Source organism: Lemur catta, chromosome 1, assembly GCF_020740605.2.
Source record: "Lemur catta isolate mLemCat1 chromosome 1, mLemCat1.pri, whole genome shotgun sequence".
NCBI classification, from domain to species: Eukaryota; Metazoa; Chordata; class Mammalia; order Primates; family Lemuridae; genus Lemur; species Lemur catta.
In genome coordinates, this window is record NC_059128.1 from 170,917,383 (window position 1) to 171,205,740 (window position 288,358).

The 288,358-nt window shown below is 38.3% G+C and overlaps 3 protein-coding genes, 1 long non-coding RNA gene, 3 other non-coding genes and 1 pseudogene across 15 annotated transcripts; 3 read left to right on the forward strand and 5 right to left on the reverse strand.

The window, feature by feature from the left end:
• Positions 1 to 5,874: 5,874 nt before the first annotated feature.
• On the reverse strand, positions 5,875 to 66,274 carry CEP70 (centrosomal protein 70). Of its 4 annotated transcripts, none has more exons than XM_045539211.1 (18): positions 66,260 to 66,274; positions 64,839 to 64,941; positions 53,678 to 53,805; positions 51,588 to 51,678; positions 51,339 to 51,462; positions 50,604 to 50,784; positions 41,347 to 41,516; positions 36,839 to 36,895; positions 33,613 to 33,700; positions 33,433 to 33,521; positions 32,064 to 32,138; positions 21,287 to 21,392; positions 15,310 to 15,480; positions 11,235 to 11,381; positions 10,824 to 10,992; positions 10,523 to 10,637; positions 9,261 to 9,340; positions 5,875 to 6,598 (listed from the first exon to the last, which is right to left on the reverse strand). In XM_045539211.1, exons 3-18 carry the CDS (start codon positions 53,744 to 53,746, stop codon positions 6,537 to 6,539), a joined length of 1,794 nt encoding a protein of 597 aa, XP_045395167.1. In that variant the 5' UTR covers positions 53,747 to 53,805; positions 64,839 to 64,941; positions 66,260 to 66,274; the 3' UTR covers positions 5,875 to 6,536. The 4 variants fall into 4 exon arrangements, with proteins under 4 accessions (XP_045395167.1, XP_045395165.1, XP_045395168.1 ...); XM_045539209.1 differs by lacking the exon at positions 66,260 to 66,274 and adding an exon at positions 66,121 to 66,250; XM_045539212.1 differs by lacking the exons at positions 32,064 to 32,138; positions 66,260 to 66,274 and adding an exon at positions 66,121 to 66,250.
• LOC123631021 lies at positions 19,433 to 19,645 on the reverse strand. Its single transcript, XR_006732913.1, has one exon. It is a non-coding gene; the product is annotated as a small nucleolar RNA U3 (small nucleolar RNA).
• Positions 66,275 to 75,325: 9,051 nt separating the features above from the next.
• Positions 75,326 to 93,611, forward strand: FAIM (Fas apoptotic inhibitory molecule). Of its 5 annotated transcripts, none has more exons than XM_045539222.1 (5): positions 75,326 to 75,462; positions 84,528 to 84,660; positions 85,012 to 85,240; positions 90,812 to 90,861; positions 93,170 to 93,611. In XM_045539222.1, exons 2-5 carry the CDS (start codon positions 84,550 to 84,552, stop codon positions 93,317 to 93,319), a joined length of 540 nt encoding a protein of 179 aa, XP_045395178.1. In that variant the 5' UTR covers positions 75,326 to 75,462; positions 84,528 to 84,549; the 3' UTR covers positions 93,320 to 93,611. The 5 variants fall into 5 exon arrangements, with proteins under 5 accessions (XP_045395178.1, XP_045395173.1, XP_045395179.1 ...); XM_045539217.1 differs by lacking the exon at positions 75,326 to 75,462 and adding an exon at positions 75,577 to 75,666; XM_045539223.1 differs by lacking the exon at positions 75,326 to 75,462 and adding an exon at positions 75,577 to 75,666 and having other exon boundaries at positions 85,012 to 85,216.
• Positions 93,612 to 102,508: 8,897 nt separating this feature from the next.
• PIK3CB (phosphatidylinositol-4,5-bisphosphate 3-kinase catalytic subunit beta) lies at positions 102,509 to 240,648 on the reverse strand. 2 transcript variants are annotated; one of them, XM_045539229.1, is made up of 24 exons: positions 240,608 to 240,648; positions 236,995 to 237,099; positions 205,581 to 205,767; positions 198,802 to 199,027; positions 190,891 to 191,114; positions 186,225 to 186,404; positions 183,184 to 183,354; positions 181,871 to 181,948; positions 168,582 to 168,830; positions 167,063 to 167,159; positions 163,538 to 163,668; positions 160,540 to 160,590; positions 148,311 to 148,499; positions 142,681 to 142,802; positions 139,909 to 140,052; positions 138,827 to 138,926; positions 125,715 to 125,893; positions 124,775 to 124,884; positions 123,561 to 123,639; positions 111,421 to 111,588; positions 110,252 to 110,375; positions 106,131 to 106,276; positions 104,962 to 105,094; positions 102,509 to 104,008 (listed from the first exon to the last, which is right to left on the reverse strand). In XM_045539229.1, the coding sequence occupies exons 3-24, from the start codon at positions 205,749 to 205,751 to the stop codon at positions 103,871 to 103,873; spliced, it is 3,210 nt and encodes a 1,069-aa protein (XP_045395185.1). In that variant the 5' UTR covers positions 205,752 to 205,767; positions 236,995 to 237,099; positions 240,608 to 240,648; the 3' UTR covers positions 102,509 to 103,870. The 2 variants fall into 2 exon arrangements, with proteins under 2 accessions (XP_045395185.1, XP_045395184.1); XM_045539228.1 differs by having other exon boundaries at positions 168,579 to 168,830.
• Positions 199,061 to 200,904, forward strand: LOC123643202 (annotated as a pseudogene).
• Positions 229,591 to 229,693, forward strand: LOC123631214. Its single transcript, XR_006733074.1, has one exon. It is a non-coding gene; the product is annotated as a U6 spliceosomal RNA (small nuclear RNA).
• Positions 240,649 to 271,793: 31,145 nt separating the features above from the next.
• On the reverse strand, positions 271,794 to 271,900 carry LOC123631085. Its single transcript, XR_006732961.1, has one exon. It is a non-coding gene; the product is annotated as a U6 spliceosomal RNA (small nuclear RNA).
• A 1,867-nt stretch (positions 271,901 to 273,767) lies between these two features.
• Positions 273,768 to 277,831, reverse strand: LOC123629870. Its single transcript, XR_006732347.1, has 3 exons — positions 277,749 to 277,831; positions 276,898 to 277,068; positions 273,768 to 273,820 (listed from the first exon to the last, which is right to left on the reverse strand). It is a non-coding gene; the product is annotated as an uncharacterized LOC123629870 (long non-coding RNA).
• Between the last annotated feature and the right edge of the window lie 10,527 nt (positions 277,832 to 288,358).

The following is a 288,358-nucleotide window of genomic DNA, read 5'->3' on the forward strand; positions in this document are numbered from 1 at the left end:
TGTAAGGCGAAAGAAACAGGTAACTTACAAAGGAAAACCCATCAGACTAACTGCAGACTTCTCCACTGAGACCTTACAAGCCAGAAGAGACTGGGGCCCCATTCTCACTCTTCTCAAACAGAATAATGCCCAGCCTAGAATCTTGTACCCTGCAAAACTAAATCTGATGACTATGTGTCGTGGCATCTTCCTATTTGCAATGCAGGAGTCCTTTAAGCTTCTTGTACCTGGATATCTAGATTTTTAACAAGACCATCTAATCTTTGACAAAGCAGACAAACATGCACTGGGGAAAAGAATCCTTAATAAATGGTGCTGGGAAAACTGGGTAGCCGCACGTAGAAGACTGAAACAGGATCCGCACCTTTTACCTCTCACAAAAATCAACTCACAGTGGATAACAGACTTAAACCTAAGGCATGAAACTATAAGAATTCTAGAAGAAAATGTTGGAAAAACTCTTACAGACATTGGTCTAGGCAAAGAATTTATGAAGAAGACTCCAAAGGCAATCACAGCAACAACAAAAGTAAATGGGACCTGATCAAATTAAAAAGCTTCTGTACAGCCAAGGAAACTGTCCTGAGAGCAAACAGACAACCTACAGAATGGGAGAAAATATTTGCATGCTACACATCTGATAAAGGGCTGATAACTAGAATCTATATAGATCTCAGGAAATCATCAAGAAACAATCAACTCTATCAAAAAGTGGGCAAAGGACATGAACAGAAACTTTTCAACAGAAGATAGACTAATGGCCAACAAACTGAAAAAATGCTCAGCATCTCTAATCATCAGGGAAATGCAAATCAAAACCACAATTAAATATCACTTAACTCCAGTGAGAATGGCCTTTATCAAAAAGTCCCAAAACAATAAATGTTGGCATGGATGCAGAGAGATCGGAACACTCATACAGTGCTGGGGGGACTGCAAACTAGTACAACCTCTGTGGAAAGTAATATGGAGATACCTCAAAGAGATATAAGTAGAACTACCATTTGATCCAGCAAACCCATTACTGGGCATCTACCCAAAAAAACAAAAGACATTCTATAATAAAGACATCTGCACTAGAATGTTTATGGCAGCACAATTCACAATTGCAAAGATGTGGAAACAATCAAAGTGCCCATCAGTACATGAGTGGATTAATAAAATGTGGTATATGTATACCATGGAGTTCTACTCAGCCACAAGAAACAATGGTGATCTAGCATCTCTTGTATTATCATGGATGGAGCTAGAGCCCATTCTACTAAGTGAAGTATCACAGGAATGGAAAAACAAGCACCACATGTACTCGCCATCAAATTGGTATTAACTGATCAACATTTATGTGCACATACAGTAGTAACATTCATCAGGTGTTAGGCAGGGGGAAATAGGGGATGGGTATATTCACACCTAATGGGTGTGGTGTGCACTGTCTGGGGGATGGACATGCTTGAAGCTCTGACTCGGGTGGGGCAAAGGCAATATATGTAACCTAAATATTTGTACCCCTGTAATATGCTGAAATAAAAAAGAAAAATCAACACCCGCCCCAAATAGGGGGGAAAAGCATAGAATAACACAATAAATAGAAAATACAAAAGAGGATGGTTAAAAGACCTCTAAATATATTTGTAATCACAATAAACTACTAAAATCTAGAATGTCAAGTCACAAAAATAAAAAGCACAGCTACATGTGCTGTTTACACGAGGTTCACTTCAACATAGAAATACTGAAAACAAAAAGATGAAAAAGATACACCCAAGAATACTTTACATTTCTGTTTATATTAATGATACCAGACATATTAAGAGAAGGCTGCTTCCTATCGCCATTTCTACTCAACATTGAATTGTGGCCCAGGTAGTAAAGCAAAGAACAGGTAGGTATATCTAACCAAAACCATCATTATGTGCAAATGATATCATAAGTACAAAATTCAAAATAATCTAAAGACAAATTGCTAGAATTAACCAGAAAGTTTTTAGCTGGATAAAAAATAAATGTAAAAAAAATCCAATTGTAGTTCTGTTCCTTCAACAGTTAGAAAATGAAATTTGAAAAAGTTGTTATACATGCATGAAATATCAAATACTATCAACCCATTCAACAATCCCTACACGAAAATTATAAAACTTTTAAAATAAAGGTTAAAATAAATATAAAACAAATGGAAAGCTATGCCATGTTCAAGATTGGAAGACCCAACAAATGCCAATTCTCCCCAAATTTATCTATATGTTTAATGAAAGCCAACAAAAATCTTCACAGTTTATGTGAATAACTTGATAAGCAGATTCAATGTACATGGAAATACAAAGAGTGAGAAGCCTTCAACTGGATACCAAGGTTTATTTTAAAGCTGTAACAACAACTAAGGCAAGGTGGTACTAGTGCAGGGAGAGAGACAACTCAGCCAAAAGAACAGAAAAGAGCCTATTAACAGATCCATTCCCCTATATTAAATAGAATATTCAATTTATTAATAGCACTATGAGTGAAGGGAAGGGACAGATTTTCAATAAATGGTGCTGGGACAATTGGATATCCATGTGGGAAACTATGAAATGGTCCTTTACTCATCCCACATTCAAAAATAATCCACTCCAGGTGTATAAGACTAAACGTGAAAGACAAAACTATACAGCTTTAAGATAATATAGAGAATAACTTTACAACTTGTCACTAAGGCAAGATTTCACAAAGCACACTAACTATAAAGGAAAAGACCATACATCTCTACATGAAAATTAGGTTCTTCTGTTGAAAAAAATAAACTCTAGCCAGAGGCAGTAGTGTGTACTTGCAATCCCAGCTACTTGAGAGGCTAAGGTGGGAGGTTCACTTCAACCCAGGAGTTTGAGGCCAAACTGGGCAATATAGCGAGACCTCATCTCATACAAACTATAGGAAAATGCCTTCCACAGAATGGAAGAAGACATTGGAAACACATATAACTGTCAAATGACTCATGTCTAGAACATATGAGTAACTTTTACAAATCACTAAGAAAAAGACAATTCAATAGAAAAATGGACAAAAAACACATAACCACTTCAAAAAGGAAAAACAAATGTCCAATAAAGGAAAAGATGCTTCATTAGTAATCAGGGAAATAAATATTAAAACCAAAGTAATAGCTCTGTACACTGCATTGGCAAAAAGGATGTGGAAAAGTGGGAACTTTCATATATTGCTGTGGGAGTAAATTGGTAAAACCACTTTGGAAAATAGTTTGGCATTTTATTCCTAAAGTTGGAGATACACGTTGCCTATCAAAGTCACCACACTGTACAACTCCAGAGGCTCCACTCACGTCGTTATCTACAGAAATGTTTATTGCCTCGAGTTGTACAGTACACAGCCTATGTGGCTATACACAAAGAAGTATTTCCCCTATGAATCGACAATTGTAGTTCTGGATATATACTCAAGAAAACTTGCACACAAGTGTATGAGGATGCATGTTCATAGCAGTGCAGTTCACAATAAAACTGAAAACAACCCAAATATCAACCCCTAGTAGAACAAATGAATTATGAAATATTCATAGATGGAATACTATTAATATATAGCAATGAAAACAAATGACCTGGACCTAATAACACACAACATGGATGTATAGTACAAACATAATATTGAACAAAACAAAAAATATTGTAAAACATATATACAGTATGATTTCATTTTTATAAAAACAGCCAAAACTAGGCCAGGCACAGTGGCTCACACCTGTAATCCCAGTACTTTGGGAGGCCAAGGTGGGAACATGGCTTGAGGCCAGGAGTTTGAGACCAGTCTGGGCAACATAGTGAGACCCCTTCTCTAAAAAAAATAAAATAAAACTAAACAGGTGTGGTGGTGCGTGCCTGTAGTATCAGCTACTCGGGAGGCTGAGGCAGGAGGATCATTTGAAGCACAGGAGTTCAAGGCCGCAATGAGCTACGTATGATCACACCACTGCACTCCAGCCTGAGCGACAGAGTGAGACCATGTCTCTAAAAAAAAGAAAAAAGATTTAAACAACACAATAGCACAATGTATTTATAATAGAAATTAGACTTTTTAAAGAGCATAGATGGAAAATGTATAAAAATTCATTACATCTAAAGTTAAAGAAAGTCTCAATAAATTTCATAGACTCAATACCAAAAAGACCAGGTTCAGGCCAGGCACGGTGGCTCACGCCTGTAATCCTACCACTCTGGGAGGCCGAGGCGGGTGGATCGCTCAAGGTCAGGAGTTCAAGACCAGCCTGAGCAAGAGCGAGACCCCATCTCTACTAAAACATAGAAAGAAATTATCTGGACAACTAAAAATATATAGAAAAAATTAGCCGGGCATGGTGGCACATGCCTGTAGTCCCAGCTACTCGGGAGGCTGAGGCAGAAGGATCGCTTAAGCCCAGGAGTTTGAGGTTGCTGTGAGCTAGGCTGACGCCACGGCACCGTAGCCAGGGCAAAAGAGCGAGACTCTGTCTCCAAAAATTAAAAATAAAAACATAAAAAAAACAACAACACAAAAAGACCAGGTTCTCTGACTACAATGCAATAAAATTAGGGGAAAAAAAATAATATTAACAAAAGTACAATCCAAGAAACCCTAAATATTTTCAGACTTAAAAATCATACTTCTAAAATTCCACTTTTAGCCAGGATGGAGTAACAGAAACCAAACTTACCCTTCTGCTGATACCAGCCAAAGCCAAAATCAAAACAAAAAACAGAATACATGAAACAAGAAGTTTCAAGACACTGGATATCAAGTACGAAGACCTGAACATGAATGTTCATAAGTTTTATTTGTAGTAGTCAAAAATTGGAAATAACCCAAATTTCTATTAACAGGTGAATGGATGAATTGGGGATACATACATAAAATAGAATACTGCACAGTAATAAAAAGGAATGAACTCTTAATACATGCAACATGCAAAAATCTCAAAATAATTATGCTGAAAGATGCCAAAGAAGAGAATGTATTACATGATTCCATTTATATAAAATTCTATAAAATGCAAACTAATCTATAATGATAGAAAGCAGGTCAACTGTTGCCTAGGGATGGGAGAAGGTGGGGAAGGATTACCAGAAGCCAAGAGAAAACTTTTGGAGTGATGGGTGTATACATCTATTACTTAGATTGTGGTGGTGGTTTTATAGATGTTTATGTACATCAGAACTTACCAAATTGTATACCATAAATATATACAGTTTATATGTCAAGAATACGTTAATAAAATTGTTTTTAAAATCAACATTCTAGTATTTTAAATATTGCTAAATAATAATTGTAGTACTTTTCTTATATCTTAAATAATTAAAATTGGATAAGGTAGTCTTGGAATAATTTAATCAATTCAGAGTATTTACATTATTGAATATCCAAATGCTTTCTCTACCCAACCCTGTAGTCACAGGTTCTTCCACAAATTATAGGATAGTGTTTAGAAAGGTAATCACATGTTGACAAAACAAAGAATTTTAAGTCTAGAAGGAACCTATTATCTTATGTCTGATCCCTAAACCTAAGGTCACGACATCAAGGATGATGTGGATGCTTGTCTACTGTCATTTACTCTAGTCCACCAAGCTGATCCTGGAAATGCTTTACAATATTCTATATGCCAACCAATAAGAATGACTAAGAAGTCTTCAAAGTAGCTTTTACTCATGGATATGAGGAAGAACACCGGTTCCTTAAGAAAATCTGATTGAATATTGAGAATAGAGAACAAATAGAAGGCAGCAAGTAACGTACTCTTATGTAAAATGCAACAAGGATGAACCCATTGCCCAAGGAAGGTTCATCCTAGGAAGAAAATATGACTCATTATTTTTAAGTAGTACAAATAAGTCACTGAGGACACTTAAGTTTGGAAATTCTTTACAAAATTTTATTTAAGATCTCATGTCCTTATAAAAAATGCATTACATCAAGATTGCAAAAAAGACACTTTTTTTATGAGGGACTACTCATCTACTCATCTGTTTTTCCCCATGATTCATTTCCTACCCTAACATAAATGATAAAACACTTTTTATTTCTTCCTTTTCTTCCTCCTGCTTTGAAAGGGCAATTGCCATGAGGGATATCTAAATAGAATGTGCCAATTAATCCTTGCTAGGAGAGCAGTAGCTTCCTAGTGCCTGGACTTAGCCATCGGCATGCCTTTTACCCTGACCCAAAGGTCACTAAACCCTGAACTTACTTGCAATCTCTCTCCCTGGGTTCCTCTTTTACTCACAAATTTTACTTTAAAACAACCTCAAATTTTAAGCACTCAAGAATTGCTTAAGAAATTATTAAGGGACCTAAAATTAATTTACTACTTTAACTTAGCAACTATTTTCTGTATAAGAATCTTAAAAGTTAATAAAAATTATATAGATGGAGAATGACCCAATACTAATAAGAAGGGGATGAATTCTGAGAGCAAATACATTTTATAGGCCTTGTCTCAAAATAAGATTAATCCTACAAAATACAAAATGTTAAGAATGCAATTTACACAGTAAAAATGATTTGGTATGTTTTCAGTATGAAAGTACTTTTAATTTCTTTACTGCAGGTACAATGGCATCCAAGTCATCAATTTCTGTAATAGAAAAACAAGAATAAAAAAAGAGTAACTTTTTCTAGTGATAAGCTCAGCTGAAATGAGAACCTCAATGCAAAGGCAAACCTCAAACATAAAGGCAACAATACTGGTGCTCTTATGCACATAATTTTTCTCCAATAGTGGTGATAGATTATAGTTGATTCAGATACAGATGATTCACAGGGCATCTCTTTATAAAAGCTACACATGCCTACAAGTACCCCCTGACTCTGGTATTACCTCATTAGCAGTGTACTCTTATTAACAGCTCTAACTGGCTACATTTATGATATGTTAGTGCTCTTTACATCTGTACAACTACACGAGTGTGCCTACATGGTGAAATTCCAGGTAGACATGTCTCTTCTCTGAGTCTCCATGTGAGGACTTAGTAATTACTTCTTTTAGAACACAGTCTTGTCTCTTGGGAAGATTTCCCATTAGTGGGATCACTCTTAGGTCTACCTTTTAGGATGAGAAGTATCTGCCTAACAAAACGTGAGAGGTTCCTCCGCGTACAAACATTAAGTGCAATGTAGCATAGAGCTTAGCCTGGTCCAGCTTACCAGATAAACCAGGTAAAGTTCTCTGACAGGCTCTTTCTGAATTTAATTTTACTTCCTAAGACTATCTTATTCCAACTAGCCTCAGTTAGAATTCACTTTCTGAAACTCTTGGCCACTGACGAAGCAAACTCCTTTCTCTCATTATCCAGACCCCAGCCCTACTTAAGTTGAGCCCTAATAGCAGGTGTTCTAGATGCCCACTACCATTTTCTAGATTATTCTGCCAGGGCATTATTCATAAACTCATTTCCTTTACATAAAACATGCTTCCTTGGATTCTAACTCTCTCCATTCTTTATCTGGATTTTGTCTGCTCTCTCTCCCTTTTAGCCTAAACACATGACCCATGCTGTCCTCCTACTCATTTAGTTCTTTAAGCTCCTGACTTCAGTCAGAATACTTGTCTGGACCACTTACAAAGCATCAAGACATAGGAAAGGCAATGATATAAGCAAACCTACAATGGAGAATTTGGTTCATCCCTTACACTGTGGTAAGGTACAAAATCAAGTTATTCCCTGACCCTCCCATTCTGAAATCCTACCTATTTTCTCACTAAATGAGGAACCTACCTTATTAACGAACCTCACAAAGAAGGACCTTGGCTGATATAGGAATTTTCTCAGCCAATCACACCACTTATATGAGGAAAAGAAAGGAATTTTTTTTTTAAATCACAATTATCACTGAAGGCTGTCTACACATCTGGTATTCAGTATACCACTCTGTGTCTAGATGCTTAATGACATCTAGTAATAAAAAAAAGTCATGTTTGTCAAACATTTAACTTTCCTAATGTTAAATAGAATATTTAACCTTAGAATTTCAACTTTGACCAAAATACAGAATTCATCTGCAGGGAAATGGCTTTCTAAAGCAAATTATCTTACATCAACCATGCTGAGTATCCTAGTATCTGAGAAGTTTCTATAGAAGCATTCTGAAATAAGTTTTACCAGCACACATATGAAGATGTTTATTAATGTACCAAATATTTATTAATGACAAGAACGTCACTGTTTAATAGCCAGCCCAAAGCAAGTAGAATCATATTATTCTATAAAACCAGGCTCTTCAGGACACCAGGCAACATACTTATACAATTTCATGCCTCATCTCAAGTTTAACTACCAAATTATATCTTCACTTGGCTATGATCTTTTCAAAGATACAAGCATGCCTAAAGCACGCTCACTCACTGTCTCCCTTGCCTCTTTAGTCCACATAAAACTAGCCACAAAACTTCCTTTATGTTCACTACACTTTATTTTCTCATCAGATATTTCTTTCATTTATTCATCCTCTTACCAAGTTTTAATTTACTCATTCCCTTATCTTCCTACCAAGCCTCATCTCCTCTTCTAAATCAAGGAGTCATTCTTTTTATAAAAAAATTTTTCAAAGGAGCTATACAGAAAAAAAGAATTCATTACTGAATGAATCACTTTAAACTTCAAAAATTGTTCTTAATAGTACAGTAAATTAATTTTATAGCCATATATAATTACATTTAAAATAGACAGGGTCTCTATTTTGCCTATGATTTCTAAGCAAATTACATTTTTTAATTTTTTCCTTTTAGGAGATACTGCTGGTAATGAGGCCCTCAGTATGACCAACAGTATAAGTGTAATACTTCATTTCTTCCTTTCTATAGATACTTACTACTTTATATGACTTCATATCACCTGAGAAGAAATTTTATTTCTATATTTAAAAAACATGGTAGGTAGGTGATAGCTTACAAAAACAGGGGGGAAAAAAAGGAATGAAGGAAGGAAGAACCTTCTAAGATCATAAATTCTACCAAGATTTCTCATTAGGGAATGACAGAGCCAGGGTCAAACTGGGTATGGCCAGAGTAACACCATTTCTCATGGTAAGATCCTCAGAGTCCCTATCTTCTTTAAGGGTCTGTGCTTCTCTTTTCTGTGGACTAATCCCAACAAACTTCCAGAACTGTTAGTGGTTTCCAGAGTGTCTATCAAACACTCTAGGTAAAAATACTAATCCAGTGAATAAGGAACACCCTTCTTTTAAACCCACTGACATTTTAAAACTCAAAATTTAACGACCACCAACAGAGATCTTACCTAAGATTTCAAGTAGATCATAAGTAAATGCCTGAAATGCTGGGAAAAATTCCTCATGTTCTTCCAATTTGTTGATAATGCTGTTTAAAAAATACACAGTTTACACCTAATTTCCAATTTAGGTTTCTTGCATCTTACTGCAAACAGGTGGTTATGAATATAACATTTTTAAAATTAAAAGAAAACTATCTTGCTAATTTAAATATAAACTCAATGATCATTTACTTCAGTCCTTCCTTTTTTGAGCTCTTTCTTCAATATTGCTCTTCTAAAAAAGGCATCTCATAAATTATTAGTGTAAAATTTGTTAAACTTATGTAACATTCCTAACATGGCAAACTTCTTATTTAGCTGAAGGCTTCTTAGAGACACCATGTTTTTATAGCATTCTAAAAATAATTGGCTTTTATACCCAATATCCTATTAAACAGTAAGAAAAAGTATCAGTAGTCAGTAAAACCGTGGGAAGGGGAAAATAGAGCAATAGTGAGATATATGTGCCTTTTAAAAGCATCAAATATCAGAAGACTCAAGTGTCAAGATTATGAAAGGGTTCTTTCTGGAAAACTTGCAGAACATATGGAATACATGGGTTTATATATGTGTTTCCTTTCCTGTACATTGTAGCATAAAATTGGGGGACAAGGTGGAGAAAGTTGCTTTAGGTATAGCTACAATATCTCAATATTTATTAAAAACCTCAGGTTTTATGTTAGAGATGCCTAGTCTTTTTAAAAATACTTAACATTTATATCCTAATCAAATAATTAATAAATATACTATTAGTGATTATTCAGTGATCCATGGTAGTATCCTAAAAATAGGACTTCTTGATACAATTTGAACTCCCAGGAAATTGCTAACAAGGTTTGAATTTCTCCATATATAATTTTCCCTGAGAAGAAGCTTATGCTGAAGCGTTTGTGACCCTCTCTATTTATCTGGAAAATACTCAGCATTTTTCCATCCCTAAGGGTGTGAGATTTTAGGTTATCAAGTTATTTAAAAGGTGCTAATCGAAATAGGAAAGGTAAATAATTTATGAAGTTTTGAAAGTCTTTAATTTCACTCCTCCAAGTATTCTGGATGATACTTTTTTTTTTTTAAAGACAGGGTCTCACTATGTTGCCCAGACTGGACTTGAACTCCTGGGGCACAAGTGATCCTCCTGCCTCAGCCTCCCAAGTAGCTGGGATCATAGGCACGCACCACTGCACCCAGCAGTTTCTGGATGATATTTTGTAAACTGTCCAAACAAATACCTTTGGAGGTCTTCAGGTCCTAATACCTGTTTAACCTGCTCATTCACATCCTCATTAATCAGCCTACACAATTTTCCAACTGTGCTTACCAGCACACACAATGAGGATGAACTATCTGCAAAAGAGAAATAAAAGGAAAGGATATTTTAACAGAGAATTTCCAGAATCATTATATCCATCAAACATTTTATGCTTCAGTTATCCTCACTTGTTTTTACTTTAAAATTTTTTTTACCTACTTTTTGTTAATTTATTAGGAATAATTCTTAAATGGAGGCCAAAAATGACAAAGGGTCATCACCTAATTCTAAGAGTTCTTGGAGGTTTCTCACAGCATTGTTCATTTCTCCAAGCCTGGTATAAACTTCATTCATTCGGGGATAGATTCCATTTAAAGAAGGCACATCAAATAATTTCTGGAAGTGAGAGACAATAGCTTGCAATGTTTTAAAATTTGGCATATTGCTGTCCTGTTCAAAAGAGAAGGTAAAAAAGAAAGATAGTTCACATCTTAAAATAATCCCAAATCTTTAGTAAAAAAAAAAAAAAAATTCAAAAAAAGAAATAGAACTCTAATAGAACAAATATTAATGTCTATTTCAAATTATCAATTTTTTGCTGCAAAGATTCCAAAGGGGAAAAAAATCATCAATATTTAAGATAAGAATACATTAAAATAGAAACATTTATATAAGTACTAAATATTTATTACCTTTTCCTTATTTTCAACTTCTTCCAACATGGTATCTACCATAAACAACAAATCTTCAACTTTGATACCTTCATTTTCATCTTGCTTCTTTAAATTTTGCCAAGGTACCAGTTCTGCAGATAGTATTTTCAAGGACTTATACAAATCCTTTATAACAAAAGGTATTATTGATTAAATAAACAGTTTCTACAGTAACAGTAAATAAAACATAATTATCCAGGTAGGTTAAAAAAAATATATATATATATGTAACTATCATCAGTATTTAAAAACAAGACATCACTAATTTAGAACAAGCCTGTTAAAATTAGTTTCTCCAGATAAATGTAGGCCCTACAAAAAATTATATATTGATTATTCTGAATATTTGCTAAGTAATTTTATTATTTTTATATATTATTTAAGTACTTTGAATCATTGATATATAAAGTTTGTCCATATCTATATATATATATATATATATATTTTTTTTTTTTTTTTGAGACAGCGTCTCACTCTGTTGCCCAGGCTAGAGTGCCGTGGCGTCAGCCTAGCTCACAGCAATCTCAAACTCTTGGGCTCAAGTAATCCTGCTGTCTCAGCTTCCCGAGTAGCTGGGACTACAGGCATGCGCCACCATGCCCGGCTAATTTTTTCTATATATTTTTAGTTGTCCAGCTAATTTCTTTCTAATTTTTTAGTAGAGAAGGGGTCTTGCTCTTGCTCAGGCTGGTTTTGAACTCCTGAGCTCAAACGATCCGCCCACCTAGGCCTCCCAGAGGGCTAGGATTATAGGCGTGAGCCATCACGTCCAGCCTGTCCTTATATTTTGGTTTTGAATTTTTTATAACAGCTTTATTGAGATGTAATTCATATGCCATAAAATTTACCCTCATTAAATATACAATTCGGTAGTTTTAATATTTTCACAGAGATGTGCAAACATCACCACTATCTAATTTCAGAATATATTCATGACCCCAAAAAGAAATGCACTCACAGTCCTTCCCCCTTCTCGCCTCCTTACAGCTCCTGGGGTAATTACTAGTCTACTTTCTGTTTCCATAAATTTGCCTATTGTGGACATTTCACATAAATACAATTATATAATAACTGGCTTTTTTTACTTAGCATAATGTTTGAGATTCATCTATGTTGTAACATGTATCTCCAGGCAGGTAGGTTTGTTTGTTTGTGTTTTAAAGAGACCATGTCTGATATGTTGCCCAGGCTAGACTTGAACTCCTGGGCTCAAGTGATCCTCCTGCCTCAGCCTCCAGAGTAGCTGGAACTATAGGTGCCTGCCATTTTTGATTTGAAAGGATCCCTAAATTAATTCTACTTTATCTTCATAATACCCTACTTAGTTTTCTTGGCCTAGACATGTTGCTCTATTTTAAGCTGTACATGAGGGGCAAGGCTACTAAAAATTTAGAGCTCTAAGACTGATCAATCAACAAATATTTACTAAGCATCTACTACAGGTTGAGCATCTCTAATCTGAAAATCTGAAATGCTCCAAAATCTGAAACTCTGAATACTGATATGACACTCAAAAGAAATGCTCATTGGAGCATTTTGGATTTTCAAATTAGGGATGCTTAACCAGTATATATTCTGCAAATATCCCAAAATCCGAAAGAATCCAAAATTGAAACACTTCTGGTCCCAATCATTTTGGGTGAGAGATATTCAACCTGTATGTGCATGGCACAGTGCTTTGCCCTTTAGAATAATACCATCCAAAAGAAATGTAGGCCGGATTAACCATTTTTCAGTGTAAATTCAATGCTATTAAATATGTTCAAAATTTGCAACTATTACCACCATCCATATCTCCATAACTCTTTCTATCTTATAAAACTGAAGCTCTATACCCATTAAACAATAACTCCCCATTCCCTCCCCCCACCAGCAACCACCATAATACTTTGCCTCTATGATTTAGACTATTCTAAGTAACTCATATAAGTGGAATCATATGGTATTTGCCTTTTTGTGACTGACTTATTTTACTTAGCATAATGTCTTCATAATGTTCACCCATGCTGTATGGGTCAGAATTTCCTCCTTTTCATGGCTGAATAGTATTCCATTATGTGTTTATACCACATTTTGCTTATCCATTCATCCCTGAAACCTATCCTTTTAAGCCAATCTAACCTGAGGGAAAAAAATGATCTGGGAAGATGGTTGTCTCAAACTTAGAGGCTGCTACCTTCTAAAGAACCTTTGATATGAGGCCTCAAAGAATCTCATGTAGTTTCTCAATTTGGACCCTGAAACTATAGTATAAATATCTGAAGCACTGCCCCAAATCCACGAGTTACTTCAATGGCAGAAGTAACTAATTTGAAATAATTTCTTCTTGGGTGTCCTCAGAATATTCTAATTATTATGTAAAGCTAATTCCTTGTCTTCTTCTACTTGGAAAACTAAATACAGCAGCAAGAACTCAGTACCACTGCAAAGCCCTTCTTGGAGGCTATAATCAGAGTGATCTTTTCCTCCTTCAGACACTAGAGCACAAGTTATCTGCATCATTCTCTTGGAACTCATCATGGATGATCTATTTTTATGGCATTCAATTCTTCTGATGATATCATGAATGATCCTTTAAATTTTATTTCATATTTTTTAGTATATTTTGTCTCTCCAATTAGTCTGAATCCTGTATTTACCTTTTCTGATGCCTCATAATACTTTGAACATAGTAAACAATTAATAACTATCCATTAATATGATTCTTCCCTTTGCCTTCCTCCTCTTCTAGTCTTTTCTCTTCTGTTGGGAAAGCTAGAGCTTTTTCTAGTCCATCTCTTCTGAGAAGGAGGAAAGTGGAATTAGCACTGTTCCCTCCCACTGGGAGAACCCCCTGACAAGAAATGACTGTGATTTATACAATTAATCACTGATTATTTCACCCTTTTCTGAGATATAGACTGGAGGAACTCAGGCCTATAAAGTTAATCCAGCACTGTCAGTCAAAATGTTTATGTATTATATAGCTCTATATATGCAAATCTGTATATAGATTTGCTATCTGAGCCCTATATAAAAAAGGAAGTAGAAATTAAGCTGAATACAAAAATTTTTTATCAGTTACAGGTATGTTTTCATTAAAAGTTTTAAAAAATTTAACATTATCCCCCCCCCATTTTGTCTTGGAATATATTATCCTGCTTCATTCTTTTTAACAAATATTAATTGAGCATTCATTATATATCAAGAGGATCCTTAGGACATATCAGAGAAAAATAAGACAAAACTCTGTCCTCATGGAGCTTACATATTTTTAACAAATATCTTCTGCATCATTTCTATTTCATATAATAAGGCTTCTGTTGACAAATACTATTATTGAATCACATCTTCATTAACACAAGTAGTGCTATGTATGACATCAGTCACTGGAAAATCTAAAGTTTAAAGGGCACAGAAATTACTACTGTCTTTAGCAATTTACCTTTCAGTAAACTAGTAAAAAAAAAAAAAAACCCTGAAAAAACCTTAAACTATGCAATAAGGAATACACAGTAACTTGATAGAGGGAACAAATTTTACTCTTCCATGAATAGACAGGATAGGTAAGAGTAGGTATGGCTGCTACCTGACTATTTACCTGCTCTAGAGAATAGACAGACATGGAGATAAGCTCAGTTCCAAGTGAAGGAAAATGATTTAAAATATGAAGAGATAGAAAAAAACGTAATTATAATGAAATGAAGGGTGAGACATTATGTGAAGAGGAATAAGGGCCAGGAAAAGCTGTCGGATGGAAATACCAACAGGAGGGAGATGAAGATAGAACAGGGAAGGGCCTAGATGTACAAAGTGCATCCACTGTAGATTTTCAATGAAGGAATGGGCCTAAAAAAATTTCTTGTTTGGTAGAACTTTAGAGGAGATAAAGTTTACAGTAATGACAACATCAAATAATACTTAGATAAGTGGGAAGATTCTAGTTTTAGATAAGCTACTAAGCTTTTTCAGCTTTACAGTTAACAAAAACAAAAAAATTAAGCCAAATCCTATTAATAAAGCCAATAGAGTCTAATAGATGTTCAAAGCATATAAATAACAGTCAACCCCTTACCTTTAGGGATATCAGTTGATCTGCCCACATTTCTATTATAGGAACAAGATGCTCAAATCCACAATCTTGAATAAGATCTTTATTAAAATTTTGGGCTCCTCCTTTGCTCTGTTTATAAATTATTACTGGAGCTCTTGGATTGTGAATAATTGAATTAATGCTACACAGCACCTTTAAAAAAAAGACACGTATTTAGTCAAAATGTTTATCGTACTCCTACAAAGTGATATATGTTAAAGGAATGCTTTAACAGTGTAACATCATTTCAGAGTTAATGATTTTAGGTATTAAGAAGATCTTAATACCTAAAATTGACACTTGTAATTTTTTGGTAATAAGCTCAGTTCTGAGAGTAGGATTTAAAATACGAAGAGATAGAAAATATACCCATTTCATTAACATAGTTAAACATGTAAGTTCTACTAAAAACTTTTGCAGAAAAACTAAAATGAATTAGACTTGAAAATAGTTATGAATGACCTATTATAATCCACATAGAGAATAATAATCACCTAGACAGCCTTAGTTACAGTCTCCACATTTCCCTGTTTCTACCTCCTCATATTTAAGCTAAATAGGATGTTAAAAGAGGATTTTCCTGCTGTTCATAGCTTTAGTTGAAGTTCAAAGTGAGGACAATGAATAATAAAGTCCCACACATTTTAAAGAGAAGTCCTGGACACATCATGCAGGTCTCAGTAAGAGATGATTTTAGATAGTAACAGCCTGGAAAGTGTTAGAGATTCATGAGATAGGACTCATCAGGAAGAGTGTCATTTAAAGCAATTATAGAACTAGTGAGTAGAAAATGCTCTGTTGTTTTTTTCTTTTCTCCCCATAGAAAGCTACAACGAACAGGTCTGAGAATTTGACTTCCAACGTTTTTTGTTGGAAGTTTTTTGTTGTTGTTTTAGTTTAGGAGAGTGTATTTCAATATTTCACCTCTATTATATTTAAACTCATCTATGAATACCATTCTAATGGAAAAAATAATTCTCCTCCACTAAATTATTAATGAGATCCTCCTTTTCTCCCTGCCTCACACCAAAGGTAAAGAAGGTGGCAGGGAAACTCCTGAAAGAGATCAGTGAGCTAATACTACCTGAGCTTCAGAAGATCACAGGCCAGTCTCTGAGAGTAGTGAATCAAGTGGGATTACATGTACATCTAGCAGTTTGTATCCATACTTTGTAGCACATTATTTGCAAAAATGGTCATAATTATTTCTCTTCCTTATATATTCATGCCTTTGTGGTACTGACACTGAGGTTCTCCCATCAAGAAGTTCAGTCTGTTTTCAAACCCTTGAATCTGAGCTGGTCTTGGGCCTTGCTTTGGCACACAGAATGCTCTGGAAGGAACGTCATGCCAGTTCACAGCCCAGGTCTCAAGAGGCCTTGATCATGTTTGCACAGTTTGCACTCTGCTGCTACCACATGGCCAAGTCCAGGCAGGACTGGTAGATTATGATAGACACATGGCCAGTCATCCCTGTCACCGTGAAGCAATATCCACAGATAACAGAAGCAATGCCACTTAACTGATTTGTATCTCATAGCTGATACATGTGGGAGCCCAGCCAATATCAACAGAACTGCCCAGTTGTCCAAGCACAATATTAAAGGGTTATTATTTTAAGTCACTAAGTTTTATGATGGGTTTGTTACACAGCAAAAATGAACTGATATTTATAAGCATAAAGATGGAATAGAGCAATGAGAGGGGGCACGAACAAGAGAAGCCCGCCTTTTTACCTTGTAGTAGGGTAAAAATATACCCTGTGGCCAAGTGGAGACTTTGGAAGAGAGTCAAACTTTGCTCTCATGAAAAACAACTGCCTACGGCTGGAGGACACCTCAGGGGAATATCACTTTAGGACAGAAGGAGGGGAGGGATTCATAAAAGGTCAGCTGGAAAATACACTACCCACAAAATGAATGGTACACTGCCAAAGTCCCTAGCTGGTGCGAAAGGAATAACTAAACACACTTATACAAGTATGCCATGAAAGAGAAACAGAGGCAGTATTTAGTTATCAGCTACACAAACGGCACCAGTGCTAAAATATACCAGCACCAGTCAAGAAAGATTCTACCCTCTCTATATCCTCACCATCTACCTGTCACTGCCAATCCTGGAGAAGCCAAATTCGGCAGAGGACTATGAGAGAAGGTTGAGCAAAGAGAATAAACAGATCATACCCCTTTGCCACACTGCTTGTCTGTAGAAGTACAGGTCAGACATGAGATGGTGTAGACATAAGGTAGAAGCTTTGAACTGAATGAGGGACTGACATTTTGATTGAGATTTGAAAGGACTTTTCTTCTTCCAATTTTCATTATGAAAATTTTCAAACACACACAAAAGTTAAAAGTGTGTGCGTGTGTGTGTATCTATATCTATCTATCTATATTATTATATTGTACATAAGGAGATTTATTGTAAGGAATTGACTCATGCAATTATGGAGGCTGACAAGTCCAAGATCTGTCATCAGCAATGGAAGACCCAGGAAAGCTGATGTGTAGTTACAATCTGAATGTGGGCAGGCCAAGACCCTAGAAATGCTAATGTTTCAGTTTGAGTCTGAAGGCAGGAAAAAACTGATGTCCTAGCTGGAAGGCAGACAGGCAGGAGGAGTTCCCTCTTACTTTGTTCTATTCAAGCCTTCATCTGATTTAGATGAGGCAGCCTACTCAAATTAGGGAGAACAATCTGCTTTACTCAGGCTACCAATTCCAATGTTAATCTCATCCAGAAATACCCTCCCAGACACACCCAGAATAATGTTTAACCAAATATCTGGGCACCCCGTGGCCCACTCAAGTTGACACAAAATTAACCATCACAAACACCATATAATCAAAATGACTACATAGATTCAACAATTGTTAACATTTTGCCATATTTGTTCACTGTATCTATATTTTTATCTGAACTATCTGAAGAAAATGCAGACATCATAACTCTTCAACTTCAAATAATGAGGTATGCATCTCTTAAAAGTAGACATATTCTATAAAATCATAACACCATGATCATATCTAAGAAAATTAATAATCCCTTAATATCATTGACACCTGGACTGAATTTTTAAATATCTTAATATGTATACTATTTGACTATAACCCTCTCCCCAGAAGTGAAGAGTTCTTTTATATCATCCAAAGAGAGGAAAGGGAGGCCCCAAACAGCATGTTTAAAAAGTGAAGAACAGGCCAGGCGCGGTGGCTCACACCTGTAATCCTAGCACTCTGGGAGGCCGAGGCGGGTTGATCGCTCAAGGTCAGGAGTTCGAGACCAGTCTGAGCAAGAGCGAGACCCTGTCTCTACTAAAAATAGAAAGAAGTTATCTGGCCAACTAAAAATATATATAGAAAAAATTAGCTGGGCATGGTGGCGCATGCCTACCCCGTCTCTACTAAAAATAGAAAGAAATTATCTGGCCAACTAAAAATATATATAGAAAAAATTAGCCGGGCATGGTGGCGCATGCCTGTAGTCCCAGCTACTCGGGAGGCTGAGGCAGTAGGATGGCTTAAGCCCAGGAGTTTGAGATTGCTGTGAGCTAGGCTGACGCCACGGCACTCACTCTAGCCAGGGCAACAGAGCGAGACTCTGTCTCAAAAAAAAAAAAGTGAAGAATAAAATAGTTTCCTATTTACCACCATCAAGTCCAGCCTATTTAATAAATAGTAATACAAGTATAAAGATAAGATAGCATTTTCATCTTAAATCTTTGTCCCTGGTCCTACTTCAAGTTACAATAAACAGGTCTCCTGATAATGACTTCAGGTGTTTATTTAGAAGCTTTTTTGTTTAGTTCAAGATAGTGCATTTCATTATTTCACTTCTATTATATTTAAACGCATCATTTTAATGGTAAAATTAATTCCCTTCCACTGAATTATTACTAATAGCAGAGCGTATTCTTCTTATAACTTAACTACTGACAATTGGCAGCATAAGATATATTAACAATGAGGAAACCATAAAATGACTTAAACAATTCCCAGAGAGATGAGAATTGAAAAAAGTAATATATGTCTTACGTTATTCAGAGAGTTTACAGATACTAATAAACTTCTTATATTAGGATTTTTTTGTTGTTTGTTTGGTTTTTAACACTCGCTGCATCTTCTCCCTCTTACTCCCCCCAAAAGAGAGAGAACGATCATCAATGGCAAATGGCATTTGCAGGGAAGCAAAACCAAAAGCTGGCTTCACGCTCAGCAGAGAATGCTGCACCTCCTCCTCATGATTTCCAGTGCTCTACACATTCAGAGAAACTTCTCTAGTAACAAATTATAGAAATGATCCCTGAAAGTGTAGTCTTTCTTGATATTAATTTAAAAAAAAACATTTTTAAGGGTCATCATTAGAACAGAAAGAATTAAGATGAACTTCCTAACCACCTGAGGATAAAAAAAAGGACAAAGAATCTTTGACCAACCTAGCAAATGTCAGGAGAAGTAAATACAACCAAAGGAAAAAGAACAAGAAACTATGGAAATGGAAAGCAGAAAGATGTCAGGTATAAAAGCAGAAATATGAGTTTGTCTCAATGTCCATGAATGATTTAATTCCCCTTTTAGAAGACAAAGCCTCTCAAATTGAGTCTAAGAAATAAAATGAAGTGAAAGAAATCCAGCTATATGCTGGAATAAGAGAGATCTAAAACAAAACAGTTTTCAGAAAGGTACCTGGATCCCATTCACATAGCAATAAAAGTTATAAAACACCTAGGAAATAATTCTAACAAGAAATATGCAAGAGCTAAGTTTAAAAATATGGAAACTTTATTGAAGGCTATAAAATAAGACCCAAATAAAATTAGAAACACATTTCTGAATGGGATGATTCAAAACTGTAAAGGTGTCATTCTCCAAATATTAATCCATAAAGCCAATCCAATTTCAGTTCATCTCAATAGGATATATTTTTTAATTTGAAAAACTTTTCATCCAAAAGAATAAATGTGCTAAAAATATAGCCAAGAAAATTTTAGAAAGAACAATGACAAGAGAGTTGCCCCAAAAGGTGTCAAAACCTACTATAAAACCACAGAAATTAAAATGGAAATAGAGAAATGGAAAGAGTGAATCTACAAACAAATCTATGCATATAAAGGAATATGATCTATGATAAGTGTCATTTCAGTAAAGTAGAGAAAAAAGTGTTCTATTAGAGACTGAAAACCCAAATGAAAATCCACATACAAGCATAAATAAATGAAGCAAAGATGGAGGGGGATTGTGATTAAATGAAGAGCATATACCCATATCTGACAGGAGAAAGGCATAATTCTGCTCTGATAATGACCATGTATGAATTTATTGCCAGAACTTCTGGCTTTTTAAGAGAGGCTAGAAATGAGGACTTAAAATAAAATTCCCTTAATTTTAAGAATAATTAATAATTTAAAATTTAAAAATCCCATGTGGGCCCAATAAAACATGAGTGAAAACCCGGTTTCATCGCTAAATCACCAGGCTTAATTGCTCATCTATGTAATAAACGGTCTATAAAACCGGTAAGGTTAATTCCCTATATCATACCACACAGAAAATTAAATTTCCAATGAACTAAATATCTGAATAAAAGCAAAACCCTATAAGGGCCCTAAGAAAACAGATTTACTTATATAATAATAATAATGGCAACAACAAAAACAATAAAAAGGGAAATGGCTTAAAGGGAGAGAGTAGGGAAAAGGATTATAAAATATTTTAAAAATCATAGCAGCTTTTTACTATCCTGCTTTTGAACTAGGCCAGAATCTCGTTTAAAAGGTAAGACAAATTCTAAGTTGAGCTACCTATAATGTTTTTAGTCAAACAGATATGTCATGGCAAAACAAGACAAAGTAAGTATACACAAATACAGGATACAAGTATTCCTTACCAAGTGATAATTTATTATACAGCAACTGAAACCAAGATTCATTGTAAACACCAATGTTTTCAAGATTCAATACCTGAAAGTATCTCTGGTCAATTAGGGCCTGTTGCTGGTTATATTTGCTGGGCTCATCTCTTTTCTCTGTATCCTCAGCCTTTTTATCATTAATAAGGTCCTGTAATCTAAAGGGGGGGAAAAATCAAGATAATACAAAATGCCTTGCTAGACACTGGATTAAGATAACAAACTAAGCCAATGATCCAGCTACCCTCCCGACAGCCTTACGTCATTTTACTTATATATGTGTGTGTACACATATGTGTATATATACACATACACACATGCATATATAAAGTTAAAAAAATTTTAAGGTATATTGTCACTGGAAAACAAGAAGGTCCTCTCAATAGACTACATATTAGAAAGAATCCCCAAAAGCAGAAGGCATCAGACTGAAGAAGAAAAGTTCTAAACATCCCCAACACCCACAAAAGACAACATAGGAAAGAACTACAGCAAAGGATGGAAGCAACTTCCATTCGAAGGTTCTACAAGCTTAGAGGCTATATAAGGGAACAAGAAGCATGGGCAGGCAGTTGGTTTGGGTACTGTAGCTATACAGTTTGGTCCATCTCTTCGTACCTCCACTTGTGCCGAAAAATAGGCAACAGTGATGCCTGGGCTAGTCAAAAGGGCATGGAGATCCCAGATACCACTGTCCCACGCAGCTGCCATAACTCTGGGGAAAAGAGAATTTCTGCCCAGAAACCTATGTGTTTATCAACACAGCAGCAAACCCTTCCCACTCTCCAGATATCTACAAAGACAGGCTGTAGTAGACATTCCTTCTCCTACCTCGCCATGAGGAAGATACTATTTGAAAATAGTATCATAGTCGCCACTTATCTGTGATTTCGTTTTTTGTGGCTTTAGCTACCTTAGGTCAACCATGGTCCAAGAATATTAAATGGAAAACTCCAGAAATAAGCAATTCATAAGTTTTAAACTGCATGCTGTTCTGAGGAATGTGATGAAATCTCACACTGTCCCACTCCATCTCACCCAGGACAGGATTCATTTCTTTGTATTCATGCTGTATACATTATCGGCCTCTCAGTCACTTAGTAGCAATCTCAGTCATTAGATTGACTGTTGGGGTATGGCAATGCTTGTATTCAAGTGACCCTTATTTTACTTAATAATGGCCCTAAATCACAAGAGTAGTGATGCTGGCAATTCAGACATGCCAAACAGAAGCCACAAAGTGCTTCCTTTAAGTGAAAAGGTAAAAGTTCTTGACTTAAGAAAAAAAATTGTATGTTGAGGTTGCTAAGGTATACAGCAAGAATGAATCTTTTATTTATGAAACTGTGAAGAAGGAAAAAGAAATTCATGTTAGTTTTGCTGTCATATCTCAAACTGCAAAAGTTACAGCCACACTGTGTGATGCATGCTTAGAAGGAAAAGGCATTAAATTCGTGGGTGGAAGACACGAACAGAAACATGTTTCGATTGATGGCATCTGGGTTCCGCACTACCCAAGGTTTCAGGCATCCACTAGGGGTCTTGGAACATATCCCCCATGGATAAGAGGAGATTACTATAGTCTCTTATTAAACCCATTTCAAATTAGCCCTCTTCAATTTGAGTATGCCACCATTTTCCTGCAAGGATTTCAATCCATTAAACTGACTCTACAACTCATTAATGATGAGCTCTGACCTGCTATTTGTAAAATAAAATAGTAAAATTCTATCATGGCATTTGCCTGCTGGAAAACAATCAATGATTTCCCACTGCTTTGTAAACTAAATCTAATCTCCCTGGGCTAGCATTTAAAACTCTTCATGCTGGCCCAATACTCTTCCTGACCTCCCTTCTTATGTGATCTTACTACTCCCCTAAAATTACCTCTTCCAGTCACATGTATTGCCCTTGATCACCACTCAATTGCTATTCTCTGCTCTATGGTAGGTATTAATATATGTCCAAGCCAAATTAAAAAACGGAATTAGCTGTAGGTAAGTAGTCAATCTCCTTCTTCTAATAGATACAAAGACCTTACAATTCACTTTCCATTTGACTTTCCACCTACTTACCACAGTCACATACTTCATAGTTGTACATAAAGGCAGTACCATGAGCATATTATTAATATCTAGAACACAAAAGGACATACAGAAGCTAATGTGACCTCTAGAGGGAATAGAAGTAAACTGATATATCTGAATATGTTAGTTAACCTTTCACTCAGGTGAAAATATTCAACTTATCAATGAATTGTTTGTAGATCTGATTAATAAATATTACACTATGGATCTACAACATTTTAGCTGTTAAATATATAATTGCATGTACTAATTACAGGCACTCTGGGAAAAAATGTGATTCTATTAACCAGATGAATTAAGACATTACCCTGATTTAATGATAACAATAACTAAAACTTATTGGGAACCTGATAATAACTAATATTTACTGAGAGCCTTCTCTATGCAGGAATTCTTCTAAGTACTTTACATGTATTAACTCATTTAATCCCACTGTTTTTCTAGGTTTATAGAGGATTAGTAAAAGGTGAGGACTCATGGGAAATTGACCGTTAGTTCACTTAGTCTCACAATAAATATCTGCCAGAACATAATACTACTGAATAACTTCACATTCTGCAAAATCACACAAGTAATAACAATAGGATTCAAGAGAAAAGTAGTATTAGAAACCAGACTACTTACAACTGATGTAGTTTTGGAATTGAAGACCTAAGAAAAACAATAATTGGTACCTCGGGAGTTAAGTTAGACAGCCCAAGCATGTCTGAAGGTGGCTTCAGGGGATATTAAAAATGCATAGACAACATCTACAAAATATTGGCTTGAGGACGCCAAGACAATAAAGACTGAATGGAGCCCTGAGCCAAAGAAGCTGAAGTTATAATGGGGAAGGGAAGAACTGCAATTTGCCTCCAGTCTATAGTCTGTCTAATGCTGGAGTCTGGGGAGAAGCCCAGGGTACAGTTGCTCATTTTAAATTTTCTTAATATAGAGGTGAAAGGGCACTTACTTGCCTATATACTAGTAAAACTTTTCCCCTTCCTGAAGTCTCTAATACTACTACTGTTATTCTAGTGCCTTCAGTCTAGGAAAAACCACATGCGAACAATGCAACTTTCATGTAGTATTGCTACTACTGCTCATTTTCTATTTGCACGTCTTAACTGGTGTTTTAGAAACCTGTGTTGCAGCAGATTAGGCTGTATTAGAAATGTGCTAGAGTTGTTCTGTAGTCTCCAGAGCAGTCAGGCAGGGCCTGGAGGATATAAAAATCCCCTAAGAGTTGCTAAGGGTACTTTACATGCTTAGCAGACATTCAGGACATGTAGCTGGCAGCAGCAGCTGTGTATATTTGTGGACTTAGAGGAACCAGAAAACTGTACCTCCAACTTAACATATGCTGTGTTATCTCCTGTTTTGTATAGCCATTTTCATAAAATAAGTTTATATATGCAGAAACTTCATAGCTTTTAACTGTGTTCTGTTGGACCCTTTCCATGATCTTATAGTAAAGAAAGATCCATACTGAAGATGAGGAATAAGTTAAAAAGTGGACTGGTGATTTTGTTTTGAAAAATAACACTAATTTTGTGTAAAAGAAAATAAAAATCTCAGGAACCCACCCCCGCAACTCCTTATGCAAAAGAGAAGGAAAAGCCCTCAGGCATTTGTGAAGGACTGGCCCCACAGATTATTCATTAAGGAAATTCTTGCTGGCCTCCCATAAGCAAGGACATGCAAATTGTAACTTTAGATCTGCAGACTGAGTCTAGGTCCTAAAACTAGTGTCTGTTCAATTCCACACTAATATTGAATTACAAGTTTATCTTCCCAAAACAGAGCAAAACAGAGACAAAATAGGATCAAACATTTTTCCACCTGCCGAGGGACATCTACATAACTGATGCTTCCTTCACTCCCTTTTCTCCTTTAACATTTGCCTTATCTTACCTAAAATGTAGATTTTCCTGGGTCTCACAAGAATGTAACCATTTTGTCTCATTACCCACCACCCCCCTCACTTTTTTTTCCTTTCTGTATGCCTTATTCCCCTTAATACATTAACTGCTGTGAGAGTTGTATTTAACTCACTCTAGTTTTAACCCCAGGGTCGCATGAAGCAGATATAAAATCTTACTTGTTGATGTTCTTATTGTTACAATTAATATTGACAATTTAATTCTAAAAATGTGGATTAAATGAAGAGTTAATAATTTTTTTTTCTATTTGTTTACCTTTAAATTACACTCGACATTTTTATTCTATTTTCAGAATAAAACACTGGCTCCAAGGAAAAGTTTCTGATTTTTGGGGGGGGGGGGGCAGTCAATGTGTTAAATACTGAAACTTGCAAATTCCCCTTCAGAGAAACAGCCACAGATTTGTTTGTAGTTTGTGTTTTTCCCGGGTGTGTCCTCAATTTTGGCTTAATAATCCTCCATTGATTGAGATCTTTTTCAGTCACTTATTTTGGGTTGTCATTAGCCAAACTGATGCAAAACACACAAGTGCATCAATGTGAGACTCTCAAAGTTGTAACATTACTTGAATCCTTTTCTCTACATTCCTAGGATTTTTAAGATGGTCAGTGATGAAAAGAAGGGTTCACTTCAACCTAGCACCAATGCCAAACTGTGAAGGCAACTGTTTCTTTAGGTAAACCCAGCTCCTCAACAAAATCTTATGTGCTATCTTTCAGGCCCAGCCACAGGTAGTTAAAAAGGCGTTGCCTGGCAGGCCTGGGGCAGTGGAGGGAGCTGCCCTCCTCACACCAGACTCACTCCCCTCCCTCCCAGGCCAGCCATGAGCATTTCTGCATTCCTAGCCCAGGCACCTCCACTGGGGCCTCTTTACTGTGCAGCCTTGACTGAGGCATTTGTCAGGTGCCTTTGCCATGATCTCCTTATTGGTGGAGGGGCCTTAACTACAATACTTTTCTCCACTCTGACTGAATACTTTTATAGTCCTAGCCTTTCCTCCCCACCATAAAACAGCAGGAGTCGTTTGTGCAGGGCTCCTAGGCAGTGAGATGGTTCCCCTTATCTGGATGCATGTCAGACAGTTCCTCACCTGGAGCCATTCCATAGGGAAACATGGAACATTGAGGAGTCAGCCCTTTTATTTTTGGCCTCTTTTTTATACTATCACAGTAAGTGAAGAACAGCTTGATTGTTAATTTCAATTTGGCTCATTGGCCTAACTGACCACTTCCACATCTGTCAGCTCAACACAGAGTAGCTATATTCTGAATTTGTTTTCCCCCACAAAAAGATAAAGACTATTGAAAATTTAAATGAAATTAGAATAGTACCTTTGGTTATCTTATACTGGCAGAACAATTTGATCGCTTCTTAACAATGTAATTTTATAATAAACCTGTCTGTGATATTACCTCAAGAAGAGTACATGTTCTCCCATGTTAAATTGTTAATAGCCCCATTTGATATTGAAGGGTTTGTTGGTCTAAGAGTAACTACAAATCTTTAAAAACAAAAAACAAAACTTATTTTCTTTGGTTCTAAGAGGAAAAGAGGCTTCTCTCCTCTTACTTTTTCTTACAGCACTTCCTCTGCAAAACTTGAAACTATAAATCCTTTATTCTGTCTTTTTAAGAGCTAAATAAGCCTCGTGCAAGTATTGCCTCCCAGCAATGTCTTTTTGGGGGGCCTTGGAACTGTTACCCAAAGCTGAGCACTTGCCCTCATGGCCACATCAGAAGAATGAGAACAAGCGGTTTGAGGAGAAGGAAAGAGAAGTTTATTACTTCGCCAGCAAAGGAGGACAATCAATGGAGACTCCTGTCTGAAATACCATCGTCCTCATAATAAGCAGAAATACAGAGCTGTTAAAGGATAGGTTCTCAGCTTCAGGCAATTACTGTTCAAATACAGTTGATGATTCTGATTGTCCCATCTCTGCTGAAGACAATCTCATGACCTCCACCCAGGACCTCCCTTTACCAGGTCGGGGCTGGGTCCTCTCCAGTTGCACAAATAACAAAAGACTTACTCTGCCCCTCCCAATCACTGGCCTGAGGCAGGAATGCAATTTTTAGTTCTCCAAAAGGAGTGGGGGGCTCGGTGGCTCACGCTTGTAATCCTAGCACTCTGGGAGGCTGAGGTGGGAGGATTGCTTGAGGTCAGCCTGAGTAAGAGGCGAGACCCCCGTGTCTATTAAAAATAGAAAAAAAATTAGCCAGGCAACTAAAATTAGAAACAAAAAATTAGCCGGGTATGGTAGTACATGCCCGTAGTCCCAGCTACTCAGGAGGCTGAGGCAGGAGGATCGCTTGGGCCCAGGAGTTTGAGATTGCTGTGAGCTAGGCTGATGCCACAAGCACTCTAGCCCGGGCAACAGAGTGAGAATGTCTCAAAAAAAAAAGGAGTGGAGGATGTTTTAAAGAGACAAAATATTTTTGCCATTTTTTTTTTTAGGCCATTCCCTCTGTTACATATTCCCTACTCTCAATATTTCCCTTCCATATCTATGGGAAGAGGGGTAACTACTCTGTTACAAAACTGTTACCAAAAGCTTGGCACTTGTTCTGGAGGCAGTATTAGAAAAATGAGAACAAGACGTTGAAGAGAAGGAAAGAGAACTTTCTAACTTTTTTGGCAAAGGAGGAAAATGGTAGACTCTCCTCTCAAAAAAATTTTCCAAATTTCCCAAACATAAGCAGAAATACACAGAGCTTTTACAGGGAGGGCCCTCAGTTCTAGGCTACTGTGTTAATGATTCTAATGGTCCCATCTCTGCTGAAGAAAAAGCCTGTGACCTCTGCCCACCTGGGAGGCTGGCACTGGTCTGAAGCAAGGATGCAGGTCAGAGCACATTTCCCAAAAAGAGTGTGGGAAGTTTTAAAGGACAGAAAATATTTTTGCCATTCTCTGTTACAGAACAATCTCTCTGAAACGTGAACATCAAGGAAGATAGTTCCCGGTCTCCCTGTCTCTATTGAAATTTTGTCTTGGCTCCTGGCCCCAAGTTGTAACCTCTAGCTTGTCAAAAAGACATTAGAAGTTTTATTTTTCCTTTGGATGAAGACAATTAACATGTATGTAATAGACTGTATCTGCCTGGCTATATAAATGGGTGGGATTTCTTTTTGTCTTTGTAATCTCTAACAGATTGCCTTAATGCACATCACAGTCTGGTTGAATACCTATTCAGTCACAAAACTGATTTTTTTTTTCCTACGTTTGTAGAGAGGATTCACTGGATTGACAGGAGATTTTATTTTTAATTACTTCCCAACATCAATAGTACTTCGAAAAAATATTCTACCTCTGACACTACAGAAAATAAAAACTTTAAAAGTTTTATCTTGAGGCTGGGTGCAGTGGCTCATGCCTATAATCCTAGCACCCTAGGAGGCCAAGGCAGGAGGATCACTTGAGCTCAGGAGTTCAAGACTAGCCTGAGCAACAGCAAGACCCTGTCTCTACTAAAAATAGAAAGCTTAGTGAGGGTGGTGGCACAAGCCTGTAGTCCCAGCTATCTGGGAGACTGAGAGGCAGGAGGATCACTTAAACCCAGGAGTTTCAGGTTGCAGCGAGCTATGACGATGCCACTGCACTCTAGCCAGGGCAACAGAGTAAGACTCTGTCTCAAAAGAAAAGAAAAAGTTTTATCTTGAAAAAAAATTTTAATGGGTGTTTTTTTGGGGTTCTAATTATTAGTGTGTGGTTAAAAATGAGCTTTGGAGTCAAAATAATGTAGGGATAAGGCAGAAGAGGAAGGTTGAGAGAACCTGAGTGCAGCTATTTTGGCTGATACCAGACCCTGACCACCCTGAACAGGGACGTCAAGAAGTTGCTGGCCCGGGACCACTCCAGGATGGATGAATTGCTAAGCTGGATGCCTTACAAACTGTTTGCGCTTACTCTATTGTGACAGCAGTTTACATGTAACCTTTATGGCCTAACCTCAAGACAATGCTGGTTACCTATGGCTGTTTCCCAACAGGGTTTCTGAACATTTAAAAACATTACCATTGCCCCATAAGGGCTCCCTCTCCTGCTCAGGAGAGGACCCTTACTCAGTCTACCGAGTAGGATCCGCTGTCTGTCTCTCTCTCAATAAACTTTCTGTCACGAGTTGCCTTGTTCTAGTATTCTTCCCAGCACAAAACCAAGAACCCACTTGGCAAGTTCAGGGGGATTTCCTCCTTTCATTGGGGCACCCCCTGCATCAAGAATGATTGGGTAAGGATCTGATTTCTATTCAAGTTCTTCCACATACCACCTGTGTGACATGAGCAAGCTTTCTAACATTCCCAAATCTGTTTCCACATCTACATACTGTAAAAGTTCTAAACTAAACTTAAAGAAAAAGAGAGAGAGAAAAAGAAAAGAAAAATTATTTTTAACACTTTGACTGCCCTACTAGAAAAACAATTTTTTTTCCTTGGGGCTATGGTGTTTTGTTATGAAAACAGAATAAAAACTTTGAAAACGATCTTTTCTAATTTAATGAAAAATTTGTTATTTTTTATTATTTTCTGTGTGTGAGTTATATGCAACTTGAAAAATAGTTCTCGCAGCTCCCAAGGTGAAGAGACATGTGATTTACATACGATTCACGAGGCCCTGGGCTCAAAACTAGCGTGACTTAAATACAATTCACATGGCAGTTAATGTGTTAAAATTACAAAAACACAAATCATTTCTTCAAAATTTAGCAGAAAAACATAGCAGGAATTGGCTCCAAATCACAATTTTAAAAGACAATAATAAGTCACTCTAAAGACCAGAGCTCAAATGAACAAAATACAAATATACACACAGTCAACTCTTATTATTTGTGATAGCTATGTTAAAGTCATCATGAATACTGAATTAGCAAATACTAAACCACTGGTCCTAGGGGAAATACAGGGTCAGGTTCCTGCAGCCTCTGGTCACATTTTCCTTAACTGATGAATATATATCTTTGTTTTATGTGTGTTTCTATTTAAAGACATCCTATTTAAAATATATTGTTGATTCATTAACATTGAACCCATGACCAACAGCACTTTATAACTCATGCCTGAATGAAGTTTATCCAACATGTGTATTTTTTCCATAAGGCACATTATAGCTTTCTCGTGTGTAGGAACACTAGACAGCACCTTAGCACTACGCTCGGGAGATGATCTTAAAGAAATTACCAAAAAAAAGCAAAAAAGGCAAATAAAAGTGGCACCAAATAGATGGCCAAAGATCATTTGTTTACAGTATGAAAGCTGAAACAAGAGTGCAGAGCATCATCTTGTTTGACAGCTAAGAATGCGTGTGTTGCATGACTCAAATTTTTTGCCACTTTTCACATGTCTATAAATGACTGAAAGTGCTGTATTAATTTTGGGATTATAAATAAATTTTAGTAGGTAAGCAATTCATAAATATGGAATCTGCAAATAATGAGGGTTGTGTATCTCTACATGTGTATAAGTGCATACATGTATGTGTGTATCTTCACTTATACACTTGGAGTCTATAGATTTCCTTCTCTTCTTTTTACCTCCCCACATCCTCCTTTTCCCAGTTGCTACTCTCTCAATTTCCCATCTCATTACTGGCAACAACAACTACCTAGTTATTCAAGCCTAAAACTTAGTAGACTTTTGATTCTTCTTTTTTGTCCCCTTAACTCTACATATTCAATCCATCATGAAATTCTATTAGTTCTACTTAAAATATTCTCCAATTCCAAACATTTCTCACCACCTCCACTACTGCCACCTTTGACTATGTTACTACCACCTCCTGTCCAAACTCATACAACAGCTACTCTCCCACTACTTTACATTTAGTACTTTTGTTATATTGAAATTGTCTTATTTATTTTTTTCATTAGCCTTTGTGTAATCTCTGTGAAGGCAGGGACCTTTTCCATTTGGTTTACCACTATAACTCCAGTGCCTAGAATGCCAAGTAGATAGTAGGAAATACTACAGGTACCCAAAATATCAAGCAATAGTAGGAAGGGAATAATTATTCATTGAATGATGAATCCATCTTTTCCAAGCCTTTTGCTTCTCTTTTCTTCATTAGTTTTCCTTCCCTATTATCTTAACTCAATATGTAATTCCTGGATGCCCATACTTGCCTTTCACTATGAAATGTGTTGGTATAGGAAGGAGAAAACACAGCTGTCACTGAAAATTGAATCAGATAGGCTAATACAACTGTCAATACATTGAATGCAATATATTAATGTATGGGTTTCAAAATATTTCATCCCAATACTCCCCAAACTACTTTCTCAAATCCCATTTCCTTGAATCAAAGAGTATACAAGATAATCTTCAGAAAATACCATCTCTATTTAAGATCAACTTTTTGAAATGCCTCTGAGTACTTGCTTTTCAAAGCCAGGAAGGGTACAAGTGGTGGATATGAACAGCTCACTGCATTCCTTCTGGTACTTTTAAAGTGTGATGAGGCTCACTTTAAAATTTTCAGATCAAGACTACCAAAATTTGAGGGTTTGACACCTCTAATTTCATTGATTCTCTTGCAATTCCTCTATTATTTCCAAAGATAATTTTTCTATTTAAAATCTTTGTCCTTTATTATATCAGGTAAATACTTTTTTCTCACTTAAGATGAATATACAGCAAAATCCAACATAGTGGACATTGATTTTAAACTGGGGAACCAGAAATACCCCTTTTCAATGTCATTTCCCCCATCAGCCTGGTAATTCCAAGCCGAGGTCACTATGAGGTAGCATGGGATAAGCTGGGAGGTAATAAAAATAAATAATAAAATACAAAACCCAATAAAAGCAGTAACTTTGGTAAAGTATAGTTACTTGATGTTTTTCTTAAGGGCCTTTTCCAGTTTCTTCACCTGTTGTTTATAAAGTCTTAATTCATGTTGTGTGGGCCTGCAGAAAATAAATCATGTTGAATGCATTCAATTTATTCAATAAAACTATAAAAGTACTTAGTAATAAACAAAAGAGTACCTGTTACTTGTCGCAAATATCCTTATTAAAATTCTTAAAATATTTCATGACTGCTAATGAGGTGTTTAGCCATTTAAATTTCTTCTACTGTGTAGTTCCTTATTCAAAACCTTTTACTTACTTTTTGTTGTTGTTAGTCTATTACTTATTTTTATACTGAAATATTTCAAATATACAAACTAAAATAGAGAACAACAAATCCTGGTGTATCCACCACCCAGCTTTATTAAAGTTGAATATTAACAGATTTGTTTCAAGTCTTTTTTAACTAAAACATTCTATTAATACACATACTGAAAAAACTCTGTGTCCCTCGTTAATGTCATTCCTATCTGTTCTACACCTGAATTCATTATCCTGAATTCACTGTTCATTATTCCCACGTATGTTTTAAAATTTTTACTACATATTTATATAACCATAAATTTACATATGTATTGTACATTTCAAAATCACCAAGAGTAAATTTCAAATGTCTTCACCACAGAAAATAAGTATTTGAGGTGATGGATATGTTAATTAGCCTGATTTAATTATCCCCATATTATATTCATGAATCATAACTGTGCCCTATAAATATTTGTAACTATTATGTGTCAATTTGCAATTAAGAATTTAAAATTAAAAAAATAATTATGCTGGGTGAAAGAAGTCAAAAAAAGAGTAAATATTGTACAGCTCCATTTACATAAAGTGTAGAAAACACAAACTAACATATAATGACAGGAAGCAGATCAGTGGTTGCTGGAAGCAAAGGCAAAAGGGACAGGACAGGAGAAGAGATTACAAATGGGGTAAGAGAAACCTTTCAGGGTCATTATCTTGACCGTGATTGTTAGGGTGGTTTTCTCCATTGTAATTATTTCACAGGTATATACATATATCAAAACATCAAATTGTGCACTTTAAATATGTACAGTGCATTGTACAATTATAGTTCAATAAAGCTATTTTTTAAAACAACTGAATCTACTCAAAGTTCTTACCCAGTTTTATCTTCTTCAACGCGGACTCCTATTTTCTCATTTCCCTTGCCTACTCATGTGCTCCTGTTCTTTCCATCACTTCTCATGAGAGACAACTAACATGAGTGTAAGAGTATGAGGTATCCAAGATTAGTTTTAAAGGGGCTAGAATGGTTCATTTAATATTCTAAATTCCAGTATGTTTTCCTTTTTAAAGAATAAAGCAAAATTACATAAATTTCTCTCACCTGGTTTCCAAATCTTTTTGGAGGTTCAGTTTTTCACTTAAAAGTGCATCGATCTTAGAATTTGATTCCTTCAGTTGATTCTGTAATGACTGTAACACATTTCACAGAAAAATAATTAACTTTCCTGGGAGATGATTTTACTTCATTAAAAAGCATTTATTGGTGATGCAGCCCCCATACCATTAGAAGGCCTTTATAAGTTGGTGAGGCATCCAGATTTCTGTAGTCTTTTTCTTCTTCTGACTGACTGTCATCTTCTTTATATTGCCTATGAACATATACATGCAGTATATGTCTTATGAAAAAGCTATCTTCAAAGAAAAAAATCTAACAAAAATTAACCAATCTAATGAGGGTTTAATAACCTAAACACGAATTAAAATTAATCCAAATTTCCTACTTGTTCTCATAGAGAATGGTATTAGAACACTACTACCTAATATTATTAGTACATATAGTATCTAAAGACAGACCAAAAGTTACAACTCATATTCAGTTTGGATCATGTAAGATTTTTTTTTAAAACACTGAATTAATTGTGAACATTAAAAACCTGATTTCATTTATAAATCCAACCTTTTGACTTCTCTTGAAGTCAGCTGATCTAGACACACCGGGCTCACATTCCTGCATGGCATCAACTGGCTAGAGCTCTGTAGTAACTGCCCTCTTTAAGACAGATGGGGCACAACTCTCAAATTTCCTGTAGTCCCCCACTAACCTGCTTCATCATTTCCACTGTTTTCCTCACTCTGAAAGAGTAAGAGTTTACAACCTGTCAAGCCATGAAATTTTTCATTTTCCTTCTCTTTACTCTTACATACTGTCATGGTTAATTTTACGTGTCAAATTGGCTAGGATACAGTATCCAGCTGTTTGATCAGACACCCTGTCTAGATGTTGCTATAAAGTATTTTTAAGTATGATTAACATTTAAATCAGTAGACTTTGAGTAAAGCAGATTACCTGTCATAATGTGGGTGGGCCTTATCCAATCAGCTGAAGGCCTCAATAGCAAACACTAAGATTCCCTGAGGAATTCTGCCTCTAGACTGCCTTCAGCTTTAAGACTGAAAACATCAACTCTTCCTTGGGTCTCCATACTGCCAGCCTGCCCCTCAAATTTTGAATTTTCCAGCCCCATAATTGTGAGTCAATTCCTTAAATCTCTCTCTATAAACATACATGTCCTTTTGGTTTTGTTTCTCTTGAGAAAGCTTATTATTAACAATACAGGTAACTATAACCCCACCAACCTGTTTTTCTGTATTTAAGGAAGCAGTGCTTTACTTCTTTTGGAGGCAACTGATGTCTCCTTGTTAATTTACAGCCTACTCTTGCCAGGCACTTTAAATGACTGCTTTCCATAGGTTACCCACCCTACTGATGAACACACCAACAAATCCCTTGAACTCCAGGCAGATTGGCTTAACTAATTACTGTCATAAAAAAATGTCTTACCCATTTTTTTTTTTTTTTAAGAGACAGTGTCTTGCTATGTTGCCCAAGCTGGCCTTGAACTCCTGGGCTCAAGAGATCCTCCCACCACAACCTCCCAAGTGGCTGGGATTATAGGCATGTGCCACTGCACCTAGCAAGTCTCATACTTTTATATCTATATACATTTTGCACATAGCATCCAAGCAGTCTAAGATGGCTTTATTTTTCTTTCTTTGTGCTTTTCCAAATTTTACCTTTCCTTTAAGCTCGAGCACAATCTACATCTGCTTTATAAAGACTTCCCTGGTCACTCCATCCAAAACTGACTTGGCTCCTGCTAAATTCCTATAGTACTTACTGTCTGTACAATTTTTAGTAATTACTCAATTATAACACGGTTTTTTCCTTTTAAAACATTTTATTTTTATTGACACTGGGTTTTAGTGTTTAAGTCTCATATTATTTTTCCTAATTATTGTGTTTACATTTTATCACCCTTATTAGACTGTAACTCCTGGAAGGTTAAGGACCATGTCCAAAATGTCCTGTCTCTATAGAACCTATCTAGCTCCATGTCTACCATCTAAAACAGTTTCATTTGGAAGTCAGAAGGTCCCTGAAGTTACTTGATATAATGCTGCTATATGAATAGAATGACGTAAGGAGTTGCTTTTATCATTAAAAAGCATTTTCTTTTCTTCCCTTCCTTCCTCCTTCCCTTTCTTCTCCTTTCCACCCTCCACTTTTTTTTTTTTTTTTGAGATGGGGTCTCGCTCTTGCTTAGGCTGATCTCGAACTCTTGACCTCAAGCAATCCTCCCATCTCCGCCTCCCAGAGTGCTAGGATTACAGGTGTGAGCCAGCGGTGCCCAGCCTTTTTTTTTTTTTTTGAGTCCCCAAAGTACTAGAAGGAATCCGCAACCAGCACAGCTCTGCCACTAGTCATTATCCTTAGGCAAGAATACGAGCACACATGCTTCATGAAAGCGGGGAATTTATCTGCTTTGTTTATTACAGAATCCTAACTACCTGAAACAGAACATGGCACAGAATAGGGGCTCACATAAATATTTATTGAAAGAACTGTTCCATCTACAACTAATAAGACAGATTAGCTATGTTTTAGTGACCTCATATTAAAGCATTTTAGATTATATGTGCTTCATATATTAATCAACATAAAAATTATCAATGAGATTATAATATTTTTAATACTCTATCCTTATATCTTTATTCAGAGGTGAGAAGTGTTTTAACACATATGCTTGATTTTTCACTGACCTTTTATCTTCATCTCATAAATCTGCGTGCTAATTTGGGTGTACTTTGGTAGGCAACAGATCTAATTCTATGCACTTTGTGGATATATTAACTATCAATATGCAGTGGGTAGATGACGTCAGTAGAACAAATTATAATACTTCTACAAAATAAAAGGAAATACCCTTTCTGCTGTGACCAATACTTTGGCGATTATTAAATATACATATTTAATATAAAAAGACATTTTAATGTAAGTACTAAAATATAGTCTTCAAGATCTTTATAAAAAAGACCTTCCTGGTAAAATATTAGGTAGATTTCCAAAACATACTTAGTTTCAAAAGGCTATAAAAACTTCTAATATAATTATTAAATAATAACTTTTTTTTTTTTTCAGACAGAGTCTTGTTCTGTTGCCTGGGCTAGAGTGCCATGGCGTCAGCCTGGCTCACAACAACTTCAAACTCCTGGGCTTAGGCGATCCTCCTGCCTCAGCCTCTTGAGTAGCTGGGACTACAGGTATGTGCCACCACGCCCAGATAATTTTTTTCTATTTCTAGTAGAAACAGGGTCTCGTTCTTGCTTAGGGCTCAGACTGGTCTTGAACTTCTGAACTCAAGAGATCCTCCTGCCTCAGCCTCCTAGAGAGCTAGGATTACAGGTGGATAATAACTTTAAAAATTGTAATATAGGATTATTTATACCTTTGTTTATGGATTTTTCTAATTTTAGATTCATAGTAATCAATCAAGCAAAGCAACCTAGAAAACAGAATATATTGAATTATTTTCAAAATGAAGTATTAGAGCATCTATTAGTGTCTCTACATAATTTCAAATTACAGTGATAAAAGTAAGTACAGATTATCTGGCAGGCTTAAAAAAATTTAAGTGATTACCAGAAGCAAATATTATACACTAAGTCATATATTTTATATATTAATTTCAAAGTATAGATTTTTAACTAACCACAAACATTGTATCTCAACATACTAAATATATATTCTCCTAACAGCTCTACCTCTAGCAACATCTCCCACAGAAATATTTGCCAAAGGATGCAACTCAACATGATGAACAAAGTTGTTCACCACACCATTATTTATAAGAGTGAAAAACCAGAAACAATTTAACTGTCCTTAAACAGGGGAAAAGTTAAATAAATAATGGCACATCCATACTATGGAAAAAGCTACATCCTCAGTCTTGCAAACACGCGTTTTGGCTTGTGATTATCTTTCCAAAATTTTTTAGAGCAAATTTTGCGAAACCATGGATAAGTCAAACATTTGTGTTATTTTCAAATATGAGTTCAATCACGGAACCAATGCATGGCAGATAGCTTGAAATGTCAGCCAAGTGTTTGGGAAGGATGTGGCTGATGAATGCATGGTACATCGATGGTTTGAGAAGTTCCTTCTGGTGATTTTAATCTTGAAAATAAACCACATGGGCAACCTGAGTGAATCCATCTCAACCTACACATGAATTAGCAGCAAAGTTTGACATTACTATTCCAACAATATTGGACCATTTGAAATAAATTGGCAAGGTCAAGAAGCTGGATAGATGGGTTCCCATGAATTAAACGAGCATAAGAGAAATCACCTCGAAGTTTGCCTGTTTTTGCTGTTAGGAGATAAAGGCAAGCCATTTCTACATTGAATTGTTATGTGTGATGAAAAATGGATTCTTTTTGACAATCACAGGCGTTCAGCACAATGGTTGGATAAAGATGAAGGGCCGAAACATAGTCCAAAACCGAATATTCCTCAAAAAAACTAATGTTGTCTGTTTGGTGGTCCAGTGCTAGTATTATCCACTACAGCTTCATGAACCCTGGTCAATCAATTACAGCAGATGTCTACTGCAAGCAGTTGGATGAAATGATGAGGATGCTTGCAATTAAGCAGCCAAGATTGGTCAATAGACACAGTCAATCCTCTTGTAAGACAATGCTTGACCACATGTTGCACAAACGCCACTTAAACTACAAAGCTGGCCTTGGAAACTCTCTGTCATCTACCATATTCACCAGACCTTGCACCAAATGACTACCACTTCTTCCAGGGTTTGGACCACTTCTTGCAAGGAAAAATATTCAATTCGCAACAAGGTGTGGAAAACGCCTTTTGCGATTTCATTGCCACTTGTTTTCCAGGCTTCTTTGCTGCTGGCATAAACAAGCTACCATTAAGATGGCAAAACTGTGTCGATAGGATAGTTTAGGTGCATACTTTGATTGATTCTACTGCTTCTTGTTTGAGATATAATAACCTACACTTTTGATTTGAAATCAGATATTTCCTATTTAATGACCTAATATTACCAACCCATCCCCTTTCTCAGACCTAATTCAGCCAATTGTGCTTTTATAATAACATCATAACTTTCTGGATTACTCTTTCCTTCTCTTCAACCTTTCCCCATCTCAACATACACTGACTTTCACATTATCCTGCAAATATGGTTTAATTTTCTTTGTATCCTACACAAACCCTCTCACCACCTACTTCTGCTACCATTTTATGTCTAATCTTTTCCTTCATAGCAAACTTCATTCATTCTGAGTGATTGTTACCAACTACCTTCAATAAACTTTTAGGGAGGACTTACTCTGTGTCAAGTACTGGGGATTCTGGCCAAATAAGATAGCAGGAAGGTAAGCAAGTAAAACAATAAGGAAGCACATAAGACTTCCAACCACCCTCTTCTTGAAACACTTGTTCCTTGATTATCACAATACCCAAACACAACACTTGCCTATTCTTTCTCTATATGAAATTTGGAAGTTCTGTGGAGTTTGGTCCTTCTAACAACAGGCCTGATATCTCTACACAGGTCACCAAAGGTACCTAAGCATATGTGTAAAAATGAATTCATCATCTTCCTTCCCCATTCCTTCAAACTGAGCCTAAAAATTAGCTATCTTTGACTCCTCCTCTCCTTTCAACATCTACAGCCACCAATCAGTCTGGACAATCCCTATCCATCTCTACAGTATCTCTCCCTTTCTTTTGGTACTAGCTCAGGACTTCATTAGTCCTTACCTAGACTATTGCAACCAATTACTAACTTGTCTTTCTGTCTCTGGGTTTAATTTCCTTGCTCAGAAATCCTAGGGGTATTTTTCCTGCTACATGGAAAGTAGAACCCAAACTCTTCAGCCAGAAATTTAAGTCCCTCAAAGTTCCAGCACATCTTCCACATTGTCTCCTAAGACTCTTCTCATCATCTCACATGTACTTTATTATGTTCCCAGACCTTTCAGACTACTTGCCATTCCCAAACACATTCACTTTTCCTGATACCATATTTGAGACATCCTTTCTCTTTACCTCTGCCTATTAAAATTCTATAGTTCCTAACAGTCTAGCTGAAAAGTTACCTCCTTCATTAAGACGCCCACCTTTCACTTATTTCTCCTTATGTAACACCAAGTATCCTATCTGCTCCACCATTAGAGTACATACCACTATCTGCCTTATACTTTATCTACCTGAGTATGTGTCTATCTACCTGACTAGACTACTACTACTATTCAGGTTACTAAATGCAGGATCATGGCTTTACTCATGTGTGTGTATGCCCTGTATTACTTAGCCCAGCACCTGTGTAACTTTTGACAAGTTGTAGTAGCTATAACTCATGTATTTCTAATAGGGTTAATTCACAATTTTTATTTCAGTATCTCAAACTGAAATTCTGCATTATTAAAAATCAAATAGAATGGATAGACTCTGGCCCATTGGAAAAATTCATACCTGAATTACCTTGACTTCATCTGAAACATAGCAAGTTCTCTTAATATTTCTCTTACCCTCTCCCTCACTTACACTGGCTGTTTTTTGTTTTCTTCATTTACCTCCGTTTCTCTCACTACACTCTTCTTCCCATTGTAACTGTCTTTCTCTCACTGCTTCTCTCCTTCTTTGTTCTTCCTTGCCTCTATTTTTCTTTCCTATTTATTCACACCTATCTCTACATTTTTTATGTTATTATGAATTAATGTATTTGTCCTCACTTTTCCCTCAAAAGGATTAAAATCATATATATGTCCATGTGTATTATATGTATGTTATCTCTTAAATATCAAAACAATTTATAGTTTTAACTTGTTTTTACTTCATATCTTACCTCATTTATTTTTATAGTAAAATAGAAATAGCAAAGATTCCCAATCCTACTACAGTAAACACATAAAACTTTAAAATGCAATCAGTTTATACTGCTAAGTGAACAAAACAAGGTGTGACCTTTTATACATGAAGGGGGAATATGAAGATAATATCCATACCGTTTGTATTGCTAAACGTAACATTAAACATTTAAAATCAGTTACTTATGGGGAGGTAAACACAACTTCTCTGAATATAAATAATTATAGCTTTGACTTTGAAATTATGTAATTATGAATATGAATTCCATACTAAAAAATAAATTTAAAAAAGCAACCCCTAAAAATTGAAAAGAAATCGAAACAAATCTAACTGCTTCTTAATTTGGTGACATAAACATACAGAGAAAATAAGTTTTTCAAGGTATTTTAGAAAAACCACATTTTGACTGCAACCATACTGGAGTATATGAACATCAAAGAGAATTGCAAAGAAATTTAAATTTCATTCAGTACACTTATTGTTAGAAATTCTGGTATTATTCTTTTGAAACTATTTTTATGTATTATAGGATAAAGCAAATAAGTAAATGATATTTTTCTTAGGAATAATAATTTTTTAGTGTTACATTTGAAAGAGTTACAAAACTAATATCAAAGAGCTTAATAAAAATACTATGTTAACTTAAGCTAGAAAAAAAATCAATAATTTGTTTTTCCCCAGAAATATATAGTTCCTACTTCTTTCCACTGAAAGTCCTAAAAATCAATAACAACAAAATGAAAAAAAGCAACTTCAACACTCATACAGTGGTATCTAAATACCATTCTTCACTAACAGGAATCAGAGTTCTTTTGAGAAATGTTGTAATTAATTTTGAATTTGAGTTAATTTTAAATGTTTAGTGTTATTTTTAGCAAATGTCTGATTCTATTCTTCAAAAGAGCTCTAAGGCAAAAAAAACATACAGGATGAGCAGGGGAAGAAAAGCAGAAGAGAGAGAGTTTATAAGAGGTATAACCACCCCAAGATAAAATAAGTTAAAAAAAAAAAAGATGACTCTAACTATATATCAATTTATGTAGTAAATATTACTGTCTATCCAAGACGGTATGAGGAACTCTTTTGCAGAGATAGGCAAACACTCTGTTTTGAGTGACAATGCGCTCTTCTTCCTCCTTTTTTAATCTATAGACATGCTCTTGCAAAGAAGCAATATTTTCTTGTTGCTCCATTCGTTTTTTCTTGTAATGCTGGCATTTTGCCTGTAATAAATTTTTTAAAACATAATTATGATATGTACATCTAGGACATGCTGTCCTAATGATACTATACATAAAGGCATTTTTATAGTTTCTACTGAGCTGTTTCATTCAAGAATTTCGGTATTGTGGTTGTTTTTAAATGGGTGTAAGCTCTAAGAACTTTAATATGTCACAAACCTAAAAATATAACAAGTAAAATAGCTGTAAAATGGGGAAACTATAGCTTATAATTGTATGTATTCAAAATTTCTTAATAAGAAACTCAAGAATATTCATAATATTGGTTATGTTTAGGTTTAGATGAAAATAATAATCAAGAAGGAACCAATATTAAGAACGTTAAAATGAACTAGGAATTAAAATTAAGGTTCTTAAGTGATCAATGATAATTCAGGATCACAAATGGTATAGTCAGTTTAGGCATTCATGCAACGAGGAAGACTCAGAGTAAGTCCATAACCCAGAAGTTATCATAAAGAAAAAATCAGGAAGCAAGGGGGGGAGGGGAAGTGGGGATGGGCAAAAGCCTACCTAATAGGTACAATGGACACTATTTGGGTGATGGGCACACTTATAGCTGCAACTCAAGCATTATAAAAGCAATCCATGTAACCAAAAACATTTGTATCCCCTTAATATTTTGAAATAAAAAAAGAAAAGTATATAGTCATATTCATCCTACCCAATTTAAATACATTCCAAAATGAATTTTGTTTTCTTAAAAAAAGGAAAAAGAAATAATCAGGGAGAGTGATGTCACCAAAATGACAGAGTAGAAATAATCTAGCTTCACTTCCTTCCATAGAAAACTAAAAACAAACATCCAGTGCCAAAATTATTGCCAACAATATCCCAGAGCACAAATCTGAGGATGAGACAATCCCTGGGGCCACAGAAAAGTGAAAAAACTCTGAGCAGAGTTTTTTAAGAAAATCAAACTTCTATATCTGCAACACCCTCCCCTAATCAGCAAGGCACTGCATAGTGAGAATTTTCCCTGGACTCACGGTTTCTACATTGGAAAAAGTGAGATCAAGATGGATAGCCAGCTACCCAACCATTTTGGGTTCCCTTGCAGGAAAACTGTTCCTGCCTCAACACACAGACAGTAACGCAAGTGCCTGTAAGGAGAAAAACCCCTGAGGGCAGCCAGAGACAAAGGGTAGAAGTGGGAATAGCAACCCCAGCCTGCAAAACTCTGCTCTTTATCTCAGCCAAAGATGCTAAATCACAGTGACTGTTCAACAGCACCACACTGAAGAAAGCATGCTCTGTGGGCCCCCTGGGCAAGAACCCCTAGCCAGCCTTTTCCCACAGTCAGGGTATCTATCTCTTTTGGGACCTCCCCCTTATGGGACAGGCAGCACTCTGAACATTTGTGAGAGCTGAGGCAAACCGAGGCTTAAGCTGCCACCTAGTGTAAAAAAGGAGGCAGTGACCTAGCATAAAGGAAATTCAACAGGTAAATTGCAAAAGAACCTCTTAACAAACATATCCAAGAAAAAACAAAACAAGCCAGACAGTGAAGATGGAAATAAATAACAAACCCTTCAATACAAAAACATAGGCGCACAAGAAACAATAGCAACCAGGGAACCATGATCTTCCCTACAAAGGAGCCAGTGACTGACCCTAACAGAATGGTGACAAGTGGGTGCTCAGATCAAGAATTCAAAATAGCAGGATCATAAAAAATTTTGTTAATTTATTTGTTTGTAGAGACAGAATCTTGCCATGTTGTCCAGACTGGTCTTGAACTCCTGGACTCAAGTGATCTTCCCATCTTGGCCTCCCAAAGTGCTGGAATTATAGGTGTGAGCCACTGTGCACTACCCAAATTAGCAGATTTAAGGAAACTCAGTGAAACCCAAGATAACACAGAAAATAAATTTGGAAATTTATCAGAGAAACTTAACAAAGAGTTTGCAATGCTAAAAAAAAAAATTAAAAATCCTGAACCAAGATAGATAGTTTCTGAACTGAAAAATGTATTAGAGGCTCTTAACAGTGGAATGGATCAAGCAGAGGAAAAAAATCAGTGAGTACTAAGATAGGCTATTTGTAAATACACATAGTCAAAAGAGAAAAAGAAAAAAGAATGAAAAGGAACAAAGAACACCTAACAAGATATTGAAATTTCCTCAAAAGAACAAATCTAAGAACCATTGGCCTTCAACGGGGAGTTGAGAAAGAGCAAGGGGTAGAAAGATTATTCAAAGAAATAGTAATGGAAAATTATCCAAACCTAGAGAAAGACTATGAATATCCAGATACAGGAGGGTCAGGGAACACCAAACAGATTCAACCAAAATGAGACCACCCCGAGGCATATAATAACCAAACTCTGAAAGGTGAAAGATAAAGAGAGGATCCTAAAAGCAGAAAAAGAAAAGAAACAAACAACCTATACAGAAGTTCTAATTCTTCTGGCAACAGACTTCTCAGCAAAAACCATACAGGCCAGGATAGAGTATGACAACACATGCAAAGTGTTGAAAGAAAAAAACCACCTAAACCTGCCAATCAAGAATATTGTACCCAGCAAAGCTATCCTTCAAACACGAAGGGCAGATAAAGTCTTTCAGACAAACAAAAGCTAAAGGAATTTATCACCACTAGACCTGTCTTACAATAAATGCTACAGGGAGTCCTTCAATCTGAAATAAAGGACACTACATGCAAAACAAAACAAAAAAAACCACAATGCATTTGAAGGTATAAACCACAGTGCTAAAATTAAGTGCACAGACAAACCTAGCATACTTGAATACTGTAACTGCAGTGTGAAATCCACTCATAACTCTAGTATAAAGCCCAAGAGACAAATCTATCAAAAATTATAATAGCTAGAACAATCTGCTAAGAGACAGGCAATATAAAAAGATGTAAGTTGAGATGAGTTAAAATGTGTGTGTGTGGGTGGAGTTAAAGTATAGCATTTTTTTAGTTCTTCTGTTCTTTATTTCTATGCTTTTCTTTGTGATCAAAAATAAGCTTTTATTTGTTTAAAATAACTTGTTATATCTACAAGATGTTTTTTGTAAGCTTCATGGTAACCACAAAGCAAAAACTTATCATAGATACAGTAAAAAACAATAAGCAATGAATTAAAACACTTAACCAAACAGGAAGAAAATCACTTAACCACAAAGGAAAACAGTGAGAAAGGAAGAAAGGAAGAGAGGAGTTACAAATCAACCAAAAACAAGTATCAAAATGGCAGAAGTAAGTCCTTACCTAACAATACTAACATTAAGTAATACTTACATATAAGTAAATGGACTAAATTCTCCACTTAAAAGACATAGAGTGGAATATACATAACCTAAACTTTGTACCCCCACAATATGCTGAAATAAAAAAAAAAAAGACATAGAGTGGCTGAATGGAAAAAGAAAAAAATAAACAAGATCCAACTATACACTGTTTATAAGAAACTTAATTCACCTATAAAGACACATACAGACTGAAAAATAAAGGAGTAGAGAAAGATATTCCATGGAAATGGAAACCAAAAAAGAGCAGGAGTAGCTATAATATATCAGATAAAAATAGACTACAAGTCAAAGACTATAAAAAGAGACAAAGTCACTATATAATGATGAAGGGGTCAATTTTTCCAGATGATATAATAATTATAAATATATATGCACTCAACACTGAAACATTTATAAACATATCAAACATTAATAGATATAAAGGGAGACATAGACTGCAATACATTAATAGCAGTGGACTTCAAAATTCTACTCTCAGCAATGAACAGATCATCCCAAAAGAAAATCAACAAAGAAACATCAAACTACACACTTGACCTAATGGACATAACATTTATAGAACATTTCACCCAACTGCTGCAGAATACACATTTTTCTCATCAGCACATGAAACATTCTCCAGCATAGAACATATCTTAGCCACAAAACAAGTCTCAACAAATTCAAAAGAGTCAAAATCATATCAAGTATCTTTTCTGACCACAATGGAATAAAACTAGAAATCAGTAACATGAAAAACCTTGGAAACTACACAAACACATGGAAATTAGACATGCTCCTAAATGATCAATGGGTCAATAAAGAAGCTAAGAAAGAAATTTAAAAATTTCTTTAAACAAATGAAAATGGAAACGCAACATAGCAAAATCTATGGGATACAGAAAAGGCATACTAATGGAGAATACTAAGGGAGAATTTATACTAAGCAAAAAACACCTACATCAAAAAAGTAGTACCAACATTTCAAATAAATGACTGACCTCAAAGAATTAGAAAAGAACAAATCAAACCCAAAATTAGTGGAAGGAAACAAACTAAAAAGATCAGAGCAAAACAAAATTGAGACAAAAAATGTTAAAAAAATTAACAAATAAAAAGTTGGTTTTTTTAAAAGATAAAAAAATTGACAGCCCTTTAGCTAGACTAACTAAAAATAGAGAGAGAAGGCCCAAATAAAATAAATCAGAAATGAAAGAGGAAACAACTGATACTACAAAAATACAATGAACCAATAGAGACTATTACAAACTATACACAAATAAGTTGGAAAAATCTAGAAGAAATGGATGAATTCCTGCATAAATACAAGTACCAAGACAGAGACACGAAGAAACAGAAAATCTGAACAGACCAATGAGAAATGAGACTGCAGCAGTAATGAAGTCTCCCATCAGAGAAAAAACCAGGACCTGATGGGTTCATTGCTGAATTCTACCAAACATTTAAAGAAGAACTAATACCAATTCTACTCAAACTATTCCAAAAAATTGAAGGCGAGAGAATATTTCCTGGATATAAACCAACTCTCTGTGGGACGTCATATAACGTCAAATCATCAGAATCTCTTAAATTGGATTAAGATGATCCCAGCGTACTAGTGCACCTAAATGTCTACCAAAAGCAACATAATTATCTCTAGGGTAAAGTAACATCACCGTAGGCCTCAATTTATTCTACAATGGTTTCTACACAAAGCTGAGACCACAATAAAAAATAACCAGGCACACTAATAGTCAAGACAATATGAATGGAAACCTTGAGAAACAAGAGAATCAGATACAGATATTTTTTTGGTTGGGGTGAAATTCACATGACATAAAATTAACCAATTTAAAGTGAACAATTCAGTGGCATTTAGGACATTCAGAATGTTGCGCAACCACCATCTCCTTGTTCCAAACCAGAGATTTTAAAATAAATAAACAGGGCCCAGTGCGGTGGCTCACTCCTGTAATCCTAGCACTCTGGGAGGCCGAGGTGGGTGGATTGCTTGAGGTCAGGAGTTCAAGACCAGCCTGAGCAACAGTGAGACCCCGTCTCTACTAAAATGGAAAGAAATTATATGGACAACTAAAAATATATATAGAAAAACTTAGCCGGGCATGGTGGCACATGCCTGTAGTCCCAGCTACTTGGGAGGCTGAGGCAGGAGGATTGCTTGAGCCCAGGAGTTTGAGGTTGCTGTGAGCTAGGCTGACACCATGGCACTCTAGCCTGGGCAAAAGAGTGAGACTGTCTTAAAAAAAAAAAAAAAAGTAAAATAAATAAACGTAATATGTTCAAAGAGATAAAAAACAGAATTCCAGGAGAAAACTGGAAACCAAAGCAAGAGTAAAACAGAAATTCTAAAACTGGCTGGGTGTGGTGGCTCATGCCTATAATCCTAACACTCTGGGAGGCCAAGGCAGGAGGATCACTTGTGGTCACGAGTTCTAGACCAGCCTGTGCAAGAGCGAGACCCCGTCTCTACAAAAAATAGAAAAAATTTGCCTGGTGTGGTGGTGTGCACCTGTAATCCCAGCTACACAGGAGGCTGAGGCAGGAGGATTGCTTGAGCCCAGGATTTCGAGGTTGCAGTGAGCTATGTCACTGGCATTGCACTCTAGCCAGCATTGACAGTGTGAGACTCTGTCTCAAAAAAAAAAAAAAAGAAAAGAAAAAAAAGAAATTCTCAAACTAAAATACAATAACTGAAAGAAATTATCCAGAATAAAGTGACAAAGACAAAAGGATGAAAATAAACAAAGAAAAAACATAAAAGACATAAGGGATTCAATGATAAATACTAACAGAATTGGAGTCCTGGAAAAACTGAAAAGAAAAAAATGGGACAGAAGCAATATTTGAAGACATAATGGCTAAGAATTTGCCAAAGCTGATGCTAGACATGAGGCCACAGATTGAAGAAATGCTACAAAATCCAAGAAGATAAATCAAAAGAAAACTTGCCTAGGCACAAAGTAAAATGGTTTTAAAACAAAAGCAAGGAGAAAAATATTAAGGCAGCCAAAGAAAAAGATTGCCTTCAAAGGAGGCACAAATAGAATGACAACTGAATTCTCAGCAGAAACAATGGAATCCAAGAGACAAGGGAATTATATTTTCAAATGCTGAAAGAAAATAACTACCAACTTATAATTCTATATCCAGTGAAAATATTCATCAAAATGAAGGTGACCAATACCAAGTGTTGATGAGGATATGAAGAAACTAGAACTCTCATACTCTCCTGGGAATGTGAAAGGATACAGTCACTTTGAAAAACTTTGGTAGTTTCTCAAAAAGTTAAATGTATACTTATCATGACTTAGCAATTTCAATTCTAGGTATCTAACCACGAGAACTGAAAGCGTATGTTCACACAAATATTTGAACATAAATGTTTACATGAGCCTTCTTTGTAACAGCCAGAAACTGGAAACAAATATCTATCAACAAGTGAATGAACAAACTGTAGTATATCCACACAATGGACTATTTATCAGCAATAAAAAGGAATAAACTATTGATACATACAGCCACATGGATGAATCTTGAAATAATTATGCTGAGTGAAAAGACAGGATATTAATGATATTAATAGCCCATACCACATGAACTGTCTTTTCCCCAACATTCAATATAGCTCAAACATTTGCTGATTTCCCTTTTTGCCACATATATGCAAAACCAGCATTTCCTTTTTCCCAACTGCAAAATATGCAGCACTAAACCACTCTAAAATTGGATATAATTGTACAATAAAAATAAAGAATGTGTCTTAAACTATGAAATAATTATACTCCGGGGGTACTTTCATCTTCCCTAAGAAAGCAAAGACTGATTGGTATAGTGAAGGATTAGAAGAATTCACCACCCCAAAATATGCCACTTTGGCATAAGGATTATTTTGTACTAAAGGCAATTGAGAAGCAGACACAAGAAAAGCCCTCTGCCCTCCCTTTATCAGCCTAAAAGGAGGATATAAATCTGTAAAGAAGTTAATTGGTGACAACCTTAGAGCCTTATCAGCCCACAGATGGCACCAGAGGACTCTACATAACTAACTTCAGTAACTAGCCCTTATCTTCCACTATATTTACCTTCCCACAATTTGCTGCCCTAGAAACTCAAAGTCCATTTCCTTTGTCTTGCCACTTCTCTGAAAATTTATTGGTTTTTGTTGTTGTTAAGATGCTATACAAGCCCAAGTTCTAGCCATCTCTTTGAGCTCCACATTCCTGAGCTTCTCCCATATGTATATATGAAATAAACATGTTAATAAACTTGTTTGTTTTTCTCTTATTAATCTGTTTCTTGTTACAGAGCCCCAGCTGAGAATCTAAAAGAGTAGAAATAAGAAGATTTTTTTCCTTCCCTATAATGGAATGGAAAGCATGATTACTATGCAAAGGAATGGAGCAAACTAGCAACACTGAGGGGCAGCAATTCCTTGGCTATGCCCATTTCTGTTGACATTCTATAAAGTACTCTTTAGGGACTTAAGAAAAACGACAAATTTCAGCTGATCAAATTAGCATAGATAGCCTTCCCCAACACCAGGTATCTACACCTCAATTCCACTTCTGTCTTTCCCCTTCTATGGCTGATTGGAGCATGAAAGCTCCTCTGTATCAATATATAAGGTACATAACAAATCTCTGGGACCTGGAACAAAGAACTAATAGCACCATAAATCATTTCTGACAGAGGAACCTATTTGATAGAAAATACACAGCACTCCATTCAAATCAACCTTATCAATGAACCCTCAAGCATCTGTTCTTTGAAGTGCCTAAAACAGTGGTAAATTTGTAAGTTTCTAATAATTTTGTTATTACATACCAACCTCTCTGAAAAGAAAAATTGATATCTTCCCCTGAAAAAGAACACTGGTCTACCCTGCTCTTAACACCCTCTCTCAGAGCCAAAAACCCCACTACAACACCTTTACAGCTCCTGATGGCTGCTTTCTCACATCAATAAGTCAATGAGTTGAAGGGCTTCAGATTTCCACACACCCTGTATCTAAGAGCAAGGTCAAACCACTGCATTTAGAAACATTTTAGAAATTCCCTTCCTTTAGATAGGTTTTATAAATATACTATTGATGAGGAAAGCAACCTAACAAAGCCAAGCTAAAATTACAGCATTCTAATCACAGAGGATTTTGTTGACTGATGAGTAATACAAACAGATTTGCCCATCAAATAATGATAGTGTCTTCTCTGAAGCTATGATCAATAGCAGCAGCTCCAACTGTGCCTGCAAGTTGGCAGCATAAATGAGGGCAGAGTACCAACTGCAACTGCCCCTGTCCTCATACGAGAGCTCTGTAGTATCTCTGGTTGATCCTCTCTGACCCCATGGAATTTGTACTAACCGATCTAATCCTTCCAACACTGCCAGCATATACCGAAGGGACTTCCAGATCCTACCTAATGAATACTGGTCTTTTTTAGGCAGCCTGAACTCATATGTGCAATAAGTACATATAGTGTTATGTCACCAAAACCCACTAAAATAAGGACTTAATATTTACAATAAAATGTAAGTATCAGAAATATCTCATACCACTAAACACTGGTTATCAGCACAAAAGATTTCCTTTAGTCACAATAAACACCTAAGTTTTAATACAAGGGTTTTTGCAATGAGGTAAGAAGGAGATAGAATATTCTGGAAACCAAGTGAAGAAAGTTTCAAGAAGTCAGTAGCAATAGGTCAAGTAAGGTAAGAACTACTAAATTAAGCAACATGGAAGTCACCTGGGACTACAATGAGCTATTTTAGTACTAACCATCATCTAAGAAAATACATAACTCAGTACCTGTAAAGCTTTCTGCTCCTTTTGAAGATCCTTTATTCTATTCTGTTGTTGGCAAACCCTATTTAGGGATTCATCCTCCAATTCACCAATTTTGGATTTCACACTCTCCATGATTTGTTCCAAGTCATTAGCTCGTTGTTCCTGATCTGCTGCTCGACTTTGTTCTAGCTGAAGTTCATTTCTAATTTAATGGACACACAATTCCTTCTCTTAGTATCAAAAATAAATCAAATGGCCAAACATACCCATCTAACAACACACTTTCCAAAATTTCTTTGCATTCTTAAATTTAGAGGCTGAGTAACCATTATCTGAAATACTTGAGACCAGAAAGAAGTGCTTCGGATTTCAAATTTTGGAATACTTGCAACATGCTTACCAGTTAAGCATTCCAAATCTGAAAATTGAAAATGTGAAACACCCTAGTGATTATTTCCTTTGAGCATGATGTTGGAGCTCAAAAAATCTGAATTTTGGAACATTTTGGATTTTCAGATTTGGGATGCTCAACCTGTAATAAAAACTAATAGAATAAATATAGGGTACCATTAAACACCTAGACTACACTATTACCAAAAGATTTACCTATTAAAATTTTACCTATTTACCTATGAAAATAGTTTTAAACTTTAATATTTAATCAAAATAGAAAATTAAATTTTGAGATTCTTTTCAAGGCAGTTATTTTTAGAATGCATACAAACAATTCAAAAGAGACTTTGCCCATTTTCTTACTTAAGCTGCTGATTATTTTCTATGAGCTCCTGTATCATCATCTGTTGACGTGATGTTTCTTCCACCAACATTTTCAAGTTCTGTCTCATCGTCTGTGATGACTGTTTGTCAAAAATGATTAGATCTATAGTTTTAAAAAATTTAATACAGATAGTAAAAATAAAGGTAAGGTAAAATAATTTGAAGATAAAAAATTTGGAAGGAAAAAGAAGCTTTTTACCTTAAGGAGCAAGAATAGGATCTAATTACCTTTAAGATCTGTTCTTTTGACTAGGGACAAAGGTTTTAAGCCATGCATCATCAACAGCCCATTTATGCTTTCCCATTCTGCTTCTTCTTGCTACAATTACAAGGAATGAAAAAAAGATCAACTTTAAGAAATAAAGTGAAGAAATACCATCTTATATATCATTTCTTGTGTTTTCAGAATAGAACCTGTTCTCCAAAAGGTTTTTAAAATATAAATTTTTATACATATGTAATTAAAATTAAAACAAATTTAATTTTTCTAGAAAAATGAGTAATAGACCAGAAGTATGCAAATAAACATATATTGCATTATATAGAGTACTTATGTGGGCCTTAATGGACAAATTAAAACAAAAAGCACCACCACCACCTTGTAATTTCAGTGAACCAAACAGATCAAAGGTTTTAGATCTAATTAAACTAGACCAGACCCTGCCAAGAAAAAACAGCTGCAAACTAAGTTATATTAATCAAACAGTAAAGAAAAAGTGAGCCACTCAGAAACAAATGTCACTTTCATAATCACTAGAGTAACAAAAAAATCAAAACATACCTAACTAGTTGGAGCCAATTTTTTAGATAATTCTTTGTATAATGGACAAAGTCTAACTATAAAAAGGAGCCTGTCCATTTGGATAACTCACTCTAGTAGAATCACCCTGAAGGACACTCTCAAGTCTTATATCCGTAATTCTAAATATGTATTTACATCCTAAACCTGAAAAGAGAACCCTAACTCTCTAGATTAAGTGAATAAAAATATAATGGGAAGCAATAAGAAACAGGAAAAAAGAACATAAAATAAAGATTAGAATAGAGATTATTTTTAAAATAACATTTAAATCCATGACATTAACAGTTTTAAATCCATTTTTAATGTAAGTACAATGATCAATTTTAAAATCACTGTGTGAAGTGCTTTGGATATTTTTTAAGTGTTTAAAGCATGTTTGTGAAAAGGTTGAGTGAATTTTCAATGTTTAAATGCTTAAAAATATAATTTGTATAATAAGTTTATTAGTAGTATAGTATATAATAGTTTAAAGATTAATAATTTAGACAAAGTACAAATAAAAGTATTATTCTTCATGTCCAAATGTCCCTCAGACATTAAAGAATTTATCAACATAAAAAAACAAATAACCTTGATGATTCTTTTCTTTTTTTGGAGACAGAGTCTTGCTCTGTTGCCTGGGCTAGAGTGCAGTGGCATCATCATAGCTCACAGCAACCTCAAACCTGGGCTCAAGCGATCCTCCTGCCTCAGCTTCCCAAGAAGCTGGGACCACAGGTGTGCGCCATCACACCCAGCTAATTTTTCTATTTTTGGTAGAGATGGGGTCTCACTCTTGCTCACCTGATGATTCTTTGATCGCACAATCACTCACGGCCAAATAAATCTTTCTTTTTGACTGCTGACTTTTTCCTCCTTTCATTTTTTTCTATACTTCTCCTCTCTCTCATAACTTTCCCCTCATTTACCTTGGGGGTGGGGGGACCTGTGGCCTCGAGGCCACATGTGGCCCTCCAGATCCTGAATTGTGGCCCCTTGACTGAATCCAAACTTCACAGAACAAATCCCTTTATTAAAAGGATTTGCTCTGTAAAATTTGGATTCAGTCAAAAGTACATAAAAGAATTCAAGAAAGTGGATACCTGCTGCAATTCATAAAAAATAAAATGTTCCGTATATAATAGGGTCACATATTCTGAATGATCAAATTATATATATTATTCCCTGATACCTGTTATATTTTAAGAGAAAGAATAAAGTAACTATTTACAGATTCTGAAAACAGTTGGGAAGGGCATTTTCCAAAGTATGTACTGCAGAACACTAGTCTAATGAAATGTTCATCAATCTAGTTTGCTAAATAAGCAGGAAATGTTGTATACTAAATTATCCTTTTGGAGACTGATAACATTGTGAAGTCTCAGAGTGATGAAACCATTTAATAGTCTTTAACCCAGCCATTGCCCAAAATTATCTGACCAAAGAATCCTTCCAAAATTAGATTTTCCCATTTGTAGATGTAGCATTCTTTGGCACATATTTTGAGAAACATCAGCTTAAAACATTTCAAGTTTACCTGTTTTTCAGTCATGAGTCTGTTTGATGATTGATTGGACTTCTGGGCTTTAGGGGCTGCCGGAAACATAGTTTCTTTTGTAGAATCAAAAGTAGTAGAGATTGGCAATAAAAAAAAATTTGAGTCACCTAAATGAAAAAAGAAAAAAGTACAATAGGAGTTAAAGGAAATTATATTTAAAAGAACCCACTACTCTTGCAGGGCAATTTAGGCCATTCCTGTGTCACAACTTCATGACATACTAGATAGCTGATTGTAAGAATCATTTGAATAAACCCTATAATGTTCTCCTCTGAAAATAAAACATTCTGGGGTTTTATACACATACACACACACACACACACACACACACACACACACACACACACACAAACATGGTGAAAGAGAGAAAGAACTATTTGTTTTGGCCGGGCGCAGTGGCTCACACCTATAATCCTAGCACTCTGGGAGGCTGAGGCAGGAGGATCGTTTGAGCTCAGGAGTTTGAGACCAGCCTAAGCAAGAGCGAGACCCCATCTCTACTAAGAAAATAGGAAGAAATTAGCTGGACAACTAAAAATATATATATAGAAAAATTAGCCGGGCATGGTGGCGTATGCCTGTAGTCCCAGCTACTTGGGAGGCTGAGGCAGGAGGATCGCTTGAACTCAGGAGTTTGAGGTTGCTGTGAGCTAGCCTGACGCCACTCTAGCTCAAGCTCTGTCTCAAAAAAAAAAAAAAAAAATGGCCGGGCGCAGTGGCTCACGCCTGTAATCCTAGCACTCTGGGAGGCCGAGGCAGGTGGATCGCTCGAGGTCAGGAGTTCAAGACCAGCCTGAGCAAGAGCGAGACCCCATCTCTACTAAAAATAGAAAGAAATGATCTGGACAACTAAAAATATATATATAGAAAAAATTAGCCGGGCATGGTGGCACATGCCTGTAGTCCCAGCTACTCGGGAGGCTGAGGCAGTAGGATCGTTTAAGCCCAGGAGTTTGAGGTTGCTGTGAGCTAGGCTGATGCCATGGCACTCACTCTAGCCCGGGCAACAAAGCGAGACTTTGTCTCAAAAAAAAAAAAAAAAAAAAAAAAAAAAAAAAAAAATATATATATATATATATATATATATATATATATATATTAGCTGGGAGTAGGGTAAATGGTGTAATAATGTTTTAAGTGTGTCTACAACCCAGGAGGAGGGTGGTAGAGGTACCTGTTAACATTAGGCTTTTGTATTAATAAGTTAGGGGTGCTTGAGAATTTCTAGAATAACCACTAAAAAATATTAATAGAACGAGGTATGTAATGTTCTAACTAGTAAAAGAGAAAAACAAACCATAATGATGAATAAAAATGAACACAAAAGGAGAGCAAAATAAAAGAGTTGAAACAAAGAGAAAGCACATAGTACTTGGTAATATGGTAGATTTAAATCTGTATCACTAATTATATTCAATGTAATGGCTCCAGTTAAAAGAAAAAGATTGAAAGATTGTCAAGCTGGATTTTTTTTTAACCAAGCTATATGCTGTTGAAAAAAGACATCTAAATTATTAAAAAGCCATATAAAATATAAACATATAAAACAGTTAAAAGTAAAAGAATAAAGAAAGGATTTATTTAAAGGACCCTGGGAAGATGACATGGTCACAGCACAGTTTTTTAATCTCTGAATCTCACATAAATACAGAACTAACTAGATAACAAACCCCAAACACAAAAACAATACAGCTGGCCCTCCATATCCACAGGGGATTGGTTTCAGGATTCCTGCAGATACCAAAATCTGCGGATGCTCAAGTCCCTTATATAAAATGGTGTAGTACAGTCAGCCCTCCTTATCTGTGGGTTTCAATTTGCAGTTGGTTGAATTTGTGGGTGTGAAACTGGCAGAAACAAGGACTGACTATACTTACATCAAAAGTTGGTGACTAGTTCTACCCACCAACACTAAAAAATGTAAACGGGTGAGGATAAACCACTAACAGCCACAAGAACTGCATACCAGCATCTGTGTAGGAAGAAAAAAAAATGCTGCATATATCTCGCAGTTCTGAGGATAAGAGAACTCCCAAGTGCATCGGTATTCACTAATATTCATTACTGCACTAATATGAAACAGCAGGTGAAACTGGAAGGGGTTTTGCCCTCTCCTGCTACAAAAATGACTGAGGATGCTGGAACTCTGTGAACACTCAAAAGTGACATACAGTTCCATGACAGGGCCAGTGATGAGAAGAAACTTCTGGGAATGGAATCAAAATTGAGCAAGATAGGGACAAGAGAGAAGGGAGGACCGAAGCAGGAAAGATAATAGAACCAAGAACTCTCAGAAAACAAACTGCCATATTTTCAAACACTACAAAAAATAACAGAAGAGGGAAGTCTGAGAAGTTAGAAAAGCTCTTGACCTTTAAACCATTATAAAACTTAAGAAAAAAACTAATTTCACATAAAAATGAGCAAAGAAAAGCACTGAGATCTAATCCCATCAAAAGTTAATATTAAAAAAAAGAGAATAATATCCCTACAGACAACAAAAACATACCAGAAAGATATACCCACAAAACAGATCAAAACTATAAACCACTATTTTATTTTATTTTTTTAAAGAAGGAGGGAAGGAAGAAGGACGGAAAGGTAATTGTTTTTTTTTTTTTTTTTTTTTTTTTGAGACAACATCCCACTCTGTTGCCCGGGCTAGAGTGCCGTGGCGTCATCCTACCTCACAACAACCTCAAACTCCTGGACTCAAGCGATCCTCCTGCCTCAGCCTCCTGAGTAGCTGGGACTACAGGCGCTTGCCACCACACCCAGCTAATTTTTTGTTTCTGTTTTTAGTTGCCCAGCTAATTTTTTCTATTTTTAGTAGAGATAGGGTCTCACTCTTGCTCAGGCTAGTCTCGAATTCCTGGTCTCAAGTAATTCTCCTGCCTCCGCCTCCCAGAGTGCTAGGATTGCAGGTGAGAGCCACTCCTCCGCCCAGCCTAAACCACTATTTTAAAATAAGCTAAAATACAGAGAAAAGTCTGTAAGATATGTAAGAACATAAGTAGTAACAAGAAAAACTTGGAAATGAGCTGATACAACCCAGAAATTAGTAATTTTTAAAAAATAATTATTTTAGAAATGAAGGTTAAAGAAGGAAAATGAGTAAATAAATACAGATAATCCTTAAGAGAAAGAGGTTAAAAGGAAAATAACCTTAAAAATTAAAAAGAAATGAAGAAAGGGCAAGAAAGAAAATGACAAATATCAAAGATAGGCAAAGAAGCTCAAATATACAGATAATAGTAGTAACTGAAAAAGAAAAGTAAAGCAATAGAACCAATAATAAAACTGTAATTCAAGAAAACTCTCCTGATTTTAAAACTCATATCGCACTGCAAAGAACTTAGAATACCCAAAACAACTTTGAAAAAGAACAACAAATTTAGAGAACTAACGCTATATGATTTCAAGACTTACAAAGCTACGGTAATCAAGACAATATGGCTTGATGTTGAGATAGACCAATCGATCAATGCAACAGAATGGAATCCAGAAACAGACCCATATTTATATGGACAAATGATTTTCACCTTCCTAAGAAATTTCACAAATAATTAGCTTCAGGTAACCAAAATATCTAGAGGGACCTCAATTGCCTTCAAAGGTGTGAAGGCAATTCAGTAGCAAATAGATACTCTTTGCAATAAATGATGCTAGAACAACTGGATATCAACATGCCAACAAAAAAAGACTTTCAGCCATACCTCACACCATATACAAAAAAAGACTAACTCAAAATGAACAATATACATAAATCTAAAACCTAAAACCTAAAATGTCTAGGAAAACATAGGATAAAACTTTTACGGTCTTGAGTTAGGCAAAGATCTCTTAGATATGACACCAAAAGTATGATCCATAGAAGAATAAATTGGGCTTCATAAAAATAAGAACTTCTGATTTTTGAAAAATACTGTTAAGAAAACGAAAAAAACCATAGCTAGGAGAAAATTATTGGAGATCATGAAGGACTCATATTCAGAATATATAAAGAACTCGCAAAACACAGTAAGAAAGCAAACAGGGCCGGGCGCAGTGGCTCACGCCTGTAATCCTAGCACTCTGTGAAGCCGAGGCAGGTGGATCGCTCAAGGTCAGGAGTTCAAGACCAGCCTGAGCAAGAGCGAGACCCCCGTCTCTACTAAAAATAGAAAGAAATTATCTGGACAACTAAAAATATATATAGAAAAAATTAGCCAGGCATGGTGGCACATGCCTATAATCCCAGGTACTCGGGAGGCTGAGGCAGTAGGATTGCTTGAGCCCATGAGTTTGAGGTTGCTGTGAGCTAGGCTGATGCCACGGCACTCTAGCCTGGGCAACAGAGTGAGACTCTGTCTCCAGAAAAAAAAAAAAAAAAAGAAACCAAACAACACAACTTAAAATGGGCAAAAAAATTGAATAGACATTTCACCAAAGAAGACATACAGATAGCAAATAAGCACATAAAAGGATGCTAAATATCATTAGTCAGGAGAGAAATGCAAATTAAAATCTATAATGTAACACCACTATATACCTATTTGAATGACCAAGACTGGCTATACCAGGTGTTTTCAAGGATGTGAATGAACTGGAACTCTCATACACTACTAATGGAAATTTAAAATAGTATAATCACTTTACAAAACTGGCTGTATCTTAAAGGTTAAACAAACACCTACATAAGACCCAGTCATTCCACTCTTAGGAATTTACCCAAGAAATAAAAACATTATGTCCACACAAAGACTTGTACACAAATATTCAAAGCTTTATTTATAATAGCCAGAAACTGGAAAAAATGCAAATGTCTGTCAGTAGGTGAAGGAATACACAAACTGTGGTATACCCATAGAATGTAAATACCTCTCAGCAATAAAAAGGAATAAACTATTGATACATCCAACATGGATGAACCTCAAAATAATTATTTTGTCTGGTTGAAAGAAGCCAGACCAAAAAAGAAAGTACATACGGTATCATTCTATTTATACAAAACAAAAACTAACCTATGGTGATAGAAAGCAGATCAGTGGTTGTTGGGGGAATGGGAAGCTGGAGAGGGATCCCCAAGGGGAACACGGACATTTTGAGGGATGTTGGATATATTGACAATCTTGTGGTGATGGTTTCACAGATGTATATGTCAAAACTTATCAAATTTTACACTTTACGTATATGCAACTTATTATATATCAAATATTAGGTTATTAAGTATGGAACATCCAATTTTCTTAAGTATTGACAGTTGATATCCAACATTTCACTTTGACACTTTTTTTTTTTTTTTTTTTTTTATTGTGAAGGTACATTCTCACTCTTTCACACACACATTTTGGCTTGTGATTATCTTTTAGTTTTTTTTAGAGCAATTTTTGTGAAAACATGGATAAGTCAAAAATTCATTTTCTTTTTGAATATGAGTTCTGTTGTGGAACCAATGTAGCACAGACAGTTCGAAATACCAACGAAGTGTTTGGGAAGGATGTGGCTAATGAACACACGCTACATAGATGGTTTGAGAAGTTCGTTCTGGTGATTTCAATCTTGAAAATGAGCCATGTGGGTGACCTGAGACCAAGGTGGATAATGATGAGCTGAAAGCTATAGTGGAAGTGAATCCATCTCAACCTACACGTGAATTAGCTGCACGGTTTGACGTTACTATTCCAACAATATTAGACCATTTGAAACAAATGGGCGCGGTAAAGCAGCTGGATAGATGGGTACTGCATGAATTAACTGAGCATAAGAAGAGAAGTCGTCTCAAAACTTGCCTTTCTTTGCTGTCATGACATAAAGATGAACCATTACTACACTGAATCGTTACATGGTGATGCTTTTTGACAACTACAAGCATTTGTCATGATGGTTGGATAAAGATGAAGTGCTGAAACACAGTCTAAAACCAAATATTCATCAAAAAAAGCTAATGCTATTTGGTGATCTAGTGCTGGTATTATCCACTACAGTTTTATGAACCCTGGTCAATTGATGACAGATGTCTACTGCAACCAGTTGGATGAAATGATGAGGATACTAGCGATAAAGCAGCCAAGATTGGTCAACAGAGACAGGCCAATCCTCTTTCAAGACCACATGTCACAAAAAACAATGCCGCCCAAACTACAGAAGCTGGACTTGGAAACTCTCTGTCATCTACTGTATTCACCAGACCTTGCACCAAATGACTACCACTTCTTCCAGGCTTTGGATCACTTCTTGCAAGGAAAAATATTCGATTTTTAACAAGGTATGGAAAAATGCCTTTCATGATTTCCTTGCCACTGGCTCTCCAGGCTTCTTTGCTGCTGGCATAAGCGAGCTAACATTAGGAAGGCAAAACTGTGTCGGACAGTTTAGGCACATACTTTCATTAATTGTACTGCTTCTTGTTTGAGATATAATAAACTAAACTTTTAATTCGAAATCGAACATTTCATATTTACTGACCTAATATATCTCAATAACTCTGTTTTAAAAATAAAATTTTCCTGAAATTAAAAAAAAAGACATGAAATTACATATGGCAAGAACATATCAAGTGCCTGAGAATACTGGCCCAGAACAACGAACATCAAGACACATTCTAATAAAATCATTGGACTTTAATGAAAAAGAAAAAATTCTTTGGTCATCCAGAAAAAAAACCCCGCCTAATTTATAAGTAGAAGAAGAATTAGATTATCATCTGACTTTGATACCAATGCTTTATGCCAGAAGAAAAAGGAGTAATGTATTAATATTTAAGAAACTCAAGGAGAAGAAGTGTGAGTCAAAGAGTTTCTATCAGCAAAACTGTCTTTCAAGAATAAAAAGCACAGACTTTTATCAACATGCAAGAACTCAGAGAATATTCCTTCCTTAGGAATCTCACAAAGAATTAGCTTCAGGTAACCAAAATGGCTAGAGGGATCCTCAACAAAAACACTGCTGGTAAAAATTAAATATACCTGTAGAACTAAGAGTAAATGAAAGCTATGAGGGAAAAAGAAGAACATGAAATGGCTACATGTTCTGACAATGTAGGTAGCATACAACCATTTAAAAAGGTCAGCAGACCGGACTCGGTGGCTCACGCCTACAATCCCAACACTTTGGGAGGCTGAGGAGGGAAGATGGCTTGAGGCCAGGAGTTTGAGACTAGCCTGGACAACATAGCAAGACTCTGTCTACACAAAATAAATAAATAATTAAATTAGCCAGACATGGTGGTGCACACCTGTAGTCCCAGCTGCTCAGGAGGCTGAGGCAGGAAGATTGCTTGAGCCCAGGAGTTGGAGGTTGCAGTGAGCTATGAATGTACCACTGTATTCTAGCATGGGCAGCAAAACCATGTCTCTAAAAAAAAAAAAAAAAATGGTCAGGGAGAAGAGGGACAAATGGGAAGAAAACAAGCAAAAATCTTTTTAATATTTTCAGTAATCATATTGGTGGTGATATCAGAAACATAGTTCTGAAACTGCTGTATGTGTAATATGGAATAAAACAAATGAATAATATGGCATATTCTGTTATTTCCTATATTCTTGAGAACCAGGATTCTCAGTATGTAAAAAAGGAGTTACAGGTATGACAGAGAACTTGTTTAAGTAAAAGCTTTGTAGTCTCGATCTGAACTGGAAGTAGAACACATCAGGTATCTTTAAACATATGTGCCTGTAGATAGATACAGGTATCCTAGCTGTCTACTGAAAAGCCTAAATCAGTGACTGACTCAGGACCCTTAGTATACAGCTTGTGATCTTGAAATATTATTTCTCACTAAAAGAAACCAGGGCAGAGGCCGGGCGCGGTGGCTCACGCCTGTAATCCTAGCTCTGGGAGGCCAAGGCGGGTGGATCGCTCAAGGTCAGGAGTTCGAGACCAGCCTGAGCAAGAGTGAGACCCCGTCTCTACTAAAAATAGAAAGAAATTATCTGGCCAACTAAAAATATATATACAAAAAAAAAAATTAGCCGGGCATGGTGGCTCATGCCTGTAGTCCCAGCTACTCGGGAGGCTGAGGCAGTAGGATCGCTTAAGCCCAGGAGTCTGAGGTTGCTGTGAGCTAGGCTGATGCCACGGCACTCACTCTAGGCCCGGGCAACAAAGTGAGACTCTGTCTCAAAAAAAAAAAAAAAAAGAAAGAAACCAGGGCATATTAAAGAAATGACTGATTTCAGATCTGGGACAGAATTGTTCAAGACACCGGATAACAAGGAAGCTACCAAAAACTACTAAGGTCCTATTAAAAATGATAGATTTGAATAAGCTCCCACTAGCCAAGAATGACACAATGAGCTTCAATAATGGAAATAATTGCAATGAACTGAAACCTATCAAATATGTTCATGAGTTTATAGTAATACTAGATTTTTTCAAAAAGAGAACTGCCATCAGAAGACAAGGAACCAGTTCATTTCTTGAAAATTAGTAAGTAAAAGGAAAGAATCAAGCATTTATCCTCACTTTCCTATGTGAATCATATTGCTGGGTATCCAAATGATGGATGAAAGGATTAGTGTTCCAAGTAATAAATGAAAAAAAATGACAGAATATTCTACAACTCTCAGTGAATGAATTTAGTTATCAAGTATCAATAGTTGCTGAGATCACAAAGAGACACACAATGAGACATCATGCTAAACATCTCTCAAAGTACTGTCAAAGGGATTAAATCTGAGTCTGATCCAGACTTGGATCCAGCTAACAATGTACAGGAATTACCCAAGGCCAGGGGTGGGGAACCTGCAAACTTAAGGCCACATGTGGCCTTCTAAGTCCTTAAGTGCAACCTTTTGACTGAATCCAAATTTTATGGAACAAATCTTTTTAATAATACATTTTTGTTTGTCTATTTTTATTTTTAAAATGAATGTATTTAAAATACCAAATAAGTTTCAATGAAATAATCCTCCCAGATTGGCACAATTAGAACATTATTAGCCATAAGGGCTAAATTGATAGCTGCTGTGCTCTTGATTTAGTTCTAGTTTCCCCTGCCTGACTGGCACCACTACCACACGAGGCTGGTCGGCAAGAGTTTGGGGGTGGGGGGGTGGAATACACCAGTCTATTATCAGCTTTTGGACAACAGTACACTGTGTTTCTGTTTGAAGAGGAATTTGTGAATAGTTTCACAGCTAGACAGTATTTTTTAATTCTTTCTGCTTAATAGCCCATCGTGTCAAAGGGACCAAGGGAACACTGGTCTTCACTGAAGAAAGAAAACAGATTTTTTAATGAGGATTGGGAATTGCAATATTATCTTGTTTCTGCTAAAGATAAGATGATTTGCTTGCTTTGTGATACTGCAATATCAACATTAAGGAAATTCAGTGCTCATGACCATTATAACACTCATAAGGATCACAAATATTTTAAATTAGAGGGAGAGGCAGGAAAGGTTGTATTGCAGAAATTAAAAGATGAAAAGCAAAAGCAAAGACAATTCTTTCAAGCAGCAAGAAGACCTGAAAATAATGCTACTGAAGCAACTTATAAAGTTGCTTATATGCTCAGGAAAAAAGGGAAGCCATTTAGTGATATAGAAATCGTGAGAGAATGCATTATTGAAGTTGTAGAATGCTTAGAGTCCAATAAGGTTTCAAAGTACAAACAACTGCCTCTTTCAAAGAGAACAATAACTGATCGGCAGCATGAATTAGCCTTCGGCTTAACACAACTTCATGCAATACTTCAAAAGGAAAATATATATTACTCAACCACTTTGGATGAATCAACTGACACTACTGACTCGGTGCAGGTTTTATACTTCATTGGGTCATAACAGAAGATTTTCTTTCCTACGAAGAGTTACTCGCTCTGGGCACTCTTGTGAACAGAACACGGGGAATAGATATCTTCAACAACTTTCAAGATAAATGTCATGAAGTTGGACTGAATTTGGTAAATTTAGTGAGCGTTATGTACAGAAGGTGCATCTTTCATGACAGGAAAACATGTAGGGTTTATTCCACAGATAAAAAAAAGTATTAATGGACCCAGATACTCTCATTTCTCTTTTCATCGTATCTTGCATCAGCAAAATCTCTGTGCTACAGCTACTATTTTAAGTGACACTTTGCAACAAGTTTTAAGTATTGTTAACTATATTCCTGCAAATGTAACATGGAGGCTCAGGCAGGAGGATCGCTTGAGACCAAGAATTTGAGGTTGCAGTGAGCTATGATGACATCACTGCATTCTAGACCAAGCAACAAAAGGAGACACTGCCTTAAAAAAACCTCACAATGCTCCAAATACGAAATTTTTTGAGCATTCCCCACCCCTGCCACAAGTATAAAATCAGTTTTGTAACATGCTAAAGCTGAATGATGAGGTATTCAGTGTGGATTTGCCACATCATTCTAAAGTGTGTTGGTTATCGCAGGGACAGGTATTAGCCAAAAATTTATCTCTGAGAGAACAGATAAATTTTATGAAGAACAGATGTGAATTATTTAAAGAAGATTTCTATAGGAATGCAGCATTTCTGTGTGATATGTCAAATCAAAATGACCCGAATATTTCCTTGCAAGGTAAAACTAATGCTATATATGATATGTGGCAAAAAAATCCAAGCATTTCAAAAAAAAGCTATCTTTTTTCAAAACACTTCTTCAAAAGGAAATTTCAGATGAATATTTCCCCAAGATAACTATTATAATTAGGTATATGCGTATATTCCAAAATCAAAAAAATCCAAAATCTGAAACACTCTGGTTCCAAGCATTTTGGATAAGGGATACCCAACCTGTATAGCTCTGCATTTAGACTGCCTGGGTTTGAATCATGGATTCTGTCACATGGCCAGGATGGTACTAAGCTCTCTGTGCTTCAATTTCCTCATCACAAAATGAGGATAATAAAAGTACTTAGCTCACAGGGTTACGGTGACGATTAGGAGAATTAATATAGAAAGAATGTACAGCAGTGCCTGGCACACAGCAGGACAGAAGTGGTGATTAAAGCTATCTGTGTTATTTTAAGTAGTTACTTAACCTCTCTGAGCTTTAGTTTCCTTACTGAGTTTAAAATACCTATAGGATTATCAGGAGGTCAAAAGGGAATATATATAATGCAGCCAGTATAGTATTCAATAAATATTAGAGCCTTTCCATGGCCTCTCAACATCTAGAGTCATCTGTCGCATTAGACATACCTCAGTCATAGCATATTACTCTTGCACTTTACATCTGGTCATTCAAGTTGATCTCAATGAAATGATCACTCAGTGAGTCTCCTGTCCCACACTGGATCTTCATCTAGGTTTCAAAAAGATAAACAGACTAAAATCTTGAAATGTTCGACCTCTGAGTAAGAATGGTCTTGTGTAAATCCCTGAGCAGGCACCTGTGGTACTGGTTATCACTGACAGAAAGCAGGAGCAACTGAAGTAACTGCTAATGGCCTCCATGGCTCACCATCAAATACCTCCTCCCTTCTCTTCTTTCCTCTTATCTTTCCTCTCCCCGGGTTTTGTTGAAATGTTTAGCTGGGTATCCAAATCTAACAACATCTCTCATGAATTCTGGCTTCAAAGATGGGATATTCTCATTTGCTAGGGTATTAAAATGAAGCAGTCTCAAACTACCACTGAACACAAAAGCAAAAGCAGGAAAAAAACTACTACTCATTTGCACCTGTGATCAAGCCCTCCTTTTCAGAGGTCCTTTCTGTGAAATGTGCCAACAGTTTACAGCAGCATTTTCCCGACTACAGGCTGTGACAGGACACAGGAACTCCGAAAATCTCAGGAAAGACCAGATGCTTCCTAGGGCTAATGCAGAAGCTATATAGCTTTAATTAGTGTCACAACCCACGCACCTAAAAGTAAGACTGTGGGAGTAGGGGTTGGTGGGTAGGAGTTGGTTTGTACATGGTGTAGAAAGCCAAGCAGAGAAAAGCAAAACCACAATTATATCTTCTGGCACTTTCCAGATGTCCCAAGAGTCTTTTAATCAAATTGCCCTTTATAGGTCTGAAGCCCCCATAATATGCACCATACATTAAAATTCAATTATTTTTAACTACTACTGGGGGGCAAGCTGGAAATAAACTATGGCCAATAACTGTTCTTTCTCAAGTGAGTCACAACAAAAACTAAGCTTTCTCCAAAAGTATATATTTCAAATTACCGTAATAAATGAACATGTAATGCTTTCCAAGTCTCTATTCTTTATTAAAGCAAAGTTCTATTCTAAAAATATGCCAACTTGTTATTTAATGTTCCTAAGAAAAAACTGAATCTACCACAAATAAGAAAAGCTTTAGACTTACTGCCTCATTTAGGCCTCACAAGAACTACCAGCTTTATTAAACACACAAACGAAGTGAGGCCCTGAGCCGTTAAGCGAGCAGCCAAAGAGCACAAAGGCTGGGGAGCCGAGCCAGGTCTGTCCGCCCCCCAAACCCTAACGCAGGGGTTTTTAATTAGCGCGAACCTGTCCTAGGCGGCTGCTCCTGCGGACCCTGACAGAAATCAGTCCGACCCTTGCCAGGGCCCAGGCGAGGCCAAGTCCAGGAGGTGCTCCAGGAAGCGGCTCTAAGCCAACGACCCTGTGAGCCCGGAGCGCCACTCACCTTCCGCAGACGACGCCTCCCACCAGCAGCCCGCCCATCCCGGCCCGGCTCAGCTCGGGCCCCGCCTCCGCGACCGTTACGGCAGCTGAGGGAGGTTGGCCAATCGAGCCCGAGCGCGTCGAGGACCGGCCCCTGCTCTGCCTCTGAACGTCCCGAGCGATTCTCTCCGGCTGCACTGGGAGGCTGGAAGGGCCCCGCGCCCTCTGGTTGGCTCCGCTTCTGGGGGCGGGGCTTAGCACTAACGCAGGCGTGAGCGCCCTTGCGGGTCCTAGGCGTGCTCTGTCCCTGTAGGTGCTCTGTCGCTTACAGGGAGTCTCATTTACCTGCAAAACATCAGAAATACGTATTTGTGGCCGTACGTGAAAGTGACCATCGACTGCCCTCTCTACAGCCCCCTCCTCCACCATGACTGGGGGACCAGTCAGCATGTTCTGGATGTTCCAGACCTGGCTGAGCGCTACAGCGGCTGGCATTTAGAAGACCCTCCAAAGTGTGCGTTGATGACATTTCACACTCCCATTCAGCATTTTCCACATCTACAAAGTGTCAGGCCCTACATCGGGCTCCAGAAATGCAAAGATGGCTGAAGATGCTCAAAGTCTAGTTAGGGAGATAGGTATCCCCTCTGAACTTGATTCAGTGTGAAAGGTGTGATCAGAGGAGGATTACCTCAGGCTGTCATTTAAGTCTTCTAGGCCTGTGGGGCGCAACCCTGCACATTGGAGTCACCTGGGGAGTTCTGAAAGCTCTTGATGGGTACAAGTTTGTAAAGCTCCCCAGGTGATTCTAATGTGCAGCCAAGATGGAAAGCCGCAAACCTCGAAAGATAACCTAAGAATGATTCTTTCTTTCTTTTTTTTTTTTTTTTTTTTGAGACAGTCTCGCTCTGTTGCCCGGGCTAGAGTGCCGTGGTGTCAGCCTAGCTCACGGCAACCTCAAACTCCTGGACTTAAGCGATCCTACTGCCTCAGCCTCTCGAGTAACTGGGACTACAGGCATGCACCACCATGCCCAGCTAATTTTTTCTATGTACATTTTTAGTTGGCCAGATAATTTCTTTCTATTTTTAGTAGAGACGTGTGTGTGTGTGTGTGTGTGTGTGTGTGTGTGTGTGTGTGTGTCTCACTCTTGCTCAGGCTGGTCTCGAACTCCTGACCTCGAGCGAGCCACCTGCCTCGGCCTTCCAGAGTGCTAGGATTACAGGCGTGAGCCACTGTGCCCGGCCGTAAGAATGATTCTGAACTGTATATAAGTTCAGCAATACAGGGAGGAAAGGTATTTAGAGAATATTCCTTGTGCAAATTAAATAAGATAACAACTCCAAAGCACTTTAGTATAATGCCTAGTTAAAAAATGCTCAGTAAACCTTCTATTTTAAAAATTATTTTTGTTGTAATTAAACCTGTGCCCCTTGGGTAGAGCTCATATCTGCCCCTCCCCTAATACCACAGGCCTAATACCCAAAGCATTAACGAATATAATGAAACTTACCAAAGGTTTCCTGAGGAATCTGAGGAGCGTGTGGCATCATCAGAGAGGCAGAGAGAGAAAGCTTTAGGAGATGTGCTAAGGTGCTGGGACTTTAACTAGGAGGGGATGGGAAACCATTAGCAGATTTTCAAAAGGAGTATAAAATGTAAATATTTTTGCTCTGGCATCTTCAAGCTTAATTTTCTTGCACCCTGATACACAGTTTTAAAAAAAATGGTTCCACAGTTTACAAATATGATCATTGCTCTTTTTTTCTACAAAAGGAAATCAGCTAAGTCTTCTATTTCTCAGCTTAATACATTTGAAATCTAAAACTAGAATACCTTCCCACCATTTTCAAAAAACTTACAGGGGGTTAAGCGATCCAAAAATTCCTAAAGGAAAATCCACCTTCCACACATCTGACAGGAAGGCCTGGAGTCTGAGCTGTCTACTATCCCCATTGCATCTCACAGCCACATGATGTCGCTGTTGACAACCTACCTGTCTTTGCCAATTGGTCAAATGATGCAGGTCTGTGGTGGAAGCAGGTCTGGGGTGGAAGCAAGTCCCACAGTGGCCAACAGAGATCTCCCAAGGAGGGCATGAGCCAAGGTGTCTTTCAGAAAAAGATCCAATGGCATAGCTCTTGGCCCTCAATATATTCAGACCCATACTCAGCCAGCTGGGGCGACTGTGAGTTTCCTCTCTGTGTCTGCCCCATGCGAACATGTCCCCACTCCACCCCCATCCTCTTCCCTTCCCATACCTAGGTATTCACACTAACAATGGTTGGCAAATTTTCATTTTCAACTCTCAAAACACAAACAGTCTCAGTGCTTGCCATTTTCTGGACAATAGGGTGACTTTCCCACTCTTCTGAGTGTGGCTGGAGGCCAAGTATCTTTAGGTCAATTAGGATTATTTTGGATGCAAATAATATAAAACCTGAGTCAAACTGTCTTCTTAAACAATAACGAAGTTGATTATCTTACATAACAGAAAGCCCATAGGCAGGATAAACTTTGAGATTGGGTAATTCGGTGGTTCAACAAGTTACCAAGAACCTGGTTGCTATTACTCTCTGCTCTGCTGTAAACACAGTAGACTTCCAATTCATACTAAAGTGATTTTCCAGTTGCCTACCAGGAGAAGAAGGGACGACATACTTTCTTTTCCACCTAAAACCTTCTGGGTTTTTTGTTTGTTTGTTTGTTTGTTTGTTTTTGTTTTGTTTTTGTAGAGACAGAGTCTCCCTATGTTGCCCAGGCTGGTCTTGAACCCTGGCCTCAAGCAATCCTCCTGCCTCTACCTCCCAAAGTCCTGGGATTATAGGCATGAGCCACTGTGCCTGGCCCCTTCTGGTTTTTTGAGCCAATTAGGTCACACAGGCACACACTCTGCCTCCAGATCAGTAACTGCCTGGGAAAGGTGCAGACAACTTAAGCCTGGGTTCCAGAAGGGAAAAGGAGTTACCATGATTGGAACTGGCAGTGAGGTCTGTGCTCCTTGAGTCACATGAGTTGCAAGGTGGAGGCATGGCTACTTGAATAAAACTGGAGTCCTTTAAGAGGGAAGAGGAAAAATGGATGCTAGATGGATGATCACCAGTACCCTTCACAAACTTCAAAGTACAAGAAGGCTGATTATTTTCTACGTCTTAATAATAAAGTCTCCCACCCATCAGCTCCTGGATTTTCTGTGTGATGAGTAGAGAGGAGGAGGCTCTATAATACCGCCCTCCAAAGGAATTCCCTGCTTATGGACCACCAAAGCCTTTCCAGCACCTCTTTGCTAGAGAAGGAAAAGACCCTGCATACAAATTTAGTTTTTAGCTCAGAATCCTGCTACATTAGTCTCAAGAGTTTTCTATGGGCTTCATCTATCACCAGAATTCTAATAGTTCTAAACATTCTTTTATTCATTCATTTATAAAAATGTATTATGCACTTGTTATATTCCAGGGATTGAACTAGATGCTGAGTTTACCGTGATGAATAAACCAGACATAGTTCCTGCCCTTGTGGAGCTTAAGGTCTAGTCAGGAAAATAATATGAAACAAACACAAATAAGTATATAATTATGCTAAGTGCTATGAAAGAAGAGAAGGGGGAGGGAAGAAGCCTCTTTGAGGAAGTGACATTTAAGCTGAGAACCAAAGCATGTCTTCATTTCAGCTTTCTGCTTTCCTCTGTGCTTTGACCTTCCACTATAAATTACAGCCTTCATTAGCAGTTAAAACTGATCTTTTAATTTCTCAACTTCTAAACTGACTCTCAAATTTTCTCCTTGGTATCAGATTTCTCCATAAATCAAAGAGTATACCAAACATAAATGGTATTTCATGATGAATTCTTGAGGATTCTTCAACACACAAGTCTTTTGGATTTAGAATCCTTTATTACACTAACACATTTTTTTTTGCCTCCTCCACAAGAATTTGAACTCCTGGGGGCATGAACCACATCTTAATAAACTTTATCTAGCACCTAGCATAGTCCCCTAGCAAACAGTAGGTGCTCAATGCAGTGTTGAATTGTATTGTTAAATATGAGTCAGATTTATACAGGGAGCATTCACCTTCAGTAGCCATTTTCTAATGTAATGGACAATACACAAACAGCTCAGGCAAATATATTGAGGACAAATGCTCAAGAATCTATACAGAATAACAATAATTACATTAATTGAGCACTTAAAATGTGTCAGGCTCTGTGCTAAGCACTTTCATTTTCTAACTTGTTGAATTCTCACAACAACCTTAATGTAAGTACTATTATCTCTATTTTACAAACAAGCAAATTAGAAAATAGAAGCCTGCCCAAAAAAACAATTGAAAAATGATTTTCCAAGGTCACATACTAGTATGTGGCAGACCCAGGATCTGAACCCAGGCATTCAGGCTGCACTTGACAATGCCACTTCTTGTGATGGGCATCTGCTCTACCATCATATTGTTGCATGAATTTATTACAATTTGCAATTATTTCATCCATCTATTAGTTATCTATTGATGTATAACAAATTATCCCAAAACATAATAGCTTAAAATAAGTATTTGTTATCTCAAAATTTCTGTGGGTCAGGAATACAGAGGGGATTAGCAGGATGTCTAGACAAGATCTTTCACAGGATTGCAGTCAACCTGTTGGCCCAGGCTATGGTCATTTCAAGGTTCAACTGGGGCTAAAGGATTCACATCCAAACTCACTCCAGCCTCAATTCATTCCTCCTCAAGTGGGCCTCTCCTTATAACATGGCAGCTTCCCACAGAGTGCACAGCCCAAGAGAGTATGCAAACACCTGAGAAAGAAACTGCAGTCTTTTTCATAACCTAATCTCAGAATTTATATATCATTATTTCTGTTGTATGCTATTGGTCACACAAACCAACCCTGGTAAAATGTGGGAGAGGACTATACAAGGATGTGAATACCAGGAAATGGGGGTCATTGGGCCTATTTTGGAGAATGGCTATCACAGTCTGCTCGTTTTTTGTGACTGCCTCCTCCACTAGAATGTAAACTTCATGAGTGGGGAGAAATGATCAGTGCTGTTCACTGTTGTTATTTCCTGCCATAGCACCTGCCATATAATAGATGGTCAATAAATATTGAGTAAATATTAATATAATGATGAAAATGATATGAATTCCAAAGGATGAGCTCCCTATAATCCTCTCTTACTTTCAGACAAATTCCCAGTTGCCATTCATGGTACCATTTAAATAATTTTTTTTCAGAGATAGGGTCTTGCCATGTTGCCCAGGTGGGACTCAACTGATCCTCTGGCCTCAGCCTCCTGAGTAGCTTGAGTAGCTGAGACTACAGCTGCAGACCACGCCTGGCCATTTAATTAATTTTTAAAAACAAGAACATTTACTCTTGTGTATAAAGTTATAGAATGTGGACTTCATACACACACCAAACTCATGGGAATGCTGACCTTTAGGGAAGAGAAGAGAGTAATAGTATTGAGGTTTTTTTCTAGAGACAGGGTCTGACTATGTCACCCAGGCTGCAGTGTAGTGGCTCCATCATAGCTCACTGCAGCCTTGAACTCCTGGGCTCAAGCAGTCCTCCTGCCTCAGCCTCCCGAATGGTAGGACTACAGGCACGTGCCACCACATCCAGCTAGTTTTTTAATTTTTTGTAGAGACAATGTCTCGCTATGTTTCCCAGGCTGGTCCTGAACTCCTGGCCTCAAGCAGTCCTCCCACCACGGCCTCCCAAAGTGCTGGGATTAGAGGCATGAGCTACCATGCCAGACATTCTATGAAAATTTTTTACTGAACCAATATTTAATAATAGTCAATTCTGGGAGGCAGGAATATGTGTATCACTCTCTTTATTTTTCTATGGTTTTAAAATTTCTCAAAATAAACAAGACAAAAAAAATTTTAAGTTTGACCAATTGTGACATGTGCCTGTACTGCCTTTCTTTGTCTCTTTGCTCTAATTAGGGCTGTGGCTATAAATCCCACTTCCCAGATAATTCAGACCAAAACCTATTTTCTCCTGGAATTGTCCAAGCTTTTCTGGTGTGCAGTTGTATATAATCTCCTCAGATTGCTGCTTCTTCATTTTCTGTGTTTGTGTAGCTAGAGCCACAGCCTCTTTGTATTGAGGAAGAGGCCTAAGCAGCAGCAGCCTGGCCAACAGCAGGAGACTGTGGTCACTGGCACTGGTTCTGACACACAGCCATCTGAGGTTAGCCCAGCAGCCAGAATCCTGGCCCTGGGCTTGTTTCTAAAGTTTTATTACTATTTGCTCTATAACTAGTAGTCCACCCTGGTCTGTTTCTAAAGTATTGATGTCTCTTCCTTGAACACATAACCAGTGGTCATCCTGGACCAACACTGGAAAGGGACATGGAAAATTTTAAATCTGTATGTATCAAATGTATGTAAGTTTTTCCTTTTATTTTGGTTTCCATTCATGCTGTTTAAAAAGTGAGTTCAGAAAATCAGTCAATCAATTAACAATTCCCTTTGCAAAAGGAGACCCACCGAAAACATGGACTATTGTGAATGAAAGGGTTTTTAGCTGCTTTCTTAATCATTAGTGCCCATGGGCGAGTTGGTGAGAGGCAATTTATGAGGTTAGAACAGCATCTAGGTACTTTCTGGGAAACAAGGAAACAACCTGAGAGTAAGAACAAAGTCAAAAGCAGGATCAGTCTGAGTAAGTACATTTTATACCCAAGTTCCATATCTTTACAGTATTTTGTTCAGACTTTATTTCTTTCCATAATGGTCCTGTCAGGTCACAAGTAACTACTCCTATCTCAGGTGTCCTGGGCCTGTGGAATGGGTAGGTGTAAAAAGCAGCCCAAACTGGTATTGTTCCTCAATTCCATATATCCCAGAAACTATACCCAGAGAGGAAATAGTGGCACAGAACAAGCCAGCTGAGGAATCATGGACTGCCTTGCCTATTCAGGATGCAGACTTAGGTGTGCCTCATGGACAGGCCAAACCCCACTGTAATCTGGGACTTCTGAGCAGAGGGGTTCTCTAGGCCTCTAAGAGTAGGACCAGATTCTTCTTCAAGCACAATTAATATTTTTCCAATAACAGGCGCTGTTAATGAACTTTTCAAATCCCACAGGCCAGGCTCCACATCTTAGCCCTACAACTTCTGAAGGGCTTTGGGTCTCTTTATAAAATGGAGTAAATATAACTGGGTGGTTGTGAGAACTAGTGGAAATGGCATATAAGACACACAGCAAACACTCAGTAAATCATACCTTATTGGTCTTGTAAAAGACGTCAAGTTTTATAAGAAAATATGATCCTTCTTTAAACAATATCTTGAGCTGGTCCCCAGATTTCCTGGTCCTAGCCCAACAACTGAGGACTGTTTCTCAGAAAAACTAAGGACTAGGAAAAAGCAATCAGCTAGCCTTGTCCCTTTTCTTGGAATTTCCACTCTGGGGCCTTTTATCTGTCCCCCATGATTCATTCTTTCAACAGTCATTTATTGCAAACTCTCTGTTCAAGACACTGCTGCAAAACAAAATACAGAGATGGAAGTCTTTGTTTTCAGGGAGTTTTCAATACAGGGCAGCAAACAAGAAGTCAGCGCTTACTAAATAGAATCCCCGCAACATAATTTGCTTAAGAAATTGGTCTTTATTACTTTGCAGACTAGTTAACCTAATGAATAGGTTGTTCCCTATTGTCTCTTAACTCCACCTTTTCCCACATACTTGCGAGAGCACCTAGAAACCTCACCTACTCTACCAACCACAAAGGTTAAACAATCCTTATATTAACACTAAGCTGCAGGAAGAAATTACACAATGGGCCTCAGATGTCCGTGCATCCCAGTCTGAGTCTGTGTAGGCTGCAATAACAAAATACCTTAGACTGGGTAATTTATAAACAACAGAAATGTCTTGCTCCCAGTTTTGGAGGCTGGGAAGTCCAAGATCAAGGAGCCAGCAGATTCAGAGTCTGGTGAGAGCTTATTTTCTGCTTCAGAGATGGTGCCTTCTCGGTGTATCCTCACATGGCAGAAGCGTCAAACATGGCAAGCCTGTTTTATAAGGGCACTAATCCCATTCACAAGGCCAGAGCCCTCATGACCTAATCACCCCCTAAAGCCCCACCCCTTAATACTGTTGCATTGGGGGTTAGGTTTCAACATATGAATTTGGGGGCACACCAGGACTCAAACCATAGCAGCCCCCAAATCTGCCGGCCTTCAGAAGCCCTTCAACATCCCTTTACAGGTGTCTATTCTGTTGCTGGGCCTACGCTCCACAGGGACCACGAACTGTTCTCAGATGGCCCGCTCAACAACCTTTCTCACTCTCTGCCGGTGAAAATCAAGGCCACCCAAAACACTACCCAGGCCTGCTCTGCATTCACTCATTCAACAAATTATTTTATCAGAGCTACTGTGGGTCTGCACTGTGCAGATGTGGAAAATAGAAGATTCAGAGCCAAGGCCCCTGCATTGGTAGATCTCAGTCTATAATTGCTACATATTAAGCAAAAATCACAGAAATAATCGCAGGCCCAGAAAAATTCCAGGTGCTGCAAGTCTTAACACCTAGGATAGTTTTCCTTAAAAAATTATATTTGAAGAACAATCACAACAATAAAATAGAAGTTAACTAAGGGAAGATGTGAGGAGGAGTGTCTAGGCAGAAGGAAGAGCATTTGCAGAGGCCCTGGGTGAGAAGCTTGCAGCTTTTAAGGATCTAAATGAATCAAGCAGGCAGGGACTGCCAGATCATACATGAGGCTTCATGACCACCTAAAGGAGCTGGGGTCTTTAAAGGAGTAAGGAGACTCCAAAAAAGATTTTAAGGAGCGAATGCCAGGTTCAGGTTTACCTTCCCCACGGTTTCAGAGAGGGTACAGGGGCTGTTTTTGCCCACTAGGTTATTCCCAGCGTCCAGCCCGGCACGCGGCTGGCTCTTGCCAACATGTGTCGGCGCGATGACTGGATGCATTGCGGGGCTCGGAGAGGGTCTGGGTGGGGAATGAGGAGGGCCCGAGCGGAGACCGCGACGCCGTCGGCCGAGGCAGCGGGCGGGGTCGGGTCTGCGGTGCGGAGGGCGGGTGGCCCGAAGCGCGGGAAGCGGTCGGCGCGTTTGGTGTTCGCGCCTGCAGAGCTTTCGGCTTCCGCACCGCTGGCGCCCGTTTCTTGGGGAAGGGAGCAAGGCCACGCGGTCTACGAAGCCGAGTCGGAACCAGCCGGTTGCTTGGTGCGGCACCCAGGTGAGACAGCAGCGCAGGTGGGGTCGGGTCGGGCTGGCGCCCTCTCAGCGCCGGACCGCGGCCCCCAGCTCGGCCCCCGGAAGCCCCTGCGCACAGCCCCCGGCGGCCCCGCAGCGGCTCGGCGGCGGCCATCTCCCAGCGGCGGCGGGCAGCGTCTACGCAGGCGGTGGGATCCCGCGGGGCGAGGCGCGGGGCCTTGGCGGGGTGAGTTCCGGACAGTCCCCGTCGGCCCGCCTGTTACCCGAGGCCTGGGGGCGGCATTCCGCTCCCGCCAACTGCGGGCGGAGGCGGAGGGGCCGCGAGGCGGGGGCCAGGGCGTCCCTGCCCGGCCAGGCCCTGCGACTGGCCGCACCGGCTCTAGTCCGTTCACAAACCGTAATCTCTGTCGAAAACTTGGAACAGAAAGGCGGCACCAGGGAGGAAGCAAATCAGCCGTACCCCTGCTCCCCAAGACGAGCCGGGTTAACATTAAGATGTTTCCTTCCAGTCCGTTTTTCCCTGTAAGCGTGAGCAGAATTTATTTTTGCAGAACCTGGATCATGAAGTGCTGTAATTTGGCCTCTTTCTCTTAATAATACATCATGTGCATTTTATCCGTGGCTTTAAATGTTTTTCTACGTCCTTTTTATTGGCTGCACTAGACTATGCATTCCTGGGTGCCAGGCTGACTACCGCATCCATCCCCAGCACCTGGCTTGGGCTTTGACTGGACTGTGATTTACTTAATGGAGTCGCTCCCTGATGGCGAGCATACAGGTGGTTTGCAGTTTTTAATTATTAAAAAGGCAATTAGTTGAGCACAGTTCCATCTGGTTTTTTGAGTATGATTATTTGTTTAGAATGAATCTTTCATAAGGCTTATGGTATAGATTGTGAAATGGACCTCTGAAAAGTTATTTTTGTCCCTCCTGTAAGTAGCATTTAGGAATACCTGGCTGAAAAGGCTTCCGACTGACTCTGTTGGAGGTACCCGTGTTTCACAAGAGGTCTGGCATACCGTGCCTATACCTGCTGAACAAGTGACCTGCTTTATTGGCTGGCCTTACCTGGAGCTTTTGCTGAAAAGGGAACTTTGAGTGTCTTAGTTATTACTATTACCTTAGTAATTTTTCAGCTGACTTAGGTTGGACAAATCACTGCAGTCCCCATGGTGCAGGGTTGTTAGGGAAGGGATTTTAAAAGATTGTGCTGACAGATAAGTCATGAGATACTCAAAAAGCCTTCTTTGCAGACATGTAAGTTTCAGTGCTTGACATCATCTCCATCGGTGAAAATAAATGGAATTTGTTTTTCATTTACACTTAAAAATCTCTGTGCAAAAATCGGGGGAAATTTTTTTGTGTGTGTATTTACCATTTTCCAGTTTGGTCACATAATCTTGAAAATTAAATGTATGCATCAGTTTAAAAACAACTAAGGATTAATTCCTTTCTCCCAAGTTTTAAACTAAAGCCTTCCTTCCTGCCCATTTGGTGGGGCTAAGACCTTACCTGTGTGGGTCCATTCTGCCCTGTCCTGCTTCCCATTACAAGGACACTCCTCCCATTGTTGTGTTATAATCATCTTTTGGTCTCTCCAGACTCCCCTACTCTGGGCTTAGTGTCCAGCTTAATGCCTGGCACCAATAACTATTGGTGTACTAGATGAACTTAGAAAATGACATGTGTTTATTAAATTGAATACATAGAGATCTATGTGACAGATACTTCTCATTCAAATGAGTCAAGTAGAAGTTGGAGGCAGGGACATTTGTGATCATCTCTTGTTACAGATCTAACTGAATTCCAAGAAACCCTGTAGGCAGAGCACCCAGTTTTTTGTTTTTAAACAACTTTATTGAGATATAACTCACCATATTGTTCATGCATTTACAGTGTACAATTCATTTTTTATATACTACCTTATTTTTTAAGTTGTAAAATATATACAACATAAATTTGCCATTTTAACCATTTTAAGTGTACAGTTTAGTGGCATTAAGTAATTCACAGTGTTGTGCAACCATCATCACTATTGATTTACAAAATTTTTTCAACACCTTAAACCAGAAATTCTATAACCATTAAGCAGTAACTCTGCTAAGGTTTGGATACTTGTCCCCACCAAATCTCATGTTGAAATTTGATTCCCAGTGTGGCAGTGTGGGAGGTGGGTCCTAACGGGAGGTGTTTGGTTCATGGGAGTGGATCCCTCATGAATACCTTAATGCCCTCCCTTGGAGGTGAGTGGTGAGTGGGTTCTCACTCTTTTAGTTCCCAGGACAGCTGGTTGCTGAAAAGTCTGGTATCTCCCCCTTCTCTCACCATGTGATCTGTACATCACATATACAGCTGGCTTTCCTTCACCTTCTGCCATGAGTGGAAGAAGCCCGAGGCCCTCAACAGATGCAGATGCCCAATCTTGAACTTTTCTACTTATCAGATAGTGAGCCAATGAAGCTTTTTTCTTTATAAATTACCCAGCTTCAGATATTCCTTTATAGCAAGACAAAATATTCCTCTTGTCCCCTTGCCCCTGTCTTTGGTAACCTCTAATCTACTTTCGGTCTCTATGAATTTGCCTATTCTAGATTTTATAGAAATGGAATCATATGATATCTGTTCTTTTTTGTCTGGCTTATTGTACTTAGCATAATGTTTTCAGAGTTTATCCATGTTATAGCATATATCAGAATCTCATTCCTCTTTTTGGCTGAATAATATTCCACATTTTATTTATCCATTCTTATGTTGATGGACACTTGGGTTGTTTTCCCCTTTGGGCTATTGGAATAATGCTACAGTAAACTCTGGCCTACAAGTCTCTGCTTAAGTCCCTGCTTTCAATACTTTTGAGTGTAATATATATCCAGGAGTGGAATTGCCAGGTCATATGGTAATTCTGTGTTTAGGCTTTTGAGGAGCTGCCATTTTTTCCATGGCAGCTATACCATTTTACATTCCCACAAGCAATGTGTAAGGGTTCCAGTTTTTCCACATCCTTGCCAACACTCATTATTTTCCATTTTTTTGAGTATAGCCATCCAAGTAAGTAGGTGTGAAGTTATATCTCGTGGTTTTGATTTGTGTTTTTCTCATGATTAATGGTGTTTAGCATCTTTTCATGTGCTTATTGACCATTTGTGGACCATTTGTTTTTGGAGCAATGTCTATTCAAGTTTTTTGACCATTTTTTAATTAGGTGGTTTGTTCATGTTGTTGAGTTATAGGAGTTCTTTATATATGCTGGATATGAAACCTTTATCATGTATATGATTTACAAATATTTTCTCATTCTGGTAGTTGTCTTTTCACTTTCTTGATAATGTCCTTTGATGTACAAAAGGTTTAAATTTTCATAAAATCCAAACTTCATAAAGTTCTTTTGTTGCTCTTCTTTTGGTGTCACCTTTAAGAATCCATTGCCGAATCCAAGGTCATCAAGATTTACTCCTATATTTTCTTCAAAGAGTTTTGTGGTTTTAGCTCTTATATTTAGATCATTGTTCCATATTGAGATAACTTTTGTGTTAATATGTGGTGTGCGATAGGGGTCCAACTTCATTCTCTTGCATATGGAAATCCAGTTTTCCCCATACTATCTGTTGAAGAGATTATTCTTTCCCCACTGAATAGAGTTGGTACCCTTGTCATAGATGTATGGGTTTATTCCTGAACTCTTAGTTCTATCCCATTGGTCTATTTCTATCCTTATACCAGTACCACACTGTTTTGATTACTGTAGCTTTATGGTAGGTTTTGAAATTAGGAACCACACCTAGTTCTTATGTTGACTGAGCACTAATTGAAATGAATAAATTCTTTAAGGACAGAGGCATATTCTTTAAATTGTTGACAGCCCATAGAATAGTGTCTCTTGATAGTGGGCTCAAATAAATGCTTGTTGAATGGAAAATCTGAAGGCTGGACATTTATCATAAGAAAACTTTTGTTGTGAAGGTACATTTTCCCTTGAGAAAATAAATAGAGCATAACTGCTGCAAATCATACAAAACCACAGAGAATTTTGAAAACACGTACAGATACTCCTCGACTTATGATGAGGTTTTGTCCCAATAAACCTATCACAAGTTGAAAATAATGTAATCCAAAAATGTATTTAATACACATAACCTACTAAAACATCATAGTTTAGCTTCACCTACCTTAAACATGCTCAGAACACTTACATTGTCCTACAGTTGGGATAAATCATCTAACACAAAGCCTGTATTATAATAAAGTGTTTAATATCTCATGTAATTTATTGAAGTACTGAAAGTGAAAAACAATGGTTGTGTGGGTACTTGAAGTATGGTTTCTACTACACATGCATCTCTTTTGCAGCACCTAAAGTTGGAAAATTGTAAGTTGAACCATTGTAAGTCAAACCACTGTAAGTTGGGGACCATTTGTATTTGACTTTCAAGTGCTTTCAGGACACTTAGTGGACATTTAACTGTTTGGTGGATGAGTAGATGATGTTTGCTCAGGGTGCTATGACTTTATATAGACCATTCAGAGAAGTCACCAGTTATGGAGGAAGTAAGTTGGCTTTTTTGTGAGGATATTCTTAAAATGAAAAATCAGTAAATGGCCCAAAGTATTGTAAAGTCTGTTTAAATAAATATTGATTTCTGTGCTTTAGTGTCTGTTTAGGTTGTAGAATGAGTATTCTTATTCATACTCACTTTGTTTCTAACCTCCAGCCTAAATCTCAGTTTTGTTTTGTTTCCCTCAAAAACTCACCAGTGGGTATATTTTTATGTGCATTAGGTGAATTAACTACTGATTTTTAATTTTTTTGCTTGATATGAATAGCCAAAAATAACAGATGCCAGTCTGTTAATCAGTTGCATTTATGGCTATTAAGAGTGTTTTTTTCTGCATGTGCTCCCCTAATTCTGAGACAGGAGAGCAATTTCAGTTAAATGTTTTTCTTTTTTTTCTTTTTTTTTTTTTTTTTTTTGAGACAGAGTCTCACTTTGTTGCCCGGGCTAGAGTGAGTGCTAGAGTGAGTGCCGTGGCGTCAGCCTAGCTCACAAGCAACCTCAAACTCCTGGGCTTAAAACCATCCTACTGCCTCAGCCTCCTGGTGTTTTTCATTTTAATGAGATGGAGTTTCTGCTACGTTGCCCAGACTGGTCTTGGACGCCAGGGCTCAAGTGATCCTCCTTCCTCAGTAGCTGGGCCTGCAGACATGTGCCCCTGCACATGGCTTCAATTCCAATTAAATTTTAAGGTGCTGAGACTGGAATGGGATATGTAAAGTGGCAGAGGTCACAAGACTAGTGAAACCTCTAGGATAAGGGAGTAGCACAAAAACAGGAGGCTGAGTTATTTTAGACAAAATCTTAAATATTAGATGGGATTTGTTGATGGAGATCTTTGTGGTGGTATCATGTGGAAATTTTTCCTTACTCCGTGTCACTACTGGGGGCTTCCACAGCCTTGTTAGAAAGTTGGACAGATAGTAAGAACCCAGGAGTGGCAGTGGGGATGGCATTTGGAAGGGTGTCTTGCACCTTGATTTCTCCACGATGAGGAACAGAGGCTAGATAGACTAGGTGATCTGATTGTTTTGGATTTTTTATCAGTGCTGAAAATTGTATGATTTTCTCATATTTTAGTTATGGCTATTATAAGATAGTGCTCACTTTAATCCTTGCAAAGAAAACACCTTTTCTAGTTAATCCCTGCCTTTGAAAATGACACAAAATTCGAAGCATTGCAGCCTTTTATAAGCTAAATATACTATTAATGTTTCCAGGAATAATTATGAAAAGATTTTACAATTATTATTATATAAAATTTTTTGTCTTTTGCTTAAAAATAACAGCATGGACAATAAAAATTGAAATACTAATTCTGTATTAATAATTTTGTATTATTTAATCAGGTCTATAGAAAAACAAGCAAAGAGATTAACAATTTTGATTTTTGAATTTCTGTTTTAAGAAGCAGCATCAATTTTGATATATACAGTTTTACAAGTAGAATTGGATTGCTTCAAATTTGCGAGATCATTGCTTCAGTACTTAGTCTTGCCATTGTTTGTAATTCTCCTCTAAATATTGTGTATACTATCAATTATTAGAGATTGAAAAATTGCTATTTTTAGGTAGTCTGTAAATGATTGTTGAATGTATGAATGATTGCTGATCGTTTAGAGAAAAAAATTTCTTAAGGTAGTCTTGATTTCTAACCTCCCTTCCAATTTGTTGTGTTGCCTTTTATACTTTTATATGAAAAAGTATTATAATTAAGGCAAAACCATGCCATAATTTAGTATGATTTAGTAATATTTGAAGTTCATTATAATAGAAAACAGGGCAATTCTTTCAGGTTTGAATGCTGCATTACTGAACTTTCTGGAGTCTCTAAAAGTTGCAGAGCAAAATTTGAATGATATCCCTAAATCCACTCTAACTTAGAAAGGATGCCTTATCAAAGTTTATATTATGCTGTTTGGCTTATTATGTTACTATGTCTTCTTTTTGTTTTTATAGTTGCAAGGTACCCCACAGTTTTGTAGGAGATTTTTAAGATTAGAAAAATTTACAAATTTGTAGAGTGCTAATAAAAAAAGGATTTATTTTAGGTACAAACCTTTACCTAGTTTTCATTCTAGAATTCTTAGCTTTTCTTGCCCATTGGATTGCTCTTATGGGTGCAGATCTCTTCTTTAACATATTTTTAACAATTTGTGGCTTCTGGCTGTTGCCAGCAAGAGAGGGTTGGCAGTCTCCGATTTTTAACAAGGAGAGAGCACCCTTGAGCATCTATAGCAATAAGGTACTTTATTAAGGAGAGGGTCAACCTGGGGTAGATCTTGGGACCAAAAAATAGTTGAATTTATGATAGTTTGGCAGGGGTTCAGCTGTTAATCTGCAATTGTCAAATGTGGAGGATTTCCTCTACATTTGAGTATGTGTGTGCTTCTTATTTTAGTAAAACTTAATTAGCACTACAGCCCAGTTACTGTTTAGTTCATTGCGGAGTACCAGGCTCTGATTCTGGCTTGGGCCCTGCTTATGACTGGAACAAACCAACATATCCTTGGCTGCTTTCTGCAAACTTGCCAGTTCTTTGAAGTTATCTAAAACAAACAAACAAACAAAAGATTTAAAAATTATATTCCACCCTAATGTAGCCTTATAAATTTAATACAAAGATTGCAGTTCAAATTAGTTACCACCATGTAACATTGATGTTCCCAGAAGATGCCATGATGTTTATCTTGGAGTTTTATGTATTCCCTGACCCACTGCCTCATACCCTTGGGGCTGCTTCTGCTTCCATTTGAGAAGCACGGGACCCAGAGGATCCCTTCGGTTTCTTGCAGCTCTCATATGCTATAATCCTTGAAATAAACTAGAGTTTATTCTCTAGTTTTAAGAAATTATATTTTTAAGAAATTTTAAATCCATGACAGGAAAAAATGTGATTGCCTGATTTGCATGATTTAACCTCTTTCTCTGAAAATTAAAGATTGCAATTCTATTGTATGTAAAAGCTGTTTCATCAGAAACTGCATGCAATTTAAGAAATCCATTGCAAAGTTAGAAAAATCCCTTGTAGATGTCATCTTTGTTGCTTTCGATCTTTCTTTGCTGCAATTCTGCTTTTTTCTTTCCTGGCTGCTAATTGGATTAAAGACTGTTTTGCCAGCCATGGCATCTGGAGATGACAGTCCTATCTTTGAAGATGATGAAAGGTAAATATCTTACATTGCAATAATACTAGCCTTTGAAATATTCAAGATTGTTGTGATTATTTAGAAGAATTATTTATCCAAGCTACTGTGTTAAGGACACATTTTGTAAAATTGCAGAATGCATGGTTCTACTTTTTGATGATTTAAAGTATAGTAAATACCTGGCATGGAATGGAAGTGGCCACCAGTAACATGGCATTCTTTTCTGTAGAACTTTGATGTGAAGTCTTCCTGATTCCTCTCAGCACAGAGGTCTTGGCAACCACTTCAAAATAATATAAAATCCGTTTACCATCTCTGGTTTACAGCATACAAAGGCAATAAGAGTGAACAAAGAGGAAGATATAGTTAAGAGAACAGGCTTTGGAGCTCTGTCCTAGGTTTAAATCCTATCTCTGCCACTTAATGTCATCGTCACCTTAGGCAAACCCTTAGCCTCTCTGAGCCTCATCTGTAAAATAAGGATACTAATAGTACTCATCTCATGGTGATTCTGAGTTAATATATTTAAAGCTCTTATAACAGTGACTGGCACGCAGTAAGCACTTAATAGCTATTAGTTATAATCATTATTACTGTAATAAATGTTTCTTCTCTCAAAGCTAAAAAGATAAATCAATATCAAAATATTATATATGTATTATATACAGTATATGTCTTTCACATAGGATATATACTTTATAAAAATATTAAATCAAAAATATGTTTAAATCATGCCAGAGATTTTTGACAAACCAGAATCATTTATTTTTTTAATAAGATTTCCTGTAGTAATGCCAAGAATTACTATTTTTCATAATATTTTAAAATTATTTTCCTCTCTGTTATAGGACATTTCTTCCATGACTGCTTTTTTTCTCAGTCTTAATATGATAAATTAGAACCCATTTTTAATACAACAAATGCCTAGTCATTAGTTTAAGTTTGGAAGATCTGAAGAGTTCTTATTTTGGAGTGATTGGATCTGAAAAAGAAAAAATTAAATCCTTCACTTTTTAAATACTGTGCTTTTAAATACTGTGGGAGAAGAGTAGAGACTTCTTACTGACCTTTCCGTGTACTGTACTGTAGCCTGGCCGAGAATACTATCCAGGACAAACTAAAGGATTCTTAATCCTATTAATATTAAGGTGACTTTTTTTAGAATTAATCGGACTATATACCCATATATAGTAGTTGTATCTTAAAAGAAGAGTGAATAAGAGGGAGAAAATAGTTACATGTACTGTGAGTAGGATTTCTCAGGTAATATCACTGTACTATTTTGAAATTTTAGAAGTTTCAATCTGATATTTTCATCCTGGAAGGATTAATTGGTTATTTTATTACTACTTTTTCCCCATTATAATTGCTTTATGTTATTCCTTTAGCCCTCCTTACAGCCTGGAAAAAATGACAGATCTTGTAGCCGTTTGGGAGGTTGCTTTAAGTGACGGTGTCCACAAGATTGAATTTGAACATGGAACCACATCAGGCAAACGAGTAGTGTATGTAGATGGGAAGGTAGGAAAAAAAATGTTACTTGTAAAATATGGTATACAGAGAAACTTGATTTTATTAATGTAGCTTCTTCATAATGTAAATTCAGAGGTTTTTTCTTATAGTGGTTATCTTTATGTTTTTGGCTTATCATTTTGTTGTACAAAGCAAACTGATAATAGTTATAAAATTCATAGACTAGAACATCTGTTTAAACTTAAAATGCCTTTATTTTCTAAAACCTTGGCATCATGAACTAATAAAATTACATCTAAATAGCATTGCCTTTGTTCACTTTAATTACATTATTTCTAAAATTAAATATTAATTTTCTTCCATTTGTGTGTTTTTAAACTATTATATTTTGTTACTTAGGAAGAGATAAGAAAAGATTGGATGTTCAAATTAGTGGGCAAAGAAACCTTCTGTGTTGGAGCTGCAAAGACAAAAGCAACCATAAATATAGATGCTGTCAGTGGTTTTGCTTATGAATATACTCTGGAAATTAATGGGAAAAGTCTCAAGAAGTATATGGAGAACAGATCAAAAACCACCAATACTTGGGTATTACACTTGAATGGTGAGGACTTTAGAGTTGTTTTGGGTAAGTTAGTGCTGTTTCTGCAGAATTTATGGGTTTTTTTATGATGGCTGTTTACTTAGCTCGTCTAACTATCCAGACCTTTTATGGAGCTTTGAATAGGAGAAGGAGTGTAAGTGTAGGTGTATTTCTAATGTGCTCTGTGTGAATGAAGTATTCATTTAACCCACCATTTTATAGTTGATATCTTAGAACAGGTTTTATAGTAATCTATTTGAGGATTATAAACTTAGGTTAAAAAAAAGTAACATTAGGCTGGGCGCGGTGGCTCACGCTTGTAATCCTAGCACTCTAGGAGGCCGAGGCGGGTGGATCGCTTGAGCTCAGGAGTTCGAGACCAGCCTGAGCAAGAGTGAGACCCCCGTCTCTACTGAAAATAGAAAGAAATTAGCTGGACAACTAAAAATATATAGAAAAAATTAGCCAGGCATGGTGACGCATGCCTGTAGTCCCAGCTACTCGGGAGGCTGAGGCAGGAGGATCGCTTAAGCCCAGGAGTTTGAGGTTGCTGTGAGCTAGGCTGACGCCACGCCACTCTACCCGGGCAACAAAGTGAGACTCCGTCTCAAAAAAAAAAAAAAAAGTAACATTAATATAAATATTTGTTATTATTTGGTATTTCATTTTATAAGTATATCTTAAAGACAGGTGGAAATTTAAGATTCGTCAGTAAGAGAGGACTTTTTCTCTAGGTAGTAATAGGTTTAGGACTGCATCAGATCAACATGGTCAAAGTCCAGATAAAATAGATTTTTCAAAAAGTAACTTTTTCTCTCTTCTGCTTACTTCTAGTATTTCCTGCTTCTCATATAACTAAGCTAAGACTGTTTAGATCATCTCATTAATTAGTTGATTCCTTTATTTAGATAATATTTACAGGATAAATATTACATAATATTTAATGTTTAATAAATAGTGATTTTAGTATTTAATATTAAATTGTTATAATGTAATAGAAAACAATAATAAAATATAATATAACATTAAAACATTCTATTAATATTAATTTTAAATATTAATATTTAATGTTATGTAATATTAAATGAACAAAATGTTGGTTAGCATACCAGGCATTAAGCATTCATAGATGAAGAGACCGTGTCCGTGCCTTTAAAGAGTCCACAGTCTAGTTGGTTGCTAGCAAATACCTTTTTTTTTAGAATGAAAAATGTTTACCAAGTAATAAATGCACATAGGTTAAAAAAAAAAAAAAAAAAGAAACCAAAAACTCCTGAGTAGCTTATTTATTGAAGGAACTGAATTGATTTGTCTTGAAGAGTTTCCTATGGTCTGGATTTTGCCGATTGCATGCCTGTGATGTTCCTCTGTCTTCTATATTTCCTATAAATTGGTAGTTGCATCTGAAGAATTAGTCAAATTTAGATTTAATTTTTTTTTTTTTGGCAAGACCACCTTATAGTTTACTGTATCAGGAAGCACATGGTGCCTATTTGTTACACTTTTTTTGATGTTGGCAACCATTTATCCTTAGTGCCTAGATCTATTAATACATTAGTGGTTGACCAATAGTGATATTCTGATTCTATCATTCCTTGTTTATTAGCTAGAATACTTCTATAAATAGAAACTACTGTTGTCAGGCTACAGTTGCAAAAAAAAAAAGAAAAGAAACTTCTGCCCGGACACAATGGCTCACGTCTGTAATCCTAGCACTCTGGGAGGCTGAGGTGGGAGAATCGCTTCAGGTCAGGAGTTGGACACCAGCTTGAGCAAGGGCAAGACCCCATCTCTTCAAAAATATATTAATAGAAAAATTAGCTTGGCATGGTAGTGTGTGCCTGAAGTCCCAACTCCTGGAAAGGCTGAGACAGGAGGATCACTGGAGCCCAGGAATTTGAGGTTGCAGTGAGCTCTGATGACACAGCTGCATTCTAGCCAGGGTGACAGGGCAAGACTTTGTCTCAGAAAAAAAAAGAAAAAAAGAAAGAAACTTCCTGTCATCTATTATTTGGTTACACAGTAGTATATTTTGTATAGGAAATGCAGAATAACTGCTAATTTCTCCCTTTATTCACCAACTTTCAAAATATTGAATTGGTTTCCTTTTCTTCCTCTAAAGGTCATCATTTAGTATTTTTTAAAATTATTAATGCATGGATTTAAACATTTCTTATTGGTGCTCAAATTGTCTCATTTTACTGATAATTGTAATTCAGGTTGAGGAATACAAGGTTTTTACTTAACCTTATCTGACAGCCATATCTTTCATATCTTTTATTATGTTCTTTCATATCTTTTATGATTTTCTTAATTTTTTAATTTTTGTTGTTGTTTGTCTTAGACAACAAATTTAATTTTCTTACAATTCTGGAGGCTAGAAGTCTGAGACAAGGTGTTGCTTTCTCACCACCCAAAAACTATGAGGCATCTGAGGGGACTGAAGCTAGAGCTGATTAACATTCTTAGGTATGATAGTCACCACACCACTGAACCGCGTGGGAGGAAAATAAAGTCAGCAGTAGGAAAGATAATATGATGAACTTCATGTTGGGAAGAAGTTCTCTTTCTGTTCTGAAAGCTTCCACTTCTATGAAAGCATGTATGGAACATACCTGCTCGGAACTCACCTGTGGAGTTCCCAGCTCCGGGTCACGTGGGCTGAGGGGATCTGCAGGCAGGGAGAGGAGACGCGCCTGGATGAACATGCTGCAGTACCTCCCGTGAGTCATTGAATCCACTTCTGAGTCGCAATAGATTTAACATTTTATCAGATAGATATGTTCTTTTATTAACATATCTTTTTCTGAATAGGTGATATATGATTCAGAAATCAAAATGGCATAAAAAGATACATTGAAAAGTCTTGTTTCCACCCCTGTTCCCAACCACCTTGTTTCCCCCCAGGGAAACCATTTTTAATAAAAGATAACCATTTTTAATAGTGTGTCCTAGTCTTTTTAAATTCAGATTCAAGCAAATACAAATATTACCTACTTATTATGTAAAAGCATCTTGCTTTATTCACTTAGGATATTCTGAAGATCCTTTTATATCAGTACTTTTAGGCCAGGCGTGGTGACTCATGCCTGTAATACTAGCACTCTGGGAGGCCAGAATGGGAGGATCACTTGAGCTCAGGAGTTTGAGACCAGCCTGAGCAGGAGTGAGACCCAATCTCTATTAAAAGTAGAAAAAATTAGCTGGGTGTGGTGGCAAGCACCTGTAGTTCCAGCTGTTTGGGAGGCTGAGGCAGGAGGATCACTTGAGCCCAGGAATTTGAGGTTGCTGTGAGCTAGGCTGACTCCATGTCACTCTAGCCTGGGCAACAGAGCAAGACCTTGTCTCAAAAAAATAAATAAATAATCAGTACTTTTTAATACTTTTTGTAATGGCAGAGTAAATTTCAGTAGTAGTTTATTTAACTCATCCCCAACAGATGGGCACTTGAGCTGTTTCTAATCTATTGCTGTTAGAAGCAATGCTGAATGACTAGTTTCATTCACATGCCTCTTGGAATACAGTGCACATATTGTTTTAGTGCAAATTCCTAGAAGTGGGAGAGTAGGATTTCTGAGTCAAAGAATAATTGCATTTATCATTGTAATAGATTTCTGCCCGGTTTGTCTCCATGGTACTTTTACCATTTTGTATTCCCACATTTCGCCTCAAGTTCACCAGCAAAGCATATTGCCAAACTTTTGGATTTTTTGACATTCTGCTAGGCGAAAATGGTATTTCAGGGTTGTTTTTATTTGCCTTTTTCAAAATTGAGTGAGATTGAGCATCTCATGTTTGAGGTCCTTTGGTATTTCTTTTCTGATGATGCCTGTTCATGTCCTTTACCCCCTATTTTCTTTTGGGTTTTTGGTCTTTTTCTCTTTGATTTCTAGGAGTCTTTTTATTAGTAGGATTAGTGCTATGGATTTATTAGTAGGATTTTGTGCTATGAGTTTCAAATATTTGTTTCCCAGTTTGTCACTTATTGTATGACTTTGCCTGTGTGTGTGCATGGTATTTTTCAATCATGCAGAAAGTTTTTTTTTTACTATTATGTAGTCAGATTTAATCCATTTTTCTTTTATGGCTTCTGGATTATCAGTGTTCTTCAGAGGTGTGCCAATAAGCTATTATAGAATATGCACATGTGCAGTAAGCATACCAAATAAAATGCCCATTTTCACCACCATCGTGGTTTATCTTAGCACTGTGTGCTCTGTTCATGTGTTGGGACAAGCTGGGATTCCCTGCAGCTGAGACTGCAGAGGCTTCCCACTCAGGCTGCCACTGGGTGACCAACCCCCACCCATATGTCCTGGGCCTCTCTGTCTTTCTGTTTTTTCCTTCTAGCTCATCTAAACTCTTCTCTCCACTGTCTAAGTAAGGCTCCCATCTCAAAGTATAGGGAGAAATGAATCCACTTTAGACCCATGCTTCTGGAGCACCTCACACTTGACCCCTGGACTTGTTGTGCACATACAGGTCATATTTCTTTCTCTTCTTTACAATACCCAAAGCTCGTCTTCTGGCTTCTCGATGAGTGCAGCCTTCTCTCCTGCTATTCCCCAGGACACTAACATTCACAAGGGGCTCTGGGGACTCGCCCACCCTGAGGTGAGCTATGGCAAGTAAACTGATGCATAAATGTGTTGTGGCAGCACTTTGTAGTGTAGTGTTCAATATTGTTCAGTCAACCAGTTCTAGTTATTTTTTTCCATATGATCGAATAATTTTTCTCAAAAGTGAAACCATGGTAAAAAGGAATAGATGTTATTATGCTACCCACTAAAAAACCGAAGGCTAAATTCCTAAACCTGACATACTATATAGCCTATATAAACCCTATGGCAGCTTTCTTTGGTGGTCTGTTTGTGCCATCCAGTTGGATCAGTGTGCGAGGCAGAGAGAATCATCTGGTCACTGATATTAAAGGACCTATGGTCTGGATTTTGCTGATTGCATGCCTGTGATGTTCCTCTGTCTTCTATATTTTCTATAAATTGGTAGTTGGATCTGAAGAATTAGTCAAATTTAGGTTTGTTTTTTTTTTTTTGGCAAGACCACTTTATAGTTTACTGTATCAGGAAGCACATGGTGCCTATTTGTTACACTTTTTTTGATGTTGGCAACCATTTATCCTTAGTGCCTAGATCTATTAATACATTAGTGGTTGACCAATAGTGATATTCTGATTCTATCATTCCTTGTTTATTAGCTAGAATACTTCTATAAATAGAAACTTCTGTTGTCAGGCTACAGTTGCAAAAAAAAAAAGGAAAGAAACTTTGTGTGGGAAGGTCCCTCCTCACATTCATTTATATGCATCCTACTTTAAAGATTGTCCTTCAGTATTTATTTTGTTTAACAGGACTTCATCAATTTGTATTGGGACCATAAAACATCTTATAAGATCGTTTTGTTTCATTTTGGTTTGTGAACAAGAATAAATACAGTTGCATTAAATTTTAGGAGAGTTTCAAAGCCAAGAAAAAGTATTGAGTTTTGGAATATTAATGGACTTTCAGAAACCCAGAAACTTTTCTTAAAATAATAAACATGTAAAGTTTACTTTTAAATCATAGATTTATAACTTTTAAAATTTTGTTACTTTTACAGAAAAAGACACTATGGATGTATGGTGCAATGGTAAAAAAATGGAGACAGCAGTAAGTTGACCTTTTGATTACTCTCAGTGCCATGTGTATAAGTTACCATTGAAGTGCTGCATTTCCTAATTAAAGAGATTTGATAATTAACCAAGGTCTGCTTCATAAAAACAAAAATCGATTAAGTACTCCTGACTCCAAACTCCGAAAACCTTTCCCAGACAGTGTGTAGAGCGGTGAGAGTTTGGAGACAGCATATGTTCTGAGCTGGCACCAACTTCACACTCTACCTTTCCTCTCCTGGACCAGTCTCTATCCTAGAAAGAGTCCCCACATTAAAAAATTCTTCCCCCAGCTGGGCGCCTGTAGTCCTGGATGCTCAGGCTACTAAGGACAGAGGATTGCTTGAGCTTAGGAGTTCAAGACTAGCCTGGGCAACATAGCAAGATCCCTTCTCTTGAGGAAAGGAAAAAATTCTTCCCCCAAAGGATGTCATTCTCATGTGTTTATCCATGTTAAGTGGTGCTTTATATATCACTGCTTCTCAAAGTTGCATGCATAGAAATCACCTTGGGTATTGTTAAAATGCAAATTCTAACATTTCCTTAGTGCTGCCAATACTGCTGGTCCACAGATCACACTTTGAGTAGGAATGCTTTATTCCATACACCCAAAGCAGACAACACTTTCTTTTTTTTTTTTTTTTGAGACAGAGTCTTGCTCTGTCACCCCAGGTAGAGTGCAGTGGTGTTACCATAGCTCATTGCAACCTCCAACTCCTGTGCTTAAGTGATCTTCCTGCCTCAGCCTTCCAAGTAGCTGCAACTACAGGCACGTGCCACCAAGCCCGGCTAATTTTTTCTATTTTTAGTACAGACAGGGTCTTGCCCTTGCTCAGGCTGGTCTTGAACTCCTGAGCTCAAGTGATCCTCCCACCTCAGCCTCCCAAAGTGCTAGGATTACAGGCATGAGCCACTGGGCTCGGCCCTAGACAACACTTTTCTAAAAGCAAGGTTTTTTTTAAAAAGTAGTACATGGCCAGGTACAGTGGCTCATGCCTGTAATCCTAGCACTATGGGAGGCCGAGGCAGGAAGTTCCAGACCAGCCTAAGTAAGAGCAAGACCCTTTCTCTACTAAAAATAGAAAAAATTAGCCGGGCTTGGTGGCACACGCCTGTAGTCGCAGCTACTTGGGTGCTGAGGCAGTCTAGACCAGCAGTGCCAAGGCAGGAAGGAAGAGGCTACCGACTCACGGTGGCCAGGCACACAGAAATCCCCACCTAGACTCCAGTATGTTCGGCTTGTTATCAGGTCCTTCCATTGCTAAGGCTGTGGATGGGATGAGTGTAGGAGTGAATTTCAGGCAGGAATTCAATAGTGGTGAGCACAGGGGAGAGTGGAAAGCAGGAAGTGTGGGACTAGGAGCTGAAATCACTAGGTGCACATTCTCATGTGTCTTGGGACCTGCTGGCCAAACAGGAAGTACTCACCCTGGTATCCATCTTTCATGCTGGCTCGGATGTGATCACCAGGGCTAGAGATAATGAGAAGCTGTCTTTTTTCATCACATTTGAGCTTGGTGCATGTTGTAGTTGCTGCCATTACATCATTTATTTATTATAGGTGTAGAACAATAAGGAGAGTTACTTGGAGAAAAGGTCTGGAATGAATTTATTCACAGACCATGATACAGTCTTCCAAATCCAGTATGTATTTTACACTTACACAGCCTATGTCATTTCAGATGAGTTACATTTCAGGCACTCAATAGCCACATGTGGCCAGTGGCTACCATATTGGATAGAGCAGGTCTAGATTTAATGGTGTTCAGTTTTAGGATATCTGTGTATTTTATTGTAAACCACCTTATATCCTGAGGAATCATATTTTCAGAGTGGTTAAGAACACTCTATTCCTTACCGAATAGGGCCTTCTGCAAATTCCCTGTTCCTCAATTTCCTCATCTATAAAATGGGGATAATAATAGTACTTCTATTAGGGTTACTGTGTGAGGATGCAATTAAATAATGCATATAAACTGTTCTTGGTATATTATAAATAACTAATACAGGTTTATCATGTTTATTTTTGAAAACATAGTATATGTTATAGATACACAGCCATGAGGTATATGTTTTTTCCTCCTGAAACTTAAGATTCTTAAGGATTGTAGGGGTTATAAAAAAGAAACTTTCAATTCATAACAGAGATGTAAAAACATCAAAAAACAAGGCTTAGAGTTTTTTGCAAAGCTTAACATTTAACTAATATGTTATTTCATTATACCTCCAGTACTTGTAGATGGTTTTAATGCTATAGACAAAGAGAAATGTTTCTGGAACACTAATTTCTTCTTTTGTTGGTCCAGGGTGAGTTTGTAGATGACGGGACTGAAACTCACTTCAGTATCGGGAACCATGAGTGTTATATAAAGGCCGTCAGTAGTGGGAAGCGGAAAGAAGGGATTATTCACACTCTGATTGTGGATGACAGAGAAATCCCAGAGAGTCTTCAGTGACTTCATGTTAATGAATTCTAATCTTGGGAAGTAAAGATCATGACTTTTTAATTACTGCGGTAATTAAATGTGTTCGGTATGTACTTATCAGTACATTTAGTCTGCAATGTTTTTATTTTTTAGTTACTTAAAACTGTAACATTCCAAGGGTCAGGAAAAAAATTATGTACAACCATAAAAATTACAATTTATTTTGTAAATAATGTAAAATGTTTTAAAACCAAATGGAAAGTGAGATATGGACCAAAATCACTAATGTTTTCCAACAGTAAATTTTACTATAATAAACACTGTAAAATGAAATTGGTGCTTCTTGATTTGTGTTTCTAAAAATGAATAAGTCTTTATATATTTTTAACCTATGCAGATATGTTGTCTCTCTGTTTAGTTTAAAGCAGTTGGCACATAATGATATAATTAGTTTAACTGAAGAAAAATAGAAACACTTTCTATTTGAAAACATATTAAGGAAATGTCAAATAGTGTCACAAGAATTTTACTTAAAATGTGTTTCTGAAAATGTAGTTCTTTTGTTTAATTAACATGGTAAGGATAAAAAACAAGAGGAAAAGAAGCAAACTTATTTACACCAGACTATAATAGGCGCATCCTTAGTGCTTAAAAAGTCGGAGTTGCATACCTATGTCTGAAAGTAGCGCCAGCATCAGTGCGTTTGTGATGGAATCAGGCCCATCCAGACATACTCACAAAGACCAGCCAAGTCAGTACAGTAAGTACTTGAGTATTGTTTGTTTCAATACTCTTCTTTGAAAGTCTTTTAAGGTAGGATATAGTTTAATAGTATAGCCTTGAATATGGGCTGTTTACATTCATTATCACATGCTGATCCTGTGTGTGAGGAGGAATTCTCCATTTTCTAGACTTGCTCTGTGCAATATGGTCACCATTAGTCACATGGCTGTTTAATTAAAACTAAATACAATTAAAAATTCTGTTCCTCAATCCACACGAGCCACATTTCAAGGGCTCATCAGTCACAAGTGGCTAGTGGCCACCATATTGGACAGTGCAGATCTAGAACATTACTGTCAGTGCAGCCCTGGTCTAGACAGATTGACTCAGTCAGGTTTAGTGAGTTGCTCAGTAGTGGCATAGGCAGGATTTAAATCCAGGTTTTCCTGAAACTAAGACCCATGCCCTTTACTACTATCTCCCTGCCGTTAAACATATTTCCAAGAGATTTGGGGCATGGGCAGAACCAGGTTCTAACACCAGGAAAGAGAAACTAAGAAGCAGGGGATCAGTGAGGGAAGGTGGCTTGGACAGGCCTGGGTCAGGCAGACAACATGCTTGGTGGCAGAGTGAGCATAATAAAAAGCCTTTGACTACTTGCTTCCTTTAACATCTTTTTATTTTGAAGTCTTCACAACTGGCAGCTTAGCATACTACCTTTACAAAAACATTTACAAAAAATTTTTTACCAAAACCACCCCCTTGCCCTTCCCACTCCACCCCCCCAGTTTTGTTTCACTGCCACTGGAAGCCCAGGAAATGAACTAAGAGCTTCGCTTCCTGTTTCTGGATATCTATACTTCTCACAAGTTGGGAGTTTTCGGTTATTATTTCATTAAATAGCTTTTCTATGCCTTTGCCCAATTCTTCTCCTACTGAAACTCCCAAAATTTGAATATCTGTTTGCCTTATGGTGTCCCATTTGTCTCACAGGCTTTCTCCATTTATCTTTCTAATATCTGACTGGGGTGATTCAAACACTTGTCTTCTAGTTCAGAAATTATTTCTTATGCTTGATCTAGCCTTACTGCTGAAGCTCTTGATTGCATTTTTTATTTCCTTCACTTAATTCTTCAGTTCCAGGATTTCTCCTTGGTTCCTTTTTTATGATGTCTATTGTGTTGTTGAATTTGTAATTCAGATCATGAATTGTATTACTGATTTCTTTGTATTGTTTATCTGTGTTCTCTTGTATCTCACTGAGTTTCCTTAAGATCATTATTTTGAATTCCTTCTCAGGCATTGCATAATTTCCTTTCTGGGTATCTGTTATAAGACAATTATTATGTTTCTTTTGAACTATCATGTTTTCTTGCCTTATGTTTCTTGTGTCCTTGATACATACACATCTGGTGAAACAGTCACTTCCTCCAATTTTATGGATTGGCTTTCATAGGGAAAGACATTTTCCCTGGTGGTGAGTCTACAGTGTTGACTGGGTAGGGTACTGTGGCTTTGATTCTGGGTAGGCACAGACGGATAGTCTCCATATGATTTCTTCAGCTGTTATTAACATCAGGAGTCCGTGAGTTCCTCAGCAGCCTAGGCTGCAGTTGTTAGTGGAGGTTGTGCTGGGGTTTTGCTGGTGACAGTGTCACCAGGTGAACCAGTTCTTGGGCACCAGTAGTGGCAGTGGTGAGCTGGGCAGGCCAGTACTTGGGCCCCTGGGTGGCATAAGTGGGTGCTGGTGGTGGTGGGCCCAGGAACATTGGTCCGTGGGCCTCTAGGCAGCATGCTCAGGCACCAGCAGTGGCAGTGCTGGGTGGGCTCTGGGACTCCTGGGCAGCACACACAGCGCTAGTGGTGGAAGTAGTGGCAGCAGGTGAACAGTTGAGCCCCTGGGCAGTGCACATAGGCACGAGCAGTGGTGCCAACAAGCTGGGTGGGTCAGTCCACAGGCTTCTGGTTAGCATGTGTAGGTGCTGCGGATGGCAGATGCAAGTGGGATGGGCCTGTCTTCAGGCCACAGATGGTGCATATCGGCCCTGGTGGCAGCAGTGGACCTCAGGCACCCAGATGGAATGTGTAAGAGAAACAGTCCTCAAGCCTCTTCCAGACATGTTCAGGTATGTGGCAGCCTGATACTGGAGGGGGCAGGGTTGCTGTCAGTGGCGGTGGTACCAGGCAGTTGACTCCAGAGTGCATGATCCAACTCCCTTTGTGCTGGGCCCAGCCTCTCTGGTGTGCTGCACCACCTCTCCTCCAGGGTGTACAACACTTCATAGGCTAGAGGGCTGAGGAACTGGCTGCCTCACTGGGTCCAGCTGGCACTGCAATGCTGTAGCCCTGTGGGTGGATGTGAGAGCATGTTACTGGAGCTTTAGGAATGTGGAGATGCAGGAGCTTTTGGGCTACAAGGCAGGATGTAGTCTGGTAGGGGGAGCTGGGCTCTCAAAACGATGCTATGGCTGCAGCTGCAAGGGTCTTGTGGGGTGAGATCCACTATGAACTCCCTCGCTGGAACAATGCAGTCATGTGAGTTCCAGGCAGTTCTTTATACTAGGCTCAGGGCCTGTTACAGCTGAAGAGCTCTCCTATGGCCAGGCATCTGTAGTGGGAATGTGGACCACTGGGGATTTCTTTCTTACCTTTTCCCAGCAATAGGGAGTTCCTATTGGCTCTGAGCCAATCCCAGCTGGGTTGGCTGCTGCTTTGCTTTATTCTCCTTTTATGCCTCAGAAGTTCCCTGTCACTTCCATGTTGAATTCTAGTGTTTTCTCCTAAGATGCTCTATTTGATGTATGGTAACAAACTCACTCTTTTGGTCCTTCTTTGTGGAAGAGGTGAGTGCCAGGTGCCTCTGGTCACCATCTTGATGACATCTTCTCTTAAACAACCTAATAGAGATCTTAAAAGAAACTTATGGGCCAATCCTTGTGATTAAAAAAAAAGATGCAAAAATCCCAAATAAAATATTGGCAAATCAAATCCAGCAATATATTTGAAAAAATACATCACAATCAATTTGGGGTCATTCCAAGAATGCAAATTTGGTTAATATTTGAACATCAATATAACTCATCAAATGAGAAAAACCTTAAGATTATCTCAGTAAAATGCAGAAAAACCATGACAAATTTCAGCATCCATTATTTCTTAAAAATTCCCTTAGCAAATTGGAAATCTAAGTGAGCTACCTTAATCTAATAAAAGATAAATACAAATAAATGTATGGCAAGAACCATACTTAATATTGAAAACTTTCCCTCTGAAATCAGCAAAAGGCTGAATTCAAACTTTTATTCAACCCTTTACTAGAATTTGTAACTACTGAAAAAGGGCAAGAGGAAAAAATAAAATGTGGAAAACAATAAAAGAAATAAAGCTATAGTTATTTGTAGATGACATATGCAAAATCAAAATAATTTATATAAATTGTTATGATTAATATTAAAAGTTTAGTAAATCTGCAAAATATACACACCAAATGTATTTTTATGGACCTTTGTTCTAGAAGGTTATTAAAACACAAGTTGTTGGCCAGGCATAGTGGCCCATGCCTGTAATCCTAGCACTTTGGGAGGCTGAGGCAGGAGGATCGCATGAGCCTAAAAGTTTGAGGTTGCAGTGAGCTATGATGATGTGACTGCATTCTAGCCCAGGAGACAAAGCAAGACTGTCTCAAAAAAAAAAAAAAAAAAAAAAAATTGTTGGGCTATACCCAGTTTCTGATTCAGTAGGGTCTGGGGTGGGGCTCAAGAATTTGCATTTCTAATCAGCTCCCAGGTGATGCTAATGCTCTTCCTTCAGGGGACTGTACTTTAAGAACTACTACTATAGATTAAGAACAATGAAATTTACAATAAAATCACTTACCCAGGAATCTAACAAAACAAGTATAAGATGTAAATAGAGACAATTATAAATCATTGTGGATATGATTTAAAGAGAATCTAAATAAATGCATACTCCATTTTCATCGATTGGAAGAGTCAATATTCTTAAGATGTCAATTTGCCTCAACCTAATCTACAACTTAATGCAACCCATTCAAAATTTCCATAGGCTTCTGTTAGGGTGGGGACTCATTAAGAGCTGACAGTGTGGGTTGAGAAAGATTTCTCACACAAAGATTAGGATATAAAGAAGTAAAAAGTTTATTTACTTTCCTGATAAAGAGGGAAGGAAGGAAAGAAGGGAGGAAGGGAAGGAGAAATAAAGAGAGAGTGGTCATAGCAAACAGAAGAAGGAAAGAAGGGCCAGGTAGTGAAGCAAAGTGGCTTGTTGCTTTTAAAGGGTAAAAATAGTTTTGGGGTTTTTTTTTTTTTTTCCTTGTTGCAGACTGATAACAGAAGCGGCTGTGGAGCTGCTATGTTTGCTTTTTTTCCATTTTTTTCTTCTCTGTGCAGGTGACTTTATCAGAGTCCTTGGAATCTGTTTCTGGCAGGAACTGGGGCAGAGAGCTGGAGCAGGAAGCTTGTACTCCTGTTGTCTGCTTAGGGCTCTTCAAGGCTATGAAACAAACTCCTAGAGATAATGAGTTAGGCCACAGGTGTTTAGTCAAACAAAACAAAGGGGGCAGTTGTGCTGTGAGTTTTTCTCTTCAAAGGGACAATTATGTGCTGAGAGTTTATTTCTCTTACTTTCTGTTTAACAGTTTATTTTCCTCTGTTAGATAGGCTATTAGTAAGGCCACCTTTCAGATTCTATGTGTGGAACTTAAGCAGATTCTGAAATGTATATTGTGCCACTGATGTGAGTGAAGAGCACAGATACTTAAGACAGAATCCCTGGGTTTGAATACTGGCTCCATCACCTACTTTGTGACTGTGGACTTAACCCTTTTGTGCTTCCATTTTCTCATCTCTATCACAGAAGACTTACAAGGATTAAATATATATCTATATATTTAACACTTAAATATGCAGTTTAGATGAGTGCCTAGCACACAATAAATGCTATATATGAGTCTGATAAATAAATAAAATAAAAATAGAGGAAATCTACTAGACACGCAGAAGCAGACCCATGCATATATGGATACTTAGTTTATGACAAAGGTGGGTCTGTAGATTATCTTTCCAATAAAAGATATTGGGACAAGGGTAGGAGAGAAGAAAAGAAAGAAAAGAAAAGAAGAGAAAAAAGAAGAGAAAAGAAGAAGGGAAAGGAAGGGAAGGGAAGGGAGAAGGGAAGGGGGAAGGGAAGGGAAAAGAGAGAAAAGAAAAGAAACAAAAAAGATATTGGGACATTTTGGTGTCCATATGGAACAAAAACCAAATTTGACTCCAACTTTCCACTATATATAAAAAGCAATTCTAAGTATAGATCTAAATGGTATAGGCCAGACAATAAAGTGCTTAGAGGATAATCCAAGAGACTTTCTTCCAAACTTTAGGGTAGGAAAAAGATCTTTTTTCTTTTCTTTCTTTCTTTTTTTTTCCCTAAAAAGATCTCTTAAACACTTGCACAAAGGGTATTAACCATAAAGGAAAAGAATGATAAATTTTGACATTAAAATTAAGATCTTATGTTATTAGAAGAAACCACTGAGAGAAGAAAGAAAGTCACAGAGTCGGAAAAGATTTTTCAATACATATGATAAGCAGAAGGTTGTATCCAAAATGTATATAATTTCACAAAACAAAAAGCAAAATAGAAAAACAACCAAAAAGCCCCTAAAAGCCAAAATGACAGGTAACCCAATAAAGAAATGGACAAAGGATTAAAACAGGCATTGCAAAGGAGAAAATCCAAATAGCCAATAATAAATAGAAAAAAGCACCTTAATCTTATTACTAATCAGGGAAATGCAAATGAATTCACTCTATACATCAGAATGGCTAAAATTTTTTAAATCTTGGTCAATTGGGTATTGGTGAGAATGTGTAGCAACATGAATTCTGATATATTGCTGGAGGAGGAATAAATTGGTACAACCACTTACTTTAGCATTACCTAGTCAAGATAAAGATATGCATAATCCTATAACCTATCAATTTTAAGTATATACATCCAAAGAAATATGTACATAAGTGAACCAGAGATAAATTATAATTACCATAGCATCATTATTTGTAACAGCTTCAAACTAGAAACAATCTGTATGCACCCTAACAGTAGAAAAGATAAATTATGGTATATGCATAAAACAGAATAATTCTACACAATAATAACAAATGAACTACAACTACCTGAAACTACATGGTTGAATGTATTAATAGAAAACATAATGTTGAGTGAAAGAAGCCTGACCTAAAATGAAGGCAGTATAACTCAGAAAGAAAGAAATGATAGCTGTAAAAGAAGGGATAGTGATTACCTTGGCAGAGAGGGAGGGAATCCTAACTAGAAGGGAACTTATAGGGCAACTGATTTGCTGGCAATGTTCTTTCTTGACCTTTGTGGTGGTTACACTGGACGTTTGCTTTATAACATGTTGATGTTACTTATGTATTATTAGTGATTTATTCACTTTTCTCTATGTACTATTTCACACAATAAAAAAAGTAGAAGATATACTCCATAAATATATGTAACTATTATGTACCCATAATTAAAAAATTTTTTAAAAATGTTAAAAGGTAGGAGAGAGGAAGATAGGAAGGGTCTCAAAGGCTAACAGCTAAAATTTCTGAGTTGCTGAACCTGGAGGAAGGGGCAGGCAGGTGGAAAGAAACAATTGTCGAGCCTATTAAGGCCCATGAATCCTGCTTATTCTCACCTCCAGGCTTTATATTATATATGCTGTACTTTTCTGCCTAGTCAGCTCTTCCCATCACACTGCCCCTAGCTATCTGTCCTTGAAGACTCCACTCAAAAACCTTCCTCTCCAAGAAACCCAGTCCTGCTCACTCTAAGAGCTGTCCACCCCAATAATTAGGGTCACACAGCATGGCACCACTCTGCTCTCTACCTGATGGACCAATCTTTCACCTTCTGTAGACAAGTGCCCCCTACATTACAGACTGCCTACCTGGCTGGGGTCTGGTGCTGAGAGCTGTAGGATGGACAAGGCAGAACTGAGAATGCACTGGAGTGATCTCTCCAGAGAAAAGACAAGGACTGAGCTCTGGATGGGGCTTTCCGTCTCCGAGTTCCTCCCCTCAGTGGCCTTGGAGATAGGTAAACAGAAAAGCAAGTGAGTTTGTCTGAATTGGGACTCAGCACATGTTCCTCTCCCTAGTTTTAACCCAGCCTCTCTCCACCCCAAAAAAGTGAGGCAGGTAGTATTCATCCCATTTTATAAACTAGGAAGCTCAGACCCTAAGAAATAAGTATTAATAACTCACATAAGGGTCACAAAGGCAGAGTTGGATTGCAAATATTGGTCTCTATAGTCCAGGGTCTGCCTATAGACAGGAGGTGAGCACTCAAGAATTACTTCTTCAAAAAAGTCATTCTCTGTCTCCCCATACCCAGGTAGACACAGATGCTATCCTCAAATATGGAAATTTACAGTTTCCAAAACCTTGTTTTGGGGGAATGTGGGAGAGGACCAAAAGACAGAAAGCAAAGTGTTTGGGGGTAAGATCCCTTGTTGGGCAGAGCACTCAAGAGTCAAGGCATGGGTAATCAGTCCTTATGCAAACAGCTGTTTCTGCAGCACAAAGTCCAAACTCAACATGGAGGGTGGCTATCCTGCCTTCTACCTCCTCCTCCCTAGCTCAGCCAGATGTATGGTGTACCTGCTAGGAATGCTCAGCAGCTACTGAACCACACTGTCCTGGCTATCTTGGGGTGGAGGTAGGGACCCATAGCAGGAGTAGGGGAGAAGGGGTCAAGAACCATCCTAGGTTCAGGCCCAGCACTGTCTGGGGACACACATGGAGGTTCACTTCCCTTTCTTGGTCTTGAAGACATCCACATTCACTGATTTGGCATATATTTATCAAGGTCCTCCTTTGGGCTGAAGAGACCCCTTTGCAAAGAGTGGTACCCACTTCTTCCTGGCTATGTTCACCATTCTCCAAATCAATGGTCTGCAGCCTGCTTTATGTAATGGTGTACTGCTACTAGACAAACATCCCCGAAAAAACATGTCCTTCCACAGTTCTCTTCCTGTAATTCTCACTGAGTTTAAACCAATCCTGGGAATGGGGAGTTCAGAGGTCAACCCTTATCCTCAGTTGTTATTTCCAAGAAACTGGACTGCTCTGAGCATCTGCCCCATGGAAGAGAGCTTCAAAGTGGCTGCTGTCTGTCCTTGGCTTGGGTGCCAAGTAACTAACCAGGCATTCTCCCACACTTCAGGGTACTCCCAAAGGCATAGAAAACCTGATGAGAGACCCCCACACTTCAGGATCTCATCTAAGCCCAAGAGGCCCCCCACACTGTGCACGATGGGGCTGGGAAGCAAGGAGAGAAGTCAGGAAAGAAGTTATAAGTCTCAGACTACTCCTGCAGTTAGTTGGTCTGTCTACTGACTTGGCCATTTCTTAAAGTCCCAATGCCAAGTTCCAAAGGCCTGTGCTACCCATGAAGACGAGGCCCACGCATTCTAAGAACAGCCGAAACCAGCTCACCCATTTATTTGACTGAGAACATTTTAAGAAGGACAACAGAATTAAACAATCTTTAATAAAATTCCTATAGAAAGCCCAGTCACAGGGCAAATACACAGTTCTCTTTCCCATATCATCAAGGATTGAGAGCTCCCAAAATTCTTTGGAGATTAAGCAGTAGTTTTGCTGGATGTTGCCAGTACTCAGAAAGAGTATCATTTACACATTCAAACCAGTAGTTCCTATTGCACATATTAACATTATTTGCCACCTAGCACCCTAAATATATGGTACCTCAACAAATAAATTAAAGATTTCCATGTGGCATGAAATCATTTCAATTTGAACTAATAGCCTTGAGAAATCACATTTACAAGTTTTAATAAATACAGTAAGGACAGCTGGCATTTTATTAAAATACTGAATTTTAGGTCTGGAGTTTATTCCATAAATAGATTCCTTTTCATTTGCTTGCTTTCTTGGATACATCTGCTCAAGTATTATTCTCTATGAAGTGAATTCTTTCATAGATACCATATAAAAACTGCATTAATATGTGCCTCATTATAGAAGCAGCTGGAAGAACTGGATCACACAGTTAACTAACTGAAAAGTAACTCAAGAAAAAGCTCTGCTTTTTGTAAAACTTTAAAACACAGGCTGAACAATACCAAAGAAATATCTTTTATATAGAACTCCCACTAGAAATTTTATAATATATATGCAGCATATTTATATATATTATATTTGCCTCACAAGATTTTCAGCAAGTGTGGTTGGAATGATGCTATCATGGAGATAAATATTAACAAAAGAATTAATGAGTTTCTGCAGGTTTATAAGATTTCTTTTGAAAAATAATCATAAGTTCAAATTATATTATAATTTCTAGTTTACACAATTTAAAAGGGAAGAAAGACACCTTTTTTTAGGTCTCATTTGGAAAGAAAGAACAGCCCCCAGCCCCCAGGTATGGATAAGTTATTGGCTGAGTGATAACACTTGGTCACAATACTGAAAAGAAGTATTTACACCTTTCTGGAAAGTACCAAACACTAAAAAACAAACAAACCAAAAAACAATCCCTAGTAGCATTCCATGGCGTGCAAAGTCAGCAGGAAATGATTATCCATAATGTTGACAGTTTTCGTGATCAGTCTTGGAAGCATTCAAAAAGCAGAGGGTAGTCATCAGGGATTTTTCAGATTAGATTCTGTGGGATGCCTTGTTCTTAATTTAACTCTGAGTTCCAGGATTTCATTCCCTTTATAACATCTCTGGCAGGGTCATGTTCAATTTAGTGCAAGTATAAAATGAAAATGAAATGAAACCAACAAACACATTAGGAGCAAAGTTAAGATCTGTAGTCTTTCCGAACTGTGTGGGCCATCCAGTTCACTTTAGTAGTCCAGCTTTCCCTGAGAGCCTCATCAAATTTTTGCTTAAATTGTTTGAGTGCTTCTTCTTCACTCTTCCCTAAGGCAAGAGAGTCCTAAAACGGAAGAGGAAAAATGTGATTTTATATATCTTCAGAAGAGATGTGTAAACATCAAAGTCTGCAGCAGGCTGGCCTGGCCATGCCTCCCAAGCTACCATCAGGCAGTATGCTCATGTTCTTATTTAAATATCATTTATAGGCCAGGCACAATGGCTCACGCCTGTAATCCTAGCACTCTGGGAGGCCGAGAAGGGCAGATTGTTTGAGCTCAGGAGTTCGAGACCAGCCTGAGCAACAGCGAGACCCCGTCTCTACTAAAAATAGAAAGAAATTATATGGACAGCTAAAAATATATATAGAAAAATTCGCCATGCATGGTGGCGCATGCCTGTAGTCCCAGCTACTCGGGAGGCTGAGGCAGCTGGATTGCTTGAGCCCAGGAGTTTGAGGTTGCTGTGAGCTAGGCTGATGCCATGGCATTCTAGCCAAGGCAACAGAGTGAGACTCTGTCTCAAAAAAAAAAAAAAAAAAAATCATTTGCAGCAGGGAGAAGAACATCAAGGTAGTATGACCTTTGCCAAAGGGTTTTTGAAGATGAAAAGAATTTATAATTACTGCAAGACCCTCACAAAACTGCTTGCAACCACCACCCAAATCCAGTAGGATGACTCAGTCCCGCTAACACCCTGGCAAATAAAAGGCAGGTTGCTGAAAATCAAGGTGCCAAAGAGCTGCTAATCCATGGTCTTCCAGTGTGTCGGTAAGAAGTCCACTGCCCCATACCAGTCTTCTTTATGCCCCTTCTACTGATGAGAAAATCATCTGAGTTACAAGCTCCTCTTTCAAAATTGCTCCTTCACATGAACTTTCCAGATTCTTTTCCTTCTGGCTAAGAACCATCTCAGAGGAAACGATTTTGTTCCACTCCCTGCAGACATTTGAATGAAATATGCAGCTATAACTGAGCTCCATGTCCACAAAGTCCAATAAGGAAAAGGGGTTTGTACCTTAAGATACTGTATATCTTTGACTGATGTGAGCTCAGGAAGCCCTGCAGTCAACATCAGTGCAAAGAGAGTGATGAAGAGATTCCCGTGCCGTCGTAAAATCAGATATGCATCCTCACAACACTGGCGGAACCTTTGGAAGCAAACCACATGAGCACAGTGTTAGAGAGGAGAGAGCACATTTCATAAAGGAAAATAAGAAGACGTACCTAGACTTTCTAACAGCACCACAAAATTTCTACCAAACTAAAGGTTCATTTCTGATTTTTACTTTTGGGAAAATTGTCCCAGGACTAAATAATCAGGCTCTCTAAAATGACATACATCTTTTTCAAAAACAAAACTAAATACAAATTCTATGACAAAATGTATACTTAATCTGGGCTTTTAAATTGAATGAGACATAAGAACTGATTATTAAACCAGTGATAATTACAATCCATGAGGATTTCTGAATGTACTTCTAGGTTCTGTATTTGTGGGTCTGACTCCAGAGACTAATTAATATCCCCCCAAATCAGAGTCAATGTGTTTGCATTGCTCCTCCTGGTTATCTTGGCTTCTCTTTCTCTCCTCTCCCAGAGGACCATCCAATCTTACCACCCTTATTTTGCCAAAGAGAAAACTGAACCCAGGGCAGTATATTCTGCAGGAACCCGGGCAGAACTAGAAAGGATAATAGCAATTATCTGTTAAGCATATATTAATAGTATGTGTTGGTTACATTTTTTGTCTCCATTTTAAGATGAAACAAAGGCAAGAAGACAAATAATGTGCTTGGGAACATGTAAGTAGTGAGTAATAGTCTGCCCTGACCCCCAGCTCCCTCACTGTACTTCATACAGAATGACAGCAAAATGCCTGTGTTCTCAGCACATTACTATCAAAAGTCTGAATATTTTCCAGAATTTTCTGAAACAGGTAAAAGGTAGTATATTATTGGAATAAAACACTGTAACATTTCAAATTTCTAGCATTCTCTGTTTATCCTTCCTGAGCATTTCTGAACGAGCACAAGGATCTGACAGCCAAATTCCCCCCAAAAGTTTCCTGCTATCAGACTGAGTATCTCCCAGATCCAAATACACCTCAGCTAGGAAATGCTGGTCAAGCTGGTACGATGAGAAAGTGTCAGACATATTTAGCCTTGACATGAGGGCAATACTTACCGGCCAAACTTTTCTGTGTTTCCTGTTTTTCCTTGCTGAATGACATGAATGAAATCATAAGTAAGAATAAAAGGCACTCGCTCCCTTTTAATGCCAAATTTAGATTTGAAATTTCCAAGAATATGTCCAAAGTCAATGTGGAAGAGCTGGAAAACAAATGGGATTTAATTTTCCTCGTGTTTCTCGTGGGGTCCAAATCAAAGATCTCCACAGTCCTAGATCCTCATGCACTACCACTCACCCTCTTCTGAGCCATTTTCCTGTTTGGAGCCTACTGAGCCACTTGGGAAAAGAGTATTTCTAACATTCTTAGGTTTTTTATACTCAATAATAACCCTGATATTAAACTGCATATACCCAGTGGGAAAGGAGAATCTTCAAAAAGAAAGATACATCCAAATAATAAACATGTCTGATTTTTAAAAAGTCAAATAGTTTTATAAAACTTAACCAAAAAGAGTACATCCTTGCCCTACTAGCTCCCTTACCTTCAGTGCTACTGCTTAAAGGTAACTTCTCCTTACTCTTTAATGTGTTTTTCCTGGTATCTGCTTCCATTTTTCTAAATATGTTTATACTTCATTTTACTTCCTAATTTTAGATTACTATTCATATTGTAGAAGGTTAAAGATTTAGTACTCTTGTGTTAAAATAATGCTATCTAATGTGGCACATTAAATTTCTAGGTCAATCAAAATTCAGTGTTTATACTGTTCAGATTATGTAAATACATTTCAAAGCTAAGCAATGTGTTAGTGCTATGTTGTAACTACATTTCCTTTTTTATTCATCTTTTTTTCCTTGAGAAAACTGCTTTTACTTATTTATTTATTTGGCTTGGCATTCTATCATTAATTCTTCCTTAAAAATCTACAAATCATTTTCAAAACTGTTTTCCAGACAGTCAGATTATCTATTCGTTTCTGTCTTGGCTGGTTGTTCTCTAGTCTTGCCACAGAACCATCATGCTGGGCTTTCCAATACTCCTCTTCCATATGCAGCCCCTGTGTCCTGAGTCCCACATCACATTCTCTTGGGTCGAGACCAGGGTTCTCATCACTGGCACCACTGACATTTTAGGCTATAAAATTTTTTATTATGAAGTTCTGTCCCATATATTGTAGGGTGTTTAGCAGCATCCTGGCCTCTACCCACTAGATAACCCCACCCCCCAGTTATGACAACTAAAAATGTCCTTACACATTGACAAATAGGACCTTAGGGGGGGGAAAAAATCACCCCAGTTGAGAACTACTAGTTTACTCTTGTTCTGGTAGATACCCTTATTCTGCAGCCTTCTGAGAAAAGATGAAGAGGAGGTACAGCTTTTGAGACCTAGTACATTTGACGTCTTTATTCTACCCTTCATACTTGATTGATAGTTAGGTTATAGAATTCTAGGTTAGAAGTCATTTTCCCTCAAAACTATGAAGACTAACTTTCGCTGTGTCTCATGGTTTCCAATGTAGCTATTAAGAAGCCAAGTCATTCAGATTCCTAAACACTGGCATGGGGCCTGCTGTGTCTCTGGGAAGGCTTTAAGACCTTCTCTTAATGCCTGATGCACTGAAATTTCATGGTGAAGAACCTTAGTACAGGTGTTCTTCATCCATTATAAGGGAACTTTTGTGCACTCTGATTGGATATTCATGAACACTGGCTCTGGGAAATGTTTTTATATTATTTGCTTAGTAAGTTCCCTGTCTTCCTCTTCTACTTCTTTCTGAAATTCCTATTAGGTTGATGGCATAGTTCCCTGGGATGAGTCTCTATCATTTCTGGATTTTTTTCTATTTAACATATTTTTTTTGAGATATTAAGGCATGGTGGTTTTTAAAGAAAGAATATGAGCCAAATTGCCAGAGTTTCAGCTATAAGAAATAACGATGATACGACATCTCTTTGGTTCTCCTGGAGAGAGCTGGAACCCATTATACTAAGTGAAGTATCCAAAGAATGGAAAAACAAGCATCACATGTACTCACCAGAAAACTGGTTTCCCTGATCATCACCTAAATGTACATCGGGGAAGGATACCAATTGGATATCAGACTGGGATGGGGGGTGGGGGGAGGGGATGGGTGTATGCCTACATGACGAGTGCGTTGCACACCCTCTGGGGAATGATCATGCTTGAAGGTGCAGACCCGGGGAGGTGGGGGGGGGGAGGGGATCGAGGTATGACTACATGATGAGTGCCAGGCGCACTGTCTGGAGAATGAGAACGGACGCGCTTGGGACTCTGACTCGGGGGGATGGGCGGGACATGGACAATGTATATGACCTAAATTTATGTACCCCCATGATGAGCTGAAATAAAAAAAAAAAAAACAAAACAAAACAAATTGCCAGAGTTTAAATTCTGGTATGTTCATTCTTTGTTGCCTGAATTTCCTCATCCATAAAATGGGGATAATACTACCACTACTCTGTAAAGTTGTCATAAGGATCAAGGACATTAATGTATATAAAGCACTTACAACTCTGGCTGCCACAAGATGTTTTACACTATTTCTATTTTAACTTTTTGTTTCTTCCTAATTTCTAAGACCTTTTTCTATTTTCTGGTTTAAAAAAATGGAATCTTATTATTGCTTTATAGAAATTAATACAATGCCTTTTTTTTTTTAATTTTTAAAAACATCCACTGTTTACTGCAGTCACTCTGTCACCACCCCATTTTGCTTGTTTGGGCTCTCTCTGTCTTTCATGGTAGAGGCTTCCCTCAAATGTCTGCTAATCCAGTAGAGAGTAGAATGGTTGTTACCAAAGTCCCACCTAGAGCCGAGTTCAGACAGTAGCCAAAGATTTTCATTCTGGTATGCTTCTAGTGGCAGGGAATTCCTAGGGTGGCTAAACTGAAAAATTATACAAGATATCTCATCTGTCTTTGCTTAACATAAAAAAATTTACAAATAACCTAAGTTATGAAAAATTTTCACCTGAAAACTAAATACTTCTTCATAAACTGGCCTAACTTCCCTAGCTACCCCCAAATGCTATTAGTAACACTGCTTTTCTCCCTACTCCCAAATATGATTGGGTTTGATGGTCAAAAAGGGAAAATGGTTTAAGTGGAGTTCACCTTAACATTTTCTTAGCATTGGTTATTAATACATCCTGCACATCATCTGCTCCTTTTGTTAGGTACACATGTATCTGAAATACAATTTCTTTATTTTATTATTATTTTTTGGGACAGGGTCTCATGCTGTCATTCAGGCTAGAGGGCAGTGACACCATCATAGCTCACTGCAACCTCAAACTCCTGGGCTCAAGCAATCCTCCTGTCTCAACCTCCTAAGCAGCTGGGACTACAGGTGTGCGCCACCAACCATCCCTGGCTAATTTTTCCATTTTTAGTAGAGACAGGGTCTTTTTGGTTTTTCCTTTTTTTTTTTTTTTTTGTTGAGACAGAGTCTCACTCAATTGCCCTGGGTAGAGTGCAGGGATGTCACTGTAGCTCACTGCAAGTTCCAACTCCTGGGCTGTAAGCGATCTTTCTGCCTTAGCCTCCCGGGTAGCTGGGACTATAGGTGCGCGCCACAGTGGCCAGCTGGGTTTTGTTGTTTTATGTATTTTTTTTTTCCTTTTTAGTAAAGACAGGGTCTCACTCTTGATCAGGCTGGCACTGAACTCCTGAGCTTAAGCTATCCTCCCACTTCAGCCTCCCAGAGTGCTAGGATTACAGGCACAAGCCACTGTGCCTGGCCAGAGACAGGGTCTTGCTCTTGCACAGGCTGGTCTTGAACTTCTAACCTGAAGCAATCCTCCCGCCTCAGCCTCCCAAAGTGCTAGGATTATAGGCATGCGCCACCATGCCCAGCCCCAAATACAATTTCTTATATTGAAAGAATAGGCCACTTCTAAATAACTACAATAATTTTTTTCAATAATTTTTTAAACATTTAAATGAATGCTTACCATGTAATTTTAAGCAAATAAACAAATAAATACATGTAGCAGATGGTGTATGAAATAAAGGTTGGTGGGAAATTGAAGGAAAGACAAAGACATGACTGAGAACCACTGAAGAATCTGCCCAAGTTTCACAGGAGATTATGCTGTACCTAGGCAATAGCATCATTGAGGCCCTTGGCAGACCCTGTGTAGCAGCTCACCTGGCCGGTTTTTTTGACCATGATGTTATCACTATGTCTGTCACCAATTCCAAGGACATAAGAAGCTACACAGTAGCCAGCACAGGACAGGGTAAACTCTTCAATGGCTCGGTCCAGGTCATCCCTGAAAAAGAGAAAAAAATAGAAGCAACAAAGGTTTTCAGCCTCCAAATGTGTGGGGTAAAACCCAAATCACAACTCTGTTTCCTTTTTAATTATGAGGAGAACTGCAACACAGAGCTGCGAAAACTATATGAGAGAACATGCTAGATCAGCCAAGGGGAGTGAGGGTGGTCATCGCAGGAGCAGGTCAGAGAAGAAATCAGGCTGGCTTCAAAGACATTAGACAATTGGGCCTCAGCCATTAAAATTCCTGTGTCCTGGGAGTGAGGTTTCAATGGGGATAGGAATCAGCTCATGTGCATAGTGGCAGAAGAGACCATGGCTTTACTAGATCATTCTGGGAACATTTTTGTTAGTTTTGACCTAGAACTAGAATTCCATGTTTAAGCATTAAGCATTCAAGTTCCAACCATTTAAGTCACTGACTTCAATTAGAAGTGAGTAATACAGACCCATTGGAGACAAGGCCTTAAGAAAAACTTTGGAAACTGACTCTCACATAGAAATCCTTGGATCTTACCAGTGATAAAATCTGAGTCTGACTTCGAAGTCTTTAGCCAAAAATACTTGCAGAGCATTTCCCTCTCACTGTGAAATTCTATTATTTCCTATATATTAGTGCTTTTCCAACTCCATAGCCCTAAATAACACAATTCCAAGTATTATTTTTTTTAGTTTGGAGAAATCACAATCTATAAACTCATTTACTTCTATCATAAAATTACTCTATGCTTAAGTCTATAATGCACATAATTACAGATGTTGATGCACTTCAAAACAACAATATGTTACCTTTAAAATACCTAAATTCTTAGATTGCAATTTTACTATATGGGGCTCTAAAATTTGATTCAGGTAAATTAGAATTCAATGCTAACCATCTGTAAAGAGGGCCTACGTATCATGTTGTTATAACCTGAAATGAAGCAATAACAAACAACATTAGTATTTCCTCTAAGACACTGATGATTTCTATTGGGACAATGGTTATAATATTTGTTTGGCTTTTTGTACAGAAAAATGATAATTAAAAAAAATAAACTAACCCAGAATTGTATTCTTTAAGCCAGTTCAGAAGAGCGTCTTTATTGAAGGCTGCTGCAGCAGCCACATTGCTACTGTTCAGCTGAATGTCAGCAATTGTTTCAGAGGTGCTCACAACTTCAATGAGGCCAGAGCGATCTCCTGTTGCTAAACAACCATAAGGCAGCATCCTGAAAGGAAAAAATGGGCATCAAAAGTCATATTTTTACAATGTCCAAGGGCAGAAGATTAAAAAAGAAGTCTTGTTTTCCTTAAAATGAAACATTCATCTGGTAAGATTTCGCCTTTGATTTTTAAAAAAAGTTTTATTATTGATACACTTGCCATTCCTGTATTATTGTCATATAGAAAAATACAAGTTCTACCTTCTGTTAGGGAGTAAATCTCTTGGCCAACAGATGGAGTAATTTACCAGAATTCCAATGTGCCTGCTAAATATACAATTTGTTATCTATTAATAGTTATTCTTGTAAAAAACTCTATTTGCTTGTGTAGGCAGACAGAAGCTCATCACATAAAAGTCCTTCATTTATACTCTAAATTTGGGGGAAGGAAACCTCCCTTTATGGAATACCTAATAAGTGCCATGTGCCAAGCTAAACAATTTACATATTGTCTTGATTAGGGGCAACTCTGTCCTTCCAGTTGTTCAAGCCCACAACCTTCTGTTTATCTTTGGCTCTTTTCTTTCTCTTATGCTCAATAGTGAATTTATCTACCTTGAAAATGTTTCCAGAGTCTAAGTACTTTTCCACCCCATGATTCCTCTGCTAACACCCTAGTCTAGGTCACCATCAACCTTTACCTCAGTTATTCAACAGTTTCCTAACTGATCATCCTGCTTCCGTATCATAGTCTGTTCTAAATACAACAGCAACATGACCCATTTAAAATGTACTTATATTACTTCCCTGATCAAAATTTCTGCAATTGCTTCCCGCTTTAGACTAAAAGACGATATGCTTGCCATGGCTTACAAGGCCTTCTTCAATCTGGTCCCCCTTCGTCTCTCCTACTACCATTGCCCACTTTGTTCCTACTACACTGGCCTCCTTGCTGTTCCTCAAATGTATCAGGCATATATTCTCTCACTCCTTTACATGTGTTGTTTTCTCTGCCTAGAACATTCTTCCCCAAGACATCTACATGGCTTATCTGTCACTTCTTTGAAGTCTTTGCTGAAATATCACCATCTCAGTGAGAACTTCTGGATGATCCCATTTATAGATGCAACACTATCCCTGACACAGTACTCACTATCCCTTCCCTGCTCTATTTTCCTGTATAGACCTCAACACCATCCCATGTCCTGTACATGTGATTTGTCTGTCTCTACCATTAGGATGTATGTTCCATCAGGCAGTGATATTTTGTTCACTGCTATATTCCCAGTGCCTGAGAACGTACCTTGCACAAAGTAGGAGCTCAATAAATATTTTTGAATCAATAAACAAATTGAATAACAAAATCTCTATAAGGGGCTGGGCGTGGTGGCTCATGCCTGTAATCCTAGCACTCTGGGAGACCAAGGTGGGGGGTCAGGAGTTCGAGACCAGCGTGAGCAAGAGTAAGACCCCCGTCTCTACTAAAAGTAGAAAACATTAGCCAGGCATGGTGGCGCATGCCTGTAATCCCAGCTACTTGGGAAGCTGAGGCAGGAGTATTGCTTGAGCCCAGGACTTTCAGGTTGCTGTGAGCTAGACTGATGCCATGGCACTCTAGCCCAGGTGATAGAGCAAGACTTCATCTCAAAAAAAAAAAAAAAAATCATCTCTATAAGGTAAGTTCCCAATTTTATAAATAAGCAATATAAGTAACTTGCCAAAAGTCACACAGTTAACTAAACAAAATATCCAAAACTTAAAACTGGATCTGTGTGGCTCTAAATTTATCTTTTTAACCTAACATAGTCTCTAGCTTATGCTGCTTCTTGTATAAGTGAAAACAGATAGGGAGGCTGATGTGGATAAAGAACTGCTGCATGTTTTACAGTTCACAGTGATTTGAGTAAAATATTAAACCAGAGCACCAACGTGACGTCAACAGTTCTACACACTGACTTCTCATTTCCTGAGTTGAAATCTTACCTCCCCAGTTGGATTATAAACTCCTTGGAGATACCAACTTTCATTGAAAAGAGGTGACTGAACATGTAGAAAAGGCTAGTAGTCAGAAAAAGAGGAGAATTTATATTCTTACTAGCTAGACATAAAAGTGGCTAATAATACAGTCTTGAAAATAGATTATCAATTAAAATAATTTTTGCTAAATTTATAGGTGATATTTTGCTTTGATTTGTACTTATTTGATCCCTAGTGAAGTAAAAATTTTCTCAGATCTCTTGTGGCCATTTTACAAAGAATTTCTTTTGTCACTTAGCTATTCACATCCTTTGCCTATTCATTAGGGTTTTAAACATTTACCTTAGTGATTTCTGTAAGCTCTTTATATATTATCTTTTTCTTGTTTTGGTTGTGAATATTTTCTCTAACTTTCTAAAAATTATAAGAACAACTCCAAAATGAAATAAGATGCCTTGGAAGCTTCAAATATAGGTCAGATAACTATAGAAAATGTAATGGATGGAATTCACAGGTTCAATAAATATTTGAGTATAGCTAAACATTGTGTTAGATGCTGGTGATTCAGAAATAAGGGGGTGAAAAAGCAGTCCCTGCTCTAACTGAGCTTACAAAGCACAAATGCACAATGTGCACATGTTCTCTGTATAAGGGAGAAGTGCCAGGAGAACATGGCAGGAATCAAGAAGAACCTCTGTGAGGAGGAAGGACAGCAGGACTTGAAGAGAATGCGAAGCAAGAACAAGGTGAAGAGAAGATACAGTAAGTGTTGGAAAGGCCATGCAGGTCCCTGTAGGCCATATAAGGACGCTATCATCCTCCTAAAAGAGCTGAGAAAGCCTCCGGAGGACTTTATGAAAGACAAAGAGAGAGAGAGAGAATATGTATGTGTCTGTGAGTGTGTGTTGCAGGAAAGAGGGAGAATATGAGTGTGTTAGTGTGTGTAACAATCAGATAAAGAAGAGAGTTCTAGTAAATAGTTTCTAAAATTCCTTCCAAAGAAAAATTCAATTATTTTATGCCTCCTTAAGCACTTTTCCCGTTCTAGCAAAATAAGGTTGGGAGCAGAATTGTCCAACTACATTCTGGCAGAGTGATATACCAATAGATTGCTTACCACCTGCATTATTTATTTTTCCTTTTAAAAATTTACCTCTCAATAAGACAGATACAGAGCATTAATGTTTTTACCAAGACCCCTTATTCTTATCATGACACAACACATGTAAAGCAAACACTGCCAGGTTAAAGTGCATTTTCTCACTTTCCTGCATCTCCTCCCACCCCACTTGCAGCCAAACTGGGCACAGGTCCAACAATTTCCTCTTCAAAAGCAGGCAATGATGAAAGCATTCAGTGCCTTGAGGATGGAACGTTCACAATGGGAAGGAAAAAACATCCTTGTCAGAGAGACAGTTTGACAGAAGTCAAGCTGGGGACAAATTCTTGGAACCCTGATCATCTTATCTAGGCCCCCTTTGCACTCAACCTCTGTGCTTCTTATAAAGGCCAAGATGACAATTTCAGAATGTTTACCTTCCTTTCTCAAACCCAAGTAGCAACTTGTACCTTTTTTATTAAAGCCAAGAATTAGAAAATGAAATAAATTCTACAGCGGTGGTAATGTTAGCCCCATATTCTTACTCTAAAGTATGTAGCAAGTTATCTCTGGCTTTCACGCTGACACACTGACCCAAGTCTGAGTAGTGTCTTAACCCACTGCTTCCAAAGAAGAAAAGTGTAAATCCTTTGCCTAATGCTTATATTACTTCCAAATCCTTCCTTCACTCCTCCAAGACTGTTGATACCAATATCATTAAATAACTTTTACATAGGTATCTTAAAAGGGAAGTAAACTCCATTAGTGCAACTCAGATGTGAAGTCTTAATGAAGACAACTGTCAAAAAACTATTTCATGTGTCTTCGTAGGGGGCTAAGGGGAAGAAAAGTAGAGGATTGGCCAATTTACCAAGGGCCAGGCAGATTTATATGTAGACAACCTACCAGACATGCCTACTAGTTGTTGACCAAAGGTCAGGGTGTCCTAACATACTGATGGCCTACAAATGAGCTAATTTGACCTGAAAGATATAAATGAGTATTCTGAAACATCAGAGAAAAAAAAGAAAATGAGCAAAATGCATTATCTTTCATCCAAACATGGATGGCACTGTTAAAAGTATTAAAACAGTAATGTACAGAAGGTACCTGAAGATTTGGGATTGATCTTAAAAGAGTGTGAGCCACATGACCCACTTTAACCTAAACAGCTGGCCATAAGAAAAACAAACAGAATAGGAACATTGCAGGACATGTATTTATAGAAACAGTAAAAAAGTTTTGGTGAGAAAAAGGTATTAGTTTGAAAATGAACTCAAAAAGAATCAAAGTCCTGCATTTTTTAAAAAACATGAGGTCAGAGTACAAAAAGTCAGCAAGATCCCACTGGATAGACAAGTTCCCTTTTCTTGTCAGATACACAATGTTTCCCATCAGACAGCTATCATGTTTATTTCTAGCACTCCCACATGTGGCTGCCTCCCATTGTCTGAGGTCACAATGAACTTCATTTGATGCTAAATATGCTTTACATTTAGATAGAATAAATAAAATGAGGACTAAGAGAACAGGCTTGGATGGGGTTTTCAATTAGGCTGATGGAACTAAGAAAGCTAGGACAAAGTCTTTAGCTTAGCCTTTCATAACTAAACAAGGCTCATCATATGGCCTTGAATCTGCTATTAGCAAAGGAGGCCACTGTGTAGCTCATGTGCCAACTTTGGAAAGAATAAATGAGTTATTAAGCGTAAGCTTGAAGTTTCCCTCCTTTTGTGCGGAATCAATCAAGTAAAAACATTCTCTTTGGGGTTTACTTTATATAGGAGTCAGTAAACTTTTGCTGGAATGGGCCAGATAGTAAACATTTTAGGAACTGCAGACTAAGGTCACTATTCAACACTGTAATTGCAGCACAAATGCAGCCACAGACAATATGTAAACAAATGGCCGTGTGCCAATAAAGTTTTATTTATAAAAACAGGTGGCCTACAGCCAACTGGGTTTATGGTCCTTATGCGGAGGGTTTCTTACAAGGACCCATTCCTCTTATCTATTGAGTATTCCTTATGCACGGTTAAACAAAACACTTGCTGCCTATTCAAAGCTATTTTTACACAGCTCTATTAGAAATTCCTCCTAATTTAAAGAAAAGAAAATCTGTCACTTATGGTAGCTACAATGTCCTTTCTAGATGAATTATGATCTCTTTCCCTTATTCCACTTCTATCTACAGTCCCATTAAAGAAAAAACACACACAGCAAATTGCTCTTTCTACCTTTACAGCACTGGAAAAGTACAGGATCTAAACACAGATAACTTTTCTTTTTTTAAAAATGAAAAATTATGTATTTTGGGTACCATTATACTGTGATAGGCAACGGGTTACTAGACATGTGTTACCACAATTTTTTTTTCTCACTTAGAGTGGTAAATAATATAAAGACATTAACTTCAGAGTCTGACAGTCTTGGATTTGTAGCTATTATACCTCTGCCATTTAATATTTTTGTAATCTTTGTTTAAAATCTCTAGCGCTTTAATTTTCTCATGTGTTACAAAGGAATACTATAACCTCATAGAGCTGTAAAGCTTGCGTGACATTACATATGTGAAAAACCTAAGACAATTAATGCCTGGTTCAATCAATAAATAGCAACTATTTCAAGTTTCTTTGAAAACAAAATATATTTAATAATGAACAATCATAATTAAAACTTGAACAATTTGTCAGAAAATGCTTATAATCTTGCAGGAATAAAGTCAATCACAATTATAACTGTTTCCACCAACCTTATAGACTAAGTAGCTGTAGATAACAAATCACAAAAAATGAGAAAGTCAAAAGGTTTTATAATTATAGTTAAAAAAGAAAGAAAAGGAGACCTGTGGGTTACAGAAATATAGGCATTACTCATTGTAGTGGTTCAGGAAATTACTGACTTGGCTAACATTTTAATGCCCACCAAAAAAAGAGGTCTTGGGTTCATGAGGCAGGCAGGCTCTGGCTGAGATCCTACACAAAGGTAAGACTCCAGGACGCCTGGAACTTGAAAATATCTGCTCACCAGTCAGATAATGTGGCATAAAAGTTTCCCATCCACCCTGGGAACTGGGTAGGTGAGGAAAAAAAGATTTCATGTCAGTGCAAAAATTCAAGCCTTCCCACTGTCTCTTGTGAGATCCATATATAAACTATCTATTAGGTGTGAGGGCCTAAAGGCAAGAGGTTAACATAAAAACAGGTTGATTGTGTGCACAGACCTTTGGCAAAGGAACAAATAAAATGCAAACTCATTTTTTAGAGATATTTTCACAATCTAGGGAGCAAAGCCCTTCACAGGAAACCCAACATCCATTAATAATCAATTCAAAACCAAATATTATTAACTACATACGGAAATGAATGAGACTAAGTAGATAAGTACAAAAGTGACATCCCACGAACTAAAACAGAACAAAATAAAAGAGACTTTAAAATGATGAAAGAGATGAAAAGGAATAGAAAGTGTAAGAGGAAAAAAGGTATGACACACTGAATATATAGGAGATTAGACACTGCTGAAGAGATAATTAGTAAACTGGAAAACAGAATAAGAAACTACTCAGAATATCACATAAAGATATAAAAAGGTAGGAAATATGAAAGATAGGTTAAGAAATACATAGGCAAGAATGGTAAAGTCTAACATACATACACTGGAGTAGCAGAAAAAGATAGTGAGAGTGAGAGAACTGCAATATTGAAGACAATGTTCAAATTCTGTAGAAACTAAAAGAAGTGACTTCTTTGATTGAAAAGGCACAATGAGACTGGTGAAGGAAAAAAATAAATAACAAGAAACCCATTCACAGATTGTAGTAAAACTGTAGACACCAAAGGCAAAGAGAAAAGTTTTGATGCAATAAGATGGAAAAAAGACAGATTACTCACAAAGAACCAATAATTAGATTAACAGTAGACTTAAAAAGAAGGCCAGAAGACAATGGAATAATATCTTCAAGGTTTCTGAGGAAAGCAGTCAATTTACATTTTAAAATTCTATAACCATGTCATATTAGCAAAAATGGGGGATAAGGTCCTCTGAATATCTACTCTTCCATAAAAGCAACAAGAACACTGGCAAAAATTGTCAGAATTAACTACTTTAGAACTCTGTAAATACAACAAAGCCTTGTAGCAATCCAGGAAGTGTTTACTAAAAAAAGCTGAATATGTTGTATTTTACTATGGCCTCGTCCAAGCCCCACTTCCCAGTTATGTGGCAGCCTTGACAACCAACAGCCCACAATCATGGTGAACAAAAGCAGTTTGACGGCCACTAGAGGAAAAAAAATGGGGTTGGAGCTCCTCCAAAACCCTATTCCCACAGAATTATCATTCTTTGACCTCTCTGGTGGTTCCCAGGAAGATCTCACTCACAATAGTGTGTTTATTTGACCTGACTCAAGACCTCACCTAATGTGAACTACCTTTTTCATGGGGGTATTTCTCAAAAATAATAGGAGGCATTTGTTTAACATTGCAGGTATCTTAGGGGGAAAATAACAGTTGGGGCAAACGATAAGCTAACTGAAAAGTTCAAAAAGAAAAGAAGGGGAATTGAGATGCCCATACAGAGCATTGAAAAGCTCTAAAATATTGGTAGGAATCTAGAAGGCTGTATGTGACGATGCTACTGGGTAGATCCCCACGTCTGTGCACATGCACAGGAAAGAATGTAGAAGGCCCTAGCTCTCAATGCTGAATAACTGTGAGGCTTTATGCAAGCAGGAAGTTAGGACTAAGGCATAGTTCTAAATGACCTGGCTGAACATTGAAGGTGTGACCCAACAAGTACACAGAGTCCCTCAGCAAAGACATGAAAATTATGGACTCCAAGCATTTAAGAAAATCTCTGTTCAATCATTAGCTGACCAACAAACTAACCAAGTAGAGACATCAAGAACCACATAGGACAAAGAATACAAATTTTACATAATTAGTTCAGAAAAGTCACTAAAATAAACAGCAACAATAACAAATTCTGAAGGGCTCAGAGATCTGATTTTCAGAGTTGCCAGCCAAATTACTTAAAGTGAACAGTTTTTGACAAAAAAAGCATGAGGCATACAAAGAAACAAGAAAGTATCGCCCATACACAGGAAAAATGAACTCAATAGAAACTGTCCTTGAGGAAACTCGAATTTTGAACTTATCAAAGATTTTAAATAATTTTCAATAACTGAAATAAAAAATTCACTAGAGAGGCACAACAGCAGATTTGAGCAGCCATAAGAAAGAATTGGCAAGCATGAAGATAGGTTAATTATCCAGTTATAAAAACAAAAGAAAGAATAATGAAAAACATGAACAGAGCCTCAGGGACCTATAGAATACGGCCAAGCTTACCAAAAAATGCATAATGGCAGTCAGAGAAGGAGACGAGAGAAAGAGGCAGAAAAAAATATGAAAAAGTGATGGCTAAAAACTTTGCAAATGTGATGAAAAGCAAGTTACATATTCGGGAAGTTCAATGAATTCAAAGTAGTATAAACTTCAACAGAAGTAGACATATTATAATCAAACTGTCAAGAGCCAAAAATAAATAGACTCTTGAAAGGAACAAGAGAGATATGACTCATCACTTATAAGAATCCTAAATAAGATTAACAGCTGATTTCTCATCAGAAGCCGTAGAGGCCATAGGGCAGTGGGATGACACATTGGAAATGCTGAATGAAAAATTACTGTCAACGAAGAATTCAATATCCAGCAAAACTCTTATTGAAAAACAAAGGAGAAATTAAGACATTTCCAGATAAACTAAAACAGAGAAAGAACAAAAGTTGGAGGACTCTTCCTGATTACAAAGTCAAATGGAACTATATAGTATATAAAGATTCTATACAAAGGGAAAAGGAATTTTTAAAACCACTAGCAATTGAACAGAAGGAAATAAATAAGAAAAAGAAATATAAGAACAAGGATGTAGACCTGGCAAGGTGGCTCATGCTCGTAATCACAGTACTTTCGGAGGCTGAGGTGGGAAGACTGCTTGAGTCCAGGAGTTCAAGACCAGCCTGAGCAAAAGCAAGACCCTATCTCTACAAAAAAAAAAAAAAAAAGAAAGAAAAAGAAAGAAAAAGAAAAAAAAGAAAAATTAGCCAGGTGTGGTGGTCCCAGCTACTCAGGAGGCTTAGGTAGGAGGATTGCTTGAGCCCAGGAATTTGAGGTTACAGTGAGCTAAGATGACACCATTGTACCCTAGCCCAGGCAGCAGAGGGAGAACCTGTCTCAAAAAAAAAAGGAAAGAAAGAAAAGAAAGAAAAGAAAGAAAAGAAAGAAAGAAAGAAAGAAAGAAAGAAAGAAAGAAAGAAAGAAAGAAAGAAAGAAAGAAAGAAAGAAAGAAAAAGAATAAGCTTGTAAATACAAATTAGAAAATTAGGTAGTAGAAATAAGTCCTAATATACAGCAATCACAATAAATAAAATTAATTAAATTTACTAATACTTGCAGACTAAATTCATCCTCACCAAAAAAAACCCAACTATATGCTGTTTACAGCAGACACACATAATGTAAAATGAAATGAAATAGTTGAAAATAAAAGATACAAAAGCAAATATTAACCAAAAGAAAGCTGGTATACCAATGTAAATTTCAGACAAAACAGGCTCTAAAAGAAAATCTGCTAGGAATTAAGAAGGCTGTTTCTTAATGATAAAGGAGGGAATAGAAGCTAAAAGAAACTGAAATTTGTATGCGTTTATACATAGAAGATCAAAATAAACAAAAATTGAGAAAATAGCAAGCAGACATTGACAAATGTCAATTATAATGGGAGATTAAAACATAGCTCTGAAGTTACAAATCAAATAGGTAAAAATTTAATAAGAATATAGATTTGAACATAATTAACAGAATCTTACAGACAATAGTTATAGCACCTAGAACTTTTTCTTTTTCTTTCTTTCTTTTCTTTTTTTTTATCTTTAAGACAGAGTCTCACTCTGTCACCCTGGCTAGAGTGTAGTAGCATCACGACAGCTCACTGCAACCTTGAACTCCTAGGCTCAAATGATCCTCCTACCTCAGCCTCCCAAGGAGCTGGGACTACAGGTGCATGCCACCATGCCAAGCTAATTTTTCTATTTTTTGTAGAGATGGGATCTCACTCTTGGTCAGGCTGGTATCAAACTTCTGAGCTCAAGCCATCCTCCTGCCTCGGCTTCTATGAGTGTTGGGATTATAGGTGTGAGCTACTGCACCCAGCCTAGAACTTTTTCAAATATATACGTGATATTTAGAAAATTGGATATATATTTTTAAGTCATAAATAAATTCTTAAGAAATGTAAGATTTTGATGTTATACAGAACACACAACCTGATAATAACACAGTAAAATTAGAAATCATAGACAGCAAAAAAAAAAAAGTATGCATTTGGAAGTTAAAGTAATTTTAAATAGTTAAGGAGTCAATGAAATAAAAGTGGAAGCCATGAAATATTTGGATTTGAACTATATATAGTTTGATATATTATGAAAGTACATAAGTATATTCATTTTGAAATTTAAAGAGTTCATCCAAAAATGAGAACAAAACACAAAAGGGAAGAAAACCATAAAGAAATAATAATTGATAAAATAGAAAAAAGAATCAACAAAATTAGAACCCATTCCTTTAAAATATTAATAATGAAGCAAAGCTCTAATAATCTAGGACAAAAAAAGTGCACATAAAACAATTTTACACACGAAAAAGGAGAAAATTAGATATAGCACAGATTTTAAAATTACAAGATGATGTTATAAAAATGTATGGTAATACATTTGAAAACACTGATGAAGTGCATTATTTTTGGCTTCAAAAGTGATTCAAGAGAGGAAAAAAATCTGAAGAGGATTAGTATATAGCAGTGAAAACAATAAATTAGAAATTCACATATTAATCTTGGTAAATCTCAGAAAAATGTTGAGAGAAAAAATTAACTACAAAAAGTTATATGTGGTATGATAGCATTTAAAGTTCAAAATGTACAATGGATATATAATATGTGGTTAAAGTACAAAATAAATATACTTCAGCTTTAGTATAGTAGTTACTTCTAAGATGTGAGGAAGAAGAATGGGATAAGAATTCACTAACTGTACCTGCATGTTTAATGCCTTTTTACAAAAGTAAATAAATAACAGATGTTAACATGTTTCCTTAATTGTTCAATAGATATTTATGGGGCCGGGTGCGGTGGCTCACGCCTGTAATCCTAGCACTCTGGGGGGCCAAGGTGGGTGGATCGCTCGAGGTCAGGAGTTCAAGACCAGCAAGAGCGAGACCCCGTCTCTACTAAAAATAGAAAGAAATTATCTGGCCAACTAAAATATATATATAAAAAAAAAATTAGCTGGGCATGGTGGCGCATGCCTGTAGTCCCAGCTACTCAGGAGGCTGAGGCAGTCAGATCACTTAAGCCCAGGAGTTTGAGGTTGCTGTGAGCTAGGCTGACGCCACAGCACTCACTCTAGCCCGGGCAACAAAGTGAGACTCTGTCTCAAAAAAAAAAAAAAAAAAAAAAATTATTAAAAACCTGAGAGCCCACCTAAATAAACACTTTCCTGTCTTTTCCCTTTGTGAGTAGAGGAATGAATGTTCCTAGGCCAAATATAAAAAGCCACAGGGCTTTCTCTGGCCTTGTCAATGCCATGAGCATCCTCCTCTAAGGGCACCTTCTAAACCACAGGATGGAATGTGATTCATGCTGTCTGTCCAGGCCTTATGAAAATTCAAACCTATTTCTTCTTTTTAAAATTTCAGTCACATGTATAGTTTTAAACCTAATGACGTTTCAATAAGATAAAATATTTGAAAGTACATCTAAAGTGCTATATAAATGTCATTATGAAGAATTAATAATAGCAGGAGGGAAGGAATCAAAAAATTCTAGAAATTTTGCTGTGGAAGGAATACAACCCAAGACAAAAAATAAATAACTAAATAAATAAATTCACTAGAAATCTCACCGAAGATCCAGACCAGCTTCTTTCCATAGTAAATCCATCAAGCGCAACATTTGGAGTGTCAACATATCCTGTCGTAAATCTAAAGGAAAAGAAATTACTTCATTTTAAGTGCTTTCCATTTTATTATGCCTAGTAATTCATTAACTCAAGGTTAACTAATTCAGCCAGAATTAACTAAAACCATTAACAAATACTGTGCTACCTCTTTTCCAAAATGTTAATGTTACCATATTCGTTACATCAAATATTAGGCTCACTGGTTAGCATGTCCCTAGAACATTATTTCAGAAATTAAATTAAAAAAATGTTTAAAATTGTTTAGCAGGTATAAGCTACTGTGTTAATTGTATGGATGCTATAATACTGTTTGTATTACATTGCATGTGTACTACATCACACTGTTAATTTTTCCTGCTTATTTTCTTTTTAGGGCTATAGAGGAAGTTCTTAAGAATCACATAAGTAACTGCATCCTGGGTCCATAAAACTGTAATGGTTAAATTTATTTATTATCATGCCCAAGGGTATTTTCAGGGAACACAGTATGTGAAAGTAGTGACATCTACCTCATAACGAGACTTCTATGATAAAGTGGGGTTAAATGTCTAGCAAAACACTATGAGTTCTTTATAAAGAAGATGTAAGTACATAATATGTTAAGTATATTTACTTAAGTGATCTCACTTGATTCCTTTTATTAATAATAATCCTGATAAACAGATGCTATAATACTCATGGGTATGAAAAACCTGAAGCTCATTATTTTCTGTGCCTTGCTTATAGTCATACAACTAACAAGTCATGACTTTTGGTTGGTGTGATTACTTCAGAGGCACTTCCTTTATAAAATTTGGGTCAGTCATATATTTTCATTAAAATGTAAAACTGTGGCATCAAAATCAATATTGCTATCACTGAAACAGGATGTATGAATACATTATTTAAAATATTCTCTTGTATTTCACAAGGTTTTTTATCAAAGGAGCAGACTGATGTATTTTGTAGGGGTAAAAAAGGAAGGTTTATTAAAACAGTGTATATAAATTAACTGTAAATGTCACTTTCTAAGAGGGAAAAAGGGGGATTTAGGACTTGTTGAATTTGATCTTAGGACCACTGACAGCTGTTACACATTTACACATCACCTTTTAGATAAAGCAAAACAAATGAAAATTTTTAAGGAATCTGGTGCTATTAAAAAACTCAGTACTTACCATCACCATTTTTAAAAATCACTCCAACTGAATCCTCACCAAATACCTTGTTGTTGTATACCAGCCACAAAGGCTTCATTTTGGAATCCATGTATTTGCACTTTTCAACACTGAAATCAAACAAGGGGAAAATTAGCCCACTTCAATGTAACAATATACAAAACTATAATTTTACCCTGATATATTAGGCTTGGAAAAACCCCTCAGCTATTCCTTTCAGGTCTGCAGAAGTCAGAGCTAGAAAATTTCCTCTTGGTAGAAATGCAAAAATGAGGACAGCCTTGGTTGGCATGTACTAAGGCCAAATGGGCTGGAGTCAAATCCAAGATCTGCCCTTTTCACACCTCCAACTTAAAATTCCTCTTCTCATTTCCTTCACTTTATTTTATGACACTAAGTGAGTAAAAAATTGGAACATATCATTGGATTAAAATTACGAATATTATGAGATCATTCTTGATTTCTTAAAGAGGAGTCAATTTTGAATACTGATGCTATACTGAATATACATTTTATTTTTCCATTATTACTTCTGTAAGAAATAAGAAAGTAAGAATTATATCTCCAAATTCTGTCAAGATCTCATTTGAAAGAGGAAAGTCAATTAGTAAATACTTTATTATGGTTTCTAACATTTTGCTTATATAGGATTTTCAACTCTTAGAAACCAGTAATATAGAAAATAAATTTAATTGCATATAATTGAAAGGAAATTAACATGCAATGACTTTCACTAACCCCACAAGTAAATTTAGCTCATAGGTTATATTAATATAAGCATAGCCTCTGGGGGCTTTTAAGATTTTCCTTCCTTACTATATTCCACATCCTGGGGTTGAGAGCTGGCCCTACTGCTCCTCCAAGGTAGTGACTCAGAAATCCTTTCTGCATTGCTATTTTCACAGGAGACTCACTGAGCAAAGCACAGACGGTCACTTACTAGAGTTCTGAGAGGATGACACATGGGTTCAGAGGTGACTGTAGGTCAGAAAGGGCTTCCCGGTAAGCACTCTGTTTTAAACAGGTATGCATGGCCTCCTTCCCTTTGGCTCTGTTTAGCTTCATTGCATTCAGTTTGATTAAACTATTTAAAGTTTTTAACTTATTGAGTGCTTCAACCTGAAAAATAAGTTTCCCCACCCCCAAAATTCATTTATGATTAAAAATAACATAATGTAATATCATGTGATCATATTAATCAATAACAACTGCCATAACACACACATATTAAACACACACATAACAACCAGCTGTTTGGCTTATGATAAGCACTTTACCTACAACAGAATAAATATCTTATTTTTAACTTTTGTTACTTAAGGCACTGTTTTCAAACTTTCTTTAAACCTTTCCTTAAATAAAATCGTGTTTAAGTTTGAGAAAAGTAAAGAGACATAGATTATAGGTATTTAAGAAGATAAGCATAAAACTTAAACTACTCACAGTTCTGTAGTTCACTGAGTAATATAATTTGAAACACCACTAATCTGAACCACTTCACCTGCCCTACTTCACAGTATAAGAAGAAAATCTATGTAGAAGTAACCCTGAGGTTCCTGATATTCAACCTTAGTATCTACTTGTCATCATTCTTATAAGACGTATCAGTATGTTCTCTTTCCATTAATAGGATAGCTACAATGGATTACTGTGTAACAAAGTGTGAATACAGACACAGTATTTGTAGTCCAAATCTAAATTCTCAGCTTTGTAATGAGGTAACTGGCTATCAAAACGTATGCAAATAAAAAATACAGAAGTATTAATATTACAAGGTAGATTAGCAATGGCCAGTTAAATCAAATCCATTATGTTGAAAATTTCAACTTTATTGTTTAATAACTGAGTCTTTTAATGTCATACTATGTAAAATTCATAAGAAACAGCGTCAGCCAACCATAAATCAAAAAGAGCATTTTATTTAATGAATATTTCATTAAAACTGGAAACAAATGTTAAAAAGAGAATTAAATACACATACTGTATGTAAGAAACATAATGCATACTATGGCTTGAAATTCCACGACAGGAGATTTATTTTAAATCATGTTTTCACTTTTGAACGCTGCTCCTATGCAAGGAAACCACTAAGACTGTGTAGGGAGGTGAATTCAAGCATGCAGTTTTTACAGATAGGCTGAGACCTTATTCATAGGAAATTAGGAAGGTTCTATGCGGTTTGGTGATAAAATCGAGATGGGTAAAACTTGCCAAGTGAGCCATCTGTCAAAACCACAGACACTCCACTGCTCAGCAATTTCAGGAGCTGCACAAACACCGGTGACAAGGGAAACATGAAAACTGGGCTATGCAAATAGGAACTTTTTGGAAGTACTACAAATCTGAATTGCTTCCACGTCTGTACAGTTGGAAATTTTCATGTTCTATCTCTAATAGTATTGATATCCATTTCCTGGGAAAGCGTCCCGAATACCCCATGGCCATAAGTAAAATACTTTATTCAACACCTTGTCAAAAAAAAAAAAAAAAGAATAATTTGTTCACATTTTGTACATCCTTTTGTTGTTATAAAAGTCAAGTTGAGCCTCCAAGAAAATATGCAGTGTGGTTTAATCATTAGTGAGGGATAATACAGAGGTCATATGATGGGTCAAATAAGTAGGGACCCAAGTAAGGTCTTATAGGCTTTGGTAGAAAATTTGGATTTTATTCTCAGTGCAGTGAAAAATTATTCTAGGGATTTTAGAAAGAAAATGACATAATACAGTGTATATTTTTTAAAGGTCACTTTATCTGCTGTGTAGAGAATATGGAGGGAGATGCAAGAATGGAAACCACGGGCACAATTTAAGAGGTTAATGACAAAGTACAGGTGAGAGACAATAATGGCTTGTACTAAAACGGTAGCCAGGAACACAAGTGATAGGGGCAGATGTGAGATATAAAGAGATTGATCCCAAGTTGTTGTGAAGAATAAATGGCTCATAATAAGTGATGAATAAATGTTAGCTATTACTACCATCATTAATGTGCTTTCCAAAAGGAAAGGATCAGAGATAGTTGTTTTAACATCATGAAAAATCCTAAATATCAAAAACATTTGGCTGGGTGCGGTGGCTCACACCTGCAATCCTAGCACTCTGGGAGGCCGATATGGGAGGATCACTTGAGCTCAGGAGACCCAGTCTCTACTAAAAATAGAAAAAATTAGCCAAGTGTGGTGGCACACACCTATAGTCCCAGCTATTTGGGAGGCTGAGGCAGGAGGATCACTTGAGCACAGGAGTTTGAGGTTGTTGTGAGCTAGGCTGATGCTACAACAGCACTCTAGCCTGGGTGACAGAGTGAGATTCTGTCTCAAAAAAAAAACAAAAACAAAAACAAAAAACATCTAATGGATGCCTATGAAAGTTCTTCTGGCAATGCAAATGAGTTAGAAAAGAGTAGTATACCTGGGAACTACTCCAGGGATCTGATATAAAAGTAGGGTGGGATATCAGAGGGGTATAGGAGTGAATGGAAAATTAAGGGTGTGGAAACAAAAGGCCTTCAAATTGAGATAAACAGGTTAGAAGAGCTAGCAAAGTAGGGGAGACTTTGCCAGAAGGCAAAAATAATATACCAGAAAGCAAAGACTGAGTGAGACTTTTTAACACTTTGGAAATACTTTAATACTTTTTAAAATATTTTTTAATACTATGGAAAATTTGAGCTAAGTGGACTGAAATACTGGTTTCAGGTTATATCAGCAAGGTGACACCACTACAATACTATTTACTACTCATATATAGCTTGTGCTCTGACATTTATCCCATCACAATAATAAGTATCTGGGCAGTATACCTTCAGAATTCATCTCTAACATGCAACCATAAACCTGGCCACACTGAAGTTGGTAATTCCTCCAACATTTTTATCAGTGTTGATGACTACTGTGGATTCTCCTATATAAGTACTATAACCTCCTTCTCCCAGCCTTCCCCAAAGAAACCTACGGCCTTTTACCAAAGGTCTGCATTAAAGAAAAGGAAATAAACCTTTAGGGACTACTAGACACAGGCTGTAAACTAACAGTAATTCCAGAAGATCCAAAATGTCTCTGTGGTCCACCGGTCAGAGCAGGGGCTTACAGAGGTCAGGTATCAGTGGAGTTTTAGCTCAGGTCTATCTCATCATAGTAGGTTGCCAAACCAATCCTGTTGTTATTATATTTCCCCAGTTTCTGAATGCACAATTGGAATAGACATACTCAGCAGGTGGCAGAATCCCCACATTAGTTTGCTGACCTGTGCAATGAGGGATATTATGGTAGGAAAGGCCAAGTGGAAGCCTTTAGAACTGCCTCTACCTAGAAAAATAGTAAGTCAAAAATAATACCACATTCCAGGAAGGAGGAAATGAAGAGATTAATGACATTATCAAGGACTAGAAAGATGCAGGGGTGATGAATCGCATTCATAACCCCATTCAACTTATAATTACTTAACTATATAAAAATCAGGATTATCTCCAAAACAAAATACAGAAATAAATTGGATATTGAGACTGCAACTATCAGCAATAACCCCCAATTCTGAAACGCTTTGTTTAATAAGACAGATTCATAGGACTCAAATGATTTACATTTTATTTTAGCTTTAGAACTACATTTATACTGATAAAATGACACTGTTACCTGTTTTACAAATTGGAGCTCTGTGCAAGTTTTGATAACAAAGAGAGAGAGAGAGAGAAAGAGAGAAAGAGAGAATAAGAGAGATATATGCTGCTAAAAAGGTTTGAAAACTCTCAGCATAATACAAAGAACTTTAGCTTTATAGGTAGAAAGACTCAGGTTTGAAACTTAATCCTGTCACTTAACAGGTATGTCTTCAAGCAAGTTACTTAATCTCCTGGATCCTCAGTTTCTTCTGTCAAATGCAGACAGTAATGGTAACTGCTTCGGCAATTAGACGAGTAAAATAAGATACCATACTTAAAACACTCAATATGGTTCCTGACATATGGTCAACACTTAATAACTTACCTATATTATTAGTAATATCTCAGGACTGCAGGGGAATATCAAAATTTCAGGCATGCATATATATTATACCATGAACCCAGTTTGTGAGTTCTGAATTCTAGAAACTATAACACCTATAAACTTAGGTTTCAAATATGTCAAAATAACATTTATGATTCATATATGTGGCAGAGTATAAAAATCATAAATATTATACTAACTGTAAAGAGAAATTCAGGAATATGAAAAAACTGGGCCTAAAAATTTCACCACCCTTTCCAAGGATGCTGCCCCAGGAGCGGGAGTTGTCCTATCCCTTCCTCTTACACTTCACATTGCAACCAATAAAGGCCATTTCTACCATAATAAAAAAAATTTTTTTTTTCATGACCACATCATACTCATCATCAAACGTGTCTAAACAGGATATTCTTTCTTTTGAGACAAAGTCTCCCTCTGCTGCCAGGCTAGAATGCAGTGGCCTCATCATTGCTCATTGCAACCTCAAACTCCTGGGCCCAAGCGATCCTCTTGCCTCAGCCTCCCACGTAACTGAGAATACAGGCTCGTGCCACCACACCCAGATATGACTAATTATTTTTCAGGTATTCAATTAATTTTAATTTTTTCCTGTTAAGTTTTTGAAACTTCATTTGTTTTAAAAATTTTTATTGTTTTACTTCAGAGTATTATGGGGGTACAAATGCCTTGGTCACATATATTCCCTTTGCACCACCCAAGTCAGAGTTACAAGCATGCCCATCCCCCAGATAGTATGCACTGCACCTGTTAGGTATGACTTTACTTATCCCCTCCTCCCTCTCCCACCTGCCCATTCCCGATGAATGTTCCTTCCATATGTGTGCAAAAGTTTTGATTGATTAGTACCAATTTAACGGTGAGTACATAAGGTGTTTGTTTTTCCATTCTTGTGATACTTCACTTAAAAGAATGAGCTCTAGCTCCATCCAGCATAATACAAGAGGTATTAGTTCACCATTGTGTTTTATGGCTGAGTAGAACTCCATGGTATACATATACCACATTTTATTAATCCACTCATGGATTGTTAGGCACTTGGGTTGTTTCCGTATCTTTGCAATTGTGAATTGTGCTGCTATAAACATTCAAGTGCACATGTCTTTTTTATACAATGTCTTTCTTTTCCTTGGGTAGACAGCCAGTAGTGGGATTGCTGGATCTAATGGTAAATCTACTTGTACCTCTTTAAGGTATCTTCATATTGCCTTTCACAGAGGTTGCACTAGTTTGCAGTCCCACCAGCAGTGTATGAGTGTTCCTGTCTCTCCACATCCATGCCAACATTTATTGTTTTAGGACTTTTTGATAAAGGCCATTCTCACTGGAGATAAATGATATCTCACTGTGGTTTTGATTTGCATTTCCCTGATGATTAGAGATGTTGAGCATTTTTTCATGTTTGTTGGCCATTAGTCTATCTTCTTTTGAAAAGTTTCTTTTCATGTCCCTTGCCTACTTTTTAATGGGGTTGTTTGATTTTTTCCTTGCTGATTTTCCTGAGTTCTATATAGATTCTAGTCATCAGCCTTTATTGGATGTATTGTTGGGAGCGGTCTCTGATTACGGGTGAGCACATAGCCAATAGAATCATTGCTGGGAGCCTTGTCAGGGCCCTCTACCAATCACTTCCCGCCACGACTACCTGCAATGGTATATAAGCCCACGGTCCTTCCTGTTCGGGGTCTCTCGCCATGTAACTAGACTAGATGCCTCATTAAACTGCTGTTGGAAGAACTCCAGTTTGTTGCGTCGTCCTTGCAGGCGAGTGCGGCGCGACAAGTGGTGCCGAAACCCGGGAACTTCTCGCACCGGCGGAGACGACCTCTTTGGAGGTGAGTTCAGAACCACAGCAGCTGGGGCGGCTTTATTTTGGACCCCTGCCCTCTTCTGACGCCGGCACCGGGTGCTTGTGACCTACCCCATGGGGAACTCTCCTAGTTGTCACCTGTTGCGGGCCCTGCGGGGTCTTCTGGCCGCCCGGGAGCTTCGTATCCCTGACCGTGTCCTGCGCCATTTTGTGCAGGACGTGGACCGGGTGGCCCCATGGTTTCTCCACTCGGGGTCTTTAACGATTCCGAGTTGGGATAAGCTAGAGCAGGACCTTCGCCGTGCCCGAGAGTCTGGTCCCCTTTGGGAGTGTGTTCTCCCTGTGTGGGCACTGGTGCGCTCCTGTTTAGAGGACGACCGTTGCAGCGGTCCGGTCTGGGAAGGTCAGCAAGTACTCAGTGATTATCAAGATAGTATGTCTGAGAGAGGCAAAGTGGGTCCGGCTCGGCCGGGGCGGCCGAGGAAAAGGCCGGAAAGGAAACGTAAGTCCACGGGTAAACAGGAACGGCGGGGACGCCCGCCGCCTGAAAGGGACATGGAGGAGGTGGCTCTCAAAATGGCCTCCCTCCACATGTCGGCTTCCTCTTCCTCCTCTTCTTCCTCTTGTCCTTCTTCTTCCTGTTCTTCTTCATCGTCTCGCTCTTCTTCCCGTTCGCGTTCTCGCGAGGCGGAGGAGGGGCTGTCTCCGCAGGAGAAGGCGGAGCTGGAGGAGGCGGCGGCTAGATATGAGGCGGAGCGTAATCGCCCGCCCCCGTACGCTACTGTCCCTCCTTTTCCCGTTGTGGGATCCGCCCCTCTAAATATGGAGGGTGGAACCTCGTTTGTGCCTCCCCGAGCTAGAAAGAAGATACAGAGGGAGTTTGCTTTCCCCGTCTTTGAGGACGCTAATCAACATCGCTTTCACGAACACCTAGATTACAAGCAACTAAAAGCTTTGGCTGAAGCTGTCAAGGCTTATGGGTGCAATGCCGCTTACACCCGTGGCCTACTGGAACGGCTAAGTGCGCATGCCATGACCCCCAGTGATTGGGCTGGTACCGCGCGGGCCTGTCTATCCATGGGGCAATATTTAGATTGGAAATCCATATATCAAGAAGCCTGTATTAATCAAGCTCAGCAGAACACGCAGCAGGGCCAGCCTGCCTGGGATGCCGATATGCTTTTAGGACAGGGTCGTTGGCAGAATAATCAGCTTAATTTTCCCATTCAGGTCTATGGCCAGATTAATCAATTGGCTATAAGAGCCTGGCAACAACTGCCTAATCGCGGGGAAGTTGCAGGTAATTTAACCAAGGTCATCCAAGGCCCTGCAGAACCGTTTTCTGACTTTGTGGCTCGGATGGTGGAATGCGCTGCAAGGATTTTCGGCGATGCCGACTCAGCTATGCCATTAGTGGAACAGTTGGTTTTCGAGCAGTGCACGAGAGAGTGTCGTCATGCTATTGCCCCTTGGAAGGGAAAGGGCCTCAGTGCATGGTTAAAAGCTTGCAGAGAAATTGGAGGCCCTCCCACCAATGCGGGCTTGGCGGCTGCCATCCTCGCCGCTAAGGACACTTCCGAAGTGACTTGTTTTAAGTGTGGCCAACAAGGACACATTCGGAGACAGTGCAAAAGCCAAAATACCCGCTCTATGGGACCTCCACGCTTTCGGTCGGAGTCCCGGCCTTCCATACTGGAAATCTGCCATCGGTGTGGTAAGGGCAGTCATCGAGCCTCCGAGTGTCGGTCAGTCAAGGACCTTCACGGACGCTGGCTGCAGCCTTTAACCTCCACACCTGGTGCTCGTTCTAAAACATTTAACCAGCCAAAAAACGGGAGGAGGGGCCCTCGACCCCAGGGCCCACAAATGTATGGGGTCTTCCAGCAGCCACCGGTCCAACAGCCACTGGTGCCCCCGCAGATGCAGCTGCCGTCCCTGGTGCCCCCAGGGTCCGGAGAGCCACTGCGGGTTCCGCAGGACTGGACCTCTGTGCCACCACCCACTCAGTATTAACCCCCGGGATGGGATGTCAGCCCATCCCTTCTGATTTTCGCGGTCCTCTCCCGTCGGGATCGGTGGGGTTAGTGCTAGGTCGTTCCTCCTCTACACTGCGAGGCTTAGTTATTTACCCAGGAGTTATAGATTCAGATTTCACAGGCACTGTTCAGATTTTAGCCTCGGCCCACAGAGGTGTAGTATCTATCTGCCCTGGTGACAGGATTGCTCAGCTGTTAGTATTACCCAGTCTTCATTCTCATTTTCCCAGTGCTCCCTGTCCTCGGGGGGAGGGGAGCTTTGGTTCCTCAGGGGGTGTAGGGGCATATGTGACCCTTGAGTTGGGAGAGAGACCAACACTTACATTACAAGTTCAGGGCAAGTCCTTTTTAGGTATCTTGGATACCGGGGCAGATTCCAGTGTTATGTCCAGTCGATGGTGGCCTTCCTCCTGGCCCACTGTTCCCTCTACACATAGTCTGCAAGGCCTCGGATATGCCTCTGCCCCGGCCATGAGTGCATCCCGTCTCAAATGGCGGGACTCCGAGGGTAATGAGGGTTCATTTCAGCCATATGTTATGCCTATACCTGTCAACCTATGGGGACGGGAAGTGTTAAAGCAAATGTCTTTTCGGTTGACTAATGAGTTCTCTCCACAGAGTCAACAGATGATGCATGCTATGGGCTGCGTTCCTGGAAAAGGACTGGGCCCCCGGCTACAGGGCCGAGCGGAGCCCATTATACCTGAGCCGCGACCTCCACGACAAGGGCTGGGTTTTTCTTAGGGGTCACTGAGGAGCAAGCTATACCCATACCGTGGCTAACAGCGGAGCCGGTCTGGGTGCCTCAGTGGCCCCTGCCTTCAGTCAAACTTACTGCCGCTCGAGAGTTAGTCTCTGAGCAGCTCCGCATGGGCCATTTGGAGCCATCTCGCTCTCCCTGGAATACACCAATCTTTGTTATCAAAAAGAAATCTGGCAAGTGGCGGCTCTTACACGATCTCCGCGTAATCAATCGCCAGATGCAGCTGATGGGGTCAGTGCAGCGCGGCCTCCCGCTTCTGTCCGCTTTGCCTAAGCATTGGCAACTTCTTATTGTTGATATTAAGGACTGTTTCTTTTCCATTCCGCTACACCCCAATGATCGGGAGCGTTTCGCTTTTACGCTTCCATCCCTTAATCATCAGGAGCCTGATCAGCGATACCAGTGGAGGGTCCTGCCTCAGGGGATGGCTAACAGTCCTACCATGTGTCAGCTGTATGTGGCGGCAGCAGTTTTCCCTGTGAGGCAGGCCTTTCCCTGTGTCCAGATTCTCCATTATATGGATGATCTTTTGCTTTGCCACTCTGACACCTCAGTGATGCACAAAGCCTATGCCGCCTTGTGTGACAGCTTATCTTCTTTTGGCCTAACTTTTGCCCCAGAAAAGGTCCAGGAAGGCGATGTAGGCACCTTCTTGGGGGCTCGTATCGGTCCCTCTTCTATTCGACCCCAAAAGATTGAAATTCGAAAAGATTCTCTGCACACTCTAAATGATTTTCAAAAATTACTTGGCGACATCAATTGGATTCGCCCCTTCTTACATCTCCCAACCTCTGAGCTGCGCCCTCTGTTTCAAATATTGGAGGGTGACCCTGATATACTGTCCCCCCGTTCGTTCACCTTTGAGGCTCGGCAGGCTCTCGCTAAGGTCGAGGAAGCTCTTCAGCAAGCTCAGTTGGTCCGCATCCAACCGGACCGCCCCTTTTCCTTGTGCCTCTTGCCCTCTCCCGTGGCGCCCACGGCAGTACTCTGGCAGGACGGGCCTTTGCTGTGGATTCATTCACATGCTTCTCCGCGGCGTGCTATAGAACATTATCCTACGCAGGTTGCGGATTTGGCCTTATCTGGGCTTTCGTTGTCCCTTTCCCACTTCGGTGTTTACCCTACAGTTATTCATTGCCCATACACCAAGTCCCAGACTCAAGTCCTTTGCTCTTCCTTAGATTCTTGGGCAGTACTCTGTTGTATCTTCCCAGGAGACATAGATAACCATTACCCTAAACATCCCCTTCTTCAGTTTGCACTTCGCAATCAGCTTATCTTTCCTCATCTGACTTCCCCTGAGCCTCTAATTGGGGCTACCATTGTTTATACTGACGGGTCATCCACAGGCACCGGTAGCTATGCAATCAATGATCAGGTGTTTACGGCCCGCTTCGCTTACTCTTCTCCCCAGCACGTTGAATGTGCTATCGTTGAATTGGTTCTCCGAACCGTGCCAGAGCCCCTTAATATAATCTCTGATTCTGCTTATGTTGTTCAGGCTGTCCGTCACTTGGAAACAGCCCATTCTCTTAACTCTCGCAGCACGGTGTTCTCCTTATTCTGTGCTATCCGTGCTGCCATCCATTCGCGCCAGTCCCCATTTTTTATAACGCACATTCGGGCCCATTCCCTTTTGCCGGGCCCCATGGCGCGCGGCAATGCCCTGGCGGATCATGCCACTCACGCTTATTGGGTTGGCTCTCCGTTGGAGGCAGCTCGCCAGTTTCATTCTCTATACCATACTCCTTCACTGACGTTACGTCTCAAATTTGGCCTCTCGCGGGCAGCCGCACGCGATATTGTGCTGCAGTGCGCGGCCTGTGGACCTTTTCGTCCAGCACCTCATGTAGGTGTCAATCCTCGTGGTCTTCGGCCACTCCACTTGTGGCAAATGGACGTCACTCATTACTCCTCCTTTGGCACTCTTTCTTATGTCCATGTTTCTGTTGATACCTGCTCTGGCATAATTCATGCCACTCCCTTGACAGGTGAAAAGGTAAGTCATGTCATCACCCACTGCTTAGAGGCTTGGGCTGCCTGGGGTAAACCTCAGGTTATCAAAACTGACAATGGCCCTGCCTATACCTCACAAGCTTTTCATCAATTCTGCACACGCCTAGGCGTGGAGCACCGCACGGGCCTTCCCTACAACCCCCAGGCCCAGGGTATCAGAGCGTGCCCATGGCACCTTAAAGGCCTATCTCAAAAAACAAAAGGGGGAGACGGGGACGAGCCCTTTGGGCTTACGTACCCCTAAGCCTGTGCTCTCTCTCACCTTGTTCACTTTAAATTTTCTTTTGCTGGATGATCAGGGGCGCTCTGCTGCGGACCGCCACGCCAACCCCGGTTCCCCTTTATCAGAGCAGGTCTTGTGGAAGGATGTCCTGCTTAACAAATGGAAAGGCCCGGATCCGGTTGTGAGCCGGTCCAGGGGAGCTGTCTGTGTTTTCCCGCAGGACACTCCTGATCCAGTGTGGGTCCCGGCACGCTTAACGTGGCGAGTGCAGCGGTTGGCGGATGTGGAGGATGCAGATGATGGGGCGTCCGCTGCCGGGGATGCTGCTGCTCCTGACCTTTCTGCTGCTGGCCGCATCAGTGACGACGGACCGGCGCTGGGCCATCCTGTCAGTGTTCCCGAGACCGATGCCGGTGACCCATGATGCCCAGATCTTCCCCCGGCTGTTCGCTACTAATGCCTCTTTGGGCCTTGCCAATCTTACATGGAACTCCTCCTCAACATTTGAGACGTCGGTCCACGCTATTCAGCAGCGTAATCTGTCTTTCCCCTCCACACCTGTTTGCCTCTGGCCCCCTTTTATCTGGATCACTGCTACTTCCTCTGGTCCTGGTGTTCTCAATTGCTCCACGGCAAACTGCTCCTATGCCCGTTGCTGGAATGCCTCCAGCCAGTCCATGGCAATTGTTGCCCGTATGCCTCGGCATATTCCTTGGCCGGTGGAGGCTCCTAGCTTCTTGACCCTTTTCCGACAGCGAAGAGATTTTGGCGTTACTGCAGCTGTAATTTCCACATTGGCAGTGACTGCCGCACTGGCAGCCGCTACAGCTGCAGCGGTAGGCTCTGTTCAGACAGCACAGCTGCTGAACAACCTATCGGCATCTGTGGCTACAGCTCTGGACACACAATCCGCCGTCAACGCGCACCTGAAGGGTGGTGGTATGATACTGAACCAACGTGTGGACTTGGTCCAGGAGCAAATAGATGCCTTATGGCAGCTGGCACAGCTGGGCTGCGAATGGCGTTTCACAGGACTATGCATTACCGCGGTACCGTTTGATAATGCTTCCGCCGCGGCCAACAAGTCTCGTCAATTATCTGCTATGTTGACAGGACACTGGTCTAGTCAATTTACCGCCTTGACCCGGCAGTTAACTCCACACGCCTGGACTTGACAGTGACCAATGGTCTCTTTCCTACATTTCAGTCAATAGTCCGAGGACTTAGGGACTGGGCTGGCCTGGGGTCCCTAGGGTTCATGGGGATCCTGGGAGCAGGTTTTGTGATCTGGGGGTTCCTGTGCGTTCGTGCACAGCGCCGCAGGGACCGAGTGGTGGTTACCCAAGCCCTAGCCGCCCTCGAGTGTGGTCAATCCCCTGGCATCTGGCTACAAATGTTACGCTCCGAAGGTCAAGCCCCTCTCGCACAGCGTGACATGGCCCATGCACTCTGAGGGGTTTCTCCATTGCACCAGATTGTGGCGTGTCACCCCCTTACCAGCCGTTGCACCTCCCAGAGTCTCTGCTCATTGCACGGGAGACGGTGGCCTTTGCACCTGCTTCAGGGACTCCACCCCCTGGATCCGGACCTTGAGGTTGGAGTCCCCAAAGCTTGTGTTGCAAAACAAAAGGGGGAGCTGTTGGGAGCGGTCTCTGATTACGGGTGAGCACATAGCCAATAGAATCATTGCTGGGAGCCTTGTCAGGGCCCTCTACCAATCACTTCCCGCCACGACTACCTGCAATGGTATATAAGCCCACGGTCCTTCCTGTTCGGGGTCTCTTGCCATGTAACTAGACTAGATGCCTCATTAAACTGCTGTTGGAAGAACTCCAGTTTGTTGCGTCGTCCTTGCAGGCGAGTGCGGCGCGACAATGTATAGCATGCAAATATTTTCTCCCATTCTATAGGCTGTCTATTCACTCTAATGATAGTTTCCTTGGCTGTGCAAAAGCTTTTTAATTTGATCACATCCAATTTATTTATTTTTATTGTTGCTGTGATTGCTTTCTGGGTCTTTCTTCATAAATTCAATTCTTTGCCTAGGTTGACGTTCATTTCTTAACTTAAATTTTAATAAAAGAATGTATTCATCAGGTTCAGTTACTGAAACTTCTATGATATAATGTTGTAGGAGAAATAACATTTGATAAGACACCACATACCAAATTGAACACAAACATTAAAACAAGCTGATACCTGCTTAGAAAGCACTTTCATGTGCCCCACGCTTCCCCGGCAATACGCTTCAAGGATGACACCAAATTGTATTGAGATGGCAGGAATGTGCACTTCGGACCTGCAGAAAGTTAATAATATCGAAATGGTTTGTTTAATAAACACTTCAGATCACCAAATAAAAATACTGACTTATTCTAAAAAGAAATAAATTTATGATGCCAATAAAAGAAAAGAACAGGTTATCTTGTGCATAATTATGAGATGGTCAACTTTTTAATTTGTTAAACTTCATTTATAATTAGTTCATTCTTCACATCTTACTTCATTTGCTTTTTGGAGAGGAAAAGTAATCTTACCAATTTAGAGACAATTAGATCAAAACAGGGATCTATGAAATTTGATTGCCATTATACAATTGACTAATGCCTCAGCTTCTATTCAAATTTTTTCTCACTTAAAGAATGGTTTACATATTTGAAAAAGAAAGTAATATTTATTTTGTCATTCCCTAATGGGTTTAAAAATAAGACTGAAATGAGCATTAGTTAATACTCTGAAGTCTAGATTAAAAAAACAAAAAAGTCCGAGTACAGAGTCAGAAATGAGAAATCTACAATTTCCCTAGGAAACAAAAGAATGACTTTAGTTGTCTTTTCTGATTTTACTCCTGTATGAACTTGGTGAAATAAGGTTTGTGTATTTCTGAAAATGACCTAGTTAATAAAGAACTGAATACAATGGCTATAATTATACTAAAACTTTAACTTCACTCAATAGCATCAGTGATGATGATACCATACACAACCTTCTGGAAGGAATAAATAAGTCTGTATTTAGTCTGACTGGCAAATAGCAACATATTATTAGTTTTAGCTAAAAAAATCAAGCAAGCAGGCATGCAGAGACACTTACCTGAACTGCTCTGCCAAATCATGAAAATCAAGAGTTTGGGTATCAAGAAATAAGAGAAGGCACCAAAACAGTGTTAACTAAAACAGAAACAACTAAAGCGGCCAACTGTTCTGGTAAATGTCTTATTTATGCTGATTTATAGTTACTAAAGTACATGGTGGGCTCAAACTGAAATGTAAAAGACTTACCTAAGATGCCAAAATAGAAACTGTCCTATCCTCCGATTAGCAAGTGCTCTTTCTAATAGGAATCTAGAGAGGGCACAATCAAGAAAAGGCTCATATTTTAAAACTTGCACCAGTTGTAAAAGATATTGAGACAGCTCTTCATCACTGAAAGAAACAAAAGACAGAGTAACTCAATAACCTGTGCCAGAAAAAGATACCCTCCTATCAAACTATCAAATACTAACTTATTAAAACAGAATGTTTCTATTGGGCCACACTTGTTACATGCTTTGGGCCAGGCTTGTTACATGCTTGCATTTAGTGTACCACTGCTAGAATATCATAACAAAAGCTGAAGATTTCATATGGGGAGGGGGCAGTGAAGAGGATCAAAGAACAAATACATGGGACATTTTTATCAAATGAATTAGATTGTTACAATTAATGACTGTATTTACACTCAGTCGAGAGTTACCAAAATAATTAGGTATGTTAATACTAATTTCTCATCATGCTGAAAAACTTAAGTACTTAGTCAAGCAATCATTTTGAAAATAAAAATTCCAGCAGTACTTTAGCAATATTATTTTCCTTTGCTATTATTAGGGTTAAGTAAGTCCTTCTTCCAGATAATCAGTGCACCATTAAAATCTTAACTTCAAATAGTTTCAAGGATAAGGAAATGAATACATTTGTAAGTGAGGATTGATTCACTGAATTAATATAGCAGACAATATTGCAATTAACTGGGCTGAATTAATTAAGGTTAGTGGCTCTCTATTTTGTGTCTATCTCCAAACCATTCACCTGTAAACATACTTCCAACAGAGGCAATCAACTGCTCTACTTACTGACTATACAGTCTTGGACAACAAACAGTGAAGGAATTAGTCTAAGGCAGAGCTGAGACTGAAACCCATAGCACTATACACCAAAAACAAAAACTCATATAACCAGAAAATTTGACATAGGAAAATCCATCAGTATTAGCTACAAGGAAAATGGGGATCACAGCAACCTCTATAGAGGGATCAATGCATTTAAGAAAAACACTTGGCTCAGCCCAAGGGGAACCAGGCCCCTCTCCATGAGGTCTCCAATACAAACTTAGGGAAATGGTGGAGCAACTGGTAGCTTCATTTTTCAGAAGTACCTATACCACAATCTTAATTAGGTTCACTATAAAATTAACGACCATTAAAAAAACCATAAATCATATAAAAAAATAGAAAGTATAGAAATAAGAGGCTTCCTCTTCTCTCACACTTGTAATTGAACTCTGCAGAAATAATCACTATTGAAGAGTTCATGTAATTTCTTTTAGATAGCACACAGTTTAAAAATAAACAATTTTAAAAAGAAGGAAAAAGGATCATAGTATCCATACTGTTTCAAGAACTTTTATTTTTCAAATAACTGGACAGTACATAAGCCTCATTTTTGAGGCTAGAAAGAAAATGGAAAAATCTCATTGTGTGAGACTGTCATTTCTTCAGTGAATCCTGTAAGTTCTCTCAAATGTACTGCCAAAGAGGACTGTACAAACATGTTCACTGCAGCATTATATATAATAGGAAAATTTGGAAAAAACTTAAGTGTTCCTTAATAGGGGAATGAATTAAATAAGATATACCCCTATGACAGACTATTCCACAGTAGTGAGAGGAATAAACTACATTGATATATAATGTGAGAGAGTGACCTCAAAAACCTAATGTCGAATTTTAAAAAAGCAAGATGTAAACCAATACATATAGTAAGACATTTGTATAATTTTAAAATGTACAATATTATTCCACATCCACATTTTTATAGACATAAATATATATTAATATGATAAAACAAAAAACATGGTATAGAATGTTATATACCAAATTCGTGATAATGGCTGCCTCTGGGATGGAAAAGAAGTAATCAAGACTGGGTAAAGAAACTATAAGGCCTTCAACTTTAACTGTAATGTATTTAACTTTAAAACATTTTTTTAAAAGCCCATTATAAGATATTAACATTTCTTAATTCCAGGTGGTAGATACACCATGTATGAAGAAAAAAGGTAATGTAGCAGGCTTAGCTGCTATCCTTTGAAAAGCCTGCTTACAGGTAGGTCTGTGGCTCACATCTGGGAATTTAAGATTTTAGACAGGTTCCCACCACCTCCTAATTGGTAAGAGTGGCTCACTGCACCTAAACTGTTTGTGCAAATGATACATGGTTCATGCTGCACATCCACTTTCCTTCTGTGAGTCTAGAAATTTGGTATTAATAATACACGCTAGGCAAAAGGTGCTTAGGTGACTAGGCACTACTAGTAAACACCTGGCCACCAAGTCTCTAAGGAGCTTCCCTGGAAGACACATATTATCACATCTCATTGCTGGTGGAATTAAATGTTTTCAGTGTAACTCCACTGGGAAAGGACCCTTAGAAGTTTTTGCTTAGTCTCCTCCTGACTTCACCCCACGAACCTTTTCCCTTTTCCAATTTTGCTATAATAAATTGTATCTGTGAGTATGACTATATGCAGAGTCCTATGAGTCCTCCCAGTGAATCATCAAACCTGAGGGTGATCTCAGGGACCTCCATACTCAGTATGTTTTTGTTTTTTTATAGTACAGCGTAAATGCTGGGGCTTGGAGGTGGAGAGTGGGAAGAGGGAACATGAGCAAATGCTTTGAACTCTGAATAATTCTTAGCCTTTTCCTTTCTTATGAGACATTCAAAAAGACACCCACTTCCCTACCCACCCCCAAGTCATTCCTTGCCCCAAGAAAAGCCACCTGTAGGAGGTACCTCATCTGTTGCAGGCAGCCCACAGCATATTCCCGCACGTACTGGTCTGGATAGTTGAAATCCAGAAGTTCTAGGGCTTCCCGGGGTGGCAGTTTAGGCCAAATCTGAAGCAACGCCTGAAGCTGTTTAAAAATTGAAACTGGTTCAGAAATACTGGGGAACAAAAGTAATCTATTTTCCTTGACACAAAGGAGCATAGAGATGGATCAAAAGAAAGGAGAAGCATACTTTCAATTACTGATGCCTCAAAAATCCATTCCTATGAATATGAACTAATAATGATTCTCTTTTTGTTCAAATATTACATAGATAAGTAAAAAAAAAAAAAAAAAAGCTACCTAGTACTTTACCCAAAAATAGTGATATACTGAATACATGGATTCTAGAATCATTAGCCATTAAATAATCTTTTAAAGGTCAAAGAAGAAAAACATTAAATGATCAAGAAACACTTAAAGGTAAAATTTTAAGTATAAGTATAGACAGCAAAGCTCAAGCTAATGACAGGCAAGATACATTTAAGAAATTCATTAATAACATAAAATTAACTTAAAGGAGCTGACTTTTAGCTCTTAATTTGTTAAGAGTATCTATTACTTAACAGAACTTCTTACTGATCATAATATGTTTATACTCCTCAAATCATAATAAATATAAGTAACTCATAAGAAATAAACAGTTCCTAGATCTTTATTTTCTATGAAGAAGATAAATATTTCCAGTCTCCTATTTACAGATGCCACTGAAAAATGACCTGAACATAGGACAACAAAGAATCCTTCAGGAAAGAGCTGGAACTGAAAATAGAGAGTGGGCTGGGATAGAAATGGCCATATCTTTGGAAACCTGCAATTCCAGAGAACCCAGAACTCTAGAGAGGTCTCCTATCTGCCTTCCAGACAAGCAATGTGAGACTGAGACCCACTGAGCACACTGTGACCGTCCCTTTGTCCTTATGGTTTTTAATGTTTTTTTGTTTTGGGGTTTTTTTTGTTTTTTGAGACAGGGTCTTGCTCTGTCACCTGGGCTAGAGTGGAGTGGTGTCATCATAGATCACTGCAACCTCAAACTCCTAGGCTCAAGCAATCCTCCTACCTCAGCCTCCCAAGTAGCTGGGACTACAGGCATGCTTTACCACACTCCGCAAATTTTTCTATTTTTTGTAGAGACAGGGTTTCGCTATTGCTCAGGCTGCTCCTGGCCTCAAGTGATTCTCTGGCCTCGGCCTCCCAAAGTGCTAGGATTAAAGGTGTGAGCCACTGTGCCCAACCCCTTAAGGTTTTGATATGTTTATGGCATACTTCCTATAGTGGATGGTAATTGGGAAGAAAATTGGTTATGAGAGAGAGCGAAAAAAGTGTGTGATTTGTGGCCCTTCCAAAGCTCAACCCTATCTAATAAAATATTATTTAGTATTTAATTTCTCTTATTGGGTTTTCTTCGGTATCACTTAAGTACCACTGACACTGATTTCATGGAAAATACGTAAAATGTACACCAGATCAGTGCTATAAAATTACGGCAAAAGATAGCAGTGATTAGAGGACTTTCTTTCAACTGTCTGCTCCATCTCAAAGACATATTGTAAGAAGTGGTCTGCGGGTGCTTATTGGTTGTCTTGTGGATATTGTTTATGTTTGATCCTCAGAACTATTAGGTTTTGATAATTAAATAAAAATAGTTTATATTTTATTAATTTCTATAAGTTATTGAACCCATCACTAATTATGGTAAGTTTCCTCCAAAATTCAACAATATCTAAATAAATATCTAACGGCTAAGTTAAAAGGTATTTTCTCATATTAAGCAAAGATAAAGTTAAGTTCACTTTCTGACTGAGCATGACAGGCGGAAAAAAAAAGAAAAAAGAAAAAGTTAAGTTCACTAAAGATAATTTTTGGTGAGGCATGGTGGCTCGTCTCTGTAGTCCCGGCTACTTCAGAGTCTGAGGCAGAAGGATTGCTTGAGCCCAGGACTTCGAGGCTGCAGTGAGCTATGATTGTACCACTGTACTCTAGCCTGGGCAACAGAGGCAGATACCTGTCTCTTTAAAACAAAAAAACAAACAAACAAAAAAGATAATTTTAAAGAAATTAACTTATTTTTTCAATTATTTTACACTTGGGAAAATAACACTTTTGAATGATTTTTTAAAAATTGGATCACATTACTATTATCAGCATGTATTTATATTAATTGCTAACTTACATATGTGATTTGTAAGTTATATTAATAATTATTCAGCAAATATAGTAAACTCCCAGTGATTTTTAAATTTTAACTTTAAACTTAAAATTTTATTTAGCTATTCTTAACCCTGCATTGAATAAAAAGAGTAAGTTCTATATGTACTTTTTCATGGAAAAAGCACACATAAACATACAGTACATGAACAGACATATGCTATATCTGTGGTATCAAAATCTCATGGGGATAGGGATATTAAGGGGGGAAAAAAGACTATAAAGGCTCCTAAGGAGTATAATAATGAAAACACTGGTTTAAAGATATAAAGCACCTACCTTACCCCCACTTTTTCTCACTGATGGGACCCCCTCCTTGCTTTGCCCAAGGCCCTAATGGACCAGCAGTCTTCATTATGGACAGAGGAGCTGGGGAGGGACCATTTGCTGAGGTTCTGAAACAGTAGTAATAAAAAACTCCTAGCACCCCCAGTTAACACGTGGAATACACTGCCCCACACACAATACTGAAAAGGAGAGATAACATTCTATAATACTAGAGAATTCAGCTATGTTATGGGTTAAAAACAACCCCATCACTGGAAAGTAATTACTTTTGGTAAGATCATTCACAATTGTTAAAAATTAAATTATACAAGCATAAAATTAAATAAATTACCAAATTCATCACATTAGTATGTGGAAGCTACGGAAGCATATAGGGAAGGGAATGCAGATTTGGCCATATAAACAGTGAAAGCAGTGCTACCTAATTACTTGCTTGTCGCAATGGTTATTGAAGCCTCTTCTGCATTATGACAATAGCATGTTTTCCTGTGAATTAATAGGAGGCTATCCTTCTACAGCTTTTCTGCCTAATGCAGAATCAAACCACAAACCTTGCACCAGGCATCCGGCTTTCCAATTCTCAAGGTATTAGAGTTATCAAGAAAACAGTTTATATTCTTTTATATCAGGTCAACATAACTGGCAATGGGATAGGATTGAAGGGAGGAACCAAAATTCATTACTTTTTTTTTTTTTTTTTTTTTGAGACAGAGTCTCACTTTGTTGCCCGGGCTAGAGTGAATGCTGTGGCGTCAGCCTAGCTCACAGCAATCTCAAACTTCTGGGCTTAAGCGATCCTACTGCTTCAGCCTCCCAAGTAGCTGGGACTACAGGCATGCACCACCATGCCCGGTTAATTTTTTCTATATATATTTTTAGTTGGCCAGATAATTTCTTTCTATTTTTAGTAGAGACACGGGTCTCGCTCAGGCTGGTCTCGAACTCCTGACCTTGAGTGATCCACCTGCCTCGGCCTCCCAGAGGGCTAGGATTACAAGCGTGAGCCACCGTGCCCGGCTGAAACTCATTACTTTTTATTCCATTAATTTTTTTTCTAGACTACTAAAAATGGGCACTAGATTGTAAAATCCATGCTCTCCTAGACTTGCTTACACATAGTAAAGTATAATTTAATGCTGAGAACTAAACTATACTATTACATTTTTCCTCTACCAAAATGGGGAGGACCTTAAGCTAGATCTGAAAATAATACTTTAAATTCCCTCTTGGAAATGAGACAAGCAGGCTAAATTCCTGAATGTAGAAATTTCTGTCTCTAGGGTTCAAATAAGGAAATATTAAGCATAAACTGGTTCTAACTGTTGACATAGGAAACCCTGCATAAAACATCTTTTAAGGGCCAGGCATGGTGGCTCACGCCTGTAATCCTAGCACTCTGGGAGGCCGAGGCGGGCAGATCGTTTGAGCTCAGGAGTTCGAGACCAGCCTGAGCAAGAGCGAGACCCTGTCTCTACTAAAAAAATAGAAAGAAATTAGCTGGACAACTAAAAATATATATATATATATATCTAAAATTAGCCAGGCATGGTGGTACATGCCTGGAGTCCCAGCTACTCAGGAGGCTGAGGCAGTTGGATTGCTTGAGCCCAGGAGTTTGAGGTTGCTGTGAGCTAGGCTGACACCATGGCACTCTAGCCCAGGCAGGGCAACAGAGTGAGACTCTGTCTCAAAAAAAAAAAAAAAAATCTTTTAAGAGTACAGAAAAAAACTTTTTCTATTATGATTCCAATACATAATATTATACATTTATTACATATGCACCTAGCACTGGACACTATCAATGAGAAATAGGCAAATGTGCCAAGTAAAAAAACGCTTAGATCTTATTTTCCACCACTACTGGAGGTTCACAAAAAACTAACCTTGGATTTAGATAATAAATAGGTGGTTAGAAGACAACAATTATTCCAGAATAATTAAACCCACCTGAATGACATAAAATAGTTCCTTTCCAAAGTAAGTAAATACTTGTTTGATGTAATGTGGAAACAGTTTAATCAAGGCACATACAATAATGTAATTACCTTACATGAATCCAAAGATCTTTAGACACTAGAAGTAAATGCAAAACAAACGCTTTCTACACTTAACTTGAGAAGTAAAATTAAATTGAAGATTTTTAAAATGTGTATCATTAAAATAAACACACCTTTCTTCACTAAATTTGTAAAGTCATTCTAGATTTACTAAGACCATAAAACTAGAGACATCAATTCAATTCAAATAAGTAAGGTGATCAAATTTGTTTATTTTAATACCCCAAATTTATTTGTTTTGATTAAAAAACCACTTCAAAGGTCTTTCCATTGAGCACTGGTGGCCATTTGAATTCAATAAATGCCAGTGCTTTTTGATAGGGTATTGAAATTTAAATCAAGGAGCTAAAATTTGGTGGTATTTTTGAAGAAAAATGTTTTTCCTTCCTCTATTGTGCCAAAAGGCATGCATTCATCAATACTGCCCGACTAAAATGAATGTTAAAATTGATCTGAATGGTATATGATCTAAAATGTTAACTTCTACAATAGAGGTAATTCTCAAATAAAAGATAATCACTTCAGAATGATCATTGCAAAGGATCTTATGATTAAAAACTTTAGAGTTTACTGATGAAGCTGGTAAAAGGTACCCAGGACCTAGTGAGTAGTCCTTTTAATAGATGATTATCTCAAGACCAAGGTTTCAATTGTCTTTAGTGAAAGGTGCGGCAACCCTACCCAGAATCTAGGATTTTTAAATCTTAAAATTTTCTGGTTCATTAGAGTATGTAAGAGTTTAAAACCTCAAAATTTCAGGCCAGGCACAGTGGCTCATGCCCATAATCCCAGCACTTTGGAAAGCCAAACCAGAAGGATTGCCTTGAGGTCAATGAGTTTGAAGTTTGAGATCAGCCTGTGCAAAATAATGAGGCCCTATTACTACCAAATCAGAAACAAAAAATAAAAACACCTCAAAATTTCTCCTGCAGGAAATTATCCTATCTATAGAAATATACCTATGAGGAAAGGACACTTTATATGAACTCAACAAAGTAACATTATATAACCAAAAGGAGTTACAGAAATGATCTTTTGTTACCTGAGCAACATCCTCAAGTTTATTCCACTTGATTGACAGCAGTAATTTTGGCAGTGACTGTGGAAAATTCTCTCTGCAGTCTTGTCGCAAAGTCCAAATAAGATCCATTTCATTCTCACACAGTTGAGACAAGGGATCCCTGTCCAATATTTCCTTCAGTACAGCAAGAAATTTCTTTCCACCTCGACTCTAAGAAAATAAAGTACTCATTATGAAACATAACTGTACAAACATCACTTACAAGCATTCTGCAAATTTAGATACAATAAATTTATGTATAATCTATGAGCTTTGACATGATAGATGCAAAAATATAATCACTGATAAAAATTAATAAAGGTGAATCCTTTATAAAAGTTTTTATTATTGAATATTAAATTTGTAAGCTAAGGAATAAAGAAAAAGTTACTCTCAAAAAAGTTCTTAAAAAGGAAAAAGGCCGGGCGCAGTGGCTCACGCCTGTAATCCTAGCACTCTCCGAGGCCGAGGCGGGTGGATCGCTCAAGGTCAGGAGTTCGAGACCAGCCTGAGCAAGAGCGAGACCCCGTCTCTACTAAAAATAGAAAGAAATTATCTGGTCAACTAAAAATATATATAGAAAAAATTAGCCGGGCATGGTGGCGCATGCCTGTAGTCTCAGCTACTCGGGAGGCTGAGGCAGTAGGATCTCTTAAGCCCAGGAGTTTGAGGTTGCTATGAGCTAGGTTGACGCCAAGGCACTCACTCTAGCCCGGGCAACAAAATGAGACTCTGTCTCAAAAAAAAAAAAAAGGAAAAAGAATAGTTTTCAAAAATCTAAATACTTGAAATGTATAAACACTAGGTGGCGGTACTGCTTTTTGGATTAAAAACCAAGTAATTTATCTGACCTGATTTTTTTCTAATTTTCCAATTTCTATAAACAAACAAACAAACAAAAGACCACCCAAACATATCAGGTTAAAAATAAAAGTAACAGGCATCTTCTTGGCTTGTGCCTTGAATCAAAGGCATAAAATCTCCTTAGATTAAGAACTAGATGTTGGCTAAAACTAAGCATGGAAAAAATAAAGTTATCTCAATTTTATTTCCCAATCCCTATAAGAATATACTAAAATAACAAAGATAGCTCATGCTGCTTTCTGGATTGAGTCTCTCTAAATTTCATTAACATTAAAAGAAAGAGGTGGCCAGGTATGGTCTCACACCTCTAATTTTAGCACTTTGGGACGCCAAGGCTGGAGGACTGCTTGAGATCAGGAGTTCAAGGCCAGCCTGAGCAACATAGGGAGATCCTCTCTGTGCAAAAAATAGAAAGAAAAAAAAAATAGCTGAATGTAGTGGCACACACCTGTAGCCTATAGTCCCAGCTACTCAGGAGGCTGAGGCAGGCAGACCCCCTGAGCCCAGAAGGAGTTTGAGGTTGCAATGACCTATGATAACACCACTGCACTCTTGCACTCCAGCCCCTGGAACAGAGCAAGGCCCTGTCTAAAAAGAGGTGTTTCCCCAAAAAATTATACTGCTTTAGTCAAAACACATTTTCCCTAAAAACTCTTTCCAAAATTAGTTGAAAAGATCCTGTAAAGATTTATACTCTATGAATTATATTAATTTATATGAAAATATAAACATAAAAATAAATAAAACTGTCATGTTACTAATTTTCTAAAGTAATCCAATTCAAAATAATATGTACACCTATATAAAAAAGAATGGGTAATACTAAGTTTAATTTTATTAAGTAAGGGCACTGACTTTTGGACATTGTCCTTCAGGGGAGACACATTACTAAGAAGAAAACAAACCAAAGACAGAACATAATCAAAGCAGTGTAACAACGACTTAAGCCGAAGGTTTACTTTAAGAGTAAACACTTTGTTATAATACAAAGAAAAATTAAGTTAATATTAGTATTCTTTTTTATTCACCTAATTCAGTATGAAATTCAGCAATACCAAATACATGTTAAGTTCAAATATTTTAAAGAAGATAGAAGGAAACTGAAATATCTGTTCTTTTTACATTCTTAGGATCTGTAACCATAAGCAGGGTGGTTTCCCAAGTCCTCAGTGTACCCAGTTGTTAATGGAGATTTAAATATATACTTTCTTGTTATTAGAAGGCAATAATGACATGCTGCATGATAATGCTTATGAAACTGAATACTTTATGAGTCTTTCTAGCAAAATATTTCTCCCAATTTGACCCAAGTGGAGGGGCAGCTGGAGTAGAACAGCTGGAAATTTTATCTAAGAAGTGGAAAGAAGGTAGTTTTTACAGATTGGGTAGAAAGAGACTAAGCTGAAGAACAAGTACCAATTGGCCAATAAACAGTTTTTTGAGGATTTTTTTGTTTTTTGGAGACAGAGTCTTGCTCAGTTGCGTAAGCTAGAATGCCATGGCGTCAGCCTAGTTCACAGCAACTTCAAACTCCTGGGCTCAGGTGATCCTCCTGTCTCAGCCTCCTGAGTAGCTGCAACTACAGGTGTGTGTGTGCTACTACCCCCAGCTAATTTTTTCTATATATATTTTTAGCTGTCCATATAATTTCTTTCTATTTTTAGTAGAGACGGGGTCTCGCTCTTGCTCAGGCTGGTCTCGAACTCCTGACCTCAAGCGATCCTCCCGCTTCGGCCTCCCAGAGTGCAAGGATTACAGGCGTGAGACAACTCGCCCAGCCTGAACAGTTTTGACCTTTTGAATTGAGCCTTCCTGTCATAACCATTAGCACTTTATACTTAAAATCCTTCATTTGATCTGCCATTGTCTATACAATAAAATTCAAGCTAGTCTCAGAGCATACAATGACATCTACAACCTGGTCTCAACATGCTTTTCCAGTTATCCTTCATATTGTTGTAAATCTTACAATTTATATTCTAGTAATTCCAAACTGGTTGGTGTATCCTCTACTACACACTGAGGTGATGCTCACTAGCATTTTTCTTTCTTTTTTCTTTCTGTCTTTTGTTGTTGTTAGAGATGGGGACTAGCTTTGTCATCCAGGCTGCAGAGCACTGGCACAATCATAGCTCATTGCAGCCTCAAACTCCTGGGTTCAAATGATCCTCCTGCCTCAGCCTCCTGAGTAGCTGGGACTACAGGTACACACCACCAAGCCTGACTAATTTTTTTTTTTAATTTCTTGGAAAGATAGGGGTCTTGCTATGTTGCCCAGGCTGGCCTTCAATTCCAGGCCTCAAGTAATCCTCCCAGCCTTGGCCTCCCCAAGTTTTGGGATTACAGACATGCAGCACTGTTTCATAATATATTGTGTTAATTCTATTTTTTTGCTCTCACATGATAAACTCATCTCAAGACAGAAATCGTATCTTCTCATTTGTATCCCTAGCACAAAGCACTTAACACATAAACACTAAATTTTAAAAATGAAAACAAATTTCTTATTAACCTATTTACAATGAAATTCTGAATCAAGCTATACCTATTATAATAAATAACAAATACAATTCAATAACTAAACAAAATAGACTAGGTAATAATTCACAAACTCTCTATACTAGAAATTTTTGGGAAGAGTTTAAAAGTTATATCTAGAATAAAGGTCCCTGAAAAATACAAATGAGCTAGCTAATCATTAGAATGAGCTCAGTCTTTTTCTTTCTTTCTTTTTAAGACACAGAGTCTCACTCTGTTGACTCAACCAGGGTACATTGGTACAATTATAGCTCACTACAGCCTTGAACTCCTGGGCTCAAGCAATCCTCCTGCTTCAGCCTCCTCAGTACCTGGGACTACAGGTGTGTGCCACTATGCCTGGCTAAAGTGTTATTTCCCGTAGAGATGGGATATTGCTATGTTGCTCAGGCTGGTCTCAAACTCCTGGCCTCAAGTGATCTTCCCACCTGGATCTCACAAAGTGCTGGGATTACAGATGTGAGCCACTGTGCCCAGCCAGATTGAGCCTAGTCTTAGGACTAGCATAGCAGCCAGGTCAACTAGGAAAAAAAAAATGCCAAGTAGGCAGAAAGACAGATACACAGATACACATATACATGTGTGTTCCACATGTTTTTTTTTTTTTTTTTTTTGAGACAGAGTGTCACTTTGTTGCCCGGGCTAGAGTGAGTGCCGTGGCATCAGCCTAGCTCACAGCAACCTCAAACTCCTGGGCTTAAGCGATCCTACTGCCTCAGCCTCCCTAGTAGCTGGGACTACAGGCATGAGCCACCATGCCCGGCTAATTTTTTTGTATATATATTTTTTAGTTGGCCAGATAATTTATTTCTATTTTTAGTAGAGACGGGGGTCTCACTCTTGCTCAGGCTGGTCTCGAACTCCTGACCTCGAGCGATCCACCCGCCTCGGCCTCCCAGAGCTAGGATTACAGGCGTGAGCCACCGCGCCCGGCCTATGTGTTCCACATGTTTTGCCTAAACCTTTTACTTTATTCTAGTCATTAAGGATGATCAATATATGATGTCTTTCAAGTATCTCAAAATATTAGTCACCTGGGACTATTTAACATAAAAGTTGGCAAGGCAGGAAAATTACCAGACCCTGGAGACTAAGTCAAAGGAAATATGTTATATGCCCTCATGGTCATTGAGATGAGGTGGAGAGTGGAATAGTCTCCATTTCATTTTCTTTGTTTAGGAATTATCATACAGGGACAAACCCATGGAACCTCTTGCTCAGTATCCATCTCTGACAAATACACCAAGGAATATATGATTATCTTCTCAAACATCAACTTTACAGGTTAGGGTTATAAACTAAACACCCTTGCTTCCTTTAGCACTCCATTATGTATTTACCTTCCATTATAATAGAAGAAGTTTCGAAAAATGTGTTATATCTTTCTTCTTACTATATGTATAATGATAGTGGTTTTATATTCAGAAGCCCAACCTAAAAAGGGTATATAGCTGGGTTTCATTAAAAAATGTCATCATCAAAATTTGAAAATGAAATTCTTAGCCAAACCTGTTACTACAAACAACACAGACTATAAACTGTTCATGTAGGAGAAAGGCAAACTGGTGTTTTGTTCAAAATTACAAAAAGCTAGCCTACCTAGTATAATTTAGTGGATCCAAATTAGACCTCTACAGACTGCTGTAAGTAAATATCCTGAATGCCTAGCAATAAGCTAAAAGGGAAGAGCAGTGGAATAGCTGTATTAACTGTACTGAGACTGTTCACTGTCATATAAAAAGCACAACATTGAATAATGCAACGTAAAAACTAGGAGAAGCACTTGGCAAAAAGCCTAACAAAACACTAAATCTTAGATTCTCTAATAAAATAAAAAAATATCAGTAATGAAAAATTACATTGTACAGTATAACGGGAGAACTTACATATATATTCAAATGCTTACACTAAAGTAAGATCATAAAAGTAGTGGAATGCAATGAAAAATAATACCCATAGTCTTCATTTATGTTTAGATTTTTAAAAATTGCAAACATATATATGGTAACATAATAGTGATTACTGGTCAAAATAAAACAAAATAAACACCTTGTTATAAACATATAGAAAAAAAAAAAGACTATGGCTCCTTACCCTTCCCTGTGGAGGGCCACAAAACTCCTCTGTCATATTCAGAAGGGCTGGAGACTCATATGGCATGTTAACAGTATTCTTCCCAAGGATAGAGGATTGAGTTAACTAAGTGCTGCCCAGAGAGGCAGACTTAACCAACACATACACACAGCAGTCAGGACTAATGGGCCACAGATTGAGAAGACAGTTATATGACTGGGAGATGGTTACAGATAGGAGACTAAGCAAATAAATAAATATATCAAGGTTAATAGGAATCCACATTTCTCACAGTCAGAAAGGGAATTATAAATATGAAAAGGTAAAGGCTAGAAAATACTCAATGGTGCTGGACCCAAATTAGAGCTATTTGGTGAGAACTCATGGTTTTTAATAGATAAATAAATATATCTCTCTGTATATATGCCCAAATATATGCAGACAAACACATATACATTATCTACCTCTGTTTCATGAAAAGGCCTAGAAGCAATTATATCCCAGTAGCAATGAATATATCCAATGCCCAGATCTTGAATTCTAAATACTTTTCATAGATAAAAGAAATCAAAGACTCCCTGGATAAATGACCAATTCCAAGGCTGGGGCAGGAAAAGTACCAGATGAGCCTGGAACACACTGTTGTATCAGAAATAAGAAAATGCTCAAAGGACGATAGGGACATGTCAAAAAGACACAGGAGACAACTTCAATGGGTTCCCATGAGCCAGATGCTGGACAATTGAAACATCAAAATAAATGTCAGTAACTAATTATATCATTATATAAAATAGGAATCACAAATCCACATTATAAATTAAAAATGAAAAATAAATAAATGGGATAGAAGAAAAACCCTCTAGCTATGGTAAAAAGCCAATTAATAAATCCAAAAGGAAAAACAAAATTAAAAATCAGCATTTGGCAACTCCATTGCAATAACAGTAATTCAGGCAAGATGGATTAGTAAATGCAAAAACAAGTGGGGGAATATTATACAGCCACACAAAAGAATGAAACCCGGCCGGGCGCGGTGGCTCACGCCTGTAATCCTAGCCCTCTGGGAGGCCGAGGCGGGTGGATCGCTCGAGGTCAGGAGTTCAAGACCAGCCTGAGCGAGACCCCGTCTCTACTAAAAATAGAAAGAAATTATCTGGCCAACTAAAATATATATAGAAAAAATTAGCCGGGCATGGTGGCGCATGCTTGTAATCCCAGCTACTCGGGAGGCTGAGGCAGTAGGATCGCTTAAAGCCCAGGAGTTTGAGGTTGCTGTGAGCTAGGCTGATGCCACGGCACTCACTCTAGCCTGGGCAACAAAGTGAGACTCTGTCTCAAAAAAAAAAAAAAAAAAAAAAAAGAATGAAACCCTGCCATTAGAAACAACATGGATGGAACCGAAGAACATTATGTTAAATAAAATAAGCAAAGCACGCAAAGACAAATCTTGCATGTTCTAGGTCATATGTGAGAGCTAAATATTAAAAACAATTCATCTCATGCAGATAAAGAGTAGAATGATGGTTATAAGAGGCTGAGAAGGGTAGTGGGGAGGGGGTGATAAAGTGAGGATGGTTAACAGGTGTAAACATATAATTAGATAGTTAAATAGAATGAACAATACTTGACAGCATGACACAGTGACTATAATCAATAATAAGTTAGGGCACACTTTAAAATAACTAAAAGAGTGAAACTGGAATGTTCCTAACACAGAGAAATATTAAATGCCTGAGGTGATGTATACCCCAAATACCCTGATTTGATTAATTCACATTGTATACCTGGATCAAAACATCACATGTACCCTATAAAGATATATAACTATTATGTAAACATAATAATTTAAAAAAAACAAAGAGGGGACAGCTTGATATAACAGAATGTCTACTTAGTCTCAAAACATGCCCCACAGAACACTTATTTATTAAATTTTTAGTAGAAATACCTAGCAGACCCCATACAAACCAAGTGCTAAAAGTTAACATCAATAGTAATGGGGAACACTGACATTGTTTGCCTCCTGATAAAATGCAGTAAGAGGAAAAACCACATCACTTCTATGATATGCATGCTAAAAATGCATAACTAGAATCTAATCACAACAAAACATCAGAAAAATCGAAACTGAGGGAAATTCTTCTACAAAGTAATCAAAGTAATTGGCCTATATTCTTCAAAAATGTCAGTCATTAATGTTGAACAAGTAAACAGTTCAACTGTTTTGAACTGAAGGGCACTAAAGATACGTGGCAATAAAATGTAACAAGTTCCCAGGTGGGAACCTGAACTTATAAAAGCAGATGACTGAGACAATGGGCTAAATTTGAATAAAATCTATGGATTAGGCAGTAGAACTGAATCACTATTATTTTCCTGATTTTTGTGAATGTTATATATAAAAATGTCCCTTTTTTTTAGGAAATATGCACTGAAGAATTAAGGAGTAAAAGGGCATGGAGTTATGTCACAATTTCAAATGATTCAGAAAAAAATACATACACGAAGATAATGATAAAACAAATGTCATAAAATGTTAACAGTTGGGGACGCTGACTGAAGGGTATATGGAAGTTCTTTGTATTCTTGTAAGTTTTCAGTAAGTTTGAAATTTTTTGCTTTTTAAATAAGCTGGATATTTTCCTTTCCCTATAATTGAAGGCTGTAAGGTTTTCAAATCATGCTACTGAGAAAACATTCAAGGTATACTACTAGAAACTCTGAACTAAAGGCTGAGTCATCACCTGCATTCTCCAAAGCCTCCCATTAAGATTCTGTATCTCGGTCTTTGCAGTAAGAGGAAGAGAATAAGAGACATCTGTACATCTGTGTTTATAGCAGCATTATTCACAATAGCCAAAGAGGTAGAAGCAACTCAAGTGTCCACTAATGAATAAATTAGTAAGTATAATGTAGTATATACATACATTGGAATATTATTCAGCTATAAAAGGGAAGGAAAGTCAGACATATGCTACAACATAGATAAACCTTGAGGACATTATACCAAGCAAAATAAGCCAGTCACAAAAAGATGAATACTACATAATTCCACTTATGTGAGTTATCTAGTAAAATTTATAGGGACAGAAAGTAGAACGGTTGTCAGGGCTGATGAGAGAAGGAAATGGGAAGCTGTTCAATGGATACAGAGTTTCAGTTACGTAAGACTGAAAAAGTTCTGGAGATTGCTGCACAACAATGTGAATATACTTATTACAACTTAACTATATCTTTAAAAATGGTTAAGATAGACCAGGCATGGTGGCTTATGCCTGCAATCCCAGCACTTTGGGACGCTGAGGCAGGAGGATCATTTGAGACCAATAGTTTGAGATCAGCCTAAGCAACAGCGAGACTCCATCTCTACAAAAAAAATAGAAAAATTAGCTGGTTATGGTGGTGTGTACTGGGAGTCCCAGCTACTCGGGAGGCTGAGGCAGGAGGATTGCTTGAGCCCAGGAGTTCAAGGTTGCAGTGAGCTACGATGAGGCCACTGGACTCCAGCCTGGGTGACAGAGTGAGACCCAGTCTCAAAAAACAAAACAAAACAAACAAAAAGGAAACAAACAAAAAAAATCAATAGCAGCCCTGGGAAACAAAAAAGAAGGCCTAACATAGGAATCCTTTAATGAGAGAGTAGACAGAACCAAGGATCAGATCCTCTAAGATCCATGTAGTGGTGAGACTACTGTGCATACAGTTCTGGGGTAGCTCCAACTTAGAATCAAAGGATACAAGGAGTGGGAGGAAGACGGGCAACCACAGGAAGATTACTAAGGAATCGGCAGGTACAGCTTATGCTTTGGCCAGGAATGCCCTTTCCTCTGTTTGTGCTGAGCTGGGATAGCAATGGTATGTATCAGCTCTAGATTAAGGTGAGGAGCAAGGGTACTGAACCCTTAGGGAGCCACCTGGTCCCAGAAAGTACCAAAATCTTCACATGCAGAAGACCTAATTCCTACAGTTACTGAAGGCATGTTACAATAATACATGTTTCTGGCAGACTACCAGAAGGTCTCAAATATAAGAGCAGCTAAACTAAGAATCACCAAACATTTGAGGAAAACCAACACAATGAAAGAAAGCTGCCAAAACAAGAAGACTACTTTACAAACAAGATGATTTATTTCTTCAAGGAGAATTAAGGTAACACTGAAAAACAATCAGAAATCCTTTTAAAATAACTAAAATTAAAAAGAAAGAAAAGAAAAATAACCCCAACCTGACTACTAATAAGAGAATGCCAGTTAAAATGTAAGACTATTTTTTGTTTCACTGGATTCATAAAATTAAAAGGGTTGGCAGAAATACAAAAAGACAGGAACTCATCCACAGTGAGGATGGAGCTGTAAATTTTAAGTCTTTTAGAGTATGCAATTTAGTAGAATCCATATTAAAAATGCACAGGTATTTTGATCTAATAATTTCACTTCCAGAAATCTATCCTACAAAATACACACGTAGATAAAGAAGTATATACAAAATGATCATTCCAGTACTGTTTTAATGGAGAAAAATTAGACACAAGCAAAACATCCATCAAGAGGGGTATGTATGTTTAATAACTAATGGATACTAATAAATAATTCTATGGAATGTTAAGGTGTTTAAAAAAGCAAAGTAGACATATTCACACTAAAATGACAAGATCCACAAAGTGCATTAAATGAAAAATAAACTATATATATAAAGATCTCATTTATTTTTTTAAAAAGGGAGATATAGATATTTACACATAAAGTTAGGATTGGTAGCAACAAACTAACCTATTTCCAGGTATCTCTGGAGATGAAAATAGGTAGGGATCATAAAAAGAAAACTCATTTTGGGTTTCACAATTTATTAATTATCTACTATGTGCCTAATAAAAAGCAAACACAAAAAGTCCATCAGACCAGGGCAAGATTACCGCATGCTCAGTATACAGGGAACCCTCCAATTTAGGTACAAGTTTATGGTAGAGATAGTGAAAATTAAGTCATTCCTCTGAGATTCAAGAGCAATATTAACCCTAATAAAGAATATGCAGACAGAGGCATTAGAACCAAGACTTTCCAGTATAAGTGTTATCTCCTAAACTTAAAACTATAGTTATCTGTTTCAGTAACTGCCTAACAAGCTGGTAAGTTTATAATTATAATAAAACTTGTTTTGTTTCATTAGAAGGAACTGCCCTTGAAGTTCTCTTTTTATTTCTGAAGTTTTTATTTTCTTTTTTTTTTTTTAAACAAATCCTCATTCCTCGAGATTCCAAGCCACTCTCAAGGCTACATGCTCAGCAAGAAAAAGGTGGTTGGTTGACACAACGATCCTATCACACCAGCCCCAACAATTGTTTCATGTGAGTTTTTATTTGGCCACATATACAATTTAAACTATTAAAATTTACAGAATATTTACAAATTAAATAATCATCTGAAACTGTCTCCAGCAATTCTTGTAACACAAAACCCTGTGGGAAAAAGACAGAGGCAGGAAGGATTCAGCTCCTATGGTCCCAACCTAGCCCAGAGCCTTTTCTAAACTGGAAAGAACAGGAGCCTGGCACTACTGCTCTTCTTTCCTGGGGTCAAACATTCAAACTCAAAAGACAAAATTTAAGCCAAAAGACATTAGTAAGAAAGTATTGTTCTTGCATATAAGTTGTACTAAGAAACTAGGGAAAATTTTTGAGAGCTCTAATGGCAAAGCAGAAGATAGCCTAGGCCAGGTATTTCTCCAATTGGCCAAAACGCAATAGAACTTTGATTCTGTGGGAATGAGAAAAACATGCATATTTTGTCTCCATTTTGCCTCCTAACCTCTATGTCATTACCATTCTACAGGTGGAATGGCTTTGCTGAAGAGACTTAAAAGTTGCAACCTGACAACAAGAGAATACTAAATTAGAGTTCAACAAAGGCAAACTAGAAAGAGCCAAAAAATTAAATTAAAAAGCACAGATGGTGGAAATACAAATACTGTAACCAAAGTCAACAAAGTAATCTATTTTGTAGCATCTGAGTAGAAACGAGGGCAACAGTGTGTGCGGCACAGACTATTGTGTCCCTCAATATCTGTTCTCCACTTCTTCCTTTAGCACTAGAATCTCTTACTTTTAGCCAAGCACATGACTGCCCAACTAAGGACTGTTATTTCCCAGGTGCACCTGTAGTTAGGTATGGCCAGTAAGATTTGTCCCATGAGATGTAGCAGAAATGATACATGCTAATGATATTCTCAAAAAGAATGAAGTGTGGTCTCTAGTGTTGCTTTTCCTCATCCTGCTGGCTAGAATGTAGTAAGGTAGGAAGCTGGAGCAATAAACCACGAAACAGAAACTATATCTTAAACATTGCAGAGCACCAAGATAGAAGAAACCTGGATCCCCTGAACTGTGGTGCTTGTGCTTATTACACTTGCTTTGATACACGAAAGAAATACAGCCTCTTCATTCAACTGAATAATACTAAGACAGAATTTTATTCTATGAGGTACGATAGCCTCCCTTATAGACTAGCTGCTGAATCTATACTTGTATCAGAAAAGAGATTACTCATTGAACACAAATCACCCACAAACTGGGCTGCCATTTAACAAAACACTAGTTATGTGTGTACTTACCAACACTCACAGATTGTTCTTGCATATGGTTTATGGTCTTCTGTGAATTCATTACCTTAAGTGAGATGAAGGTACCCAATAATGTGCACAACTCTATAAACAAGGACCATTTAAAACTTTTGATACTTACTGACACATTAGCACTATCACTGCTTGCAATCTCAGCTGCCTTTTCAATAATCTGTTTAAAAAAAATTTTTTTTAATTAAATTTGGCTCTCGTATTTGTAGAATTTTAAGTATAAATGACTACAATTGTACTTTGACTACAAAGGCCTACATATGATCTGGCATTTCTGTGCTTTATAAAGCAAACATGAATTTTAAAAGCAAAATGGTGCTTCCCAAGTGCTTCAAACTCTTGACAACAGGAAAATGATGGTAAAACTCTAAGAGACTGAGACTCCTAGGGAACTGGGATTGTCTGTAGATAAAATAAGTAGTAGCAGGTATACAGATATCAAACTTTTTTTTAAATATAAGTAAATGAATTCCAGTTAAGAAAATGCAAATGTATGTAGGAATTACTAAATATAGAATAAGCTTTTGTCATTATTTTTTTTCTCAACAGATATCAAAAGCAGAAGTAATGACAAAGGAAAGTCGAAAAATACTTTCTAAATTTTTTAAGTTCAAAGGGGCCCTCATTCTTACTAAGAGGCCCACTTTTCCAGTGGGAAGATTAATGGGAAAAGAACCAGAAGATCCATGTCCTGTAACTGAGCTATATGCCCTAAAGTAAATAATTTATCTGTATTCTCATGTGTGAAATGTGATAATTCCCATTCTATTCCATAGGGTTGTTGTGTTAAAACGGGATTATAGTTACTGAAATTAAGCAGTAACAAAAAAGTTCTCTTGAAAAGAAAAATGTAGGCTGGGCACGATGGCCCACACCTATAATCCCAGCACTTCGAGAGGCCAAGTAGGGAGGATCACTTGAGGCCAGGAGTTGGAAGTTGCAGCAAGCTATGATTACACCACTGCACTCCAGCCTGGGTGATAGAGCAAGACCCTGTGTCTTTTTAAAAAAAAAAAAAAAAAAAAAAAAGCATGCAAATGATTACACCAATAAGCATTAAATTAAATTAAAAACACTGGACTTGGGGAAACTTTCTCTTTTTACATTTGTATCATTCATTCTATAATAACCAAATATAAGTAATTATACCAGTTATAGATCTTGACAATTAAAGGAAAACCAATAAGTATAAACATTTTACATATTTTGTTTATTTGTTTTTGACATAAGGGTCTTGCTATTTTGCCCAGGCTGCACTCAAACTCCTGGGCTCAAATGATCCTACTGCCTCCCACGTAGCTGAGACTGCAGGTACATGCCACTGCGCCAAGTTTATACATATTTAACGACTAAAAAGCTCTATCCCAAATTGATCTTCTTTAAGACAGACTCTCCAAGGAATTAGAAAGGCAAAAGGAAAGTTTAATGACCAGTGGCAGATGACTGGAGCAATGGTGAAACAAAACTTCTCTTAAAACATTGGATTTAAAATACTCGCATTTGCACAGGATGCTATATTTGGAAAAATGCTTCATAAAGCATTTCATTTTGACCCAAAAGAAACTATAACTAATTGTTAAACACACACCATAACTGAACATAATAATAGTCATAGCTAGGACTATTAAATGTATCACAAGTAGCTACGCCTTATGAATAAATTATCTGAGAAATAACTAAAGCTACTGCCTAAATGTATTAGATGAGTCAAAAAGGTAGTCTTGGCCGGGTGTGGTGGCTCACGCCTATAATCCTAGCACTCTGGGAGGCCAAGACAGGAGGATCGTTCGAGGTCAGGAGTTCGAGACCAGCCTGAGCAAGAGCAAGTCCCCATCTCTACTAAAAACAGAAAGAAATTAGCCAGACAACTAAAAAAAAAAAAAAAATATATATATATATATATATATATATATAAATTAGCCAGGCATGGTGGTACATGCCTGTAGTCCTAGCTACTCAGGAGGCTGAGGCAGAAGGATTGCTTGAGCCCAGGAGTTTGAGGTTGCTGTGAGCTAGGCTGACGCCATGGCACTCTAGCCCAGGCAACAGAGCAAGACTCTGTCTCAAAAAAAAAAAAAGAAAACTAAGATATATATGGTTCTTACCATATTTGGGATTTCTACTATAACAAGAACAAAATTTAATTTGGTTGTAAATTGCTGGTCAGAAAAACATTTTAAAAGAACTTGAAGCTAAAAGCCACCTCTTAGAAAGAATTCAAATTAAAATGAAAATGAAGCCAGAAACACCGAGTTATATAAATTTAATTTGCATATTTTTAAAACTCTCCTCTATATGGGTCTGGTAGAGTTTAACATAAAAATGCAATTAGGTTTAGAGGTAAATTAATTTAAATATTATTTAGTATAATATCAATCTTTAAAGATAGCTTGTTCTCAAATGTATTAAGAAAATTAAAGAAACTTTCTGTTTATATTCTCAGAATTTGCTCAAAGATTTCCTCATAAAAATTAGCCCCAAACAAGGATGCCAAACCTGAATATAAAACATATTGACAGCTCAGCTCTCTTAGCATCTAAATTATCACAGCCCTATTTTTAGTCCCTACCAGATAATCTCTTTATCCCTAAGACACGCAGTTTATATACTATGGAAATGTATTTAGAAATGGAAGTCCTTGATATACTTTATACAAAATAACTACCTTAGGAAATCCTACTAATAGTAATAATAGTCATCAAAAATCATCTGTTCTTTGAATATCAACTCTAACACAGCAGTAGTTTTACCTTCAATTCCTGAACCAACATGCTGGGCATGTTTCACTGAACATTTCATATGTTCAGAGTTACATATGGATACATTAATAGCCCCTTTTAAGTTGAAAAAGACCTCAGAACATTTATGCTTTCTTCATTTTATAAATGAGGAACCTGAACTCCAGAGATGCCATTCTTACTTGGTCAGCGGTAAAGCCAGGACTCATAAAGTTAGAGGGCTCCAACTCTATGGTCTTTCCCACTGAATCAAGCTGCCAATGTGTGGGGAGTTGTGAAAGACAAACATACATATAGAGTTTAAACTCTCAACATATAGAGCCAATTCAATTATTTCATGCATAGTAACCCTTTAAATAATTAGCTTACCTTATCGAAGGGAGGGTAATAATAAGGTTGTTTTTTATTCTCTGGAAATTTAATATGTAAAGCAGTTGCATTTTCAGTATATGGATTTGTTTGAACAGTTCCCATTGGATTCAACATTTCTTCGAGTTCATCTAAAACGTGCAAATAATTTTGATCCTTAAGAAAATGTCTTTGAAACTAAATTTTTTAAAAAATTGTAATGGATTCCCTCTCATGAAAATTACTTAAAAAGTGTGTCAACTAAGGAAGTTTGGAAGAAAATTATATTAGTAAGCCTCTAATACTCTGTTAACACTTGCAACAAAATTTCAGGGTAAGTTTGCATACATCTTTAAAATGAGAAAAAAATAAAAATGAATAGTTACTTTACCTTTTTCTTCAAATTTGATAAATATTCTCAATCTTAAAAAGAAACTTAATTGAAACTGCTCTTCTTCCATCAAAATTAGGTGGCCCACAGGAATTATCATTTCATTACTGCATATGGACTTCTTAATCACATGCTATCTGGTTTACATGGTCATCACAATACCCAAATTGCTATTTTGAGAGTAATCAAATGACATTCTTTTTATCCAATCTAATGTTAACGCTCCTTTCTTATCCTGTAACTGCTTACACAAATACTTTCTGTAGTAGTCTCTGTAATATTCCATTTAAGTGCTACTCATTTTACTTCACCAACTGCTTCTTTTTTCAAGGTACTCCTTTCTCTCTTTTCTCCACCACCCTAAATACAGTCCATTCACAGAATTGTGCATGGGCTCTGAGAATTTCAATGTAGCAAGAAAACCCATGAGTTCACATTATGTAACTTTCTAATTTCATAGATAAGTAAACTCAAGATGAGAGGAGAAAATTAGGAGTACAACCTAAGCTTAACCCTTTGCAAAGTAATTTTTCTTACACTGATTTTAGCACATTTGTTTTCTCTGTACTTTCTAAGGAAAGAAAGATAAGGTCCATACTGTCTAGATCCAATTTCAATAAAGTATGCGCACTAGAATTATCTCCCAAAGCTAGAAAATCTTCACAAGGTTCAGCTCCTTAATCCTTTGCTCATATCATTTAATATTTTCGCATCTCAGAGGTTCAATTTCCACTTGGAGGCAATTCTTATAATTTATACACCTCTAGAGTGTATTTCTCAGCATATTACAATTCCATACTTGTGCTCTCTAGTAGCATTATATTAATACTTATTTGTCCTATCAAATGCAACCTATATGAAGTCAAATAGAGCATTTTAATACTTAACAGCCCCTCAACTCCAAACATAAGGTAACCTTTTTCAAAAGTGATCACAAAAAGGGGACTCTTAAATACTACAGAGAGTACAAACTACTACGATCTCTATTAAACAGCAATTTGTGATTATCGATAAAAAATACAAATTTATTTACTCTTTAACTCAATAAACCCATTTCTGGGAATTTACCTTAGATATATACCTGCATATAAACAGGGTTATTCATTATAACACTGTTTGCACTACCAAAAGATAACTCTGCCTCCAAAAAAAAAAAAAAAAAAAAAAAAAGAAGCAGCAGCAGTTCTCTGTGTAGAAAGATAAGGTGAATAAGGCAAAGAGTAGACCATTGTACAGAATATGCTATATTTTGTGTAAGAATAGAGAGAAAAATGGAATCTAAATTTGCTTTTCCTAATGTATACATGAAGACTTCTGATAGTGAGACCCCGTCTCTACAAAAAATAAAAAAATTAGCCAGGCATGGTGGTGTGTACCTGTAGTCCTAGCTACTAGAGAGTCTGAAGCAGGAGAATCACTTCAGCCCAGGAGTTGGAAGTTGCAGTGAGCTATGATGACGCCATTGCACTCTAACCCAGGCAACAGAGTGAGACCCTGTCTCAAAGAAAAAAAGAAAAAGAAAAAAGAAAGAAAAAAAGAAAAAAACCACTTCTGGAAAGATACTAAATAACGTTAAGAACTCTAGATGAGAGGATTATTTGTAGCTCTTTTGTTTCTTGCTTTCACCTACTAGGATAAATGTGGCAATTCTAGAGCCGATACAGCCTTAACTGTGTTCATTTATTATTCTTCATTAGACATTTTCTTAGAGAAGAAGTCAGGTACCTAGTATGACAAGTTACATACCACCAGAAATTGTCATTTTTACTAAGAATACCAGCCAAGTTGCTTGGTGATTCTGGAGAACATGTGTGAGTTAAGATTTTCAAGAAAGTATAGTGTTGAAATGCACAACTTTCACTCTATTGTGAAAATATAGTTCCTCACAAGAAATATGTCAAATACACACAGCTCTCCTATATTTGGGGGAAAAAGTGATTAGTGAAAATTATCAGAGGAGAATATGTAGGAGAAGGTAAGAATCGGAGAATATACACATACAAAAACAGTAGAATGTGAGTAGTTTATAAATATTTCCAGTAACTAACTATACAAAAATAATTTCAAGTAACAACTGCTAACGTATGAACATTTTCAACTGTCACAAAATAATTAGAAAATTCAAATAAGTGTACAACTTTACTAGATATATTAACAAACTATGATGACAGAAGAAAAGAGAGAGAAAGGAAACTACTATTATAATGTAAAGTTTATAATAAAAATTCTAACATTTGGGAAAGCAGTATGAAATAATGGAAAGTGTTGAGCAGTGTTTCATTCAAATCCTACATTTGAACCAATCATGTAAGACTGACTAACTTATTTTCTCTGAGCTTCACTTTCTTCATCTCTAAAAATGGAAATAAAACCATCTACCTCATTTAATGAGGGTATTTTGAGTAGTATTTGAGAAACAGACATGTGGAAGGTGTTCCTCTTACCTCAAATTTCAGGATAAAGCCAATAAAAGAATAAGTGTTTTTACCATTTCTCCCAATTTAGGGTATGTTCCTTTTTCTAAGTCAAGAGAATTAGTACAAGTAGGAGCAATAAAAGTTGTTATAAAGACAACATACTGTTCCTTAAGAGAAGTTCCCAAAAAAAAACTATATAAATAAAATATTTAAAGCAAGATACATTGAATAAAATAAGAAATATATATGGAAACAAGTTTCGACCACTGGGTGCCTTGGCAGCACGCTGACTCAAGGAAGTTTAGATTACTTCACCCCTCAGGATGGAAATGAATGATAAGAATGAAAGACGGAGCTGCTTGCTGCAAAACGGAAAAGTTAAGTCCCAGAGCCAGATCAGACACTCTATAATGCACTAAATGAACATTTTCTTAGTAATATTGGAATTATCTTATTATTAGCACAATGTGGTACATTATTTGTGTGAAGTACTAACTTGTTAAAGTAACCATTTAAAATATAGACCAATTTTTTAAACCAAAAAAAAAGAAATATACTCAAAAAAATCACTTTATGAATATATTAGAATAATTTATGTAAATCTGTTTTAGAATGCATAACAAAGACACAAAATGATAGTTTACTTATTAAATCAAAAGAATGCTGAGCCACAAAGAAACATTAGTCCACATGCCAAAAGTTACTCTTTAACACTAAGGAAAAGGATGTAAATCTTACCAGGAAATGAAGACCAGCTGTGCAATATTATGTCTCCAGATCTCAACTGTCCTTTAAAGTCAAAAACCATTGTATTTACCCATGCTACAGGATAATGCTGTTGAAAAAGATACCACTGCATAAATATGCTAAGAATGAACTTAAAGGTATAAATATGTTCATGCTCTTTGTTTAAATATTAGTTCTAGAATGTTCTAAATGATTTCCAAAATAATCATGCAAAATTAGGATTAGATATACATGAAAAAATGCTCAACATCTTTATAATGGTTAAGAAAAACCTTAAAAGCCAATTAATGTCCCACAATAAAATAGTATATCCAAAAAATGAAATATGTACAGCCTTTGAAAATGATGAATTTTTAATGATTCAAGAAAAAAATGTGATGTAATATCAAGATACATGTTTATTACATTTATTTTTTTTAGAGACAGGTTCTCACTTTGCCACCCACACCTGAGTGCAGCAGTGCAATCATAGCTCACTATAACCTCGAATTCCTGGGCTCAAGTGATTCTCCTGCCTCCACCTCCCAAGTAGCTAGGACTACAGGAGCATGACACCATGCCTGGCTAATTTTTTTTTTTTTTTTTTAATACAGATGAGGTTCTCACTATGTTGCCCAGGCTGGTCTCAAACTCCTGGCCTCAAGCAAACCTCCCCTGAGGACTTCCCTTTAGCTTGCATAAATCTTAATGTGGGAGGAGGCAAGTCTCTAAGTATTGTAGAATTTATTTATATCTCTTAAAAGGAGGCACTAAGCTGGTAGGACTTTTATGTAGACATTTAAACATATTAATTTGGCCACAGTGTATCAAAAAATCTTATAAATAATCAAACACTTTGAGAACTCTGTAACAGAGGAGAAAAAAACACTAACGAACTAAGCCTTCTGTGAAACTTATTTTTAGAGGAATGTATGATGATAACCAAAAGAAATGCTTACATTCCCATGTTAAGAATAAAAGAACACAAAAATTCATATATAATAAAAGAATGCTAATTTGTATAGATAAATACAGTAACTAGGATTTTAAAACATAAAAATTCATGTTACCATCCCCCAAAAAACTTTTCAAAAAGTAAGAAAAAAATAAAGACATTTGACTACAAAATATAAAATGGAAGATGAGAATAGGAAAACAGGCCCATTGTCCTATATCCATAATTTCAAAATCCAAAAAGCTCTGAAAACTAAAGGCTTATTGATAACTCATATGACAACAAAACATGGTGAGAGATAACATGAAGTAATAACAGTCTTTGTCACATTTAGTGTGAATATCCATATATTTCACTCCAGATATTAATATGTTTGATTACACATTTATGCCCCAGACTCCATAAGGTGTATTAAGTGATGTGCTATCAATGAAAAATGCACAAAATTTGGAATTATCAAATGTTTCTGGCTCCTGGAATTTCACTTAAGGGACTGTAATACTCAATTATTTCAAACAGTCTTAAAATTATTCCATTATATAAAACAATTTTAATAAGTTGGTATATTATTACCACTTTTCCAGCTTTCCGGATGGTCTGATATTTAGAGGGATTAATAGTTTTAGTCGATTTCTTCGTTTTTACTTTATCCAAAACTGCATAAACAGCAAAACATAATCGAGCCATTCTTGGCAAGTCACAAGTATTAATATCAAATTCCAGTGGTTCATTCCAAATGTGATCATTTTTCCCTGATATCTCTGAGCTTACAACGGTTTTACACAGGAGCTCGGTACCGTGAAAAAGACCAGCCCTGACATGAACCTGTAATGAAGGAGACAAAACAAATACAAAAATCATAGTATTTATGATGTATGTATTATGATATATCATTGAAACATCTCTACTTTACAGAATAAAGAAATATAATGGGAGAAGCAGCACACCAACTTTTAGAGAGCCTATTTGTCCACAGACCCACAAGACTGTAATTAATCAGTATATTGTTCACTAAAGTACAGTTGGTTTAACCTATTTTTCACTTACTAAGTAGACCAGCTACAAAATCACACACTGGTCCAAATGCTACAGGCCTCAATGGTTTAAACAGGTCTAAAGAAACCAAGATAATAAGTATAAGCACATTATCATATGCTGACTTCCAGTGACTTCACTTACTTGGAGCCTTGTGTTACTCTTCTGTATAGCTGGGAAAGAACGGATGAATGAGTAGGCTCCAAAGTTTCTATTTCTAAATAACTTATGAGTTTGTCATTGTAAGTCAAGAGCCAACTAAAGATATTCTATTCATATCTATAATTATCCTACACATCACTCTCCTTCATTTTTTATTAAAGGCCCAGGTCAGGAGTGGTGCTGGGTATATATAAAATGTCCTAGAAAAGTTTATTCAGTCATTGTATAGTTTTTAAAAGAAGATATGACCTAATTATCTCCAATTTATTTATTTATTTATTTATGTTTTTTTTTTTTTTTTTTGAGACAGAGTCTCACTTTGTTACCCGGGCTAGAGTGAGTGCCGTGGCATCAGCCTAGCTCACAGCAACCTCAAACTCCTGGGCTTAAGTGATCCTACTGCCTCAGCCTCCCGAGTAGCTGGGACTACAGGCATGAGCCACCATGCCCGGCTAATTTTTTTGTATATATATTTTTAGTTGGCCAGATAATTTCTTTCTATTTTTAGTAGAGACGAGGTCTCACTCTTGCTCAGGCTGGTCTCGAACTCCTGACCTCGAGCGATCCACTCGCCTCGGCCTCCCAGAGCTAGGATTACAGGCGTGAGCCACCGCGCCCGGCCAATTATCTCCAATTTAAAAGTGAGTGGCAAAGTAAAACTAAAACAAAGCAGTAGTGAAACAGAGATTTACCTAATAATATACTTTTAAAGTCAAAAGTTTTTATACCAATTTATTCAGATATGACACTAGCATACAGTACTACTCAACAAATATTTAATGAATAAATGAATATATGTGTAGAATTTTCTTGTCTTTCATTTTTTAAAAAAGCTTATCAATAAAAGCCATTTTGACTTAAGAGTTACTATCCCAATTTTGAAAAGATCAATATCCAAGAATATCCCCATACTTCATCTATAGATATTAAAACATATTAAACAGTAATATCAAATTTTAAATATTGATATTACCAGAAATTTTTATGTATTTATAATATTTTTATAATTATATGAGTTTAAAACCTATTAAAATAATTAAAACTACATTATACTGGCATAAATAAAACTATAGGTTAACAGGCCAGACACATCATAACACAACAGGGAAAGGGTGGCTTACTTAATAAAACAGTATTCATTTTACCTAATTCCAGCAAAATAAACACAGATGGAATAAAACATTAAGTATTTTTAAGTGATTAAAAGCTAAAGAAAAATTATTAAAAAGCTATCAGAATAACTGTTGAAGCTGGGTGACAGGTTCATAGAGGTTCATTGTACTATTCTCTCTACATAATTTATGTTTGAAATTTTTCTTTAAAAAATTTTAAGAAAATTGCTTACTCTAAACACTGATTATTATGACACAGTAAAGATTAAAGTGATAAAGGTTACAAAGGATACTAAAAACACTTGTAGCAAACCCTCTATTCAAGTTTCCTTAGTTCCATCTTGCTCCAGCTCCCCAAGTACATATACCTTGCTCCTTTGCTCCTCTGCATTGGAAAAATCTCACTCTCCAGCAGGCTATAGACCTGTGTAAGTCTTTCCCATATCAAATTCAAACAAAAATCTTACTTAGAAATTAACTAACCATAATCTCCTATGTTCTCTACCACAGGGAAAATGGCACCAGCATCTACTCAGTCACCTCTATGTCTCTTACTTTCAATCCCTCATGAAGTCTAACACTGTATATAAAGGGAACATAGATTTATGATGTGGCCTCAAATGAAAAATGGAATAACACAAAATATTATTAAAAGCATGTTCACATTGTAACTGTGTGAAGAAAAGAACACAAATAAAAGTAGTTTAAACTGGATGGCAGGAATTTTGGTGACTTGTTCCCTTAAAGGACCTTTGATTTTATTTTATAATGTTATCTTTAAATATTTTTAAATTAATATTCTAGAAAATATCATTAAATGGCTGGATGCTCAAAATTTAAGACCCTATATACAAACATAACAACAGTATACTCATAGCCAATCTAAAACTCACTAGTTGTAATGAAAGCATGAATGAAAATAGAAATGATTTTTTTTGGCATTATTTTTAAAAACAATTCCGGTTTTTTGCTCTGTCTTTAAATAGGCAGTTTCAGGATTAAGTAGCCATACCCTCAAGGAATCTTTAAGTCCACATCTGTAACCTAGTTTAAATGAAATTTACCTGTGTTCCCAGAAATTAGTTGAAAAGTCTGGGGGCTTTCATTTTTAATTTGTAAAGACTATGAACTAAGGAAAATTACAAAGGAGGACTTAAACAACCATACTTGCAAGAAACTTTTATATCTACCTTATATGCTATACTCAAAATATCAAAATTATGAGAAACTGACAGTAATACAGTATTTTTTTTTTAAGAGATAGGGTCTTGCTCTGTTGCCCAGGCAGGAGTGCCATAGCGCAATCATAGCCTCCTGCAGCCTGGGTTCAGGTGATTCTCCTGCTTCAGCCACCCAAAGAGATGCCACCATGCCTGGCTTTTTGGTTTGTTTTTTTTTTTTTTGTAGAGATAGGGCCTCACTTTGTACATAGGCTGGTCTCGAACCCATGGTCTCAAGCAATCCTCCAGACTCAGCTTCTCAAACTATTGGGATTACAGGCATCAACTACTGCACCAGCCCCTAGCACAATATTTTTAATAGGCAAGGTAGATCACTAGGTAGAATTAGAATAAGAGAAGGCATATTAACCCACATTTCTCATATTTCTAATTACTTTAGTCTCTAAATAAAATTTTAGTTGCCTATAAGAAACATAGAACAATTATTTTCTCGTAAGTAATGAAGAAACTGCCCCACCATCAAAGTCTGTATCATCTCTACAGAAGTCTTTCAAGGCTGAAGAAATGATTAATTTCACAGCTTTAAACACATTTCCAAACATTCTGCATGACATATACTCAACATTCTGTTCCATTCATGTAAGCTAAATTCACATAAACTCCCAATTCACTCTGGAAAGCACTAAAATTAACTGATAAAAGTGGTTCTATAAACCAGGCGTGGTGGCTCACGCCTATAATCCTACTAGCACTCTGGGAGGCCGAGGGGGGCAGATTGTTTGAGCTCAGGAGTTCGAGACCAGCCTGAGCAAGAGCAAGTCCCCATGTCTACTGAAAATAGAAAGAAATTAGCCGGACAACTACAAATATATAGAAAAAATTTACTGGGCGTGGTGGCGCATGCCTGTAGTCCCAGCTACATGGGAGGCTGAGGCAGAAGGATCACTTGAGCCCAGGAGTTTGAGGCTGCTGTGAGCTAGGATGACACCATGGCACTCTAGCCTGGGCAACAGAGTGAGACTCTGTCACACACACACACAAAAATCTCCACTGGGTACTTCCTATTCTTCCCCTCAACCACACAATGATCACATCCGAATTTGACTTCACCACACCCTAGCACCTCCAAATCACTAATTCTTACATTTCACTTCACTCTCCAACTACCTCCCCCCTTCCAACTTACTCCAATACTCACACAGGAAAACTTCCTTGCCACCATTAAGGCCCCTATTTCAACAAACAATACCTCCCCCTCCATTTCTCTATCAGCTTTGTTTTCAGAAAAAGTAGTAAGAAAATCCATTCTCTAAACCTATACCACATGAAATAAAAATTGTACAATTTCCTGATGCTTAGTCTGAGTCACCTTCAGTCTTCTGAAAAATTTTAAAGTACTACCATGCTTTATACAGTCACATGTTTTATTATCCAACTTAAGTAAACTTCTAAAGTGACATTTTTTTCTGCAAGCCCTAGAACTTTAGTATAGCAGAGAGGTGCTAAGCCAACAGACAGACTGCATTCCTGTACTCACCAGTTAAAAATGTTCTGTGTTGGACAAGATATGAATTGGTTTCACATTAACACCTTGTTAAACACTATGGCCAAAATCCACTACATTTTTTGCTTTCAGATATTAGACACAAAAAAAGATCAGCTGCATGAATATGTGGGAATTTCCATGTTTTTATGAAGTGTACCACGTTGCATCCTTGATACTTTATAAAGGGAAAACCTGTTTCTTCTATACTCACACAGTTTAGATATCAAATTTGTGAAGGTTTTTCCCACACCAACCAATTCTCCAACTCTCTGGGCACCAACTGAATGTTCTACAATTCACTTCTGACACTAACTACAGGGATTTAGCACAGACCCCCACAGGTTAAAGGCTTAGTTACACAAGACTGACCTCTACTTTAGATGCCAATCGCAAGTCCCAGGTTGTCACCTGTACTTCTGATCAGTGGTGGGTTCCCACAATGTCCTCCTTGGCTTCAATTATTTGCTCTAACAGCTCACAAAACTCAGGGAAACACATTAACCAGTTTATCAAAAAAGATATAAATGATCAGCCAGATGAAAATGTATATGGTGTGAGGTCCAGAAGGGTCCCAAACACATAAGCTTCTGTCTCCATGGAATTGAGGTAATACATTCACTACCCCAGAAGCTGTGCAAACCGTATCATTTAGGGTTTTTGATGGCGGTTAGTTAAGCAGGTGGAGTTGACTGAATCATTAGCCACTGGTTATTAAGTCAATCTTTAACCTCCCTCCCTGCCCCAAAAGTTGTGGGTGGGGTGAAAGTTCCAACCTTCTTGCATAAGGCTGGTATCCCTGGCAACCAGGCCCCATCCAGGAGCTATCTGCAGATTCTCCAGTCATCTCATTAACATACAAAGACACTCCTGTCTTACCAAGATTCCATGGGTCTTAGAAGCTCTAGTGTCAGGAACTGGGGACTAGATCAAATATCATAATAAAAGATGTTCCATTTAGCCAGAGCAATTAGGCAAGAGAAAGAAATAAAGGCCATCCCAAGTGGAAAGGAAGAAGTCAAATTGTCCCTGTTTGCAGACCACATGATCATGTATATAGCAAAACCTAAAGACTACCAAAAAACTCTTAGAACTAATAAATTCAGTAAAGTTGCAGGGCACAAAAATCAACATACAAAAATCAGTATCTTTTCTATATACAAATAAGGAACTAGCTAAAAAAGAAATTTAGGCAGTCCTATTTATATAGGTATAGAAAATTAAAAATACCTAGGAATAAATTTAACAAAGGAGATGAAAGACCTCTACAAGGTAAACTACAAAGAAATTAAAGAGGATACAAACAAATGGAAAAAGACCCCATGCTCATGGACCAGAAGAATTAATATTAAAATGACTCTACTATCCAAGCCAATTTCAAATTCAATACAATCCCTATCAAAATACCAATGCCATCCTTCACAGAATTAGGGGGAAAAAAATCCTGAAATTTGTATGGAACCAAAAAAGACTCCTAATAGACAAAGCAATCCTGAGCAATAACAAAGCTGCAGGCATCATACTATCAGACTTGAAAATATACCACAAATCTGTAGTAGCCAAAACAGCACAGTAATGGCGTAAAAACAGAAACATAGACCAATGGAACAGAATAGAGAACCCAGAAACTGACATATCTACAGCCACTTGATTTTTGATATAGGCACCAAGAATCTACATCGGGCAGTCTCTTCAATAAATGGTGCTGGGAAAACTGTATATTCATGTGCAGAAGAATGAAAATAGATCTCCACCTCCCAACCTATACAAAAATCAACTCAATAGTGATCAAAGACCTAAATATAAGGCCCTAAACTATAAAACTACTAGAAGAAAATAGGGAAATGCTTTAGGCCATTAGTCTAGGAAAGGATTTTATGAATAAAACCTCAAAAGCACAGGTAAGAAAAGCTTATGTGAACAAATGGTATTAAATCAAACTAAAAGGCTTCTGCATAGCAAAGGAAACAATCAACAGAGTGAAAAGACAACCTACAGAATGGAAGACAATATTTGCAAACTATTCATCCAACAGGGAATTAATATCCAGAATATACAAGAAACCCAAACATCAACAGCAAACAATCCAATTTTAAAAACTGGCAAGTGATCTGAACAGACATTTCTCAAAAGATAACATACAAGTGGCCAAGAAATACATGAAAAATGCTCAACGTCACTAATCATCAAGGAAATGAAAACCAAAACAGTGAGCTATCATTGCACCCCAATTAGGATGGCTATTGTCATAAAGACAAAAAATAACAAATGCTGACGAGGATGTGGAAAAAAGGAACTCTTAGACACTATTTGTGAGAATGTAAACTAATTCAGCCACTACGGAGAACAGTATGGAGGTTCCTCAAAAAAATACAAATGGAACTACCAATATGACCCAGTAATCCCACTATAAACCCAGATTCCATTTATCTGCAGGAAAGGAAATCATTGTATCAAAAAGACAACTGCACCCCCATGTTCACTGCAGTAAAACAGCCAAGATAAGGAATCAACCTAGGTGTCCAACAACAGATGAACAGATAAAGAAAATGTGGTATATGTACAGAATGGAATACTATTTAGCCATAAAAAAGAATAAAATACTGTCATTCGCAGCAACACAGATGGAACTGGAGAACATTATGGTAAGTGAAATAAGCCAGGAACAGAAAGTTAAACACTGCATGTTTTCACTTACATGTGGAAACATTAAAAAAAAAAAAAAAAAAAAGCTGATCTCATAAAAGTAATATGTACTTACAATACAAGACACTAAAGGAAGGGAAAGGTTGGGGGCAGATAGGGAGTGATTTGTTAAAGCACAGAAAATTATGGCTAGATAGGAAGAGTAAGATACAGTGCTCTAGCAATGGTCCCCAACCTTTTTGGCACCAGGGACCAGTTTCATGGAAGACAATGTTTCCATGGATGCAGGGGTCAGGGGGTGGTTTCGGGATGATTCAAGCGCATTACATTTATTGTGCAGTCAAACCTCTCTGCTAATAATAATCTGTATTTGCAGCTGCCCCCCAGTGACAGCATCACTGCGTCAGCTCCACCTCAGATCATCAGGCAACAGATTCTCACAAAGAGCATACCAGGTAGATCCCTCACAAGCACAGTTTACAATAGGGTTCACACTCCTATGAGAATCTAATGCCCCTGCTGATCTGACAGGAAGTGGAGCTTATGCGGTGATGCAAGCAATGGAGAGCAGCTGTAAATACAGATGAAGCTTAGCTGGTTTGTGCCGCTCCCCTCATGCCGCTCACCTTCTGCCATGCGGCTCAGTTCCTAACAGCCACAGACCAGTATAGGTCTGGTACAGGTCCATGGCCCAGGGGTTGGGGACTGCAGTTCTACAGCACTATAGGCTGACTTAAGCTAACAATAATATATTATATAATTTCAAATAGCTAGAAGGAGGATATTGAATGTTCCCAACACGAAGATGATAAATGTTTGAGATGACTAATATGCTAACTGACCTGATCACTATACATTATAACTATCACAACATCATGATGTACTCCTTAGGTATGTGTGATTATTATGTGTCGATTATAAAAATGTTAAAAAAAAAAAAGGGGGAGGAAAAAAAGGCACTCCTACCACTCAGGAAATTATAAGAGTTTTAGGAGCTCTGAGCAGGGAACCAGGGGCAGAGATCAAATGTATATTAATTTATTATGTCACAATTTGTAAAGAGGTAGATTTGGTCTGGCTTATGAGAGGAATACTGTGTGAACTTTAGAGATGGTTATGTTAAAATACATTCCTTCATTGCACAAATATTTATTTAGTGTTCCAGGCACTGAAATAGGATAAAAAGATTAAAATATTGTTTTCTCAGGTTATATATATATTAATAGACTGGAGGTTCTAAGACACATATAACTACACTATGAGATACCAAGATGTATGACTAATAACATGTGATACAGGATATGACTAGGTTTGTACTTCTCTGGGTTTCTCCTGATTGGGGAACACTGGGCTGCTTCAATTTGTATGTTTCCATCTTTTGCCAGCTTTGCAAAGTTTCCTGTGACTATTTCCTTAAATAGTTTTTCTAAATTATACTCTGTCTCTTCTCTTTCTAAAAATCAGATTACACATATGTTAGACCTTCTAGTATTATCCCACAGGTTCCTGGGGCTCTATAGAACTTTTCCACCAAAAATTTTTCTCTCTGATGTTCAAATTGGAAAATATTTATTGATTAATCTTTAAGTTGACTGAGCCTTTCCTTTCTCATCACCATTCTGCTATTGAGACTATTCAGATAGCCAGGCATGGTGGCATGAGCCTGTAGTCCCAGCTACTCGGGAGACTGAGGCAGGAGGATCACTTGAGCCCAGGAGTTTGAGGTTGCTTTGAGTTAGGCTGATGCCATGGCAGTCTAGCCAGGCAACAGAGTGAGACTCTGTCTCAAAAAAAAAAAAAAAAAAGAGAGAGACTATTCAGACAATTTTAAAATTTCTGTTATTATATTTTTCAGTTCTAAATTTTCTATTTGATGTCTCCTTATACCTTCTATTGCTTGGCTGAGATTTTCTCCCTTTCCATTCCTGTTGTATTTGCCCTTAGTTGTTAGAGCAGTTTTATAACTGCTTAATGTCTTTAAGATAATGTCAACATCTGTGTCACCTCAACACTAACATTTACTGACTATCATTGTCCATACCACTTGAGATTTTCCTCATTCTTTATATGTTAAGTAATTTTGAATTGTATTGCAGATATTTTGACTGTTACATTATGAGACAACAGGCCTGGTTTATATCCTATAGAGAATGTTGACAGTTTTGTTTTAGGGAACAATAGTTAGGTTTAAGTTGCCAGTTTCAACGAGACTTCTGTGAGCTATTGTTCCAATACCAGTTAAGTTTTCAAATCCTTTGCTGGACTATTTGCATCTGTCCTATGTATGCACTACACATTAACCAGTCTGAGACTTGGGTAGTGGTTTATGCCACAGTTCAGTTCCCAAAGTATGCAGGCTGTTTAGGGTAGATCCTCATATGTACAGCTCAGGAATAAGCTTGTAAGTATAAATAACTTTGAGAGGTTGTTTTCCCAACCTTCTCCCACTATGCATGCTTCCAAGTATTCTTTGGTAGCCTAGGGCTCCCCTTTACTTCGCCCACCCAGAAAGCTGATGCTTTATTCAATCGTACTTCCTGCAACTATGTCAAACACTGGAAGAACAGAGAGAAAAAAAGTCAATGAGGATTGACTCCATTCTCTTGGGATTCCGACTCCTCTAACCGGAGAGGAAGATTTAACTCTCTGAATTTTATGCTCCTGCCACTGCCCCTGCTACCACTGTTGCTGCTATAAGCAGCAGAACTGCTTAGAGACTAGCGCAAATGAGAACAAAGACAAAAAAAAGAAATAAAAAAGTGAGGGAAAAAAGAGTGAAATTTGTATTCTCTCAGACATATTTAGAAGAACCCTCGTCGAGAGCTATAAATAGACAACTTCTCCTTAGGATCTCTCTGTCTGAACTAGCCATCTTCTAGATTTTGGGCAACATAGAGTTCAGGATTCTACTAAATATTAAGATGTATACATGAAAGATGAAATACCACAAGCCTGGGAAAGCCTGACCAGGAAGCCATGTGCTACAGAATTCCAAGCACTCTCACAAAGCTGGAAGACATTGAATTGTCTGCTAGGTAGATACCTGAATCATCACTGAACATCTGATATTTTCATTACAGACCTCCTAAGGAGTCATGTGCCCTATATGATCTCTGAGACTGTAAATATGACAGATCAGACTCTAGTGATTAGGTTGTAGTATATGATATAGTTGGTTTAAAGGAAGGGAGATAATCCTCAGTGAGCCTTACCTATTTGGTAAACCCTTAAAAGGGACTGGACTCTTCTTGGTGAAAGATTCAAAGCATGAGAAGATTCAGTGCTTGAGAAAGTCTTCAATTCTGGATTTAAAGATAAGGCCACAGGGCAAGGATCTGAGAGAAGCCTCTGTAACAGATAGCAGCTCTCAGCCAACAGCCATCAAGGAAATGGAGAATTCAGTCCTACAACTGCAATGAAAAGAACTTGGCCAACAATTTGAATCAGCTTGGAAGCAGATTCTTCCCCAGAACCTTCAGAAAATAATGCAGCCCTTACTGAAATCCAGGTGAAATTAACACCTGGATTTCAGCCTTGTTAAGACCATAAGCAGAGAACCTAGGAACTACATGCCTGGTAAACTAACACATAAGTGTTGTTTTAAGCTGCTACATTTGTGGTAACTTGATACATAGCAATAGAAAACTAATGTAAGGGGCTATCATGAACTTTATGCCAGTAAACTTAACAACTTAAAACAATTATCTGAAAGACAAAAATTACCAAAACTGACACAAAAGAAACAGAAAATCTGACTACTTATATATCCACTGGAAAAAAAATAAATTTTACCCATCTCTACAAAAAATAGAAAAATTAGTGGGGCATGGCGGCATATGCCTGTGGTCCCAGCTACTTGGGAGGCTGAAGCAGGAGGCTGGCTTGAGCCCAGAAGGTGGACCGGTGCCACCGAGACTACAGACGAGCTACTGTGAGCTGCCGTTGGCGTAATTAACGTTTAAATCAGTAGACCAAGTAAAGGAGATTACCTTCCCTAATATTGGTTAGAAATGAAGTATAATGCCTGAGAAAAATAGAGCATGTGTAAAGGTTTCTTTGATATTCTTCTGGAAAAAATTAAATAATAAAGGGCTATAGAGAAATACCAACTACAAGAAAATTAAAGATCTGAAAAATTATCTATAGAAGATAAACATGATGGCCTGCAATTTAAAAGAATAAGTAGGAATTTCCATTTGTTACTATGTAAATTATACATCTATACATACAAATCACTGAACAAAACCTATCCATGTATATAATGTATAATGTATACATTATATCCCATATGACCTGAAGGTAGATTTGACTATATGTGATTTTTGCCTTTAAGAATGAAATCCCCAAGGAACTCTACTGAACATATACTAATCCAGAGGACTGTCCAAGATATATTATAAAGTGAATAAATCAGGTTATAGAATAATAAAGTACCATCCCTTTTTTCTCTAACAAACTCATCAAGAAATAAAAGAAATAAACACAACCAAAACTCCTTTGATCCCCAAACCATGTTTATATATTTGTATAAACACAAAGGACACTCACAAGGCTTGTTGAGCTTGAATCCCTCATGATGGTAAGGAGATGGGAAGAAAAGACTAGTACCTTTTTTCTTAATCATGTTTACATTTTTTCACTTGCAATAACTTTAACATGCAATAATCATGTTATATTTTTACATTTGTAAAAAATTAATAAGGAAAGTTTAAATTAAAAGAAAAAAACAGGCCAGGCGCGGTGGTTCACGCCTGTAATCCCAGCACTCTGGGAGGCCGAGGAGGGTGGACCGTTTGAGCTCAGGAGTTCGAGACCAGCCTGAGCAAGAGCGAGACCCCTGTCTCTACCAAAAAAATAAAAAGAAATGATCTGGCCAACTAAAAATATATAGAAAAAATTAGCCGGGCATGGTGGCGCATGCCTGTAGTCCCAGCTACTCGGGAGGCTGAGGCAGAAGGATTGCTTGAGCCCAGAAGTTTGAGGTTGCTGTGAGCTAGGCTGACGCCACGGCACTCTAGCCCGGGCAACAGAGTGAGACTCTGTCTCAAAAAAAAACGAAGAAAACAGAATTACCACTAATTGGTGATAAACATACTGATTAAAAAGAAAAATCCAGCTGAGAATGTAAGAGCAAAGCCCTTATTTATTTTAATGACAGCTACCCAAACAATCTTTTCTTTAATCATATATATTTAACATATGCAACATGTTTTAATATACATATACATAATAAAGCAATTACTACAAATAAATTCACATATCCTTCATCACACACAGATACCTTTCTTGCCTTTTTTTTCTTTTTTTGGTAACAGTACCTGAAATCTCCTCTTTTAGCAAATTTTCTGTAAATAATACCACATTATTAACTACGGTCCTCATGTTGTACATTAGATCTCTAGACTTACTCATCCAAGATAGTTGTATCTTTGTACCCTTTGACTTCTATCTCTCCATTTCCCCCACCCCTGACCACTGGTAACCACCTTTCTTTCTACTCTCCCCCAAAATCTTTAACGTCCATATACAAAAGCAAGCCATTGGTAATTTTTGGTAAGGGGCTCCTAAATATATATCCTCATTCCAACAAACATTTCAAACTACTGAATCTTTCTTGGATCACAAAACTATTCACTTAATTTCCTACCCAGCAAAACAGGGAAAATGCATGCTTTATGCCTTGAGACAAAATGCCTTGTTAGGTCTTTATTTAATTGTATAGGATTGAACAATAAATCCCCATATGTTAACAACTTGTGGTCCATAATGTAGTCATCTAACTTCTTTCAAGAAATGGGATTACATTTTCTCTGTGCTTAGCAAGTTTAAAGAAGAAAAAAAAAAGACAAAGAGGAGGCTGAGTGCAGCTCTCAGCAAGGATGAGAAAGGAGAATAAGATTGCATAGAAACATGTGATCTATAGTTTTGGCTTAAATTTTACTTGCTGAATCCAAAATAATTTCTTCTAAATAATACTTAACGTCAATCTTTCCAGTAGATCTCTAATTATTCAAAGAATAATTTAAAACAACAATTCTCAAAGTTTTATAATAAATTGCCATATTCTATCCCATGTTATTTATCAGTATGGATAAAATTTAATCTCCAATGTGAATTACTGACCACATCAGCAAGTTATTCAAATAATGGAGCACATGGCAACTTCAAATCTTAGCTAGTACTCACTTTTACAGTTTCTTCTGTGTTAAGTTTATTTCCCTTAACCAAGACAATCTGGAAAGGGTTGTTATTTTCCCAAACGTGCTGTAAAAGAATGAAATAAATACAAAGTATTTCAATGAAAGGAATGAATATTCTATGCTAGCAATGAAATCATCTTAGTTCTCATGTCTATTGACAAAATTATGAAACTAGAGTTCTCAATTAACAACTGAAAGTCACATATATTAAAATTAATCGTGGCCAGGCGTGGTGGCTCACGACTGTAATCCTAGCATTCTGGGAGGCCGAGGCGGGAGGATCACTCGAGGTTAGGAGTTTGAGACCAGCCTGAGCAAGAGCGAGACCCTGTCTCTACTAAAAAATATAAAGAAATGATCTGGACAGCCAAAAATACATAGAAAAAATTAGCCAGGCATGGCGGCACATGCCTGTAGTCCCAGCTACTTGGGAGGCTTAGGCAGAAGGACTGCTTGAGCCCAGGAGTTTGAGGTTGCTGTGAGCTGGGCTGATGCCATGGCACTCTAGCATGGGCAACAGAGTGAGACTCTGTCTCAAAAATAAATAAATAAATAAATAAAATTAATCGTTATAACCTCAGTACTTTGTTTCCATGGCAAAACATAGGCACTATTCCACTACTGCTAAGAGATATCACTAAAATAAAAAGGAGCAATAAATAGCATTAAAAGCCTTGTATAAATTGAGTTGACCATTTACATTAATATAGAAGTAACATCAAGGCGCAGTTAAACATACAATTTGTAAAGATTGAGTAACTGACTAAAAAATGTTAACTGTTCAAATGAAGAAAAACTTAGTATTTGCTTTATATAAATATATTACATTCTGGAAAAAATAGTGCCTTTCATTCATATTTAATACTAAAAGAATTCAATATTGAGAAGACAGGCAAATTATAACAAAACCACCACCACAGCTAAGCTGATAAAAATGAATTATACTGGTAATTCAACTATTTCTGCATATCTAACTTTTCTACTAGAGCATCCCAAACTGCTCATTGAAATCCTATGTTTAAAGGCTAATCTCTAATTTGACAGCATTTTTCTTTGGCACCAAAAGAACACCAAAACTATAAATGGCACATTTACATTTAATTTGTACCTTAAGTAAGGAAAAAGAATAGTAGCTTTTTTAGCTATTACTTTAAAATAAATAATGATGGATTTTTGGTAAATATGCATTGGGTTTTACAGAAGGAGAAGTGAGCAAAGGAAATATGTGTGAGACTGAAGCATACTACCTAACAAAAGCACTTGCTTTGGGGGTACCAAAGGTTCACAAATGAAGCTTACAGAAATAATTCGTGTCTTCTTTGGTGGTAAAGGAAGAGGCAGGTTAGATGACTTTCGATTTATGGCGGCCTCTATGGCAATCATTTCCTGTTCATACATTTTCTTGATCTTGCAGCATTCCACAAGCATAAAGTGGGGCAGGGTCCTGTTTATTACACAATTCCGAATATACTACAGTGGCAAGAAAGAGGAAGATATAAGTTTCCATGCAAACATTTAAATCTATAGAATAAAATTAAGCTGAACAACACTATAACAAATGTGCTGTGAAAGTATATCTTAAACAAGTAAATATCAAGAATATGAGAATTTAAAATCACAATACAAAAAATAGTTACCATTAATTCAACACCTAAGTACTTAAGAACTTAGCTAAACAGACATGTCACTCTGTCACCCTGGACAGAATGCAGTGGCGTCATCATAGCTCACTGGAACTTCAAACTCCTGGGCTCAAGTGATCCTCCTGCCTCAGCCTCCCAAGTAGCTGGGACCACAGGTGCGTGCCATGACACCTGGCTAATTTTTCTATTTTTAGTAGAGATAAGATCTCACTCTTGCTGGTCTTGAACTCCTGAGCTCAAGCAATCCTCCTGTCTTGGCTTCCCAGAGTGCTAGGATTATAGGCATTAGCCACAGCACCCAGCCTAGACACACGTGTTTCGTGAGTTATAGCTCACCTTCATAACACTCTGCAAGAAAGATTATCCCCTCATTTAACAAATTAAAAAAATGAAACCCAGAAGAGTTAAATTATACACCTAGTATCTGAAAAGACCTGGATTTAATCCACTTTTCTGACAGCAAAGTCATAATGTAGCCAGTCAGCCAGAAAAGATGAATATGTGGTTCACATGTGTCAGATTCACATTTTTCTACAACTCCCTGATGTGGCCCCTTTACAGGACAGAGCTCTAGGCAAGTGTTAGCAACCGTCTCCCCAGCAAAAACCTACTGGCCATCCCAGGATAATGTTCTGCTTTATTTCCATGAAACCAGGATGGCTGTCTAGAGGCATATAAGAAAAGGGGTGATTATTCATATTATCAAAGATTCCTAACAAACTGAAGAGGAATCCAATGTATTTCTCAGAAGAATAAATTTCCTATATAGATCCAAAGTGTGATTCAATGTATTGTAATTCAATTCAGAACCATTAAAAATAAATTTTTCAAATAAAAAAACATTTCCAGATTGGCCTCACAGTGGGAGTTATATGATATTACGATAAATATATTCACTCAAAAATTTTTCACTATGAAAGATCCATTTCCCTCACATTCCTTTGCCTACATTATATATTTTCTCTTTTTTGTATTTCTTTGTATTAACAAAAAATGGTAACTGCTGGTAAAATATACATTTCTCTTACTAAGGTAAAAAGAAATGTTAAATTACAAAACAAGGCTACTCAAATGATGGCAGAATATGAAGAGAAGTCAGTACTTCTATGTTGACCACAATGTACTTTTCATCTTCCTTTTTATGGGCCAGAGTTCAACTGCTTACTGTCAGAATACCACAGGCTCTCAAAGCTGTGCATACAAGTTGTAACTGCTCCTAGGCCTTCTATCTAGTAAGGCACAAAAATTAAGGGTCACATCAGAAACCTGAAAAGAGGTGTAAAATCCCATTACACCTGCTAATAAGTCACAGCTCCTTATTCTCAAACAGACATCACTTTATACTTGACATGCATGTATCCCTCTCGTTTAAAAAAAATACATTAAAACAATAACATCCCCAAACCACAGGATTAAAATCCTGTTACTATTGACCAGCAATTTGGCATTTCTCCTAATATTCCTTATATAATGACTACTTTTTAGTCTCTAAATATAATTTCAACAAAAATAGCTTCAAAATTCTTTGAAGGCAAAGCCAAGGACCTATCGTTTAAACAGAATAAATACTTTGTGGGGAAAGAGCTGTTGCACTGTACGTATATTTAAACTCTACTTTATTCCAAAAATAATCTAAGGCAATTCAGTGCCATGCATAAAGCACATACTCAAAAAATTCATAATTAGGCCAGGCGCGGTGGCTCACGCCTGTAATCCTAAGCACTCTGGGAGTACTTAGGCAGGCATATTGTTTGAACTCAGGAGTTCGAGACCAGCCTAAGCAAGAGTGAGACCCCATCTCTATTAAAAAAAAAATTGAAAGAAATTAGCTGGACAACTAAAAATACATAGAAAAAAAAAATTAGCCGGGCATGGTGGCGCATGCCTGTAGTCCCAGCTACTCAGGAGGCTGAGGCGGTAGGATTGCTTGAGCCCAGGAGTTTGAGGTTGCTGTGAGCTAGGCTGATGCCACGGCACTCTGGCCCGGGCAACAGAGTGAGACTCTGTCTCCAAAAAAAAAAAAATTCATAGTTAAATGAAAATAAATAAATATCTTAAAGACTAAGAAAAGCTTTTGAGAGTAGTCAGACTTAATGGCTTACAAAATTCCTATCATACATGTAAATAACAAAAAAGGGGCAAGGGAGATTATGCACGTAAATATTAAAGACTGAAATTGAAAAGTTTTCTAATTCATAACGAAAATTTAAAATATTACTTTATGTAACTAACTGAAAACCACATATAAGTATTTATACAATTCAATGAATGACCACTTAGTCAACTTTTTTTGATATTTTACTTCCCCTAGAAAATCTCATACTTAAACCATATATTTATTTAACAAAATAGTAGGCAGCTCTAACAAATTGTGGTAAGAATTCACACTACAGGAAAATAATTATAACATTAACTGAAACACTCAAGAAAAAAAGCAGAATGCAAACACACATATTTGTGTGTATAATCATTATGCTAAAAATATGTACAACTGCAAAAAGAAATGACAAAAACATGCCAAAATGTTAACAATGATTATTTCAGAGTAAGTATGATTATGGATATTTACTACTAAATTCTGTATAATTTTCTGTAGGTTCCAAATGTTCCACCATGGGCATGCCTTTTTTTTTAATTGGAAATAAAAAAATGCATACCCATATAATTTTCTAGTAAACAGACAGTTAATACACATACCTGGAACTGAATTAGCGGGTGATCGCCAAATACATATTCAACTCTTCCACTGACTTGCAATACATAATCATAGGGGCTAGCTTCATCTTCCTTTCCATGAACAGTCAAACGTTTCTGTATTGCCAATTCATTTATTTTGATAGGATTCATGTTAGGAGATACGTGAAAGCTAAACACATCCTAAAACGGGAGAGGGGGGCAGAAAAAAATAGCAAAGTTTATATTTGTGCTAAAAAATCAGTTACGATGATTATGTAATAATGTGTACAAATGTACATATTAACATATATACATCCCTTTACATTTTATATTCCAGAACATTTTTCTATATTCTGTGTCCATATAAAATTCGTTAAAATTTCTGATAATTTTAAAGTCATCTTACTATATTCATAGTGCCGTTATCGCCCACAGGTAAGATTAATATTTAATTAATGTTACCATCAGGTAGTATATCACATGCATTTTCCAGTGAACAGCTTTCTTTAAAAAGTCACATAACCTATAGCTATTCAAATTTAGTCTACATTTTTAAAAAATACATTTTTACCACCAGTAAAAAGAGATTCATACTTTATACCAATTAAACCATAATTTAATGAATTGTGCCCAATTTTACAGACATGAAAACGGAAATATACAGAAATTTTAATCAATAAAAAATGAAGATATAGTTGAGATAGGACATTACCAAATCTGTTCATCATAAAACCCAGTGGTACAGATAACACCCGAATCCCCTTGTAATCTAGCGAGGTAATCTGCCACCATATGATCATATTCCGAAGATATGAGAAACTCCTTATCACACAAAGCAGCCAACTGCTACTCTGGGCAACTGATTGCTAGAAAATTCTGTATACAGACTTGACATCAATTTTGCAAATTTTCCATTAAATTAATTTAAACCACCTCCCTTTTCCACAAAGTACCTTAAATTCAAACTTTTTGAACCTTAACTTAGTATTTCACATCTATTTTCTCCATTATTTTTACTTATTCTTCATATTTTCTATGAGTTGGTGCCCTGCTATAGACTGAATGTTTGTGTCTCCTCCAAATTCATATGTAGAAACCTAATCTCCAATGGCATTTGGAAGTAGGGAGTTTGGGATGTGATTAGGTAGTGAAGGCAGAACCCTCATGAATGCGATTGGTGCCTTTATATGAGACTCCAGAGAACTCCCTCTCCTCTTCTGCCACATAAGGATACAGCAAGAACATAGCCATCTACATACCAGGAAGCAGAACCTCATCACACATGGAATCTGTTGCCACCCTGATCTTGGACTTCCGAGCTTCCAGAACTGTGAGTAATAAATTTCTATTGTTTGTAAGCCACCCAATCTATAGTATTCTGTTACAGCAGCACAAACAGACTAAGACAATAACATATGCATTAAAGCACACAAGTTAGAATGCTAGGAATCATTCTGAGAAGTCCCATGACTCCTCCCCTTTCCTTCTCCATCTCACTTCCCAATAAGATACTAATGATCTCATATCCTAATGGTTTCCAATCCATTACCTTCACTCTATCCCCTGTGAAACTGTGATCCCTAGAATTAACAATAATATATCTGTGAATTGACTTGCTGAGAGCATTGTTCTATAAAATTCAGATACAATAGGTCTGATTGTGTTTAAACTTGCTTCTTAAAAGCCATGTCATAAGCCTGGCTAATACTAACTATGTGGACATCTAAAATTTCTGAAGTTTTTCACAAATTCCTGGCTAGCTTTCCCCCTACCAATCCCAGAAAATCATTTTTTAACCCAAATAGACACCTTGTCACATTTAATCTCATTTTTAGTTTAGTGTTCCTCACAAGCTGCTTTGCATGGACCAGTGTTGGTCATACTCTGCTGATAGTGAAGTGTCCAAATGGGAACTTTATAGAAGTGGGATGGGAAAAGGAAGAATGCATATATAATGGAGTATGATGCCAGCAGTCTTACTCTGAGATTGCGAAATTCTTATTTTTTGGTGGTAAAGTGTTTATTAATTTATTAAAAACTACTGGTAAAAAATTACGGTTTGTGATTTTTTTTAATGTTCTTATATAGTCAAATAAAAACCTATAAATTCTATGGGACTTAACACATTTTTTTAAATAACTTAATTTTACTGGTCTATATACAACCAAAAGTCTAGAAATTGTTGGTTTAACCCTTGAGGAAATGTTTAACCTAAAGAAAAGGAGACTAGGGAGATACATAATTGCTATGTTTCAACTATCTGAATATCTGGCATGTACAAGGAAGAGAAGATTGCATTGATACTTGTCCAGAACTATATAGAAAACTGTATCGAGATGGGCAGAAGTCATAGAAGGCGGGCTTGAATTTAAAATTTTTTAAATTCCAAATTGAAATGTGTGTTTGCCTACAGCTTAAACATGCTGCTTCAGGAAGAAGAGCACTCCCCCTAGCACTTGATTTATGTAGGCAAAGACACAAGATATGAGGGACTAAAAAAATAATTATTATATTATGTAAAGAGTACAACTAAAGGATCTCTAAACTCCTTTCAACTTTAAATTCTATGACTGCCTGGAATCTAGTAAGATTTTACCATATCTCCATCTCTCTCCTATGTTCAAAACACTTCCTTTCACACATACTTTGTTACAAGAATGATTACATTAACATTTGTGCATCCATTTGGGATCTGACCCACCTGTAATGAAATTCAGACTGACCTAGATGGGCAATTTATTTTGATCCAGTGTTTTCAAATTGAATTCTAATCACTTTTCAACAGTAAACTCCCCTATTTCACCTCTCAACCTTGCAGAATCCCCTAAAATAGTATTTTAAATTTGATCCTGACATTTTACAATACTCAAATCCTGACTTAAATTGAACTTTAGTCACAACATTCTCAGGATAGAATGATAAATGGTGTATTTCCCTAAACAAGCTTTATTTTATTTATTTTTATTTATTTATTTATTTTTTTGAGACAGAGTCTCGCTTTGTTGCCCAGGCTAGAGTGAGTGCCGTGGCGTCAGCCTAGCTCACAGCAACCTCAAACTCCTCAGCTTAAGCGATTCTACTGCCTCAGCCTCCCGAGTTGCTGGGACTACAGGCATGTGCCACCATGCCCAGCTAATTTTTTGTATATATATTTTTAGCTGTCCATATAATTTCTTTCTATTTTTAGTAGAGACAGGGTCTCGCTCTTGCTCAGGCTGGTCTCGAACTCCTGACCTCGAGCGATCCACCTGCCCTGGCCTCCCAGAGTGCTAGGATTACAGGCGTGAGCCACCGTGCCCGGCCTAAACAAGCTTTCTTAACTAGAGAAAATGCCTAAAGACAGGATCTTTTTTTCACTTGTCCTAACAAATACTTATTAACATGTCTAAAAGGAGGCAAAACCTGCTAAAACCAGAAACACCTGGATAAACTCCTGGCTCTACCACTGACCAGCTATGAGGCCTAGCACAAAACACTAAACTACTCTTCTAGGCCGGGCAAGCTTGCTCATGCCTGTAATCCCAGCACTCTGGGAGGCCAAGGCGAGAGGATCACTTGAGCCCAGGAGTTTTAAGACCAGCCTGGGCAACACAGCAAAACCCCACCTCTACAAAAAAAAATTTTTTAAATTAGCATGGTGGTGCACTCCTGGAGTCCTAGCTACTGGGGAAGCTGAGGTAGGAGGATCGTTCGAGCCCAGGAGTTCAAGGCTGCAGTGTGCTGTGATGTAGCCAGTGCACTGCAGCCTGGGTAATAGAGCAAGACCTCACCTCTAAAAATAAAATAAACTTGTCTTCCTTTCAGTTTCTTCACTGTAAAATGGGGGAAAAGAAAACAACACTTTCTAGGGTTGGTGTGGAGAATGTATGAAATAGCTCCTGGCACAGTAGAAGTGCTCAATACAGAAGAGCTTCTGTTAATGGTGGCTGTCACTGCTCTGGTTATCACAGTAATTCAAGAACAAAACATCCTTGAATTCCTACCTTAATCTAACGCCACACCCTAGATGACAGAATGACCATATCTGACACAAAGGCAGTAGCATAATATAGTTTGTATAATTGCTGTGAGCATTTAAAAATGGATTAGCTATATGTACATTCTATTATAATGTCTAATTCCTTACCACCACTTAATTCACATATTCACAGAATGCAAATGTGAGAATATGGGGGAAAAAAGAGAACATTTTGATCAAGCTTTTTTTTTCATTTCTGTAGATTAAAAAAAATTACATGAGAAAAAAATATTTGCAATGAAGAACACTACCTAGACCAACAGTTGGCAGGCAAACTTTTTCTATAAAGGACAAGGCTTTGCTGAAAACATACAAGTCTACGTTGCATATTCTTTTTTTTTTTGCTTATTTTTGTAAACATGCCTTTACAATTCTTTAAATGCCTTTAAATGCCAATTCTTTTTACATGCCTTTAAAAAATGTAAAAACCAATTAAACAGTACAGTTTGCCAGCCCTATTCTAAACTACCATTCCATTGCCTTAAGAAATCATGTATGTATAAAGGGTGTCACTTTAGACTGTTATACATAATTCTAAATATCTTTCTACCTTAAATTCTTTTGAAACTGTGCTTTATAATAGTGTTTGCTAGGCAAGCAAAAAACACTTCCAAGAATGGAGTTGCATTCAGGTAAAAGTAAGAGATTTATCACAAAATATAATCCTACCTGACTGTTTTCAAAATGAACAGCTACAATGAGCTTTCCTCCATAAAGTTTATCTTCTGAGTATTCAAAGATGGATGGTTCATGTTCTGGTGGGTATGTTTGTTTTAGCCAGTCCATCCAAGACAATCCAACAAGTGACCGAATTTTTTCCTCACTGAATGTGCGCATTTTCCTCCGAAATTCGTTCACTTCAGGATCCTTCAAGGCATCAAATTCATGCAGACCTAAACACATTTTCAAAGACGTCATTTTCCAAAACTAACAATAATAAAAGAGAATATAAAATACATTCCACAAAACTTAGATGTTTGGTGTTTATCAAGTAGACAAAACTGGGGAAGAAAATATCATACAAGATATGAAAAATAACCCAGATAAAATATTAAATCTCACGTAGAGAAGACAAACATAGAATTGAATTTCTAAATAATATAAACTCAAAACTTCATAAAGAAATGCAGTTTGGTTACCAGTTTTATAAAGATAATCACTGAAATTCACAATACATGTTTTAAAAACATGTATAAAAGATCCACTTTATTTAACCAAGTAAAGCACATTTAAAATATCTTTGAGAAAGGGCCGGGCGCGGTGGCTCATGCCTGTTATCCTAGCACTCTTAGGAGGCCGAGGCGGGAGTATTGCTCAAGGTCAGGAGTTCCAGACCAGCCTGAGCAAGAGCAAGACCCCATCTCTACTAAAAAATAGAAAGAAATTATCTGGACAACTAAAAATACATATAGAAAAAATTAGCTGGGCATGGTGGCACATGCCTGTAGTCCCAGCTACTCAGGAGGCTGAGGCAGAAGGATTGCTTGAGCCCAGGAGTTTGAGGTTGCTGTGAGCGAGGCTGACGCCACGGCACTCTAGCCTGGGGAACAGAGCAAGACTCTGTCTCAAAAAAAACAACAACAGAAAAAGAAAATATCTGAGAAAGGCTAAGAATCTGAAAACTTCCAATACTGTATTAGAAGAAACCTAAAACTGAAGTTATTATTCAACTTAAAATGTGGTAACCTATGGGGATGGCTACGCATACGTAATTGCAGAGGGTATAGGGGAAATCTTACACCTTCCTCTCAATTTTGATATGAACCTAAAGCTGCTCTAAAAGATAAAATCTATTAAAAAAAAAACTTGGTAAACAAATTTTATGGATTGAGTTTTCCATTCATTGTGATTTTTCAATGGTTATAGTATTAATGTATTATATTAATTAGTCAAAAATCCCATAAACATAAAATTATTCTTTATTGTACAGTTGACCATTTAACAACACAGGGGTTAGGGGCACTGACCTCCACACAGTCAAAATGTGCATATAACTTTTCATTCCCCAAATACTTAACTACTAATAGCCTACTGTTAACCAGAAGCTTTACCAATAACACAGTCAGTTAACACATATTTTCTGATTTACATGTATTATATGCTGTATTCTTCAAATAAAGCTAAAGAGAATGTTATTAAGGAAATCATGAGTAAGGGAAAATATATTTACTACTCATTAAGTAAAAGTGGATCATCACAAAGGTCTTCATCCTTGTCTTTATGTTGAGTATACTGAGGAAGAAGTATACTCCTTCCTCAGTATACTGAGGAAGTATACTGAGGAGTTGGTCTTGCTGTGTCAGAAGTGGCAGAAGCAGAAGAGATGGAGGTGGTGGAAAGGGAGGCAGGAGAGGCAAGCACACTCGATATAAATTTACAAAAATATGTCATAATTTCTGCCTTTTTCACTTTTTCATTTGTGTAAAAATGTTTCTATATATTACCAATCCTTTTTCCAACATTTGCTTTAGTTTCAGTGCCCATATCATAGAAGGGTCCATGATGTAACAGAAGTCAAAAGAGGTCTTAAATAATTGGAACTCTTGTGTCAGCTTGTCTAACATCAATTTGTTTCCCAGCATTGCTTCTTCCTTATTGTCTGGCATTGGTTCAGAAGCGGTCATTTCCATCAAATCATCTTCTGTTAATTCCTCTCTGGTGTGGTGTCTATTAGTTCTTTAATTCCTCCAAGATCCGTATCTTGAAACCTTTACCTCCCACTTTTTTTTGCCATATCTACAATCCCTTTCACGATTTCCTTGATTGGCTTTGTAACATAAATCCTGTTAAGTTATGCACACCTGGACAGTTTTCTCCAGCCGGAATTTATTTTGGGTGGCTTGACGGATTTCACAGCTTTTTCTATAATAAGGATGGCATCTTCAATGATGTAATCCTTCCAGACTTTCATGATGTTCAGGGTTCTCTTTCAGAGTGTTGACAATCCTTTCCACAGAGTACCATGTGTAATGAGCCTTAAAGGTCCTTATGACTCCCTGATCCAGACTTTGAATTAAAGATGTTGTGTTTGGGGGCAAGTACACAACTTTGATACCCTTGTGTGGAACTCATGGGGTCTAGGGTGGCCAGGGGCATTGCCCAATATCAAAAGAATTTTAAAAGGCAGACCCTTGCTGGCAAAGTACTTCCTGACTTTAAGGACAAAGCATCAATAGGACCAAGCAGAAAAAGGGTTCTCATTGTTCAGGTCTACTTCCTGTACAACCTAAAGACTGGCAGCTGGTGTTTAGCTTTTCCCTTCAAGGCTTGACGGTTGGCAGATTTATGGATAAGGCCAATCTTGATCATAAACCAGACTACATTTGCATAAAACAGTATTGAGTCTATCCCTTCCTACCTTAAATCCTGGTCCTTGCTTCTCTTCCTTCCTAATAATTGTCCTTTGTGGCATTTTCTCCAGAATAGGGCACTTCTGTCTGCATTAAAAAACTCATTCAAGCACATATCCTTTCTCCTCTATGATTTTCTGAATGGCACCAGGAAGCTCATCTGCTGCCTCTTGGTCAGCAGAAGCTACATTTCCTGTTACCTTGACATTTTTTAAGTCGAGTCTCTTTAGAAAATTACCAAACCATCCTTGCTAACATTAAATTCTCCGGCATTTGATCTTTCATCTTCCTTTTGCTTTAAGTTGTCATATAATGACTTCACTTTTTCTGAAATCATATTAGAATCCAAAGGTGTGCCTTTCTTACAGGAGTACTGCAGCCACAAAAAAAGCTGCATTATCAATATGAGATAATAAAAAGGTATATCACAAAAAAAAAAAGCAAAGTTTTCACACCTGCTGGCACAGCTGTAGCAACAGCTTCATAAATTTCCTTCTCTTTTTTTTACAATGGTCCTTATGCTGGATTCATTTAAAATGAAATTGAAATGATGGGCAACCACAGCTGCAGACCTCAAGCTACAGTACATATCAAGCAATCCAACTTAATTTTTTTTTAAGAGATTGGGTCTGGCTATGTAGCCCAGGCTGGAGTATAGTCTCTATTTACAAGCACAATCATGGCATACTCGTGCCTCAAACTCCTGGTCTCAAGACATCCTCACGCCTCAGCCCACTGAGTAGCTGGGACTACAGATGCATGCCACCATACCAAATGGCAATTTAACTTTTCCTTATAATGCCATGACTTTGCTCTGCTTCTCAGAAGCACTTCCAGCATCACAAGTGGCACTTTGTATGGGTTCCATGGTGCTATTTAGGGTTGACAGTATTGCATTAAACATTATCATGTTACTCCCTTACTTAAATACTTTCAGTAGCTTCCCACTTAGAAGTAAATCTCTACTTTTTACAAGGCCTGGGTAGTTCTGCATGCTCTGAAGCTGTTTGTCTCTCCAGTCTTCCCTACTTTTCCACCTGTCCCCTTAAACTAACCATAATCAATTTCTTTTATTCTTTGAATAGGCCATTCTTCACACACCCATTCCTTTTGCCTTTTCCTTTCTCCAACTTCCTTCACCTGCCAAACTCCTAATCAGCAATGAAGGCTCAGTTTAGCTACATATCCTCTGAGAGGCCATCCCTGACTCACAAAAGTTGATATAAGGTGACCTTCGGTTTTATTTTCTTTTTAATCAACAAATAATAATTGTATATCTTTAAGAGGTAAAATGTAATGCTTCAATACATGTATATATGGAGGAATGATCAAATAAAGCTAATTAGCATATCCATCACCTCAAATATTTATTATTTCTTTGTGGTGAGAACATTTAAAAATCCTGTCTTATAGCTATTTTGAAATATACAATATTAACTATAGTCACCTTGCTATGCAACAGAACACCAGAATTTACTCCTCACTGAAACTTTGTACCCACTGACCAATTTCTCTCCTTTCCCAGTCCACCACCACACCCCCACCCCTTGCTCTGCCTCCGGCAACCACCATTCTACTCTCTACTTCTTTCAGGTTGACTATTTTAGTTTCCACATATAAGTAAGATCATATAGTATTTGAAGGTGAACTTCCGTGACTTAGCATAGCAGTTCATACATTGCACTGTATGTTTACTGATCCATATTTCCCACCAGACTGTTAGCTCCAAGCAAAGATCACATCACCCAAGGTCACTGTTATATATAATTTCAAGTATAAACATTCAACATAATTACTGTTGAACTGCAATCACTACTGTTCTGATAATATTTTTCAATATATTATAAATAAAGGACTGTTTGTATAACTGTTGGAATCACCTGAAAAATACAGATTTCCTTAATTCATCCCAGACTCACTGAATCCTAATCTCTGAGAATCTTCGTTTTAAGAAACTTATACAGCCTGAATTTGGGAACCACTGCAAAGTCCTCTTAAAAACAGAAACTTTGCCATAAATTTAAAAAACTTAGGCTAAGTAATTTAATTTTAAACCTAGTTAATTTCCTACATGCCTTCTTATAAGAAGATGATAGCAAAGCTTAAATTTTCAGTAAGATAAGACTACTACATACTTTATAGTCAATTATAATTTTTATATTTAAAAAGCATTGAATAGACAATTTATTCATACTAAAGATACTGTTAAAATCCTACAGACTCGGTTGGTCCAAGTGCAGTGGTGTTTACAACTAATTGATCACAACCAGTTATAGATTCCTTTGTTCCTTCTCCACTCCCACTGCTCCACTTGACCAGCCTTTTAAAAAAAAAAAAATCCTACAGACTATATATGTCCCTCACTTAAGATATGTCACAGGTTTTGATAAGTCAGGGAAAATAAGGGAATTTTCAAATATTTTTCTCAGGATGCTGACAAAATCCTCTGATTGAAATTATTTTACTTGGTGTTTGAAGAAACTAATGCAGGGGTGGCATGTGCCTTCACTATAGAGAATAACCAGAACCCAAATCTCAGCTATAAAAATAATTATTTGGAATAAATATAGAAAATAAAACCATCAGGCATATCATCTTTCAGGAAAAGGTATTTTTAGCCTGGTCAGAGCAGTCATGTCTGTAAAGGTTCTACTGTTTTCTTTGGAGACAGGAGGTAGCAACCTAGTTCCTAAAGTTAAACTGAAATAATTGTTTATTGTTTTCCCAGTAGGCATGACCTCACCAAGCACTGGCTGTAGCAGTCATCACAGATAAATCAACAACTGCAAAAATTAACTTGACTTGTTAAGTATTAAAAGTGAAATTTTATTCAAAAATATTCAACTTCCTAAATAAGTGCTAACATTTAAATTTGTATATATAATCATAATGTCAGCTTTTCTAGACATGCTGAAAAGTATAATTTATAGACAGTTAAGAACATATAAACTGCTTAATTTATGCAATAAAACATTCCTTATATCTTGACCATTCAAACTGTAGAGCAGATTACATTTTAAAATTTTATACAATAAGCCTTATGATATTGCATGATATATGACACATTATTTATAGAAAGAAAAATTCAACTCTAACATATATCAGACCCCTGTGCTATGGTAGGGCAAAAGTAAGACTGCCAGATTAAAAACAGTATGTTCAATTCAATTTAAATTTTAAATAAACAAAGAATATTTTAAAAACATAAGCATAGCATATCCTATGTAATATTTGGCTCTCCTATATTTTCATTTGCTAAATCTGGCAAGTGTAGGTAGAGGTAATCGAAGCTAATGAATCATGTCTTGGAGATCAAGACCAGAAGAAAGATTAGTAATTGAAGTTTCGGAAAAGTGGTAAATCTCAAAGAGATACCAATGCCCTAAAGCAACTTGGCTCAGTCTGTGGTACTTTTTGGATTATCAAATAGTTTAGCTTCCCTAAACAATCAATGTAGTTCTGGTCTGCTTCCTTCCAACAGCATAAAAATACACAAAAACTATGTATTATCATCCATAAAATAAAAAACAAATGAACAAAGAAAAGTTCTTGAAATACATACAATGTATCTGAAAGAAACACATCAAAATGTTATCAGTGGATATACTTGGCTTAGATGATAAAACTATAAGTGATTTTTTTTACTCTTTCTACTTTTCCATATAGTCTTCAATTTTTTATGGGCATGAAACAAAGGAAAAATTTTTAGTAATGGATGCATACATATTAAACATACATAACAAACAAAAAAACCTTTTTCTAAAGGATAAAAAATTCCATAAAAGGTCAGGAGCGGTGGCTCATGCCTGTAATCCTAGCACTCTGGGAGGCCAAGGTGTGCGGATCGTTTGAGCTCAGGAGTTCAAGACCAGCCTGAGCAAGAGCGAGACCCTGTCTCTACCAAAAAATAGAAAGAAATTATATGGACAGCTAAAAATATATATAGAAAAAATTAGCCAGGCATGGTGGCGCATGCCTGTAGTCCCAGCTACTTGGGAGGCTGAGGCAGTAGGATCACTTGAGCCCAGGAGTTTGAGGTAGGCTAACGCCACGGCACTCTAGCCCGGGCAACAGAGTGACACTCCGTCTCAAAAAAAAAAAAAAAAAAAAAAAAAAAAAATTCCATAAAAATCTTTGTAACTCAAGAAAATAGAAAGGAATGCTTTCTAATGAGGTCATTAATACATTAGAAAAAATTTTGTATGATTTATAATTATAAACTTGTTTAATGGGAAAAAATTATTGCCAAAAATAAACTAGCTATCCTCTGAAGTAATCAAACATTCTAAATTGTCAAAATGTCACATTTAATAAACCAACCAGGTTCTATTCTAATGTACTCAGAGGGAATAGTCCCACAGCGTAATCATGAGCTAGCCTGAACTATATGTCAAGATCAAAGAACAGCATCTTCAAGGGAACAGTACTATTTTATCCTATAAAACTGAATCTGATCAATCCAGGTAACCAATCTAGACCCAAAGTCTTCCAATGGATTTTCTAGTTTTGTATTTAATCTTCAAAGTCCCCTCCTCAATGAGCCCTTGTAATTCCTAATTCAAGTCAGTACCTTCTTTAAAGCCTCTGAGATTCCTAAGATTTCTATAGAAAGAGAGACTCCTCCATGTTCTTAATTTTGTTACAATTTTCCCTGGAATTAATTTGCAAAAATTAACTGCAAGAATTATGGACATTATATAACTTGACTCTCTACTAATTTAACTTCCACTTAAAGAAAATTTCACTTAAAGAGTAAAATTTGTCAATAATATGAATTATTTATGGAAACATCAATTAGCTTAGAGTCTTGGTTGGCATAAAGAGTTGTACATAAAATATGTTCATACTATAGAGGCAGTTCATAAGAAACTGAGCATTATGTTTCTTAGTAAAGGGCCTCTCAAACTATCTGAGGTAAAGGAAAATTTTTTTCTTTCCAGTCTATCAAAGACCAATACTTTTATAAAATAAAAATAAATCATTAGAAAAGAAAAAGACATCCAGACGTAAGCCCTTGGATCCTGTGGCAATATCACATAGCTAGAGGAGTTTCTAAACATTTATTCTAGATTTCTATACTTACCTTATCTCAAACTGGCAAGAATTTACAGACCAGCATTGGCCCATGAACCACACTTTGAAAAATGATGTCAAGAATATACTTGATACATGCTTATACATAAAATAATAAGCATATTAAGAATTCATACTAAGAATTTTTTTAAATTACCTTTTCCTATAAGGACTCCAATCTTTGAGTCTAATTTTTCTCCTGGGTCACAGCTTTTTGTCACTAATTTGAGAACTGGAAGAAAAGGTCTGACATCACAGAGTCTTCGTGTTTCATCTTCAAGCTCCTCATATACAGCAGTTTGATTCACACATGCAAACATATAAGAGTCAATTTCCATAAGGAGGTTAAACATTGGGTAATTGTGAACTTGCTTCCATAACATCTGCAGGAAAAAAATAGTAAGATATTTTCTGGAATGGAAACACTAGCTCAAGTATACAAAGATATATGTACAAGGAAGCTCACTGCAGCACTGTTTGTAAAAATCTAAAACTATGCTGTGTGTAGTGGCTCACGCCTGTAATCCTAGCACTCGGGGAGGCCAAGGCAGGAAGATCGCTTGAGGTCAGGAGTTCAAGACCACCCTGAGAAAGAGCAAGATCCCATCTCTACTAAAAGCAGAAAAACTTAGCCAGGTATGGTGATGCACGCATGTAGTCCCAGCTACTCAGGAGGCTGAGATAGGAGCATCACTTGAGCTCAGCAGTTGGAGGTTGTAGTGAGCTATGATGACACCCCTGTATTCTAGCCCTGGTGACAGAGCGTGACTCTGTCTCCAAAACAAAACAAACAAAAAACTACACACAAACCAAATATTTACCAATAAGGGAAAAATTATACAATATTAAGAAATGAAAATAAATAATAAAAATACATTCTGACATGGAAAAACATCCAAGATATATTAAAGGGTTTTTTTTAAATAGCAAGTTACAAGAAAGTATATATGGTATTATCCCACATTTGTAAAGTAACATAATGGCATAGGGCATGAAAAATACATTATAAACATATTAAAAGCAAATTATCTCTGAAGAGTAAGAAACAATGAGAACCTTAATATTTAACATTTTTGTAAATATAAATAACTTCTAATAAAAAAATTTTTTAAATTTCAAGTATGTATCCTCACCCCCATACAAAATTTAAATTATTTTTGTCCTGCATTCTTTTCTATTCTTCAGGAATATCCTTACTAACATTACCCTATTAAGATAAGCACAAGCTCTCATCATCTCTTCCCATGTCTCTTGGATGAGATATGTAAGAGAGGTTCACTATACAAGCACAAAGAGGGATTACATATTTTGACAACAGCCAATACAAAGAGCTGGAGATAACAGATCTGGAGTAAAAACTGTGGTCAATCCTCAGATTCAATTACATAAACAGGAGAAAGTACAGGCAACAACAAAAAAATAAGTGAACTGAACTTTACCAAAATTAAAAACTTCTTTCTGTCCACACGTTATCAACAAAATAAAAAGGCAACCCAGGGTAGCTACAACAGTAGAAAGAGTGGAGCAAGAGGAAAGGAAAAAAAATCCCTTTGGTTCCAAAAAATCGCCTAAAAAAGAGGAAGGCTTACCAAGCCCTCAAAGCCACCCAGGCAAAGCAGGCACTTTTGGCAAAGAAGGAGCAGAGGAAAGGAAAAAGGCCCAGGTTTCAGTGACTGGAATCATTTCTACATGATTCCTGGTGGCAGCAACTTGACAGGGTGCGTCTCAGATGACTAGAAGTGAAACCTCATGCCTTGGAATTGCCGGATAAACATTCCTTGGTCTTTGTTGTATGCATCCAAAGGATTAATGGAGTGAATTCACTGGCGCAAAAGACCACCGCAAGACTTCGCCTAAACAAAATTTTCAGTGGTGTCTTTGTTAGAGTCACCCCTCAGAGCCTAAAAATGCTACGCAGAGTGCAACCTTATGTGACCTGGAGATTTCCAAACCTGAGTCTGTCTGGGAACTCATCTTGAAACGTGGACAAGCCAAGGTCAAGAATAAGACCATCCCTCTGACAGATAGCACAGTGATTGGAGAGCACCTGGGGAGGTTTGGTGTCATTTGCTTAGAAGACCTCACTCATGAAATTACCTTCCCGGGGAAGTATTTCCAGGAGATCTCATGGTTCTTGCGTCCTTTCCAACTCTCAGTGGCCCACTGTGCTACCAAGAATAAAGTGGGCTTCCTCAAGGAGATGGGCTCACCTGGCTATCAGGGTGAAGGCATTAATCAGCTCATCCACCAGCTAAACTAGACCCAGAATATCTGAAAGCATACTTCATTGGGAACATGTATTTTTGGGTTTCGGAATTATAAAGTATCTTCAGAGAAGATTATTTTCTGCTCTATCTTCAAAAATGAAGGGAAGCGTCAGGGAAAAGACAATAGGTTATGATCATGGCAAGAACCTCTCATTACAATCCAGTTCCAAGGAAAAATTCCAGTGTTTTCCACTTTGGATGCCGCCACCTTTGAAATCAGCACGTGCCATGGAGAAAGGAGTCCTGCTTTGTGAGACCTTCTACCCTGAGGTTAAACATTAGTGAATAAATGGCTCAAGCATGTGTACAAGGATCCCTAAAACTCCCGCAAGAGTGGTCCAAGCCCAAGTGCATACTTGAATCTGGGTATTCCCAGGGCTTTGTTTTGAAAAGACTTGAAATACAATTAGGAAGGAGAATGCAAAAACAAATACTCAGTTGTCTCTTTGAATCCATGTTCCAAGTTTTCAGTGATGGCTTTGAGAGCTCTCAGACTTGGCTGGCGCTAAGGGCATGTGGTGGCTTTTGTATCCTAGCCGCAACTGGTTTAGTCCCTTTCTCTAGTTCAGGATTTGAGAATGAAGGACCACTTTGACAGGTACATGCATATACTCAAAACTTTGTTTACAATTTTAGGGTGTTCATAGACTCTTCTCCCCATGGACCTTTGTACTTCATGTGAGGAAGTTCTGCTTTTCCCAGGATTGGTCACCCAAGCCTTGATCTTGCTAGTCTCTCGTTCCATTGTCTTGTGGAAGACCAAAGCTGACTAAGACAGCTTTCCGCTTCACAGTGGCAGATTATGTTGCCCCTTGCACCATCAAGTCTGGGAAATGCCCACCATTCCTCTCCCTCCCCCTCAGCGTTCAGGATAGAATTTCCTGGTTTCTCTGATGATCATCTTTCTCCTTAAAACCAAGATCAGGAAGGAATGAACAATTTTTATTGGTTTGCCATGGATGAACGTAGCGTTATTTGGCTTTTTAGGCATCTGGCAGGCAGCTTAATTGACCTTTTTCTTGCATATTGTGGACTCCATAAGTATTGCCCTTTGTCCTGCTGGTAATGTAGTAGACCAGCAATAGGCTTTCTGAGGATTTGTTAACCTTAAAGAAGTCAGTCTGATACTGCTTGTGTTTTTTCATCAGTGTTCACTTCTAAGCAGGCCTTCACTTGGTTGCCTCAGCTTGCCATCTGAACAATTGGTGAGGATCTGCCAGGCCTAGGTTAAATTTGGAAATATGCTTGGCCATCGTGTTCCTGGTCCTTTCAGGTCAGCTTTGCTGCAATTTTGGCTCATGGGGCCCTCAAACATAGCTGTGAAATTGAGTTAGAGGTATAAAAGTACTTTAAAATGTGCCAGATTATGAGGTAATTAATTAGGTTGGTTGGCTCCAGAGTTAACCTGCCAGCAATAGACGCTATAGATGTTCCTTTTATATTTTAAAGCATTGTGAAATCAGATTACTTTAAAATGATGTATCACAGACTCATGGGGAAAAAAGCAGTTGTGAGTATGGAAGCCTAAGGCTTAAATCCCAGCTGTCTTATACCAAATATGTTTCCATTCTTGGCTATGAATTGGAACTAATATCCTCTAGTATGTCTGCCTCACGTGGTGGTTAAAAGGATTGAGCAAAATAATAGTATGTAATTTATAATTCTATATAAATAAAAGGTTATCACCAAAAAAAAGAGGCAACCAGCAACATGGAAGAAAATATTTGAAAATCATATATCTGATAAGAGATTAATATCCAGGGCTGGGCCCAGTGGCTCATGCCTGTAATCCCAGCACTTTGAGAGGCTGAGGAGGAGGATTGCTTCAGGCCAGGAATTTGAAATCAGCCTAAGCAACATAGTAAGCCCCATCTCTACAAAAAGAAATGTTTAATAAATATAAATAAATAAAAGATTAATATTCAGAATACATAAAGAACTCCTACAACTCAACAATAAAAAACAACAGGCCGGGCATGGTGGCTCACACCTGTAATCCTAGCAGTCTGGGAGGCCGAGATGGGAGGATTGCTTGAGCTCAGGAGTTTGAGACCAGCCTGAGCAAGAGCGAGACCCCGACTCTACTAAAAATAGAAAGAAATTAGCCAAACAACTAAAAATGGGAAAAAAAATTAGCCGGGCACAATGGCACATGCCTGGAGCCCCAGCTACCCAGGAGGCTGGGGCAGAAGAATCACTTGAGCCCAGGAGTTTGAGGTTGCTGTGAGCCAGGCTGACACCACGGCACTCTAGCCCAGGCAAGAGAGTGAGACTCTGTCTCACACACAAAAAAAAAAATCCAAAAATTGGCAAAGGTCTAGGAAAGATAATTCTCAAACAAAAAACATACAAATGGCCAATAAGCACATGAAAAGATGCTCAACATCATTTATCATTAAGGAGGAAAATGCATGTAAACACCACAAGATACCATTGTACATCCATTAGAATGGCTATTATCAAAAAAATAAATAAAAAACAATACCCAGAAAATAGCAAGTGTTAGCCAGTATGTAGAGAAACTGAAAACCTTGTACACTGCTGGTGGGAATATTAAATAGTGTAGTTACTGTGGAAAACACTGTGGAGGTTCCTCAGAATTACCAGAATTACCATATGATCCAACAATCCCACTTCTAGTTATATACCCAAAAGGAGTGAACGCAGGGATTCAAAGTTATTTGTACCCCAATGTTCAGAATGGCACTATCCACAGTAGCCAAAAGTTGGAAACAACTCAGATGTCCATCAACAGATGAATGGATAAACAAAATATGGTATATACATACAATGGAATATTATTTGGCCTAAAGAGGAGTGAAACTAGGATACATGCTACGATATGGATGAACTTTAAAAATATTATGCTAAGTGAAATAAGCCAGACACAAAAGCATAACTATTTATTGCATGATTCCACTTAAAGTACCAAGACTAGGCAAACTCACAGAGACAGAAACTAGAATACAGTTTATCAGGGACTGGGGTATGGGGAAGTTATTATGGGAACAGAGTTTCTACTTGGGATGATAAAAAATGCTGAAATGGATAGTGGTGATGGTTGCAAAGCATTGTGACTGTACACCTAAAAATGTCTAAATAGTAAATTTTATGTTCTGTATAATTTATAATAAAAAAGGAAGGTATCAATGGTTACTCCAGTGTAAGGAATAGCCACAGGCATCTACATTAGTCACTGGGGACTATAAAAATAGGTGCACTTGGGAATCTGTGTAGTGCCTAAATCAATTCTGTATTTTCTTTTTACTTCAATGAACATACAGTTTTAGAATTTCCATGTCTCCCTGATGAAGAAGCTTGGAAAAGAATTAAAACACTTGTTCAAAGGAAAGAGCCTTAAAAAGATTCATCATAAATAAGTTTTCTTAAAAATGTTATTACCTGTGATATTCACATTGGGTTCAGCTATTTGAAAAATATTAAAGAGAAAGTTTAGAAAAACAATTTTATGTATACATTGGTCTTCACAAATCAATGGCACTTACCAATTTACTTGAAAAACTAATCCAACACAATAGGCAAGTCTTATTTTATTAAAAAATTTGCTTCATCACTAGGGGTGAAGAGCAGAAACTCTCTTCCCCCAGAGTCACCATAAAAAGGGGAAGGGGGGAAGGAAAGAAAAGGAGACAAGAGAAAACCAACCAAAAATCACATTTTTAAAAAGTGTAGGCTGGACGCTGTGGCTCACTCCTATAATCCTAGCATTTTCGGAGGCTGAGGGAAGAAGATGGCTTGAGGCCAGGAGTTCAAGATCAGCCTGAGCAAGAGCAAGACCTCTTCTCTACAAAAACCATAGAAAAAGTAGCCAGCTAGGTGTGGTAGCTCTGGCCTATAGTCCCAGCCACTTGGAAGGCTGAGGCAGGAAGATCACTTGAGCCCAGGAGCTTGAGGTTGCAATGAGTTATGATGGCATGACTGCACTCTAGCCCAGGAAATAAAGCAAGACCCTCTCTCAAAATCAGTAAATAAATAAAAATAAAAAGTGTAACAAGCTCAAGACAGTAATTCCAAAGATTTGAACTCAAAGGAAATTTTCTTGACAGTTTTAATAACCTGAACATTTCAAAGTAGCTAACATAAGCCAATTTTTCTTAATTCAGCTATCCAATATAAATTAAAAACAAAAGTGAGAGTAAGAACTAGCATGCTTAGTATGTCCATAAAAGACAAGGCATATGTCACAATCATTATAATGTAGTAATCTAGGGTGGGTGTGGTGGCTCATGCCTGTCAGCCTAGCACCCTGGGAGGCTGGGGCAGCAGGACTGCTTGAGGTCAGGAGTTTAAGACCAGCCTGAGCAAGAGGGAGAACCCCATCTGTACAAAAAATAAAAAAGTTAGCCAGGCATGGTGGCACGTGCCTATAGTCCCAGCTACTCGGGAGGCTGAGGGCAGGAAGATCTCTTGAGCTCAGGAGTTTGAGGTTGCTGTGAGCTAGGCTGACACCACTGTACTCTGCACTCTACTCAGGGTAACAGAGTGAGAGTCTGTCCTCCAAAAAAAAAAAAAAGTAGCAACCTAAAAGTTAAATTTCTCTGAAATTTACCACATGATTTACATTAACAACTTTTTCTATGATAGAATGACATTTTTTCCCTAAGTGACATAGTAAGTTAAGTATATAGAAATTATACCTATTACATACCTGCTTAATATAAGAGATGGTAGCTTCCCGAGGTACCTCCAATTGTATGTAAATCCCAGTGGGCAAAAGGAAATCCACAGGTATGGAGCCATCAGATGCTATCTGTGAATCCACTGCCCAGATATCAAGGATGTCTGCCATAGCAGGAGGCATTATGAAACTGAAGCACATTCATAACCATGAGGCCCTAGAAATCAGTACGTAAAATGCAGCAAAACAGCCATTAGCCAAATTTATACTAAAATATGATAAAGCCCACCAATCCATAATTAGCCCTTAGATTTCAGATAATATAGCAAATAATATAACAGGAAGCCAATTAAATAATATATTTTAAAAATCAAGAGTTAAGTTACCCAAAATAAATTATTTGAAGAAACTTCTGGTTATCACTACACAAATTTTAATTTTATATATACATATATATTTTATATACACACACACTCTCCTCACATTCATTCAAATTCAAGATAAGTTTATGACATCAGAAAAGAACTGCAGGTCTAAGTATTACAAGGTCCTAAGACCTAAGAAATTCAGTTAACCACCACTTACTTAACAAGAGATTTTCTCGAGACTTTATTTAGCAAGTATTAGCTTCTTAGGCTGAGTTTTTCTCTGCAAAATCCAATGCAAATGGCAATAAAGAGGGCCCTCTCTCAACAAGAATAATTTTCTGGGGGGTAGGGAGGCAAGGGCAATATACGTAACCTAAACTTTTATACCTCCACAATATGCTGAAATTAAAAAAAATAATAATAATTTTCTATCAATCTCACAACCCACCACCTAAGCATTAAAAAGACCAAATCCCTCAACCTAGATAGCAATGCCCCTTATGCTATGCCTCTGGTCTATTTTTCTTTGCTTGTCTCATCACTCCACAGCCCAGTACCTTTTGCCACAAGTACCTTTTACCTTCCTGCTGCTAGACTTATGTTCACATGAGAAATAAACTCCTCATATCAACCTCTATCCCAACAAATGCACCTTTCCAACTCTGCCGTTTAAGTCTCTCCTACTCCTGGCCGGACGTGGTGGCTCACACCTGTAATCCTAGCACTCTAGGAGGCTGAGGCAGGAGGATCGCTTGAGGTCAGGAGTTCGAGACCAGCCTGAGCAAGAGTAAGACCGTGTCTCTACTAAAAATAGAAAGAAATTAGCTGGACAACTAAAAATATATAGAGAAAAAATTAGCCGGGCATGGTGGCACATGCCTGTAGTCCCAGCTACTCGGGAGGCTGAGGCAGTAGGATCGCTTAAGCCCCAGAGTTTGAGGTTGCTGTGAGCTAGGCTGACACCACGGCACTCACTCTAGCCCAGGCAACAAAGCGAGACTCTGTCTCAAAAAATAAATAAATAAATAAAATAAAATAAAAAATAAGTCTCTCCTACTCCTTAAGGACTTTCTTAAAAAAGGCACAACAATAATAGTTGGAAGAACATGGGCACTTAAGTTAAACCAAGGTTCAAGCCCCAATTAATTCAAAGAATGAAAGTGTCATGTCAAAAGAGACAGGAGCCAACTTGAATAATTTTTGAGCATCAAAAACAATAATGGCTTCCATTGATTAGATCATATCAAATATATAAAAATAAAAGAGTCAATAATGATACAAAAAACAAATCCTACATTGCTCACCACTGGAGATTGCTAAGTGGACTCATTATTTTGAAAACTGATAAAGAATGAGGAAGTAATTAGCCAGGTGTGTGTGCCTGGGTGACAGAGCAAGACCTTGTCTCAAAAAAAAACAAAAAAAGAGTGGGGAAATAAAATCAAACATGTAACCTGCTTGCACTAACTATATTTCAGGGTAAGTAAACAACTGATGAGGGTAAGTTCTTTTATATTAAATAATTTTCAGAACAACTTCAGGTAATAAGTACAAAGTGAAAGATAAATTAGAAAATCACCATTTTGCTATCTCTAATGAACTAATGGATCTAGGCAAGGATAATTAAAGGATGATAAAAATAAAAACAATGAGGTGAAAAGATGATAAGGAACTTCACAACAAACACATCTTGTTGAACATATCTTGTTGACATCACCGGAACCCTCTGATCAATCTTAGCATCACTAAAGGGACCACCAGACATTATATTAATATGTTTCCTCATGAAATGCTATAGCCAGTACTTAACCACTCCTGTACAGTACACCTGGCTTTAAACAAAATAATACTGAACACGAATCAATCAAGACTCTAGATCTGATCCATTTGGCAGTTTACAGGAAACAGAGGAAGAACTTAAACACTCCAAGGAAGCAATCAGCCAAGTACAGAATGTGGGACCTTCAATAAAACAAATGATATGGTTTCTCTAGCTATTCAATAACAAGAAAAAGGGGAAAACATGGCAGAAGGACTGTTAAAGAATAAAAGAACACTTTAGAGACATAGCCAAACCCAATGTTAGTTTGAACAAATCAACTATAAAAAAACTATCTTTGAAATAATTTGGGAAATCTAAATATGGACTGACTATAAACTCTCTGAGGACTTGGACAATACTTTTTAAAGTACTGTTTCCACCCCTGCCTCCCAGCGTGTGAAAAGGTCTCTATTCTTAGGAACTCTAAACTGATAAAATTCCTTAGACATGAACAAAACTATACAAAATCACCACAGGTATCATTAATAGTCACTAGTGCTGGAATTACTCTGGGCACATTATTTCATAGCAGCCTTTGGAGGTTATCTTTGGTGGAGGAGCTTCTCAGCCTTGCAAGCAATAAGCATTCAATAAGTATTTGCTAAATGAAAACATGTTACTTCAAATTATATAGAGCCTCCTTTGCCTATATTCAAATACCGCTATGCAAAGACAGAGGGGAAAGCCAGCACCTAAGCAAGTCACAGCAAGTTACTATGTCTAACCAGGAGCTGCCAACAAAAGCTGAGAGGAAAAAAACCAAAGTTAGCATTTAAAATTAAGAAGCACCCATTCTACTAAGTGAAGTATACCAAAAATGGAAAAATAAGCACCACATATATTCACCATCAAATTGGTTTCACTGATCATCACGTAAGAGCACATTTAGGAATAACATTAATCGGGTGTCGGGCAGATGTGGGTGGGGAGGGGATGAGTGCATACCTACATAATGAGTACGATGTGCACCGTCTAGGGGATGGACACGCTTGAAGCTCTGATGGGGGGGGAGGGGAGGCAAGGGCAATATACATAACCTAAACTTTTGTACCCCCATAATATGATGAAATTTTAAAAATTAAATTAAATTAAGAAGCATATATGAAATATCAGGCATGTGTCACAGAATTATAATCATGATAAACCTGTACACACCCCTGGTTTCTTCAATGTCAATTTTTGGTGAGACTCTCACTACTAGAACCAAATCACCCAATGAATAACAATAGTAATACAAGAACATGAAACTACAAAAACAAAAATTCTAGGATCTTATCCTTACCAGACAGCTAGAAATAGTAATTCATTTTAGATCAATTAGGATGTCCTCACCTCCATACCTCCTGGCCAACTCTCACTCTTCCAGACTCCTGGAAACCTTCCCAGATACTTGTCTGTGTGCCTCAAGCACACATATCTGTGTCATAGCAGGAGCACACTGTATACAGCTCACTGCTTACTGATCTCTCCTGGCATATATTAGGCTCTCAATAAATATTTACTTCTGGTTAAATGAAGAAATAAATAACACAAATTCCATATAATTTGCTATAACAATTATACTGGATATTAAAAATGTGATTTAAATCATGGTTAACAGGAAAACTGGACCATAAGACCCACAATGTAGTCTTAAAGAATGTAGTCTAAGAATTACCACAAACAACCTCCACAATTGACTTCTTAATGTGAAATCAAAGCAATATTTTACCAACACATAGATAAAATGCGATATATGTCAAGATCTACAACTCCTTAAACTAAGAAAATTGAAATGATTTAATTGAGAAATTCAAGTCTATTCACATGTGGTTTTACAAAATTTCAATCTGTATTTGGTACTACATGTATCTTTCCACAAAAGAATTACGTAAAAAAAATTAACAAATGTACAGAATTGTGATTACATCATCAATTACTACAAATCAAGCTTTTGTCTAATGCCACCATGTTTCCAATCCATGAACTCTTGTTATGTAAAGAGGAATATGAAATAGTTCTCACCCATAACAAGTATGACACTCACTGGGGTTGCAATCTCAGTGATGTTACAGGCATTTCCAAAAATGATGTATTGTAAACTAATGTTTGACTACAGAACTGATATTCTCTGGATATGACATCCTCCCTTAAATTTAGACTGGCTGGGAAACTCCCATCATGTTAAAAGGATAACCATTATTTTTAATAAAAAGGAATATAGGAACTCATTTTAGAACAGTTCACTAAGCTATCCATTTATGTTTTATGCACTTTTCCGTATCTATATTTCCTGATAAAAATGTCTTAAAATTTACAAAATGGCAACATACATCCCAAAGGCTCAGTAATTTTCTTGTGTCATCTTTAAGCATATCAAAAAGGGAAGTTTTATCCTTTAGTTTTACAGTTGCCCATGCTTAAGGAAAATCCTTCCTCACTTACAAAGGAACATCACACCAAACTCCAATATCAATTCCCCTATCTACAATTTCAAGGACAAAATCTTCACATTTAAAGTGTCAATTAATTCGGAAACACACTAATGAGTCAGCAAGATATTGAAGATGCCTATAAAGCAGTACTGTGTTTAATAAAGACCTAGAAATGTTTCTCAACCAGGAGTAAATTTTCAAAGGGAATACTGCAAAGTTACATGTATTTACCTTGATAGATGTAATAATTACTTAAGAGTTATTGAGTTGCCAACAAAAGCTGAGAGGAAAAAACAAAAGTTAACATTTAAAATTAAGAAGTGTATATGAAACATCAGTCATGAGTCACAAAATTACAACCGTGATAAACCTATACACACCCTTGGTTTCTTCAATGTCAATGTTTGGTGAGCCTCTCACAACTAAAACTGAATCACCCAATGAATAACAACAGTAATACAAGAACAACAGTAATACAAGAACATGAAACTATAAAAACAAGAACTCTGGGATCTTGTCTGAAAAACTCTGGCAACTTGGCCAGGCGTGGTAGCTCACGCCTGTAATCCTAGCACTCTGCCAGGTGGGAGGATCATTTGAACTCAGGAGTTCAAGACCAACCCGAGCAAGAGAGAGACTCCGTCTCTACTAAAAAAAAATATAGAAAGAAATTAGCTGGACAACTAAAATTATATAGAGAAAAAATTAGCCGGGCATGGTGGCACATACCTGTAGTCCCAGCTACTTGGGAGGCTGAGGCAGGAGGATTGCTTGAGCCTAGGAGTTTGAGGTTGCTGTGAGCTAGCCTGACATCACGGTACTCTACCCTGGGCAACAGAGTGAGACTCTGTCTCAAAAAAAAAAAAAAAAAAAAACAAACCTCTGGCAACTTAAGGATGTTCTTTATTAATTATCATATTAATAATTTACTAACTGAGACTGGTTGTCAGACTTTGTAAACACTCTAGGTAGACATATAGTATATCATTACAGCCAAACATATAGATCACATTTTAATAAAAGATTGTTACTTTAATAAAAAACACTTTTAATAGACCAATTCTCAAAATTTTCAAGCACTTTAGGCTAAATATTCTCTAGAATGGTTTTCAATCCTATATTTATATTCTATAAATATTTCATAAATACAGAATATTTATATTCTATAAATATTTTCATAAATATAGAATATTTATATTCTATATTTTAATAATTTGAAATAAAATTATTAATTTAACTTATATTTAACTGATACATATTTACATACATACCTAACTTCAAAATAAGCCCATATAAATGTCCTAACTATAATATAAAGAAAATATTAAATAACATATATCTCAGTATGAGAATGCTTAGACATGACCATATCACTACTTAATGAAGTAGTCAGAGGTTTCCATCCATTCATAGAATCACCATGGCTAGGACAACTACAAGTGTAGACTGATCCAGGCGTGTTGTATTGACGATCAAATACCACAAATACTATTGCCACTTGGTGCCATCATTTTCCCAAAATAGAAAAATCAATACATTAAAATCATACAAAACATGTTTTGTGCCGTGTTGACATGTAACATACAGATAATAATAAATAGGCTTTTCACCTACATGAATATCTGGAAGGAAATTAAAAAATCATGCTTCTATGAGACACTTTTTTGTGTGTACAAGACTGTCCTGTGCAGGATGTCTGATTATCTACGACAAAATAGTAGCAGTTCCCTCAATCACTGTGTCAACAACCAGAACAAAATCAGCCCCCACAAATTTCAAAAGCATCTTATAGGGGGCTTCACACTGTTCACTTTCAGAACCACTGCTCTAGGACAATTCCTACTATTTCTCAAAGTATTAATATTAATAGTAATGAGGTCTCCATAATTTATTCAGATCTAATTGTAGCCCGTATTTAAAATAGTAATGAACATAACACAGTATACATTTCTACTTGCCAATCAGTGGTGTTTCTCGTATTTCGCTATGGTGTCTTCAGCTAATTCTTGAAGGGTATAAGAGCTCTAAGTCAAGAAACTTAGCCCCTTAACTGATGAGAGGAATATAAGTCAAGTATAACTAGCTCTCAGTTTTCAACACCTTTAGTAAAAAATTTACTGATGGGATGGTCAAACGAAAACCACAGGATGACTTAGGGCTCTTCAGAGCTTCATGAATAACCGTTTAAGCTAGGTATTGAGAGAGGAGGCACGCTCGAAAACCGTGCTCTGCTGTAACTAAAAGAATGTCCTTTGTCAGATGTAAAATTATGACATCAGTTGCTAAACAAATGGAAGTAAAAAACCAACTGGTAACAGATAAATTCTTTATAGAGATATGTTGAAGAAAATAAAATTATTGCTACTAAATTAACAATAAAATATATTCTGGGCTGGCTGTGGTGGCTCACACCTATAATCCCAGCACTTTGGGAGGCTGAGGCAGGAGGAGGAATCCTTGAGGCCAGGAATTTGAGACCAGCTTGGTCAATCCTCTTTACAAAAAATGAAATCAAACAGGCATAGTGGCACACACCTCTAATCCTAGCTATTCAGGAGGCGGAGGAGGAGGATCACTTGAGCCAGGAGTTCAAGGTTACAGTGAGCTGTGATCACAACACTGCACTCCAACCTGGGTGACAGAGTGAGACCCTGTCGCTAAGGAAAACACACACACACACACACACACACACACACACACACAAACATATACATAAATTCTGGTTCCTATTTCCCTTAGTCACCCTTATTTTATAGAGACCACTACACACAAAATTCCAGAATGAGAGAGAAGTGATTCAGAGTTCCAGGTTGGGAGGTGTCTTAGGAGTAACAGACCCTGCCCATTTCAAAGATAAGAAAACTATAGCTCAGAAAGATTATAAATTATCCAGGAAGACACAGAGACAGAACCAGTACCAAACGTCAGAATTTTCTCCCCAAGAAATTAGTATACTCTTTTCCTTTTCTTTCTCTTTTACTTTCTTCTTTAAAGTACATGTCCTTTATAGGGCTACCTACCCCAGCAATATCCTCAGTCTTATGCTTTTGTTTGAGCATCAAAGTAAAAGATCAAAGGCTAAGGACAAGCAGAGTTTTTAACAATGAAAACAACTTTTCAAGGAAGCTATCAGAGGGCACAGGAACTTCAGCAGTGACAATTAGCTCAACTAAACCCTCAAACTGTAATTACAACCCATATCCTGTCGATTGTTCACTGGCTGAAAAAGGAAAGAGTTTAAAGGTTCTCGGCTTCCCCAGCAATGTGCCAGCAGAACCACTGGGTTTTTATTTCTTTACATCAAATAATAAACAGAAACGAACATAAATTTATTCAACTAAAAACTACTTTGGAAAATCATGGGAAACTTTTAAAAGAGGCTTAGGGGAAATTTTTTAAAAATTAAGTGCAACAGAAGTTACCTAATATTTCTTTCTTATTACATGACACAGTTAGAAATGAATGTTCACAAAAGAATAGAACATTAACAGGGGAAGGTGCCTTGCATTTAGGATGACAACTACATTTGCTATAGCAACCTTTAGGTTTCATTCAGAGGCAACTTAAGTGATGGAATCTTGATGTATCTGGGCTTTGGTCTCCACTCCACACGTTGGTCAAAGACAACAAATCAGCCTTAATTTTGATTTGTTTATAGTGAAGTGTTCATTATCTTAGCATTTAAAAGCTGAACAATGTAGGACTTCACTTTCTAAAGATAACTATTTTGTCTGAATCATTATAACTCTATGTAAGAGATATCTCTAAAGTAATACTACAAATTATTAAGGAGTGACTGCCAAAACATTATATACCTTATTTATATTGAAATAACATTTAAATTTGTCTTCTAAATTCAAAGATGGCATTCTAAATTGCTTTTACAAAACATGTGCAAAAAATGCTGGGCCTTGAAAAATTTTATACCTGCTAACCCAGTAATTCAAATTCAATAATATTCCTAGGATGCAAAAACTTGAATCTAGAAAAAGTGTGTGTTAAATAATAAGTGACAGAAAACAAGAGTCACACTAAATTGAGGTTTATTAAGCCAAGATTTTGAGGATGCACCTGGTAAAAGCAAAGCCCACAATGTATCTGTTATGAACTAGGCTCTCCACAGAATGTGTTGAGAACTTTGCATTTAAAGGAAAAAAGGGTACACAGAAAAAAGGGGAGGGGTGAAGGAGATGAGCAGTGAGGCAACAGATGGTATTTCTGTGAAGTTCTATTCCCTACTCAATAAATCTACATAAGGTATGATGAAAATTCAAAAAAAGGAGTAGAGGAAAAAGTCAACGTTGAGATCTTCTCAGGTGGGTAGAAGAGTGATCATCTCTTTTCCTTGGTTTGGATCTGTGGAGATTAACTTGTAATGACATTTAAGAGTTTATTTAGGCTACAATCCTAGGTTGTAGCCTGAGGTTATAACTGACATTCACGCATTTTATAGGAGCTGTATATTCTGAAGGGGCTTTTTTTTAAGGGCTAAAGGAAATAAAAAATATTTTACACAAAATTCATATCTTTGACATATTTTGAGATGGTTACAGGAAAACAGGAATAATGCACCATGTCTGTCTAGGTGGAGAGGCTGGAGGATAAATTTGTATCTATAGAGAATCTCATTAAATGCAGGTAGACCCTGCCTATTTGATCAGGGACAAGTCTGTAGAGAGCCTGACACCCTAAAAGGTCTGAATAAAAACATTTCCCTGAGGGCTGACATCCTGAGGCTTATCTGCACAACAAGCCCAGCTAGCCAACCAGGCTTCCTTTCTCCCTTCCCTCAGTTCACACACACACACACAAAAATCCTGTTTAGTCATTTTCTAAGTCTCCTAATATCTTAAAAGAGGACCCCTGTACCTCACTGGGGAGAGGACAGCAGTGCTTGTGTGACTCAGTTCCAGGCTCAGTTTTCCCTTTTGGTGAAATGGATTTACGGGGGTCCTGAGATCATTTCTCCTTTACACATGTAAAAAGCAAAATATACACACATGAAAAAATTTCAAATAACCTAACTGACCAAACAGCAAGGAATAGCTAAACTGATATATCCAGTATTTAAACTGAAGTTTATTGTGCATGATGTTTATAAATGACATGAAAAAGAGGAAAATATAAAACAATGCAAACAGTATAATTACAATTGAAAAGAAAAAAAAGTATAACTTAATGCACAGAAATTAACGGAAGGAAAGACACTAATAAAATTCAAAAGTAACTATAAATAAACATTTCTTTTTTCAATGTTTCTTTAATGAAGGCATACAGTTTATAAACTCTTAAAATTTCTATTATTCAGGACACTTTGAGTAAGTCCAAAAAGCCTCAGGTTAGAGCTTGGCTATCTATTTTTAATGTCTGTGTACATTAATCTTTCTGAACTACAGATTTACATACTTAATATTTAATCTAACTATAAATAGGATATATTTATTAATAGCATACCTCTATAAGACAAAATTTTTCATTGTAAGCCAGGTTTATTTCAATAGCCATGAATGCAGCACAGTTTTTAAAAACCACAACACATATATTTAATATATCAAAATGACTTCTGTGACTACCCTAGACACAGACAAAATTAACTTTTATCTTGCTTAAGGAATTCCTTCCCCGCCCCCCTTAAAGAGACAGGGTCTTGCTCTGTCCTCCAAGCTGGAGTACAGTGGCAAGACCACTACAACCTTCAACTCCTGGGCTCCAGGGATCCTCCTGCCTCAGGCTCCCCAGTAGCTGGGACTACAAGCACGCACTATTGTACTTGGCTCTTCACTCTGTTCTAATTATAAATGGTTAAAATTCAGTCTTACTTTTTTTTTTTTTTTTTTTGAGACAGAGTCTCACTTTGTTGCCCCAACTAGAGTGCTGTGGCGTCAGCCTAGCTCACAGCAACCTCAAACTCCTGGGCTCAAGCAATCCTGCCTCAGCCTCCCGAGTAGCTGGGACTACAGGCATGTGGCACCATGCCCGGCTAATTTTTTTGTACATATTTTTAGTTGTCCAGCTAATTTCTTTCTATTTTTAGTAGAAACGGGGTCTCCCTCTTGCTCAGGCTGGTCTCAAACTCCTGAGCTCAAACAATCCACCCACCTCGGCCTCCCAGAGTGCTGGGATTACAGGCATGAGCCACCGCGCCTGGCCCCAGCCTAACTTTATAAAATAGTCTTTAAGTATTTAACTTTCATTCTATTATTACCTCTTTTTAATCTGGTATAAGGTTCGTCAATATTGGACCAGATCTTCAGAGATTTCATTTTTTAAAACACTATGAGGTTCCTTCGATAATATGGTTTCAGCTACATATTTTGTAAAGCTAGTTGTTATACCGGTTGGACTGTATGACCTAATTACTTAATCTGTCTGAGCTCCAGTTTCCTAATGAAAAAAGAATATGAATGAAGAATATGAAAAAAAAAGAATAGTAATATCCACCTTGCAGAGTTAGTGTACGGATTAAATGAAATAGTACATACAGAAAAGCACCTTGCATAGCATTTGACATTTAAAAAGCACTCAATAAATAAGGACTAACATTAATGTAGCTGGGGAAATTAATATTAATAAGATCTATCTCTATCCCATGAAAGGAAGAGTCATGCCTTTTATTCACAGCATACAACCATCAGCCCTGATTGCTAAGTGTGAAAGGAATTAGAGCAGTGTTTCATACAAGATGTTCTCCAATGACCTGTTATTAGGTGGTTTGCTCAGGTGAACTTCCCCAAATTAAATATAGTTTCAACAGAAATCCCACAAAATAGTTCTGTGCTACCAGAGCTATATTGTTTAATTTCTCAGTTAAAGTGATGCTGTGAGAAGTAGCAAATGTATTTTTACTTCATTTCTGCTATAGAGTTTACTCATTAAATTTATTTTTACTGTTACTATTGCCTTGCATCATTCATTTATGGCTCAAAAGAAGTTCAAAGAGGAGACCAAAATTAGAGAAGCATAATTCACAATTACATTCCTTGTGGCAAAAACAAATACAGTTTACACAACTGCTAAAAAGTTTCCAAAACCTAAGATAAAGTTAACAGCAATGCTCAGAAAGAAAACAGAATAAGTTACTACAAAATTCCTTTATCAAATTATAATAATGAACACTGCATAATATAAATGGCATGCGACAACGCAATTCATATCACTTGTGTATGTATTAGCAGAAATGGGCCAGGCACAGTGGCTCACGCCTGTAATCCTAGCACTCTGGGAGGCTGAGGTGGGAGGATCATTCGATGACAGGAGTTCGAGACAAGCCTGAGCAAGAGCGAGACCCCTGTCTCTACCAAAAAAATAGAAAGAAATTATCTGGACAACTAAAAATATATAGAAAAAATATTAGCCAGGCATGGTGGTGCATGCCTGTAGTCCCAGCTACTCGGGAGGCTGAGGCAGGAGGATCACTTGAACTCGGGAATTTGAGGTTGCTGTGAGCTAGGTTGATGCCACGGCACTCACTCTAGCCTGGGCAACAAAGCAAGACTCTGCTTCAAAAAAAAAAAAAAAATATATATATATATATATATATTAGCAGAAATGTTGCTTTATGGGGTGCCTATCATATAGTACCTATCTCAGGGAAAAGTGCTCAGTGATTTTTTTTGTTCTTTTTATGAATGAAAAGTCATGCAATAGGAGTAAAGATTTTCCATTTAGTTTGTTACTCTGTGAGCCATGATATAGAATCAAAAGTGGCACCAATATGTACTCATGAAATCTGACTTGTCAACACACACTCCTGCCAGTCTGTACTTGCAGTCAATGTAGTCAACAGTGATCTAAACAATCCTCTATTGAGGATTTTATGTGATAGGTGTAAACAGTTGACTATGTTTTATTACAATTGTGCCTGAGTATTTACATAATTGAGATGCATAATATTTTAATAACAAATGACCTTCCTTTAGATTACAGTTAGAACAATATATTTTACTGTATGTGTAAGGTGGATTACACTATCTGTAAGTTTCATTTCAATATAGTAAAGCAAGTATTTAAAAAAACATGCCACTAAAAGAGGTTTGAGTCCAACAGGGTTTAGAATCACCGGTATAAATTTCTTTCAGGTTATTTATACAGCTTGCCAAACTTCCTAGAAAGGAGCTTTCCAGAAAGGTTGTACCAATAGGTGTTCCCACTACAGTACTCATTAATAGAGCTGTGTAAGAGCTGTTTAATCTTGTTAAATCACCAAAGGCAAAAAGGTTCTTGTGATTTGATTTGCACTACTGATTATTTATAAAACTTTTTCATACTTACTGAAATCTGTATTTCTACTTAATTAACTGTTCCAGCTCTGAAGAATCAATGTTTTTCACTTCTAATTAGTAAGTTGTCTTTCTCTAGTGAGTATTTTATGTGATAGAGATTTAGGCCTCTCCAAAATTACTTGAATTAACACTAACTCCAGGGGCCTGTAATTTCTCTATGGTCTGAGGATACCAACCCAGTTCATCTACAAAGAGATTCCTAGATGGTTTTCACTGTAGATTATATCTTGAAGATCACCCAGAGCAGCAGAATCTCAGTAGTAGCATATATGCTTTGTGACAGGTTCAGAAATGCAGTGAATCTCAAAATCCATGGGAACATCTGACCACAGGGTGCTCTATAATTCATACTTTTTACCCTAGTATTTTTCTTGCTCCTTCCATGAATATCACTGACTGAATAACAAATAAACTACATAAATTAGCATTGCTTACTTAAAAGGCATTAGAGAATTTTAAATAATTCACCTTCTCAACAAATTTTTAAAAATCATTATTGTCAGATAAAAGTATAAAGAGAATTTAGATATATAATCCATAAAAAACACTGGTACTCCAATGGGGAGGAGGATCATTATTGGTATTATTTCATCAGACTATAAAAGCTAATAAAAAAAAATTTTTTTTTTTTGAGACAGTCTCACTCTGTTGCCCTTGGTAGAGTACAGGGGTGTCCTCATAACTCACTGCAACCTCAAACACCTGGGCTCAAGTGATCCTCCTGCCTCAGCCTCCCCAGTAGCTTGGATTACAGGCAAGGGCCATGATGCCCAGCTAATTTTTCTACTTTTAATAGAGGCGGGGTCTCGCTCTTGCTCAGGCTGGTCTTGAACTCCTGAGCTCAAGCAATCCTTGCACCTCAGCCTCCAAGCCTGCTAGGATTACAGGTATGAGCCAGTGCCCAGCAGAGAAAATTCTAATTTAGTAGATTCTCAGGTCTAAAGAATGTTAAGAATTCTCCCACAAAGGGTATAGAAAACAAAATCTCCCAGCACTTTGGGAGGCCCAGGAAGGAGGATCACTTGAGGCCAGGAGTTCTAGACTAGCCTGGGCAACATATCGAGACCTCATCTCTACAAAAAAATTTAAAAATTAGCCAGGCATGCTGTGACATGCCTGTAGTCCCAGATACTCAGGAGACTGAAGCAGCAGGATTGCTTCAGCCCAGGAGTTCAAGTCTGCAGTGAGCTGTGATTGCACCACTGTACTCCAGCCTAGATGTCAGAGTGAGACCCTGTCTCTAAAAATAATTAAAATAAATAAAATTGAAAAAGAAAAGTCATATTACTATTTCATTTTTAAAATTTTTTCTTTTATAATGCCAAATATCAGATTTTTTTCTTTCTTATTTCAAAATATACAACTAGCCACTTTAAGATACTCCATTTAAAATTATTTAAATGGTCCATGTGTGGTAGCTCACACCTGTAATCCCAGCACTTTGGGAGGCCCAGGCAGTAGCTGACCCCTTGAGCCCAGGAGTTTAAGGTTAGCCTGGGCAACATAGTGAAACCCCATCTCTATTGAAAAAAGAATTAGCCTGGCATAGTGTCCCACGCCTGCAGTACCAGCTGCTCAAGAGGCTGAGGGAGGAGGATCACTTGAGCCCAGGAGTTCAAGCTTGCAGTGAGCTATGACTGCACCATTGTATTCCAGCCTGGGTGACAGAGCAAGACTCTGTCTCTAAAAAATAAAAAATAAAATTATTTAAATAGTCTTGCTTCAAATATTTAACTTTTTACTAAGTAATGCTAATAAATCTTTTCAGAATTCTAGTTTTAAGTTTAGTTTATCTTATTCTTTTTTAATCTAAATGTTAAATCATAGATACTCTAATGTCAACAAGTAATAAATTATTCCAAATGAATATATATTTCCAAAAAAGATATATTTCATCCCCACTGTCTTCTCTCAGCACTCCCTTCCTGAAGCCCAAATGAATAGGATTTGGGAAAAAGCATGTGTCACTAATTGTTAAGCCTATTTCAATCAATGGTTGACAATAATCATGTTTTGGGATAAAAATGATTATTTCCCTATATAGCTAAAATTAATAGGACAAAGACTTACTACTAATATCTAGTATATAATACAGAGACCTTCTTGACGGCCAGGCAGGGTGACTCACGCCTGTAATCCCAGCACTTTGGGAGGCTAAGGCAGGAGGATCACTTGAGGCCAGAAGTTAAAGACTAGCCTGGGCACCCCTGTCTCTATAAAAAAAATTTAAAAATTAGCCAGGCATAGTGGCACGCACCTGTAGTCCTAAGTACTTGGGAGGCTGAGGTGGGAGGATTGCTTGAGCACAGAAATTCAAGGCTGCAGTGAGCTATGATGGCACCAGTGCACTTAGGCAACAAAACAAGATACTATCTCAAAAATATATACATATACACACACACAACTATTATGTACCTATAATAATTTAAAATAAAAAAATTTAAAATATGTACATACACATAGAGAAAGAACGAAAGAGAGATTTTCTTTAGCCTTTGTAGATACACCTACAGGAATTTCCCCTAGATAATAGGAAAGTACTTTCTGTTTTTAAACTTTTGTTTTGTTTTGTTTTTGAGATAGCACCTTGCTCTGTTGCCCAGGTTAGAGTATTGCAGCATCATCGCAGCTCACTGCAACCTCAAACTCCTAGGCACAAGTGATCACCCTGCCTCAGCCTCCTGAGTAGCTCCGACTACAGGTGCATGCCACCATTCCCAGCTAATTTTTCGTATTTTTTTGTAGAGACAGGGCTTCCTATGTTGCTCAGGCTGGTCTCGAACTGCTGGCCTCAAGCAATCCTCCCGCCCCAGCCCCACAAAATGCTAGAATTACAGGCCTGAGCCACCTTGCCTTGACTTTAAACATTTTTGTTTAAAAAAATACATAAACAAAAAATACCCAACATGCACCTATACAGTTCAGTGAATTAAAACAAAAAATACCCAACATGCACCTATACAGTTCAGTGAATTACTGGAAAGCAAACACCTACTGCAAAGCAAACCACTGTCCAGGTCAAGAAATAAAACACTGCTAGCATCTCAGGAGACTGCTTGGAAATCGCTCGCAGAGAGCACCAACTCCTTCCCTCTCCCTAACCTCCCACCTCCAATCTGACTTATTCGGTAAGCTCTTTTTTGTTTTTTAATAATTTTCGGTAACAGTATAGGACTGAAGCAAATATCCAAATAATTCCAGCTAACTGGATACATTTTTACACCTATCATCCAAACACATACTTTAGACAAAAGTCCCATTGTCTGGATGACTGCTTCTGTGTCTCACATCAGTGGTGATGGGTCCAACGGACAAACTGGGGTATGTGCTTTTGAACGTCAACAAATCTTCCTTCCAGAAATGGTATCCAATCAATACTGGTTCTTGTTTACAACTAACATGATGACAATCAGGAATGACTGTGTAGCAAAGGATACCCACATGTAACTGCAGTGAGAGTGAGTCATGAGCCAAATTGTAAAAGTGTGCGGTGTTGCTGGTGAGTAACTAACCAATAGCCTTCACATCTAGGAACTGAACCAGTGCCAGAAAGCCATCTGGATGGCAAACAGTAACACGAGAAGAATTTTAAATAGCTTACAGCTGTATAAAAAGCACTACTCAAGGCTCTGAACCTTTTAGTTATTTCTGTCTGCTGTCATATTGAAAATAAGTTTTAATACATAAAAATTAAACGAGCATCCTATAAAGGCTGGCATTTCCCCCAAGCCATTTCAGGATTACTCCTTTGCACACTGATTTAAGTTTGGTATGTGTAAGTATTTATCATTTGTTTTAAACCTTTTCCTTGGAGACCAATTTTCCTCCTAAGCTATCCAGCCATGAATGACAAAATGCTTCTGTGTGTAGCTTTCATTTCTCTCTTACTACTGACATTAAAGAGGGAAGGAGAGCTAAAAAAAAAAATTGAAGAGGTATCTGTCCTTGGTGCCAAGTCTTCTTTCACTGCCTATTCTCTCTAGAGGACACAGTAAGCTAGGGGAGGCAGGCTGACAGTATTATCTCAGTGTTAGGCCTTGAGCAAGAAGAGAGGGAATTGCAGAGGGACAATGAAGGAGAAATTCCTGGACTTCAAGTTAACGAATATTTAGTAAGCACTCATTCTGTTTAAGATACCGTATCACACACTTGATTGGGGGATGAGGGGATTACAAAAATAAAACATGGCGCAGTCTGCATCCCAGCCTGTACCAGAGTACTTAAGTCTCCTGAGAGAGACAAGTGGGAGGCATGTCTGTTCTGTTTTGTTCAGATGGTGCTGATTCTTTTACTATTGAGGGGAATAATACACAGGGAAAGACAACAAAGGCTTACCATGACTGGTTGCAGTGTTTTCTACTTCAATTTCCCAGAGCCTCAACCACAAGAGATGAGGATGGAATACTGGGAGAGGAAAGTACTTGCCTGAATTTCACAAGGGTGTGGGATGGCAGTGTGTGAGGATTAGGATACCTCACCTATAAAGTTGAGGCAGCACTACAGTATCGCTGTTATGAAACTCCCTCATTGCATCACTGCCCCAGTCTACAACCTGTGCACATGGAATGAGTACTGAAAGTTACATGGTTTGGAGTATAACAATTAATCATGTCACTATGTCTAAGAGCCCAAAAAATCTGAAATCTTCTTCTGTTTATGCTTTAAATTCAGCTTTTGGATACTGTACTATATTCAATTTATAACATTTCTCTATAATTGATATTTAGTTTCAAAAACCTCAAACATAGCATTCTGTTAAACACAGATTAATTTTTTTACACCACACACACCCTCCACACACACCACATGCACACATACCACACACACCTTTCATCAAACACACCCTCACCACACACACACATCCAAATACAGATTAATTTTTTACTCCCCTCTTAATTCTTTTTTTTTTTTTTTTTTTTTTTGAGACAGAGTCTCGCTTTGTTGCCCGGGCTAGAGTGAGTGCCATGGCATCAGCCTAGCTCACAGCAACCTCAAACTCCTGGGCTTAAGCGATCCTACTGCCTCAGCCTCCCGAGTAGCTGGGACTACAGGCATGCGCCACCATGCCCGGCTAATTTTTTTCTATATATATTTTTAGTTGGCCAGCTAATTTCTTTCTATTTTTAGTAGAGACGGGGTCTCGCTCAGGCTGGTCTCGAACTCCTGACCTCGAGCGATCCACCTGCCTTGGCCTCCCAGAGGGCTAGGATTACAGGCGTGAGCCACCACACCCGGCCTCCTCTTAATTCTTAATATACCATTTCAAATGTTGCTTTGTTGGGGAGTAAGGTTTTCATTTTACTAATTTATACCACCCACATTGCTTACTTTCACAAGTGAATTTTTGACTAAGAACAAAAAGCTGGAAAGGACATTAGTATCCATTTCACCAGTATTAAAATACCAAAATAATTTATCATAAAATATATCTCCTGATAGAATGTAGCTACTAAAACAAACCTATACTTGTTCTTGATTTTTTTTTTTTTAAGTAATAGTGATTATTAGATGTCCATTTGACTTTACTTTTCACTTCTAAAACTGACACTATCTGGAAATTGTGAGAATACTCTCAAGGGATTAAAATGTATTGGATAAAACATTAGCAATGACAGGAAGCTTTAAGAATCTAAATAATCTAACAGAGTATTGAAAACTAGCTCAAAAAGACATGTAATTATATGATAAAGAGCTCTGTTATCATGACCTGCGGTGATTTTAAAACATGGTCCCCAAATTCTTTTATATTCCTCACATAGAGAGCTAAGGAGCACATTCTCTCTCCTTGAATCTAGGCTCTGTTAAGGCTTGACCAATTGAATACAGCAGAGGTAATGCTCTATCAATTTCCACACCCAGGTTTAAGAAGCTACAGCATCCATTTGCTCTCTCTTAAGACACCTGCTTGTGAGATGCTCACTCTTAGAAGGTAGCCACCATGCAGTAAGAAAGAAAGCATAGGACTCCTGGAGAGGCCATGAGTAGGTCAAAAGACCAACCCCAGCTGACAGCCAACACCAAGAGCCAGACTTCTGAGTGAAGAAGCCTTCTCTAACTCCATCCCTCAGAATTCAAATTTCGACACCTAGGCCAAAGAAAAGGTGACCCTGCTGTGCCCCATCCAAACTCCTGACCACAGAGCAAAACAAGATTGTTGTTTTACACCACTAAGTTTTGGGATGGTTTGTTACAGCAAAAGATAAGTGCAGCAGACCTATTAGATTGAGATCAAATATGCAACTACTTTAGCCAGGAGTTAATTCATTGTATCTTAAAAACATATATATAGACATAGATATAAATATAGATATAGATATATAGATACACACACACTTCTTTATGTATATATATAATATATAATAATTCTTTATGTATATAAATCTGTAAACTCAAGACATTTCTTATAAGAAACATTTTCTTTTAATATACACATAGCTTCAGCATATCATCAGCAAACAAGTTTATTGCTGAAATCAGAATCAAAATTCTACTGAAATTTAAATGGAATTGAGAACTTATAAAACTAAAATTATAATTATTGTTTTGTAGGAATTAAAAAACTAAAATTAAATTGCTTTAATCTTTAATGTTGCTATCATTTTCAAAGAAAAAGGCAGTATAGATTAAATGAGTTCTTAAAACTATGTCTCCATATAAAAATGAAACTTCCATTACCCAACTTTGGTCTATATCAAACTTCAATTACAAAAGCCATCAAGACAATTTCCTTGAACTCATAATTGCTAACACCATACAAATTTATAAATAAACTGATGCCAATTTTCTTAATTAGATGTTTTTTTTTTTTTTTTTTTTTTTTTTTTTTTTTTTTTTTTTGAGACAGAGTCTCACTTTGTTACCCGGGCTAGAGTGAGTGCCGTGGCATCAGCCTAGCTCACAGCAACCTCAAACTCCTGGGCTTAAGTGATCCTACTGCCTCAGCCTCCCGAGTAGCTGGGACTACAGGCATGAGCCACCATGCCCGGCTAATTTTTTTGTATATATATTTTTAGTTGGCCAGATAATTTCTTTCTATTTTTAGTAGAGACGAGGTCTCACTCTTGCTCAGGCTGGTCTCGAACTCCTGACCTCGAGCGATCCACTCGCCTCGGCCTCCCAGAGCTAGGATTACAGGCGTGAGCCACCGCGCCCGGCCTAATTAGATGTTTTTAAATATATTTAAAATTCTTATATTTTCCAAAGAAAATGTAGAATATTTAAACAAGTTCTTCATTAAATATTCTAAAAGCAACTAATACCATAGTAACACATTTGCCTACGACTCGGTACTGGCACATAACCTCAGATTTATTTCATCTCACATAATAAGCTTCCATTTGCTGCTGTAAGACCATGAGGGAGTTTGTACCCAGGACCTGAGTAAAGCTACAGAGCAGACAATGATTAAAACTACTTTTAGCGCCTTAAAACTGAAGTTGAACCAAGGTAAATAGAGAAACAATGGAAACACTTTGTGTCTTTTAACTTTGATCACTAAGGAAGAAGAGCATGTGTGTTATAAATCTTCCCAGTATACATCCCTTATCTTATACCTTAGAAACTGAGACCTACAAAAATAAGATGACTATACAAAGGTCACTATGACAAAGACTGCTTTTTTTTTTTGAGACACTCTTGCTCTGCCAAACCTTTGGTAAAGTGCAGTGACATCATCATACCTCACTGCAACATCAAACTCTTGAGCTCAAGCGATCCTCCTGCCTCAGCCTCCTGAGTAACTGGGACTACAGGTGCATGCCACCACACCCGGCTAATTTTTTCTGTTTTTAGTAGAGGTGGGGGTCTTGCTCTTGCTCGGGCTGGTCTTGGAACTCCGAACCTCAAGCAATCCTCCCACCTCGGCCTCCCAGAGTGCTAGGATTACAGGCATGAGCCACCAACCCCGGCAAAATGGCTTTTCTTTTTCCAGTTATGGTATTGTGGCTGGGTACTTGGCAGACTACACATTCCAATTTCCTGTGCAGTTAGAAGTAGCCATGTACTAAGTTCTCTCCAATGGAATGTTGAGTGGAAAAGACCTGGGCCACTCCAGGGCAAGGCTTTTAAGAAAGTTCGTGTGCTACTTATACCTCCTCTTTCCTCTTCCCACTCTCAATATTTCCCTTCCGTATCTATGGGAGGACGGGTGACTACTCTGTTACACCACTGGTCATAGAAGATGACAGTCACAAGATGGAAGAAACCACTTGGAAGAGAACCACCCACCAAAGAGGACCATCCACCTTAACTGTTCCATGAGTGAGAAATAAATGTCTATTGTGTTTGAACTATTATTCATTTTCATTCTGTTATAGAAACTTAGGCTTTACTATTACATTTAGTTAAACACATAGTCTAGGTAGCTGCAAGGCCATGATCAAAACCCACACATCTTTCCTCAGTAAAAGTAGTCCACCATCACTGCATTTTCCTTATCACCCTTCTCATCCAAAAAAAATTGTGAAGAGAAGTGGAGGGTAAAACTGATGAGACTACCATTACGGCACCAGAAAATTATTCACTTCTACTGAAATTCAACAGCTTTCATCCTTATGCATTACTTGGCACAATGTATTTTAGAATTCCCTGGTAGAAATTAACACACTGACAGCTCTTTCTCCTCTTAGCATTTTCTGACTAGATTATATTTTCACAAACAATTGTAGAGGCACCAAGTATATAAATTTGAGGCAGGTAAAGCCAAAATGGTGATATTTTAAGAGACTTGAAGGAAGAGAGGAAATTAACTAGGCCACAAAGAAAGAACATATGCAAAGACCTGAGAAGCTTAAGCATTTCATGAATTCAAAGAAGACATTAAGAACATAAAGAGGCAGAAAACAAAGGCTGAATAGTAATAGAGAGTCTTGGCTGGATCCAGATCCTTCTAGGTCATAATTAGGTGTTGCTCCTGGTGCAAAAGAACAAAAAGAGACCCAAAGAAGAGTGGTTAAGTAGATGGAAAAAAAAAAGGAAAACCGACCAAATAGGCATGGTGCAGTGGGCACCATGGCTCACACCTATAATCCCAACACTATGGCTATGATCATGCCATTTGCACTCCAGCCTGGTAACAGGGCAAGACCTTATCTCAAATAAATAAACAAACACATAAATAACAAACAATTTTTATAAGTTGCAGTGTGAAAATGAATATATAAAGAACATAAACTCAACAGTAAAATGGGCAAAATAATTAAACAGACATTTCCTAGAAGCCCAAATAACCCACAAATATATGGAGGAAAATGTTCAATCTCAGTAGTCATCGAGGAAATGTAAATTAAAACCACACTGAGATGCCATTTCATAGGTCACTGCCGGTGGGAGAAAAAAGTGATTTAACTCCTTCCAAAAACAGTTTGGCATCAAAAATTCCATTATGAGATATAATATTCTAGGAAAACACTTATTTGAGGATATGACATGTACATGAACATTTAGGGTGGAATTTTTCATAATAACCAAAAGCTAGGCGCAACCTAAATGTACATTCATAAAATAGATAAATAATTATACTGAATATTTTACAATAGAAAAAACTAATAAAATGTAGCTACATACTATTAATATTAATGAACCTTACGAACAATATTGAGAAGCAAAGAGACTATATATGATTAGATTAAATCACAAAGTTAAACATTGTTCAGAAATACAAACACAGGTGGTAAAGTTATTTTTTAAAAAAGAAAATAACACAAAATTTAGCAAAATGTTTCTTGGAGAGAGGGAGGAAGATATGATAAAGGTAGATAAATAAGATTGGCCTTGGCTGGGCATGGTAGCTCACGCCTGTAATCCTAGCACTCTGGGAGGCTGAGGCAGGCAAATTGTTTGAGCTCAGGAGTTCCAGACCAGCCTGAGCAAGAGCGAGACCCCGTCTCTACTAAAAATAGAAAGAAATTATATGGACAGCTAAAATATATATAGAAAAATTAGCCGGGCATGGTGGCATATGCCTGCAGTCCCAGCTACTCGGGAGGCTGAGGTAGTAGGATCACTTGAGCCCAGGAGTTTGAGGTTGCTGTGAGCTAGGCTGACGCCACAGCACTCCAGCCCAGGCACCAGAGTGAGACTCTGTCTCAAAAAAAAAAAAAGATTGGCCTGGCTGTTACACACAAGTTTGTTTTTTTTAACTGTTTTTTAAATTATAAATGTCAGTTTTCGTGTGCTTTTCTGTATGTTCCTAAATTTCATACTATTTAAAAAATGAATTAATAGCAACAACATATGTAAGGCCGTAGGCAGCACCTGACATGAAGAACACATTTGATGGGAACCCATTTCCCATTCCACTAAGCCTATAACCTCAGTGTTGGTGGTAACCAAAACCAAGCTCCAGATTTCTGTCACTTGCAGCTGCTCCTCTTCTAGTACTGTTCAAACCTAAGAATTCCGATCATCTTCATGTCCCCACCACTTAAGAATTTTGCCTTTATCTCCAGATTCTAGGAGGAAATAAACATTAGCAGCTACCCCAAGGATTTGTGATCTTGCTAAACTCTGTTCATGACACCCTTGATGATATCTATATAGTAAGTTCCTGAATGACAGGAACTGGCCCTTTCATCTTTGTGTTCCACACAGTGCCTGATACACAACAGGCCCTCGGTAACTATTTGGTAAGTGATGAATAAATAAACACATTACAGAGCTAAGCTACCAGTAGAAAATAAAGATTAAAGTTTAAAATCAGAGGCCAAGAGTTCAAGAACAGCCTGAGCAACATAGCAGACTCTATCTCTACAAAAAATAGAAAAATTAGCTAGGCATGGTGGCATGTGCCTATAGTCCCAGCTACTCAGGAGGCTGCAGCAGAAGATTCCCTGAGCCCAGGTATTTGAGGTTGCAGTGAGCTATGATGATATACCACTGTATGCTACCCTGGGAGACCCTGTCTCAAAAAAAACCAAGATTAAAATCAGGCTGGTGCTCATTCATTTTTCCCAGGCCCCTTCACAGTTTTAAAGAAACAAGTCTCCCTTGGGTGTGCAGGAGAAAGCAGAAAGACGGCTTCAAGGATTGCTTTAAAATCTTTTCTCACAAAAATGACCGATTTGTAGTCATGAGCTATATATAATAACCTCCACTCATTAATAATCCTTAAAACTTTGAATAAAAAATTTAGATCCTGTACTTGCTTCAGCAGCACCTATATTAAAATTGGAACAATATTAAAATTGGCATAATACAGAGATTAGCATGGTTCTGGTACAAGGATGACATGAAAATTCGTGAAGCATTCCATATTTTTAAAAAAGAAAAAGAAAATTTGGCTGGGCACGGTGGCTCACACCTATAATCCTAGCACTTCTAGAAGGCTAAAGCAGGAGGATCATTTGAGGTCAGGAGTTCGAGATCAGCCTGATCATGACTGAGACCTCATCTCTGCAAAAAACAGAAAAATTATCCAGGTATGGTGGCATGCTTCCATAGTCCCAACTATTCAGGAGGCTGAGGCAGGAGGATTGCTTGAGCCCAGGAGTTTGAGATTGCAGTGAACTATGATAAACGCACCACTGCACTCTAGCTGGGGCGACAGAGCAAGACCCTGTCTCAAACAAACAGACAAATAAATACATAGAATATCTGGATCCTTTTTGAAAATAACATAAATGTTTTTCTAATTAAATTTTAAATATTATAAATTTCATAAAATTACACTTAAAAGGTACTCTATGTATTATGCATAAAATTAGTAACCCTCCATGTAAACAAAACTATATTTAACAACATATGTGACTATTTAACATGCTCTTATATTGAAAAACTGTATTGACATCAACAAGGCAGTCATTTATACTGCCCTTTATGTATTACTTCCTCTATCATGTGGCAGTCAAAAGGCTGAGATGCTTGTAGCAAAGAAAACAGTTTTCAAAGGTCATGCGATGCAAAGAGCCAGAATTTCTTTCACAATTCTCCTTATTGTTATGAACTAAAGTAAAATCTTAAGCCCCCACAGCTGACTAAATGGACCTCCTCTTGGCTAAGGGGACCCCAGAAATACCCTAAAGCTGAGTAGCTGGCCCTGCGAAGTAAGGTTGACAGGCCTCCTCAGGCCCCCCTCCCTTCTTGGAGATATCCTTTGTAACTCATTAACAAGCTTAATCCCCAGGTTTTTCCTAGCTCAGGGGGAAAAAAAAAAAAAAAAACACGCTTAAACCACACCTGTAGGTCATCAATTTACTTAACAGATGACTTGAGTCTGGGTACATGTCCCTTGGCCAGTCTCTGATTAACAGACTTCCTCATCTTAAAACATTCCAAGCATTTAGACAAAGCTTCATTTCTTTAACCAATTACGAATCAAAGAATCTTTAAGGCCTGGGCAGGTGGCTCACATCTATAATCCAGAGGCTGAGGTAGGAGGATGGCTTGAGGTCAGGAGTTCAAGATCAGCCTTAGCAAGAGTGAGAACCCCCCCCTTCTCTACTAAAAATAGAAAAAATTAGCCGGGCATGGTGGCGCATGCCTCTAGTCCCAGCTACTCAGGAAGCTGAGGCAGTAGGATTGCTTAAGCCCAGGAGTGTGAGGTTGCTGTGAGCTAGGCTGATGCCATGTCACTCCAGCCCAGTTGACAGAGTGAGACTCCGTCTCAAAAAGAATCTTTAAACCCACCTGTAATCTGTAATGTCCCCCTTGAGATGTCCTGTCTTTTACAGGACCAAACCAATGTATGCCGTCCATGTATTGACTTATGACTTCACATGTAATTCCAGTCTCCCTGAAATGTATTAACATAAAACCAAACCGTAACCCAATCATGGTGAGATCACTAGCTCAAGGCTTCTTGGGCGTGGCTCTCTGGGCCATGGTCACAGATATATTTTTAAGTTCCTTACAGAGTTTGGGTTGTTTTCCGTTAACACTGTCTATGGCAAACTATATGACAATCTGACCAGTTATTTTCTGAGTAAAAGCAAAAAGTACATCACATTATCAAAGGACCAGAAACAGTAGGTACTCAACAATATCATCTTTATGAATGGTTTTCCTAACTGCATAATCATCCATACATATCAGCAAAAAAGAACCCCAAGGCAAAGACAAAGAACTGGAGGAAGAGGAACTAGTAAAAACTAGAAGGCCAAGTTTAAACATGTCACTGTTTATTTACAGTATTCATGTAAAATGATAAGGAGCTTCAAGAGTAAACCTTGTCAAGTTAAAACACACCATTTACCAAGGAAAAAGCTTAATTATAACAATACTGAAAACAATAAGATCATCCTTCAAAATTTCCATATCTTAATGACAACTGCAAACAAGATGCAAAGCTTCAAAAACCTTTCCTTAGCAGCCGTAATCCTATCACTTCTTTTTCCTTTAATGGCTTTTATTGGTCTATTATCCATGTGAATAAGCAATATATTTTCCAGTTACACAGGCAGTGAATCAGTCAACACCAACATGAAACTTGCCCCAGCTCCTTATAAAATTTCCAAACTTAAAGTTAATAAGTGTATTCTTTCAAAAAAAAAAAAAAAGCCAATCTAGCTCATTTAATTATCTTGTCCTATCCTGGAAGATAAAAATTCATGCCTACTATTAAAAAACACACATAAAAACATTATGCCAAGTGAAATAAGTCAGAAACAAAAGGACAAATATTATATGATTCCACTTATACAAGGCTCCTAGAGTAGAAAAGTCAAATTCATAGAGACAGAGACTACAGAGAAGGGGCAATGGGAAGTTATTATTTAATGGGTATGGAGTTTTGGTTTGGGATGATGAGAAAATTCTGGAGATGAATAGTGGTAATGTATTTAATGCCACTGAATTGTACACTTAAAAATGGTTAAAATGGTAAATTTCACATTATGTTCATTTTACCACAATTTTTTAAAAAACCCAAATCCTAAAAAACTCATTCATCAGGAACTACAGGCCCTCTGTACCTCCAACTCACCTTTCTCTACTCTTCCTACTTCCCTCTGCTATTCAAAATCGGTTTTATTGTATACCCTCTTCTCTTACCACCTTCAGATACTTCAAACACCTGGCGTCATGGTTCTTTGCCACAAGTTACACCTCTCAGCCATATTCTTACCTTTCACTCCCCCATATCCTCACTCCTGGATCTTCATCCCCATCATCACACAGAAAAAAACACAAAGGCCTGATCATTGTCTGCAACTTGACTCGAGCCTCTACCACCGTCACAATGCTGATGTCAGCTCCTACTACCTCCTGCCTCACTCCATTCCAGCCACACTGGCCCTCTTGCTACTCCCAGAACACAACCAACATAATCCAGCCTCAGAGCCACTGTATTTAAGTTCCTTCGGTCCAGAATGCTCCACCTCCCCTATCCAAAATATCTACGTGGCCTACTCCCTTACTTCATTTAGAGTTGTCAGCTCAAATGTCACCTAATCAGAGAGCTTTCTTAACTACACCTTACAAAATAATAAATCTACCCTTCCCATCAATGTGTGTGTACTTTCCCTAATATATTTCTGTACCTTTTTTTTTTTTTCTTAAGACGGAGTCTCACTGTCGCCTGGGCTAGAATGCCATAGCGTCAGCCTGGCTCACAACAACCTCAACTCCTGGGCTCAAGCAATCCTTCTGCCTCAGCTTCCCTAGTAGCTGGGACTACAGATGCATGCCACTATGACCAGCTAGTTTTTTCTGTTTTCAGTAGAGATGGGGTCTCACTCTTGCTCAGGCTGGTCTCAAATTCCTGACCTCAAGTGATCCTCCCACCTCAACCTCCCAGAGTGCTAGGATTACAGGCGTGAGCCACCTCGCCCTGCCTTATTTCTGTATCTTAATGACAACTACAAACAAAGTGGAAACCCTAAAAATAGTACTCATCACCACCCAACATATCATCCAGTCAGCCCTCCTTATCTGTGGGTTCCACAGCTATGGATCCAACCAACTACGATCAAAAAAATACTTGGAGGGGGTTGTACTTGTGCTAAACAACTACTGACTTTTTTCTTGTCATTATACCCTAAATAATACAATAATTATTTAGATAGTATTTACATTGTATTAGGCTGTTATAAGTAATCTAGAAATAATTTAAAGTATATGAGAAAATATGCAGATAGTATGCAAATACTATGACATCTTATATCAGGGACTTGAGCATCCCTGGACTTTGGTATCCTCAGGGGTCTTGGAATCAATTCTCCACAGATACCAAGGGACAACTGTGTATCTTTCCCACGCTCATTAGAATATTAACTCCATAAGAAAAGTGCGTCTAGGCTGGGCGTGGTGGCTCATGCCTGTAATCCTAGCACTCTGGGAGGCCGAGGCGGATGGATCCTTTGAGCTCAGAAGTTCAAAACCAGCCTGAGCAAGAGCGAGACCTCGTCTCTGCTAAAAAAAAAATAGAAAGAAATTAGCTGGACAACTAAAAATATATAGAAAAAATTAGCTGGGCATGGTGGTGCACACCTGTAGTCCCAGTTACTTGGGAGGCTGAGGCAGGAGGATCGCTTGAGCCTAGGAGTTTGAGGTTGCTGTGAGTGAGGCTGACACCACGGCACTCTAGCCCAGGCAACAGAGTGAGACTGTGTCTCAAAAAAAAAAAGATTGGCCTGGCTGTCTCAAAAAAAAAAAAAAAAAAAAAAGAAAGAAAAGAAAAGGGTGTCTGTTTATATACTGAATTTACCAGGAGTGATGGCTCACATCTACAATCTTAGCACTTTGGGAAGCTAAGGCAGCTGGATCGCTTGAGGTCAGGAATTTAAGACCAGCCTAAGCAACACAGCCAGATCCCATCTCCACAAAAAAATAGAAAAAATTAGCCGGGAATGTTGGTGTGTGCCTGTAGTCCCAGCTACTTGAAAGGCTGAGGCAGGAGGATCATATGAACCCAGGAGTTTGAGGTTGCAGTGAGCATTATTTTTTTTTTTTTTTTTTGAGGCAGAGTCCCGCTCTGTCACCCTGGCTAGAGTGCCATGGCGTCAGCCTAGCTCACAGCAACCCCAAACTCCTGGGCTCAAGCAATCCTTCTGCCTCAGCCTCCCCAGTAGCTGGGACTACAGCCATGCGCCACCATGCTCGACTAATTTTTTCTATATATTTTTAGTTGTCCAGCTAATTTCTTTCTATTTTTTAGTAGAGACGGGATCTCGCTCTTGCTCAGGCTGGTTTTGAACTCCTGAGCTCAAACAATCCGCCCGCCTCGGCCTCCCAGAGTGCTAGGATTACAGGTGTGAGCCACCTCCCCTGGCCCTGCAGTGAGCTTTGACTGCCCTCAGGCCCAGGCAACAAAGACCCTATCTCCAAAACAAAAAAAATTTACTGAATAAACTATGGCTTCCAGGCCCTCCATGCATCCTCTTGATCAAGCCTGCATCCCACAGATAGTGTCATATTTCTCATTTCCACCTAAAAGGTTATGCTAGTTAAATTCACACTGCCTGCCATGTCATGATAGCTCATCTCAAACTGGACCTTTACTATATTGCTGAGTAATCCTTTCTACTCTATCCTGGAATCACATTAAGTTTTTCCACCATCATCTCTGGCCTGGTCAATTACAACAGCCTCTTAACTGACCTTTCTGCTTCCACTTTGCACATACAATCCATCTTCAATAAAGCAGCCAGAGGAATCTCTAAAGCATATATCACATCATGATACTTTTATGGTTGAAACATCTGAAGACTTCAAGTCTAAACTCTTTCCCATGGCCACAGGGCCCTACCTGGCCTGATCCTGCCTACTTCTTTAACCTTATTTCATGACACTATGCTCTTCATCCACCCTGTTGCAGGCACACATGAATTCTTTCCATTCCTCATCTCCATTCCATAGCTCATTCCCACCTGGAGCTTTTCACTTAGCTGCATCTTCAAGTGGCTAGATTCTTGTCTTTCGCACCTTACCCTAATGTCACCTCTTTTTTTTTTTTTATTCTTATTTCAGCATATTATGGGGATACAAAAGTTTAGGTTACATATATTGCCTGTGCCCCCCAACCCCTGAGTCAGAGCTTCAAACGTGTCCATCCCCTAGACAGTGTGCACTGCATTCATTATGTATGTATACACCCATCCCCTCCCCGACCCACATCTGTCTGACACCCGATCAATGTTATTCCTAACTCTACCAACTCCCTTATTTTAATTCTTTTCATAGCACATTACAATTTGGTATTTTTCTTGTTCACTTTAGTGATTAGTTTCATGAGAACACTGATCTTGTCTATAAAGAGTGACTGGCACAATGCAGATGTTCAATAAATATTTTGTGAATTTGGTAGTTACCCTACAATGTTTTTCCTAAATGTTTTCTTATTCTAGGATCCCAACCCCAGCACTGATGAACTACATTTCTAATAGATAACCTCAATCCCTTTTATTAAAAAAGTAAGGCGGTTTTCTTCCTCTTTGCCTAAAAATTGCTTGATTCACCCTCTCTTCCATCTCTGGTTTCTAAGCAGAAAGGTTGCTACTCTTTTGTAAAAGTTAAGCCTTCTGTCCATGTTGTTGATCTCGAATGTTTTAACTCCTTGGGGCAAAAAATTAATGATTCTCTTCAATATTTAAGCTACTCTAATAGATCATTCCCTTTTACCTAAAATATTCTACTTGTTAATGCTAAAATATCTAGCACACAAGATAAACAAACCCAGGCAGGAAATATGTCCGTCCTGTTAACAGTGTAAGTAGGGTAGACCACATTATTTTTTGTCCATACCAGTAAACTTGAGAATAAAAGAGGGCATTAAAAATAGCTGGGGGCCAGGTGTGGTGGCTCTCGCCTAGCACTCTGGGAGGCTGAGGCGGGAGGATCGCTTGAGGTCAGGAGTTCGTGACCAGCCTGAGCAAGACCGAGACCCCATCTCTACTAAAAATAGAAAGAAATTAGCCAGACAAAAATAGAAAAAATTAGCATGGGCATCATGGCGCACAACTGTAGTCCCAGCTACTCGGGAGGCTGAGGCAGGAGGATCACTTGAGCCCAGGAGTTTGAGGTTGCTGTGAGCTAGGCTGACACCTGGGCAACAGAGCAAGACTCTGTCTCAAAAAAATAAAAAAAAAAAGCTGGGCATTAATTGATCTACAAGAGTCTTTGAACCAGGATATATGGTCACCTTATGACTCCAGTGCTTAAGGAAGTGATGACTACATTCTAAGTCGCTATTACACATTGATTTAAATTGAATTAAGACCTAAAATATTCAGACTTTATCACCTACTCTTCACTCTATTGCAAGGTGATTTTTCAGCCATAAACATCCTCCTAAAATGGCCTCTGCTGAGGTCATCAATGACCTCCTAAAGACCAAATCTGAAAAAAGTTTTTTCAGTTCTCAATTAATCTCTCTAAAACCTTTTAACACCCCTGACCCTCCTCTCTCCATGAAGCGCTGTTCTTAGCTCTGTGGTGAACATAATCCTAAATATCAGACTATCTTAAAACAAGGGCTAGGATTCCCTCACCCCACTCCCACCCCCTCATCTCACAGATTAACTAAAATATTTAGAATCTAACCAATATTCACATTTTCCTTCTATAATATAGTTAACTTCTGGAAAAATAATACAAGTAATTAAAAATACAAAATTGGATACTTACCTCAAAATGATAGCCCCCATTTCAGTCTTTTAGGAAAACAGACGGCATTACTTATGTTTTAAAAGTGACGTTTTCATGGAAGACTTTTTCAGATTAGATGATATACTACAAAAAAGATTGAAGACAAAAGTATTAATCTACAGGGGCTAAATTAAAATAAGTCAGGCTGCGCACGGTGGCTCACACCTGTAATCCTAGCACTCTGGGAGGCCGAGGCGGGAGGATTGGTTGAGCTCTTGAGTTCAGGAGTTCGAGACCAGGCTGAGCAACAGCAAGACTCCGTAACTACTAAAAACAGAAAAATTAGCCCTGTAGTCCCAGCCTCTTGGGAGCCTGAGGCAGGAGAATCACCTGAGCCCTGGAGTTTGAGGTTGCAGTGAGCTATGATGATGCCAATGCACTCTACCCAGGGTGACAGAGCAAGACCCTGTCTCCAAAAAAAAAAAAAAAGGGCAGGGATGGGAAGGTGGTGTTAAGGTAGAGAGTGCCAGCAACTCCTGACAAAGCACACAAATAAGTATCCTCAGCTTATGATATTTGCATATATGAAATTTTATCAAATTAGAATGTGAAAAACATACTTTCCTATCTTTACTTGAATTGGTTTTTAAATCAATGCCTCCTTACATTTCTGTGAATGACCCCCTATCCTCCCAATTCAAGTAAACACCAACATAATAACATTATTGAAATAGCAAACATATTTGTCTCTCTTGCTTATTATACCTGGCCTAGTACCTTGATGCTCAACCAAAATATTTAGATTTGTTTATTAACTGGGTATCTAAATAAGCACTTAGCCCCCAAAAAAAGAAACCTTTTTGCAGTAAAGTCCTGGGATGAGGTTACAGCAAGGTGTAATACTAGCCAAGACAAAAAGGTAGTGAAAGGATGGCCTTAATAGTGAAATAACAGAAAAATTATTTAACTCATCGTAAAGGCTAAAATCAATCATATCAGATCTTTCTCTGCGAGCTCGTGCTCTCTCTCGCGCTCTCGCGCGTTCGCTCGCGCGCTCGCTCTCTCTCTCTCTCCCCCCATGGCTGACAGGCCAGTTTTTACATCTGAAAAGAGTCCAACAGACAGAAAGGAAGCATAAATCCTTCTCTTTACATTTGCCAGAAACTGCCTTTCTGAAAAGTTCCTGAAAGGACAGTGGAGGGTATAAACTTCAGGCCCCAGTTCCTGCCTGAAACTCTATCTCAAGGGCAGAAACAATGATAGGATCACAATCACCATCAATAAGCTTGTCTCCAGAGGAAAGGCAGCTGCTTCTATCATCTGTTATCTCCCTACTGCTGAGAAGGAAAAAAGGAGCAGATACAGCAGTTCACAGTACCCTGTTAATTTGGCTATAGCCATAAATCTTCTTCACCCCCTTTGCAATCCCTAAATAAAAGGCCTATATACCTGGTTCTCTCCACCAGCATTATCTCCCTATTTTTCATTTCCGCGTTGGCCCTTTTCCGTCTGGAAAAGTAAAATAAACTTTTTCATCTTTCTATCCTGATTTGTGTCTGGAGAAATCTTTCTCAAAACCCACGTGCACTAGCTCACACCCTAACAAGAAGCTCTTGGAATAGTCTCAGGTGTGGAAAGAAAACTTTATGGTACACTTTATGGGAGGCCACTGCAGCCTTCACGCCCTAGAGCTGATGGCTTCCATCTCTGGGCCTCTATTCTCAACTGCAAAATGATGCTCTAAAATGCAGAGGTTCCTTGCCTCCAATTTCAGGAAGTCTCTGCAGTTTCTGTACCCAGGAAAGCAGAACAAATTTGACATTCCCAAAGTCTGAATTTTGATTAGAGTCAGGTCAGCTCACTTGCGGCCCACATCACACTGGCAAAATATTCAATTACTGTTAGATAATTTACAAATAGTTAATACTGTTACCAAATTTTCTAGATCAGGAAACAGATACAGAAATAACCTGACAAATCAGTTGGTCTCTTATAGAGAAAAGGCCATGGGACTATTTTAGAAAATAAGTCATTAAAACAATTTCTGCCCACTCCTATAATATTATGTTTTATAAAACAAAGTAAGTCACCTAAAACTTCTAGTAATTAAAATCATAACATATTTTTCATTGACATCACAACTTGTAAACAGGGCACCATACAAAGTTATTCACTTTAGCATACCAAGAACAAGGCTCACAGAATCATAATGTTTAGGAAACAAGCTTTTTTTATGTGAGGGATAGAGAAATTATTATACATTGTGTACCCTAAAAGGAACTTAAATTTCACTCTATTCCCAATTTTATCTATCTGTTATGTTACCTATTCAAAAAACCTTGAAACTATGGCCTTTAAACTAAATGGATACAGGCCGGGCATGGTGGCTCACACCTGTAATCCTAGCACTCTGGTGGGCCGAGGCAGGAGGATCGCTCGAGGTCAGGAGTTCGAGAACAGCCTGAGCAAGAGCGAGACCCCCTGTCTCTACTAAAAAATAGAAAGAAATTAACCAGACAACTAAAAATATATAGAAAAAAATTAGCTGGGCATGATGGCACATGCCTGCAGTCCCAGCTACTTGGGAGGCTGAGGCAGGAGGATCACTTAAGCCCAGAAGTTTGAGGTTGCTGTGAGCTAGGCTGATGCCACAGCACTCTATCCCAGGCAACAGAGTGAGACTCTGTCTCAAAAAATAAATAACACAAAATAAAATAAAATAAAATATAAACTAAATGGATATAATGATGTTTATTATTCTCATTGCAGTCTCATCAACTGTTAAGAACAAAATCTGCAAAATAAGCTAAACTCTGATCATTAAATATAAGACACACAATTCCTTAAGAATTCTTAAGTTTACAGTTTCTTTCTGAGCAGCCTTTAGAAAACTCAATATTTATAAAAATAGGATTAGGAAGTCCATCTTCCCATTTTTAAAGGATTCTTCCGCTTACAAAAAGAAACAGAACTTCCTTAATTAGATCAGAACAATAATTTCTACAGAGACTGAGAAAGGTACTGGCCACTGCACCCTATTTTTCTTAAAAAAAAAAAAAAAAAAAAAGCTGGGTGCAGTGGCTTGCTCCTGTAACCCCAGCTACTAGGGTGTCTGAGGTAAGAGGATCACTTGAAACCCAGGAGTTAGAGGCTGCAGTGAGCTATGATTGCCACTGTACTCCGGCCTTGACAACACAGCACAACCTCTTCTCTTACCAAAAAAAAAAAAAAATTATTTTTTTCTTAACTTAAAATTTTTTTAAAAGGTGGGGGGAATGCATAAATATACATGTGTGTATATACATATATTATATATATATATTTGCTTATATAAACACTCAGGAAAAATGCATTTATAACCATTGGTTGCCACAGGTAATGAAAATTAGGTGGGTGGGGGATAGGTGGAAAGGAGACTTTTCACTGTATGGTCTTTGCTTTCTTCTTCTTCTTCTTTTTTTTTTTTTTTTTTTAAGGCTAGTCAAGGCTAGTGAAGGCCAGGTGCAGTGGCTCATGCATGTAATCCCAGCACTTTGGGAGGCCATAGTGGGAGAATCACTTGAGGCCAGGAGTTCGAGGCCCACCTGGGCAACACAGCAGGATCCTGTCTCTACAAAAAATAAAAACCTCAGTAGGGCACTGTGGCACGCACCTGTAGTCCCAGGTACTCAGGAGGCTGAGGCAGGAGAATGGCTTGAATCCAGGAGTTCAAGTTTGTACTGAGCTGTGATGGCACCACTGCACTCCAGCCTGGGTGACAGAGTGAGATCCTGTCTCTAAAATAAATAAATAAACAAAATAAAATAATATAATGTAAAACAAAAGGACAGTCAAGTGAAGCAGTGGGAGCAGAGAAAGAACAAAGAAATCTGTAACTGGTTGTGATCAATGGTATCCATGTCCCATCCAAGAAATTAAAGAGGGGAAAAATATATTACATATTCACAATAGTCAAAATCTCAGTTAAAAGAAGTTCAAAAAACTACCTCTGATGTAAATGTAAAACTATAAAATGTTTTGGAGAAATCTAGTTTATCTTGGGTTTGGCTATGAGTTTTTAAACAATACCAAAAAGCATGATCCATGAGACAAACTGGATAAGTTGGACTTTATGAAAACTAAAAAATTCTGTGAAAGACACTGTTAAGAAAATCAAAAGCCAGGTTTCTCATTGTTGGAGTAGAAGTTTACAGGTAAGCAAGAAGAGGAAGCTAGAATGGATTGGAGTTAGAAACACAGTATAAATTCATGTTTAGCTTATCATAGATAGAGATGGTTAAAGACAGAAACATTTATAGACCTATGCATATACATATGCCAGTTAGTATTCACACTTACTTCCTTGGTCTGCCAGCTGAGAGGGCCTAGAAGCAGATACCCCAGTAACAATGAGTACATATAACGCCCAGATCTTAGTTTCTAATACTGTTCTCCAATAAAAAGAACCAGTTTTCTTAGAGAAATAACTGATCCTACGACTGAGGAAAGAAATATACAAAATAAGCCTTGAACATTTTGCAGTAGCATAAAATAAGAAGTACTCAGACTCAAACATATCCACGTACACAAAAAATGATAGGGGTATGTCAAAGGAACACAGGGCCAACTGAAAGAGCTCCCCATGGCCAAAGCTAAAACATTTTGAACTATAAAATAAAGAAGGGGCTGGATGTGGTAGCTCACACCTGTAATCCTAGCACTCTGGGAGGCTGAGGCGGGAGGATCATTTGAGGTCAGGAGTTCGAGAACAGCCTTAGCAAGAGTGAGATCCCTGTTTCCACTAAAAATAGAAAGAAATTAGCGGGACAACTAAAAATAGAAAAATTAGCAGGGTATGGTGGTGCATGTCTATAGTACCAGCTCCTCGGGAGGCTGAGGCAGGAGGATCGCTTGAGCCCAGGAGTTTGAGGTTGCTGTGAGCTAGGCTGACACCACCACACTCTAGCCCAGGCAACAGAGCAAGACTCTGTCTCAAAAATAAAGAACTAAATAAATAAATAAAATAAAGAAAGAAGTATTGGATTATAACATAAAGTATAAAATAAATATCCACAAGTCCATAGTGATATAAATAATTAAATAAACAACTATATGGAAGGGGGGACTAAATCTCCCATGCCAAATTCCAAATAATTTATGCAGATACTCTCCCCTCAAGGAGACAGACTGTAACTCCACACTACTTAAGCGTGGGCTGCACATGGTACCTTCCTTCCAAAGAGAATAGTATGAAAAGGGGAGGGAAAGAGTAATTTTATAGCAGAGAAACCTGACAAATACTACCTCAGCCAAGTGATCAAGGTCAACATCAACAATGATAAGTCATATTTATAGTATTTACGCTTGGTATTGAGATAGGGTAAAGAGAGGCCCTGCTCAATAAAGAGTCATAAGACCTAATCCAAGATCACTGATAAACAGTAGGCAGCAGAGAAGCCAGCCAAAATCAGCCAGCAAGGTTTTGGGATGGCCACAAAAAACTACCTCAGTTACCCTCACTGCTCATTATATGCCAGTCATAATGTATTACCATACTAAAAGAAACACCCACCAGTGCCATAATAGTTTACAAATGCCATGGCAACTCCCAGAAGTTACCCTATATGGTTTAAAAGGTGGAGAGACCCTCGGTTACAGGAACTCTCCACCTCTTTCCCAGAAATCTTATGAATAATCCTCCCTCCACTTAACAAAAACTTAAATAAAAGGTATAAGACCCCAGAAACTCAAAGTACTACTCTCTGTTGCTCTGAAAGAGAGCTGCTGCTCTGCCTATGGAGCAAGCATTCCTTCTATTTGTTACTTCAAAAAACTTGTTTTTGCTTTACTCAGTCTGCTGGTTCTTGAATTCTTTCCTATGCGAAGCCAAGAACCCACTTTTCCTTCCTCTACTCAACCATTATCATGGCCTTTGTCTCTGTCTCCATACATACCTTCCAAGGGCTGATCTCAAATCTGGCCACTTCAAACAAAGCTACATCAAAATATTAGAAACAATTTAAACATCCATCTATATACAAATAGAAAAAAAGATGTTACATTGACACAACAGAAGCAGTCCTAAAAAAAAACAGACATTAAGCAGTCCTAAAAAAAAAATCAACAGTTCTGTACCTACAGATATATAACATCAATTATATTGTTAAGTGATAAGAGAAGACACAGAATAACGAGTATGCTATGCTGCCATTTGTGAGGGTAGGGGTTTACACATGTATATTCATAAATGCATAAGTTATCTATAGAACAACACACAAGAAAACTCAGGAGTGGTCCCCTCTTGAGAGGGGAGGATAGCTAGAGAGAAGGGTAGAGAAGAAACTCACATTTCTCTGTATCCCTTTTGAATTTTATATCACATGCATGGACAAACAATTAAAAATAAATACAGGCCAGGCACAGTGGCTCACACCTATTATCCCAGCACTTTGGGAGGTTGAGGTGGAAGTACTGCTTGAGCCCAGGAGTTCAAGACCAGCCTGGGCAGCATAGCAAGACCTCATCTCTACAAAAAATTTAAAAATTAGCTGGGCATGGTGGTACATGCCAGTAGTCCCAACTACTTAGAAGGCTGAGAGGGTAGAATCCCTTCAGCCTACTTCAAGGTTGCAGTGAACTATGATCATACCACTGTACTACAGCCTGGGCAACATAACAAGCAAGACCCTGTTTCTAAAAAAACGACAGGAAAAAAAAAGAAAAATACAGTCAGCTCTCTGTGACCATGGGTTCTATTAATACATCCATGTATTTAACCAACCATGGATCAAAAATATTCAGAAAAAAAGCCCTTGTACTGAACATGTACAGACTTTTTTCTTGTCATTATTCCCTAAATACAGTATAACAACTATTTACATAGCGCTTACATTGTATTAAGTATTATAGGTAATCAAGAGATGATTTAAAGTATATGGGAGAAAGTGTATACATTATATGCAAATACTATGCCATTTTACTTAAAGGACTTGAGCACCTGTAGATTCTGACATTGGCAGGAAGTCCTGGAAACAATCCTTCACAGATATCCAGAGACAACTGAATTCAAATAAATATTACACACTTAGCCTAGTGCCTGTACAAAGAAATCCAAAATATATGGTAGCTATTGCTTTTCTTTTTATATATATTTTTCTTTCCTATATATTTACTTTTCTATACACACAGTGGAAAACCCTTTTATCTATTTAAATAGATAAAAACCACAAGGTGGTAGTCTCTTGAGAGGCTGTCATTTAGTTGCTAGTAACAATGGGCCTGTCCTCACTGTGAGTCACCAAAATGGTATCAAGAACTCTGAAAGTTTATTTACCTCATTTGGGTGAGCAGATGATGCACCACAATAGGATAAATCCATGGCTAATATTACAGAGATTTAAGTATACATAAAATCATTCTTAAAAAGATGTAAACCACAGAGCTCCTATTTTCTTATTCTCAGTGCTACTTAAAAGCACAGTCATTACCTGGCACGGTGGCTCACTTCTATGACCCCAGCACTTTGGGAAGCTAAGGAGGGAGAATCGCTTGAGGACAGGAGTTCAAGACCAGCCTGGGCAATACAGTGAGACCCCATTTCTACAAAAAAATTTAAAAATTAACCGGGCATGGTGGTGCATGCCTGTAGTCCTAGCTACTTGGCTCTTCACCATTTGAAATAATATTTATACATAATACAAACTAAACATAACCTTAAAGATACGTATATGTTATGTAGAGTCCTAACTATAATATAAAGTAAAAATAAAAGGAACATAATATAGGATAAAATAATGCATATGCTAATGGTAAATGATCTGGTACAACATTAGAAGTCATAAAAAAAGGTAGTCAAATACTTACACTAATAGTTAAAATTACTGAATGTGACACTAGAAAGGCAGATTGACATGCACATGTTGTCTTAGTGATAAAATATCACTACAAGCATTTGCCATGGGTGACATGAATTTTAGAAAGATAACTCTTGGTAAAATTCTAAACAAACCAAAGCATAATCTTTCCTAGATTTACAAAGTGGTTGCATTCTGGGAAAAGTAAATATGTATTAAAGTCATTCCATTTTATATTTGTTTATATGTAACATGGAGCTAGAATCTAGGTCAGTGGTTCTCAACCTTGGCTACACTAGAATCAGAAGGAAAACTTTAAACAATACTGATACCTGGGTATCATCTCGAAGATTTTTGACATAATTTGTCTGGGATGCAGGCTTGCCATCTTTTTTTTTTTTTTTTTTGAGACAGAGTCTCGCTTTGTTGCCCAGGCTAGAGTGAGTGCCCTGGCGTCAGCCTAGCTCACAGCAACCTCAAACTCCTGGGCTTAAGCGATCCTACTGCCTCAGCCTCCCGAGTAGCTGGGACTACAGGCATGTACCACCATGCCCGGCTAATTTTTTTTCTATATATATATTTTAGTTGGCCAGATAATTTCTTTCTATTTTTAGCAGAGACGGGGTCTCGCTCTTGCTCAGGCTGGTCTTGAACTCCTGAGCTCAAGTGAACTCCTGAGCTCAAGCAATCCGCCCGCCTTGGCCTCCCAGAGTGCTAGGATTACAGGCATGAGCCACCGTGCCCGGCCTAGGTTTGCCATCTTTTATTTTTTTTACTTTTTTTTTCTTCTGGTTTTGAGTTTATACCTTGTCATCTTTTAAAAGCTCCCCTAGTGATTCTAACATGCAGCCAGAATTGAGAACCACTTTTTCAGATGGAGATTAAAATAAATAAAAACAAAACAAACAAACAAAAAACAGGTTTTCACCTATGTATAATAAGAACTGAAAGTCCTGCAGGACACAAAACAAATCTTTGCTTTACAGGACTGTCCCACACATTACTAAAGCTAGTATGACTGGCCTCTACATGCTAAATGTCAGTACATCCCCCAATTACTGTGACAACCAAAACTGTCCCCTGCTCTCATTTCTGAAATGGCTCCTCCCCTAAAGGTTAGTCCCAATCCCAGACTGAGACCCACTGACCAAGCTAATTCAAGCTTTACATCTCAATTCAAATATCACCTCTTCTGAGAAACCTTCCCTGAAGCTCTAGACCAAATCAGGATTTCCTGTTATACCACCATTATATTACTCATTTATATGAATAAATGTAATAATAACGGCGGTATTCTACATAAAGTGTAACTGTACCTTCGGTTTTTTTTTTAAATCTTATTTATGTGGTGAAATGATTCTACATCAGTACATAAAAACTTTCCTCATTCTGTTTTATGGCATTCAATCACATGAACATACTACTTTTTTAAAAGTCATTCCCCAACTGATAAACATTTAAGTTACTTCAAGAATTTTGCTATTATAAACAATAATGTAACAAATAACCTTGTCCATACATCATTTGCACACATGTGAGTATAACTATAAGATAATGCCTACAAAAAGAATTAATGGCTGAGCACAGTAGCATGCACCTGTAGTCCGAACTATTCAGGAAGCTGAGGCAGAAGCATCACTTGAGCCCAGAAGCTCATGGCCAGCCTGGGCAATATAGTGTGACCCCACCTCCAAAAGAATAAATAGATAAATAGATAAATAAAGTAAAAGGGAATAGAACTATCAATAAATAAACTATCAATAAAATAAATAAATAAATAAAAGAAGAATTAATGGGCCAAAGAGTGTGTACCTTCATAATACTAATAGATATTGCTAAACTGCCCTCCTTAGAGCTTATCGATTTATACTTTTAGTAGCAGTGTATGAAAATGTTTCTCCCAATCCCAGCCAAAAGTATTAAAATACTTTATCTTTGTCAAGCTGATGGGTGAAAGTTACCATCATTTTAAATAATTTGAATTTCGGCCTGACAAGGTAGCTCATGCCTGTAATCCCAGCACTTCAGGAGGCCAAGGCAGGAGGATCACTTGAGGCCAGAGACCAGCCTGGGCAACACAGCAATACCCATCTCTACAAAAAATTAAAAAATCAGACATGGTGGCATGTGCCAGTAGTCCCCACCACTCAGGAAGCTAAGGAAGGAGGATCACTTGAACCCAGAAGTTGGAGGCTTCAGTGAGCTATGCCTAGGAGACAGACCAAGACCTCATCTCTAAAAGCAAATAAATAAATAAAGTAGATTTCTCTTGGGAATAATTTCACTATGTAAATCCACCACAAAGTGCCACTTTGAAAGATTACATTATAAAGCAAATATTATTGACACTGCCATTAACATACAAAGACTTCAAAAGGACTGGATGCCTTAAAAAATATCTCCCTTTATCAAAATCAGATCCCATCCGTAGCATACAACTAGATCGTCAAGTGGCAAACTGCTCTAGTTTATTAAATGGTTCATTTTCCAAATGGATATTTCAGTGGCTTTAAATCTCCATGCTTAGTAATGAATAAATAATATATATAATTTTATAACAACAGTCCTCATCTACAGAAACCACTGCTTTATAAATGAATTCAAAATTATTGCTTAGCTCAAAATAATTATGGAACTATCAAGATAGAATTGTTCCTTTGCTCCTTTTCATTTTCTTTGGAGGGAGGGAGACAGAGTCTCTCTCTGTCACTCGGGCTAGAATGCAGTGGCATGATCAGAGCTCACTGCAACCATAAACTCCTGGGCTCAAGATCCTCTTGGCTCAACCTCCCAAGTAGCAGTGATTACAGGCGCATGCCACCACACCGAGCTAATTTTTTAATTTTTTGTAGAGACGGGGGTCTTTCTTGTTCTAAGTGTTTGATTTTTATTTTGTAAAAGAATACATAGCTTAGAAAATAATGTCAAACAAAAACCAAGTAACTAAAATAACATTTGTGAGTTACTGATATTACCTGTCAATAGAAATAGTTCAGAATATATTGGGAGGGAAAAGTGATCCTGCCCCAATTTAAGTTCACCCACAGCTTCTCTGTGAGAAGAGGCACACTCATCAAGAGTTCAACTCTTTAAAAAATAATCTCAAATTTCCCACTTGCAGAACGTTCTTTCATAGTGGCTTACAATGACACCATAACCAGAAACTAAAAAAACAATGAACTGATATCCCTTGTACTACCCTGGATGGACCTAGAGCCCATTCTTCTAAGTGAAGCATCACAAGAATGGAAAAACAAGCACCACATGTATTCACCATTAAATTGGTACTAACTGACCAACACTTATGTATACATATGGAAGTAACATTCATAAGGCTTGGGGCAGGTGGGAAGGGGGAGGAGAGGATGGGTAAATTCACACCTAATGGGTACAGTGCATGATGTCTGTGGGTTGGGCATGCTTGTAGCTCCGACTTGGGTAGTGCAAAGGCAATATGTGTAACCAAAGCATTTGTACCCCTGTAATATTCTCAAATAATAAATAAATAAACAAAACAAAAAGAAATAATCTCAGATTCCCCACTTGCAGAATGTTCTTTCACAGTGGCTTACAATGACACCACAACCAGAAACTTGGGGCTCCAGAGTTAGGCAGAAAACCCCCTTATGTGTCTGAGCACTATTTAATGATAGATGTAATGTTAATGCCCACATTCCTTTCTCATATGTGAATACGGGAGAAGGGGGGAAAAAAGGTCAAATAGTACAAATGTTTGCTTTATTCAGTTTTTAAATAAAAGGATTATTAACTGTAACATATTGGTTAATTTATTCAAAAGTAAATTTATATTTACTTTCCTCTATTCCCAATTCTTTAAGGATCAAGCTTAGCAGTATGTTTCAATGTATCACCAAAGCCAATTACCTGAGCAGAAGAAAAAATACTTATATAGAGTTTTTTTACTTCAAAACTGTGTAAGGCCGGGCGTGGTGGCTCACACCTGTAATCTTAGCACTCTGGAAGGCCGAGGCGGGTGGATCATTTGAGCTCAGGAGTTCGAGACCAGCCTGAGCAAGAGCAAGACCCCATCTCTACTAAAAAAAATAGAAAGAAATTATATGGACAACTAAAAATATATACAGAAAAACTTAGCCAGGCATGGTGGTGCATGCCTGTAGTCCCAGCTACTCGGGAGGCTGAGGCAGGAGGGATTGCCTGAGCCCAGGAGTTTGAGGTTGCTGTGAGCTAGGCTGACAAGACAGCACTCTAGCCTGGGCAACAGAGTGAGACTGTCTCAAAAATAAATAAATAAATAAATAAAAAACAAAACTGTGTAAAGATGATCTACACAAGCTTATTAGAACATTTAACTAATGGGCAATATGTATAACCTGAACTTTTGTACCCCCATAATAAGCTGAAATAAAAAAAAAAAGAACATTTAAGTATACTAGGTTATACATTAAGCTTTTTTATAAGTTATATATATATGAAAAACCACAAAAACCATAGTCTTTCTCATTTTAAAGCCAAGGCAAAAGGAAAAGCTTAACATATGTTCAAAAAAAGGTATATGACATCTACTGCTTAACTCTTAAAGCTGGACCATATCCATACAAACTAGTTTAACAGTAGTGAGAAAAAGAAAGTTAATGGCTAAATGATGGGAAAACTGCTTCCCGTTTCCAAATACACAGTACTGTAAAATCAAGGCAGTGATAATTATGCTAAAAAACATAAAACTTTTATATAGTCTGTTTAACCTTCCTCTGAAGGACTTGAGAAATAAAGAAATGTATGAGGCAATCAATTAAATGCATACATTCTAGAGTCCAGACAGTTCTGTACTTGAAACCTGACTCTCCCACTTAAAAGCTATGTGCCACTTGGCATGTTAACTTCCCAAAGCTTCAGTTTCCTCTCTTAAATAGGAATACAGCCTTAGTACCTTCATTAGGTTATTATGAACATAAAAATAAAATAATGTACTGAGAGCACTTAGCATAACCTGACATAAATAAGCACCTAGTAAGTGTTTTTTTTTTTTTTTTAAGCCAGTCAAATTTAGCAGTAGGGGGTTGAATACCAACTTTAGTGATGCTAATGTTAATAAGTTCTGATAATCCACTACCATCGGACCAGCCAGCACCCAATAAATGTTTACCATTGTTAATCTAATTCCATACACTAAGCCACTCAGGGGAGTTTTTCTAATAAGCTATATTGACAGCCACAGCTTTAAATGGCAAAAGACCATAAAAGAAAGCTGGTAAAAATACACAGAATTAAAGAAATCACAGATTCAAAAATAACTGCCTGAGGCTCAAGGAGAAAACAGGGAATTCCTCATAAGTTATAGGTGAAATACTTTTTGACAGTTAGAAAAAATTATAGAGAGCTATAAAGGAGTATGTAATATATGGTTAGCTTTGGCTTTGAAAATGATGAAGAAATGGCAATTAAAAGGTAGACAAGCATGAGTACTGAGCCACTGTGTACAAACTATAAAGATGTCACACACTCCTTATAGGCAGAATAAGGCCCTAAAACCAGAAGCTCCTCAGTCAGAAAAAATATTGATAATGGAATGGTGGGTGAAGTTGTACATCAAGAGTTAAGACAACTAGTCCAGGTGTGGTGGCTCACACCTGTAATCCTAGCATTCTGGGAGGCCGAGGTGGGAGGATTGTTCGAGGTCAGGAGTTCGAGACCAGCCTGAGTAAGAGTGAGACCCCCGTCTCTACTAAAAATAGAAAGAAATGATCTGGATAGCTAAAAATACATATAGAAAAAAAATTAGCTGGGCATGGTGGCATATGCCTGTAGTTAGCTACTCGGGAGGCTGAGGCAGGATTGCTTAAGCCCAGGAGTTTGAGGTTGCTGTGAGCTAGGCTGACGCCACAGCACTCTAGCCTGGGCAACAGAGTGAGACTATGTCTCAAAAAAAAAAAAAAAAAGAGTTAAGACAACTAATGATTTCCAAAGAAAATGTGAGATTTCTGCAGCCATCAAAAGAACAAAAATTTTAAGAAATAAAGAATAAAAATAATTCCTGTTGATCACAAACTTGTCTGAAACCAACAACCATTTATTCCTGCAAATGTTTCTTTAGTCTCAAATCATAGTGCAAAAAATAAGTATGTTAAGAGAATTCCAGCTGGTTTTCCCCAGGAACTCCCTCTTAAAATTACCTATGGAATGAAACTTAATTAAGGGGGATAAAATCTATATAGCACATAAATATGGGAACCAACTGTTGAAAATATGTAACTACACAGACACGTTTTAGCTAGTAAATTACATTTTTGTTCAGATAACATAATGGCAGCAATTTGTAATGGTTCATAAAGCTAGAAGAAAATACTGACTTTAATAGTATCTAAATACAAGATATACCCTAAATCGTTAGATCAAGAATAAACAGTTTTTTTTTTTTGAGACAGAGTCTCACTCTCTTGCCCTGAGAAGAGTGCCCTGGTGTCAGTCTAGCTCACAGCAACCTCAAACTCCTGGGCTCAAGTGATCCTCCTGCCTCAGGCTCCCGAGTAGCTGGGACTACAGGCATGTGCCCCCACACCGGCTAGTTTTTCTGTTTTTAGTAGAGACGAGGGTCTCGCTCTGGCTCAGGCTGGTCTCGAACTCCTGAGCTCAAGCAATCCTCCCGCCTGGGTCTCCCAGAGTGCTAGGATTACAGGCGTGAGCCACCGAGCTTAGCCGAGAATAAACAATTTTAAATGATCATATTTCAACTATTTCACAGAAATTAATCACCCAATAACTATGTGCAAGTAACTTGTCAGAGGCCGTAGTGGACTGGCTACAAAAATTGAGCATCTTGGCTGGGCGCGGTGGTTCACACCTGTAATCCTAGCACTCTGGGAGACCGAGGAGGGAGGATCGCTTGAGCTCAGGAGTTTGAGAACAGCCTCAGCCAGAGCGAGACCCCATCTCTACTAAAAATAGAAAAAAAAAAAAATTAGCCACTCAACTAAAAATAGAAACAAAAAATTAGCTATCGCCTGTAGTCCCAGCTCCTTGGGAGGCTGAGGTAGGAGGGAGGCTGAGGCAGGAGGATAGCTTGATCCCAGGAGTTTGAGGTTGCTATGAGCTAGGCTGACGCCTGGCACTCACTCTAGCCTAAGCAACAAATCAAGACTCTGTCTCAAAAAAAAATAAATAATAAATAAAAAAATAAAAACTTAAAAAAAAAATTAGGCTGGGTGTGGTGGCTCACGCCTGTAATCGTAACACTCTGGGAGGCCGAGGTAGGCGGATCGTTTGAGCTCAGGAGTTCGAGACCAGCCTGAGCAAGAGCGAGACCCCATCTCTACTAAAAATAGAAAGAAATGATCTGGACAGCTAAAATTATATATATAGAAAGAAATTAGCCGGGCATGGTGGCACATGCCTATAGTCCCAGCTACTCGGGAGGCTGAGGCAGAAGAATTGCTTAAGCCCAGGAGTTTGAGGTTGCTGTGAGCTAGGCTGACGTCATGGCACTCTAGCCCAGGCAACAGAGTGAGACTTTGTCTCAAAAAAAAAAAAAAAATTAAAAAATTGAGCATCTCTCAATATTCCAAATGGCAGGTCTTCAGGTTATTTAATTTCTATAAAAACTATCAATAGGTTAAATTATTAAATGAACAATAAACTTGAAATTGGATTGAATTTATAATTCTGATAACCTGAAATACTAATAAATTAAATCACAAAAGTACAATCATTTAAGTTAGTAAAGTGCAAATGTATGAAAATGAAGTTTGACCTCTTGTTGACAGTTATCTCAAATTCCTTTCAGTGGCTCAGCAGGTAAGGAATTCATGGAATTCAAGTCTTCAAGGTCTAGCAAGCACTGTGGTTAAATCACCTAGTCAACATCAAATTATTTGCTGGTTGATTAACTAACTCCTTAGACTCCTTCCATCTTTTCTCTACTTCCCAAATGCCACTACTTCTAAATGGTAGGAGAAGATAGATGTGAAACCAGTAAATATTATAAATTAGTTATTAGAAATGCAGGGAAAAACTCTGGTCAGGAAAGTGGTTAAACTGTAGTTTAAAATAAAGCTTCTGGATTATCCATGGATTTCTTTTAATCCACATAATCCTTCTGGTGCAGGCATGGATAATCTGGATCGCATTTCCCCTTAAGGGCAAATCAGCATGTGCCTGGTGGTCTCCCAAGTGGCTTGAGTATTAAAGGACCACAAACTATATAGGGCCAGGCATATTGCAGTGCCTCCTAGGTTTGCACTAGGGAGGATTCTGAGCTGCAGACCTGGCTGTAGCAATACCACAATACAGGAGATTGTCCAGATTAACATTCTTGATTTTAGCTCCCAGTTAAAGGGTCAGCCTCCTGGGATCTACTAAATATTCAAGGAGCTATTGTAAGGAAATAAGGATGTATACACTCTTGGGGAGGAGAGGGAAACCAAAAGAAAGATCCTAGAGCCAGAACTCCAGAGAAGTCAGGGGAAGAATGTGTGAATTTTCTGAAGTGATGGAATTTCTATGTCATTAACTGCTTTAGGGTGGAAGTTAATAGGATAATGGGTAGCTACACTTGCAATACACCTTAGCTGTACATACAGTATATCCTCTCCCCAGTCCCTAAGAAAGCTGAGTACCTAAAACTACTGTGATTGCTGAAATAAAATGGACATGCTAGCAGAAAGTAACAATACTATAGAGAAACCAGGGAGAAAAGCTGGGATTTCAGAACATAATCCTTGACAAAATTAACCTCTGGTTTACTCTTTGCTAGCTAGCTGTACAGTACATGGGAGTTTACCAAAGAGAGATGAGAGGATGAGATGCTATCTACATATGATTTTATTACAGACTCAGCCCCTAAATTTCTTAGTTTATGAAATTTCCCTAGCTTGACAGGTTCTAAAAGTTATGACAATTTTTTTAAAAATTTAAAGCTTTTATAACATTCCTCCAAATACAAAGTCAATTATTTTATCCCGTATAAAGCCATTATGCTGAAGGTTGGCACTCTCTCATTTATATTTCTAAAAGGAAGCCAACAATTAGGTTGATCAATTATTTACTCATTCCAGTTCTGACATATTCTGTCCATGAGAAATATTCTTTAAAAAAACCAAATAGGTCAGGCAAGGAGGCTCATGCCTGTAATCCTAGTACTCTGGGAGGCCAACGCAGGAGGATTGCTTGAGGTCAGGAGTTTGAGACCAGTCTGAGCAAAAGTGAGACCCCGTCTCTACTAAAAAAATAGAAAAAACTAGCCAGGTGTCATGCAGTATGCCAGTAGTCCCAGCTACTCAGGAGGCTGAGGCAAAAGGATCACTTGACCTGGGCCCAGAAGTTTGAGGCTGCAGTGAGCTAAGATGACCCCACTGTACACTACCTGGGGCAATAGAGCAAGACTCTGCCTCAAAAAAGAAAGGAAGGAAGGAAGGAAGGAAAGAAAGAAGAGAAAAAGAAAGGTCTGAATTAGAGAAACGCAATTTAAATTATTAGAGCAAATGTTAGCAAACACACTGTACACACCCCAACCGTAGATCTAATCCATTTTATTTTCCTTCTTTCAACTATAAGTTTATGACTCAGAATTATTTAACCTGGAGATGATAACTCAATTCAAGAACAAATTAAAGAGGAAGTATACCAGTTTACAGCTATTCTAAAGGGTAAAGGTGGACTCAATGGCTGGAAGATCCAAGAAGACAGGGCTTGATTATGAGACAGTAGAAAGGCCACTTTGGGAAAAGGCTAATTTCTTCTCACATGAGGTATTCTAGCAGACATTGGACTATCACAGGCTCATAGGCACTACTTAGAAAAACAGCCCACATAAACCAGGGAAGAAAGAGGGAACAGAGGGAAAAAAATCCCAGAGTCAAAATTTTGGGGTGGGAGCAAGATGTAAGAGAAGGGAGGAAGGAAAAGAGAAGTTGTCTCATCCAAGCTTGAAAATCTGATATTCTCCCTTATTTGTCTTCTCTTCTCCTTAACATTCAATCAGTATTGTTCTTCTAGTCTAGGATTTCCTCCTCCAATGTATTTTTTTCCTATATTTTCTACTTTGACAATGCAATTGTACATTTTTTATTTTTCCACATTCTTCCTTGTTCACAGACTTCCTAGATGGTTTTCAGGGCTACAGACTTGGTCTTGGTCTCAGGCAGGGAGGGGTAAAAATCCCGAATTTTTTGTCTCATTTATACAACATGGCAAACCTCTCAAATAAGCAATTAACAGAAACCAAATGATGGAGATTTATCTAAAGATATTAGATACGGTAATTCCAAATCAAAAGATTCAGAGGATACATACATACACATACACTCTCACAATACACACATTCTCTCACACGTATACATGCACAATGGGAGCATCTCAGATTCAAAAAATAAATTGTCACTCACTCCTGTAATCCCAGCACTTTGGGAGGCAGAGGCAGTAGGATTGATTGAAGCCAGGAGTTCGAGACCAGCCTGAGAAACATGAGACCCTGTCTCAAAAAAAAAAAAAAAAATTAAAAATTAAATGAGCATGAAGGCATGCATCTGTAATCCCAGCTACTAAGGTTAAGGCTTAGGTGGGAAGATTGCTTGAGGCCAGGAGTTCAAGGCAGTAGCACGCTATGATTGTGCCTGTGAACAGCCACTGTACTCCAGCTTGGGCAACACTGTAAGATGCTGTCTTTAAAAAATATTTTTTAAATAAAAAAAGTAAAACCAAGATAATTAGCTAATCTGCACGTAAAGTGTGGATTTACTTCTTAATCTAACAAAAAGCCACTGGAAAAGAAGGATAAGTAAAAATTACTCCGCTGTGTGAAAAATGGAGCAAGAGGCAAGGACACCAGTGAGGAAGCTACAACCCAGAAAGAACTGAGGTAGTGGTAATAAAAATGAAGTGAAGTAAATATATTTGAAATATATTTTAGAGGTAAAATTGACAGGGTTTGCTAAAGGACTAGCTGGGTGTACAAACAGGGGAGGAGTGAGGCAAAGGAATGAATTAAGCATGATCATTAGATTTTTCACTCAAGCAGGATGGGGAGTGGTGCTCTTAGGAAATGAGGACTGCTAGAGAAGTAACAGGTTGAGGAATGTAAATCAAGAGCTCCATATGAACATGATGCCTATAAACAGATGAAGTGAAGATGTCATATAGGCAGGTAGAAGTTTGAAGTTCAGGTCTAGAGATAAAAATCTGAGAGTCAACAGCACATCTATACATTTAAAACACAGGACAAAATGAGATCACTCAGAAAGAGTATAGGTATAGAAAGGAAGGACAAGCTGGAAGTCCTGGACCATTAGAATATTTTTAATTCAAGAACAGAAGGAAAAGTCAACAAAAAACACACAGAGAGAGAGCGAAGAGGAGGAAAGCCATAAAACCAATATCCTAGAAGATTCCTTTTATATAATGTGATTCTCTAGTCCACCACCACCACCACTTCACCACCCCTGGCCCAACACACAAGCATCCAAATTCTATTTAAAAAAAAAACAACTGAGGCAAGGAAAGACTAACACCCCTATATCCCCAGTTATTTTGACCTGGTGGAGGCCTAGAACCAACATATGACTTATGACCCCTAGCCTTTTCACAGTGGCTAGCAGAGGTTCTACTGTTGAGTTCCACAGTTTAAGCTAGACAAAAAGGAAGATCTCAAGGAAGAACATAATGACTACAGGATTAATTTTTTTTCCCCATGTAGTTTGTTGACATTCACAAAGCAAGTTGGAGCAAAAGCCTTCATGAATGAGTCTCTAAGAAAAGCAGGAAAGATAGACAAGAGGGGCAGAACAGCAATAAATCAAAACCCAACTTGATTTTCTCCACTTCTGAAAAACACCCTGAAGGTAGTCAGAGTGTGACAATGGTATTAAACTAAAATATTTTTTTCTTCAATCATTTTGGCTTTGGTGAATACAATTCTAGTTTTAAACCTTAAGTTATTAACTTTCTTCCATACTCGCATTCTGAAACTAGGTTGAGATTGTTATCCTCACCACTCTTTCCTATGCTACATTATTAGGACTTAGAACAGTTCTGCTTCTACCACAAAACCTTACAATGTAGCATAAAAATCCCCACATGATTAATGAACTGCTGACAACTCTGACTCCTTGGAGATGATTTGATTAGGAATCATATTTCCAAACATCCATTCAATGCTTCAAAATAAGCACTCATCTAATTTAATTATGATGACTTCACCAGACACTAACACTGCCCACAATGATGTTTATAAAGCACTTGTCACACCCTCCGGATGTAGCAATGCAGAAAAAGGAGTCTGTTTCCATATTCTTCGTGTGTTTATACTCTGTAACAAGTGATAGGGTTCAAGTGTCACTTAAGATTAAACAGCAAAGCACTTCAAGTTTATGTGTCCCACCACCTTCCACCCTAAGTGAATCCCGAATCTGCTCGGTTTCATTACAGCAGTAATTCCCACTGGGTACCTGAGACAGGTTTCCAAGTCAGCCCTTGCTAGAAAGAGACTACAAGATTCTAGAAAGAGACCACAGAATTCTATTTTGGCCGCTATAAGACAACATGCTCCAATATTAAGCAACTCCAGTAGAGGTTACTGCAACACCAGAGCATCTCGGAAATAAATGTGGCCCCCAAACGCACGCCCGCCCGCAACCAGGAATTAGAAATAGCTAACAAGAGATGCTGCTCCTACTAACTACCATTTACCTGAGCACTCGCTGTTGGGTTATGCCTATCCTCACAACAACCGCATGATGTACGTATTATTCCCATATAACAAATCAGAGTATTTTGGCCCAAGGACCTAGCCTGGTCAGTGACGGCGCTGCGATTCGAAACTACGTCCACAACCCAACGGCCCGGGATCCCCGCCCCTGAAATACAATTCTGCGCAAAAAGGCACCTGAGGGTCTGGAAGGTCCGGAGGTGTCCGCATAGACGCGGGGCGCGAGAACGCCCTCTCTCCGCAGAGGCGCCCCTCGGGAGCGCGACCGAAAGCACCGGCGGCCCGGGACGCCCGGCCGCATCTCTGCCTTGCGGAGGTAGGGGGGCGCCACACACCTAGGAGAGCCCCAGGCGGGCCGCAGCCTAGGGAGGCGCCCCCGCCGGTCGGCAGGCGGGTGTCCTCCAAGCCGGCAGGAAGCGCGGCGCGGCCGCTCGAGTAGCCAGCGTCGCAGGCAGCCGCCAGCCAGAGCGCACCGCCGGCCCGCGCGGGGGCACCTCAGTCCGCCGCCGCGATCCCGCCACCCCTCAGCCGCGCCGCATCCGGGTCCCCTGCCGCCGCACTCACCTGCCCGGCGCTCCGCCGCCACCGCCGGCTACCCCTCCGAGTGCGCGGTCAGCAGCCCATCCCGCCGCAACCGCCCCGCACCAGCGCCCCCATCCCCGCCTCTCTCGGTCACCTCTCGCCTGCCCGGCGCAGCGCTACACCCGCCCGCCGCCGCCCACTGCCATGGCCCGCTCCGCTGCACCGACAGACGGAGCACGCGCGCGCCGCCGCCTTCCCCGAGCCCGCGCGTGCGCGCGCGCTCGCCTCCCAGGCCGGCCTCCCAGCAGGGCCGGGCCCGCCCTGCGCGGCGCCCAGGCCAATCCGGAGCCCCGCGGCGGCGGCGGCCGGACTAACAGGGCAGTAAGGGAGGCCGCACCGCCGCCTAGTCCTCTCCGGCTGCCACCCGGCTCCGACACGGCTTAGCTGCTGTTCCTGCCTCTTTGCGGCTCCCAGAAGACTAGGGAATCCCCAGCAAGTCGCCTTCAGAGGAGAGCCAGTACCTGCCCCGGCCTTCATAGCCTCCTCACAAGAGACTTCTCTGTTCCTAGGTTTCTTGCCGGCCTTCCCTTCCCAGCCCTTCTTCCCAGTTCCGTTCTGCGACATGGAACTGACTCCTCGGTTCTTGGGCGCAGCACTTTGCTAAACCCTCTCCCCGCCCCTCCGCGTCTGTCACACGAGTTCTGGGGACGGGGCACTAGGTCGGCTGCCCTCAGTCCCTACACTACGAATGGTCATTTAAAGAGAAAAGTGCAGCCTTTCAAGCCCAATATTCTTTTTCTCTGTGTTCTTTTTTTTTTTTTTTCTTGAGACAGAGTCTCACTTTGTTGCCCGGGCTAGAGTGAGTGCCGTGGCGTCAGCCTAGCTCACAGCAACCTCAAACTCCTGGGCTTAAGCGATCCTACTGCCTCAGCCTCCCCAGTAGCTGGGACTACAGGCATGGGCCACCATGCCCGGCTAATTTTTTCTATATATTTTTAGTTGCCCAGATAATTTCTTTCTATTTTTTTAGTACAGACGGAGGTCTTGCTCTTGCTCAGGCTGGTCTCAAACTCCTGAACTCAAACTATCCTCCCGCCGTGGCCCAGTTAACATTTGTTTGCTGACCCTTGCTTTACTCAACCCGTTTTGCCTGCTTACAGAAGACATCCTGTTGTCTTTGACCTCAACGAAGAACCAAGAAATTTCATAGTCATCTTTTTAGTGGAATATTTGGATTGTACTTACTGAAAACCAAAACTTTAACTCATTGTGAAGGTACTATACTGTAAGTTAATATTACTACAATAGCTTAGGCAAATGGTTGAGTAGTCTGGGATAGAATCTAGAAATAGAATCCAATAGGGAGAGATGGAAAATCAATTCAGTGGTAAAAGAATAGTTTATTTGATAAATGATTGTAGTTTTAATTGACTCTTCATTTATAATAAAGCAAGAAGCACACCACATTTAAAAATAAATTTCAGAAGAACGACATGACCGGGCGTGGTGGCTCACGCCTGTAATCCTAGCACTCTGGGACGCCAAGGCGGGAGGATCCTTTGAGCCCAGGAGTTTGAGGTTGCTGTGAGCTAGGCTGACGTCACGGCCCTCTAGCCTGGGCAACAGAGTCAGACTCTGTCTCAAAAAAAAAAAGAACTAAAGACAAAAATTTACAAAACAAAAACTTAAAGGAAATTTTTTAAAGATTAGCAATATAACTTTAGTGAGGCAGAAATTTTAAGCTAGACAGGAAGCCCAGAATCATTAAAGAAAAATAAAAACATTTGTCTACATAAATATTTTGAAGTTTTTGCATGACATCACAATGACAAATTTTGAAAAAAGAAAACAGTGAATGGAATAGAACTGCAGAAAAATATGGCAAACACATTGAATCTCTGACATAAAAGAGTTTCTGTAAATGGATTTTTTAAAAAAATAGCTCAGTGTTTTAAAAATATGGGTGAAGTATACAAACAGCTGATTATTGGAAGAAAAAATCCAAATGGTAAATTAAAAAGATGCCTAATTTCACTAATAGTCATGGAAAAGCAAATTAAAACTAATCCATTTTCACTTATCAGATTGGCAAATATTAACTAGAATAGTTAATGATACATGGGGAAGGGGGGAAAAACCTTTGTACATCTCCAATGAGAGTGTAAATTGCCACAAATATTCTAGGAGTAAGATAGCAATATCTGTCAAAATTTAACAAATACCTAGCACTGGGAGGTTGACAGGGAGGATCGTTGGAGCTCAGGAGTTCGAGACCAGCCTGAGCAAGAGCAAGACCCTGTCTCTACTGAAAATAGAAAGAAATTATATGGACAAGTAAAAATATATATCTAAAAAATTAGCCAGGCATGGTGGTGCATGGCTATAGTCCCAGCTACTCGGGAGGCTGAGGCATGAGGATTGCTTGAGCCCAGGAGTTTGAGGTTGCTGTGAGCTAGGCTGACGCCACGGCACTCTAGACTGGGCAACAGAGTGAGACTCTGTCTCAAAAAAAAAAAAAATTTAACAAATATAAACATACCAGAAAATCCACTAACTCTGCTCTGTAGAAAAACTAAAGAAAATACCAGTTATAAGGCTATAAACAGGATGGTGTACTATGAATGCAGGCCTCCCAAAAGATATGTCCATCTGGAGCCTGTGAATGTGACATTTGGAAAAAGGATCTTTGCAGATGTAATTAAGTTAAGAATCTTGAAATGAGATCATCCTGGATTTAGGGCGGGCTCAAACGCAATGACAGGTCTCCTTATAAGAAAAAGGCAAAGGGAGATTTGACACACAGAGACATAGAAGAACGTGATAGGAAGAAGGCAGAAGTTGGAGTGATACATCTATAAGCCAAAGAACACCAAGGATTGCTGCCAGCCACCAGAAGCTGGGAGAGGGGCGTGGAACAGATTCCCCTTGGAGCCTTTAGAAGAAACCAACACTGTGGATACCATGATTTCAGACTTATGGACTCCAGAACTGTGAGAGAATAAATTTCTGTTGTTTTCAGCCACAAAGTTTGTAATAATTTGTTAAGGCAGCCACAGAAAACTGATATAGATGCTTATTGTAGTATTGTTTGTAATGCAAAACAAACACAAACTGGAAACAACCTGATTGTCAATAGGTAATGGAATCCATGATTCAACCTTACTATATGCATACTGTGGAATATTATGCAATGATGCAAATGAGTTAGCTCTATTAGTATCGACCTAGAGGATGTCCACTATATATTGCTAAAGTGGATAACATTAGCATTTAATTGCAGAGTAATGTAAGGGTGTTATGATCCTGTTAGTCTAATACATGTTAATATATGTTCATGAGAACATAGAGAAAGGAGTGGAAAAATTTACCCTAGGCTTATCATATTGGACACCTCAGAGGGCTAAAAAGAGGAGGGGCTGAATGGGAGGGAGAGTTATCTTTTTCTTTATGCCTTTGAATTGTCTTGTTATTACCAGTATTTGTATATCTGATTCTTTTTAATCTAATAAGATACAATTTTAAAGGTAAAAATCAATTTGTGACTGGTTTTTAAATCATGGCTAAAGTTATGAACATAAAGGGAAGGTTCTAAGTGTTCAGTTTCAGAACATTCAAACATTCAAGACCAGCCTGAGCAAGAGTGAGACCCCCTCTCTACTAAAAAAATAGAAAGAAATTAGCTGGACATCTAAAAATATATACAAAAAATTAGCCAGGCATGGTGGCACATGCCTGTAGTCCCAGCTACCAGGAGGCTAAGGCAGTAGGATTGCCTGAGCCCAGGAGTTTGAGGTTGCTGTGAGCTAGGCTGATGCCACGGCACTCTAGCCCAGGCAACAGAGTGAGACTCTGTCTCAAAAAAAAATAAAATAAAATACGATCTCTTGTTATTATTTCCCCTATTTTCTTTCTTTCCAAATATTTCCAAGTATTTTCTAGACTCACAGATTTTTTTTAATTTTAATTTTTAGAATTTTAGTGCTTTCTTTTCATTGTATAACCAATATATTCACATAGCTTGAAATCCAAAATGTGTAACCATATATGAAGTAAGAATCTCTTCTTCAGCTATACAGACAACCAGTGTTCTCAGTTTCTTGACAATTCTTCCAGAATTATCATATGCGTATACAAGCAAATACAGATGTTTCCCCACTTTTTTACACAAATGGAAATGTTTGACTCATATTTGCTTTTTTTCACATATCTCAGCTTGTTTCATAAAAGAATACAGAGTTTTTATATTCTTTTAAAACTTTTATTGGTGCATAGAATACACAGAAAAAACTGCACATATCATAAATTTTCACAAACTGAATACACTAACATAACCAATTCCCAGATCAATAGAGAACATGACAAACATCACAGAAACACTTACAATCCCTTCCAGTCACTGCCCTGCCTCCAGGGCTAACCACTATTCCAGCTTCTAACACCAAAGATTCCTTTTCCTGTTTCTGAACTTTAAGTTGATTCATACAGTGTGTGCTCCTTTTGTGTCTGGCTTCTTTTGCTCTACTTTTCTCTGAGTTGTTTGTGATATTCATATACTACTGCATGTAACAGTACTTTGTTCTCATTGCTATGTAGTATTTCTTCATGTATGTATTCTGTTTTAGGGCTGCATGGTGTTCCATTATAAAGATATATTATAATTTATTTATCTGGTTCCTTATTGATGGATATTTAAACTGTTTCCAATCTTTCCTTTTTTTTTTTTTTTTTTTTGAGACAGAGGAGTCTTGCTCTGTTGTCCAGGCTAGAGTGCCGAGGCATCAGCCTAGCTCACAGCAACCTCAAACTCCTGGGCTCCAGCGATCCTCCTGCCTCAGCCTCCCAGAGTACTAGGATTATAGGTGTGAGCCACCACACCTAGCCCTGTTTCCAATCTTTCGATATATAAACAATGCTGCAATGAAAAACTGTGAATTTATGTTATTTTGTGCATATGCAAGTACAACTACAAAGTAAATTCCTAGAAGTAGAATTACTGGGTCAAAGCATATAAGTATTTGTAATTTGAAAGGATATTGCCGAATCATCTCCGATATGGTTTGTACCCTTTACACTCCCTGCAATAGGGTATTTGAGCGCTTATTTTCTTAGAATTTTAGAATTTAGAGCTTGGAGGCTTAGAAATCACATAGTACAGTACACTCATTTTACAGAGAGCAACCAAAACCCTTAAAGGTAAAAGACTTGCACAGGCCATAGAATAAGTTAGTTATCATCCCCAAATTCTGAAAGAGGAGGTCTGGATGCTGGCCTCACATATCAGAGAAAGCCAATAAAGCCTCAGACATCCTGTCCTGCCCACACTGTTGGCATGCTGCCTCTCTCCCCCACCCTTACTTCCCCAATTGCCTTCAAAGACCTGCACAAAAAGGCCCAGCCACACACACCAGGGCAAACCAATCTTGGGAGGAAGAGGACAGAAAAGGAAAGGCAGGCAGAGGGCACAAGGGAAGTGGGGAGGGTGAATAGCAGCTCCTTGAAGAAAGACAAACTCTGGAATAGAAAAGAAAAAATTTGGGAGTAGATAACGGGGCCAGTGATTTTGGAATGGAAGGAGAAGATGGGGCAAAAACCTTCTTTCGGATTTCTGCGTTTTATCCAGGCAAGAAAATTTCACAAATTCCTGATTACCAGTAATACCACTTATAAATACAAAATGCTGGCATGGGCTTAAAAAGGCTATCTGGGATCAAATTACCCAGCCTCCTCATATTTGTATCTTTTATCTACTGCCTCCCCAGGACTAAAATTAGTGCCTGACAAATAGCAGATGCTTTAAAATATTTTTGGTTTTTTTCCTTTTTTTTTTTTTTTTTTGGTTTTTTAATAAAATAAGGTACAGCAGGATAGAAATATTTTTGAATGAATTAATTTTATGGCTGAAGAAACTGAAGTCCAGAGAGTTTAAGGGGCTTACTCATGGTCACAGAGACAGCAGATAACCAGATTTTTCAGGCTCCTATTAATAACTTTGCTATGCTGAAGTGCCTGCCAGTTGCTCCTCATGACCCACTGAAATGGCCTCACCATGCACCTTGGGTTGCCAAGCCTTGGTTATGCCAACATTCCCAAACAAGTGGGAAATTCTCTAGGAATACTGAGAAGCTAATCCTGGGCTGCTGATAAGGATAATACCTTGATAGATTTGTGAAAAGGATCAAGGAACATTTTTGTAGACACTGGAAGGAAGGTTTATCCTATCTAGTGATATCTTTTCTGCCTTCCTCCCCCAGGAGTATTGACTTTGGGGCTGAATGCCTGGGAGGATTAAAGTTCAGTTTTTTAAATATTCCCTATCCCCCACGTCCCCACAAACTCAATCCAAGCCACATCTGCCTTATTATCTTCGCCAACCTTTCTCCCAGGTCTCAGCTTCAATTTCACCTCCTTGTGACTACTGGCCTCCCCATGTTCCTTTAGGGACCAGTGCTCTACTATGAGATTCTCACTTCACTGCTGAGAAATCACTGGTTTTTCTGCTTGTTTCCAGTGGGCTGCAAGCAACTTGTAGGGTGGAATGCTCACTTGTTCTTCTGTATATCACCAGGTCCAAGCACAATTGTGAGATTTTTTTTTTTAATTTTGGGGGTTTTTTTGTAGGGATGGGTGGGGGTTTTGCTATGTTGCCCACACTGGTCTTTAACTCCTGGTCTCAAGCAATGCTCCCTCCTCAGCCTTCCAGAGTACTAGGATTCAGGCATGAGCCACCATACCCAGCCCAAATATGAGTTGGTTTTAATTGAAGGCTTTCTTTCTTTGTTTTTTTAAGATATGACATCTCCCTATGTTGCCCATGCTGGATTCAAACTCCTGGGCTCAAGCAATCCTCCTGCCTCAGCCTCCCGAGTAGCTGGAACTGCAGGCATGTGACACCGCATCTAGCAAGGCTTTCTTTTACAGAACCAGTTTCTCTGATCTACATTTTTTTGTTGTTGTTGAGACAGAGTGGCACTCTGTTGCCCTGGGTATAGTGCAGTGGCATCATCATAGCTCACTGCAACCTCAAACTCCTGGGCTCCAGGAATCCTCCTGCCTCAGCCTCCCCAGTAGCTGGGACAACAGGTGTGTGCCACGACACCCGGCTAATTTTTTCTGTTTTTAGTAGAGATGGGGTCTCACTCTTGCTCAGGCTGGTTTCAAACTCCTGAGCTCAAGCAATCCTCCCACCTCAGCCTCCCAGACTGCTAAGATCATAGGCATGAGCCACCGTGCCCAGCCTGGTCTACATACATTTTTATCAATGACTTTTAGGTAAGTGTCCAGAGTTCAGAAACACCAATGCACAGCTTACAGGACTGGAGGCTGTAGAAAATAGGGCATTCTGAAAAAAAGGAGAATGTCAGGCATTAAGACAAGAAAACTAGGCACTATATTCTCCTGGAAGGCAAACTAAGATATATAAGGTATTGGAAGAAAATTTAATAAAACATATACCATACACACAAATATATATTTTATACAGAGAGCAAGAGAGTAGAGAGAGATTTTAGCTGAATTATGTGATATTATACAACTTATAAAGAATGAGGCATTTCTATAAGAACTGGTCTAGAACAATCTTCAAAATATTGTTTAATGAAATAGGCAAGATGCAGAACAGTAAAGTATGCTACCATTTAAATATGCATAGATTATCATCAGAAAGATACAAGAAACTAACAGTGGCTGCCTGGAAGAAGGAGAACTAGAGGCTGGGAAAAGGGTGGAAGGGAGAATTAACTTTTATGGTTATTCTCTTCTATGCTATTTGAAAACAAAAAAAATTTCTTTTAAGACAGGGATCTAGCTATGTTGCCCAAGCTAGTCCTCAGCTCCTGGGCTCAAGTGATCCTCTTGTGTCAGGCTCCCAAACAGCTGGGACTGCAGGCACACACCACCACCATGGTGCTATTTAAAAGTTTTATCATGCCCACTATTACATATACACACACATATACACACAGGACAACAGATAGAAGCGCTGTAATTTAGTGAGAGATATGACTGTCATTGAGGAAGGAGAGGCAAACAACAAGAGAGGAAGGGGTGGAGCCAAGTGAGGAGGGATCTAGTGTGGCAGTGAGGACACTTGAAGGACAGGAAGTAGACTTAGGGACCAGCCTTGCAAATTGAGAAGGCCTTTACACTGGTTTTGTTTTTGAGTCACTCTGTTGCCCAGGCAAGTGCTGTGGCTTCAGTCTAGCTCACAGCAACCTCAAACTCCTGGGCTCAAGAGATCCTTCTGCCTCAGCCTCCTGAGTAGCTGGGGCTACAGGTGTGCACCACCACATCCGGCTAATTTTTTCTGTTTTTAGTAGAGATGGGGTCTCGCTCTTGCTCAGGCTGGTCTTGAACTCCTGACCTCAAGCAATCCTCCCGCCTTGGCCTCCCAGGATTACAGGCATGAGCCACCACACCCAGGCTACACTGTATCTTAAGTACAATTAGTTTTCAATCTTACTAACTCATGACTCTAGAATGGTGTCATTCACTGAAGAAATACAAGGTGAATCCTAGCACTCTAGGAGGCCGAGGTGGGAGGATTGCTCGAGCTTAGGAGTTAGAGATCATCCTGAGCAAGAGTGAGACCCCGTCTCTACTAAATAAAAAAGGAAAAAAAGAAAGAAATACAAGTTGAATGTTGAAAAAATGATAAATCAGACACTTTTAAAACCAATTAGGTTTGGTATGTGGAGTTAGCTAGATCAAAGATTGTAGCCCTGGTTCCCAAGGGGTTTGGGTGTGACTCTGCCATGTGGAATGTGAGCTATTTATCAACAAAGGCACTGCCCTGTTTGTTGTTGTGGACAGGCCATCCTAGACTACAATTTAACCTGTTTTTATATTTAAGGAAGATAATGTAATGAAATTAACACTTTACATAATCTGCTACCTTGAACAGTTTGAATCCAGAATTTTCTGGCTTACCAAGAGTCAGAGGTAGAAATGTTCAAACTCTAATGCCAGTGGCCCATCTGCAGTTTCATCCTGAATCACTCATAACTAAATTTTCAGCGGAGAGCCTATGTCCATCTCCTTGGCAGCTCACAAAACAAAGCCCTAACTTCAAAGGGAATTACGTTAGCTAAAAAATGCGCTCCATCACAGAATTTTTTCCTTTAAGAAAACAGCAAACTAAAGAGTTGACTGACTTTAACTGCTGCTGCTCCTTAATCAAGTCTTTAAAATGTATGTAGATAAGGCAGTTTGGCTTTTTGCATCAGCTGTGATAGTTAAATCCAACAAAGCTCACAGGTCTAGAGCAGTCTCAAAATATCTATGCAAATGATTGGGGAAGTTTGCAGGTACAGGATAGGTCTCAAAAACAAAAACGTGGTTGCTCAATCTGAAAGGGTGGGGATATGAGTGAAATGTGAAATGACTTCCCTAGTCTTCAGTTCCCTAGATTGATCAAGAGGCAGATAAATTTTGTTTTTTCTTAGACAATCAAGACTTACACATACATAGGGTTCAGGGATGTTCCTTACAGGCTAAACTTTCAGAATGAAATCAGCAACTATTTGTTAATTGATTCCTTCATAACTACCAAGAAAAATTCATACAAGTTAGTGTTTCTCAAATTTCAATGATATGCAGACTCTTTGGAGGGTAAAAAAAACATTTTCTGTGGCTAGGTACAGTGGTATATGCCTCTAATTCCGGCACTTTGGAAGGCCTAGACCAGAGGATAGCTTGAGGCCAAGAGTTTGAGACCAGCCTGGGCAACATAGCAACACCCTGTCTCTAAAAAAAAAAAAAAAAAAAAAAAAAAAAAAAACTTTAAAGAAATAGCTGGGCATGCTGGCACAGACCTGTAGTCCTAGCTACTCAGAAGGCTGAGGCAGGAGGATCGCTTGAGCCCAGAAGGTCGAGGCTGCAGTGAGCTATGATCACAGCCCTCCAGCCTGGGCAACAGGAGTTTTTGTCTCAAAAAAACAAAACAGGCTGGGCGCGATGGCTCACGCCTGTAATCCTAGCACTCTGGGAGGCCGAGGCGGGTGGATCGCTCGAGGTCGGGAGTTCGAGACCAGCCTGAGCAAGAGCGAGATCCCGTCTCTACTGAAAATAGAAAGAAATTATCTGGCCAACTAAAATATATATAGAAAAAATTAACCAGGCATGGTGGCGCATGCCTGTAGTCCCAGCTACTCGGGAGGCTGAGGCAGTAGGATCGCTTAAGCCCAGGAGTTTGAGGTTGCTGTGAGCTAGGCTGACACCACGGCACTCACTCTAGCCAGGGCAACAAAGCGACACTCTGTCTCAAAAAAAGAAAACAAAAAAAAGTTCCCTGACTTTTGAGAATATTCACATTTTCATTCACTCAGCAATAGTCCCAGGCACTGGGATAGGTGGTAGAGATAATGGGAGTGAACAAAACAACACAATGCCTGCAGCTTATGCTGCAGAGCAAGAAACAGTCATTAATGAAGTCATCACATGATTATCTGCAAATTACAGCTAAGTGCCACAAAGTGGGGGTGCCTGATGTTATGAAAGCAAATAATAATAAAGGGATTTGACTTAGAGGGGAAAGCAAATGTTTCCCTAAGGAAGGGACAACTAGCCTCAGTCTGAAGGAAGAATAGACTTTAACCAGGCAAAGAGTGGAGCAAAAAGTGTTGTAATCAGAGAGAACAACCTAGGCAAGTGTCCTGTGGCAGGAAGGAACATGTCCATCTAAAAGTCCAAAAACGGCCAGTGTGACTGGAATATAGAAAGCATAGTATGAGACCCTTGGGTAGACATTACCACCACTAATATTTCCAGTTCTCTTCCCGTCAGAGCACACAGGAGGATTATACCTCCCTGCTTCTTTGAAGTTAGGTAAAATACTTAAAGTTGGATGGAACCACGAGGCTTGCTTCAGCTAATAAAATGTAAGCCAGGAGCCGGGCGCGGTGGCTCACACCTGTAATCCCAGCACTATGGGAGGCCAAGGTGGGCGGATTGTTTGAGCTCAGGAGTTCGAGACCAGCCTGAGCAAGAGTGAGACCCCGTCTCTACTAAAAATAGAAAGAAAAGATTTGGACAGCTAAAAATATATATAAAAAAAGTTAGCCGGGCATGGTGGCTCATGCCTGAAGTCCCAGCTACTCGGGAGGCTGAGCCAGGAGGATCTCTTGAGCCCAGGAGTTTGAGGTTGCTGTGAGCAAGGCTGACGCCATGGCACTCACTCTAGCCGGGGCAACAGAGTGAGACTCTGTCTCAAAAAAAAAAAAAAAGTAAGCCAGGCACAATGGCTCACACCTGTAATCCTAGAACTTTGGGAGGCTGAGTGGGGAGGATCACTTGAGGAATTCAAGACCAGCCTGAGCAAGAACAAGACCTGATTTCTATAAAAAATAGAAAAATTAGCCTGGCATCATAGCATGCACCTATAGTCCCAGCTACTTGGAAGGCTGGGTCAGAAGGATCACTGAGCTCAGGAGTTTGAGGTTGCAGTGAGCTATGATACGATGGCACCACTGCATTCTAGCCCAGGTGACAGGGTAAGACCCTGTCTCACAAAAAAAAAAAAAAAAAAAGTAAGCAGAAGTGGCAGCTGTTATCTCTCAGTGGAAGAATTTAAATGTTTAAGAGGTGTGTTTCTTCAGGCCCTCCCTTTCCCACATGCTGATATAAAGGTGCCACAAGAAAGAGGTGCTTTGGATCACTGAGCCAACACGTAAAGGACAGATACCTTGGAAAGCTGCCAGGACAAAAGACTTTGCATGAACTAGAAATAAGCCTTTGCCATGTTAAACCACTGAGATTTAGGAGATGTTTGCAACTGCAGCAAACCTAGCCTATCCTACCTATATATACCTAAATTAGAGAAACTCCATAGAGAAAACACATAAACTAAGGGTGATAATCTAAAATACTTCCAAATTTAAACAGAAAGAACTTCTTTCATCTATAATTATTACATCTCATCTGCATTCACTGACATTACTCATTCATAAATTTCAATATCTAGTTTTTCAAAACTGGATCTAACTTGCAGCATTATTTTTTTTTTTTTTTTTTGTAATAGAGATAGGGTCTTATACTGTGGCCAAGGCGAGGTGGCTCACGCCTGTAATCCTACCACTCTGGGAGGCTGAGGCCAGAGGATCGCTTGAGGTCAAGAGTTTGAGACCAGCCTGAGCAAGAGTGAGGCCCCATCTCTACTAAAAATAGAAAAAATTAGCCAGTCGTGGTGGTGTGTGCCTATAGTCCCAGCTACTCAGGAGGCTAAAGCAGGAGGATTGATTGAGCCCAGGAATTTGACGTTGTGAGCTAGGCTAATGTCATGGCACTCTAGCCCGGGCAACAGAGTGAGACTGTCTCAAAAAAGAAAAAAAAAGGAAAGAAAACATTGAGTCCTTCTCTACTATCTGTCAGCACCAGGCTAAGTACCTGAATTTATTCATTTAATCTTCCTAATAGCATAAAAAGTACATACCACTATTATATGCATTTTCCAGATGAGGAAACTAAACCTCAGAGGGCTTAACAACTTGGTGAAGGTCGTAGAGCGTGGGTGTGGTGTATCTGAAATTGAAACCCAGATCTGCCTGACCCCTTAATAAATGGGCCTAACTCTTACAAAACACTGTTCATATCCCTGAGATTGAAAACTCCATCAGAATGAATGCCTTCAGGACAAGGATGATGTCTTATTTATCTTTGCATGCCAACACAGGATGTGCTGCCTAGACAATCCTCAATGCCTATTTTTTGATGTAACGAATGACTGATTTAAAAATGTATCAGTGATGTTATCACTGATAAGCTACCTTAGCCTCTAGGGCTTATATTTTGACTATTTATTTATATACTTGTCTCTCCTACCAGGTGGTAAACTACTAAGGACAGGGTGTAGATATAGTGTTTATTTTTATACCTCCCACAGTTGACACAGGGCCTTGCTCTGGGTGAGCCTTCAGCAAATGTGTATCAGTTCCCTTCACCTAAATCCATATAGCCAGCAAATGCTAAAACAGGGATTCAAATCCCATCTTTCAGGGCAATAGTCCCTATTCCTTTCACATCATGCTGCCCCCTACCCTCCCTCCAACATTTTAGTTAATTCAGTGTTTACTAGAAATATGCAATTCATGGCCTAACTGTACATGGCAGCAAAAGAAATTTTTTTTAATTTGTATCCAACTTTGAAAACCATTAAGTCATCTGTTATTTAAAAGAAAAAAAAAAAGAGAGAGGGAAAACACACCTGACTGCACATATAATTAAATGGTCTTGAGGATGTAATACAAGCCAACCAAAGCATAGAAACTCAGGGTTCACCCTGCAACAGCATCCTGAAATTGTGTCTGCACTTCCACTCTGGTTCTTTGAATGAGCTTCCCAGGTGTTATTTTCCAGTGATAACATGACTCAATATCTGGAGCTCTGGATAGCTTTGAACTGGACAGATACTATCTTAACCACACTTCTGTCCAGACAAAGCTTAATGCAGAGTTTCTTAAACATTTTTTGACCCAACCTCCTATAAGAAATACATTTTATGTTGCAACCAAGTACATGGGGGTATGTGTATGTGTGTATTTATGATACTATATGCTGAAATAAAAAATTAATGAAATAAAACCCTTATTATGTGTGATGCACTCTGATGTCTAATTTATTTCTATTTTCTATTCTATTCTATTTCACATCTTAACAATTCTATTATAAGCTACGAAGTTAATGTCACCACCCATTGAGTCCTGCAATTTGAAAAAACACAGGCCCAATACATATGCAGAAGCTGCTACCATAGGAGCTTGAGCTCCTTGAGTACAGGAACACATACATCTTTTTTAAAAAAAAAAAAAAGAAATTTTTAAAATGTGGAACACTTTATGAATTTGTGTGTCATCCTTGCGCAGGGGTCATGCTAATCTTCTCTGTATCATTCCAATTTTAGTATATGTGCTGCTGAAGTGAGTACTTTTTTTTTTTTTTTTTTTGAGACAGGGCCTAGCTTTATCAACTGGGCCAGAGAGCAGTGGTGTCATCATTGCTCGCTGAAACCTCAAACTCCTGGGCTCAAGCGATCCTCCTGCCTCAGCTTCCTGAGTAGCTGGGGCTACACTACAGGCAGGCACCACAATGCCTGCCTAATTTCTTTATTTTTTGTAGAGATAGGATCTGGCTATGTTGCCCAGGCTGGTCTTGAGCTCCTGGCCTCAAGCAGTCCTCCTGACTCAGCCTCCCAAAGTGCTGGGATTATGGCACAAGCCACCACAGGAACACATATATCTTATTTACCTGCATTCTTAGTGCCTATCACCTCTTGTTTTCTGAATAAATGAGGGAGTGAATACATGTGTAAGTGAACTATGAGCTGGGAGTGCAACAATGACTAAAACTGGGATCCTTGCCCTAGTGAAATTTACAGTCTAGGACAGACTTTCAACCAATATTAAATTAAATTAAAAATTAAATTAAAAACTATTTTAAATTTAAAAATTGTTTTAAGAATGCCAGTCAAGGCCAGGCACAGTGGCTCACGCCTGTACTTGTAGCACTGTGGGAGGCCAAGGCGGGAGGATCGCTCGAGGGCAGGAGTTCAAGACCAGCCTGAGCAAGAGTGAAACCCCGTCTCTACTACAAAATAGAAAGAAATTAACCAGACAACTAGAAATATATAGAAAAAATCAGCTGGGCATGGTGGCACATGCCTGAAGTCCCAGCTACTTGGGAGGCTGAGGCAGGAGGATCACTTGAGCCCAGGAGTTTGAGGTTGCTGTGAGCTAGGCTGATGCCACGACATTCTAGCCTGGGCAACAGAGCAAGACTCTGTCTCAAAAAAAAAGGAAAACCAGTCAGATAGGTATAATTTAATGTGTGAGGTCAGGGGAAGCATCTTGGAGTAACCGACATTTAGCTAAGACCCAAAGACCAAGGAGGAGTTAGCCACATAAGAGAAGCCAGGGAGTAGGGAGAAAATTACAGGCAGAGGAAAGTGGACAGTCCACACCAGAGGCAAGGAGTTGACTACACGTAAGACCCTCTGCCCCACCTTGCAAAAAGGTGAGAACCTGTTGTTTCCATCCCCACTCTTCTTTTGGAAGTCCCCATTCCCTACTGCACTTGGACTTGGCGTGACTACTTATGTGGAAGCGCCAGCCCTGCCACACAGAGATGGGTCGATGAGCAGGATGGCATCAGATATCTCCATTTCCCTGGTGACAGTGAGGATTGGTTCAGGGATTGAGCAAATGACCTCAGTTGGATGGATCAAAGTCATCTTTATAAGTGATACATGGCAAGTATGTCTTTTTTGCAGATGCAAGATCAAGTAAAGCTAGAGTTTCTTTCATTATGTGGAAAGAACAGGTGAAAAAGATGAAACCAAAACAGAGAAAAGGAGAGCTAAGATCAGGAGCAAGAGAGGAATGAGAGAGAGAGAGAGAGAGAAACGTATCATTTGAAACTCAGGGTCCAGATACACCTAAAGCCAGTATATCAGCAACACTTAACAATTGTTTGAGCTAATAAACACTCTTCCTTTACACTGGTTTTAGGTGGTTTTCTGTTATCTGCAACTGACTATAAGTGTGAAAGGTGTGAAAGGAAGGGTAGAGAACAAATTAATTTCTTCTGCTAGAGTGCAGTGGTGTCATCATAGCTCACTGCAACCTCAAACTCCTGGGCTCAAGCCTTTCTCTTACCTTAGCCTCCCCAGTAGCTGGGACTACAGATGTAGCAGAGCACCATGCTCTGCTAACTCCTTTATATTTTGTGAAGATGGCGTCTCATGTTGCTCAGGCTGGTCTTGAACTGCTGGTCTCAAGTGATCCTCCTGCCTTGGTCTCCCAAAGTTCTAGGATTACACGCAGGAGCCACAGTGCCCAACCTCTAATTCCTTTTTAAAAAAGAACATAAATGTATTAATGTATTTGTGGAGTCATAGACCCACCTTTTCCATAAATAGGAAATTTTTTGGAATATGCCAGGTTTCAAGGATTCCAGATTTATGAGGTTGGTCAGTTTCTTTCTCTCTCTCTCTGTCTCTCTGATATCAATGTATCAACTATGTGGAGAAAGGTGAGGGAAGTTTATAGACAAAGCAGGGAAACTATAATATATTCCTAGCTAGAAAAATATCTTGGCTGGTCCAAGTGCAGTGGAGTTTACAACTAATTGGTCACAACCAGTTACAGATTCCTTTGTTCCTTCTCCACTCCCACTACTTCACTTGACCAGCCTTTTAAAAAAAAAAAAAATCTATGCCAGGTGTGGTGGCTCATGCCTGTAATCCTAGCATTCTGGGAAGCCTAGGTGGGAGGATCACTCAAGGTCAGGAGTTCAAGACCACCCTGAGCAAGAGCGAGACCCCATCTCTACCAAAAATAGAAAGAAATTAGCCAGGCAACTAAAAATATATAGAAAAAATTAGCCAAGTATGGTGGCGCATGCCTGTAGTCCCAGCTACTCGGGAAGCAGAGGCAGGCGGATCACTCAAGCCCAGGAGCTTGAGGTTGCTGTGAGCTAGGCTGACACCACGGCACTCTAGCCCTGGGCAACAGAGTGAGACTCTGTCCCAAAAAAAAAACAAAAAAATCTAGCTAGAGTGGCTTGGATGAGGGTAGTGGTGGTGGCAATAGAGATGAAGAAAAGAAAATTTAAGAAGAATTTTGGTAGAGCTACTAAAACTTGGTCATGGCTTAGATGTGAAGGGATGAACTGTGAACTGTCAAGATGAATGAATTAAAGGGTAAATTAATATGTGCTCAGTTCAACAGTCCCAGCACAGCTGGTGTATGTCAGACCCTGTGGTAGGAGCTAGGACAACACAGATGAAGAACAGTTTCTGCCTTCAAGGAACTCATAGCAGAGAAGACCCCAACCTTCAGAAAGAAAAACAAAAACCAAAAAACCCAAAAGCCTCTCCAGTTCCCCACACCTTGGAATAGTGAAGAGCTCACCTGGAATTGAAAGAATGTACATTATAGTAGGACTTCTAGGTATGCAACTCAGAGAAATTTTGGGGTAGTACTCTTGGTTTTTGTTTGTTTGTTTTTGTTTTGAGATAGAGTCTTACTCCATCACCCAGGCTGGAGTGCAGTGGGGCAATCATGGCCCACTACAACCTCGAACTCCTGGGCTCAAGTAATACTCCCACCTGAGCCTTCCAAATTGCTGGGATTACAGAAAGAATTGCTGATGCCCAAACTTGGAGCTTGGAGCTGCCTACTTTCTCCTAAGGCCCTCAAGAAGGAAGAAGTTAGGGAACAGGTACTAGGAAGCCCAGCCTAGTAGCCCCAGCCTGCTTCCTTTTTTTTTTTTGAGAGAGAGTCTCACTCTGTCGCCTGGCCTAGAGTGCCATGGCCTCAGCCTAGCTCACAGCAACCTCAAACTTATCCTCCTGCCTCAGCCTCCCCAATGGCTGGGACTACAGGTGTGTGCCACTACTTAGGCTAATTCTATTTTTAGTAGAGACAGGGGTCTTGCTCTTGCTCAGGCTGGTCTCAAGTGATCCTCCAGCCTCAGCACCCCAGAGTGCTAGGCTTAACAGGCTGAGCCACCAGGCCAGCCAAGCCCCAGGCTTCTGATCCTGTGAAGAAAGACCAGCTCCTACCAGGACTCGCCAGGTTTCTAGCAAATCTGTAACTTCCTTAAAGCTGTACTGCTTGTTTCCTTGCAGCTCAACTATTAAAATGAATAAGATTTAAGCAAAGAAAGGAGGGGTGCAAGGGGGATTAGTAATGTATTCAAAAGCTGGCCTGGGGAGGGAGAACTGCCCCTAAAGCCTCACAGCCTTTGGCAGCACGGTAGGAGCCTGTGGGGAAGAGTACACACAGGCTCAGTCCCAGTGGAGGTATGAAAGCTGGATGGGGCCTGGGCAGGGGTAAGAGCTCTGACCTGGAGAGCTCCAGAGTAGCCAGTCAGGGAATACTTGGGCATTTTTCAAAAACCACTTTGCTTTGTAGCTAGAGAGGTATAAGAACTGATTGCTGAGGGAAGGGGGAACTGTGGGAAATAGTTCTGCCCCCGCCCTGCCCCCCTGGCCCCCACAGTTCCCTGGGCTACCTCTGCCATCACTGTACACTCATTGTGTTCTCTCTCCATCTCCCCCACCAGGGCGTGAGTGTCCCGGGAGCAGGCACTGTGTCTGATTCACCTCCTTCTGCCTCACAATGTGGCCCAGCGTGGGGCTTGACACTTGGAAGTTTCTCAAAGAGTTACTTGTTGAATGAATGAACAAATGAATGCTTTCTCTGAAGTGCCCTGAACTCTAGATGGGATTTACAAAGAAGGAAAGGCCTGCCTACAGCTCTGGGCTCCTCACGCCCCTTAGTAATGCCTTCCTGAGCCCCTAAGGTTCGCTTTTGTATGTTTATATGCATTTTCCTGGTGGCAGGAGTCTATCTCCTTTATCAGATTTTCAAAGGGGTGTCTGTCTCGCCAAAAGGATGAGAATCATCATTTGAGAGAATAGTTCCAGGATAGAGATTTGATTTTTTTTTTTTTTTTTTGAGACAGAGTCTCGCTTTGTTGCCCGGGCTAGACTGAGTGCCGTGGCGTCAGCCTAGCTCACAGCAATCTCAAACTCCTGGGCTCAAGCGATCCTACTGCCTCAGCCTCCCGAGTAGCTGGGACTACAGGCATGCGCCACCATGCCCGGCTAATTTTTTCTATATATATTTTTAATTGGCCAGATAATTTCTTTCTATTTTTTAGTAGAGACGGGGTCCTGCTCTTGCTCAGGCTGGTCTTGAACTCCTGACCTCAAGCGATCCTCCTGCCTTGGCCTCCCTGAGTGCTAGGATTACAGGCTTGAGCCACCGCGCCCGGCCCAGGATAGAGATTTCATATAAATTTTTTTCAGCATTGATTTCCCTGACCCAAATTGCTTTTCCTCCCAGCAATACTGTTTTCTTCCTGTAAGTTTTCTTCTGTTGAGTTTGTTATTCTGTAATGCCAAAATCTCCAGCTTACCTGAGCACATGGTAATGAGATGCCATCACCTTTGAACTCTCCCAGAACCTCCTCTTCAGCGCCACAGCCGAGGCACCCTCACTGATTTCTACCACAGGGCTGGCTCATTTGCAGGTGGGAAGACAGTGTGGAGTGAGTGTGGGGCTCATCGCAAGTGAGGCCTCAAGAGCACTGGCAGATCAGGAAGAGAACACTGAGAAACCCTGGCTACCTAATCCAATTCTTCCAGTGCATTCGGCAGCCTCCCCTCCCTTTGCATAACAATGGAAGGAAAGAGGAAGTGGGAAAAAATAAGGCCGCGTAATTGAGTTAGAAGGGGTAATTACCCGGACCCAGGAGCAGCGAGAAAGCAGCTCTGAGAAAGAAGGGTTAAAGAAAACACACTAGGATGAAAAGTGGGGAAATCAGTAACCAATATATTTGCTCCTGTGGGGAAGCAAAAAAGTAAAAACATCAGTGCTGAGTTGGGGCACCGAGGCACTGGGGAAACCTGAGATTGGCAGCAGGGACTGTGCGGGGGCAGGGTCGGGAGGGGAGAGAAAGCTGCAAACCAGTCTGGGGTTGAGTATCGGTGCCGCAAGGGAGGGATGAGTCAGTCCCAGCGCACCCAAGTTTAGAAAAAAAGAGCCACTGGGAAGGCGAACACCTTTCCCGTGGGAGCGTCGGCCGGCGATCCCGGGTGCAGCCCCCGTGGGAAGCGCTCTCGCACAGAGACCCCGCGTAAAACGCTGCTTTAAGCCCCTCCTCCTTCCCCCACCCGGAAGTTCGGCCCGGCGCGCTGCGCTCCGTAGGGTTTCGTGAGGTGGTCTAAAGCCAAGGTTGGCGCAGAAGGAAGCCACAGGGCTAAGTACCAGATTATGATTGTGAATGTCACGTCTTACTGCAGGAGACAGGGAAGGGAGCTCGGAAACTCACGAACATTCTTGGTTCTGGGCGAGGCTGTAAGTGCAGAGTGTGCCCAGGTGCCTCATGGGAGAGGGAGGGTGGGGACCTGGTCAGCCCGGCGGCCTCCCTGGGGAAGGTGTGCTCCGTCCGTCTCCCCATCCCGGGTTCGCGGCTGTCGAGGGGATGGCGGGGTCTGGCTGCATCCCTCACCCAATCTCTGCTTGGAAACGCGGAAAATGACCCGGAGCGGGTATCAACTACTGTGTAAGCTTATTAGCTCATGGTGCTGAGGAGCTATTTTTACAGCGTGTTAGAGAAAGAGTTCCGTCTTTAGGAAGAAGTTTGTGCTAGGTGACTTTGATTATATGATTCTGTGTTTCTTTGTTTGTTTGTTTATTTTTGAGACACAGTCTTGCTCTGTGGCCTGGGCTAGAGTGCCCTGGCCTCAGCCTAGCTCACAGCAACCTCAAACACCTGAGCAATCCTCCCACCTCGGCCTCCCAGAGTGCTAGGATTACAGGCGTGAGCCACTGTGCCTGGCCTGCCTCTTTTTGAAATTGTGGTACTATGTACCACATTTTAAAATGTACAATTCAATGGCATTAATTACATTCACATATTGTAGAACACATCGCTGTTTCCAAAATGTTTTCGTCATCCCAGATAGAAACTAGGCATTCATTTGTGTGGTTATTTTTCTTGTTGTTTAAGTAACTTTTCTCTATATTTCTCTGTGCTGTGGGTGGGGCCATGACAAGTCTTGCCTAGTCAAGAGCTCTCTTTGCCTGAGTTTCATCACAAGATTGTCGTGAATTCTTTCTTGTATAAACAGCACTGCTGCTTTTCTTCTATATATGCACACCTATTTTAACAAAGTAAAAATTATATCAAACTACCCCAAAACTTAGTGCTTAAAACTCTAACCATTTAACTTCTCACCATTGTGTGAGTCATCATTTGGCCCGAGCTCAACTGGGTATTTCTTTTGCCATTATCAGCTAGGGTCATTCATGCCACTATGGTCTTCCAGTGCCGGATAGTTAATATGGGGCTGGATAGTACAATGTGGCCTCAGTCATATGTCTGGTAGTTAGTGCTAGCTATGGGCTGGGTGGTGTATCTCCAGCGTGTTACCTGGGCAGCTGGGTACCAAAAGCAGCAAGAGAGAGAATCCAAGACTCACTGTGCAAACATTTTTCAAGCTGCTGCTTGCATCATCTTTGCAAATGTCCCATTGTCCAAAGCAAGTCACATGACCAAGCCCAGAGTCAATGTGCGAGGGGACTTCACAGAAGTCCAGAAACAGGAAGGTGTGGTCCATTGGGATCCTTACTATAACAGTCTACCATACCAGTTTGCATTTTGCTTTCCCCCTTAACAATGTATGTTTTTCTTTTCTTTTCTTTCTTTCTTTCTCTTCTTTCCTCTTTCCTTTTCTTTCCTTTTGCTCTGTCTTCCAGGCTAAAGCACAGTGGCATCATCATAGCTCACTGCAACCTCAAACTCCTGGGCTTGAGCAATCCTCCTGCCCCAGCCTCCTAAGTAGCTGGGCCTGCAGTTGTGCACCAGCGTGCCCAGCTAATTTTTCTATTTTCTGTTCAGACAGGGGTCTCACTCTTGCTCATGCTGGTCTTGAACTCCTGGCCTCAAGGGATCCTTCTATCTTGGCCTCCCAAAGTGCTAGGATTATAGGCTTGAGCCATCACACCTGGTCTTCCTTTATTTTTCAAGTTGCTATAGTTAGCATAATTACATTTTTAGTGACTATGCAATAATCAAAGGACTATGCCAAAACATAATCATTATTACTCTGTTTTCCATTGTTTTAATATTTACCATTATAATTTATTAAGCACTTTTCTTGAGTATCTACTACATGTAAGGAATTATTCAAAAGGACTAGAGACAGGTTCACTTAGATTCCTTTGGAGGAAATGCACACAAACACATGAGTATATAATATGCACTATTGAGAGAAAACAGGGAAGGGAGGTTAGAGTGTGAGGAGTGGTGGAGTGGGGCTTACTATTTAAACTCTGTGTTGAGGGGGAGGGCATGTGAGGTGGCTCATGCCTGTAATCCTAGCACTCTAGGAGGCCAAGGTGGGAGGATCACTTGAGGTCAGGAGTTTAAGACCAGCCTGAGCAAGGAGACCTGTCTCTACTAAAAATAGAAAGAAATTAGCCAGGCCTGGTGGCATGTGCCTGTAGTCCCAGCTACTCAGGAGGCTGAGGCAGGAGGATCACTTGAGCCCAGGAGTTTGAGGTTGCTGTGAGCTAGGCTGATACCATGGCACGCTAGCCCGGGCAACAGAGCCGGACTCTGTCTCAAAAAAAAAAAAAAAAAAGAGTCTCCTTAAAGAAACGTTTTGGGGCCAGGCGCGGTGGCTCACGCCTGTAATCCTAGCACTCTGGGAGGCTGAGGCTGGCAGATTGTTTGAGCTCAGGAGTTCGAGACCAGCCTGAGCAAGAGCGAGACCCTGTTTCTACTAAAAAAAAAAAAAAAGGAAAGAAATCATATGGACAGCTAAAAAAATATATATAGAAAAAATTAGCCAGGCATGGTGGCACACACCTGTAGTCCCAGCTGCTCAGGAGGCTGAGGCAGAAGGATTGCTTGAGCCCAGAAGTTTGAGGTTGCTGTGAGCTAGGCTGATGCCACGGCACTCTAGCCCAGGCAACAGAGCAAGACTCTGTGTCAAATAAAATTTAAAAAAAAAAAAAAAAAGAGAGAGAGAAATGTTTTTGGATTGTGTTCTAAGAATAAAAGACTATGTTTTTTACATCACATCCTTGTTGTAAGAAGTAAGATTACTGGAACATAAAGTAAGAATATTGTTAAAGCTTTTAAAACGTATTGCTCATTGGCCAGGCACGGTGGCTCACGCCTGTAATCCTAACACTCTGGGAGGCCGAGGTGGGAGGATAGCTTGAGCTCAGGAATTAGAGACCAGCCTGAGCAAGAGCAAGACCCTGTCTCTACTAAAAATAGAAAGAAATTAGGTGGACAACTAAAAACATATACAGAAAAAATTAGCCAGGCATGGTAGCACATGCCTGTAGTCCTGGCTACTCCGGAGGCTGAGGCAGGCGTATTGCTTGAGCCCAGGAGTTTGAGGTTGCTGTGAGCTAGGCTGATGCCATGGGACTCTAGCCCAGGCAACAGAGTGAGACTCTGTCTCAAAAAAAATAGATAAAATAAAATAAAACGTATTGCTCAATTGCTTTCCCAATTTATGCTACTACTAGCAGGAGTTTGCCAGCTTTGCTGTTTTGACTATAGTAACATTGAACATTCTCATTAAAAAAGAAATATTTGTCAATTGAATAGGTGAGCCTTTTGTCAAGATAGCATTTCATGCACAGCAGTCACTGATCTGAACCACTTCCATCTTTTCAACTTTTTTTTTTTTTTTTTGAGACAGAGTCTTGCTCTGTTGCCCGGGCTAGAGTGCCATGGAGTCAGCCTAGCTCACAGCAACTTCAAACTCCTGGGCTCAAGTGATCCTTCTGGCTCAGCCTCCCAAGTAGCTGGGACTACAGGCATGTGCCACCATGCCTGGCTAATTTTTCCAATATATTTTTAGCTGTCCAGATCATTTCTTTCTATTTTTAGTAGAAACCGGGTCTTGCTCTTGCTCAGGCTGGTCTTGAACTCTTGACCTTGATCCATCCTCCTGCCTCGGCCTCCCAGAGTGCTAGGATTACAGGTGTGAGCCACCGCACCCAGCCAAGGTTTGACTTTTATACTCACTCTGCCATATTATTAAAATGTGTCACATTAAGTATATGTTATTTTTCTAATTTAAAAAAATTAATCATGGATTCCTTACCAGAGAACTATTGGTACAGAACTGAAAAGACTATTTGCAGAGTACCTTGTAGAGGAAGTTCCACCTTGGTAGGGAATTTCAGACCAGATCAGTCTCTAGGCAACTTTCAAAATAAAACATTCCTTGGTTCTATGATCCATAACTGGAGTTGGACTGGCCTTATATCTCCAACTGAATTATAAGCTCCTTAAGGACAGGGAGTCTGGATTTTGCTTTTAAAAAAAAATCTCCCTCATCTTCTTGCACAAAAATACATACGTTTTCCAAATAAAGTCTGTCACTTGAATGCAGGAACATCTGCGTTTTCACAGCCAACATAGTGTAGTCTCAGTGCCCAGAGCTGTAAGGTCACCTTTTGTATCACAGAGAGAAATGTAATACAATTTTCCTGGTAAAGAAGACTTAGTCAGCATTTTTGCCTTTGGGTTGGTAAAACAAGAGTTTATTTGTACAAAGTCAGTGGACCAAGAAATGTTGGCCAGCACACTGCCATGATCCCAATTTACACAACACCAATAGTACAGTTACAGTTCTATAGCCTGTGACCTTTCCCTGAGCACCTACATGGGTCTGTAATTAATTATCACTTATCCCTATGGCATAATGAGAGCTACAACTACAAAAATATAAAATGGTCTTGTGAGATGGAACTGGTCAAATAGATTTTTGCTTTATTTTAAAAACAGGCCAGGTGAGGTGGCTCATGCCTATAATCCTAGCACTCTGTGAGGCCAAGGTGGGAGGATGGCTTGACCAGGAGTTCAAGATCAGCCTGAGCAAGAGCTAGACCCTTTTCTACAAAAAATAGAAAAATTAGACAGGTGCAGTGGTACACACCTGTAGTCTCAGCTACTTGGGAGGCTGAGACAGGAGGATCTTTTGAGCCCTGGAATCTGAAGTTGCAATGAGCTTTGATGATGACACAGCACTCCATCCCAGGTGACAGAATAAGACCCTGTCTCCAAAAAAAAAATTAAAAAAAGAATGCACTAATGTTAATTCATGCCCAAATGACTATATGGATAAATTACTAGATAAATAAATGCACAAATGCACTCATTAATTCATGAATGAAACACTTTCTCATGCAGCAGACACAGTAAGGGTCATGAATCTCCATCCTGCCCATAGTGACTGACCTAGAAAGCAGAAATGGACACAATGAGCCCAAGACTGGGGTCCTTCCTTTTGAGACTGAAATTGGCCCCACCTCCTAGTCAGTGCCCAAGGGAGTGCCCAGTCAAGCAGAGTGCATAACACAGGGTCAGAACACACGCCCAGATGGGCCACTGCCAAGGAATCTTTTTTTTTTTTTCTTAGCTTTTCTCAAGTGGGATGAGCAACAAGGAACCTTTTATCCCTCCCACAGGGCTAAGATACAGAAAGCAATATCTATCTAATCCTCTGATTAAAAATATTTGGTTTCATCTGTATTGGCCCTTTATAATTCCAGATATTTGATCTCCAATTTTTTTCACACAATGAAACATGTATATGTTAAACTGTGATTGCACTCAGATCAAAAGCTAAAAAGTTGGCCAGGCGCTGTGGCTCACACCTGTAATCCTACCACTCTGGGAGGCCGAGGCTGGAGGATCGCTCGAGGTCGGGAGCTCGAGACCAGCCTGAGCAAGAGTGAGACCCCATCTCTACTAAAAATAAAAAGAAATGATCTGGACAGCTAAAAACATATATAGAAAAAATTAGCCGGGCATGGTGGTACATGCGTGTAGTCCCAGCTACTCGGAAGGCTGAGGCAGGAGGATTGCTTGAGCCCAGGAGTTTGAGGTTGCTGTGAGCTAGGCTGACGCCATGGCACTCTAGCCCGGGCAACAGAGTGAGACTCTGTCTCAAAAAAAAAAAAAAAGAAGAAGTCAAACCTTACCTTGAATCTCCTACTTCCCTACTATCTGTTACAGGATGGAAGGATGACTATTTTCTATACTGTACAAACATATACAGGAACATTTTCACCCCACACTTTAAATTTTAATCTATTTTTAAAACTAAATAACATGTGTGCAATGCAAAATCAAATGGAATAAGAGAATATACAATGAAGAGAAAGTCTCTTTTATCTTCATCCCTGTTCCACCAGCCCCTTAGTTCCCTCCCTAGCAGCAACTGCTGTTACTACTTCCATGTGTATCCTCCCAGAGATAGTCCATACATTTACAAGCCTAAAAGTTAATATTCTTCTTTTAGCACAAGTTTTTATGTACCATATACAATATTTCCCCTTAGTAATATGTCTTAGACACAATTTCATAACATTACATAGAGTTGCTTTATTCCTTTCAACAGGTATATAGCATTTCATTGTATAAATATGTCACAATTTAGTAAATCAATCTCCTATGTATGAATATTTTGATGTTTCCAATTTTTTGCTATTACAAACAAGGCTGCAATTAATGACTTTAACTATACATCATTTTCTTCATGTGTTTATGCAAACTAGTAGGATAACTACTTAAAAGCAATTGCTGGATCAAAGGGCATACTCATTTGTTGTTTTGATAGACATTGCCAATTGCTCTCAATAGAAGTTGTACCAATTTACACTCCACCCAGGCTGGAGTGCAGGGGCATGATCATAGCTCACTGCTGGCTTCAACTCCTGGGCTCAAACAATCCTCTCACCCCTCAGCCTCTGGAGTAGCTGGGACTACAGGTGGGCACCATCACACCTAGCTAATTTAAAAAAAATTTTTTTTGTAGAAACATGGGTGGGAGGGGGGTGGGTCTCGCCATGTTGTCTGTGCTGGCCTCAAACTCCTGGCCCCAAGCAATCCTCCTGGCTCAGCCTTCCAAATGCTGAGATTATACACAGCTGGGTGAGCTACTGCACCCAGCCAATGACTTTTTTTTACCTTTGCCGATTTGGTAGGTCAAAAATAGTGGCCCTTATCTCATTTCATTTGCATTTTTATTCCATTTTATTTTATTTTTTCTTTTCTTTAGACTTCTGGTTTGACTAAACCATTTCTACTTTTATTATGAATGAAGTTGAACTATTCTTTCATAAATATGAGGGCCATTCATGGTTTTTTATGTATGCTGTCTGTTTATATCCTTTACCTATTTTTCTTTTTTTTCTTTTTTTATGATCTATTTTTCTATTTGTTACTTTTCCTGTAAATATCTAGACTTTTAATATATTTATTTTATTTAGCTCAATTTAAATTGAAATTTTTTCCCTGCTTGTGCTGACTTGAGGGCTGAGGGGATCAACAGCTGGGGCCGTGTGGAACCCCCTGGAGGACACCACGTGAGAAGTTCTTCACACATGAAGAGCTAGAGAAGTTCTAGAGGCTCCACTCCTTGCCCCTCTGTACCCAAATCACTTTATTTCAGTTACTAGCACCTGCTTTTCTTTCTAGACCTCAATACACCAAGCACATTCTCACTTCAGGGCTGTTATATTTGTTCTCTCTGTCTAGACTCCTTTGGCCTCAGCAGTTCTCATGGCTGGCTACTCATCGTTCAGACCACAGCTCCATGTGGACTCACTAGGCTACCCCACCTAGAGGAGCACCCTGCCCCTGCCCCCAGTCACACTATTTTCTAGTAACACTTACCAGCTTTAGAAATTTTCTAGATGAGTTGTGTGTTGTCTCTCTCCTCACACTAGGAAAGTACACTCCAAAAATGCAGGAATCTTGTCTGTTTTATTCTCTTGTATCCCTAGAGCCTTATACAGTGCCCTGAACATTCTAGATAGGCACTCAATAAATATTTGCTAAATGAGTGAATGGGCTTCCTACTGAGGATACTTTTCATGACCGTATCAATTCTTCTTGTTCCTAGGTTAATCTGCCTTCACTTACCTACTTCCCACAACCAAACTTCTTGGTCCAGTCAAAGGGTTCCAGGAGCAATTGTTTGGCTAGTTATGGGTCCTGCTAACTTCTCTGTCTCCCGCTTTTCCTCCTGGCCACAGAGAAACCACGGGACCTTATCAACCCTCTTGCAGAAACCAGATGCACTGGGTCTGCAGTATTTTGGAAGCCATCCAGTTTAGTAACCCTATCAGAAACGGAAATGAGGTTAGCTTGGCAGGAAATGAGCTCAGTTTGGCAACTGATGGTGAAACATTGAACAATATGTGAGGTATTAATAATAGTAGTCTGAGCTAATACAAGACATGTTGCAAGGCAGTGCAATAAGAAGATCAAATGGATGGTGAGTGTGCAGAGTTATTTGGCCTCAGAGAGGGAAGACCCCTATAAACTGGTGATTAATTGCTTTCTGTGTACCTTGGGCAGGTGAGTATATAGTGGAGGCTTTCTGAGTCCTCCCAACCTGGATACAGATATCTCAGGGTATCTGTAGGAGAATGGCTTTGTCCAAAATCAATAAGCACCATTTATTGGGCCTTCCATACCCCATGCTAAGCATTTGTTATCTCTAATCCTCCCAATAACCCTGTTAAGTGAGTAACATTAACCATTTCACAGAGAATGAAACTGAAATTTAAATGACAAAAGGACCTGCCCAAGGTCACGTGAAGTTTATGTTAGGGCAGGGAGGTAATCCAGCCCCCCTCAACTGGGATTTTGTTTTTCTATGGTAAGTGAGGGGGAAACAATGCAAATCTAGGGCTCTGGTGAATTTTTTTTTTTTTTTTGAGATAGGGTCTCACTCTGGAGTGCAGTGGTGCGATCATAGCTCACTGCACCCTTGAACACCTGAGCTCAAGCAGTCCTCCCGCCTTGGCCTCTCAAAGTGCTGGGATTACAGGTGTGAGCTATAGTGCCTTCTAATGAATTCTTTTCCAAGCAAACACTGATTTGAATCTATCTACTGGGGTATATAATGCTTAATCAATTCTGAAATATTATATTTAAGTCTTTGGAATTATTCTTGTTAATGGACCACTTAACAGAAATAGAAGTTAAGAGTCAATGTAGAACTACATAAAAATGTAGGATGGCTATCAAAGATGATCAGCATGCTCAAATTTCCATGTGTCATTGTCCATCAAAAGCTAATAGGCACAAAAGCTAATTAACAGAATATACCCATAAATGAAAATAATGATGCTGTTCATCTAGATGAGGGATACAGTTGAGCTCATTAACCTGTTTCATCCACATCTTTCCTGAATTTGTGGAAACAATGATGCATTTACAACTGGAAAGAACAGAAGCCAATTAGAATTATGATTCTGTGCAGAGGACATCTAATGTTTTCATTGTAGGTTCATATCTTTCCATTTCTTCTGGATTTTCAAAGCTCCTGACTGCCTCTCCTCTTCCTGCTCCCTAGCGCCCCCCCCCCAAGTCCTGCAGCAGGATGTTTGAACTGGTGCTTACGGAAAGAGTGCAGTTCTTGGGTGGGGTGGTTACGAGATGTGGTCTGAAAACTGCCAACAGCTGTTCTTCCATTCACTTGTAGAAACTTGTCTGAAAGAGTGGAGTTGACACACAGAGAGATGCACAGACAAAAGAGGGAAGAAGAGAGAGAGCCAGTCTTAGCTTCAGTTACCCTTGAGGCTCTTTCTCTAGTTTGTCTAAGCTGGTTGAGTTGGGTTTCTTTCACTTGCAGTCAAGAGTCTGATTTATCTTACTTGTTCCAAACCATCAGCTTTCTGTTGGCTGTTTGTGGCTCAGCCCCTGGATCCAGGGGTAACTCTACTGTGTGTGTGCTGGTGGTGTGTGTGTCCCCACCCAGTCTCATGGGGAGTCTCCCTCCTTGCCAGTCTCCTCCCCCACTAGCAATATGTTCTTGGAGACTGTAAAGAACATTTAATACTCACTCAGTTGAAATAAGGTTAGTTCTACATTTTAAGTTGACCTCATATGTTAAAAAGAATCTTTTCTTTTCTCAAAATTTATGTCTGAAACTGGGTGTGGGCAAGTCTTGGTGTCACCTACAGAATAGTAAATAAAGCACTAGAATTAGAGTCAGGGATTGAATCCTAGTCCTCCTGGCCTGGCTGTGTAACCTTAAGCAAGTTTCTTGAAAATTTTTTAATTTGTCCTCATCTGTTAAATAAAATGAATATATGTAAGAATCTAGTACAGTGCCTGGTACACCTTGGATGCCCAGTAAATGTTGGTTAAATGAATAATTTAATGAAGAAATTGAATTCCAGTGTCCTTTTTTGAGGCTACCATTTGGACAATAAGTTCCTCTTGATCTTTATGTCACTACTCATTCTTAGCCCAATGAAACCAAAGGCCATGTCCTTCCTTTCAGTTTGTTCAACTATCAAAGCCCTAGGAAAGAGCATTAGATTGGTTAGCTTCTGTCACGCCCCAGGAGGGCAGTGACAGGAAGTTTCTGATGGAAGGATCCTCCAAGGACACCTGCAGTTTCCTTAGTGTAAGGACAGATTCCTTACACTAGTAACAATACATTCCTGTATTAACTAATTAATTTGTGCTCAGGAACTACTTTTTCATAAAAAAATGAGTATAAAGGTTAATTTACCATAACATTATCACAATGCACTTCCAAATCAAATATATTCATGGAGCCAATTATTTTGGATTATTCGTGCCTTTTCCCTACTTCCTTGGTGGGAAGGTGGGAATAATCGGATTCGACCACAGAAACTTAATACCTTTGCCATCAACCACAATTATCTGTAGCCTCACTGTGGTAGAAATGCTGAGGATGTAAAGAGGTGGCAGGTCCCTGGCCTCATTCAAGGAGATCTTGGTCATTCCAAAGATAAATCTTACTGCTATAGTTTCATTTATAGATCAACATGTCTGCTTGCTAAAGGAACTTCTA

Coding starts and splice junctions, on each gene's coding strand:
- CEP70 (XM_045539211.1), bottom strand. CDS start 53,746: ATGTTTCCGGCAGCCCCTAAAGCCCAGAAGTCCAATCAATCATCAAAC. Junction 21,393..32,063: donor GCCCTTAAGAAAAACATCAA/GTAACTATACTT, acceptor CCCCCCCTTTAG/ATTACAGGACCTTATTAATG. Junction 10,638..10,823: donor CCAAGAACTCTTAGAATTAG/GTGATGACCCTT, acceptor TCTCTTTTGCAG/ATAGTTCATCCTCATTGTGT.
- FAIM (XM_045539222.1), top strand. CDS start 84,550: ATGACAGATCTTGTAGCCGTTTGGGAGGTTGCTTTAAGTGACGGTGTC. Junction 84,661..85,011: donor TAGTGTATGTAGATGGGAAG/GTAGGAAAAAAA, acceptor TTTGTTACTTAG/GAAGAGATAAGAAAAGATTG. Junction 90,862..93,169: donor GTAAAAAAATGGAGACAGCA/GTAAGTTGACCT, acceptor TTGTTGGTCCAG/GGTGAGTTTGTAGATGACGG.
- PIK3CB (XM_045539228.1), bottom strand. CDS start 205,751: ATGTGCTTCAGTTTCATAATGCCTCCTGCTATGGCAGACATCCTTGAT. Junction 148,500..160,539: donor GTGATAGTGCTAATGTGTCA/GTAAGTATCAAA, acceptor TTATTTTCTTAG/AGTCGAGGTGGAAAGAAATT. Junction 142,803..148,310: donor AACTTGAGGATGTTGCTCAG/GTAACAAAAGAT, acceptor ATTTTTAAACAG/CTTCAGGCGTTGCTTCAGAT.